Here is a 235,053-nt window from a genome sequence, read left to right as displayed (position 1 = left end):
TCCTAACCTTATGTCAGTTATATGCCATCTGCCCGTCATATGCAGCTTATAAAAAAAAATATCAGCGAACATATCAGCATTGTAGAAGCAATGCGCATTGAGCATTTATGACTCCTTAGTCATCATGTCGCTCTCTGGGCACTGTCAGCCAAGACGCTACGCACAACTCCGCCGGCTTTCGGCACCGCTCGACCGTCGCCCGTCCCCGCTCCCCGCCACAGCGAGAGTGACCGCGCGCCGGCCCGAAACCGCCGCAGGCCAAGACCACAGAGGCGGGGCTTAGCTGTGACGTCATAACGTATCACAGACTGACTGGTGATAGCCTCTAGACACCGGATGAAAATCTTGCTCGAAATTTAACATTACGAGTCAATGACAAGTGCCTGAAATATTGAAATGGCGATAAAATATCTAAATTGTAAAAGTTTCGGCCTGTCTTGAAACGGCCATGTCCTGAGCTTGGTTGAAATTCCTTCACGCATTTAAAAGTAATCGCGAAAAATTAGGGTCTCAAGGGGTCTGGCGTTAACAGTAGGTACCCGAGCCGATGCGACACTGCGTCTCTAATGCAGATCTAGCGGCTCCATATCAAAGCATACAAAATCTTATCATACAATCATCAAAACATACAAAATCGTAACATACAACACGCAAAACCTACAAAACAGGCCGGGTAGGGGACAGTCAAAACATACAAAAGCGCAGCATACAAAATCGTGTCATACAAAATCGCAAGGTACAAAATCGTTTCACACAAAAAGGCAGTGGAAATTAATGGCATTAATCAAAGTACGCATCATACAAAACCATTTCATATAAATTTACATCATTTCGTCGTCCTTGAGATGTCAATTTTCAGTTGGATCAAAACCTACAATCTCAACTGCGCTTCAAGCGACATCTTTGTTAGAAGCTTGCGTAGTTACGAAATATTCCGCTAGATGCCTCCTCTGTCAAAGCACAGCCAAGCTTTGCACGGCCAGCGTTTTTTGCTTGTTTATACAGTGAGCGCCGGTCTCGGAGCGACGGGGCGTCCCGGCGGCGCCGTCGTCCCCCTCCCTCAGACTGGGCAAGGTCTCCCCTCCCTCGGCAGACGGCGCGGCCCCAGAGGAAACGGCCAAGGCCGTGCCTGACTTACATCCCCGCTCTCTGCGGGCCGGAGAACGAAGTGGCGCTTGGTACATTGAGCAGCATTCTGCTCATTTCGACCATAGCTGCCGGAACATTATTCGTAAATTAAATTGAAAACTGCAAAAGAAATTTAACTGACTTAACCCTCGCCCGTATAGGGGGGGAAGGATCAAACGAACCGCCACCCCCATGGTTTTTCGCGAATAACTCGCGTAAAAAGCGGTTGATCGCGATGAAACTTTCAGTACTGTCGAGTCAATCAATTGTACACCTACCCTCAAAATTTCATGACCCTGTCCCAAATGAACCTTGACCTGTGGCCTATTTTTCGAGACCATATTTGGCCGGAATCGCGATTCGGCGTATGTCGGCTCGTATTAGCCGCGCGTTTGCAGTATTTTTGCGGTTTCAAACGTTCAAACATGTGATATGATGTTGGTCCTATGCATTATGGTGGGTGTCAAGGTCACCTGAAGGTCAGGTCAGATCATTGACCTTTGATGACCTAGGTTCACTTCTTCGAGTTTTACATGTTTCTAGGCTACTTTTTGGAGCTGATTTCGAATTAAAGGGACTATCCCACCTTTAACATGGGGTTTGAGTTGAGATAGCCAAGTTTGCGGCGAGGTTCAGAAACCACTATCTATCTAGGTTGCAACCCCCGCGGCCTCTTGGTGTTGAAGAAATTCGTTCCCTTCATTTGAAAATGGGCCTTGTACAAGGCCCTATCTTCAACATGGAGCGACCGTTAGTGTGACGTCACCTCGTTTAGTCATTCTGATTTAAATGGGTTTGTTCGTTGAAAAATCGCTTAAAACTTGGCCTGAACTTTGTTGTGGTGCCTACAGAGTAAAAAGAATCAGCTTTATGACAGTAATGTGGCCTGGGGAAGGAGGTAATTTTGGGCTGTGACGTCACATATTTGAAAGTTTGTGTTTGGAATATGGGAAGCCTAAGATGTTAAATGAAAAATAAATGCCAAAACCGTGTTCCTGGTCATCCAATCTATAAAGTCGGGCACAATTTAACTGGTTTTAACAATATTTTAGAAGGTGGGATAGTCCCTTTAAGCAACCATTTGAACATTTACGAAGTTGTTTTGGTGTCTTCGTAACATGTTACGAAGCTGTCAGCCTGTCAGTAACGGCTGACACGTACTGTGAATACCTGGCAGGACGTCTACTGATTGGCCTGATCTGACCTGACCTGGCCTAAATGCATTAACCCGCGCCCTGCTGGGGGTCCTGGATTTCCACGCCCTGCTGGGGGGGGTGTTTGAACACCCCCTCTTGTAACTCGGCTCCTGGGCCACGTAGCGATACGCGGAAGGCGGCGTTCGAAAGAGCGTAAAAAATAATGACGAAATCACTTCGGTCAATTTTTGGTCAGGTCAAAGGTCAGGTCACCAGAGGTCATTAAAGGCAAAATTTCGCCGATTTCCAGGTCGAATGTCGAAAATTTCCCAGAAGCCAACGCATAACTCGGGAACCAATAGAGCTACAGCGCCGCGGAAAAGCGCATTCGATAGCCCTATTAACGCCCTTTCTGAGTAATTCTCTCAGATTTGACCTAACGTCAACGGTTTTGCCTGCAGGGGGCAAAAACTGCAAAAATAGCCGATTTTTTTGAAAACAGTTTTTCTGCAATAACTTTTGACCCAAGCCTTGTACGAGCTTACTTTTACCGGCATCGTGTTCCTCTCGTCAAGACGCATCGAATGAACTATAACTTGACCTTGAAAGGTCAACTTGAAAATTTGACCTCAGGTCAAGGTCATGACCTGACCGGAAAGGGTCATGTTGCATATCAGTCGATCCGTATCGTCGAGCTGAACACATCTAAGGCGTTTTCATTGCTCTAGCATGCCTCTATCAAAAGTTATTTGCGAAAAACTGTTAGATACCATTCGTGACCTAAGATGACCTCAGGGCATAAACAAGGGTCACGGACACCATTTTTAAGTTCAGTGTGTCTAAAAAACTTGTAATTCGGTGTTTGGGAGTGTTTATAATGTCTTTTATCCAAAAGAGGCGCGTTTCAATTTTCTCCCATTGACTTATAATGGGGAGGTCGCAAAATTGACCTGACCTTAGGTCATCGATATCAAAATTCTGAGATATACATTTTGTACATGCTATTGCTCTTAGCAATCGCTGAAAGTTTCAAAGCGATCGGTCACTCGGTGTAGCTATGACAGACATTGAAAGTTTTTATGAGGTGAGGTCACTTCAAGTGACCTGGTGACCTGACCTTGAATGACCTTGGTCTGAAATTTTCACAACATGTGTAGAATTGATGTATGATAAGGTGTACCAAAAACAGCGGCGCTCCGCGCCGCCGTTTTTGAGATATTCGCGAAAAACCACAAGGGGGGTGTTCAAACACCCCCCCCCCCCCCAGCAGGGCGCGGGTTAACCCGCGCACCGACGGGGGGGGGCGGATATCCGCCCCCCCCTGAGGTTTTTCGCGAATAGCGGGAAAACCGCGGCGCGTAGCGCCGCGAAATTTGGTATGACTATACCTCATCAATTTTACACATGGTGTGCAAGTTTGAACCTCCTACCTTTTAAGGTCAGGTCACCAGGTCACTTTGAATGACCCAACCTCAAGTCACTTTTTTGCAACTTTGTCACCGTGCCAGAGCTACAGTAGATGTCGGAGGCCTTTGAAAGTCGCAGGATATTATTAGGTCATTAGTAGCTACAATTTGTATATCTCGGAATTTTGATATCGGTGACCTAAGGTCAGGTCAATTTCGCGACCTCCCCATTATAAGTCAATGGGGGAAAAATCAACTCCCTGTTTTTACCACTAAAACGGGTCGGAATGGCCCCATATACCATACATGACTTCATATACGATCAACCTTCACTACCTTGAGGTCTGTTTTGCTGTTGGGCAGCTGTGAGGTCATGTGACGTCATCAAAGGTCACCAAAGGTTTTTGGCCAATAACTCCGTACAGGAACAAGATACAGACGCGTGGATGGTCTCATTGTGTTCAGCTCGTCAAGACGCATCGAATGATATACATGATGACCTCGAGGTCACGTGACCTGAGGTCAACCTTTGACCTTGACCTTTCGAGGTCAACATATATATCATTCGATGCGGATTGACGAGAGGATCACGATGATGCCCTTAGTTTGTTCCTATCTTGACTAATTCGAAAGTTATTCGAGAAAAACTCTCTCCATATCTAGCGCCGCCATTTTGACTTTTTCGACCCCTGTGACGTCATCTTTGACCTGACCTGAAAATGACCTTAGTAAAAATTGTAGATCTTGGCCGTGCGTATCCGATGCCGTTTACCGCTTGTCGCTATCTTGCTTCGTTCTCGAGATCTCAGGGGGGGGGCGGTCATCCGCCCCCCCCCCGTCGGTGCGAAGTTGGCGCAGACCCCCGTCGGTGCGCGGGTTAAGACATCATCTATGATCAAAACTGACACGATATTCGTGGTCAGCACCCCGAAAAATCCCTCATCAACCTCACTTTACGATGTTCTAACAGGTCCCGATTTTCCAGACTTATGGGTCATTGACCTGACCTGGAAAGTCAACCAATGACCTAGGACCTTAAAATTGGGTATCACCCCGGTCCCCGGCTTCCTCTCGTCACGAGCAGCACGTTTGTTTTTTTTTTTCTCGAAGCTCTAGCTCGATCAGCGGCCCAAACGGCAAGGGGGGGGGGGCGGGGGCGGTCCAACGAACCCGCCCCCCCCCCCCCTATACGTTCGAGGCTGGCAAAACACCAATACGGGCGAAGGTTAACCCGCGCCCTGCTGGGGGGGTGTTTGAACACCCCCCTTGTGGTTTTTTCGCGAATATCTAAAAAACGGCGGCGCGGAGCGCCGCTGTTTTTGGTACACCTTATCATACACCTGACCAAAAAATTGACCGAAGTGATTTCGTCATTATTTTGACGCTCTTTCGAACGCCGCCTTCCGCGTATCGCTACGTGGCCCAGGAGCCGAGTTACAAGGGGGGGGGTGTTCAAACACCCCCCCCCCCAGCAGGGCGTGGAAATGCAGGACCCCCAGCCGCGCGCGGGTTAACGCCCTTTCTGAATAATTCTCTCAGATTTGACCTAGAGCCAACGGTTTTGCCTGCAGGGGGCAAGAACTGCCAAAATAAAACAATTTTTTGGAAAGTTTTTCTGCAATAACTTTTGACTCAAGCCTTGCACGAGCTTACTTTTACCAACATGACCTGACCGGAAAGGGTCATGTTGCATATCAGTCGATCCGTATCGTCGAGCTGAGCATATCCAAGGCGTTTTCATCGCTCTAGCATGCCTCTATCAAAAGGTATTCGCGAAAAACTGTTAGATACTATTCGTGACCTGAGATGACCTCAGGGGCATAAACAGGGGTCCCGGATACTAATTTCATGTTCAATGTGTCTTAATTTCTTGTATTTCATTGTTTGGGAGTGTTTATAATGGCTTTGGTCCAAAAGAGGCGTTTCAATTTTCTCCCATTGACTTATAATGGGGGGGGGGGTCGCAAAATTTACCTGACCTTCGGTCATCGATGTCAAAACTCTGAGATATGCAGAGTTTATCTTAGTATAGTTTACAGCGCGGAGCGCCGCCGTTTTTGGCAGATGGCACACCTTATAATACATCAATTCTCTACACATGTTTTAAAAATTTAAGACCAAGGTCATTTAAGGTCAGGTCACCAGATAACTTGAAGTGACCTCACCTCATAAAAAGCTTCAATGTCCGCCATAGCTACACCAAGTGACCGATCGCTTCGAAAGTTTCAACGATTGCTAAGAGCAATAGTATGTACAAAATGTATTATAAGGTGTGCCAAAAACGGCGGCGCTCCGCGCTGCCGTTTTTAGATATTCGTGAAAAAACACAGGGGGGGTGTTCAAACATCCCCCCCCCCCCCAGCAGGGCGCGGGTTAAACACCGATGATGTACCGTTATGTTAAACGCCATGCGATTGACTAACCGGCGCCGGGCCGGTGCTCGGCGCCACCTGCACTGGGGGGGGGGGGGGGTGTTTGAACACTCCCCTTCTCACTCGGCTCCTGGGCCACGTAGCGACACGCCGTAGGCGGCGTTCGAAAGAGCGGCAGAAGTAATGAAGAAATTATATCGGCCACTTTTTAGGTCAGCTCAAAGGTCAGGTCAACAGAGGTCACCAAAGGTAAAATTTAGCCACTTTCCAGGTCAAACTTCGATAATTTCGAAAAACCGGCGCATAGCTTAGGAACGGTTTAGCCTGCAGGGGCCAAATGAACTGCCAGAATAGGTAGATGGTTTTTGCGGGAACTGTTTTTTCTGCAATACCTTTTGACTCAAAACATGCACGAGCTTATTTTCAGCAGCATCGTGTTCCTCTCGTCAAGGCGACGCATCGAAAGAACTATAAGTTGACCTCAAAAGTTCAACTTGAAAAATTTACTTTAGGTCAAGGTCATGACCTCAGGACAAGGTCATGACCTCAGGTCAATGTCATGACATGACCAGAAAAGGTCATGCTGCATCAGTCGATCTGTATCGTCGAGCCAAACACATACGTATAAGGTTTTTTCATCGCTCTAGCATGTCTCTGTCAAAAGTTATTTGCGAACAACTGTAGGATACCATTCGTGACCTGAGATGACCTCAGGGACATTAACCCTCGCCGGACCTATTGGTTTTCTACATACGCCCCGGCCGAGGGGGGGGGGCGGGTACGACCCCCCCCCCCCTCGCCGTTTCGCCCCTGGTGGAGCTAGCGCGTCGCGGAAAAAACGAGCGTGTGCGCCGTTACGAGACGCAGAGATTGGTACCCGATTTTAAGGTCCTAGGTCAACCGGTGACCTCTGAGGTCAGGTCAAGTGCCCAAAGGTACGGTTCAGTTTTTGGTGAATAACTTCGCGGAAAATGGCCGCAGAGCCGCGATTTTGGCAGCATCGTGTTTGCCTCGCTCAGGCGCGTCGAATGATATACTTTTTGTTCGGGTCAGGTCAACTTGGGGTGTTGACCTCAGGTCAAGGTCAGGTCAGCACCCTAAGGTCACGGAGTTGGTCGAAAGGGGTCACGTCGCATATCATTCGATTCGGCAGGTCTTCCTGAGTCCATTGGTGGCTTTCCCGGCTCGCTAGCTCAATTTGATCAAGAGTTATTGACGAAAAACTAATATGACCTTGATGACGTCATAGATGACGTCACGAAAGGTCAACATTGCAAAAGTGACGCATCTAACCTTGCAAGGAGTGCGTCAAATCACGATTCTGTGTGCTTGAGATAGTTGGAGATCGTTCCCGGCGCCAGAATAGCAGTTTGGATTTTTCCCCATTGACTTATAATGGTGAGGTCACGAAAATGACCTGACCTCATATGACCTTTAGGAAAAATCCGCGATATACAAGTTGTGAGACTCATAATGGATACTAGATCCTGCAAGTTTCATTTCCCTGTGACATCTCCTCTGGCAGTGAGGGCGTTGCGAAGTTGCGACATCTGAAGACCGTGCAGAGGTTCACTTATGACGTCATAGGTCAGTGACCTGACCTGACCCAAAAATGCGGTTGGTGTCGAAAGATGCGGCTTGGATCAAAGGTCAGGTATGCCAAGTTTCAGCTCTCTACCGCCGGCGTGTTCGGAGCTATCGCGAAAAAACCCTATGGGGGGGCGGCACCCGCCCCCCCCCCTCGGCCGGCGAGGGTTAAGAGGGGTCACAGGAACCATTTTCCGGTTCAGTTTGTCATGTCTACTTGTAATTCGATGTTTGAGAGTGGTTAGAATGACGTTCGGCCAAAAGAGGCGCCTTTCAATTTTCTCCCATTGACTCATAATGGAGAGGTCGCAAAATTGACCTGACCTTAGGTCACCGATATCGAAGTTCCGAGAGATACATTTTGTGTATCATTATTATTATTATTGTATACATTATGTGTATTGCGTATACTGTTGTTTTATCAATTACTCAAAGTTTCAAGGTGATCAGTCACTCGGTGTAGCTGTGACAGGCATTGAAACTTTTTCATGTAGTAAGGTCACTTGACGTGATATGGTGACCTGACCTTGGATGACTTTGGTCTGAAGTTTTCACAGAAGGCGTAGAAAAGATTATGATAAGGTGTGCAAAACACGGCGGCACTCTGAGCCGCCGTTTTTTAGATATTCGCGATAAACCGGAGGGGTTGTTCAAACAGCCCCCACGCAGTGCGTGGGTAGGGGTGTGTGATCAAGGATGAGGGTGTTACATACCTAACCTATGTACGTTTGCCTCATTTACCTACATAAGCACACCCGCCAATATAATAGATTTCTCACGGTCTTGATGCCCGCTTCTCCTCGTCGCCTGCTCGGCACCGGTCCCCGCGGCACCCGCAGCGTCGATAGTCGGCCGGTGCAGCGTTCAGAGGTATCGTGCTCCCGCCAGCTCGGAACCATTCCCCTCGGCACCCTCCGACCGCCCGCAGCGTCGATAGCCAGCCGGTGCAGCGTCCAGAGGTATCGTGTTTCTAAGGGACTTAGTGGCATTCCACTCTTTTTCCTGGTGGCTTCCAAAAACCACTGCCACAGCACCATTACCCCATCTGGTGGCTGACTTGTTAAATATCAATTCACCCGGCGTTAACCAGAGGCATTTTGTACCTTCCGATTTTAGACGATGTGATTTTGTATGATACGATCATCTCGTTTTGTAGGTTGCAATTTTGTATGATACGCGTTTGTTTGATCTGCCATTGTACGTTCCAATTTTGTACGTTCTGATCATTGGTTGATTTGCCATTGTACGCTTTACCCATTGGACGGTAAACTTTTGTACGTTGGGATTTTGTACGCTGCGCTTTTGTACGTTTGGTCTGTCCCCTACCTGGCCTGTTTTGTAGGTTTTGCGCGTTGTATGTTACGATTTTGTATGTTTTGAGGATTGTACGCTGCGCTTTTGTATGCTTTGATAGCCACCCGATCTAGCGCTCGTTGTTTTTCTTTTTCCGTGAAGCCGCTCATGGGGGCAGTGGCGGCGGAAGGTATTCTAGGATAGGGGTGCAAACGATATTGAAGCGCCCCTTCCCGCTTGGCGCCCCTTACCATTGCCGGGCGCCCCAGGAGAATGAATGTTACACATCAACACCAATATGCCTCCCAGTGAAATGAATTATGAATGTCGCCTTTCGACGCCGGTAGGCGCCCCAGACACCAGTGGATTTACTGCCGCCTTAAAACACCGATAGGCACCTCAGTGAAGCGAATGCCGGCCTATACCACCGATAAGCGCCCCGGATGAATAAATACCACCCGTCAACGCCGATAGGCGCCTCAGTGAAATTAATGCCGCCCCAATCTCCGATAGGCGCCCCAGGTGATACATGTCGCCCATCAACACCAACGGGCGCCCCATTGAAATGAATACCGCCCTTCAACACTGGCAGACGCCCCAGTGGAATGAATGCCGCCCCACAATGCCGATGGCCGTCCCTGCACTGGAAAATCAGTTTCGCCCCTATACCTACAGGCGCCCATAGAAGTTTGCAGAGTGCTATTCCTGGTCATAATCATCTCCCCAGTAAAAAAAAAACGCAAAATACGCCCTAGCACTAGGGGTGTAACCGCCCATACGGACAGTGCAATTTTACAGGCCCCAATCTCGGACCTCCCTTAACATTCATATGTTGTAAACGGCAAACCGCCCCCAATAAATGTTACACAAACTAATTTCCTCTCGCATATCGGCCATCAGGCGCCCCTTTTTGTCGCATGGAGCCTGCAACGCTATAAGCTCTCATATGTTCGTGTTGGCGTTCGGAGGCTTCGCCTTCAAAGACGTCTCCATAAATGTTTCTTTTTCGTCCCACACACAGGCGCCCCTCTTTCGCATGCAGGCGCCCCTCTTCCGCATGGCGTGCTTCTCGAGTGGCTGCGCCCTCCTAGCCTTAATCGCCTGGCAAGATTATATTCGACAGGGTCGGCAGCATCTGCCTTTGTTTCAGATAAGGATGCCCTCCACTCTTCAGCATATCAAAAGATACTTTTCCCACGTCATTGCCACCCTCTTCGTGTCACAAGTGCCTTTATCAGTTGCGGTGTCGCACTGCTCAGCTTTATGGCTGCCGCACCTCTTAACTTCCTGCCTCCTCTACAGATTTTCGAGGCGCCCCTTTCCATAGCTTTAGGGTGCAGCTGCCCCCCTTGCCCCCCTGCTTCCGCCGCCACTGCATGGGGGGAGGACGGGGAGGAGCAGAGGCGAGGGGGGTCGTAAATGTCATTCCCTCCCGTCGCCCCGTCATTCAGTTCTCGGCTCGGTCGCGGGCCAGCGCCGCGCACGTAGAAACCCGATGGGACCAGCCAGGGTACAGCACTGGGGTAGGTACGCCGTACATCAAGGTCAACAACTCAAGCTCTGAAACAATTGGCTAGGAAGCTAGCCACTCACTAGAGGGAGGGAGAGGCAAAGGATGCTCAGAAACGAGCAATGCTGCCCAGCTACATACCTTGAGTTGCTTTCCGATGACTTCAGTCAGCTGCGCTCGCCGCTCGCAGTTATTTTGCCGCCTGCCGCTCGCCATAACCTATCTCCCAAACTTGAAGTTCAACGTTTCCAGAGAGGTTACCCACTACCAGCCAAATACCACTATATGTACTACCACTACTTTGCTTGAAAGCCTAGCTTTGGCCTTTGGGGCTCCGGCGGCGGCACTTGCAACACCGGCCGCCAACCGTCGAATTCCGTCTTCGGCCGCCGACGGAATCCAACAACGAAACGCGACACTGACGCCTGACAGCCTTGTCCCGCTGTGGTCCACGGTCCACATAAACACCGCCACTCATTGCACCAGCCACAAATCACGCCAGGATTCATGAAAATGCACCCACGCACCACGCATTCGCCGATTTTTCACCCAGCACAACTTCCCACATGCGGGTTACCAGTCGATCAGCTGATGGGCGGCCGGCGGGGAGGAGTAACTACTGCGCACGAGCGGAAATGACGTCACAGTTATTCTCCCGGCGCGGCGACTTTCGGGGTGGAAAACGAAAAGTGCGTGTGCGAGGCGCGACGAGCAGTGGCGGCGGAACACCTCCAATTCAAGGGGGGGGGGCTCTGCCGACTTTTGGTCCCATTCTTTCCATGCAACGCCCATAGGGCTAAGGTTAAAATGCCAAAATCAAAGGGGGGCACGGTGCCCCGGACCCCGGTACCCTCCCCGTTCCGCCGCCTATGGCGACGAGGCCCGTGAGCCGTGAGGGCTGCGAATAAGATAACTTTCGGTGACTCCGTCTCAGACTCCGGTTTCCAAAATCGCCTCCGACTCAGAGACTCCGGTCAGAACTGACTCAGGTTCTCAGACTCACGACTCCGCAGCCCTGACGCGTGTCGCAAAAAAAGAAGTGGACAACCGCGACCCGTCTATCAATTTCAGCGGTCCCCCCGCCCTCCCGTCTTCTTCCACAAGGGGGTCACCACCGATCACATAGGTGTAGCAACGTATCTCTTTGGTGAAGGATACCTTTCACCAAAGTTTTAGATTCGTGAAGGATCCTTCACCAATCTTGAGCAATGCAGGTGAGGGTCTTCACCAATGCTAGAACGACTGAGTTCGACGGTCGATCTAATGTTAAAAAAAGAAAAGCAATGCCGAATGGGATGAACAAAAAGGCTATTGCTAAAACGGCAACAGGTACCCAATTACCCCATCCTTTCAGTTATGAAGTGTTATGCCCACCTTCTTCACAATTCACGCCATTTAACCCGCGAGTTGCTGGGGGGTGGGGGGCGTTAAACGCCCCCACTTTTTTCGCCGGGCCATAGCATTAAAACGGCGCGCCGCAGGCGCGCCAAATTTTGGGTACCTGTAGGGATTTAATTGAAGTTTATTGTGACAAAGTTTCAAAAAATCGTTCAGAAAATTTTTGAGATATCGAGGTTTTAGTGACGTCATGATTTCTGAGTTTTCGACCAAAAACGGCATATGTTCAAAAAATCATATAAAATCACAGAATAGACATACAGACATGCCGTAAACGCCATTGAACTGCCAATACCATGACCAATCAAATGGCTATCTTCGATTATTGATTATCGTTCCGCATTTTCCAAAATCTTGAACTAAATCTTTGCAATTTCTCGCGACTACTTCATAGAGATTGCAATCCCGGGATCGGGAACCCGGGATCCCGGCGGGATTTTAATCCCGATCCTGATCCCGAAATTCCGCCAATCCCGGGATCCCGAAAAAAAATCAGTTTTTCACCATAAAAAGAATGTAGCCGCTGCACGAGCCTTGTTTACACTGTTCATGGTGCTGCGTGACATAAAGCAGAGAAACAATTTAGCTGGCACCCCGTATCGGCAGTCCACAATTGACAGTGTTGGTAGCTCCCGGGTATCACCGACAGCGGTTAAGCCGCTCAAATGTGTACGAAAAAGGGTCCCGAACGCCAGCAAAAAAAAATTGCAGCATCGTGCTGCAACATCTTTGTCAAGATCACGGATCGTTCAGCGATTCTGACTTGTCCGCGCGTGGCCGGAACAAAAGAGGTCATCAAGACAGTCTTTGAGCTCGTGTCGCAGAAAAATGTCACAGATGTCACGCAAGTGACGGCAGAGCTCACTGATTTAAACGTTGAAGACGGTAGAGTGGAGCTCTCCCAGTCAGTGACTCTGCCCAAAGCGACTTTGGAGCAAAGTCTGAGAGACATTAGTGATGAAAGTAGAACCGGAAGGAGGTGAAGTGACCAAGCGACGTCTTGAAAACATTGTGAAATAGGGAGCTGCCAACTTTGGCGTACACTGGTCGCGAGTTTTAAAATAGACAGACCTACCAGCAACGGCTTAAAACTGTCGCGCTAAATACGAGTAGCGTAGACGAAGAGTGAGTGAGGCGTAGATGTGCTGGAACGGCAGTCTTAACCCGCGCCCCACTGGGGTCTGCGTATAACACGCCCTACTGGGGGGGGGGGGCTATTCATAGCCCCCCCCCTCCTAACTCCGAAACTACTGGGCCGATCGTCAAAATTCAAACGGCGTCTGATAGCCCCGGAAAAACTGTCGAGCGAAACCTAATTTCATTGACCTCGAGGTCACCGATGACGTCACAGGTCAGGTCAAAGTAAAAAATATTAGCATTTTGGTTTGTTCACGTTTTGGGCTCTGGCCGCCGTCCTACAAGTCAGATCAGGCTCATTTTTGGTTCACACACTGGTGAACAGATGCTCTAGATACCCTGAGGGTACCAAACTTGTACTTTGATTTTCAGGTCAAGGTCAGGTCACCACAGGTCACGAAAATATTATATCATGCGTCGGTCACGTGACACATGTTTTATGGTCCATTCAGGCCAAAGATTTTGAATTTGATGTCATCTGTGTCATTCGAGGTCATTTTGAGTCAAATTTAGCTTAGGTCAGGTCACTTTCAGGTCAAAAAAGGTCAAATTTTGAAGTTATAATTTTTCAACAGAAAAGGTGTCTATTGAATGCAGTTTGAGCTCAGGAACACGATGGTGCTATTTATATTGGCGTACGATGTCAAATACGTGGTGAAAAATTGATTTGAAAAATTGATAATTGTGAATTTTTTTGCAATAATGCGTATAACTTGGCCATTTTTGAAGATATTTAGCTGAAACTTGCTAGAGTTAGTGATAATAACGCGTTCTATCATATATATTCCGTTTTTTTTTTCGAAAAGTCAAAAACTATTTGGAAAAAATGTAAAATGTAAATTTTGAAATTTATTATATAAAATTTTCGAAATTTTCAGAATTTCGAAAATCCGAGATAGCAGTTTGATAGCGCAGTCAATTCTGAGTCCTCTCATGCAAAGAAATTGGATCTAGCTTAAAAACTGAGCCCTTGGGAGCGATTGCCGTGGTTCGATGTTTTGCGTCGAAATCGGCCGAACATGACGTCACTCTGACGTCATTTCCGGCCGACCTATGGTAGCTACGAAGTTTAAATTTTGACACAAGGTGTCAAATTGATGCAGCCGAAGGTACTGAAAGTTTGGCGTCGATACGTCAAGCGGTTTGGAAGTTATTGCAGAAAAACGGGAGGGGGGGCTATAAATAGCCCCCCCCCCCCCCAGTGGGGCGCGAGTTAATGACGAGATGAGGAAGTAATCGCACTGGTCGACGCACAGTTTTATAAAGACCAATTGGGAATAATAATCAAATCGAAACGTTTCCTTCGCAAATTCAATCGTTTTTAATGCAAATGACATGGTCTAAGGATGGCTTTTGGTTGCCTCTTTGCTTGTGGTAAGCTAAAAGACGCAAAATATGTCAGTAGGAAATTATTCTTGCGACCTTTAGTGACTAGACCGGGATCCCGGGATCCCGAAATAAAAATTTCGGGATCCCGGGATTGGCAAAACGATCCGGGATTGCAATCTCTACTACTTCACGACCATGATACATGCATTTCTTAAATTGAACTTTTTTAGCCAAACACGTACACATATGATAAAATGAATGTCACCATCGTGTTCTACGCCCCAAAGTACCCATAACACATGTGTCACAGACTGCGAATATCAGTTTTGATTTTCGGGGATATGTGCCTGGCCAGTTGACCTGACCTTGACCCTGACCTATGCTTGGCTGACCCCTACATGGAGCTGACACTCTTGTAGGCCTTATATGATGGATTGTGCACCGTTTTGACAGAGTTTATGACGAGAGGCGCCCATTGCGAAGTCCTGAAGTTCATGCTACTGAAAGTCCGATTTCAGGTGTTTGACCTGACCTTGACCCGACCTGTGACCTCAAAATTCAACTTAAAAGTACTCATCTGAAGCGTCTCGTCGCGTTATTTCGTTTGCCGCCTCGTGCGTTTCGCTGCGCCTATTGGTTCTCGAGTTATCGGCTGGGGGCGTTTAACGCCCCCCCCCCCCCCAGCAAACGGTGGGTGGCGAAATACCCCAGCAACCGCCGGGTTAATAAACCAGTATACCGCCTTTTGAGGCGACTAACGGAGCGAGCGAGAGGGTGAGCTTTGCACGTGCGAAATTTCGACGGGGTACCTCCAGCTGACTTGTGCACGGCACCCTACTAACCGGTCCCTAACTGTTTGCCAAATTTGAGCGCCATCGGTTCAGCCATTGTCGAGATCTAGAATCGACCCCTGCACGTGCGCACGTGCAGCAGCACCCCAACTCTGGCACATGGATATGCATTGCCTAGTGGGTGCCTACCTACATGCCAACTTTCAGCGCAATCGGCCAAGTACGTACCTAGTTACCGAGATATTGCAACAATTACAAAAGTGACACCTCTTCGTTTTGCACGTGGCACGTGCATAAGGGGTCACCCACATGCATCGGGAATAGTCCAATACTTGGTAGAAGGAATGAAGCTACCGTACAAAAATTACCGCGTGTAAATCGGTCAAGTGGTTGCTGAGATATAAGCGTCGCAGAACCGTGACCGCGGCCGGTCGGCCGGCCGCTCATACCCAGAAATTTCCGTTAATCTCAGTAAATGCCGTGAATATCAAAATATATTGGCTTGTTTTTACTCGTGGGAAAGTTGTAAAACTTTGGTCACGAAAAAAGAGCAGTGGAGCATACCTTTAGGTTCCAAAGGTATGCTTGGATAGTGGATACCTTTGGTAGGTATCCAAAGCGAGAAAAAAAAAACAGGAGGAGTTGACGAAATTCCCCCCCCCCCCCTCCACTGCGGTAAGGTCCTGCACCTTCTCCGGAGGTTCAGATGACTTCTCCGAGGGTTCAGGTGACATCCTTCACCAATATTTTTGGCGCTCCTACACCCATGACCGATCAGCATCAGCTGAGGGAATCAGCCCGCCGGGTCATCGTTCATCCCAGTGCTACGTTGAGAAGCTTTTTTTTTTAATAAGCCGGCATCGATGCATTTGCATAAAAATGGCAGCGATTGAAAACCTGAAGACCTCCTCCACCCATTTCAGCATATCAAACAGGTCATTGAATTCCATAAATCGTCATAGGACGCTGACCCACAGGCCACAACAGTGGCGCAGCCAGGGGGGGTCAGAGGGTCAGCTGACCCCCCCGAAATTTCTGTCAGGGGCCCGCTCGAGAGAGAGAGAGAGAGAGAGAGAGAGAGAGAGAGAGAGAGAGAGAGAGAGAGAGAGAGAGAGAGAGAGAGAGAGAGAGAGAGAGAGAGAGGGGGGGGAGGGAGGGAGGAGAGAGGTCCTAATCTAACCGGACGAGAAAACTGGCCCGGGCCCCCTGAGTGGATGGGGCCCGGGCCCCCCGTGGATGGGTCCGGGCCCCCGGGAGAACGGGCCCCGGGCCTCGGGTGGACGGGGTCCGGACTCCCGGTTGGATGGCGCCCGGGCCCCCGGGAGAACTGGCTCGGGCCCCTGGCAGAACGGGCCCGGACCCCCTGGGTGGATGGGGCCCGGGCCCCCGGGCGAACGGGCCCCGGGCCCCGGGTGGACGGGGCCCGGACCCCGGTTGGATGGGGCCCCGGCCCCCGGGAGAACGGGCCCGGGCCTCCCGGAGAACGGGCCCGGGCCCCCGGGAGAACTGGCCCGGGCCCCTGGGAGAACGGGCCCGGGCCCCTGTGTGGATGGGGCCCGGGCCCCCCGTGGATGGGTCCGGAACCCCGGGAGAACGGGCCCCGGATGGACGAGGCCCGGACCCCCCGTTGGATGGGGCCCGGGCCCCCGGGAGAACTGGCTCGGGACCCTGGGAGAACGGGCCCGGACCCCCTGGGTGGATGGGGCCCGGGCTCCGTGGATGGGCCCGGGCCCCTGGAGAACGGACCCCGGACCCCGGGTGGACGGGGCCCGGATCCCCGGTTGGATGGGGCCCCGGCCCCCGGGAGAACGGGCCCGGGCCCCCGGGAGAACTGGCCCGGGCCCCTGGGAGAACGGGGCCGGGCCCCCCTTTGTAGATAGGGCCCGGGCTTCCCGTGGATGGGTCCGGGGCCCCGGGAGAACTGGGCCGCTTGGGCGATTGTTTCGTTGTAATTTTTGTAGGGTAGCTGCATCCCTTCTACCAAAGGTCGGGTACTGTTGATCTATGTGAGTGACCCCACTGCACGTGCAAAATACAAAAAGAAGAGGTGCCAAATTTGTTCCCATTTCAATAACTCGGTAATTACTGGGGCGATTTCGCTGAAACTTGGCATACAGGTAGGCACCCAACAGGCAATGCGATCCCATGTGTTGCGGTTAGGGTGCTACTGCACGTGCGCACGTGCAGCGGGGTGCTTCCAGATCTCGAGAACGGCTGGGCCGATTGCGCTCAAATTTGGTACACGGTTGGGGACCGGTTAGTAGTGTGCCGTGCAAAAGTCAGTTTGGACCCCGTTCGCACGTGCGCACGTGCAGAATGCCGCTTCCTGATCTCAGGAACGGCTGGGCCGATCGCGTTCAAATTTGGTGCACCGCTAGCGACCGGTTAGAAGGGTGCTTTGCAAATGCACAAGCCTGTTGGAAGTACCCTCTCGCCCTTCCGCACGTGCAGGGCTCGCTATCTCGCTCGCTCGTTCTTCGCCCAAAAGGCGTTTTACTGGTAGTAACATATTTCTGTCGATACAATCTACTACAGCAGCCAATAGATGACTTAGGACAGGCACATGGGACTACTTAAATATTGTCCGATAGAAGCAGGCAACAGCTCTGTTAGCGTATATGCTATGCATATTGCGGAAGGGGCACATTTCGGCCTCGAAAGATACGAATTCGTACCTCATGGTAACATATTTCTGTCATGGTCAATTCGCGTAGAAATTGAACACCGGTCGGGTGATTACCGAGCTATTGCTCTATCAAAATTTTCCGATTCAAACTCGCTTAGGGTTATCGTGTAGGTAAAGGGGGCCCGCTCAGCAGAATGCGTATGAAATATGGAAAAATTCTGAAAAATGGGTGGGGCCCGCACACTAGGGGGCCCGCTTTGGAGGCGATGACCCCCCCGAAACCAAATCCTGGCTGCGCCACTGGGCCACAACTCACAAGGCATGACGGCCGAACAATAGCTTCTGGGAATGCCGGTGTCACATTCTACGCTCTTTGAAGTCGGGACTTGCAAGTCAGTGGAACGGTGTAACTCTGAGCTCTACCGTCCACGCATACCAATCCGTCCTATATAAGTAAATGAAACGCTGAATATTCCAAACTATAGGCAGTACAGTAGTCCGCTGTCCGCTCAGTCGTCAGTCGTCCCCAGTCGGCTCAAAGTCCGCCGAGAGCTGAATATTTAGTAGCGTAAGCCATGGACTTCAATATAAATGAATCATCGATTTGCATAAATATAGTACGTACTACGTATCGATGGGGCCAATACCCCCAGGCCTCACTTCCCTGCGGGACCAGGGTGAGCACAGGACATGTGCCTGTGCTCACCAAAGTGGTCAAGGCCCTCCTAAACGATCTACCGAGTGCACATCCAATGAACCACGTCAATGGGCAGCTGGCATCACTTGATCGAGAGGTGTAGGTCATATTGCATCCGAAATCGTAGGATTCACTAAAAACGAATGTTTACGCTTGCTCAGCGTGAACTTTCAGGAATCGGCTATTCAACGTCAGGCCATAACAAACGAGCGGAGCGATGTTTCATCCCATCGGCTTTCCCTCCTGTTAACCCGCGCCCGGCTGGGGGTCCTGGATTTCCACGCCCTGCTGGGGGGGGTGTTTGAACACCCCCCCTTCTAACTCGGCTCCTGGGCCACGTAGCGATACGCGGAAGGCGGCGTTCGAAAGAGCGTCAAAAATAATGAGGAAATCACTTCGGTCAATTTTTTGCTCCGGGTCAAAGGTCAGGTCACCAGAGGTCATTGAAGGCAAAATTTCGCTGATTTCCAGGTCGAATGTCGACAATTTCCAAGAAGCCAACGCATAACTCCGGAACCAATAGAGCTACAGCGCCGCGGAAAAGCGCATTCGATAGCCCTATTAACGCCCTTTCTGAGTAATTCTCTCAGATTTGACCTAACGTCAACGGTTTTGCCTGCAGGGGGCAAAAACTGCAAAAATAGCCGATTTTTTCGGAAACAGTTTTTCTGCAATAACTTTTGACCCAAGCCTTGTACGAGCTTACTTTTACCGGCATCGTGTTCCTCTCGTCAAGACGCATCGAATGAACTATAACTTGACCTTGAAAGGTCAACTTGAAAATTTGACCTTAGGTCAAGGTCATGACCTGACCGGAAAAGGTCATGTTGCCTATCAGTCGATCCGTATCGTCCAGCTGAACACATCTAAGGCGTTTTCATCGCTCTAGCATGCCTCTATCAAAAGTTATTTGCGAAAAACTGTTAGATACCATTCGTGACCTAAGATGACCTCAGGGCATAAACAGGGGTCACGGACACTATTTTCATGTTTAGTGTGTCTAAACCTTTTGTAATTCAGTGTTTGGGAGTGTTTATAATGTCTTTCGTCCAAAAGAGGCGCATTTGAATTTTCTCCCATTGACTTATAATGGGGAGGTCGCAAAATTGACCTGACCTTAGGTCATCGATATCAAAATTCTGAGATATACATTTTGTACATGCTGTTGCTCTTAGCAATCGCTGAAAGTTTCAAAGCGATCGGTCACTCGGTGTAGCTATGACAGACATTGAAACTTTTTATGAGGTGAGGTCACTTCAAGTGACCTGGTGACCTGACCTTGAATGACCTTGGTCTGAAATTTTCACAACATGTGTAGAATTGATGTGTGATAAGGTGTACCAAAAACGGCGGCGCTCCGCGCCGCCGTTTTTGAGATATTCGCGAAAAACCACAAGGGGGGGTGTTCAAACACCCCCCCCAGCAGGGCGCGGGTTAATGAGGAATACGACAAATATAATGATCCGGGAAGTATATTTGGCCAAATAAAACGGCGAGTTCACATATCGCAACATCATAGACATAAATTCATCTAAAGATATCGCGAATGTAGAACACAGTACCTGATAAGAAGGAATAAACATCCTATGTCAACCATATAAAAGAAATAAATAGCTAAAACGCATAAGGCACATCAGTCACATTTTGATCGTCAGTTGAAATGTTTAAGAGGCAGCAAGGTACAGGGGAGACAGCCGCAGACACTAGCAAAGTATACGGGAAGTTGTACTTACAGGGCGAAAGATTGGTTGGTAGACAATGAGATGTTGAGATATAAACTGGCGCAAGATAATGAAAATAATATACTCCAATCGTTATGATCCCCAGCATTTTGATCTAAGTGGTTTACTTCATTAAGTCTTAGAGAAAAACGATTTATCAAACATGAGAAATGTATACAAATGAGAGCATATGTTCCAAATCTTGATGATAAGTAGTAACTACCATTGAATGCGACGAACGCAAAATATTTACAAATAAAACGTTAAAATAGCGGTAGGAATAAAGGTAAATACATTTCAGGTCATTATTGGCACACACCGGAGTCAGCAAGATAGTTATAAAAACGGCTTACTCCACATGTCAAGGTAAGTACAAATAGTCATACTGGGTGGAAATCTCAATTCTCATTAAACATTCCGTCAAAGCGCTAGGGTGAGAGACGGCGTTGGTCACTGTCGATCCCAGAGCAGAAGCCTCTCCCCGCCGCTAGGTGGCAGTGTCGTCCACTCGCTAGATGGCGTTGACGTGCCGGGAGTCTTCACCCTGCATCAGGCGGAAGTCGGCCAGCAGTCGCGACAGCTTATCGTGCGGCCCCAGTCCGTGCATCTGGGAACTCTCGCACGCCTTCTGGTAAAAGTACAGCGCCGGCGCCGGGCACGAGCGCTCAAAGTAGTAGAGGCGGAAGCTGGGGTCGACCGCGCGGTGCACGTGCAGCCCGGAGAACTTGACGAAGGCGCCGTATAGATCGTACGGGAGGCGACTGGAGCTGTCTCCGACCCGCGGAACTCCCATCGGTACAGAATCCAGCGTCTGCTCACGGACTGCAGGGACAGAGTAAGAAGGGGGTCAGCGGTGTATCAATACAGGAGGGTCAGACGGAGCCGCTAAAAACAATTATACAGGTCGACTCCCGACAAATCACATCAGCACATTAATTTAGTCCGGCACATGACAGACCTGCCGTGCAAAAGCAAAAAACTACTATGTGAGGTCAGAGACTCTGATCTCCATAATAGTTTTTGGCGCTGTCTGAATGGCGCTGTCTGACAGCGCCATTCTCAGCTATCGTACTTACCGATCTTGTAGTCATCCATATAGAACGACATGATGGCATAGTGTTCGCCGTCGAAGTGGCCGTAGTCCTTCCGCAGTTCGAGTTTGTCGGGCCTCAGGTTGGTGGTTCCATAGTAGCCCACAGCCGGGTAGTATTCCACCCACGGGATGGGGCAGAACACCTCCCAGCCGCGGATCGTCTGCATACGAGCCTGTAGGGATAACGGGGGTGATGTCAGAGATGCTGAACTATGGGGTACGGACTCGTTACACACAAGAACATTTTGATCGTATGCTGACAAAGAGCTCCCAATACGGTAAGGAATATGCAGTAATATGGGCCTGTGTTGGATCCAGTGAGAAAACTAGGACTGCAGCACAGGGTGGACATCGATTGGCCACCCTTCAAAGTACCGTATGAAGTTGGGAACGAGATGTACGTGGGAACGAGAACGTATGAACGAGATGGGAAGGTCACTTAGTCAAAATTGCAATATGACCACGCTGTGAAAACGTATCTAAAAGTTCCAAGCTCATCAAAGCCAACGTCAAAAACCACGTAATATTGTGAGTCATCGAGATATCATAGCCACAACCAACCGTTCCCAACCCGTCCCTCCAGCTGCTCCAGCACTCACCCTGTTCAGCAGCTCCGAGTTGAACTCGACGGGCTCGCTCAGCAGCAGCACCAGCGCCTGCTGCCACCGGCCGCGCGTCTGTTCCCCCACCGTATCCACCATATCGAACTGGGACGGCGGCTCGCGGTGGGGCCACACCACCGCCTCGAACCTGTGCGCCGCCGCCGAGCGCCGCTCATTGGCCTGCTTCACCAGTCTCCTGAGTGGCTCGAACAGAGACGTGTCGGCGTCTCCGGGGACGAGGAACAACATCAGCGCCACGTTCTCGTTCTTGTTGATGAGCTCCTGGACGAAGGTGTGGGCGCGGTCCACGTGGTGGGGCTGGACGGAGAGCAGGATGGACACGGTGGGTTTCTCGGTGACGAACGGAATCGGCACCAGCTCGGCCTTCAGGATAGGACGGTGCACCTCGACACGACGCGTCTGGGTAGCCCCGCCCGAGTCGGGCTGCACCTCCAGGTCGAGGATGTAGTCCATGCCGCGGGTGCCGTCGAAGCGTCGGTAGCCGGCCCGGAGTTTTACCAGCTGTACAGGGGCTGTCTTGCGCAGCTCGGCCATGCCCAGCTCCATCACGTCCTGGGGAGATCAGGCGAGAGGGTATGTAGATGTTACACATTGAATTGACGACGTAGTCGCAGCTGATGACATGGATCGTGAATCTACAACTGTATAACTTCAGTACCAGCCGGAGGGATAGAGGCAGGCATGAATGTGGTCAGTACGAGACACTGACCGCATAAAGAAAAAAAATGGCAATGAAACGAGATGGCCATATCCTTGCACCATTACCCAAACTAATTATGCATTAATTGCAAATGGCAAAGGTCGATTTTTCACCATTTCCATTACAACATCCCACAACTCCATTTCGTTTTTCATCATCCAATCATTTATCCAATTTTCCTCACTCATCACAACACCCCCACAATATCGCCTCTGTGCATTATCTTCCCACACTCTCAATCCTACGTCGCCTCTCCGCCCCCATCCCACACTCACCTGAATATCCAGTCTGTCCACCTCGGTGTGCGGGTCGACCACCTGCTGCTCCGATCGGAGGAACATCTCAGTCTCGGAGAAGCGCTCCCACATGTTAATGTGGTGCCGGCTGGCCGTGCGGACCGGCGCCGGCGAGCCCGTGGGCCACGGCAGCGGCTCCGGCTCGCCGGACTCCTCCTTGGAGTCGTCGCCTGAGGGGAAGAGGGGAGGTCAGAGTCTGGGGAGAGGCCAGAGGGCAGGGTTTGGTTGATATAACTATTACATTGGAGTATGATTGAGGTAATATGAGGTCTTGAGGTCCACTAATGAAGCAAGTTCGAATATGGTTAAAAGGACGTAAAAAAAAAACAACCAATAACGCTAAGAAAACGTTCCAAGGTTGCAGACAAAAAAAAAAACTCCTAACTGAAACATTACGCAAATGTCTCAGTTTGCCACCACGTCAGCAACACTGAGCGAGCATTTCTAGTTTCCACCGTCCAATGTAGCCTAAATAGAGAGACGAGTCAGTACCCAGTTTCCTCCCGTCGCGGTTCTCACCAGCCTTAGCCCTGCTGAGCACGTGCAGGTTCCTCTGGTTATCCTCCAGTGCACGGCGCAGCTGACCGATGCGTTCGTCAATCTCAGCGATCTCCAGCCGTGAGAAGGCGGCATGCAGCCGGTTGTGGTCAGCGGCAGAGTGAACCGCCTGGATGGAGACTAGGCCCGGTAGGTCGCCCTCGGCAGACGGGTCGTACAGGTGCGCCTCCTGAGAGACGAACCATTTACCCTGTGGACGGAGAGAGGGGTGGGGTGAGAGACGAACCACCTACTCTGTGGGAAGAGGGGTAAGGGATGAGCCACGAGCCCTATCAAGGCGAGTGGGGCATAGAATCACGGGGTTTAATGGCGGTCAGAGCTGAACTTTACTAAACTAAACTCGGCTGGAAACAGTATAATGAGCCGTGAGGTGAAAACGGGGGTCGGGTGTTACCACAAGAGAATTTGGGGAAGGATGGTGTGGAAATATACAGATAACAGGAAGATAATGACAGTTTGTTTTTAGACAGAGAGGCGACACCGAGTGAGATAACGTGCTTTGAGAGAATAGTCCTTAAAAAACGTAGGTAGTTATATTCATAATCCGCCTGATAGCTAAACTTAATGCATTCTAAAAAAGTGCGCTCTGAGAAATGTCATGACCTCCCTTTTGGATGATGCCAACTGCAGTAGTAAAAACTGAACGAGCAAGCCTCCGTGCCCAGTCACTCAACACCGTGCCCAGTAGCTCACGCACAGCTCAAGGCCGTGAAGGCGGCGGAAGTCAAGCCAAGCGGTCATCTAATGACTGCTGACGACCGCTAACGACGCCCAGCCGACCTTGTCTGTGCGCGGCCGAGGGAACGGGCTCACTGGCCTGTGACTGGACGGTAGAGAACTAGAGAGGAGTGACGCGCGGGAACTGACTCACAGTGCCCCAACAGGTAGTGGATTTAGCATAAAGCATCAGTGTTCTAAAATTGGATTTTGGTTGGGTGTGACGATGATGACCAAAAAATCTAGGATGAGAAAAAAACACAAGTGAAAACCTATATCACTTTCGCAATAAAGGCGTAACGCTACGCTGGCTGATAATAAAAGAACATACCATTCCTGACCACCAAAACTAACCGAAAAAGACGATGCAAATAGGTAAGGATGATCTACGGCAGAATTATAACTTTAGCATCTGATCGCCAAGTGTTTCTAAATCCGTCCCATTTTATCCCAACCTTTGTGTTTGATTGAGACTAATGAAGTTAAGAATCACCCTTGTCTCTTATACAGCTAAGAATGAATACCTACTTCAACCAGTGAGATTTCATTTTCCTCACGTCAAAATGCATTGTCACAATTGAATGACTGTCCAGTGGCCATCCTTCTCCTAGCCTTAAATCAATGCCTTCCTTTCCGTTTCAGATGCAGACAGCAGATATTACCGTCAGCATCTGCTAAGTTCCTACTCATGCTTACTGGCACGGATCCAGGACGGTCCTTCTGCCTGTATATTTCTCCTAAAGAAGATCATCCGCGGACCTCCATCCTCGCGACGCCAGTCGCCATCATGCGAGCGAACTAGGTCTTTAAGAAGCAGAAGATGCAATGATTCTGTTGAAATCTGTTGTCATATCTTAAGGAGGGTGGGGGAGTGGCGGATGAGGGAGCTCTCCCTATATGCAGGCTTTGGTACTACTGCCATGTGGAGAAGTTTTCTTTCTTATTTAAGCAAAGGAAGTGGGAAGGAACCTGTCGTTGCCGTTGCAAAGGGCAATTCTGTCGTCCTGTATTATTGATTTAGTGCAGTTGACTCAGACTGTGTAATGCGTGAGGCGTGGTCATCACTGTGACACTGTCAGACATAAAATCTTAGGTAATCATGATACCCTGATGGGCAGTTTGTTGACGTAACTGATCGCTATGAAACCAGAAACCGTATAACTCATTTGTTCTGGCCTCTGGGACGTTTTGCGCCTACATATGGCAGCACCGCTTCCAAGATTACTGTATATTTGAGATAATATGCGGCAATATAAGTATGTAGTTTTCGTTCGCATCTGATCTGGTAATATTCATACAGTGTACACAGTATAGCTTTGAGCTTTCCAATTTCCATCTTCAACAGATATGACAATGGCCGGATGATACTGGAAATGGTGCCTTTGTTCTGAGCACACGGAACGGGACGCAGTATTGAGTATGCAATTGCAGTCGCACTATGCAGCATGACATACGCCGGAAATCTCCCGGCCCGAACGCCGGAACGGCCAGCGATAGTCGGTACTCATTACGCATAGTGAAAATGGAAACGGTGTCAGCGCAACTCTTCGAAAGGAACGGTGCACTACATGAGACTAGACAAAGGGTCACTGATTAGGGCACCCCAAACGGAACGATGTGCAGTGTGCACTGCGCAGCATAACACGCAACATCGCAATAAAAAGCGTGCAACTAACCACTAACCAGGGCATTCGTATCGGAACGGAACGGGATGCAAAAAAAAATGATAAAAGGATGCCACCGACCTCATGGCCGGCCACCGAAACGGAGCGATAGCTTCGTATCATGTCACGTGATAAGTGCTGAGTGAGAGCGTCAATGATCAGTGATCAGTGATCAGAGCACCCGCAACAGAACGGAGGGCATCAGTGATCACTGATCAGAGCAACTGCAACGGAACGGAGGGCATCGCTGATCAGGACACCCCAAGCGGAAGGGAAAGCGAGAGCACAACTGACCAGAACACCCGAAACGGAACGGGAGTGAACGGAACGGAACGCATTAGCGGCTCGCCGAATCGCGATTCCGGCCAAACATGGCCTCAAGAAATATGTCACAGGTCAAAGGTCATTTGGGTCAGGAATATGAGATTTTCAGAGTAGGTGTCAAATTAATTGACTCGAGGGTCCTGAAAGTTTCGTCGCGATCGGCCGCTTTTTACGCGAGTTATTCTCGAAAAAAACGAGGGGGTGGTTCGTTCGACCCCCCCCCCCTATACGGGCGAGGGATAATTTATTAAAAAGCTAGGGCCTTCTTAATCCCATCCACCAGCTTCAGAACATGTATTGGGCAGATCTGGGAATACCGTATCTTAAATTTATCCCTAGAAGTAGAGGTGTGCCAATGTATCCTTTCATTCATCTTGGCTTTCCCTCGGCGGAACGCTTCGTGTTTAAAAAACCTTTAGAAACTAATTGAAATGAATAATTGGCGGTAAGATTATTGCAAAGGCATGAGAAATTAACGTAAAATACATCATTACCGGTCTTATAACTTCATTTCGCGTATGAAACCTGCCAGAGTCCACAGAGTTTCATATTCATCCCTAGGGTGTGCCAGGGTGGCGTGTCAGTCATCTTGAACCCCTGCCCGACCCGACGCCTCGAGTTTTAAAGACATCTAAAAACTAATAACGTAAATAATTTGTGGTGAAATTGATATAATATGATCAGAAAAGAACGCAGAATAAATTAGTATCGGTCTCAAAACATTATTTTGCCTATGAAACCAGCCAGAGCCCGCGGAGTTTTAAATTCATCCCTAGGGTGTGCCCAGGGTGGCTTTTCTCATCTTGGACCTCTACCAGGCGCGACGCCTCGAGCTTTAAAGTCCCCTAGAAGCCATTGACGGACATAATTTGTGGCGAAATTAATGCAATAGGATCAGAAATAAACGCAGAATAAATTGGCATCGGTCTCAAAACATTATTTTACCTATGAAACCAGCCAGAGCCCGCGGAGTTTTAAATTCATCCCTAGGGTGTACGCAGGGTGGCTTTTCTCATCTTGGACCTCTGCCAGGCCCGACGCATCGAGCTTTTAAGTCCTCTAGAAGCCATTGACGGACATAATTTGTGGTGAAATTGATACAACAGGATCAGAAATGAATGTAGAATAAGTTGGTATCTGTCTCATACCCCTCTTTTGTAAATGAAAAAAGTTAGAGCCCACCAAGTTTTAAATTCATCCCTAGGGTGTGCACAGGGTGTGCCCAGCTGACTGCGGGTCCAAAGATGAAAATTTTGTAGGCGTATCCTGCGTAACTTAGTCAAAAGCGAATTGCAGAGGTAGTGTTTAATTTGCGCAAGCAGCGGCTCATCCGTTTTGCGTTGGCAGCAAACCACTAATCATAGTTGTTATGAATATCCAAAAGCATTTATTCAGAACACAATCCTGGTTTTTACAAACAGTTGAGGTGATCAAGGTCATTCAACGCATATTTGTTATTAACAGCTGGAAGTGTGCAAGGTTATTTTCTTTCGTTGTCAGTCAGGGTGAGTTGTTGGCTTTGTGCCTTGATTTAGCATCTTTTTTTTCATGGAAATTATGTATTAATGTAGCAAACCTGTAAGTTCTAACTGTCTATATGGCGCTGCTAGGTATATCTGGTAATCTGGCTGTTAATTGTTGAGCATGAGTTGAGCATTTTTCAAAGATGAAAGAATTCCAATTTACCTGGTTTTGGGGATGAAAATATTTTGCCCATTAGGTGTGATTTTCCACCCAAAATTCCCAAAAATGGAACACTGTAAAGCATTTATATCACAGATGATCAAGATGTGATTATGGAATCACCTTAGTTCTATACGTAAGAGCAGCACACGAGTAAAACGACACTGGATCGTTATTTTTGCGATCATCGGATCGTATCTGAGAGTGAGACATCAACTAGTATTTATCTCGTCGGCGATGCATTCCGTAGATCGGTATTATCTGTTCAATGAAGCACCAACCGATACTTAATTCCAGGAAAGACACATCTTCTGCTCTCATGTCTTTACCTCTATCCACTGGCACTGTCGAGTGCCGATTCCTCCACTCTCTATATTTCGTATTCAACGTCCACCCAGCATTCCTCCTCTCTTCTCCCCCGCTATCCCTTCCTCTCACTCCCACTCCGTTCCGCCCCTCTCTCCTCTCCAGCCTCGGGCCAGGCTCGGCGCCGGACCGCCGCCGCTGTACCCTCTGTCAAGGTCACTGCACCGCCGCCTCCACCGCACCGCCGCCGCCGCCGCCCGGCCCCGACCGGTGTTTGCGACATCGCCCACGCGTTGAGCCCACGGCGGCGGCGGCAGCCGAGGCGATGACGGCACGGGGTCGGTAGCGTTCACAGGTACGGGGTCCAGATAAGGTGAGGGGTCTCATTTGACAGGAAGGTCGTCAAGGACAGCACACGACAATGGTGGATGATGTTACGAGCTAACAACATCGAGCATTCGTAGTGCCGGCTCTTTGATTAAATAAAATGTTTTCTTTTCTTACGCAGTGGCAAGCGTCAGGCTAAACGGTATGAAACAAGATGAACGGTATACAGCAACAGCAAGGTAGAAATATAACCATGCTTTTATCTCAGCGCATACTTATTAGAATGCATGGCGATGAATCCGAGGAATCTGGAATTTCCCAATATCCATTCCAACCTAAATATTTCAGTTCACCTTCAAAGAACGAGTATAGAGTTCGACATGACCTAATTTAGCGTCCAGTCCACCTGAACTTAAATCATCAAACCGGTTTGTGACCACCGTCTCCGCCCCATGTAATCCAGATCAGACACCAACTCTGAACTCTAAACGTCCATGCAGACGCTTCAGTCATCATACTGACCAAATCTGAACCCTAAACCGCTCTGAGGACGCTATAGTCATCATGTCTGAACAGTACCTTTAAACGCCTACTTGTCCCCAATAGCCCTAAACACCTTGATAGCATCAAGTTCCATTTACATCCGATCCTCTGCCCCTACATCCCTTCCCCTAACCCTGCTGACCTCAGTGAACTAGATACCACATGACCCCTGATGACCCCCGAATGACCTCTGTGACCTACCTGGGCGCGGTCGGTGCAGCGGATACCGCCCAGCAGCTCCAGACACGAGATGAGCGCCTGATCACCAGTCAGAGCAGAGGTTTGCAGGCGGGCCTCACACTCGGCCTTTCGTTCGGTGTTCACCAGGAGCTGCCGGGAGAGCAGCAGGCCGCCGTCTAGAGAAAGAGAGAGAGGGGAGGGGTCAGGTAAAAATAGAGGCTAAGCCTCGATCTTGAGATATGAAGAAATAAAAGCCAGGGGACCCAGGACCCAGTGTGAGACGATTACAGGTCGGAGAGCCCGTACCTACATCGGCTGCAATCATATCATGACGTCTCTTCACCGAACTAGCATAACGACCATCATTTTGCTGGATATGTGACATCAGTAAATGACATCAGCAGCCGATGGCATGCAGCAATCACGGTGATACACTGTGAGAACTCGAAACTCCGTATAAACGATGGTGACGTCGGGGTCTGAGCACTGAACCACTCATACAAACTCGGAACTCCTCGTTTATGCCGTCACGTAGATCACCTTTCTCCATCCCACAGCGTCGAGAGCAAATGAAAGACAGGTGGCCAAGAGTAATATTTCCCAGATGACGCCCACGTTAACTACATTTCTCTTCGCCGGCACCATGATTTAGTGCCAACACATGTCCGTGTGCCAACTCCCGCAAACGTGAGAGAAAGTACTAATAGGTATACGGAAAACTTTTGTCGAGATTCGAATGCAAACACAATATGTGAATCCATAAGGAAGGCGCCCAGCATGTGATAGAAGCGCTAAACATCCCGTAAAGTTCCGTAAAAAAGAGAAACCATTGATTTCAAAACAGGACGTAGCCGTCCAAAACCAGCCGTATCTCAACTACAGCAGCTCAGCGGTCACTCAGTCTTGAGACATCTGTGTTACGAGACGGCCATAGCTCGACGGATTATCCGGGCAGGATCTAGTCACCGTTACACGGAGCGAGGCCAGACTTAAGTCCCATCCACTCCGATCAAAGCAAACCGGCGACCGGCCGAATCAACAGACAAACAGAGTCAGAGTCCAGCGGACTCTATACCCATCCCTCCCCTTCGCTTCAAACAACCAGGAACCCTGGACATATCTCCTGCTCACAGACATACCGACTATCACATCCAGTCACAGTAGGGACCGGTGTCTCGTCCCCTAGTGGGGGAAGGGACACCCACAGGACATACCCAGCGGTTCTGTTCGCTTCAGTGGCGTGTCGACCCCGTACGACACCTAACCTGATGACTCGGTCCACCGCACACGCCGATTTGGCAACCGTTGTCAGATCTGGTCAGGCAGGGACACCGCCCGACGCCTTGACCCCATTGCAGGAGTCGCGAAGAATGAGATTATGCGACAGGGCGCTGCTTACCGCTCGGCTAAGCGCGACGGGTCGTGATCAATACGCTAGGGTTACAATCTATAGTCGACTTATATATCGACAGGCTTGGATTTTCGTGTCCTGTATCATCGTCGTATTTCTTTTTTTTTCAATTTGGCGTTAAAACAACGAATGCAGCCCATATTGTTAATTCCAATAGTGTGACAGATTTGAAGCTATGCAAAACCAAACGTGCGCAATGCGTCGGCCTATCATCAATCATCGGCAAAATTTATCATATTTCATTTCTGGTCAAGAATATCATTCATGAGCCACTGACAAAGCTGTCAGTACTTCATCCACCGCCCTACCGGCACCTTTCATACCCAGCCCCAGCGGACCGTGGGCACCCGCGGCCGACGACCCGGCCCGCCTCCATTATGGCTCCTGAGTCCCGACCGTCCCAACAGCGGCTCCACAACCCATCCAGCGGCTCCTCACCGCCCGACCGCACGGCGACGGGCTCCCGGCCGCTCCCGGTCGCTCCCGATCGGCACGACGGCCCACCAGCTCAGCGGTCGACCGCGGGCCGGCGCCGGCACCGGCCGGCCGGCAGGGTCACTGGCCTTCACCGCGGCCGCTCCCAGCACTGCGGCTGTTCCGCCGCCGCGACCCGAAAACGAGGAGCAGCACCGCACAAACAAGGGACGGGTATCGCGGAGCGGTCCCGCGCTCTGGGTCTGGTCGGTTCAGCCCGAATGGTAGTCGAGGAGAGTGTAACAACCATGAAATACGCTTATATCTGGATAAAAATAGCCGGGATCCGCACCCTCTGGATTAGCTAAATACGTACGCCTGCAACCTACAGGTTTCATCATTTGAGGTAGCGCATGCTTTGCACTTCCAACTAAAACCGGAAAGTTGATCAACTAGCAAAGAAAAAGTAACACCGTCAATACCTGCCAACCATTTTTCCGCACAAATATCCAAACACAATAGAAAACACTACAGTCCATACAAACACCACCAACTCCTCCGTCGGAAATCGATCCCACGCTGCCGTCACACGGTACTCACCGAGCCTGCACGAGTCCTGTTGGCGCGCGCCGAGGAGCACATCCGTGCTGACGCTGAGGTCCTCGGCCAACTCCTTCAGCCGATAGCCGCGCACGTACGTGTTGTCGCGCACGATGAAGAAGAAGTCGTACATGTTGCCGAAGTGGCTGGCCACGTACTCGGCCGTCCGCATCGGAAGGTTGTCCGTGCCGTCCTGAGGGAAAGGGAAGAGGAAGCGTTAATAGAAGGGTTTTACGGTGGGGTCAAGGCGGGAGTTATGTTGAGGGGATGACAGGTGGGGTTAGATGCAGCAGGAGCGAATTGGATAAATAAGACCGACGGCTGAATACTTAAGCCATTCAACTGCATAGAAAGGTGAAGTGAAACCCTCACAAAGCATCAATCATAGCATCCCGATGGCAGTACCGCTAAGCACAAACTCTGCTCTAAAATATAGCATCGTCACAGCATTGCCAGCCGTGCCCCAGCGCTCCACAGCCCCCGATATGCACAATACGCGCCGACTATAGCTGCCGTGAAAGCGGGCCACGGCCACTGTCGGTCACTGTGTCGGACAAAACAGGCGGCGTCGGCCGTCGTTTCAAAGGAACTCGACATTGGTGACGCTCCGGCAAATCGTGCGAGGGATGGTCCGTCAATGCACGCTTTCAGTGACTTACTATAAGAGACGTTCCTGCACTTGTGCATCATCAGTGGAGAGCTCAGTTATAGCATGCCATCAGTGATATACCATCAGAACCACCATGTATTACCATAACGTCAGTGCTACCACCACATGCGACGTCAGTGACGTTTCTATGTGGCACGCCATTAATGACGCATCATCAATAAATTACCATCAGTGGCATACCATCAGCACTCAGCAGTGCTATCGATATCTATCACCTCCCACGCACGGCGCTGCTCCCATGTCAAACCTAGCCGGTCCTGTCGACCAGGCGACAGCTATCACACAGTTATATAAATCACCCCCAATCAGAAAACAGAATACCATCGACGCCGCCATCTTTGTGCCGATGACGTACAGTGGAGGATCGTGGAATCTTTATGGCAGGTATATAGGCACCGATTATCAGTTCTCAACGGTCGTGGTGACGCTGATGACCTCAACGCTGACGTCAAGCTAGGGGATGAATTGAAGGACGAAGTCCAGGAGAATTCGTGGGGTGGCTGACGGAATTTCATATCGAAGGTTGGCCGTCTCGGCTCGGAATTTGTGGCCGGGTTGAGGTGGAGTGATGGGGGTGCGGGGGAGGCTCCTAATTCCTGCGGGGGAGGGTCCTAATCCCAGACGGAATTAACATTAGTCGTCTGAAGTGAGGCTACCTTGCAGAAGAGAAAAATGTGAGGGCTAGTAACGGTACTGTAGTCCAACGGGACATGTCTTATTTTCATTCCAGATGACACCGTTTATCTAAAGTCACGGATTGGCAGCAAGGTATCAAGGACTGCGTGGAAAAATTCGCGTATTTATGCTCAAATAATGAACCTTATGGTGATCCGTTAGGAAAGCATCGATGAATCCGTTATACAGACTGAGAGGAAAACTTAGATACGGCGTTTCAGTAAACAATACCTAAACGGTGCCAGGTTCGTAGCGTTATGCTGAGCTGATGACCAGCGACAAACCAAATGAGAAACCATATATTCGGCGTCTTTGAGCAGAATTTACTGACTCTGATTACTAAGGAAATTCATTTTTACACAACTGAGCCTTCTTCAGAAGACAGTCGCTCGCAATACAGACAGACACGATGACAAGAAATAGTCCGGACTGTTGTAATGGCCCTGCCATTTAGTGTGCTAGTCAAGATAGTGTTTAGTGTGAGGATACAGCACAAAGACCACTTCAATGTAACACTCATCCTCCCAAAGCCCCTAGCCTCTCCAGGGGGCATCCGAAGAACGGGGACGATAAAGCAACAAAACTCACGGATCCGTGTTATTTGGTCTACTGAGAACACGCGTATGCATTATGGATTGAGCTTACTCCAGAAAAGAGCATTGCTGCTGGCAAATAATAAGTAGCAGGGAATCCATATTAGTGCGAAGTGAACATGCATTGAATCGATTCTTCTCCAAACATTGCCAACAAATCGAATCGGAAGTCGAGCAAAGTCCCATTTAAAATCTCGATTCTCGAGACAATTCGCATACGTTAGATAAAAGTTTTTTTTTTTTTTTTGCAGGTCACGACGAGTGTCTCAGTAAGTATCCTGTTCAGTGTTCATTACACACTCCTAATTCCACGCCCCGCCAACCTACCTCCTGCGGGAAGATGACGACATTGTGCAGGTTCTTGGGCAGCTCCGTGTCGGGATCACCGATCATGTAGAACCCGATGGAGGACGTGATGTGCGCCAGCGTGTGGTTGATGTAGGTGGCCTCCCGCTGCACGGTCTCTGGAGAGGTCAGTACCGCCACGTACAGCTTCTGGTGCGTGCCCAGCTCCTGAGAGTAGAACCGCGGCCGCGGGATCTTCCCCTCTGTAGAGAGAGGAGAGGGAAAGCTGGATGATGGGAAGCTACATCTGAACGAGTTATATGGTTGACAGATTTGTCACAAAGCTTGACACTTGACATTGCTGACTGTTCATATGTATTGTCAAAACCAGTATAGCGCCTTTTGGGGCGACTAACGGAGCGAGCGAGGGGGTGAGTCTTGCACGTGCGAAATTTCGAGGGGTACCTCCAACTGACTTGTGCACGGCACCCTACTGACCGGTCTCTAGCGATGTGCCAAATTTGAGCACAATCGGCCCAGCCGTTCTCGAGATCTGGAAGCGGCACCCTGCACGTGCGCACGTGCAAAATGGGTCCCAACTGACTTGTGCACGGCACCCTACTAACTGGTCCCTAACCGTGTACCAAATTTGAGCGGCATCGGTCCAGCCGTTCTCGAGATCTGGAAACGACCCCTGCACGTGCGCACGTGCAGCAGCACCCCAACTCTGGCACATTGATATGCAGTGCCTAGTAGGTGCCTACCTACATGCCAACTTTCAGCGCAATCGGCCAAGTAGTTACCGAGATATTGCAACAATTACTAAACTGGCACCTCTTCGTTTTGCACGTGGCACGTGCATAAGGGGTCACCCACATGCATCGAGGATAGTCTAATACTTGGGAGAAGGAATGAAGCTACCCTACAAAAATTACCGCATGTAAATCGGTCAAGTGGTTGCTGAGATATAAGCCTCGCAAAAGCGTCCGCACGGCCGGCCGGCCGGCCGGCCGCTCATACTCAGAAATCGGATATATTATACCAGTATAGCGCCTTTTGGGGCGACTAACGGAGCGAGCGAGAGGGTGAGCCTTGCACGTGCGAAATTTCGAGGGGGTACCTCCAACTGACTTGTGCACGGCACCCTACTGACCGGTTTCTAGCGATGTGCCAAATTTGAGCACAATCGGCCCAGCCGTTCTCGAGATCTGGGAGCGGCACCCTGCACGTGCGCACGTGCAAAATGGGTCCCGACTGGCTTTTGCACGGCACCCTACTAACCGGTCCCTAACTGTGTACCAAATTTGAGCGCAATCGGTCCAGCCGTTCTCGAGATCTGGAAACGACCTCTGCACGTGCGCACGTGCAGCGGCACCCCAACTCTGGCACATGGATATGCAGTGCCTAGTGGGTGCCTACCTACATGCCAACTTTCAGCGCAATCGGCCAAGTAGTTACCGAAATATTGCAACAATTGCAAAACTGACACCTCTTCGTTTTGCACGTGGCACGTGCATAAGGGGTCACCCACATGCATCGGGAATAGTCCAATACTTGGTAGAAGGAATGAAGCTACCCTATAAAAATTACCGCGTGTAAATCGGTCAAGTGGTTGCTGAGATATAAGCCTCGCAAAAGCGTCCGCACGGCCGGCCGGCCGGCCGGCCGCTCATACTCAGAAATTTCCGTTATTCTACGTAAGACTCCGCTCGCTTCGCTCGCTCCGTAAAAAGAGAAGTTGTCGGTCTGTCTGTAACAACCAAAAAGCGTCATCCACATCTGGGTGTCTTGCGCCGGAACGGCGCCATGTAGGAGCGTGCAATTTGGCAGGCACCAAGCGTGGTCAAATCGAACAATCGTATTAAAATCTGGGTGCGATCCGACCAGGGGTGCGTCTCTGGCAGGGTCGCGAGCACGAGGCACGCTCGCCATTGGTTTAACACGGGGCGCGAAAAATGGCGATATTGGCCGAAATCGGTGCGACGCCTGCTCCTTTCCGGGCTTATATCTTGACGACCGGTGGTCACAGCGACACGCGGTTGCCACCGATCGATAGAGGAGAGCTAAAGCTAGCGTATTGTTATGATTTTATAACGTTGGTCGCGTCACGTGCAAATCAGGAACCATTGTTGTGAAAAAAATGACCGATTTCGTGCCTCGTGGAGGAAAAATCGGTGCCGTTTGAAAACGGTTTGACCGAATGAAATCGGTGTGGTACCATTTTTTAGGTAATTACACGTGTGATACAATGAATGAAAAGAAAAAGTGATTGTTGCTACCACTTCCTTAATAATGAGAAATTTATTTGAAAATTTGATGCGCGGAGAGTGCGCTGTCCTTTACAACACGATAACGTATTGAAAACGTTGAAAATTGACCATGAAACACACATATTCGGATAGCGCATTCTTTTCTGATCAATATCCACCCAAAATATTATCAAAAAGTCAATAAACTTCCGTAAAAATGACTCAGGCATACCACCGTGTTTTGTTAACGTTAGACATATTTTCCGATGAAATCCGATCGATGGCTTATAGCCGGCATGTCATTAAACTTTTGCCAATCAGTCAGCACGGCATAGGCTACAAGGCACCGCTGGCTTAAGGATATCGCCAAACCCTTGAAAATTGTACTTGCATATAACTCAGTCGTTTCTGGGCCGATTGCGCTGAAACTTGGACTTTCGGCAGGCAGGGCACTCACCAAGCGATGTAGGGTCATGTGTCACAGGTGGGGTGGACTCATGCATGTGCGCACGTGAGGGGGTCTGCTTCTACATCTGATGAGCCCCTGGGTCTATTTCAATCAAATTTTGTACACTGTTAGGGACAATTTAGACAGGTGGCTCACATAAGTGATCTGGAGTTTATTAAGCGCGTGCGCACGTGCAGGGCCCATTTATACATATCTCAAGAACAGGTAGGACGATAGCATTCAAATTTGGTAAACCTCCTCGGTCAAGTATGAGTGGGGCATGAGTATGCCGGCTATAGGTAGGATACGATTTGGGAAGGGTAGGGTATTGGTAGGGTAGGGTAGGGTAGGGTAGGGTAGGGTAGGGTAGGGTATTGTATGGGCAGGGTATTGTATAGGATAGAGGTAGTTTTGGGTATGGGTAGGATAGGGTAGAGGTAGGTTTGCCGTTTGGGTAGGGTAGGGTAAAGTTGGGTATGATAGGGTAAAGTTCGGTATGGTAGGGTATAAGGTAATCGTAGGGTAGGGTATGGATAGGGTATGGGTAGGACTAGGGTATGGGTAGGGTATGTATATTGGTAGGGTAGGGTAGGGCCTTTTGCGGCTTTTCCGATTGGCGGCGGTTAGGCGTGCGATGTGGGCGGTTTCCTTTGTTGCGGCGTTTGCGGCGTTTTGCGGTTGGTGGCGGGCAGGCGTGCGATGCGGGCGGTTTTTTGCGGCGGTGTTTGCGTTTTTGCGGTGTTTGAGTTTATCGGCACGCGTTCGTTTTTTGCGGCGTTTTGCGGTTGGCGGCGGGCAGACGTGCGATGCGGGTGTTTTTTTGCGGCGGTGTTTGTGTTTGGTGGCGGTTTTGAAAATTTGAAAATTATCGCAAAAAAGTGGGGTCTCAAGGGGTTTGACGTCCATAGTAGTCGGATATATTATAAAAGAGAAGTTGTCGGTCTGTACGTCTGTGTGTCACAAAAGAAAAGTGTCATCCACATCTGGGTGTCTTGCGCCGGAACGGCGCCATGTAGGAGCGTGAAATTTGGCAGTCGACATGCGCGGTCAAATCGAACGATCGTATCAAAATTTGGGCGCAATCCGACCAGGGGTGCGTCTCTGGCAGGGTCGCGAGCACGAGCCACGCTCGCCATTGGTTTAGCACGGGGCGCGAAAAACGGCGACATCGGCCGAAATCGGTCCGACGCGTGCTCCTTTCCGGGCTTATATCTTGACGACCAGTTGTCACAGCGACACGCGGTTGCCACCGATCGATAGAGGAGAGATGAAGCTAGCGTATTGATATGGTTTTATAACGTTGGGCGCAGCACGTGCACATCAGGACCAATTGTTGTGAAAAAATGACCGATTTCGTGCATCGTGGAAGAAAAATCGGTGCCGTTTGAAAACGGTTTGGCCGAATGAAATCGGTGTGGTACCATTTTTTAGGTAAATATATGAGAAAATGGATGATGGTAAACAAAAAGTGATTATGTCTACCATTTCTTCAATAATGTAAAATTCATTTGAAAGTTTGATGCGCGCCGAGTGCGCTGTCCTTTACAACACGATATCGTATTGAAAACGTTGAAAATTGACCATGAAACACACATATTCGGATAGCGCATTCTTTTCTGATCAATATCCACCCAAAATATTATCAAAAAGTCAATAAACTTCCGTGAAAATGACTCAGGCATGCCACCGTGTTTTGTTAACGTTAGACATATTTTCCGATGAAATCCGATCGATGGCTTATAGCCGGCATGTCTTTAAACATTTGACCATCAGTCAGCACGGCATAGGCTGCAAGGCACCGCCCGCTTAGGGATATCGCCAAACCCTTGAAAATTGTACTTGCATATAACTCAGCCGTTTCTGGGCCGATTGCGCTGAAACTTGGACTGTCGACAGGCAGGGCACTCACCAAGCGATGTAGGGTCATGTGTCACAGGTGGGGTGGACTCATGCACGTGCGCACGTGTGGGGGTCTGCTTCTACATCTGATGAATCCCTGGGTCGATTTCAATCAAATTTTTGTACACTGTTAGGGACAATTTAGACAGATGGCTAACATAAGTCATCTGGAGTGTCAGTAAGCGCATGCGCACGTGCAGGGGTCCATTTATATATCTCAAGAACAGGTAGGACAATAGCACTCAAATTTGGTAAATCTCCTCAGTCAAGTATGAGTAGGTACATATGCCGGGTATAGGTAGGGTACGGTATGGGAAGGGTAGGGTTTGGGTAGGAATAGGGTATGGGTAGGGTATGTATATTGGTAGGGTAGGGTAGGGCCTTTTGCGGCTTTTTCGATTGGCGGCGGTTGGGCGTGCGATGCGGGCGGTTTCCTTTATTGCGGCGTTTGCGGCGTTTTGCGGTTGGCGGCGGGCAGGCGTGCGATGCGGGCGGTTTTTTGCGGCGGTGTTTGCGTTTTTGCGGTGATTGCGATTGTCGGCGGGCGGCCGTTTTTTTGCGGAGTTTTGCGGTTGGCGGCGGGCAGGCGTGCGATGCGGGCGGTTTTTTGCGGCGGTGTTTGCGTTTTTTGGTGTTTGAGTTTGTCGGCGGGCGGCCGCTTTTTTGGCGGCGTTTTGCGATTGGCGGCGGGCAGGCGTGCGATGCGGGCGGTTTTTTGCGGCGGTGTTTGAGTTTGGCGGCGGGCGGGCGGGCGATGCGGGCGGTTTTGATTTGTTTGCGGCATTTTTGCGTTATTTGCGGTTTGCGGCGGGCGGGCGATTTTTTATTTGTTTTAATTTATTGCGACGTTTGCGTTGGCGTTTCGGGCGTGCGTTTTGCGCGTTTTGCGTTTTGGGGCGGGCGGGCGCTTTTTTGTTTCCTTTTTACGGTGTTTGCGTTTGGAGCGAGCGGGCGCTTTTTGCGGTGTTTGTGTTTGGTGGCGGGCGGGCGATTTTTAGGCGTTTTCGGTTGGCGGTTAGCGTGCGTGCGATGCGGACGGTTTTTAGGCGTTTTTGCGTCGGCATTTCGGGCGTGCCTTTGGCGCATTTTGCGGTTTTAGCGTTTGGCGGCGAGCGGCCGTTTTTTCGAGGATTTTGCGGTTGGCGGCGGGCGGGCGTGCGATGCGGGCGGTTTTCATTTTTGCAGCGTTTGCGGTTGGCGGCGGGCGGGCGCGCGATGCCAGCGGTTTTTTATTTTTTTGCGCCGTTTGCGGTGTTGTTTGCGGTTGGAGGCGGTCGTTTTCATTTTTGCGGCGTTTGCGGTTGGCGGCGGGCGGGCGTGTTTTTTTTTTAAATAATTCAATGTCCAAACTTTTACATCCGTAGTGCTCCTCGAAGAGCCATACCTACCTACTATACAATTAAATAAAGTTAACCATCAAACCCAACCCTACTTATATAAACATACAAACCAAACTAATGGCCCCATCAACAGTATCTATCCAAACGTACAGTTATCGCGTAAACCTGTTTTCTAGTCTATATTATGAATTATAAGTCGTCCGTCCAATCTCCATCCGTGTGTCATGACTTATGTGTCTTATTGCGCCTGAAAGGCGCCGCGTATCGACGTGAAATTTGGCATGCCGAATCTGTGGGCGTGGGCGGCCTTTGTATTAAAATTTGGACGCGATCGGGCCAGGGGTGCGCCGTCAGCACGTGCAAAAGGGCGCTCTCATAGGGATAGCATGGTGTCGGCGAGAGCGGCGGTCGGCCGAAAATCGGGCCGACACGGCTCACTTTCCGGCTTGATATCTCGGCAACGGGTGATTGCAGCGAGAAGCGGTTGCCACCAATGGATAGAGGAGAGATGGGCCTAGCGTATTGATATGGTTTCATAGTATAGCACGCGTCACGTGCAAGGCAGCACCCCCAGTTGTGAAAACATGACCGATTTCGTGCATTGTGACGGGAAAATCGATGCCGCTGGAAAACGGCTTGACGGAATGGAATCGGTGTGGTGCCATTTTCCAGGCAAATGTACGTGTCATCAGAGGATAGCAGATAAAAAGTGATGATCCGTACCATTTCTTTAATAATGAAAAATTGATTTGAAAATTTGATTCGCGCGGAGCGCGGTGTTCTTTACAACATCAAAACGTATTTAAAACGCTAATCAATGGCTATGAAACCTACATATTCGGAAAGAGCATTCTTTTCTGACCAATATCCATCCAAAATATTATCGAAAAGTCAATAAACTTTCGTGAAAATGACTCAAACATACGGCCGTGTTTTGTTAACGTTACAGGTATTTTTCGACAAAATCCGATCGATGGCTTATGGCCGGCAGGTCATACAACTTTTGACAATAGCTATCAAAGCATGGGCTGCAATGCACCGCCCGCCCAGCGGAATCCCAAATACTTGAAATAAGTGCTAACCAGTAAACAGTACATTTGTGTACTAGGAATAACTCAGCAGCTACTGGGCCGATTGGACTGAAACTTGGACTGTGGGTGGAGGGGGCTATAACCTGGCGATGCATGGTCATTTGTGACAGGTAGGGTGGATCGATTGCACGTGCGCACGTGAGGGGTCCATTTATACATCTCAAGAACGGCTGGGCCGATTTCGCTCAAATTTTGTACACTGATAGCGACAATTTAGAAAGGTGGCTGGCACAAGTCATCTGGAGTCTCAGTTTGCGCGTGCGCACGTGCGGTGGGCCAGTTTTATATCTCAAGAACTGCTGGGCCGATTGCGCTCAAATTTGGTACGTAACTTTAATCGAGGATGAGAAGGGTAACTATATGTGTTATCAGTAAGGTAGGGTATGGGTAGGTTAGGGTAGGGTAGGGTGGGTTTGAGTTCAATAAAGGCAAACCATGAGAAAGGCTCTAACAACCCGCAACCAGCACCAGCATAACATGCCGTTCAAACAAATATCCAACTCCGACAAAATAAGACAAAAAAATATCATAAGTTCCCACACCCAAACTCAAAACGCACAGTTATAGCGCAAAACATGCCATCTAGTCGGATATATTATAAAAGAGAAGTTGTCGGTCTGTACGTCTGTACGTAACAATCGCAAAGTGTCATCCACTTCTGGGTGTCTTGCGCCGGAACGGCGCCATGTAGGAGCGTAAAATTTGGCAGGCACCGAGCGTGGTCAAATCGAACGATCGTATCAAAATCTGGGCGCAATCCGACCAGGGGTGCGTCTCTGACAGGGTCGCGAGCACGAGGCACGCTCGCCATTGGTTTAGCACGGGGCGCGAAAAATGGCGATATTGGCCGAAATCGGTGCGACGCGTGCTCCTTCCCTGGCTTATATCTTGACGACCGGTGGTCACAGCGACACGCGGTTGCCACCGATCGATAGAGGAGAGATAAAGCTAGCGTATTGATAAGGTTTTATAACGTTGGTCGCGTCACGTGCACATCAGGACCAATTGTTGTGAAAAAATGGCCGATTTCGTGCCTCGTGGAGGAAAAATCGGTGCCGTTTGAAAACGGTTTGACCGAATGAAATCGGTGTGGTACCATTTTTTAGGTAATTATATGAGAAAATGGATGATGGTAAACAAAAAGTGATTATGTCTACCATTTCCTTAATAATGTAAAATTCATTTGAAAGGTTGATGCGCGCCGGGTGCGCTGTCCTTAACAACATCATAACGTATCGAAAACGTTGAAAATTGACCATAAAACACACATATTCGGATAGCGCATTCTTTTGTGATCAATATCCACCCAAAATATTATCAAAAAGTCAATAAATTTCCGTGAAAATGACCCAGGCATACCACCGTGTTTCGTTAACGTTAGACATATTTTCCGATGAAATCCGATCGATGGCTTATAGCCGGCATGTCATTAAACATTTGACCATCAGTCAGCACGGCATAGGCTGCAAGGCACCGCCCGCTTAGGGATATCGCCAAACCCTTGAAAATTGTACTTGCATATAACTCAGCCGTTTCTGGGCCAATTGCACTGAAACTTGGACTGTCGGCAGGCAGGGCACTCACCAAGCGATGTAAGGTCATGTGTCACAGGTGGGGTGGACTCATGCACGTGCGCACGTGAGGGGGTCTGCTTCTACATCTGATGAATCCCTGGGTCGATTTCACTCAAATTTTGTACACTTTTGGGGACAACTTAGATAGGTGGCTCACATAAGTCATCTGGAGTCTCAGTAAGCGCGTGCGCACGTGCAGGGGTCCATTTATATACAAGACAAGACAATACAAGACAATACAAGACAATACAAGACCAGGTTAGACGATAGCACTCAAATTCGGTAAAACTCCTCGGTCAAGTATGAGTAGGGCATGAGTATGCCGGGTATAGGTAGGGTACGGTATGGGAAGGGTAGGGTAGGCTTTGGGTAGGGTAGGGTAGGGTAGGGTAGGGTAGGGTAGGTAGGATAGGGTACGTATGGGTAGGGTAGGGTAGGTTATTGTATGGGTAGTGTATAGGATAGATGTAGTTTTGGGTATGGGTAGGGTTAAGTATAGGTATGGTAAGGTATAGGGTAGAGGTGGGTTCGCCGTTTGGGTAGGGAAGGGTAAAGTTGGATATGCTAGGTTAAAGTTGGGTATGGTAGGGTATAAGGTAAACGTAGGGTAGGGTATGGGTAGGGTATGGGTAGGTTTAGGGTATGGGTAGGGTATGTATATTGGTAGGGTAGGGTAGGGCCTTTTGCGGCTTTTTCGGTTGGCGGCGGTTATACGTGCGATGCGGGCGGTTTCCTTTGTTGCGGCGTTTGCGGCGTTTTGCGGTTGGCGGCGGGCAGGCGTGCGATGCGGGCGGTTTTTTTGCGGCGGTGTTTGCGTTTTTGCGGTGTTTGCGTTTGTCGGCGGGCGGCCGTTTTTTTTGCGGCGTTTTGCGGTTGGCGGCGGGCAGGCGTGCGATGCGGGCGGTTTTTTTGCGGCGGTGTTTGTGTTTGGCGGCGGGCAGGCGGGCGATGCGGGCGGCTTTGATTTGTTTGCGGGGTTTTTGCGTTTTTTTGCGGTTTGCGACGGGGCGGCGATTTTTTATTTGTTTTAATTTATTGCGACGTTTCGGTTTGCGACGGGGCGGCGATTTTTTATTTGTTTTAATTTATTGCGACGTTTGCGTTGGCGTTTCGGGCGTGCGTTTTGCGCGTTTTGCATTTTGGCGGGCGGGCGATTTTTAGGCGTTTTCGGTTGGCGGTTAGCGTGCGTGCGATGCGGACGGTTTTTTAGGCGTTTTAAGTATTTTTTTTTGCGTTGGGCGGGCGATTGTTTATTTTTGCGACGCTTGCGTCGGCATTTCGGGCGTGCCTTTGGCGCATTTTGCGGTTTTAGCGTTTGGCGGCGAGCGGCCGTTTTTTTCGAGGCGTTTGCGGTTGGCGGCGGGCGGGCGTGCGATGCGGGCGGTTTTCATTTTTGCGGCGTTTGCGGTTAGCGGCGGGCGGGCACGCGATGCGGGCGGTTTTTATTTTTTGCGGCGTTTGCGGCGTTGTTTGCGGTTAGAGGCGGTCGTTTTTTATTTTTGCGGCGTTTGCGTTTGGCGGCGGGCGGGCGTGTTTTTTTTTAAGAATTCAAAGTCCAAACTTTGGGATCCGTAGTGCTCCTCGAAAAGCCATGCCTACCTACTATATGTACATTTAAATAAAGTAACTTTCAAACTCATCCCTACTTATATAAACATAGGTACATACCAAACAAATGGTCCCATCAACAATATCTATCCAAACGTACAGTTATCGCGTAAACCTGTATTCTAGTCGGATATATTATAAAAGAGAAGTTGTCGGTCTGTACGTCTGTGTGTCACAAAAGAAAAGTGTCATCCACATCTGGGTGTCTTGCGCCGGAACGGCGCCATCCAGGAGCGTGAAATTTGGCAGGCACCAAGCGTGGTCAAATCGAACGATGGTATTAAAATTTGGGCGCAATCCGACCAGGGGTGCGTCTCTGACAGGGTCGCGAGCACGAGGCACGCTCGCCATTGGTTTAACACGGGGCGCGAAAAATGGCGATATTGGCCGAAATCGGTCCGACGCGTGCTCCTTTCCGGGCTTATATCTTGACGACCGGTTGTCACAGCGACACGCGGTTGCCACCGATCGATAGAGGAGAGATAAAGCTAGCGTATTGATGTGGTTTTATAACGTTGGTCGCGTCACGTGCACATCAGGACCAATTGTTGTGAAAAAATGACCGATTTCGTGCCTCGTGGAGGAAAAATCGGTGCCGTTTGAAAACGGTTTGACCGAATGAATCGGTGTGGTACCATTTTTTAGGTAAATATATGAGAAAATGGATGATGGTAAACAAAAAGTGATTATGTCTACCATTTCCTTAAAAATGTAAAATTTATTTGAAAGGTTGATGCGCGCCGAGTGCGCTGTCGTTTACAACACGATAACGTATCGAAAACGTTGAAAATTGACCATGAAACACACATATTCGGATAGCGCATTCTTTTCTAATCAATATCCACCCAAAATATTATCAAAAAGTCAATAAACTTCCGTGAAAATGACTCAGGCATACCACCGTGTTTTGTTAACGTTAGACATATTTTCCGATGAAATCCGATCGATGGCTTATAGCCGGCATGTCATTAAACATTTGACCATCAGTCAGCACGGCATATAGGCTGCAAGGCACCGCCCGCTTAGGGATATTGCAAACCCTTGAAAATTGTGCTGGCATATAACTCAGCCGTTTCTGGGCCGATTGCGCTGAAACTTGGACTGTCGGCAGGCAGGGCACTCACCAAGCGATATAGGTCCATGTGTCACAGGTGGGGTGGACTCATGCACGTGAGCACGTGAGGGGGTCCGCTTCCACATCTGATGAAACCCTGGGTCGATTTCTATCAAATTGTGTACACTGTTAGGGACAATTTAGACAGGTGGCTCACATAAGTCATCTGGAGCCTCAGTAAGCGCGTGCGCACGTGCATTGGCCCATTTATATATCTCAAGAACAGGTAGGACGATAGCGTTCAGATTTGGTAAAACTCCTCTGTCAAGTATGAGCAGGTACATATGCCGGGTATAGGCAGGGTACGGTATGGGAAGGGTAGGGTATGGGTAGGGTAGGCTTTGGGTAGGGTAGGGTAGGGTAGGGTAGGGTAGGGTAGGGTAGGGTACGTATTGGTAGGGTAGAGTAGGGTACTAAAGGGCGGCGGATGGGCGTGCGATGCGGGCGGTTTCCTTTGTTGCGGCGTTTGCGGCCTTTTGCGGTTGGCGGCGGGCAGGCGTGCGATGCGGGCGGTTATTTGCGGCGGTGTTTTCGTTTTTGCGGTGTTTGCGTTTGTCGGCGGGCGGCCGTTTTTTGCGGCGTTTTGCGTTTGTCGGCGGGCAGGCGTGCGATGCGGGCGGTTTTCTGCGGCGGTGTTTGTGTTTGGCGGCGGGCGGGCGGGCGATGCGAGCGGTTTTGATTTGTTTGCGGTGTTTTTTGCGTTTTTTTTGCGGTTTGCGGCGGGCGGGCGATTTTTTGTTTCCTTTTTACGGTGTTTGCGTTTGGGGCGAGCAGGCGCTTTTTTACAGTGTTTGCGTTTGGTGGCGGGCGGGCGATTTTTTGGCGTTTTCGGTTGGCGGTTAGCGTGCGTGCAATGCGGACGTTTTTTAGGCGTTTTTGCGTTTTTTTTTTGCGTTGGGCGGGCGATTGTTTATTTTTGCGACGTTTGCGTTCGGGCGTGCCTTTGGCGCATTTTGTGGTTTTAGCGTTTGGCGGCGAGCGGCCGTTTTTTTCGAGGCGTTTGCGGTTGGCGGCGGGCGAGCGTGCGATGCGGTTGGTTTTCATTTTTGCGGCGTTTGCGGTTGGCGGCGGGCGGGCGCGCGATGCGGGCGGTTTTATTTTTTGCGGCGTTTGCGGTGTTTTTTTGCGGTTGGAGGCGGTCGTTTTTTATTTTTGCGGCGTTTGCGGTTGGCGGCGGGCGGCCGTGTTTTTTTTTTAATTCAATGTCCAAACTTTTGGATCCGTAGTGCTCCTCGAAAAGCCACACCCACCTATTACACAATTGAATAAAGTAACTATCAAACTCAACCCTACTTATATAAACATAAAAGTTTTGACAACCAAACTAATGGCCCCATCAACAATATATATCCAAACGTACAGTTATCGCGTAAACCTGTATTCTAGTCGGATATATTATAAAAGAGAAGTTGTCGGTCTGTACGTCTGTGTGTCACAAAAGAAAAGTGTCATCCACATCTGGGTGTCTTGCGCCGGAACGGCGCCATCCAGGAGCGTGAAATTTGGCAGGCACCAAGCGTGGTCAAATCGAACGATGGTATTAAAATTTGGGCGCAATCCGACCAGGGGTGCGTCTCTGACAGGGTCGCGAGCACGAGGCACGCTCGCCATTGGTTTAACACGGGGCGCGAAAAATGGCGATATTGGCCGAAATCGGTCCGACGCGTGCTCCTTTCCGGGCTTATATCTTGACGACCGGTTGTCACAGCGACACGCGGTTGCCACCGATCGATAGAGGAGAGATAAAGCTAGCGTATTGATGTGGTTTTATAACGTTGGTCGCGTCACGTGCACATCAGGACCAATTGTTGTGAAAAAATGACCGATTTCGTGCCTCGTGGAGGAAAAATCGGTGCCGTTTGAAAACGGTTTGACCGAATGAAATCGGTGTGGTACCATTTTTAGGTAAATATATGAGAAAATGGATGATGGTAAACAAAAAGTGATTATGTCTACCATTTCCTTAAAAATGTAAAATTTATTTGAAAGGTTGATGCGCGCCGAGTGCGCTGTCGTTTACAACACGATAACGTATCGAAAACGTTGAAAATTGACCATGAAACACACATATTCGGATAGCGCATTCTTTTCTAATCAATATCCACCCAAAATATTATCAAAAAGTCAATAAACTTCCGTGAAAATGACTCAGGCATACCACCGTGTTTTGTTAACGTTAGACATATTTTCCGATGAAATCCGATCGATGGCTTATAGCCGGCATGTCATTAAACATTTGACCATCAGTCAGCACGGCATATAGGCTGCAAGGCACCGCCCGCTTAGGGATATTGCAAACCCTTGAAAATTGTGCTGGCATATAACTCAGCCGTTTCTGGGCCGATTGCGCTGAAACTTGGACTGTCGGCAGGCAGGGCACTCACCAAGCGATATAGGTCCATGTGTCACAGGTGGGGTGGACTCATGCACGTGAGCACGTGAGGGGGTCCGCTTCCACATCTGATGAAACCCTGGGTCGATTTCTATCAAATTGTGTACACTGTTAGGGACAATTTAGACAGGTGGCTCACATAAGTCATCTGGAGCCTCAGTAAGCGCGTGCGCACGTGCATTGGCCCATTTATATATCTCAAGAACAGGTAGGACGATAGCGTTCAGATTTGGTAAAACTCCTCTGTCAAGTATGAGCAGGTACATATGCCGGGTATAGGCAGGGTACGGTATGGGAAGGGTAGGGTATGGGTAGGGTAGGCTTTGGGTAGGGTAGGGTAGGGTAGGGTAGGGTAGGGTAGGGTAGGGTACGTATTGGTAGGGTAGAGTAGGGTACTAAAGGGCGGCGGATGGGCGTGCGATGCGGGCGGTTTCCTTTGTTGCGGCGTTTGCGGCCTTTTGCGGTTGGCGGCGGGCAGGCGTGCGATGCGGGCGGTTATTTGCGGCGGTGTTTTCGTTTTTGCGGTGTTTGCGTTTGTCGGCGGGCGGCCGTTTTTGCGGCGTTTTGCGTTTGTCGGCGGGCAGGCGTGCGATGCGGGCGGTTTTCTGCGGCGGTGTTTGTGTTTGGCGGCGGGCGGGCGGGCGATGCGAGCGGTTTTGATTTGTTTGCGGTGTTTTTTGCGTTTTTTTGCGGTTTGCGGCGGGCGGGCGATTTTTTGTTTCCTTTTTACGGTGTTTGCGTTTGGGGCGAGCAGGCGCTTTTTTACAGTGTTTGCGTTTGGTGGCGGGCGGGCGATTTTTTGGCGTTTTCGGTTGGCGGTTAGCGTGCGTGCAATGCGGACGTTTTTTAGGCGTTTTTGCGTTTTTTTTTTGCGTTGGGCGGGCGATTGTTTATTTTTTGCGACGTTTGCGTTCGGGCGTGCCTTTGGCGCATTTTGTGGTTTTAGCGTTTGGCGGCGAGCGGCCGTTTTTTCGAGGCGTTTGCGGTTGGCGGCGGGCGAGCGTGCGATGCGGTTGGTTTTCATTTTTGCGGCGTTTGCGGTTGGCGGCGGGCGGGCGCGCGATGCGGGCGGTTTTTATTTTTTGCGGCGTTTGCGGTGTTTTTTTGCGGTTGGAGGCGGTCGTTTTTTATTTTTGCGGCGTTTGCGGTTGGCGGCGGGCGGCCGTGTTTTTTTTTTTAATTCAATGTCCAAACTTTTGGATCCGTAGTGCTCCTCGAAAAGCCACACCCACCTATTACACAATTGAATAAAGTAACTATCAAACTCAACCCTACTTATATAAACATAAAAGTTTTGACAACCAAACTAATGGCCCCATCAACAATATATATCCAAACGTACAGTTATCGCGTAAACCTGTATTCTAGTCGGATATATTATAAAAGAGAAGTTGTCGGTCTGTACGTCTGTGTGTCACAAACGAAAAGTGTCATCCACATCTGGGTGTCTTGCGCCGGAACGGCGCCATGTAGGGGAGTGAAATTTGGCAGGCACCAAGCGTGGTCAAATCGAACGATCGTATTAAAATTTGGGGGCAATCCGACCAGGGGTGCGTCTCTGACAGGGTCGCGAGCACGAGGCACGTTCGCCATTGGTTTAGCACGGGGCGCGAAAAATGGCGATATTGGCCGAAATCGGTGCGACGCGTGCTCCTTCCCTGGCTTATATCTTGACGACCGGTGGTCGCAGCGACACGCGGTTGCCACCGATCGATAGAGGAGAGATAAGCTAGCGTATTGATATGGTTTTATAACGTTGGTCGCGTCACGTGCACATCAGGACCAATTGTTGTGAAAAAATGGCCGATTTCGTGCCTCGTGGAGGAAAAATCGGTGCCGTTTGAAAACGGTTTGACCGAATGAAATCGGTGTGGTACCATTTTTTAGGTAATTGCACGTGTGATGCAATGAATGAAAAGAAAAAGTAATTGTTGCTACCATTTCCTTAATAATGTAAAATTCATTTGAAAGTTTGACGCGCGCGGAATGCGCTGTCCTTTACAACACGATAACGTATTGAAAACGTTGAAAATTGACCATGAAACACACATATTCGGATAGGGCATTCTTTTCTCATCAATATCCACCCAAAATATTATCAAAAAGTCAATAAACTTCCGTGAAAATGACTCAGGCATACCACCGTGTTTTTGTTAACGTTAGACATATTTTCCGATGAAATCCGATCGATGGCTTATAGCCGGCATGTCATTAAAGATTTGACTGTGTCAGCACGGCATAGGCTACAAGGCACCGCCCGCTTAGGGATATCGCCAAACCCTTGAAAATTGTACTTGCATATAACTCAGGCCGTTTCTGGGCCGATTGCGCTGAAACTTGGACTGTCGGCAGGCAGGGCACTCAGCAAGCGAGGTCGGGTCATGTGTCACAGGTGGAGTGGACTCATGCACGTGCGCACGTGAGGGGGTCTGCTTCTACATCTGATGAATCCCTGGGTCGATTTCACTCAAATTTTGTGCACTTTTAGGGACAATTTAGACAGGTGGGCATGCGATGCGGGCGGTTTTTTGCGGCGGTGTTTGCGTTTTTGCGGTGTTTGCGTTTGTCGGCACGGGCGTTTTGCGGTTGGCAGCGGGCAGGCGTGCGATGCGGGCGGTTTTTTTTTGCGGCGGTGTTTGCGTTTTTTGCGGTTGTGTTTGGCGGCGGGTGGGCGGGCGATGCGGGCGGTTTTGATTTTTTTGCGGCGTTTTTTGCGTTTTTTTTTGCGGTTTGCGGCGGGCGGGCGACTTTTTATTTGTTTTAATTTATTGCGACGTTTGTGTTGGCGTATCGGGCGTGCGTTTTGCGCGTTTTGCGCTTGGGGCGGGCGGGCGCTTTTTTGTTTCCTTTTGCGGTGTTTGCGTTTGGGGCGAGCGGGCGTTTTTTTTGCGGTGTTTGCGTTTAGTGGCGGGCGGGCGACTTTTAGGCGTTTTCGGTTGGCGGTTAGCGTGCGTGCGATGCGGACGGTTTAATTTTTTCGGCGTTTTTTGCGTTTTTTTTTTGCGTTGGGCGGGCGATTGTTTATTTTTTTTCGCCGCTTGCGTCGGCATTTCGGGCGTGCGTTTGACGCATTTTGCGGTTTTAGCGTTTGGCGGCGGGCGGCCGTTTTTCTAGGCGTTTGCGGTTGGCGGCGGGCGGCCGTGCGATGCGGGCGCTTTTCATTTTTTGCGGCGTTTGCGTTTGGCGGCGGGCGGGCGCGCGATGCGGGCGGTTTTTATTTTTTGCGACGTTTGCGGTGTTGTTTGCGGTTGGAGGCGATCGTTTTTTATTTTTGCGGCATTTGCGGTTGGCGGCGGGCGGGCGTGTTTTTTTTCAATAATTCAAAGTCCATTTTTTTTGGATCCGTAGTGCTCCTCGAAAAGCCATGCCTACCTACTATACATTTAAATAAAGTAACTATCAAACTCAACCCTACTTATATAAACATACAAACCAAACTAATGGCCCCATCAACAATATCTATCCAAACGTACAGTTATCGCGTAACCTGTATTCTCATATATTAAATATATGAGAAAATGGATGATGGTAAACAAGAAGTGATTATGTCTACCATTTCCTTAATAATGTAAAATTCATTTGAAAGGTTGATGCGCGCCGAGTGCGCTGTCGTTTACAACACGATAACGTATTGAAAACGTTGAAAATTGGCCATGAAACACACATATTCGGATAGCGCATTCTTTTCTCATCAATATCCACCCAAAATATTATCAAAAAGTCAATAAACTTCCGTGAAAATGACTCAGGCATGCCACCGTGTTTGTTAACGTTAGACATATTTTCCGATGAAATCCGATCGATGGCATAGCCGGCATGTCATTAAACTTTTGCCAATCAGTCAGCACGGCATAGGCTACAAGGCACCGCCGGCTTAAGGATATCGCCAAACCCTTGAAAATTGTACTTGCATATAACTCAGTCGTTTCTGGGCCGATTGCGCTGAAACTTGGACTGTCGGCAGGCAGGGCACTCACCAAGCGATGTAGGGCCATGTGTCACAGGTGGGGTGGACTCATGCACGTGCGCACGTGAGGGGGTCCGTTTCTACATCTGATGAATCCCTAGGGTCGATTTCACTCAAATTTTGTACACTTTTGGGGACAATTTAGACAGGTGGCTGACATAAGTCATCTGGAGTTTATTAAGCGCGTGCGCACGTGCAGGAGCCCATTTATATATCTCAAGAACAGGTAGGACGATAGCACTCAAATTTGGTAAAACTCCTCGGCCAAGGATGAGTAGGGCATGAGTATGCCGGGTATAGGTAGGGTACGGTATGGGAAGGGTAGGGTATGGGTAAAGTAGGCTTTGGGTAGGGTAGGGTAGGGTAGGGTAGGATAGGGTACGTATGGGTAGGGTAGGGTAGGTTATTGTATGGGTAGTGTATAGGATACATGTATGGGTAGGGTTAAGTATGGGTATGGTAAGGTATAGGGTAGAGGTAGGTTTGCCGTTTGGGTAGGGAAGGGTAAAGTTGGGTATGCTAGGTTAAAGTTGGGTATGGTAGGGTATAAGGTAAACGTAGGGTAGGGTATGGGTAGGGTATGGGTAGGACTAGGGTATGGGTAGGGTATGTATATTGGTAGGGTAGGGTAGGGCCTTTTCCGGCTTTTACGATTGGCGGCGGTTAGGCTGCGATGCGGGTGGTTTCCTTTGTTGCGGCGTTTGCGGCGTTTTGCGGTTGGCTGCGGGCAGGCGTGCGATGCGAGCGTTTTTTGCGGCGGTGTTTGCGTTTTTGCGGTGTTTGCGTTTGTCGGCAGGCGGCCGTTTTTTTGCGGCGTTTTGCGGTTGGCGGCGGGCAGGCGTGCGATGCGGGCGTTTTTTTGCGGCGGTGTTTGTGTTTGGCGGCGGGCGGGGGGCGATGCGGGCGGTTTTGATTTGTTTGCGGCGTTTTTGCGTTGTTTGCGGTTTGCGACGGGGGAGCGATTTTTTGTTTGTTTTAACTTATTGCGACGTTTGCGTTGGCGTTTCGCGCGTGCCTTTTGCGCGTTTTGCGTTTTGGGTCGGGCGGGCGCTTTTTTGTTTCTGGCGTATTTTGCGGTTTTAGCGTTTGGCTGCGGGCGGCCGTTTTTTTCGAGGCGTTTGCGGTTGGCGGCGGGCGGGCGGTGCGATGCGGGCGGTTTTCATTTTTGCGCCGTTTGCGGTTGGCGGCGGGCGGGCGCGCGATGCGGGCGGTTTTTATTTTTGCGGCGTTTGTGGTGTTGTTTGTGGTTGGAGGCGGGCGATTTTCATTTTTGTGGCGTTTGCGGTTGGCGGCGGGCGGGCGGGCGCACGATGCGGGCGGTTTTCATTTTTCGAGGCGTTTGCGGTTGGCGGCGGTCGGGCGGGCGATGCGGGCGGTTTCATTTTTTTGCGGCGTTTGTGGTTGGTGGCGGGCGGGCGCGCGATTCGGGCGGTTTTCATTTTTTCGGGGCGTTTGCGGTTGGCGGCGGTCGGGGGTGCGATGCGGGCGGTTTTCATTTTTGCGCCGTTTGCGGTGTTGTTTGCGATTGGAGGCGGTCGTATTTTTCATTTTTGCTGCGTTTGCGGTTGGCGGCGGGCGGGCGTGTCGCTTTTCTAATAGTTCAATGTCCAAACTTTTGGATCCGTAGTGCTCCTCGAAAAGACATACCTACCTACTATACAATTAAATAAAGCAACTATCAAACACAACCCTACTGATATAAACATTCAAGTTTTGACAACCAAACTAATGGCCCCATCAACAAAATCTATCCAAACGTACAGTTATCGCGTAAACCTGTATTCTAGTCGGATATATTATAAAAGAGAAGTTGTCGGTCTGTACGTCTGTGTGTCACAAAAGAAAAGTGTCATCCACATCTGGGTGTCTTGCGCCGGAACGGCGCCATCCAGGAGCGTGAAATTTGGCAGGCACCAAGCGTGGTCAAATCGAACGATGGTATTAAAATTTGGGCGCAATCCGACCAGGGGTGCGTCTCTGACAGGGTCGCGAGCACGAGGCACGCTCGCCATTGGTTTAACACGGGGCGCGAAAAATGGCGATATTGGCCGAAATCGGTCCGACGCGTGCTCCTTTCCGGGCTTATATCTTGACGACCGGTTGTCACAGCGACACGCGGTTGCCACCGATCGATAGAGGAGAGATAAAGCTAGCGTATTGATGTGGTTTTACAACGTTGGGCGCGTCACGTGCACATCAGGACCAATTGTTGTGAAAAAATGGCCGATTTCGTGCCTCGTGGAAGAAAAATCGGTGCCGTTTGAAAACGGTTTGACCGAATGAAATCGGTGTGGTACCATTTTTTAGGGAAAAATACGAGAAAATGGTTGATGGAAAACAAAAAGTGATTATGTCTACCATTTCCTTAATAATGTAAAATTCATTTGAAAATTTGATGCGCGCGGAATGCGCTGTCCTTTACAACACGATAACGTATTGAAAACGTTGAAAATTGGCCATGAAACACACATATTCGGATAGCGCATTCTTTTCTCATCAATATCCACCCAAAATATTATCAAAAAGTCAATAAACTTCCGTGAAAATGACTCAGGCATGCCACCGTGTTTTGTTAACGTTAGACATATTTTCCGATGAAATCCGATCGATGGCTTATAGCCGGCATGTCATTAAACTTTTGCCAATCAGTCAGCACGGCATAGGCTACAAGGCACCGCCGGCTTAAGGATATCGCCAAACCCTTGAAAATTGTACTTGCATATAACTCAGTCGTTTCTGGGCCGATTACGCTGAAACTTGGACTATCGGCAGGCAGGGCACTCACCAAGCGATGTAGGGCCATGTGTCACAGGTGGGGTGGACTCATGCACGTGCGCACGTGAGGGGGTCCGTTTCTACATCTGATGAATCCCTAGGTCGATTTCACTCAAATTTTGTACACTTTGGGGACAATTTAGACAGGTGGCTGACATAAGTCATCTGGAGTTTATTAAGCGCGTGCGCACGTGCAGGAGCCCATTTATATATCTCAAGAACAGGTAGGACGATAGCACTCAAATTTGGTAAAACTCCTCGGCCAAGGATGAGTAGGGCATGAGTATGCCGGGTATAGGTAGGGTACGGTATGGGAAGGGTAGGGTATGGGGAGGGTATGGATAGGGTAGGCTTTGGATAGGGTAGGCTTTGGATAGGGTAGGCTTTGGATAGGGTAGGGTAGGGTAGGGTAGGGTAGGGTACGTATGGGTAGGGTAGGGTAGGTTATTTTATGGGTAGGGTAGTGTATAGGATGGAGGTAGTGTTGGGTATGGGTAGGGTAGGGAAAAGTATAGGTATGGTAAGGTATAGGGTAGAGGTAGGTTTGCCGTTTGGGTAGGGTAGGGTAGTTGGGTATGGTAAAGTAAAGTTGGGTATGGTATGGTATAAGGTAAACGTATGGTAGGGTATGGGTAGGGTATGGTTAGGACTAGGGTATGGGTTGGGTATGTATATTGGTAGGTACGGTAGGGCCTCTTACGTCTTTTCCGATTGGCGGCGGATGGGCGTGCGATGCGGGCGGTTTCCTTTGTTGCAGCGTTTGCGGCGTTTTGCGGTTGGCGGCGGGCAGGCGTTCGATGCGGGCGGTTTTGCGGCGGTGTTTGCGTTTTTGCGGTGTTTGCGTTTATCGGCGGGCGGCCGTTTTTTTTGCGGCGTTTTGTGGTTGGGGGCGGGCAGGCGTGCGATGCGGGCGCTTTTTTTGCGGCGTTTGCGTTTTTGCGGTGTTTGTTTTAGGCGGCGGGCGGGCGGGTGATGCGGGCGGTTTTGATTTTTTTGTGGCGTTTTTGCGCTTTTTTTGCGGTTTGCAGCGGGCGGGCGATTTTTTTATTTGTTTTAATTTATTGCGACGTTTGCGTTGGCGTTTCGGGCGTGCGTTTTGCGCGTTTTGCGTTTGGGGGCGGGCGGGCGCTTTTTTGTTTCCTTTTTACGGTGTTTGCGTCTGAGGCGAGCGGACGCTTTTTTGCGGTGTTTGCGTTTGGTGGCGGGCGGGCGATTTTTAGGCGTTTTCGGTTGGCGGTTAGCGTGCGTGCGATGCGAACGGTTTTATTTTAGCGGCGTTTTTGCGTTTTTTTTTGCGTCGGGGGGCGATTCTTTATTTTTTGCGACGTTTCCGTCGGCAGTTCGGGCGTGCCTTTGGCGCATTTTGCGGTGTTTGCGTTTTGCGGCGGGCGGGCGGCGTTTCACAATTCAAAGTCCCAACATTCGGATCTCCATTGCTCCTCCAAAAGCCATACACATTACACACCTACTATACAGTTTAATGAAGAAACTACCAAACTCTACTTATTAACCCTAGAAGTTTTGACAAACAAACTGATAATCCCCTTAATATATCTCGAACCTATACAGTTATCGCGTAAACCTGTATTCTAGTCGGATATATATAAAAGAGAAGTTGTCGGTCTGTCTGTAACAACCAAAAAGTGTCATCCACATCTGGGTGTCTTGCGCCGGAACGGCGCCATGTAGGAGCGTGAAATTTGGCAGGCACCAAGCGTGGTCAAATCGAACGATCGTATTAAAATTTGGGGGCAATCCGACCAGGGGTGCGTCTCTGGCAGGGTCGCGAGCACGAGGCACGTTCGCCATTGGTTTAGCACGGGGCGCGAAAAATGGCGATATCGGCCGAAATCGGTCCGACGCGTGCTCCTTTCCGGGCTTATATCTTGACGACCGGTTGTCACAGCGACACGCGGTTGCCACCGATCGATAGAGGAGAGATAAAGCTAGCGTATTGATGTGGTTTTATAACGTTGGTCGCGTCACGTGCACATCAGGACCAATTGTTGTGAAAAAATTACCGTTTTCGTGCCTCGTGGAGGAAAAATCGGTGCCGTTTGAAAACGGTTGGCCGAATGAAATCGGTGTGGTACCATTTTTTAGGTAAATATATGAGAAAATGGATGATGGTAAACAAAAAGTGATTATGTCTACCATTTCCTTAATAATGTAAAATTCATTTGAATGGTTGATGCGCGCCGAGTGCGCTGTCGTTTACAACACGATAACGTATTGAAAACGTTGAAAATTGACCATGAAACACACATATTCGGATAGCACATTCTTTTCTGATCAATATCCACCCAAAATATTATCAAAAAGTCAATAAACATGCGTGAAAATGACTCAGGCATACCACCGTGTTTTGTTAACGTTAGACATATTTTCCGATGAAATCCGATCGATGGCTTATAGCCGCATATCATTGCACTTTTGCCAATCAGTCAGCACGGCATAGGCTGGAAGGCACCACCCGCTTAGGGATATCGCCAAACCCTTGAAAATTGTACTTGCATATAACTCAGCCGTTTCTGGGCCGATTGCGCTGAAACTTGGACTGTCGGCAGGCAGGGCACTCACCAAGCGATGTAGGGTCATGTGTCACAAGTGGGATGGACTCATGCACGTGCGCACGTGAGGGGGTCCGCTTCTACTTCTCAAGAACGGCTGGGCCGATTTCACTCAAATTTTGTACACTGTTAGGGACAATCTAGACAGGTGGCTTACATAAGTCATCTGGAGTCTCAGTAAGCGCGTGCGCACGTGCAGGGTCCCATTTATATATCTCAAGAACAGGTAGGACGATGGCTCTCAAATCTGGTAAAACTCCTCGGTCAAGTATGAGTAGGGCATGAGTATGCCGGGTAAAGGTAGGGTACGGTATGGGAAGGGTAGGGTTTGGGTAGGAATAGGGTATGGGTAGGGTATGTATATTGGTAGGGTAGGGTAGGACCTTTTGCGGTTTTTCCGATTGGCGGCGGATGGGCGTGCGATGCGGGCGGTTTCCTTTGTTGCGGCGTTTTGCGGTTGGCGGCGGGAAGGCGTGCGATGCGGGCGGTTTTTTGCGGCGGCGTTTGCGTTTTTGCGGTGTTTGCGTTTGTCAGCGGGCGGCCGTTTTTTGCAGCGTTTTGCGGTTGGCAGCGGGCAGGCGTGCGATGCGGGCGGTTTTTTGCGGGGCGGTGTTTGTGTTTGGCGGCGGGCGGGCGGGCGATGCGGGCGGTTTTGATTTGTTTGCGGCGTTTTTGCGTTTTTTTGCGGTTTGCGGCGGGCGGGCGATTTTTTATTTGTTTTAATTTCATTGCGACCCTTGCGTTGGCGTTTCGGGCGTGCGTTTTGCGCGTTTTGCGTTTTGGGGCGGGCGGGCGCTTTTTGTTTCTGGCGTATTTGCGGTTTTAGCGTTTGGCTGCGGGCGGCCGTTTTTTTCGAGGCGTTTGCGGTTGGCGGCGGGCGGGCGTGCGATGCGGGCGGTTTTCATTTTTGCGCCGTTTGCGGTTGGCGGCGGGCGGGCGCGCGATGCGGGCGGTTTTTATTTTTGCGGCGTTTGTGGTGTTGTTTGTGGTTGGAGGCGGGCGATTTTCATTTTTGTGGCGTTTGCGGTTGGCGGCGGGCGGGCGGGCGCACGATGCGGGCGGTTTTTATTTTCGAGGCGTTTGCGGTTGGCGGCGGTCGGGCGGGCGATGCGGGCGGTTTTCATTTTTTGCGGCGTTTGTGGTTGAAGGCGGGCGGGCGCGCGATGCGGGCGGTTTTCATTTTTCGGGGCGTTTGCGGTTGGCGGCGGTCGGGCGGGCGATGCGGGCGGTTTTCATTTTTTGCGGCGTTTTCGGTTTTAGCGTTTGGCGGCGAGCGGCCGTTTTTTCGAGGGTTTGCGGTTGGCGGCGGGCGGGCGTGCGATGCGGGCGGGTTTCATTTTTGCGCCGTTTGCGGTTGGCGGCGGGCGGGCGCGCGATGCTGGCGGTTTTATTTTTTGCGGCGTTTGCGGTGTTGTTTGCGATTGGAGGCGGTCGTTTTTTCATTTTTGCGGCGTTTGCGGTTGGCGGCGGGCGGGCGTGTCGCTTTTCTAATAGTTCAATGTCCAAACTTTTGGATCCGTAGTGCTCCTCGAAAAGACATACCTACCTATTATACAATTAATAAAGCAACTATCAAACACAACCCTACTGATATAAACATTCAAGTTTTGACAACCAAACTAATGGCCCCATCAACGAAATCTATCCAAGCGTACAGTTATCGCGTAAACCTGTATTCTAGTCGGATATATTATAAAAGAGAAGTTGTCGGTCTGTACGTCTGTGTGTCACAAAAGAAAAGTGTCATCCACATCTGGGTGTCTTGCGCCGGAACGGCGCCATGTAGGAGCGTGAAATTTGGCAGTCGACATGCGCGGTCAAATCGAACGATCGTATCAAAATTTGGGCGCAATCCGACCAGGGGTGCGTCTCTGGCAGGGTCGCGAGCACGAGCCACGCTCGCCATTGGTTTAGCACGGGGCGCGAAAAACGGCGACATCGGCCGAAATCGGTCCGACGCGTGCTCCTTTCCGGGCTTATATCTTGACGACCAGTTGTCACAGCGACACGCGGTTGCCACCGATCGATAGAGGAGAGATGAAGCTAGCGTATTGATATGGTTTTATAACGTTGGGCGCAGCACGTGCACATCAGGACCAATTGTTGTGAAAAAATGACCGATTTCGTGCATCGTGGAAGAAAAATCGGTGCCGTTTGAAAACGGTTTGGCCGAATGAAATCGGTGTGGTACCATTTTTTAGGTAAATATATGAGAAAATGGATGATGGTAAACAAAAAGTGATTATGTCTACCATTTCTTCAATAATGTAAAATTCATTTGAAAGTTTGATGCGCGCCGAGTGCGCTGTCCTTTACAACACGATATCGTATTGAAAACGTTGAAAATTGACCATGAAACACACATATTCGGATAGCGCATTCTTTTCTGATCAATATCCACCCAAAATATTATCAAAAAGTCAATAAACTTCCGTGAAAATGACTCAGGCATGCCACCGTGTTTTGTTAACGTTAGACATATTTTCCGATGAAATCCGATCGATGGCTTATAGCCGGCATGTCTTTAAACATTTGACCATCAGTCAGCACGGCATAGGCTGCAAGGCACCGCCCGCTTAGGGATATCGCCAAACCCTTGAAAATTGTACTTGCATATAACTCAGCCGTTTCTGGGCCGATTGCGCTGAAACTTGGACTGTCGACAGGCAGGGCACTCACCAAGCGATGTAGGGTCATGTGTCACAGGTGGGGTGGACTCATGCACGTGCGCACGTGTGGGGGTCTGCTTCTACATCTGATGAATCCCTGGGTCGATTTCAATCAAATTTTTGTACACTGTTAGGGACAATTTAGACAGATGGCTAACATAAGTCATCTGGAGTGTCAGTAAGCGCATGCGCACGTGCAGGGGTCCATTTATATATCTCAAGAACAGGTAGGACAATAGCACTCAAATTTGGTAAATCTCCTCAGTCAAGTATGAGTAGGTACATATGCCGGGTATAGGTAGGGTACGGTATGGGAAGGGTAGGGTTTGGGTAGGAATAGGGTATGGGTAGGGTATGTATATTGGTAGGGTAGGGTAGGGCCTTTTGCGGCTTTTTCGATTGGCGGCGGTTGGGCGTGCGATGCGGGCGGTTTCCTTTATTGCGGCGTTTGCGGCGTTTTGCGGTTGGCGGCGGGCAGGCGTGCGATGCGGGCGGTTTTTTGCGGCGGTGTTTGCGTTTTTGCGGTGATTGCGATTGTCGGCGGGCGGCCGTTTTTTTGCGGAGTTTTGCGGTTGGCGGCGGGCAGGCGTGCGATGCGGGCGGTTTTTTGCGGCGGTGTTTGCGTTTTTTGGTGTTTGAGTTTGTCGGCGGGCGGCCGCTTTTTTGGCGGCGTTTTGCGATTGGCGGCGGGCAGGCGTGCGATGCGGGCGGTTTTTTGGCGGCGGTGTTTGAGTTTGGCGGCGGGCGGGCGGGCGATGCGGGCGGTTTTGATTTGTTTGCGGCATTTTTGCGTTATTTGCGGTTTGCGGCGGGCGGGCGATTTTTATTTGTTTTAATTTATTGCGACGTTTGCGTTGGCGTTTCGGGCGTGCGTTTTGCGCGTTTTGCGTTTTGGGGCGGGCGGGCGCTTTTTTGTTTCCTTTTTACGGTGTTTGCGTTTGGAGCGAGCGGGCGCTTTTTGCGGTGTTTGTGTTTGGTGGCGGGCGGGCGATTTTTAGGCGTTTTCGGTTGGCGGTTAGCGTGCGTGCGATGCGGACGGTTTTAGGCGTTTTTGCGTCGGCATTTCGGGCGTGCCTTTGGCGCATTTTTGCGGTTTTAGCGTTTGGCGGCGAGCGGCCGTTTTTTTCGAGGCGTTTGCGGTTGGCGGCGGGGCGGGCGTGCGATGCGGGCGGGTTTCATTTTTGCGCCGTTTGCGGTTGGCGGCGGGCGGGCGCGCGATGCTGGCGGTTTTATTTTTTGCGGCGTTTGCGGTGTTGTTTGCGATTGGAGGCGGTCGTTTTTTCATTTTTGCGGCGTTTGCGGTTGGCGGCGGGCGGGGCGTGTCGCTTTTCTAATAGTTCAATGTCCAAACTTTTGGATCCGTAGTGCTCCTCGAAAAGACATACCTACCTATTATACAATTAAATAAAGCAACTATCAAACACAACCCTACTGATATAAACATTCAAGTTTTGACAACCAAACTAATGGCCCCATCAACGAAATCTATCCAAGCGTACAGTTATCGCGGTAAACCTGTATTCTAGTCGGATATATTATAAAAGAGAAGTTGTCGGTCTGTACGTCTGTGTGTCACAAAAGAAAAGTGTCATCCACATCTGGGTGTCTTGCGCCGGAACGGCGCCATGTAGGAGCGTGCAATTTGGCAGGCACCAAGCGTGGTCAAATCGAACGATCGTATTAAAATTTGGGGGCAATCCGACCAGGGGTGCGTCTCTGGCAGGGTCGCGAGCACGAGGCACGCTCGCCATTGGTTTAGCACGGGGCGCGAAAAAATGGCGATATCGGCCGAAATCGGTGCGACGCCTGCTCCTTTCCGGGCTTATATCTTGACGACCGGTTGTCACAGCGACACGCGGTTGCCACCGATCGATAGAGGAGAGATAAAGCTAGCGTATTGATGTGGTTTTATAACGTTGGGCGCGTCACGTGCACATCAGGACCAATTGTTGTGAAAAAAGACCGATTTCGTGCCTCGTGGAGGAAAAATCGGTGCCGTTTGAAAACGGCTTGGCCGAATGAAATCGGTGTGGCACCATTTTTTAGGTAATTGCACGTGTGATGCAATGAATGAAAAGAAAAAGTGATTGTTACTACCACTTCATTAATAACGAAAGATTTATTTGAAAGTTTGATGCGCGCCGAGTGCGCTGTCCTTTATAACATCATAACGTATCGAAAACGTTGAAAATTGACCATGAAACACACATATTCGGATAGCGCATTCTTTTCTGATCAATATCCACCCAAAACATTATCAAAAAGTCAATAAACTTCCGTGAAAATGACTCAGGCATACCACCGTGTTTCGTTAACGTTAGACATATTTTCCGATGAAATCCGATCGATGGCTTATAGCCGGTATGTCATTAAACATTTGACTATAAGTCAGCACGGCATAGGCTACAAGGCACCGCCCGCTTAGGGATATCGCCAAATCCTTGAAAATTGTACTTGCATATAACTCAGCCGTTTCTGGGCCGATTGCGCTGAAACTTGGACTGTCGGCAGGCAGGGCACTCAGCAAGCGAGGTAGGGTCATGTGTCACAGGTGGAGTGGACTCATGCACGTGCGCACGTGAGGGGGTCTGCTTCTACATCTGATGAATCCCTGGGTCGATTTCACTCAAATTTTGTGCACTTTTAGGGACAATTTAGACAGGTGGAGCACATAACTCATCTGGAGTCTCAGTAAGCGCGTGCGCACGTTCAGGGGTCCATTTATATATCTCAAGAACGGGTAGGACGATAGCAATCAAATTTGGTACAACTCCTCGGTCAAGTATGAGTAGGGCATGAGTATGCCGGGTATAGGTAGGGTACGGTATGGGAAGGGTAGGGTAGGGGTAAGGTAGACTTTGGGTATGGTAGGGTAGGGTAGGGTAGGGTAGGATAGGGTACGTATGGGTAGGGTAGGTTATTGTATGGGTAGTGTATAGGATAGATGTAGTTTTGGGTATGGGTATGGTTAAGTATGGGTATGATAAGGTATAGGGTAGAGGTAGGTTCGCCGTTTGGGTAGGGAAGGGTAAAGTTGGGTATGGTAGGGTATAAGGTAAACGTAGGGTAGGGTATGGGTAGGGTATGGGTAGGACTAGGGTATGGATAGGACTAGGGTATGGATAGGGTATGTATATTAGTAGGGTAGGGTAGGGCCTTTTGCGGCTTTTCGATTGGCGGCGGTTAGGCGTGCGATGCGGGCGGTTTTCTTTGTTGCGGCGTTTTTGCGGTTGGCGGCGGGCAGGCGTGCGATGCGGGCGGTTTTTTTGCGGCGGTGATTGCGTTTTGCGGTGTTTGCGTTTGTCGGCGGGCGGCCGTTTTTTTTGCGGCGTTTTGCGGTTGGCGGCGGGCAGGCGTGCGATGCGAGCGTTTTTTTTGCGGCGGTGTTTGTGTTTTGCGGCGGGCGATGCGGACGGTTTTGATTTTTTGGCGGCGTTTTTGCGTTTTTTTGCGGTTTGCGGCGGGCGGGCGATTTTTTTATTTGTTTTAATTTATTGCGACGTTTGCGTTGGCGTTTCAGGCGTAAGGTTTTGCGCGTTTTGCGTTTGGGGGCGGGCGGGCGCTTTTTTGTTTCCTTTTTACGGTGTTTGCGTTTGGTGGCGGGCGGGCGATTTTTAGGCGTCTTCGGTTGGCGGTTAGCGTGCGTGCGATGCGGTGGTTTTTTAGGCGTTTTTGCGTTTTTTTTTTGCGTTGGGCGGGCGATTGTTTATTTTTTGCGACGTTTGCGTCGGCATTTCGGGCGTGCCTTTGGCGCATTTTGCGGTTTTAGTGTTTTGCGGCGAGCGGCCGTTTTTTTCGAGGCGTTTGCGGTTGGTGGCGGGCGGGCGTGCGATGCGGGCGGTTTTTCATTTTTTCCGCCGTTTGCGGTTGGCGGCGGGCGGCGCGCGATGCGGTCGTTTTTTATTTTTTGGGCGTTTGCGGTTGGAGGCGGTCGTTTTTTATTTTTGCGAACTTTGCGGTTGGCGGCGGGCGGGCGTGTTTATTTTTATAATTCAAAGTCAAAACTTTGGGATCCGTCATGCTCCTCGAAAAGCCATGCCTACCTACTATACATTTAAATAAAGTAACTATCAAACTCAACCCTACTTATATAAACATACAAACCAAACTAATGGCCCCATCAACAATATCTATCCAAACGTTTAGTTATCGCGTAAACCTGTATTCTAGTCGGATATATTATAAAAGAGAAGTTGTCGGTCCGTGTGTCACAAACGAAAAGTGTCATCCACATCTGGGTGTCTTGCGCCGGAACGGCGCCATGTAGGGGCGTGAAATTTGGCAGGCACCAAGCGTGGTCAAATCGAACGATCGTATCAAAATTTAGGCGCAATTCGACCAGGGGTGCGTCTCTGGCGGCGTCGCGAGCACGAGGCACGCTCGCCATTGGTTTAACACGCGGCGCGAAAAATGGCGATATCGGCCGAAATCAGTGCGACGCGTGCTCCTTTCCGGGCTTATATCTTGACGACCGGTTGTCACAGCGACACGCGGTTGCCACCGATCGATAGAGGAGAGATAAAGCTAGCGTATTGATGTGGTTTTATAACGTTGGGCGCGTCACGTGCACATCAGGACCAATTGTTGTGAAAAAATGACCGATTTCGTGCCTCGTGGAGGAAAAATCGGTGCCGTTTGAAAACGGTTTGACCGAATGAAATCGGTGTGGTACCATTTTTTAGGTAATTGCACGTGTGATACAATGAATGAAAAGAAAAAGTGATTGTTGCTACCACTTCCTTAATAATGAAAAATTTATTTGAAAGTTTGATGCGCGCCGAGTGCGCTGTCCTTTACAACATCATAACGTATCGAAAACGTTGAAAATTGACCATGAAACACACGTATTCGGATAGCGCATTCTTTTCTGATCAATATCCACCCAAAACATTATCAAAAAGTCAATAAACTTCCGTAAAAATGACTCAGGCATACCACCGTGTTTTGTTAACGTTAGACATATTTTCCGATGAAATCCGATCGATGGCTTATAGCCGGCATGTCATTGCACTTTTGCCAATCAGTCAGCACGGCATAGGCTGCAAGGCACCGCCCGCTTAGGGATATCGCCAAACCCTTGAAAATTGTACTTGCATATAACTCGGCCGTTTCTGGGCCGATTGCGCTGAAACTTGGACTGTCGGCAGGCAGGGCACTCACCAAGCGATGTAGGGTCATGTGTCACAGGTGGGGTAGACTCGTGCACGTGCGCACGTGTGGGGTCCCTTTCTACATCTCAAGAACGGCTGGGCCGATTTCACTCACATTTTGTACACTGTTAGGGACAATTTAGACAGGTGGCTTACATAAGTCATCTGGAGTCTCAGTAAGCGCGTGCGCACGTGCAGGGGCCCATTTATATATCTCAAGAACAGGTAGGACGATAGCACTCAAATTTGGTAAAACTCCTCTGTCAAGTATGAGTAGGGCGTAAGCATGCCGGGTATAGGTAGGGCACGGTATAGGAAGGGTAGGCTATGGGTAGGGTAGGCTATGGGTAGGGTAGGGTAGGGTAGGGTACGTATGGGTAGGTTAGAGTAGGGTATTGTATGGGTAGGGTAGTGTAAAGTATAGAGGTAGGTTTGGGTATGGGTAGGGTAGGGTTAAGTATGGGATTGGTAAGGTATAGGGTAGAGGTAGGTTTGCCGTTCGGGTAGGGTAGGGTAAAGTTGGGTATGGTAGAGTATAAGGTAAACGTAGGGTAGGGTATGGGTAGGACTAGGGTATGTGTAGGTTATGTATATTAGTAGGGTAGGGTTGGGCCTTTCGCGGCTTTTCCGATTGGCGGCGGTTGAGCGTGCGATGCGCGCGGTTTCCTTTGTTGCGGCGTTTGCGGCGTTTTGCGGTTGGCGGCGGGCAAGCGTGCGATGCGGGTGTTTTTTTTTTGCGGCGGTGTTTGCGTTTTTGCGGTGTTTGCGTTTGTCGGCGGGCGGCTGTTTTTTGCGGCGTTTTGCGGTTGGCGGCGGGCAGGCGTGCGATGCGGGCGGTTTTTTTGCGTCGGTGTTTGTGTTTGCCGGCGGGCGGGAGGGCGATGCGGGCGGTTTTTTAGACGTTTTTGCGTTTTTGCCACTCAAATCATGCCACTCAAATCAATGTATTGAGTGGCATGTTATAAAACATGTTTGATATGCTCTGATGATATATTTGATATTTGATGATATATTTTGATGTTTGAGAGCACATCTAACAATGGGCGTTTGCCCCCAGCTATACAATCGGCTGCGAGTAGCACACACCGAGTACTTCTCGGGGGGCCTTATTGCCGCTGCCCACGGCCGCCGTGTCTTCCCTCACCAGAGGTGTGCGCTCTGCACCCGGTGAGGGGTCTCGGGCGTTAAATAGAGACGCAACCCGATGTGGCAGCCTCCACGCGGCGGGTTGCGGGGTAAAAGCTAATAGCCACACAGAGCGACACGTAAGTATTTCACTGTTGTATTCACTAGATTTTATTACGTTGCATAAACCTGTCAAGTACTGTCACCTGCACACTGCAGCTGCTTCCACTTCTTATCACGACATGACTTAGTGTCAGCCCCGCTGAAGACAAAAGGACGCACAAGCGCTGCGCTGGATTCTCCGACAGCATCTTCTCAGTCGTAGTGGTGACTGATGCAACCAGCGTCTTACGGGTGAGGCAAGAAATAAAGTATGGTTTGGTATGTGTTGAGTAGAGCTTCTGGGTAGGGTAGGGTAGTGTAGCGTATGGTAAGGTTGAGTGCATAAGCGGCCAGCATGCGAAAGACTCAAACAACCCGTAATCAGCACCAGCATACCATACACTTTAAAGTATCAAATTTCACCTAACTCATACAAATGAAAATATAAACTCATACATCAAACTAATGGCCCCATGAACAATGACCATCGAAACATACAGTTATCGCGTGTGTCCATCCATCAATCCTGGGTAGGGTAGGGTATTGTAGTGTATGGGTTTGAGTGCATAAGGGCCCAACATCCGAAAGACTCAAACAACCCGGTAATCAGCACCAGCATACCATACAGTTCAATTAAAACCAAATGTCAAACTTCACCTAGCTCATACAAATAAAAATATAACCGCATACACCCAAACTAATGCCCCCTCAAACGTATCTATCCAAACGTACAGTTATCGCGCAAACATGGCCATCTAGTCTATATTATGATTTATAAGTTGTCTGTACGATCTCCATCCATCCGTGTGTCATGTCTTATGTGTCTTATTGCGCCTGAAAGGCGCCGCGTATCGACGTGAAATTTGGCATGCTGAATCTCTGGGCGTGGGCGGCCTTTGTATATATTAATACATACTTTACGGTGCGTTCACTGGGGATTAACCGTGCGTTAATTCGAAGGTAGCCGTGCACCAATTTAAATTGGTGCACGCGCGTGCAGTGATGACTTTCTCGACTGAAGTTTTTCGGAAGGGTCATTGACTTTATTCTAAGAATTCCATAAAAGGCCCTTTTAGTGTCATGGATTAAGTTTAATTTTAATTCAAATTCGCACCGTTAAGCATGTATTAATTAGTTTAACCCGCGCCCTGCTGGGGGGGGTGTTTGAACACCCCCCCTTGTGGTTTTTCGCGAATATCTCAAAAACGGCGGCGCGGAGCGCCGCCGTTTTTGGCACACCTTATCATACATCAATTCTACACATGTTGTGAAAATTTCAGACCAAGGTCATTCAAGGTCAGGTCACCAGGTCACTTGAAGTGACCTCACCTCATAAAAAGTTTCAATGTCTGTCATAGCTACACCGAGTGACCGATCGCTTTGAAACTTTCAGCGATTGCTAAGAGCAATAGCATGTACAAAATGTATATCTCAGAATTTTGATATCGATGACCTAAGGTCAGGTCAATTTTGCGACCTCCCCATTATAAGTCAATGGGAGAAAATTGAAATGCGCCTCTTTTGGACGAAAGACATTATAAACACTCCCAAACACTGAATTACAAGTGGTTTAGACACACTGAACATGAAAATTATGTCCGTGACCCCTGTTTATGCCCTGAGGTCATCTTAGGTCACGAATGGTATCTAACAGTTTTTCGCAAATAACTTTTGATAGAGGCATGCTAGAGCGATGAAAACACCTTAGATGTGTTCAGCTCGACGATACGGATCGACTGATATGCAACATGACCCTTTCCGGTCAGGTCATGACCTTGACCTGAGGTCAAATTTTCAAGTTGACCTTTCAAGGTCAAGTTATAGTTCATTCGATGCGTCTTGACGAGAGGAACACGATGCCGGTAAAAGTAAGCTCGTACAAGGCTTGGGTCAAAAGTTATTGCAGAAAAACTGTTTCCGAAAAAATCGGCTATTTTTGCAGTTTTTGCCCCCTGCAGGCAAAACCGTTGACGGTAGGTCAAATCTGATAGAATTACTCAGAAAGGGCGTTAATAGGGCTATCGAATGCGCTTTTCCGCGGCGCTGTAGCTCTATTGGTTCCCGAGTTATGCGTTGGCTTCTTGGAAATTTTCGACATTCGACCTGGAAATCGGCGAAATTTTGCCTTCAACGACCTCTGGTGACCTGACCTTTGGCCTGACCAAAAAATTGACCGAAGTGATTTCCTCATTATTTTTGACGCTCTTTCGAACGCCGCCTTCCGCGTATCGCTACGTGGCCCAGGAGCCGAGTTAGAAGGGGGGGTGTTCAAACACCCCCCCCCCCCAGCAGGGCGTGGAAATCCAGGACCCCCAGCAGGGCGCGGGTTAACACATGGTTTCCGTGCATAAATGGTTTTAACGCACTCGTGGATGGAATGGAGCACTTGTGCGTTAATGCACTCGTTTCACTCGTGCATTAACACACTCGTGCTCCAACCCATCCACGTCGTGCGTTAAAACCATTTACACACGGGAAACCATGTGTTAATATATATTAACACATGGTTTCCCGTGTGTAAATGGTTTTAACGCACGACGTGGATGGATTGGAGCACGAGTGTGTTAATGCACGAGTGAAACGAGTGCATTAAGGCACGAGTGCTCCGTTCCATCCACGAGTGCGTTAAAACCATTTATGCACGGAAACCATGTGTTAAACTAATTAATACATGCTTAACGGTGCGAATTTAAATTAAAATGAAACCTAATCCATGCCACTAAAAAGGGCCCTTTATGGAAAATCTTAGAATAAAGTCAATGACCCTTCCGAAAAACTTCAGTCGAGAAAGTCATCACTGCACGCGCGTGCACCAATTTAAATTGGTGCACGGCTACCTTCGAATTAACGCACGGTTAATCTCCAGTGAACGCACCGTAAAGTATGTATTAATTTCCGTTATTCTACGTAAGACTCCGCTCGCTTCGCTCGCTCCGTAACAATAAGTTCATTGTCTTCTTTAATCGCACGTTTTACAACGGATTCGCCTAACGACACTGAGGAAAAAACGGAAGTTAACACGGACCAAAGATGTCACGTCAAACTTTGGGATCCTCCGTTTTCTACTCTCTTTCAAGATCGATGAAAAGTTCAAAACCTCATTTATATAACTCGCATTCATCAGCTGTTTATCAGTTATGTGTTAACGACAAGGTCGATTGACGTTTGGATCAAAACTATCGGCGTAGACAAGGCCGCTGATACCATAAACTGGTTTTATTTCCTAACAGCCACACGCTCGGACATCCGGCAAACTCGCTAGTACAAAAGCGTTGGGCTTTAGGTTCACGGCGCTTATCAGTGACGCAAGTTTAAAACCAAGGGTTAAGCGCTGGGGCGTCTAATCGTGCGCGGTCTGGCGTTTCGTGAGTATGAGCTCAGACAAAGCAAGCTCATCCCGGGCTCGGACAAGGACAGTCACGCAAGGACGGGTAGCTTCTCAACTCGAGCTCGCTGAATCTAGTAGTGTGTTTAAATAAACTTTTTTAATCCACAGCTATTGAGAGTGGCATATAATTATTCCTGTCATAATAATGAGCAACATCAGCTCGCTTGGCTCGTACAGCTAAAGGCCGCCCCACACTGGAACTCGCATGCGGGTTGCGGGTTTGCGGGTTTTGAGTTTGCGGGCATAATACTAATTCATAGAGTGATTGGACCGTTCCCTTATGGTAACGTCATGAATGCAGTGAAGCCGGTACACCTTCAGAAAATTACATTTTGCCGCAATACCAGCACAACGAACCAAAATTAGACTCCAACGAAAAACCCGCAAACCTCGCAGAACTCGCAGACCTCGCAGCGAGGAAAATCGAAAGTTGACTCAAAATCAACTTTTGGAATGCAATGCAAGGTCGCTCGCAAGCTAAAAACATGCAGACTCGCTTGTTAGATGGTAGTGTGGGTCACTCAGCCTAGATTGTATTATTTGATTTTGAAGAAACCCGAAAATACAAAAACTCGCAACCCGCATGCGAGTTCCAGTGTGGGGCGGCCTTAAAGGGTTCCGCAGCTTTGAACTCCGAGTCATTACCCGCCCGTCTTTTCCTCGTTTCACTGTCCGACAAACGCCGAACCCGGCATACAAATTCCTCACAAAACCAGCGTCTCCGGCTACCGGCGTGTCATCCCATCCCTTCCCCGTCCCCACCCCCCGCAGCGACCGGCGCACAAAGGCCGAGCCAGGCGCGGTAAACGGCCAAGGTCGGCCCGCGGCCGCCGCGGCCGTGTCTCCTGTGCCCGGCCGGCCGGCGCACCCGCCTCAGGGCGATGACGTATGCAGGTGCCTCGGGAAACAGGGATGAGCGAGGGTGGTTCGCGGAGGTAGCGTCCGGTTAGGGCCGGTGTGATTCAGCCCGATGTGGGGCTGCATGGTACGGGAATGTGGTGCCCGGCTGGATAGAAAGAATAGGCGGGCGGCTGCTTACACGAGACTGGGACCGGACCAGAAATCAGACGGGATGCTGTTTCTCAATTCATTTCAAGTATTCACAGCGCAAAAATACTTTCCATGGACGCTAGATGACTTCATTTTAGCGCCCCGTTTTGACCAATTATTTTATTGGGACTGAGTGAAAGCACATCCGATATCAGAGAAGGATACCGAGTGACCACTGCTTTTCACCTCGACTCGTCTAAGCAAGGGGTACGGAGACCCGCGGTTGCTACTGTACAGCGACCCTGAGTAAATTGTCCCAGCACCCTCACAGGGAACAACGATAAGCTGTCAGAGGGCACTCACAGAAAACTTCAGCTGCTCTTGTACAGGGACTGGCAGTCGATATCAATGTTATCGGTTGTTACTGGGCAGGACAGGCGGCTAGAGTTGGGGTTCGTGTGTACATACAGTAGCAACTGCGGGTCCCCGTACACGTTAAGTTATTGGTAGGGCTTTAATAGTTCATTTTAGGATACAAAAGCCATTTTTACCATGCAGCGCTAGAGTTCTGTAAAAAAAAAAAAAAAAAATATGAAATTATGGGTAGGGCGCTGGCTGGCCTGTATAAAACGACACGCACACATCTAAGCCTTACAGAAAAGCAAACAAACACAACAGACCCTAACTTATTCATATGGGATACAGCAGAACTGCCGTCCCTAGCCTGGGAAACCAGCGGCTGACCAGTCAGTGACCGCCAATCGACCACCACTGTCCGGTAACTACCGGTCCCACTTCCCGGAAACGGCCGACAGCCGACCCGCACTTCCGGCGAACCTCGAGTGACAGGGGCCTTGGTTCGGTACGAACTGGATACCACCCGGCAAAGGAAGGAAGAACTCTGGTAACAACTGGTTCGACGCATCGTGTGTCTTGGTCTGCGATATAATTGGTCGTGAGAATGGTGGTGCAAAAGCCGGGGACTGCCAAACGTGATTCGCCGGTAAAAACTGAATGTGGTGTGGTGTCTACGAGTACGCAATACGCATTATAGCCCGTTCGGTGACCGGTAAGGCATGGCAGTGCACTGCCTTCACGAATACGGCCGCACAGCAGCCGGTGCAGATATGGCCGTACGGATTATAGAGATGCCCTTTTTGAACCCGCAAACCCGCTTTCTGCGGGTTTTCAAAACCCGCAGGGTTTTTGGCGGGTTCGAGAAGCAAAACTTGTCGTGTGGCGGGTATTTGGCGGTCAGACTTAGAACCTATCAATTTTTAATTTTTTTTTAGATGCAAAACACAATGCCAAGTGCATTTGCTCAGGTTAACAATACAATATTCATCAAAACAACTTTTAAAACTTTCCATGGACAGTGGCCACTACACAGTACACAGCCTTCTGCCGCGCACCCAATACGGACAGATGGCACAAGTACGACGACCATCAGGTGCACGAACTGAGCGGGGGGAGCGTGCAAAGCTCGGCCGGATACTTGCTGTTTTACTCGGCCATCGACCAGCGGCTGTAGGCTCTGCCACTTCCGCCCGTAGCCGAGCGAACGTTCAGTTCGTCCTCCATTCTTGAGGACACTGTGAGTTTGTAACGTGACTGCAATGATTGTGTTATGAAAATATATGCGGGTACTTTTAAAACAGAACCAAATATAAAAATATATCAAGGAAGCACATTTCAAATGCAAAACTGAAAACAACCAGCAATAGCATCCACAGTCTAGCAATGACCAAACCAGGGTACAAACAACAAACTACAAAGCATAAATAAATGCTGATGAAAGCATTCCATAAAACATACCTTTCAGGTAAAAGAACCTGAAAGCAAACTTATAGGAAGCTGAACTGAAGTCTATGTGCAGTGTGCACTAGATATACATTATGGAAGAACCCATACTAAAATGAGATGTTATTGTTGATGTTGAAAATCAGAGCAAATGCCACATGTTACTTTATTTGCGTCTGGTCGGCATAAAAAAGAGCTAAACAAAATGTGATGCAAATTCGTTGATTACCTATCCTACTCTATGTTCTGTCCCACCCTATATTACGAAAATGACACACCAATTACCTGCAATTACCCTTACAAAAAATCAAAATATTGACTGACATGCGGCCCAAACATAACGCAATACAATACTGGCGCACTTTCGACATTCTGACAAGGATTGGCATTTGACTGCGTCCATTTTGGTCTCTGAGGCGAAGGAAAGCTGTCATCGATGACGCAATAATAATTTTACAATCAATTTTTCTGTCTTGGTTTTTGAATACCTCAAAATAGCAGTTATACATGTTACAAAACCACGTAGCTGGTCGCATTTATTTCTTTTGTCTTTTTACGTCCTTATCATTTGTATGCCGATTGCCGAGAGAGGATCAGCCGGAGAGCATTACCAAGACCAACTATAAAATTATTACATTTTATTTAGTATTTACTGTCTCTTTATTTCCTAACCGGTGATTAACCTCTGAATTGTAAAACTTAAGCTGTTGTGTAAAATAATATCAGAATGGCACATTAATATGCATTATACAACGGTGTTTTCGCAACAACTTCGCACTAACTACGGCTGCAATAATTTAGTCGCTGTAACATTCCTTGCAATCAGCTGTTGGTGACGCTTCTGACGCATGTTTCCAAAAATGCGTGGTTCTTCATTGGTTAGTTGGTTTTTGCTGGGCTTTTGCATGATTTGTTTTATGTGTAGATCGACTGGATACGCATTATTCACCGTGTCACTATTTATTTTTAACTGGAAATCGCATATCTTTTTATATCAACATTCATTTTGATAACAGTATCATTCCAGAAGCCTAACATTGAGAGGAATCAGAGTGAAATTTTGATCCTCAGCCAATGCTGAAGGGTAAGGTGAGAGAAAGATTTTACTGAATTCTTTTCAGAAAGGAATTTCAAATGTATTGATGCATTATTCGTTTAGTTTTCCATTATCCAGTGTGCACTTCCTGATAGAGATGCCCTTTTTGAACCCGCAAACCCGCTTTCTGCGGGTTTTCAAAACCCGCAGGGTTTTTGGCGGGTTCGAGAAGCAAAACTTGTCGTGTGGCGGGTATTTGGCGGTCAGACTTAGAACCTATCAATTTTTAATTTTTTTTTTTAGATGCAAAACACAATGCCAAGTGCATTTGCTCAGGTTAACAATACAATATTCATCAAAACAACTTTTAAAACTTTCCATGGACAGTGGCCACTACACAGCCTTCTGCCGCGCACCCAATACGGACAGATGGCACAAGTACGACGACCATCAGGTGCACGAACTGAGCGGGGGGAGCGTGCAAAGCTCGGCCGGATACTTGCTGTTTTACTCGGCCATCGACCAGCGGCTGTAGGCTCTGCCACTTCCGCCCGTAGCCGAGCGAACGTTCAGTTCGTCCTCCATTCTTGAGGACACTGTGAGTTTGTAACGTGACTGCAATGATTGTGTTATGAAAATATATGCGGGTACTTTTAAAACAGAACCAAATATAAAAATATATCAAGGAAGCACATTTCAAATGCAAAACTGAAAACAACCAGCAATAGCATCCACAGTCTAGCAATGACCAAACCAGGGTACAAACAACAAACTACAAAGCATAAATAAATGCTGATGAAAGCATTCCATAAAACATACCTTTCAGGTAAAAGAACCTGAAAGCAAACTTATAGGAAGCTGAACTGAAGTCTATGTGCAGTGTGCACTAGATATACATTATGGAAGAACCCATACTAAAATGAGATGTTATTGTTGATGTTGAAAATCAGAGCAAATGCCACATGTTACTTTATTTGCGTCTGGTCGGCATAAAAAAGAGCTAAACAAAATGTGATGCAAATTCGTTGATTACCTATCCTACTCTATGTTCTGTCCCACCCTATATTACGAAAATGACACACCAATTACCTGCAATTACCCTTACAAAAAATCAAAATATTGACTGACATGCGGCCCAAACATAACGCAATACAATACTGGCGCACTTTCGACATTCTGACAAGGATTGGCATTTGACTGCGTCCATTTTGGTCTCTGAGGCGAAGGAAAGCTGTCATCGATGACGCAATAATAATTTTACAATCAATTTTTCTGTCTTGGTTTTTGAATACCTCAAAATAGCAGTTATACATGTTACAAAACCACGTAGCTGGTCGCATTTATTTCTTTTGTCTTTTTACGTCCTTATCATTTGTATGCCGATTGCCGAGAGAGGATCAGCCGGAGAGCATTACCAAGACCAACTATAAAATTATTACATTTTATTTAGCATTTACTGTCTCTTTATTTCCTAACCGGTGATTAACCTCTGAATTGTAAAACTTAAGCTGTTGTGTAAAATAATATCAGAATGGCACATTAATATGCATTATACAACGGTGTTTTCGCAACAACTTCGCACTAACTACGGCTGGCGTATTTACAAATTGCAACCGAGCTCCGCCGTAGGGTATTTTATTTCCACCGTAGTGTATTTCACTTGGGGGATTCTCTACCATACATCTGCCTGAGCTTAGGGTAATTACAATTTGTCGGCGACGTTAAAAAATGATGCACCTTTTTTCGCAGTATAGGATATCGCATGTGCATATTTCTGCCTTTTTGGGTGCGCTTTATCGGTTTTTCGTGAGTAACTCGCGTAAAAACCGTCCGATCGCGACGAAACTTTCAATGCCCCCGATTTTATCAATTTTACACCTACCCTAAAAATTTTATGACCCTGACCCAAATGACCTTTGACCTGTGACCTATTTCTCGAGACCATGTTTGGCCCGAATCGCGATTCGGCGTATGTCGGCTCGCATTAGCCGCGCGGTTGCAGTTCTCACGTGGTTTCAAGCGTTGAAACATGTGATATGATGCTGGTCCCATGCATTAGGGTGGGTGTCAAGGTCACCTGAAGGTCAGGTCAGCTCAATGACCTTTGATGACCTCGGTTCCTTTTTCGAGTTTTACATGTTTCTAGGCTAGTTTTTGGAGCTGATTTCGAATTTAGCAACCATTTGAACATTACAGGGGGTGTACCGAAATTATCCGGACACCTTTCTTCCCGCTGTAATTAAAAAGCAAAACAATCTGGTACTTTTTCTTTTAACTGAGCTTGTAGCCACCTTTCATAAAAACACAGTGATGAATGTTCTGGAGCATTTCAGCCAATGGATTCTCTAGCACACTGACTTTGATACGGACCAACGCCGTCTAAACCTGTGCCTGCGGTTGAGCAGAGCAGTGCTTATGGCGGGTGGCTCTTAATACACCGAACAAGAGCCCACAGGTTTTCGATTGAATTGGGATCGCGACTTTTTCCAAGTCATAAGCGTTAGCCCAGAATGGTTGAAGGTTCTATCGGCATCACTCCCGTTCTTTTAGGGACTTTTAAGTAGCGCGCCGCCCCGCATGAAGACAGCGTGGCTTGAATCAGGCATCAGTGCGCGTTCAGAAACCGTGCCCTCCCATGCCGTCTGGTTGAGCGCCTCCAATCATGCTCCACCACCTTCCCTGGAAAAGCTCCACCCTTGCCTATGGGGCAAAATATAAGGGAGAAAAACACAAAACAAGACAGATAAAAACAAAACAAAATTAACTCAGTACCTAATGAAATTCAGGCTTGAGCAAAAACATAGGTAAGGTATCTATGTCAAATTAGAATGAAAGATTAAAATCAACCTGACCAGGCCTTACGGTCTGACCTGGTCCTAACCAGTAACCACCTTACTTCGCCTAACTTAACCCAATTCAACCTAGCCTACCACAACACCTGCAGAGGTAGGTACCTTCCTGGAAAAATGACGCCCAGGGAGGTGACTGTCCAACCTATTGGAATACTACCATGATTGTTTGTCAAAATGTGTGTCATCATGCTCTTGTTTGACAAGTGATGTATAATAAATGTGATATTCAATAATTATCTCCTGACTGCTGACTGTTGACTGATCAAAATATTCAAATAATCAGGGTACAATGCTGTGCATAGTGCACACTAATCATGTTGTTTTTGTGTAGGCCCTCTGCACATTGTTGTGTGCACTGCAGTGCTATGTGCACCTTAAGTAAAAAAGTGACTGGTGGTACATGACAAAAGGTTGTGCAACTGACGTGAAGTTCATGCCCTTGGTCAAGCTGGTGCCAAATGCCTATAGCTATAGCAGGATCAGTGAGGGTTGTAGACATGCTACATACATTGTGCATTGAAGATATTGGCACAAAGTTCATCCGTAATTACTATGCTTAACACCTAATGTAAGAAGCGACATAAATGCCTAGATGATAAAACTCTCTGGTCAACATCACACAAATTTATTGACATACTTTGCAGGTACATATTTACATTCATGGCAAAATATACTTTCAATTTGATTCAGAAACTAGTTGCTAGTAAGCTTGCATTTTTGTAGGTACAACAACGACCATACATTGAATCATAAAAAACCTTCTCATGGCATTCATCACATACCTTTTTACCGAACAAGTACCTAGCTTAGCTACCATGCAATGATTCTAAAATTTTCCGCAATCCATCTATAATTCAACTGACACAATGAATTTGAAATACCCTAACAAAACCTATAACTGTACATAAAAAGAATGCAATACTACAAGAACTATGAATTTCTGAAGTTATTCTCACATGCTGGAACATTGAAACTCTACTTTTGTCGTCCATTTCCACGTTTGATTGAGCCATCATATCAAACTGCTTTCATTCTTCAGTCACAAGCTTTCGCACAAATCTTGAATTTTTACACATCATCTTGAACCATGCTCCAGTCTTTCCAACAAGGTACTATGTAACATCAAAACAATTTTGATTTGTTACAACAGCTTCAGATCATGATAGGCTTGAGGATTCAGATTGTTACACCATTTGCCAGACAAATCTCTACAAAATGTGTATCAATTCCCAAACTAAGTAATTACTAATTGATCATATCAGTATTTGCAGTTTCCACACAATGTTTCATAATACTATTCTATGTTTATATAAAGAAACTCAAATAATCCGCAAATTGTTATTGAAACACTCCCGCTTCAAGAATTCACAGCAATAACAGTACAAGTTCAGAAGCAAACAAACATTGCGCCAGATTTCGTATGAAACGCGCCATCGTCCTGAAGTTTCTACCACAGACGGTAGTTCAACCGCAGCCGTAGTGCGAAAACCCCTGCCCACCTTACCCCACGGCGGAGCTCGGTTGCAATTTGTAAATACGCCTACGGCTGCAATAATTTAGTCGCTGTAACATTCCTTGCAATCAGCTGTTGGTGACGCTTCTGACGCATGTTTCCAAAAATGCGTGGTTCTTCATTGGTTAGTTGGTTTTTGCTGGGCTTTTGCATGATTTGTTTTATGTGTAGATCGACTGGATACGCATTATTCACCGTGTCACTATTTATTTTTAACTGGAAATCGCATATCTTTTTATATCAACATTCATTTTGATAACAGTATCATTCCAGAAGCCTAACATTGAGAGGAATCAGAGTGAAATTTTGATCCTCAGCCAATGCTGAAGGGTAAGGTGAGAGAAAGATTTTACTGAATTCTTTTCAGAAAGGAATTTCAAATGTATTGATGCATTATTCGTTTAGTTTTCCATTATCCAGTGTGCACTTCCTGAGGACTTAGCATAGCAATTTCAAGTCCTTACTATTTGTTTGGCTGTCTTTTTCTGCACAACAATGAAGCAAGTAAGGTTTATATAGCTCTAGCATTGACCCAGCTGTATTTTTTCCTTGCAAAGGCAGGTTTTTAAAATTGCGGGTTTTTTGCGGGTTCGGCTCAGCCAAAATCAGCTTGCGGGTAGTTGTGGTTGGGCAAGGGGTAGCTGCGGGGCGGGGCGGGTAATGAAATTGCAAATTTGGTGCATCTCTACTTCCTGAGGACTTAGCATAGCAATTTCAAGTCCTTACTATTTGTTTGGCTGTCTTTTTCTGCACAACAATGAAGCAAGTAAGGTTTATATAGCTCTAGCATTGACCCAGCTGTATTTTTTCCTTGCAAAGGCAGGTTTTTAAAATTGCGGGTTTTTTGCGGGTTCGGCTCAGCCAAAATCAGCTTGCGGGTAGTTGTGGTTGGGCAAGGGGTAGCTGCAGGGCGGGGCGGGTAATGAAATTGCAAATTTGGTGCATCTCTAGTACGGAAGCACAACAACTGGATCATAAGCATTAACTTCGTCTTCATTCGCCGACTTCATTGACCTAATATGAAAAGCGTTCAAAAGCTTCATTGACTTAGGATGAAAAGCGTTCAGCATATGAGCAATGAGCATGACAAAGGAATTCGTTAAAAGTTTATAAATCGTGATTTTAATGTACCTACATAATTGTTATGACAATTGACAAGTTCTTAATCCTCGCCCGTAAACGGTGTTTTGCCACCTTCGCCCATGCAGGGGGGGGGGGTTGGTGCGACCCCCCCCCCCCCACTGGCGTTTGAAAACGGAGCGTCGTAGAGCTTAACGGAAAAGACCAACGGATTGCTCTCGACGAGATCTCGCGGTTGGTGGTATATTTTTTGGTCCTAGGTCAACATCTGACCTACTTATGACCGGTCAAAGGTCAAATTTTCTGAAAAATCTAACTTTTTCAGATTTCCGCGCCGATTGCGGCAAAACGGTAAGAGATATCGACTTCAAACCTTCACTATCGTGATCCTTGATCAATTCTCTATCGTTTGGTGTGTGTTTCGATGTCATAACTCTAAAAATGATGCGTTGGGAGCATCGGAAGTCTGCAAGGTCATTTGTGCATTGGGCCACGTCAGGCGTGTGACGTCACTGACCTGACCCTGACCCAAAATGAACTACAAGAAACAACTGACGATGCCTGGAATGGATAGCAAATTCGAATTCAGGGCATCAAAATACCCCGAAAAGGCATACAAGTGCAAGAAGTCATTACAGGTCAACCGAGGTCACTGACCTTACCTTGACCTTTAGTAACCTTCAAAAGGTCAACGGACATTGTGCCAATGTCAAATCAGCCAGTTGTGATTCTAAAACAGTCCATCAGTGTGTCAGGTCAGTCGGCATTTATACCAATGTGAAGCAATCTTCAATTTAGCGTAAATCTGGCCGGAGGTTGTTCCCTTTATGACGTCATAACTCAGTGACCTGACATGACCTTGACAAAAAAAAATACCAAAAGTTGCGCAAAGGATGCCCTAAAGGGTACTGAAAATTTGAGCACGCTATCTGAAACGGTTCGGCGTGTAGCTAAGAAAAACCTCAGGGGGGGGGGGGTTGCACCAACCCCCCCCCCCCCCCAACATGGGCGAGGGTTAAATCGACTTAGTTTTCTACCAATCAAGAAGGTCGACGGAGGACTAAGGAAAAACAGAGACCCGTCCCCTGTCTCCGTCTTCATTAGGTTTCTGGTCCAGCCCGCCCCACGGCACTCCCACCTTCCCAGATAACTCCGAAGTCCGGTAACGCCGGCAGCGACTCACCTGGCAGCGATTTGACGTTGGTGAGGGGCGCACGGATCACCGGCTCGAAGGTCTCCAGCTCATCACGAGTAGCAGGACGCGGCAGTGGCGCCGAGGGCGCGCTCAGGCTGCCCCGGTCGCCCTCCTCGCCTCCCGTGCCGCCGCTGGCTACTCCTCCTGTTCCTCCGCTCGCCACTCCACCCGTTCCGTCAAAGGCCGCTCCACCAGAGGCCCGTGCCGAGCCGAACTCCACGTCTTCCCTCGGGAGAGCCATCGGCAGCGGCGGCGACTGCGAGCTCATCATCATGCCGGCCATGAGGAAGCCGCCGAACACGCCGCACAGAAAGAGCATGGCGCAGCTGCTCAGGCCGAGCCGGCGCGCGATCATGCAGCCCATGATGCTGCGCCACCTGAGCGGAATAAATGGGTTAAAGTTAGACTCAGACAGAAGATGGTGCTTGAGCAGAGGAAGGGTTTGAGACTTGGAAGACAGTGCCTGAGCAGAAAATGGGTTAGAAGAAGCTGGGAATCAAATGCACAAATGCAAAAGTGAAACGTTTTTCATGTGAACTGCACTAAAGGCTTTCATAGACCAATAGTAACTAGCATTAATGTAGCGTTGAACCTTAAATAGGGACAGGTATTAGGTAAAGCTTAAGTTTGTTTATGTGGCCCATGAAAATCAACAAATATAAGTAATGGAGACTGTAACTGACAGAGACTGATAAATATGTAGATGAGTGATGACCAAAGGAAAATATTAGGCAAAAAGAGGAATAATGATCTGATGATTCTACCTACTTGATCAGTCAAAGAAGAAAAAAAAGAATATAATAGCCTACAGAAAGCTGTGACAAAAAAAGAGTGGAGTAAGTTAGGACCTGTTCCAGCGACTCCAGAAAGCTCCAGAATTCTCCAGAGAGCATTCCAGCACCCCCAGAAAGCTCCAGAAAGCCCTCACCAAAGCTCCAGAAACCTCCAGTAGCCTCCAGAGTTGGGAGGTCCACATTTCTCTGGAGGCTCTGGTTTACAATTATGGCACACATGTTACAATCACGAATATAAACAAAAGGACTTTTGACTGCTTATTCTACAACTTGAATGTATAGAAAATTACATTCTATAATTTTGTTAATCTTTCTTACTAAAATTGAAAACAAATTTGGTGTTTCAAGAGAGAACAGTCATTCTTTTGGTATCTGTGACACCAATCTCCAGAAATCTCCAGATTACATTCCAGTGAAACCTCTGGTAGAGCCTCTAGTTAAGAATTTTGGTAAATATTTACTTTAGGACCGGCACACTTTACGAAGGTAAATTTCAGGCATTATTCCATTATTTGACATACTAAATCAAGATATGATACTTACATGTCACCAAAACTACAGAAAGTCACACAATAACTTGAATCACAGAAGTTGCAACTGGTCTATACCAGTGGGGGAAACTGTGGTCAAATCTTCTATTTTTGGAAGCCTTCCATTTTTGGAAGGACCTTCCATAAATGGGTATGCATTTTCCAAAAATGGAAGGCTTCCAAAATTGGAAGGTCTAATCTCAGTGTTCCCAACTGTGATTCACATTCTTTGATTTAAGTTACGGCCTTTTTAAATGTGTAACATTAATAGTTGATTTTGCCATTTATGATCATTGATATAAGGAGAAGCAGCAGTGCTAGTGTTGGTAATACAGGCATGCTATGTCAATGTACAGTCTGTCTTAAAAGTACCGCGCAAAGTGACGGTGGATCCATCGAGCCTGACTGAGCAAGGGCCTGCTAAATTTGGTCACTGAAGCAACTGACATCCTTATCCATTCCCTAGGTCAATTGGTCGGTGACTTTTAAATTAAAACAGGCCCTTTCTCGGTCAGGCTTGATGGATCCACCACCACTTTGCGCGGTACTTTTAAGACAGACTGTACATAGTGATATAATAGCATGGTGTCCTGGCGCACTGCTCTCTTTTTCTACTTCTAGAGGACACATAGAAATTCAGAAGAGAAAACAGCTGGTCAATAACCAACCAGGAGGAACACAGCTATAGCCCTGACAAAAAATGGTTTAAATTAAACTTACTATTCCTCATATAAATTGAAGATTCATGCTCCTTCGATAGAAAGTAACACGAAAAACGGCGCAGCAACGCCTATTTAATTCGTCCCATATTCCGGAAAAAAAAAACATTGAAAAATGACGAGACCTCCACCCAAATGTTTGGCAAAAGCCTTAAAAAATTGAAATCAACCACACAATATGCTAATAAATGCAGAAAACGGCAACAAATACAAGTTTTACTCGCCACTACACTCCCGAAACCGCCGCACTCTGTCCAGACAATTCCGCACTGTAAATAAAGTCGGCGGTATCGAACAAGCATGGCCCATCACTTAAGTACTTTTAAGGATATTTACTTTTCGTTTTTGATGCTTTTTGCTTACAAAATGTTTGATAAAGTCTTATAAAACCATCGTTTGTCGGTAAATTTTTGTCAATTTTCCACGACTCATTACTTTGAAAAATTACCTAAAATACATCCACGCTAGGATTTAGGCATCCACGCTAGATTATGGACACTTCACTATGGCGAATAGAAAGCGACCAGGGGCGATAGTCGCATTTGCCTCATGTTCGGCGGAAATCGGTAAGTTCCAACATATGCGCAACATTTTCTATATTTGGGTACGATGACGTCGTCAGCGTACCCATTTTTGGAAGGTGCGTACCCATATATAGAAAATCCTTCCAAAAATGGAAGGCTTTCTAAAAATGGAAGATTTGACCACAGTTTCCCCGACTGATACCTACCTACCCTATTACGAACCTGCCCCTATAGATAAAACTGCATAATAAAATCAATTATATGAATAGATATATGAAACATTACATTAATAATATGAATGAGTTATATGAATAATTGAAATTTCAAAAGTACAAATAAAAGCACTGTTCTACATTCACTGCCGGTCTGGCTAGTCTGCCCCCTAATCCATCAAGAGTCAAAGCTAAGATTTTCACATCCCCAAAGTGATCAAGGGTTGGTTGATAGTGGTAAGCTTCAGCTTGACAAATAAAAGGCATTATCATCCCAGCATTATGCAACGACACACCAATGACAATCTTACATTGCCCTATAATAATGATAAAGTTCTGTAATCCGTAAGTAACATTGGCGAAGAAAATTGGCTTGATTTTTGGTTAACCATGAAGGAATGTTTTTAATTGAAAAACAGGCAATTTCTCAGTAAAAAAAAAACAACAAAGATACAGGAACACGGTGATAACAGCCAATTTGAATGACAGTCCAAGTCATGAGTCAATCAAACATTCGTGAGAACTCACTGCTCAGCAAAGCTAGGTACCAATCAATGCCTCCATACCATCGATGTTCCATAAAATAAAATCGCAGAAAAGCACTGACCTGCAAGTAACCGCTTTAAAACAATTCGTCGTCAAAATATTAGAAAAATTTCAATTTCAGAGTTCCTAACACACGCCCTCACCGCGCCGAAATCGGAAACGAACTGATTCAAGATCTTTCGAAACACGAATCGTCAACTCTTATCACGTGAATGCATGGGCCTATGACGTCATAAGTATTCACCAATGAAAACCCTCCTTTTAGAGTAGAGTTGCATAATTTATTCGAATAAAAAATGATGGTGATGATGAATGTGCGACTATGATAATAAACGTTTTTTTGGCGATTCGACCATAAGTTGTTTGTAAAGATATTTAATTACCAAAAATCGCCGTTTTGGAGGTATTGGATTGCAGGATTTGGAGATTTTGTTGAAGTTGTGAAGGTATGCTTCTCAGTAATGCTTGGAAGCACATTCAATTGTCTTCCGAATAATAATAAGTAGGTCTCTAGCTCCTGTTTTAGCCGTCTTCAATGCATGATCCTTGGTCTCATCTCACAATGACATAGAAAGAAGATGACAGAATAGCATTTATACCCACCTACCTACAAATATATAGATCACAAAATGCAGATAGTCACAAGTCACAAGCTAGGTATAGATCATGACCAAGATCATATTCATGACTGAGTCGAAATGCACAGAACCTCGAAAATGAGGTACTATCATCACTAGTAAGCGGGCGGGCTCTGACAGGCAGTAGTCACTCATAACAGTGGACATATGTGTACAGTAACATAAACTGTAAAAGTACTCATGTGTTCCCGGTGGACCGGGTCCAGGGCTTTGTCATATTACCTACCTTTACACATCAAATTGCAAACACTAACTATTTTTTTGTCAAATGGCGGCAGCTGCGGCAGCCCAGCATCAATCACCAAAAACATTCAGAAGAGTGATATTCAAGTTTTTCATTTGCCTCAGAGGCTCTACGAGTCCCAACTGAGGATCGCTGACGTTAGCCGGGGCCACAAGATGGCCACCGGCCAGGATCCCGGCCATGAAGCCGAACGGACCGGCGGTCATCACCGTGTGTCGACAGGCGGTCAGCAGCGCCAGGTCAGCCATGGCGCCGTCCGGACCGCCACCGCCCGTGACCACCACGTCTGGAGCCCTTAGATGTTCGGAGCACCACTCCGGCTCGTCACACACCGCCACGAAGAGGCAGTCACCGAGGATGCGCCGGTAGTGCGCCATCGCCCTCCGGATGTAGCCGGCAGCGACGGCACTGTTGTCACTGTCGTCGTCTCCCTGCACCAGCCACGGGTCCAGGACAGCGCTGCTCACGTGCACTCCCACCGGTGTAACGCTGTCTCTGCCGCAGCGGCGCAACAACCGGCTGAGACGGAGCTGCGCGGCCCGGCGCGGCGGCTCAAACAGCTCCAGCTCGCGGCGCAGCTCCAGTCTAAAAGCGTCCAGCAGAGACGCGTCCCGCGACTCCGGATCGATCCAGATGTTGCGGTTGCGCTTGTCGCGCATTCGCCGACAGTTATCTGCGACCATTGTGCACCGCTGGAAGCGCGGCTCGCAGTGCGGTGGCAGCGTCGGCAGGCTGACGCTGCCGAAGTGGGCAGCCAATCGATCTCCAGCGGTCGGCAACAGCCAGCCGCGCAGACCGAACTGGCGGGAGAACGACCATAGGGTGGCGTAGTCAAACAGAGCGTCTCCGAGCGAGCGCGTGCCCCAGTCGGTGCCGATAGTGACCAGCGCTGCGCCCGGACAGCCGTATTCGTCTGTGGTGGAGGTGAAGGAGGCGATTTCTGCTAGCGCGCGCTCATAAGCGGCTTCTTGTGCGGGCGTGCCGGTCGGTGCTGGCGGCAGTGTGTTTGTTTCTGGTTGACTGTTCTTCTGACCGCCCACCAGCATCCAGAACAGACCGTACATACTCAGGACTGCCAGCAGCGCCTGGCGAGGGTCGGGCTGCAAACATAGACGGCTGTGTAAGAGGCAATGCATTGTTACCGGTACTCGGTAGATTATGATAGGTACTTACCTGTGATCTTTTTCATATTGTGCGGGCTTCGCAATAGCACGTTTATCGATAATCGGTATGATGCTGAGACTAGACGGTCTTCTTCGTTTTCAGAAGTCCCGTCTGTGCACACCAATAGCTTATATGTATACGGTAGCTATGATATGGTGATGATCCCTTGGCAGTTGCCATGTCTGGTTATGAGTGCCTTCATTATGAACCTGCTTTAGGCTCTAGCCAAGTAAACTGATAATACATGCTGGTGCACGGAAATAACTGTGCCTACACCACAACTGGCCATCTTACCATTTTGAGAATCCGCACCTATTGATGGCCTCCACTGCAAGTAGGTGTTGCTGCTTAGTGCTCACTGCCCAGTGCCCACCGATCATCCAGCCACTCAGACACTCGCTCGCACACTGCGTGTCATGTAGTTCTGCGTGAGAAACGGAAGGAACAATCGATGTCTAACACCTACACGCGCGGAAGAACGCCTGTGGCATTTATAAATAATGCATGATCAATGGAGGTGCGCGACGGTCGATGGCTCATGCCTCATGCCCGATGGTAATTGTCGCAAATGCAATTAGCAGAGGCCCAGGGCTGCGGAGTCGGAGTCGGGGTCGGAGTTGGAGTCGGTCGGAGCCGACAATTCTGCCCGGAGTCGGAGTCGGAGTCGCCGAACTCCTACCAACTCCGACTCCAGTGTCGGAGTTAACGCTGCATGGCTCAATGTCATGCACTGTACCTGTTTGATTGACGATACTGCGCTCGAAATTAGATTGTGTCAAAAAGACTACTTTGCTGTTTTAGCCAAATATTTTCAGCGAAAGAAGCAGGACGGCGAATTCCCCAGAACCTGCTTTTTAATTCTGCATGTTATTTTTGATGCATAGGTACTTGCAACGCAAAGACCTGGAACGCACAAATAATCGTTTCAGGCTAGATAAAAACATCTCCATTATGAACTTCAATATCACGATGTTTTTTTAGAACCGTCCGGAGTCGGAGTCGGAGCTCTGGAGCCCGGAGTCGGAGTCGATTCTTGTAGCCGGAGTCGGGGTCGGAGTTGGAGTCACCCTAAAATCCATCGACCCCGCAGCCCTGAGCAGAGCAATGGCAATTTGGTACTGGGCACTGGGCAGACTCAGACTGACCAAGGGATACACTTTTGCCTAAGAGTGTCTGAGTGAGCACTGAGCAGGTATGCATTATACGTACGGTATCGAATCGACTATCCGTCGAGTGCAATGCACATTGATAACTCTGCATTTTCCTTCTCGTAACATATCATACGCTTGATTATTAAACATTATCGAGAAACGTTCTCGTCGTCTTTGACCTTGTGGGAACCAAGCATGCGATCACAATTCTCCATTACACATAGGTATTGAACTCATCTGTCAAATACAAAAGTGGCCACTCTAGAATGCTTCACCAGCTCTACATATTTTGATCAAATATCAAGAGTTAAGGGACACATAATATATATTTCAATGTTAAATTATAATAAATAAAAACCATCACAATTTTTTCAAAAACATGTACAAAAATACTTTCAATATTACACAGCGCACTATGTAAAAGCGTCCTGTGCTCTTCCGGTCCAGTATTTGGCCGGCATCATAAATGACGTATGTTATTAAATTGTAGTATTTTTATGAAGTTTTAAATGATTTTAGCACATATTTTTCTAAAAATATATTCAGTAGGAATTTTCAGTGAGAAAAAATAATGAAAGATACGATAAACGAAAAAATAAACAATATTTTCTTCCCATACGTCATCAAATCATTCTACCTTTCTCAACCGACAAAATATCAACAAATGTCCTTTTCCGCTTGCGACGCCTCATGTCGTTATAGCCCGAGTAGTCGCGCTTATTGAAGGCGATTTTCTGCAGAGCGTGCTCAGTAACGGTCCATTAGGCTGAAAAGATGGTAAGTCCACACCATTTTCAGACAAAAACATAAGTTTTGCCCAAGAGGGGTGCGGCTTTTCGGGGATCAATTGTGTGCGGCGTTTTTGGCGCAGCTTGATATTTCATGTTTGTGATTTGAATGCCAGCATTTTGAATATATATAGATTTTCATAATTTTGTGGGATGTACTTCAGAGGAGTTTATTGGGTTGTTGATTCTATTTATTGAATGATGTGAAGTTTGCAATTGTGCCCATGTTTTGAAGGTACAGGTCTGTATCTCACTTCTGTATATGGGTCGTTGATTGTGTGAAGCGCCTCATGTGTGATATTTTTGATTGTGTTGCTGAACCTTCATAATGTAAAATTAGTGTGCCTAATAGGTAGTTTATTTTTCCAACATGACATGGAAGCAAGTCACTGATTGGTGTTTCTGATTTCAGTCTTACGTTAAAGAGATGGGGAAGTATGAGCAGGATGCTCAGGCTCCTGTTCACAAGATCCGGATCACCCTCAGCTCACTGAATGTGCCATCTCTTGAGAAGGGTAAGAAAACAATCCCAGTTATGAGTGTTTGATCAATTAATAAAAACCCTCTCAAATCTGGCTGAGTGTGGATTGGGAATGAACCAGGGCCCAAAATCCTATTGTGTATTTTGTTTTAAACAATTGTACTTTAAGCCATCACATTTATTGTTTGGTTGTTTGGTAAAATACAAAAAGTTTGCCATTTAAATTACAGTGACATGATGCAACATCAACATTTAATGCCTTTATTACCTACATTTGTCATTCAAAGCCAATTATAGCTAACTGTTTCAATCAACTTCCTGTCAATTTTTACAGAGTATTTTCTTCCTTGTCCAAAGTAGTTTGATTTTAACCAGCTGTTTTCACTCGCTTGTTTTTGGTGATACCTATGTAGGTAGTAGGTACTAAATTTGAGCTCATTGTAGTTCACCCTGGTACAGTGTGGCCTTCCTGTCAGACCAGCAGCCAGCTGTGTTTTAGTTAAGAACAGTGAATTTGCCATTTTAAATTAGCTCCAACTGGGCTTTCAATAGCTGGCATCCAAAGCTAGAAGAAATCTTCACTTTCTGATCTCACCCTGCCTGGTCCCTGTGCGTAAATTTCCTGTTCGCAAATTTGTAAAAGTGGATTTGCTGAAAAATTAGGTAACATAATTTTTGGCCCTGTTTCTTGCCAATTCAGTAGGCGGAACTATGGTCAAGCGTACCCATTTTCGGGAACGCATTTTCGTTCCCATGTTTGGGAACGATAAACCCAAATATGGGAACGCCATGTAGGCATTATTTAAAACAAGAAAAAGAACCGTTAAATGACGTCCAAAAAATATAAAACGATCGTGAACCGCCTGATAGTTGTCTCAATATTGTTGGGAAAGAGTTTGATATTGTAAGGCCCATCGTAGTTTCAAATCGTTCCCCTATTTCTAAAGCAGTCCATCACCCGGGCCGCGAGCCCAAATTTGGGAACGCTCTCGTATACTGGCGCTGCAAGCGTTCCTTATTATGGGAACGGCGTACCCAAAATTGGGAACGATTTCACCGACGCCTTTCAGGGGCTCTTTTCATTAACAAGCATCACGTCCAACGCCGCAAATTATTGTTAATGCAACAATCATCAGATGACCTTTCCGGCAAGACCGTTGCATGTTTCGCCCGGTCTTCTGCGCTTTTATTCCCGTCGATCTCGCAGCGGGCACGCCCCCCTCTGCAGGATTACGTAATCCACAACGCTCAGCGATGTTCAACAAGGTCTTCCATACCTATATCCACCGTCCGCGCCGAGGGTGGAGACATGTCAAGCACCTGTCTGCTAATCACCGAGAGTTGACGAGCACAAGAAGTATCCAAAAATGGGAACGCTGAATATGTTACACCCTCAAAACACCTAGTCCCAATGAAAATCTAGTTTTTTCCTTTCTTAATGAGTGTAGTGGCAAAAGGCCTGGTAGGATGGGCACGAGGAACGATCGAAATCAGCATAAAAATTATAAATAAGCCACACAGAGCGACCTATATCAGAGAAATTCCCTCCAAACGATCATGCTTAGAAACGCCGAAGACAAAAACCACGCTCATGACGCTGCTTATAAAACAACGCCAAACAGCTAGCATCCAAATAAAATATGTCTTTCAGGGCTGATAAAATACAGCTGAATGATTTTAAACCACTGAAACTGAGTTTACAACAGTAGTTCGGTAAAATCACTGACGTTCCACGCGGTCGATCGCCCCGACACCAAAAGTCAACAATATTACCTCGGGACTGTCCGCGTGTTCGCTTGCATATGTCAGCATCTGGTGTCGCTAGAATGAAACTTCATAACCAGGCGAAAATTATTATACTTGACCTCAAAATGTAAAAAATGCTTCATTTTCCTTAAAATTGCATGTTAAATGTCGTATAACCCATATTTCCACCATTCTGTCATTTTTAAAAAATCATTAAAAATATCATTCCACGGTCAATTTCCTTGTTCCACGGTCAGATTAAAGATAACTTTATGGAGATTTAGTAGATACTTAAATCAGCGTGCACTTTTTTGAGACGTGATGCACTTTTGAGTTTTAGTGGGCGAACGGCCGAAAAATTGCCTTCCGTTCTCATAAATGGGAACGCCCGTTCCCATATTTGGGAACTCCGTTCCCAAAAATGGGAACGTTCCTATATTTGGGTACTCATGACCATAGTTCCGCCTACTGAATTAGTGCTCAGGGTATGCTCCAGTGGCTCCTCTAATCTAACATCCTCTTATTTCAGAATATTGCTTGTGTCCCTCATTTGAAGCTACTCTAGGCTCATCCCAATTTCACATATCACCACCACTATTTGCCTCCTCCCTCATCCCAAACAAAGTTGTTTTTACGAGACTTCGCGTAAATATATATTGGTTCATGGGATACAAATGTGAAATGTTAAAAGTGGAAATTTAATGGCAAGGAAGCGATTGTGGGGATTGAGGATCATATTTTTAAATAGTAATCTCCACCATTTATCTACGTCTGTTTAGTTGAAAGCAATATTTCTCTCAGTCATAATGCTTGCGCGCCTTAAATCGCCAACCGATAAAGCCCGCAAACAGCTGATTTCCTCGCAGAAATGTTCCCGTGGCTGCTCTGAAACGGTTCCCCTTGAAGTTCGTCCAACTCGAAATATTTTTTTTTTTAGATTTACCACTGGAGCATACCCATATACTGGTTACAATCTTTATATTCATCAGTGCTAAAGTAAACGAATTTTATTGAATTGCTCCTGATATCCACGTTTTGTTGTTTACATTTTCTATCAGTATCTAAATTCCTTGCACAATGCGCAAAGAATGTAAATGCACAATGCGCATTACATATTTAATGTTTTGCTCACCATATCGCTCTGTTTGCAGTGTGCGCCGAGCTGATCGACAAGGCCAAGGGCAAGGACCTGCGCGTGCGCGGCCCGATCCGCATGCCGACCAAGACGCTGCGCATCACCACCAGGAAGACCCCCTGCGGAGAGGGCTCCAAGACCTGGGACAGGTGAGAAAACTGATGGCGCTGACGGGGTGGGAGAACGGACCGTGTCTGCCGGCCGTCCCAAGTCTGTCCCGGCGCTAATTGTTCATCGTATGGTGGTGTTATTTGTTACTTTGGCACACACCTCAGCGATTTTGCTGTCGTGGATTTAGCTGTGGAGGCACATGATTAATTGATGTCCTAGCTGTAGTATCACTTCTCACATTTGTTTTTTCTGATTTCTGCAGATGAATATTTTGAATAGTGTGTTATGTGATAAAAATGAGCATCCATTCCATTCTGCTAAAATATTCAACGTCGCTAACTTATTTCATTTTATTACCAGATCAAATTACGCTCCCTCGCATATACTTAGTCGCTCAGCGCTAGTGATAACCAATCACCAAACCCACCCAATAAGCCTTCTAACTACCCTTCCCTCGGCCACGTTTTCAGGTTCCAGATGCGCATCCACAAGCGTCTGATCGACCTGCACAGCAGTCAGGATACCGTGAAACAGATCACCTCCATCAACATCGAGCCGGACGTGGACGTCGAGGTGACCATGTCCGACTCGTAGACCGTTCAATACATGATGCGACCGTGACACGTCTTTTGGGACTATTCATTGAACGGTGAGCGGGGCAGGATTGGGATGGGGAGACCGTGATACTTTCGGGATACGGGAGTCATTTGCGACAAATCGACAGCAGGGTTTTGGAGAAAGATGATCGTGACACTTATGCAGTGTCCCAATTTTGTTGATTTGGGTGGGAAATGACACCCGAATGCAATCATTTTGCTTTCTCAACTCCAATTTTTAAGGGCAATTTTCCACTCCCAACATTTGAGAAAAAGCATGTGCGTGAATGATGGTTTTACATACGACATTTTATCACAGTTGTATATAAATTAATGCTGTTGGTCTTTGTTCAGTGTTCACTCTTTTTGGGCCTTGGCTGAAAGGCAATTTTCCACTCTCATGCCCCTTTTTGGAAGGAAATTTTCCCTTTGACACCCAAGCCAAAATAAGATTTTGGGACACTGCACTTCTGCGTTTGGGATGAATTAAATAGACGATCGATAGGGAACTGGGGTGAGACACTGACACTTGGATATATATTTGGGTTCATGAGTTGGAGGGAGGGGAGAAAGACGGGCCCGAGAGGTGGCCGAGACTAGTGGATGCTCTTGGGATGGACTGACAGCCCCGGGGTAGCGTTGGGAGGGGGGTTGGGTACAGCGGTGATGAGACTGGATGTGGTGCCGCGGTCCAGAGTTACGTCAATAGCTTTTGGGCTCTGAAACCTATTCCCGTGCCAACTGGTGTTGTTCAGAACAGTGCCATCGATTTGCAGCGGACCTAGGACGCCGACTATACCTATTAGCGATTGTCGTGGGAAGCGCGTTTGGCAATGTGATGACTGGTTACATGTGCGACTGTGTACTTTTTCAGCTTTGCCAACAAATCTCAAAACGTACGCGCATCGCGCACTCCTGCCGCCTGTGAGAATCGAACTCACGACCCCTTGTTTACGAGACAAGTGCTCTGCCCCTGAGCTAAGGCGGCTGCGCGGATCTTGCTCTCAGTCATCATTCGGCTCCTGCGCAGCCGTGGTGGCTCATCACTTTCTCTGAAAGGCTCATCTTCGACCAACTTCAGCGCTTCTCCTCCGTGCGCTATGCCAGTTGGCTGGGTTTGGTCACTGTGGTCGTTCTCCGGTGATCTGACTAGCCGGTTCAAAAGTCAACTTCAGCAGGCGAATTCACGCAGCCGCAGTCATTTGAAGATTTCAGTTGAAGCTGAAGTGCTTCAAAATCCCTGCAAAACATGAATAATTGGGTAAAAGTTGTGCATTTGCCACAGTTACAGTCTAGTCAATGAACTATCAAAAACAGCACAGCGTGGAACATGCGCTTACCCCAGGTGGAAACAAGGATGGTCAAAACCACTAGGAAGACCACAGCGCAGATCAGTAGGCCGTTTCTCTGGCGCGCCAGGCTGCGGATCATCTCCACATTACTCTCCACGTGGTGGTGGGAGTCCTTCCTGAAGGGATACGAATTCGTCAGGTCGGTAGGTGGCATAAGGGTCCAGTTTAGTTGGGATCTTCTTTAGTAGACAATTCGGGGGCTCATGATTGCGAGCGTCGCGGAGGGTGCCAATACGGCGCAACTAGGGGAAACTTCACAAGCATTTAAACATGAGCAGAACATTTACACCCGTGATCCCATTGCCTAATGACCAGTGGCGGCGGAATAGGGGGTGCAGGGGGTGCAGCTGCACCCCCATCGAAAAACATGGGGGTGCAAACATATCTTTTTGCACCCCCAAAATTCGTACAAGGGGCCCGTCGCACCATCAAATACATTTTCTCTTTAAAACCAGTGATCGGGAAACGAACACTGATGTGGAATCATCCGGGATGTCCAATTATGGTCAGGAGCGCCCCTGCATGCTAGTCTTTGGGGCCCCACACCGGCTAGAAATGTTCCTAGCCGCGTTTGGTGCTCCACGTGGCATCTGAGGGCCCCCACAACGGCCTCAGAGGGCCCTTTTATGACGATCTCTGAGGGCTCCCACCTGAGGGCTTTGCCCCCTGGGGCCCTACAACGGCCACTAAGGGCCCTCATGACGACCGCTGAAGGTACCACAGAGACTCCAGGGGCCCAAGGAGACTCCAGGGGCCACGCTGGCCTCTGATGGCCCCTATGACGGCCTCTGAGGGCCCTTACGATGATCTCTGAGGGCTCTCACGACGAACTCTGTCCCCTGAGGCCCTATAACGACCAGTAAGGGCCCTCATGACGACCGCTGAGGGTCCCACAGGACTCCAGGGGCCCTACTGGCCTCTGAGGGCCTCTACGACGGTCTCTGAGGGCCCTCGTGACGGCCCTAGACCCAACTCAAGTCTGAGGGCCCATTTGGCTTCAGACGGCCCAGCGACGGCCTCTGAGGGCCCCAACACAACCAGGTTGCAGGGGCTATGCTGGCATCTGAGGGCTCTGCAACGGTCTATTGAGGGCCCTAACAACGATGGCCTCTAGCGGTCTTACCAAGGCCTATGAGAGCCCTGCAAAGGTATCTGAGGGCCCATGAAGACCCTCAATATGGCCAAGGACCCTCATGACGACCTCTGATGATCCTCTCGAAGGCTTCTAAAGGGCCCTCCCTCACAACAACTTCTGAGGACCCCACCCCAGGACTGTCCCTGAGGGGCTGAGGGCCCTGACGACGACCTCTCTGGGCCCTCAAGATGGTCTCTAAGACCCAGCGCAAGCTCCAAAGGCCCACACTGGCGTCTGAGGGCCCCACGACGGCCTCTGAGAGCCTCGACGCAGGCAGGCTCCAGGGGCCATGCTGACCTCTGAGGGCCCTCTTGACGGCTTCTAGGACCTAACGAAGGCTTCAAGGGGCCAACGCTGGCCTCTGAAGAACCCTACGACGGCCTCGGAGGGTCTCAACTCAACGCAGGCAGGTGTCAGGAGACATGCTGGCCTCTGAGGGCCCCGCAGAGTTGAGATTCAGAGGATCCAACGACCTTTGTGGACCTTACGAAATACGAAGGTCTCCGAGAGCTCACGCAGGCTCCTGGAATTCCACACGGATTCTCAGGCCCCATGTCGGCTTGTTGACGCACTTTATCTGCTCTTGATGCCCCGTCGCCGGCCTCTGAGAGTCTCAATGTCGGAACTTATGGGGCCATGGGCCCTACACCGGCTTTTATGGCCCCTACATAGACTCTTGGGACTCATGACCCATGAAATGTGTATCTAAGCGGCTTCTAAGAATCCCCATGCTGGTTCGAGTAGCCGCCAGCCGAATATTAGGGCTCACACTTGAGCTCCTGGGACCCCGTGCATACCCCAGGGGTCTACCTGCCTCTAAGACCCCACACATACTTTTGGGGCTCAAACGCTTGCCCCTGAAGGCCCCACTGAGACCCCTTTCCTACATTCAGTCCTCCACACCGGCTCTTTAGGCTAAACATCGGCTCCTGTGGCATCTATCCCGGCTTTGGAGGGCCTCCATACAGGCTTTTTTGGGGGGTCCGATGCCGGTTTCTGAGAGCCCTCAAAAGACTTATGAGCCTATACTGCCTTCTGAAACCTTTCAGCGACTTTCAAGGGACCGACCATGATCAGAGAGCTCATTCAGTCTGGGGAGTCATGTAGGTCTCTGGAGGAGTCTCTATGTGGTCGGTTTCCAAGGGGCTTCTAAACACGGTCTTCTTGGAACGGTCTTGTAGGGCCCTCAATGGTCCACTGTGGATCCAGAAAAGTGGTTTGAGACGCTGCGGGTGGTGGCTAGACTAAAAACTAGCTGCATTTGCTTCTTTATGCTTTCATTATTTGAGATAAGTTGGTACACTGCAATTTCAAACATTTTACAGAACTTGTGTGTATGGGGATAGTTTTCCAAAATCTTCGTTTTTGATAAATCAATAATAATCACCCAAAAAAACTGAAGGGGGCCCAAAACTTTCAGAGGGGCCCCTTGAGAAAACTTTGCACCCCCATCCAAAATTACCTTCCGCCGCCACTGCTAATGACTTATTATCCCAATTTTCAACACAGCAACACCGTAAGTTACCATCAGACAGTCAGATGGTTCGTCACAGTGAACTTCTGCCAGCTCTGGTCCCACCAGCCCCGTTTCACCATTCCCAGCTCCTCAGTCTCGCTCTCACCTCACCATGAGGACGCCGGAGCTGACGCGGAAACGGTCCTCCGTCGTCTTTGGAGGCGTGTCTCCGACCCCTGGGGGACAGTCGGATCCCTCTGCTCTCCGGTAGTACACCGGCTTCAACCGAACGCTGGCTGCCGGCGACGGTGGCGCCACCACAGCAGGCGATAGTGGCGCCATCGCGGCGGGCGGGAGTGGCGTAATCACGGGCGGTGGCGGCAGGGGAGTCATGGTCTTGCTGGTGACGGCGACTGCAGACATTAGGAACTCCGAGGGGTGCAGAAGACGTAGGAAGAGGTCTAGTAAAGCAGCTTGGAGCTGCCTGACGCTCTCAGTTTAGGCTGACGAAACAATAAAGCGTGAGTCTGAAAAAAATTTACACGTAAGACAGAAATAAACGCATTTACTAGTTTATCCCGGCGAGATGCTGCGTGCTAGGCAGCGGTGCTCTTGCATATTTCAATCGGATTCAAGAGTATCGACATACGAGCAACTCTTGGGATCGGCTCACCTTCAAGCAGCATTCCTGGACACAGTTCTTGTCGAAAAAGCCTTGAATGGGTATATCTTCCTTGCGTCTTACATTGTCGCAAATTGTCTGATCCAAAGACCTCTCAGACCCTCAGATTAATGCCCTCAGATTAAAACGGTTGGAGTTGAACAATAAAATATAGGGGATAAATCCTAATTCAATACACCCTAAGATAAACTGCAAGGAGCGCAAAGAGACAGGTCTTGATGGGCCTTGATGAAGCTGAACACAAGGCCATAGAAACGAATTAGGATAGAAACTACGCTGAACAAAAGGGACCGTTTGATAAAAAGCTTGGATTGGGAATTCTCACGTGATTTTACACATGAGGCGATCCTGCACGTTTTGCATAGCACCGTGTTTACAGTCGGTAACAAAATGTCAGTCACAAGCTCCACCATTCCTTTCTACTTGGTGCCTCGGCGATTATGGCCGACCGCAAAAGGAGCGCCATGCTACGAGTCCGTATGCCGATTGCCGTGGTCAGCTAGTCCGCTAAAAGCCAAAAATTGCTGTTCTGCTAGATCCCTTGGCTAGTGAAATGGCGTATCTAGCGTGCGATTTCTCGGAAGAATGTGGGCTCTGGACACCTGCTTACGGCAGAGTCTCCATTTCTGGCAACGGCCATACCATGCTGAAAAATACCAGTTCCCGTCCATTCGAAACACTATTACACTAAGTCCACAACGTGCTCACAAAACACTGTGCTTTATGGGGATGTATCATATATCAGTTCATCCTTTCGAAGCCCTTGGGAGGTCACTGTCCGTGCCTTGGGACCCCCAAGATTCTTTCATGCTGTATCGGACAAGGTACTAATGTTGACCAACGTTAAAAAATCATCCCAGCTTGGGAATCATTCTCTTTCATGCGTCATTTCCTAGAATGAAGTCGTTAAATGACATTTTATATTATCGATATGGATCAAGATTTCGCATTTTTTATGTCCAAGATGAGACTAGATTACCTATTTGAAAACGTATGTCCACATGAATCTATTTCTCTCGTTTTCTCTACACCCCACACTGTCGGGATGATCCCGTCAGTATGGCCAACTGAACTGCTCGCCTGACAAGTATGTTCCATCAGCCTGTGTCACGACCGTAGTCTTCCACTAAAATCCCTCCCCTATCACCGGGCGGAGTTGCGCGGTGTGTCGGTCCTGGTGCCCTCAGCGCGTGCCATCACCGGGTGACACGGGGGACACGGCGGTCACCGCCGGTCACCGGGCAGTCACCGAGCGGCGGTGACCCAGTTCCGGGCGCGCTGAGGGCACCGCTCGGCGGTCCGCTCAGCGCTACCGCCGGCTGCCGAGCCGCCTCAGACCGTCTCCAGCCTCCGCGATGGCCGCCGGACGCCTCTGCTTGCTGCTACTGCTGGTGGCTCTGGCCGCGGCGCGAGCTGCAGCCGAGCCGATGGGTGTCGGCGTCCGAGTGTCTCCTCCCAGACCTCGGGAACGAGATCTGGTGATCGAGGAGGGCAGCGGTGACGGAGACGAGGTGGAAGAAGATGGTGAAGCGGATGTCACCGTCCTGAAGCCGGCGACGAAGAAGCAGACGAAGCAGAGCCTGACCGGCAGCAAGATACTGGACGGAGTAGGTGAGTGACAAATGTGGGAGGGCGGGCTTCAGGGGTTTCCGGGAGAAGTAAAGTATTCTTGGTTTCCGGGAACAATCATTGTGAATGGGACGGCTGATTTGCGTCCTCATCAGAACGCAAGACCTGTAAGCGAATAAGGCTTGTCAATCAATGTAAAGGATTGGGGCCAATTGGTGTATGTGACCTCAGGTCAGGTCAAATGAGAGAATACCATTTCATTGTGACGTGCGATTATCTTTAATTGGGTTCATTTACGCATACCAATTTGCCATTTGTGTATCATTCTGTGCGTTCGTGATCGGGTTAGCTGGGTTTGCTATGCCTGCTACCCTATCTTCTATGCCTACCTTCTAACCACAGTCGTTTAAAAAGACCTGTTTCGTCTTTGGTTGGATATGCATGGTTTCATTATCTCTTTCTCCCCATTAGCCTCGTCATAGCCCTGCTGAGCCTCGTCTCATGTTTGACCTGACTCAGAGTAACAATCGCAGTGAAATGGGAGGGTGTTACCATGGTGTTACATTACGAGTAGACACATGAACCATACCCTACCCCAGGCATTGATTCATATTTTCTGTCAAAATAGTTCGGAGATTTCGACGTTTGATGTTCATGCTTCAAATCGTCCACATTGAATAAAAACATAGGTAGAAAGCCATAAATATATCCTTCAAACCTTGGAGAAAAAAGTCTAGCGTGGCCGGTAACCGAAAGCCTTTCTTCAAGCAAACAACTGCTGGCATCCAGAGCGTTCCATTTGATCGCCACTGCATGTCCTTCGTTCGTTTGCGTTCCGACAACCCATAGGATTCAAATAGGACCTTCACTAGGGTGACCCGCGTGCTCCGCAACGCGAAAAGGGATATTTTCGATCGGTGGGTGTTCGGTTGTTCTTGTGTCGGTTGGGTTATCTATCCATTTCGGTCGATTGCTTTTTGACGGCTAAACGTTTTGGTTTGTGGAAAAAATATCCACCGCATCGAGGTGCCCGTGTCTGATAAGCATGCTTTCCACTTCAGAATCTGTCAAATGTGCTTTATAATTGAGGTGCGTAGTTTTAAGACAAATGAAAGGCGTAGATAATTTTCGCTAAAATCGTTTTGCAGAGGTTTAAAACATTTATATTTTTAAGAATACTGTTGCTTGTCATGCAAACGTGATGATTGGATCTTGGAGAGAATTGAATGCTCTTTCTAATGATAGCTTTTTCAATTGTCAAGCGTATCAGGTTAAGCAGCAAATCCCGTGTATCTTTTTAGTGGCACATTATGGACAAATACCATTTTAATTCAGCGATTTTTTCCACATTGTTTTTGATCAATTAGCTGTCCACAATTTTCCATGAGAGGCGGTACATTTCTCTAGGCAATTGACGTTGTTTCAACTCTCTCAGTCTGATGGTCACGGGAAAATAAAATAAAATCCAAAATGCGTTTAAAATGGCACTTTTTTAAATGAAATTGCCCTCACACTTGCACGTGGCGGCCACCCCTGCACCGCACACTATTCGATTGCCCGTTCGATTCTCTACACGATGCTGTTTTCCCCGTGCCGATCGGGCGCACGGTTACCGAGATATTGCACGGGGAACGGACCCGTGTCGGGCAAATTTAGCCATTTTCGCCCGTTTTTGCCAGCCGATTTATACATGTAAAGTCTATGACGCGAATTTGCACTTTTTGGGCACGCGCCACGCGCTCGCTATCGATCCGATCGAGCCGAGACCGCTCAAAGGCACGTTGTCCATCCTTGTTCTATAACTTGCGCAAATTTCAGCGCGGTAGGTGCAACGGTGTGATCTGTAACCCGCGCTACGTAGCACCATGTCGCGACCTTCGTAATAGACAGAAACTACGCCCTCCTCAAATAGTAATATAGATTTGACCAGCAGTGAGGAAATACTACTGGCAGCTCATGCACTACATATTGCACTGCCGTGGCCGCTATGACTGAAGACCGAGTACATTATTGTCCCTGTCGCGTACCGGTGACTGTCGTTCTCCCCGGTCATGGTTCGTCGGTGACCAACAGTCGGATGAATGACCGATCCCGCTTTACCGGGACGACCGGTTCGATCCGAAGTGGTCCCACTTCAGAACCATTGTGTGGACATCTGTGGTACGTGTGATAAGAGACTCACTGGGACTGAATGAATGGGATTAGGACTCGGCTGGAAGAATGCGCATACCTGACGTTCAGCATGACAACGAGGAAATGTGAGTCATGGACCCGAAGGCCCACAAACAAAAACCGTTTGTAATTTGTATGGCGGAATATTTATAATTTAGGTGTTAGCTTTTGTACGCTAGCTTCACCAGTGAGCCGATTTGATATCATTCAGACTTCAAAGTTCCCCGTCACTGTCAAAAATAAACAGAACTCCTATTGAGCTAGAAATCAACGCCCAGTGCCATCCACAGCGTCCTCCCAGAAGCTCCGTCCTTTCGGGCGGCCATTCGTCCCATTTCCAGCGCGTCGGTCCCGGTTGTCGCCCCTACGTTAGCATACCTGTCAGATATGGGTCACTGATGGTCGCCGCATTCCGTAGCGGGTCGCCGTGTCGGGGCGTCCGTCGTTGAATTATTCCCCTCGCTCCGGTCGGTCGGTCCGACCTGGGCTCCGACGCCGGCCGGCGGACCAGGCGACAGGACATCTCACACCCTGCCGCTGGACCGCGCCGCGCGTGGAAGGGTGGTCGAGGACGGCACCCGACGACGGGAGGGCGCGGGTTACACCGGTTCATTGGCCCCTGTCGCCACTGACCGACTGCCCTGTGCGGGGCACCGGACGCCATCAAACCGGTTCTCTATGCAGCAGCGGCGTTAATGAGCGCGCTGCGCCTACACACACGGCGGGGTTTGGTGGTGTGGTATGCCGTCGGGGGTATGATAAGCCATTGTGGGCGCTTCTGGGTCCGGGAGGTGCCTAGAGGGCCGCATGCATATTGAAATGTAAACAAAATAGGACTATGATAATTGGCGTCATACGTCCAATATGCTCTTTTTTTTTTGCATCTACGTGGACGACAAGTGTTAACTGTTTTCATCATGAAAGGGTTGCCAGAAGACAGTTTTAGTGAAAACCTTGTGGAACAGGATATGATTTCCTGCCCACTAAAATGCACAGCATCAATCAATTCCTCCGTTTACGTGTACGCCCGTTCCTCTATTTTCCGAAACAATTGCCAAGACTGACACCTCTTTACTTGCCTTACAGTGCCGAGCACGGCGCAGTCTTTCTTCAACTACGGCATGGGCTTCGCGCTGCTAACCTACATCACCATGGGGATCAGCTACTTCTACGGACCGTACTCGGCCAGCGCCTTCCTGGCCAACAAGCGCGCCAACCAGCGCATGAAGTACCTCGAACATCAGATGAAGGACGAAGAAGAGGAGAGCGAGTACGACTATGGAAACTACGCCCAGGAGGAAGTGAACAGTATCCTGGAGCACGGCGGCTACTACGGCGGGTACGACCAGCACGGAGGAGGGTTCGGTCAGGACTCGTATGTGTCGTACGAGGGTCAGGTCAGCCACCCGGGCCGCGTGGCGCGGAGGAGAGGTGTAGCGGCCCGGTCAGGTTCGTACCGCCAGCAGCAGAGACGGGTGAAGTATGATGACCCTGCGGAGCGACCCCAGCGGCGGAGACAGCAGCCGTGGCGCCGACAGGCACCGGCCCAGCGGCAGGAGACTGCGGCAGGCGGCGGAGGGGTCTTCAGGGTGGCTCCGCGCCGCCCGGCAGGGTACCCGGCTCAGCGTCCGGCTCCCACCCGTACCGTCCTCCCGGCCGGTCAGCAGCAGCAGCGGCGCCGTCAGACAGTGGGACAGGGAGGAGCGAGACCCGCCCCCAGGCCGAGTCAGCAGCAGGTGCGTCCCAGCCGGCCAGTGCTGACCCACCAGCAGCGACAGAGACAGCCCGGCTACCGACCAGCTCCCGTTCAGGCGCAGAGGACTGCTACCTCCAACGCACAGCGCACGCCAACCTCCGGTCTCCAGGTTATCCCAGGACCGGCACAGACTGGCACGCCGCGTCAGCCCCAGCCCCAGTCTCGGCCTCAGCCACAGCCGCAGCCTCAGCCTCAATTCCGGCCGCAGCCACAGCCGTCGACCTCAGCATCACAGGAGGCCAGGCCGTCCGTCCAGTCAGCAGGCTCGCAGTCGGCGGAGGAGAACAAAGCCGCTGCTACGAGCCAGGCCCAGGAGCGCCACCCGGTCAGCAGTGGGAAGGACGGTGAAAGGTGAGTGCCGGGAGGATATTGCAGGATATCTGGATATGGTGTAATAGATAGCTGCAATCCGATTGTAATAGATTCAACCAGAATATAGCTGTGAGCAGATGATAGAATTTTGATGGTATGTGTTTGCTGTCAGAAATGAAACTGAAACGCATGTTCATTTTTCACCCTCACCATATTGTCCATATTTTTTTCGAACGCTCTACGATTGAAAAATTCGGTCCGGTTATCCGAAGTAATTACGATTTGAATATGTTTCGCTACACCACTTAGCCTGATGCTCGACCACTTAGCCTGATTAAGGGGCATTGTGTGGTGCTGAATGCCAATAATAAATGCCACTTTCCGTGACATATCAGCTTCACAATTCACACCCATTCTGTCCATCCATCGCTAACCCACCCCCCTGTTTCCACAGCTCTGTGGACATGGTGGAGCTGATTGCCGGTGTGGACACTTCCCACCCCGACTGCCGCGCGTGGATCCGCTGCCTGCAGAACGCCCGTCACCCGGACATCCCACTCGGGTAAGCAACACTGCAACACTGCAGAGTCACCGGACGTCACGGGGCCACGCGCGGCTGTGTATGCAGGCGAGCCGTGCCCCTGGGGCGGGTAGCGGCCGGACAGCCGCCTGCACAGCGCAATGTATGTAGATTGTAGAGTGGGCAGGAATTGCAGATGAGACGGGTTACTGACCCAGTGAGCTGCAGGCAAGGAACTACGAGTTTACTGTGTAAACGATATACAGCAGGCACCTGATCTATTTGGGGAATAAATATCGAGTGCGTCGCTCTCTTAATTGATACTGCTACGTTTTACGCAACATAACACCGTGCAGGTTTGTAAATCACAATGTTCTTGTATGGTTCAATCAACGTTGAAAGACTTACATCAACTTATAACTATAATGGAATATATCGTAAACCATCTACAATCAATGATCAGCCTGAGTGTTTGTTTGTTTGTTTTGTTGGGTTAGGCACTTAAACTTTCGGTCCAATAAGACCATTTCAGAGCCGGGAAGATGATAGGATAATAGGGGGAGACATTGGTCTGGGCAGGCACCCTAGTGAGTCGCCGGGGCTGAGCCCGTCCAGAGGACAGGCCACTCAGCCCCAAGGTACTCACTGCACCCGGCTACGGGGTGCGCTCCCTCGGGAGCAGCGGTGCCGCTCCTAGGGAGCAGCCCGCATGAGATAAAGTTGCCTGTCCAGCCCGGAATGGAGGTTGCGGCGTGGAGAAGGATTTCAGTATCCTGAGGATAAATACGACGGAACGGTGATGGCCTGAGTGCTGACAGCAAAGCAAACGTAACGGTGACACAAGATGACATTGTCCATCCGTCATCTAATAACGCCCCTTTGTTGCCGTCTTTACATGACCCTTCCCTGGTTTATTTCCCAGGGTGCGGCGCGGTCGCGTGGACGTGGACAACTCGGACTGCCGCCAGTTCGCCGCCTCGTGTCCGTCCAAGAAGCCCTGATCGGTCTTCAAGCCAGCACACCTGAACAGGCGCGACATCTATGTACTGTATGAACAGTCTCCAAGGCGATCCACCAGCGCCGTTCGCCGCGGCAGGCGATGGACAATTGAGTGTATCAGCTCACGTCCAACTGCTCAGCCTGCCATCCGTCCCAGAGCCATCGCTAGCAGTCACCGAATCACCTGCCCGGCCTAACGGCTGAGATTGGGGCCGCTAGACGGTGAATTTATGACGTCAGTGGTGGAATGATGTAATTGGATTGGCTCCGTAATCGGCTAGAAAATGTCCTTTGGCTCGGTTATAGAGCAATCTTGCCAGTGTTATTGTGAGCTTATGTGCTTCGTCGCGATGTGTGTTCTAAAACGGATGTTGGCGTGTTGTTGGCCGGCTGACTTTGGATAGGTTTTATACCTTGGGCATGCATTGTACGAGTAGTTATTTATTGTATGTAGTGGGGTCACCCCAGGCGATTATCTAATGGCATTATGCTGAGTTAAGGTGTGTAAAATTAGTAGCAGCTCACATGAAGATAAGGTGTGGTGGCGATGTGAGAAGCGACGTTGTTCGTATTAGTCGTTGTAAAATAAACGTATCTACGTGCTCGAGTGACAAAGAAGCCTGCTGTTAGATCAACGTAATGCAACTTGCCGCGCTGAACGAGAACCAGAGGGACTCATTCCTATCAACTGTTTGGTTCATATAGAGCTGGGTGTTCATATAGAGCTAAATGCATTATGCATGGGCATGAGCCAATTCACATTCCAATGTAAAAGTTATTTCGTAAATGATACGACAAATGATTGTCCAAAACGCCAGTCTGCCGCCTGTGAGGATTGAACTCACGACCCCTGGTTTACAAGACCAGTGCTCTGCCACTGAGCTAAGGCGGCTGGGGCCCGCTTCACGACCATATGGAAAATTGAAACATGACGAGCGGTCGGATGTGTCGCACTACACTGCGATATAAAGCTTCAACCTGCAACCCAGATGACACTTGTTAAAGCTTACTATCACCCAAAGCGTAAATACGAAATTTAGACTGCGGCAGAGTGTTTGCCGTACGGAGATGCCATCACAAGGGGACGACCAACACGACGGCTCCGGGCCCCGGCCATGAACATTTATGAAACAAAACGGATGCGACTTGGACCCTTGGGTTTGATATTCAGGGGGTTTGGCTCGAAGCTTTTAATTGACTTACCACTCATTATATCAATAACTTCTTACAAGTTTCTATGATTCGAAATCATTGCAACGTTGATTGCTTGACTGACGCTCGGTTTACAATTGCATCAATTCAGGCTGTGAGCATCAGACTTGGCGGCTTGTTCAAGAACATTGCTAAAAGAACGTTGCAAAACATTCCCGCGCATCTCACACACATGTGCCGCCTGTGAGAATCGAACTCACGACCCCTTGTTTACGAGACAAGTGCTCTGCCCCTGAGCTAAGGCGGCGGGAATACCACCGATTTATCCGTAAAAAGTCCAGATCCAATGAGATCACTTCGGAATTCGGCCGATATGAAAGGACGAACCAAAGGTCAACGACACATGAAACAACTACACAAAGAACGGATGTGAGAGCCCCACACGTCACTAAATCCCAACAAAACAGCACACAAAACATTAACTCCTACCTCCCAGTGAGGCACACAGGAAACCTCCCCTCACTTTCACAAATCACAACTATCCACAAGACCCACCAAAGTCCCATCAGACGGGTCTCCTCGCCGCCGGCCTGATCAGCTGAGGTACCGCCAGGGGCGGCGGGGCGCTCACCGTCTCCTCAGCTACCGGTTCACCGCCGCTCGCGTCGCCCCATCCGCCGTGCGACCCTGGCCCGTCGCCGCTGTGTTCCGCCGCCTGTCCGTCCCGGTGGATCAGCTCGTCGAGCAGATTCGGGTGTGGAGATGACGATTGAGGAGCCTCAGAGGAAGGAACGGGAACACTGTGGGAATAGTGGTGGGGAGAAGGTTGGTTAGGAACGGAGCTGGAGAGTACCGGTAGTAGGATGGAGCTTTGTGAACACAAACTGGACATTGAGTGAATTTGGATATGGTCGTCAAACACTGCTAAAGCTCACCTGCACGCAACATGTCAACAAAAACTCGACTTTTGGTGACCTTGGAATCTGGATTACAACCTACCCAAAGCACAACTTCCCGCCGACAAAATATGCGATGGTCACGGAGCGTAAGTGACTTTAACCCAGTCACGTCAGACTCGTTGTCTGCACTCTGCAGTCTGCACCGCCGCACTGACCTGTCCGCTGGGTGTGGGTCCTCGGCCTCCATCCCTGACTGAGGCGGCGGGGGAGGAGTGTCTCCGTCCCCATCTCTGCCCGCCGCCAGCAGGGTCCTCAGCTGCTCCAGCTCAGGACACTGGAAATAATCAGAGTGAAGCGGTGAGTGTGACAAAGGTGTCATAAAGCACAGGGCGGGACATGAAGAAGGAACTATCAACTGAGCCCAGCACTGTATCGGCAAATTACAAGGCCCATCACCGAACATTTTATGAGGTAAATACAATGGTCAACAATTTAATCTATTGACACATATGCGTGCATAAATTACGTAAGAATGCTAATTGAGCTGGAAAATAACTTAGGCAAAACATGAACAACACGTTGAGGGCAGCTAAAAAAAACAAAAAAAAAACGAATAATTGTGTATTCAAGTGATTACAGCACCATGACTGTTAAAATACCTTCCGAAACGAGACCTTTCTGTAAAGAAGGCTCAAAGATAGAGAAGGTAGCGAACTGCCTGCAACGTCCAAACCCTTGTTCGCGTCGTCACAATCTCCCGTACCGTGGCTGTCAGTGTGGCGGCAGCTGCAGCGGCCGCTGGCGCCAGCTGCTGCAGCTGCAGACTCTGATGCTGCAGGAGCAGCTGCAGCCGGCGGTTCAGCTCAGCTGCCGAGCGGGACTCGGACTCCAGACGCTTCAGCCAGTCGGTGAGACCGGAAACCTCCCTGGAAGAGAGGGGATGAGAAAAAGAGGTTATTCAAAATTCAGCCATTTGGTATGACTTAGCCCCTAGGCAAGGGGGAGGGGGAGGCAGGCAGACAGGAGGTTAGCGAGGCAGAGTTGTGACTTGCGCGGTGCATAGTAGGGCAAAACATGACAGGGCAGAACAGCACGAGCCTGTGCAGGAAAGAACTCAGGACAGGGTAGGGAAAGGACCACACTGGGCAGCTGGACATGGCATGCCGTGAAAAGTTAGGAAAAGACGTGAATAAGACGGAAACAAGCATGATAGCGCTCCGGCCTGACTTATTCCATCGGCCCGGCACTAACCGGCCACCTCTCGAGCGGGTAGTCAGCTCAGGTGACGACCAATCGGCAGTCAGCAGCTATCCAGTGATACCAGCCTGTTTATAACTCAGGTCACGCTAAACTGGTTCAGCGTCGAGAGCTACGTTTCGATGACATTTCGATTTGAGGCCCGGAAATTAACCCATCAAAGTAATGTTTCAACGGCCGAGCGAAGTTGCACGCAAGGGCCACTCACTTATTGAGCTTGTTCTTGGCCTGGTTGTAGCGCACCATCTGATCGGAGGCGTTCTGGTGGAGGCGACACCTGGCCTTGACCTCCGTCTCCAGGTCACGGACCTGACGCGCCAGGCTGACCTTTTCCATCTGCCGGCAGAAAATATCAGCAACACTCAATGTCAAATGGGACGCTGGACACAGTGAGCTTACTGGAGAGTCGACAGGGTTTGTGGCCGACTGGGTAAAACCGCAAATATGTGACCACGGGTCACACTGCCAACTGCCGCCTGTGAGAATCGAACTCACGACCCCTTGTTTACGAGACAAGTGCTCTGCCCCTGAGCTAAGGCGGCTTGCGTGGAAGACAAAGAACGAAAAAATCGCGAGAAACGGTACTGAATCTAATGCTGCACCCACCGGTACAAAAAATATCAGGATACTTCATAAAAGCTTGTCATACAGCTCAGACAGATGCACATTGCACCTACCACCTGTGCCCCCCCCCCCCTCCCCTCGCCAGTCCCACTCCACTCACACACACCCTCCCCTCCCCACCGCCCCACGCAGGTTCATGGCCGTCCCCCCCCCCCCCCTGTCGTTAGTGACGACCCGTGTTTGTGACCGTCGCTAACGCACAGCCGGGTCGTTGAGCCAATCAATGGTGACCCCAGTGAGTGTCTCATTAACCGGCGTGTGCGTGGAGGGCCGGCCCAGTGCTTACAGTCCTGAGACCCGACTGGACTGAGGGGTGCAAGGCGAAAAAGAAGTTCGCTCTACGCTAAACGTAGACCACTGGGATTACCATGGGTGCTTTGAACTTTGAAGCGTAATCAAAATACGATTATGGAAACAGGAAACACCACCACGGATTGCCATGGATAAGCAGATCACTCATCTTTCCACTCACACGGCCCAGCGAGAATTTGAATCGGCGAAGGTTTGGATTTCTGTCAATTTGGCATCGAATCCTCTGAGTCCCATAAGGGACAGGAAACCTTTGCCTGTTAGGTATTACATTCATTCTAGATGCTTGCGATTGTACTAGATTTCTTGCAGACGATGAGGAACGCGATTAGAATACAACCCGTGACATGGCCGACATTCAACATACTTCATTGCATCCCCGACGAAGGCGAGCAATAGTGAAGCCGAGATGTGAAACTATTTTAATTTGCTGTGGCACGCTAATTAGCTAAACCAACCAGGATAGAGCATCCTTATCAACTGCTTTGGCTGAGCCAACTTGAAATGAGGGGAGGCATGCTGTAAGGGTTGAGCTGGGAGGAAGAACGAATACAGTGTAAAACAACAGACGGTGAGAAAGGAAGCGTGAACGGCCAAACGGCTCTCTGTCACAATATGATTGAATGCATGTTTGTAGTAAGGGTTCCAAACTGAAATAACGACAAGCTACCTACATGCAAACACTGTCACAGCTTTGCAAAGGTCAAAGGTCAACCGACACGAGTCATAAAGAAAGACCGAATGACCCAATTACACCTTATGGCGCATTAAAAATGGAGGAAGACGGTAGTGTCACAAATTGAATATCAAACCGTGACGGGACCTACCGTTGTCCGTTGCCAATAATCAATGCTGAATAGCATTAAATAAAAAGTTGTGGTAGCAATCAATCCTTTTCCTTTTAGGCTGTAGTTATGGATGCATGACCGTATGTAAAACACACGTACAATTGTACATCAATCTATACGTTCGTGTATAACTCGCCTCACGAACATTCCGCCTTGGCGTGGCCTCGAGTTGAATATATGTAGGACACGTGTACTCGATTCGTGAAGGCTGATCGGTAGGGAGTGTGGCGCACTGTCAGCCAAGTTACTATGTGTTCTGATCCCAGGAAAGGGCCGCTCGACATGCCTCGAAGACGACAGAATCGGACGCTCAAGAATGGCTACCATCAGATTAGGTCCCGCTTCCCTACCACCGAGACCGACGCTCCAAAGCTCACACCACTTTAAATGAGAAGTCGGATAACGACTGGGAATTGGGATGGTGTTATATGCGATAACGACGAGGACGATCCGACTCAAATTTAGTATTTACACTAAGACGATTTATAGAATAGCAGCATCCTGACATGCCACCCCATTCACTATTATTTGATAAATCCTACCCACAATGTACAAACACCCACATAATCAACATCATAACTACCCTCGCCCGGCATGCAGCCCGCCCTGACTGGCCGTTTGACCTACGACTAAGTAAGACCTCGTAAACCGTCCCAACCAGCCCCGAGGCTTCTCGTCCTGACCTGGAGCGTCTTCAGCTGTGCGCGCAGCGCGGTCAGCTCCTCGGTGGCCAGCTGAAGGTCCATGTGTCCCCGCTGGTGCTGCTGCCGGGCCGTGCAGAGCGCCGTCTCGTAGCGGCGCCTTTCGGCCAGCGCGGCCTCCTCCAGTCGGGAGATGGCCGCGCGGTGCTCCGCCTGACCGACGGGAGGGATGACAGGCGTGAGATGGAGGGACTAGTGATGTCAATTACGGAAAATCTGAATACCGATACCAAACCAAATACCAACCAAAACCACGGGAAAATACCGAAACCAAATTAACTTGGGAAAATGAGGGAAATACCAACTTTTTACCGATATCTTAGCCTGTTATACATTAGTGAGGATTTATGATACCAACAAAATACCAAACACATTACGATTGAAATACCAAATACCAAGTTGGTATCGGTTTGGTATCGGTATACCAAAAAGTTGGTATCCAATTGACATCGCTAGGAGAAACACTGGTGATAGGGATAAGAGTGGTAATGGAAACGGTACTGGATGCTGATGTTGGTTGCTGGATTCCTCAGAGTCTCCGATCCGCACCCTAGCTGAGCTCGAGCCGGACTGCATTCAGAATCCGCACACCGTGGCGTCACACATACCACCCCGGGCGTGGTGAGGGTCAAGTTCAGGTCATGTGGGCCCCAATAACGGAACGCAGCTTTCGAGCGGTTACACTTAGAAACACTACAGCTTATATGAGAGACGGGTCTGCTCAAAGCCCAGTCCGCTATTTCACTATTCAGTCCAACCGAAATGAAGGGGCTATAATCCGGAAAGCCAGTCACTTGTTCAACTTTCGCCGAATAATGTAGTAAAGAAAAATGAATGTCATCGATCATGGTATTCTCCGGATTCCTACATCAGAATATGCTGATAATAAATGCAGCAAGGGGTCCGTAGTTTTACTGGAAGCTGGTGATAAATTTATGACATCAAAAATTAAAATTAATTGAACAGACCGAAGCAGTTAATTATCCAACGTTGATGGAAGGGTAGTGGGACGTCCTTGGGACGTTTGACGTACTATTATGAGACATTTATCGAGCCGACCCCACACTAGAACACCTGCCAAGTACTGATGACGTCGACAGCACGTATCAAATCACACACACACACTGCTATGGCAACAAATGACGTCACGAGTGGATCAAAACACCTGCAAGGCGCCCACAAGTTTCGCGTTAGCTGGGTTAGCGTGATAAACAAGAGGTTTATGACTTAATCAGCAGGCTAAGGTATCATAAATTTATTATTTAGTTTCTTTGTAGTGTTTGCAAAAATAAATAAGAAGAGAGCATACCATGTTGCCGTATAGCGTATACAGAATGCATCACGAAATTGCAACGCAGGGCCTCGGCTAACATGTTAACTACTGGGGCAAATGCCCCAGTAGAGTCGAGGAATGCCCCAGTAGTGGTCAGGCTTTGCCCAGCCTCCACAAAATGAGAATATATCAATATTAACGTACATTCTTTCATTCGGGAGCGGTTGAAGACGTTTGTGGCAAGAAATCAGGGGCGGCGGAAAAGGCGTGCACGTGTGTGCAGCTGCACCCTCAATTTCCATCCAAAAACATAGGCGTGCATTGGCAAACATATCTTTTTGCACCCTATAATCCATCTTCATTCAAAACTCGAAAGAGCGTCAAAAATAATGACGAAATTACTTCAGCCACTTTTTTGGTCAGGTCAAAGTGAAGGTGAAGGTGATGGTGAAGGCCAAATTTCGCCGATTTTCAGGTCGAATATCGACAGTTTACAAGATGCCGACGAATAACTCGGGAACCAATTAGAGCTACAGCACCGCGGAAAACGCATTTGATAGCCATATTAGCATGCTTTCTGGTTATTTCTCTTAGATTTGACCTATCGTCAACGGTTTTGCCTGCAAGGGGCAAAAACTACCAAATTAGACGATTTTTTTCGTGAACAGTTTTTCTGCAATAACTTCTGAATCATGCCTTGCACGAGCTTTCTTTTACCGACATCGTGTTCCTCTCGTCAAGACGCATCAAATTAACTACAATCTGACTTTGAAGGTCACCTTGAAAATTCGACCTCAGGACAAGGTCATGATCTGACCGGAAATTGTCATGTTGCATGTCAGTCGATCTGCATCGTCGAGCCAAACACAACTAAGGCATTTTCATCGCTCTAGCATGCCTCTTTCAAAAGTTATTCGCGAAAAACTGTTAGATGCCATTCGTGAACTGAGATGACCTCAGGGGCATAAACAAGGGTCACTGTTGCTATTTTCATTTTTAGTGTGTCAAAGTCACGTACAGTGTTTTATAGTGTTTAGAATAACTTTTGTCCAAAAGAGGTGGTTTTGAATTTTCTCCCATTGACTTATAATAGAGGTCGCAAAATTGAGCTGACCTTAGGTCACCGATATGAAAATTCCGAGATATAAATTTTGTACATGCTGTTGCCCTTATCAATCGCTGAAAGTTTCAAAGCGATCGGTCACTCGGTGTAGCTACGGCATACATTGAAACATTTTATGAGGTGAAGTCACTTGAAGTTGAAGTGACCTGGTGACCTGATCTTGAATGACTTTGGTCTGAACTTTTTACAACACGTGTAGAATTGATGGATGATGGAGCGCCGCCGTTTTTGAGATATCCGCGAAAAACCGCAGGAAAAACCGCATGGGTGTTCAAACCCCCCCCCCCCCCAGCAGGGCGCCAACACACTTTGACGATTTGCCCCAGTAGTCGAAATTCCTTAGCCGAGGCCCTGTTGCAACGTACCGCAGATGACACATGCATTGAAATCTACTACCTGTCGTTATGTCGTGGTTGTCACGGGCAACACAGCGTTCACCGAAAAGATGCTTCCTTAGCCGCACGCAAGAACCGTATAAACTTGCTAAAAGTGACAAATGTTTAGAGCAGTGGATGCAGTGGCGATCGAGGAAATAAGTAGTGTGTTTTTGATTGATAGGCCTTAGTAATCCAACTTTAGCTCCTTCATTTTCAAAAACATGAAAATAACGAAACGTTCCATGCAGAGTTGTAGGTGTAGGTTCAAATTGACCCATTGACAGTCAAAACAAAACCATAAACGCGCGGCACTTGACCATCAATCCACGACACGATTATATGCTACGCACTTCACTCGCGCTGTGCCGTTTTATTCGGCGATCAATGTGTAGCGCTCGTCCGACAGGTGGTGTGTTGGCGTGGTGTGTTCGCTCTGTCTCTGTGGGCGGGGACTGCGATCCGCCCCGCCGGCGACCGGTCGTGTCGTCGTCAGCGGCTCAAATCGACTCCGACGACCGACTTTGGACAGGTGTTCGGCCTGAGCGGGGGAGGGGCACGGGAGGGGGACAGGTTAGGTCTGAGGGAGGTCGGGAGGGCTAAGGACGCTTATGTAAAGCTGGTGTGTCATAAACGAAGCTATAAATACGGACGAACGTGGTGGTGGTGGTGTGTCATAAACGAAGCTATAAATACGGACGAACGGTGTGTGACTGCGACCGTGTGTGCCGGCCCAGATGACCGCTAAACAAACTTACTACGGAATGGCACGGATACAGACCCAAGTTTGTACGCACCTTCAGGGCCTCCTTTTCCTCGTTTGCCGCCAGGATTTGTTCGGTCAGGAAAGTAATGCGTTTTTCCAGTTCAGCATTCTGCCCCTGCCAAAACAGACACAATGTGTTACGATGAGTTTGGGTGATGTTGACTTAGGCAGATTATCTTACAAACAAGTGACATACGTACCTATGTATGTCACTTGTTTAACCTATGCTTATAGGTTATTTACATATATCCACATTCGGTTACAAAGCGCAACTACACTGTGATGATTTCTGAATTCTGAATATTGCAAAAGCATAAAAATCAACAACCAAACATATCGTTGACATATAAGGTAACTTCGACAGCCCCAGTCGTTCAGAGCATGGCCATCTGACCATCTGACCTTGGTCATTAGGAGGTCCTCAGTGAACTGCTGGAACCGAGTCTGCACTCGGGTGAGGACGGAGCCTGGGGAGCCCGCAGGTCCTCCCGAGGACGCAGGACCCTCCTCCCCGTCCTCCGGCTCCTCGTGGTGGTGGTGCCCCTGGTGCTGGTGCTGCCGCTCCTGGTGCTTGTCAGACGGTTCATACAGGACATCCTGCTGTCCCGGCTCAGTTTCACAGTCCATTACTGGACGGTGGTATTGAAGGGACGCCGCAGAACTGGCTGAAGGAAGAGGAACACTGCTTAGCTGAGCTGACGGAACAGACAGAGCACACAGTGATAGGAATGTCGGGGAAATTATATATTACCGGACATACTACACTCTACAGAGCAGGGGTGGCAGGGGAGGGGTGGCTGAACGGATAGGCGTCCTTTACTGAATCAAGAGAGCTTTACCCGACCCAGCCCAACTCTACTACTGATCATTTGTACATAGCAAATAATGCGCTGTGCAGTGTGCAATGTGCATGTCTGCCTGACGACAGCGATAGCAGCGATGGCAATCAATCAGCTGCACGTGGCATGCGGAAACCAAGTCCACTGTGCCGTTCTGCAATAAGAAAAAAAAAACATTTGCTGTGCACCTGCAGATCTATTGTCCGGATCTACCATCAGCATATATTCACATCGTAGATGGCTAAACAACATACGAAAGGAAGAGGCCAGAAAGTAATGTCATTTTCCCAGAAAGCGATTTGCATGACTAGAGCAAGACACAGAAATTAACAGGAATAGTTAGGTTTGCAAGTGATTTACTTCCGGTAGATAACGCCCAGTTTCAAAGCCAGGGACTGGGGTCGCCGTCGTCAGATCCAAAGCAGACTAACCAGTGTTTTATGAGGGTTGCATCGCCGCAAATACAGTGTGGATTGTGGAGCAGGGAGCGGGGGGGGGGATCTGAAATTAAATGTAATTATTTGCAAGTATGTTTTAGTGTGGCTGTACCCTACAACCTGCGCTTACACAACCTTCAGGCGCTTGCTCAACTATCGCGCTTTCGCAGCGCTGCCAATGTCATACCCTGCTCCACGTTCTATGATTAAGTATGAATGTTTGAGAAATAATTACGACGGGTCTTCCGGAAGATCGCAAGTGCAATTGGCGCAACTTAAGATCGCCAAATTACCCTTCGCAGCTGTGAGCATAGGTAAATTTAATGTAACTCATGAACACTGAAGAGCTAACTCTATACAAACCCTGGTTATTTCTAAAATAATGCTAAATCGTATGCTATGCTCTATATGCATACTCAGCGCAATCCAAATGCTTCAACTAATTTCCCAACTCCCTTGATTTGAAAGGCCTTGCCAGCGCCAAGAGCTGATTCCGACAGGGACGTTCTCTCCCTCATCAGCTCATTACGGCCCTGACCGTCTGCCAGGGGCAGGGCGACGGTCAATATTTCAGGGTCGCCGGCCGGTGTCGCAGCGCCGTGGGGCGGCCATCGAACCGTTTCTGTTGACCGGTCACCATGGCGGCACGGGGCGGCCGGCTGCTGCGCGGTGGTCCGGCCCGGAACCACGCGCTGGGCCGCCGCAGCCGGCCGCCAGCCGCCGCGCCGAGACCGCGCCGCCCCGCACCGCCAGCATGTGAGTACCGTAGTGAGCTCGCACATGCGACAGCCGCTGTCGCATGTCGGCAGCCGTTGTTGTACATACTCGCTGTCGGACAGCGGGTATCACAGCGCGCCAGTGAAAGCATGTGAGTAACAGCGACAACATGTGAGCATTACGATGGGCCACGGTGGCAGCCAAGCACCGCACCAGGCCAAACTGACATCATACTATATTGCGAGTAGGAGTACATACATATACTGTGCATGGCTAGACTGGAGGTGTGTGACGCTACCCGTGGCTAACATCATGCGAGTGTCCCGCCGGGCCAGACAAACAGCATCAGGAAGAAAATCGCTGGCGCGGAAGGATGGATTTGTACCGAGAAGGGCAGGACAGATTAACTTAGGCGAGCCGGCAAACGGAGATTCTGTTCTCGGCTGGTGTCAAGTTTAGATAAAGGATATATTCATGGTTGTTATGGAGAACTATGATACAATCTATGGATATTGGGAAACTTGTGCCTCAGCATAACGAAAAAAAAGTGAAGCAAGGCAAGTTATGGAGCTGTATTGCCGAGTTTTGCATTCTATACTCGTGAGCATTAATCAAAAGATTTACTTCTCAAATAAATAAAATTATGCAGGAAGTGTACAGCAATGAGCAACTGTGGAGATTGAGTTAGAATAGCAGGACATTCGAGTATGCAGACGGCCAGTGTTTCACAACAGGTCAACGGCTACACGTCACATGGCGTGTGCTTGCGAATTCCCACTAGCCTGTTCTACTACTACAACATAAATCACGGTTCAACAGCTGCGCCTGAGGCGAGGCGGCAACGTACGACCCACGTCGGCTCATAGACACAGCCTAGGGCGATTCGATCCCTACGACTCGGAGTGGCCCAGTCACAACGGCTGGGAACGGTGGGCCTTGGGTGTAAAGGATGGAAAAAGACGAGCTCATGAGATGCAATTGAATTTAATTGATTGGAATTGTCGAAACAAAGCCCAGTGGAATACAAATGACAGCAAGCACGCCACACGGAGCTGTGTTGTACCAAGATACCTATAAGAAACATTTAAGTGTCATACTACCACACAGATCTGAGGCGTGCAACCCGTAAGAGCGCTGAATAGTGAATATGTATCGTGTAGTGTAATAATGCCTATAAGCAGGGGCGTCGCCACGGATTTTTGACTGGGGGGGACGGATTGGCTGACTAAAAACCCAAAAGTTAGTTAGTTTACCGTACAATTTCGGGCCTATGCACTACTTGTAACGCATACACAATACACATGTTCTCATGTTCTCGCGTGGAGGCGTTATTAGTCACACTCTTTTCTACCTGTGCATGAATTGGCGGCGCGAAGCGCCGCGAAATTTGGCAAAAACTCTTGGCATAACACTCCCAAAACGTATAAATTTTGCATCCCGCGTAATAAGTTTGATACCAGGACAGTTAGGGTCTGGTCACCAAGTCCAGCAGCCCTGCCTCTAAAAAATCGTGTGGTCCTCTGTAAACCGCTGTTAACCATAGGTACAGCTTTTTTCCAACTTCTGTGCAGTGGAGCTGCAGGACTGCGGTGTCGGAGTCGACTTCGGTCGTAGTCGACGGTTTTGGTCGGATACGGAGTTGGAGTCACCAAAATCGTATAACAGACCTCAACTCTGAAGTCAGAGTCAACGTCATCCCCGAGGATGGGTCGAATAAGAGCTGGAGATTCTGTTGGCTGTGGTGATTGTAGGGGTCATGGTAAGACCAATGTAGGGGCATACTGAGCATTACGTCCTCCTGGGCTCTCTCAGACCAGGACGAGGTCCTCTCACCCTCAAGCATCAAACGTTCAAAGGCCATGGTGAGACCTTCTGCTGTCGGATGGCCTCGAACGGGAAGAGGGCCGTTTGAGAGTGAGCTGAAGGTCTTGACTATTACGAATATCCTATGTAAAATGTGTGGTCTCTGCAAGCTGTTGTCCTACTGCACTCTGAGACTTTGGGACTGATCTTCAGCCCTTGTTGGATATGGTCGCCCCTACAACTGGAGCTTTGGCTCCCTATCGAGGACCTGGGAAGTGGGACGGACAGTCCAGAGCTGCACCTCGTAGGCAATGTTATCTTTTAACGTGCCAAGAAACGTTCAAAGAGACAAAAGCATCACATCACATGTTTTTTTCACTCCGATGCGGGCCGAAGGATGCCGTGGTCGGAGATGGAGTGGGGACTCCGAGCGTTTTTTTTTTTTTAAGCCGGAGTCGGAGTTACCAAAATCATCTACTCCGCAGCCCTGTAAGCAAGGGTACAGTGTCAGCAATTCGCAGATTCAATTTGTTTACGAGTAGGTATCCGCAATTTCATCCCAAAACGACAATACACCAATGTCGTAGGTCACTTTTTAAATCATTCATGGGGATATTTTTGCGGGGGACGTCCCCCCCGGATTCCTCGACTGGGGGGGACGCGTCCCCCCCGTCCCCCCCGGTTTCGACGCCCATGCCTATAAGTTATCTGTTGATCTCGAGAGAGGTGATATCAATCACCTCAAACGATACGGGAAAGGGGCATCTCAAGATCGATTGCAAAAAAAAAACTTACGAACCGGATTTCGCTTCCTGTCCTAATGTATGCAATGCCTTGTAATTCAAGGCAAACTTTTCCCCATGAAAGTTGTTTTGGTTTTTCTTCTATTGGATGATCTGATCTCAGCATGATCTGTGCGTAGATCTCACTGCATGCGAACGCCTTGATGCGAACTGCACTGCACAGGTGACCACTGATCCAGATGATTCACTTATTAGGTATTTAGGCATAAGTAACACACTATTAACCCGCTCCGGGCGGGGGGGGGGGGTGTTTGTACACCACCCCTGCGGTTTTTCGCAGATCCGCTTTTGGCACACCTGTTCGCGCATGTTTTCCGCACATGTTGGGAAAATTCCAGACCCAAGTCGCCTTAGGTCAGGTCACCAGGTCACGCCAAGTGACCTCACCTCAGAAAAAAATAAGAATGCTCGTCATAGCTACACTGACTGATCGATTGCCTTACAACTTTCAGCGATTGGTAAGAGCAACATTATCTATAAAATGTATATCTCGGAATTTTTATATCGGTGACCTAAGGTCAGGTCAATTTTGCGGCCTCTCCATTATAAATCAATCGGAGAAAATTGAAAAGTCTGTTTTGCACGAACGCTATTCTAGACACTCTCAAACATCAAGATGTGGGTAAAATTGACACACTGAGCCGGAAAATGGCAACTGTGACCCCTCGTTATGTCCCCGGGGTCATCTCAGGTCACGAACAGAACCTAATAGTTTTTCGCTAATAACTTCTGATAGAGGCGTGCTAGAGCACTGAAAACGCCTTAGATGTGTTCGGCTCGACGTGGCGGATCGACTGATATGCAACATGACCTTTTCCGGTCAGGTCATGACCTTGACCTGAGGTCAAATTTTCAAGTTGACCTTTCAAGATCAAATTATAGTTCATTCGACGTGTCTCGACGAGAGGAAAACGATGCTGGCAAAAGTAATGCCATGGCTCTTTTGAGTCAAAAGTTATTGCCGAAAAAAACGTTTTTCGTAAAAACGGCTATTTTTGGAGTTTTGCACTCTGGAGGCTAAACCGTTGACCTGAGGTCAAATCTGAGATCAATACTCAGAAATGTCTGTAAAAGAAAGGGCTATCGAATGCGCTTTTCCGCGGCGCTGTAGCTGACCGAAGTGTTTTCGACCTTATTTTGGACGTTCTTTCGATTGCCGCTTACCGCGTGTCGCTACGTGGCCCAGGAGCCGAGTTAGAAGGGAGGGTGTTCAGACACACACCCCCGGTCCGACGCGGAATCTCGGAGCACCCGCCCGGCGCGAGTTAAAATTTTGACCTGCCACTTCATTGGATACATGAAAACACATCATTTTAATATCTAAAAATGAAATTTGGATTTGGACCAGAACATGTAAATAACTACGATCCCGGCGACCACGATCTCCCGGATCAATATTAATGGAATTAGGTATACGACTCATTAGATGGGCCATTTGATCAGATACATGCAAAATGCACACCTATGTTTAATGTTAATGATGTCGGCAACTACTTGGAGAATTATCTCGATTATCTCACCGTACAAAACGTAGAATTGGGATGAATTTGCAACCGCCTAAGCCTTGATAGGTAGGTACTGACACAGGAGGGTATAGGCTTCAGCGGTCAGGAAAACAGCCCGCATACACAAATTCAGGCAGTACCACTAAGCATTTGATGTCTTCTACCCACGAAGATGCCTTCTAATAATTCAAATTCCAGTCAGAATCAATCAATTATCAATATCACAATGCGAGCCACCAAATCGAAGAATCAAAAGCCCAAAGGCCAAAGCCTCCAAATTCAAGGACATGTGGTGAAAGCATGAAAGTAGGGAGTCCGATAAACAAAGTTTCTGTTTCAGACAAGTTTATCAAGAAGTTTAAAATATTACTCTTTCCTAGTTAGCAGTTCATATCGCACACACTAGATGGCACTTCAATGTTTTACCTTTCTGTTCATAGATGGCAATAGTAGTAAGCGCCTGAAACATATACTGCACCGCAGGGCTTCAAAGCTTGCGGTGCAGTATTTATCCATCGTTTATGCTTCAAACTGGCTTTGCTTCAATTTTGTCTTGTCACAAATGTGTACCGATGTTGACAGTTGAATCATAGATCATGGATCAGTGAAACATGGATGGAGACTGAACGATCCGAGGAACTTTAAAACCGGGCTATATTTCGGATTTATGTCTCCCCAGCAGCATCCATTACCATTTTACTGGATGCGGTAATTCTTGATAAATCCATAATTGCGCAGGAAAGGCATTTAATAGTAAAACTGCCGTAAATGTACACATATGTCGCAGAGCACCACAGGCTTGGCATCAAAGCTTTGCTGCTGCATAGAGGACAAGTTATGAACAGACTTAGGAAATAAGTCAACTTTATGGAAAATAACGTGCCAGTGTGTCAGTTCCAATGCAAACAGTAATATGATGCATTGTGTAACGCATTAAGGTGAAGGAAGCGCAATAAATTTCGTGATTGCACTTTATCTATTAAAAATAGCATTATCCATGGTATAGGTGGAAGTGTAAGTGAATCGATGACAAAATGTTTCCCTTACAACGATCTCCATCTCATTTCAGGCTTCCATGACGTTTCCTAACACATGAGAATGGGATGTAGACAGTCGAAAGATGGCAAGAGCATCTATGAAAAGGAGTCCTTAGGTAAGCATTTTGATGTGAGCTACCTATGTTAATTGTGTGTTAAGGTTTTACGCTCAAAAGCACATAACCATGTTATGCTCATTGGAAAGTATTTTTTGACTCTCGATAGTTACTATCGAATGATCTAATGAGATGTTATGTACGTAGTACCATGATGGATTCCTACACTTCATATCGATACGCTGTTAATAATTAACCCGCGCCGTGCTGGGGGGGGCGTTTTTACGCCCCCCCCTCAGGTTTTTCGCGAATATCTCAAAAACGGCGGCGCGCAGCGCCGCCGTTTTTGGTACACGTGTTCCTACATCATTTCCGCACATGTTGTGAAAATTTCAGACCTAGGCCGTTCAAGGTCAGGTCACCAGGTCACGTCAAGTGACCTTACCTCAGAAAAAGTTCAAAGGCTCGCTATAGCTACACCGACTGAACGATCACTTTGAAACTTTCAGCGATTGATATGAGTAACAGTATGTATAAAATGTATATCTCGGATTTTTGATATCTGTGACCTAAGGTCAGGTCAATTTTGCGACCTCTCCATTATAAGTCAATGGGAGAAAATTGAAATGCGCCTCTTTTGGACGAATATCGTTCAAAACGCTCTCAAACATCGGTTCATAGGTAAACATGACACACTGAATAGGAAAAATGCACCTGTGACCCCTATGTGTGCCCCTGAGGTCATCTCAGGTCATGAACGGTCGCCAGCAGTTTTTTGGCTATAACTTTTGATAGAGACGTGCTAGAGCGGTGAAAACACGTCAGATGTGTTCAGCTCGACGATACGGATCGACTGATATGCAACATGACCCTTTTCGGTCAGGTCATGACCTTGACCTGAGGTCAAATTTTCAAAATGACCTTTCAAGGTCAACAAATAGTTCATTCGACGCGTCTCGACGAGAGGAACACGATGCTGGCAAAAGTAATGTCATGGCGCTTATGAGTCAAAAGTTATTGACGAAAAAACGTTTTTCGTAAAAACGGCTATTTTTGGAGTTTTTGCCCTCTGGAGGCTAAACCGTTGACCTGAGGTCAAATCTGAGAACATTACTCAGAAAGGTCTGTAAAAGGGCTATCGAATGCGCTTTTCCGCGGCGCTGTAGCTCTATCGGTTCCCGAGATAGCCGTTGGCAGTTTCCAAAATGTTGAAATAGTCAACATTTTACCTTTGGTGACCTCTGGTGACCTGACCTTTGACCTGACCCAAAAAATGACCGAAGTGTTTTCGTCCTTTTTTTGACGCTCTTTCGATTGCCGCTTACCGCGTGTCGCTACGTGGCCCAGGAGCCGAGTTAGACGGGGGGGCGTGAAAACGCCCCCCCCCCCAGCACTCGGCGGAAAGTTCAGGCCACCAGCACGGCGCGGGTTAATATTTTCGGGCCTATTTAAGGACTCGTTATCTGACGCGCTGTGTTAAATTCTAAGTTGATGGCATTTTGCGGCTCACTGCCTTCTTCATATATCAATGTTGAACTCGGCATTAACTAAGATAACCACTCAAATAAAACTAAAACATTTGCAATGCTTGATAATGCTTCAGTTAGTTTCGCTTTGCATCTCCAGTTATTGATGCTTTGCATCACCTGACACACGCTTTATTTCATATGTGCCAACCAGAGGCAGGTAAGATGTGCTTTTCCGCTGTGCTATAGAGCGTTGTGCCTCGCGAATTTTCCAGTAGGCATCGTGTGTACATATTGTGAAAGCACCGATTTTAGCATGTTTGTGTGACTCACTCGTTGGTGAGTTACGCTTTTGATAACCGGCTTTGAATTTGTGCGGCCTCTGAAGAAGGTGAGTAGAATATCCCAGCAAAGTTTGATTTTTTTTCATTGAGATAACGTTTAACTTTGCTTTGTACCTATTCTGCTGGTGAAACTATTAAAGCTTAGGCATATAGGAAAATGAAACATTTAGCAGGATTACAATCAAAATATTTATCAATTGCATGCATGTATCATATAATGCATTGCACTGTGAAGTTATGCATTTTATGCAGCGATTTTCCCAAAAACCGTTTTGTGACATAATTTCTTCTTGTGTGTGAGAATATTGGCTATGTTGCAATACTCTAACAGGCTTACAAAAGTAGATGTTTACTTTATATCTGAGCTGTTTTGGGTATTTACGAGAGATTTGTGAACTTTGTATTGTCTCAGCGTCAAATACTGTCGTCAATTGGCTGTCAATTGTCCGTCTAATGTCTCTTTCAACTGTTGCTATCGACCCGGTCTACTGCGTTACGGAGGTATTATAGTCAATCTGTCAGCCCGCCAATCCCTTCGCGGCAAACCAATCCTAGGTCAATCTGAACTGAGCCAACAATACCCGGTTTGTGCAAACTAACGTGTTCTTTCTGACATGCCGCCAATCAATACGAGTATATCCTTCGCTTTCATTTACTGGCAATGCACATGAGCACATACTCTACAAGAACGAACAATGCTCCCATTCTGAACGAATAATTACTTAAGTTGTCCAGTCCCAACAATCTAACCAAATATATTACATAACTAATCTTGCGTGGCTAATCCTGTAAACAGCACACAATAAGCACAGCTATCCCCACCCTACCGTAACCATCGTACCCGGTCCAAACTAACGCCTTCTATCTGCCGCGATTCGTTCCTGTGTCTGGCCTCAGCCGAACATGAGGGAGCCATCAATTGCATGGGCCTGTCGGAGGATGGCTCCCTGCTGGTCACCGGCTCCGACGACTGGACAGCCCGCATGTGGAGCACCCAGACCGACGACACAGAGTGTCTCGGAGTGCTCGAGTGAGTGCCCGGCGGTGGGGCTGGGGGTTGGGGGGGGGGGGTATTTCGGCGTGCGCGGAGGAATGAGAGTCTGGTGGAGAGGGTAGTATCTCGGCATGACTGAGTGTCTGGTTATGGGGAGAGAGTGTGGTGGGCGGCGGCTTTGGTGTGCCTGACTAGTGACTAGGAAGAAAGTGTTCGGTGTGAGTGTGCTGGGGATGGAGTGTGTGCTTTACAAGGAGGAGTGGGCAGTGAAATAAGACTTCCAGTAGGGGTTACAAGCGGGCAAGTGAGTAATAAGCTGCATGTGTTTGACGACGATATAGTGAAATAATTGGATGGCGGAGTAATGAAAGGATTAGCTGCAGAAAATAATGCCAGATATACTACAAAAGGTGGCACGATGCTTTCAGCGATAACATACTATTTCCTAAGACAAATTATGTGTAAAGCTTCATGCTGCGCAGTACGCGGGCTTTACCTTTCGGCTTCAATAGCCAATAGCCGATTCAATAGCCAGACACTAGACAGTGGTGATACAACTAACAAAAATCACCGCGAGCAGCCAGCTTTCCATTCACTCTATTCGTCGGCGCAATCACGGTACCCGATATGCTTTCGTTCCGAGAAATATATACGCAAAAGCTGTGAGTAGCTCTTTCAAAGGACTATTGAGCCTCCATGTGTGGTGATTTTGTTTGTTTTGTTTGTTTTGTTGGGTTAGGCCCTTTCGGTCGACAAGACCATTGCAGAGCCGGAAGGATGATAGGAATTAGGGGGAGACATTGGTCTGGGCAGGCACCCTAGAGAGTCGCCGGGGCTGAGCCCGTCCATAGGACAAGCCGACCAGCCCCCCAAGCACTCTCTGCACCCGGCTACGGGGTACAGCTCCCTCGGGAGCAGCGGTGCCGCTCCAAGGGAGCAGCCCGCATGAGATAAAGTTGCCTGTCCAGCCCGGAAGGGGGTTGTGGCGTGGAGGAGAAGGATTTCAGTATCCTGAGGATAGAAGCACGGATAGGTGTGATGTGTGGTGAATCAGCCAATGGCTGTCAGACCACAGCAATAGGTGTTTGTGGCTTCAATGGGAACGTCTCCATATGAACCACATCGACCTTGCCCGCCACCGCGGCAGCCGAGTCCCGTGTTTTTACTACTGACTAGCCAATAGACATTGGGGTGCGCCACCGATCACGAGCGTGCATGACTGCCTGTCATAATGTTCACAACGACAAGCATTGTAAAAGCGATAAATGCAATCATATCGCAATGCAAACTGCAATAACGGGTTCCTGACTACACCTAGTTATTGTGCAGCGTCATATTCAGCATGCATTAGTTACAGACATGCATAAATGAAACATAAATAACCCGGCCGGGCCCGGGGGGTAATTCCAACCACCGCAGCCCGGGGGGGGGGCGTTTTTCGCCCCCCCCCTGTCTAACTCCGTAAATAAGGGAGCTACGGAAACAAAAGCGATACCAAACGAAAGGTCCTTACGAGACGATTCTAAAGCACCTAAATTTTTTGACCTCAGGTCAATCTTCAAGGTCAGAGGTCAAGGTCAAAGACAAAAACCAACACATGTGTAGTGATCTCAATGTAAGCGCTCTAGAGGACGACAGGATGCATAAAACCGGCAAAATTGGGTGTCAAAAGAAAGAAGAGAATCTGAGGATTCCAAAAATGTGCTCAAAATCAAAGGTCAAGGTCAAGATCATGCTCAAAATTGACCTCAAACTTTGCACTTTTTCGTACATCTTACGTGCTAACTTCCAAGATGTTTTGAAATGTTTTGAGGCTTATCAGGACCCTATTTGTTGTTCATCTTACGATACAAGGCTGCTCAAAGGTCAAGGTCACAGAAGAGTATCCTTACTAGAGGCTATTTCACTGATTCAAATTAGTAGTAATAAATAAGACAATTTGGCCGTCCGGAGGCTCTAAATGAAGGCTTAGAGGAATATAGATGCCAGATTCGTGATCAGCGGGTATGAATCCATCATAAGCGACCTTTCATGTGTCAAGGTCAACCAAAGGTCATTCGAGGTCACATATAAGGTCAACATAAAATTTGACCTTTTCCAAATAAAATATATATATTTCGACGCGGCTTGACAAGGCGAATGCGATGGTACCACTGCCGTAGCTCTAGGACCATTTTTGTCGAAGTTATTTGCGAAAAACTAAAACCACATTTCGGGGTCGTTGACCTGACCTCTGACCTCAGGTCACCAAAACTATTTTTATATTTTTCTCTAGGTCAAACGCTACACAACCGTGCTCGTAATTTGTCTTTATCTCTAAAACTCTATTTTTAGCAGCTATTTGAAGTTCGCGTCCGTGACGCCGAAGTTTGCCGTGCAGGGGTCTAGAAAAATCGACCCTGTGACGTCATCAAGAGGGTTAGGTCCAAATTTTTTACTTCAGAAGATGTCAAATTGATGGGAGAAAAGGTACTGAAAGTGTCGCCTTCCTATCCCTGAGCGTTCAGGAGCTATCGCAAATATTCGCCAGGGGGGGGGGGGCGAAAAACGCCCCCCCCCCGGGCCCGCGAGGGATAATGTTTGATGTGCAAGTGCGTTGAAAGAATTAACGTTTTTAGGTCAAGTTGTTTGAACAGCAAATTATCAACCAAAGTAAAAGAAAAGCACAGCACAATGTTTTACATTTTCTCCGTTTTGCCTTAACCCGCGCCCTGCTGGGGGGGGGTGTTTGAACACCCCCCCTTGTGGTTTTTCGCGAATATCTCAAAAACGGCGGCGCGGAGCGCCGCCGTTTTTGGTACACCTTATCGTACATCAATTCTACACATGTTGTGAAAATTTCAGACCAAGGTCATTCAAGGTCAGGTCACCAGGTCACTTGAAGTGACCTCACCTCATAAAAAGTTTCAATGTCTGTCATAGCTACACCGAGTGACCGATCGCTTTGAAACTTTCAGCGATTGCTAAGAGCAATAGCATGTACAAAATGTATATCTCAGAATTTTGATATCGATGACCTAAGGTCAGGTCAATTTTGCGACCTCCCCATTATAAGTCAATGGGAGAAAATTGAAATGCGCCTCTTTTGGACAAAAGACATTATAAACACTCCCAAACACCGAATTACAAGTGCTTTAGACACACTGAACATGAAAATGTTGTCCGTGACCCTTGTTTATGCCCTGAGGTCATCTTAGGTCACGAATGGCATCTAACAGTTTTTTGCAAATAACTTTTGATAGAGGCATGCTAGAGCGATGAAAACGCCTTAGATGTGTTCAGCTCGACGATACGGATCGACTGATATGCAACATGACCCTTTCCGGTCAGGTCATGACCTTGACCTGAGGTCAAATTTTCAAGTTGACCTTTCAAGGTCAACTTATAGTTCATTCGATGCGTCTTGACGAGAGGAACACAATGCCGGTAAAGGTAAGCTCGTACAAGGCTTGGGTCAAAAGTTATTGCAGAAAAACTGTTTCCGAAAAAATCGGCTATTTTTGCAATTTTTGCCCCCTGCAGGCAAAACCGTTGACGTTAGGTCAAATCTGAGAGAATTACTCAGAAAGGGCTTTAATAGGGCTATCGAATGCGCTTTTCCGCGGCGCTGTAGCTCTATTGGTTCTCGAGTTATGCGTTGGCTTCTTGGAAATTTTCGACATTCGACCTGGAAATCGGCGAAATTTTGCCTTCAATGACCTCTGGTGACCTGACCTTTGACCTGACCAAAAAATTGACCGAAGTGATTTCGTCATTATTTTTTACGCTCTTTCGAACGCCGCCTTCCGCGTATCGCTACGTGGCCCAGGAGCCGAGTTACAAGGGGGGGTGTTCAAACACCCCCCCCCCCCCCAGCAGGGCGTGGAAATCCAGGACCCCCAGCCGGGCGCGGGTTAAAAGAATCACTGAATCTAAGCAGCGTTTCTCTCCCTCACTCCCACCCTCTCTCTCTCTCTCTCTCTCTCTCTCTCTTTCTCTCTCTCTCTCTCTCTCTCTCTCTCTCTCTCTCTCTCTCTCTCTCTCTCTCTCTCTCTGTCCCTCTCTCTCTCTCTCCGCAGAGGTCACGAGAACTCGGTGACCTGTGTCGCGCTGTCCGATACGTTCGTCATCACAGGCTCGTCAGACACCACCATCCGAAAATGGGACATGACCAGATGCGAGTGCATCTTCATCTACGAAGGCAAGTGTGTTACCTAAGAGAAGGAAGCACATATGCTACAAATAGACAGCAGTCACTCGGTACCCTTGGCTGAGCAGTGAGCTTATCCGAGTGCGTTACCTTTAGTGTGGCTTTGTCACTGTCACCACAGCGGCCAGTGCTGCCTATCGCAGGCTCCTATGATTATTTCGATTTCTATCGCTGTCTGACCAGTGACCTTTGACCCACACAGGTCACACCGCGCGCATCAACCGACTGATCTGCACCGGGGAGTTCATCTTCTCCGCCTCCAGCGACAGAACATCGCGGGCCTGGATCTACGACACTGACGCCCTGAGTCAAATTAACGACGCCAAAGCTTGCATCAAGACGTTTAAGGTATGCACGTTAGCTCATAGTGCTGCTTCGGTGGAATAAGGAATAGTTAAGACGTTGAAAAAAATAGATTTTCTTCGCCTGGGACATCTTCAAATATAAATAAATGGTGTGGATATTATTGTCAAAAACAGAAACATCAATCGCGAAGCAAACTTTGGCCTACTTTAACCTTATATATCACCACCGACCGCGTTTCAGGGTCATCGGCACGGGATTCACGCGCTCATCTTCCTCTCTGGAGACGCGCACGGCAGCAGTGACACGGATGACGAGAGGGACGAGGAACTGGTGGCTGACGACACCGTCACCATTCATCCTGGCGACCGGCTCATCACAGGCTCCATGGATACCACAGCCAAATCGTGGAACGTCGACACCGGGCAACTGATCCACGTACGGGTAGCACAGAGCGCTGGGATATTGACAGAGCGACCTAGCGGGAAGCCATTCATTGTGTTCAATAGCACTGTAACTTGTACGAGTAACCACTGTACCTAATAGGGTTTGTTAAACGTTGTTAAACCCCACGCGCCCGTCTTTATGCAATTCGCAGACATTCAGAGGTCACAAGGGACCTATCGTCTGCATGACGACTGATGAAGATGCAGAGACCCTCTTTACGGCCGGCGAGGACCACGCTATCAAAATCTGGGATATCTCCAATGGGATGCTGATCCGGGTAAGAAAATAATGCGCCAGCCACTTGTGTAAGACTTGTATCGGGCATATCTTAGAGGCTATTCATCTGTGAGGTAGAAAGATATCTAGAATTGAAGAGGAAACGAAGCCTCAATTATGCCACTTGATATCGATTCGCGCAAAGCCGATCCAAAGAGTTAGAGAGTATGATATAAAAGCTGAATCGAACCATTCGCTTAACTTTCACATCCTATCTTACGCTGGATTCGTTGCAAGCTATGGAAACACAAGACAGCTATTTGATCCGTTTATAGGCAACACAAGAGTGCTAAGTCGTTGAACGATGCATTTACATTCGTTTGCTTGGGCCAGCCCTTGGCCATAACGGCTGTAGTAACGTTTAACTTACACGATTTTGCCCTGAATCCCGAACCACATAAATGAAAGTTTACATCATTATCGGCTTTTCAGACTATGGACGGTCACGCGGATGCCATCCTCTGCATGCAAGTGGTGAAGAAGCTGCTGTACACGGGCTCCAAGGACAAGACGGCGCGCTGCTGGGTGACCGCCTTCGGCGAGAACACGCGCACCTATCAGAAGAGTCAGCACTCGGTCAGCTGCCTCAAGGTCGCCAACGGCGTCGGTAAGATATAACCGTGCAGGCCAACGCGGCTGAGCTGAGCTTGTCAAAGCTGAGTTCTAAAACAGTAGCAGTCCGAATAAAAATGATCATTTTATCAAAATAATCCGGCAGCTTAGGTTGTTCCCGAGGCGTTCTTATGACACTTGGCATAGATAACATGAACTTATGACATATATTTGTGTTATCTATGCATTTGATAATTGTTTGTATTATATGTATGGTCTTTGGCAGTACTTTTTGGACCCCTAAAAGATCAAGATTTATGACGAAAGCGTTTATTAAATTAATTCCCTGTTAATTGAACCTCGTGCGGAAAAAGATCATGATTGTATTTTGTAAATTTCCGATGCACATTTTGCACTGTACGCATGGCAATGTGAAATTAAAACACCGTTTTGTCCACAGTGTTCACCGGCAGCGGCGACACGCACGCGCGGGCGTACGACGCCAAGTCGGGTGCCCTGAAGCGCACCTACACCGGCCATGGCTCGGCAATCAGCTGTCTGCAGTGGATCAACCACAAACTGTACACCGGCTCCAACGACGGTGTGCTCAAAGTCTGGGACGCCAGAGATATCGCGTGAGTGGGGCCACCGATATGTAGATGAAGGATGGGCGCCAGGCGAGTAGAAATATGGCCACCCAAACTTCATTGCTTCTTCTTCTTTGGCTGTTTTTTTTTTCGCCAAATGGTGACTGAAATGTGCATGGTCAATTAAAGCATTTAGTATAGTATGGGTGTTTAATCCTCATTCTAAAAACACTCCTCAAATTGAATTGCAAAAATTGTCTCATCTTAGGTCAAACTATATTAACTACTCATTTGTACAGACCTTAGAACGACCTTCCCCGTCCTCAGCGATAACCTTGCTCCCGTCCACATCGACGACTCTTCCCGTCCTACATAGCGACCTTTCTCTCAGCCTCTCATCCTCGTGATTTACTTTGCAATCGATCACGATGGCCTTCCTCTCCTTCCCAGCGATGATTTTACCCCATCTTTGTGGTAGTTCTCCCCCGTCCTCACGAGTCACGAATGACCTTTTTCTCATCCCATTAGCTTGTCCGTCCTCACTAATGACCATCATCTCGTTCCCAGCGATGACCCAGTGGTGAACGAGTCAGACTCCGACTCTGAAGAAGACGAGGACATGAAGGAGCTCAACAAGGAGAACAAAGTGCGGCTCCGCGAGCTGGAGCGACGGCTGGAGAACGTCGGCACCACAGACGACGAGATCAAGCAGATGGAGGACACCATGGCCGGCATACAGGACTACGATTAAACCAAGAGGTCGACTGGCCGAAATACAATAGAAGCCGCCGGTTATTCTGGCTTGATGTTGTGGAAAACAATTCTGGAAAAATCGAGAGCTCCTGAAAGCGCTGGCGCAAGGAGTTGCGATAGCTTATTGAATTCAGAATGTTGTTTTTCGCAAAACGAGCTCGGTTGTTACGATAGGTGCAGCAGAGTTGGTTATTTTTTACCCCAAATGTGAGACGCTTCCGTCTAGGGGTCGGCGCCGCGGGCGGGGTTGGCCCTTCTCGGTCGTGGGGGTCCACCTGAGACGTCCAGCACGACCGAGAGGCGACGGCGGCCGGTGGGCGGAGACGCTCGTGGGCAGGCGCGCCGCCGGCCGCCCCCGCCCCCGCCCAGAGTCTCCATAGGACAGAGCCGCGCCGACATGCTGCCGGCAGCGACGCGGGCCGCGACGGCCGGCGCCGCCCGCGACTCTGAGCTGAGCACCCGACACCAACCGAGACGGCCCGCCGCCGGCCGCCGCGCCCGCCCGCTGCCCATCGACGCTAATACATGTGTGCTGGATGTCGTACTCGAGCGTTTTCTTTTTCACTCGGAAGTCAGAGAGAAGCGATGGAAGAAGCAGTGGTTGTGGAGCAGTGAGAGCAACCGTTGAACGACCGGGATCGTATGACACACCCTCGTTAGACATGAGACGGCCCATAAATCGGAGTGTCGAATAGACGTAGCATCGGGTGTCCAGCGGGCAGGGCATCACGCGATGCACATGCTCGTACGGTACAGGAACATATTACTGGCTAATGTCAACATACCTACAGTAGTGACTAGTTTAATAGCCACAAAACACAATCGAGTTTCATCCACATCTGATGAAACGTGTGTCGTTCGATATGCGAATCTACCTTATGACCCTCGCCAGGCGAGGGCCTTACGGACGGCGAGGGGTTGGTTGTTTGGTACGACCCCCTCGCGATTGGCTCCTATGGCACTGAGGAAAGCCAAATTTAGAGGGTAGGTGGGTCCATAGGAGATCTCGCCCCTGTGAAAGTTTGGTGACTATAAGCAATATTTAGGGCTTTATTTTGGGGTTATGAGTGCAAAAATTTTGCTAAAACATGTCAAACGTTTTTCGCTTATAACTTTTTTACCTAGTAAAGATAGAGCAAAAATAAAAGCACCAGTGAACTCAGGACGTCCGTGTGCATCGAATGATATACTTTGTTACCAATTTAAGTGAATTCTGGAATTCAGTTGCCGCTAAGCTAGTCCAATTTTCCCCTGACCTTGTAACGGTTTTTGTGACCTGGTGACCTGACCTGAAAAGACTGGGACTTCACATTTTCAGGAAAGGTGCGAAAAGGTTGCCCCAGAGGATATGCAAATTTGGCGGCGCTACGCGCCGCCGTTTTACATTATTTGCGAAAAACCTTAGAGGGGGGGGGGGTGCATCAACCCCCCTCGCCGGGCGAGGGATGAATATCTTATCCTTCACGTACACCATTTAAAACAAGTTCAAAATAATGGGTAGGTCCTAGTATGAGTAGGTACTCGTTGATGAGACAGCTCGACAATGCGTTAAGCTCATTCCAAATACAACGGCATACCGACATTGAGCGAAGACACGATACTACGGATTTTCTCCGTGAACTGAGACATTGGCCGGCCGAGCTAGAAGTCGTGAGCTGGCTCAAACTGCTCCCAAATATATCAGGGCGTGCATAACTTCTCATCGGCCTGGTTAGCATCGATTTGCACCGCTGCGTACCTATTAGCCGTTTTCAAGACGGGCTATCCGGCGAATGCACCTGATTTTACCAAATCTGCACCTAATTTCTTTTACAGCAACTATCTTCATTTTATGAAATTATTTCAGTGTTTTTATCGATGATGCTCTCTGATAATATGGCAAAGCAGGTATATAAGCAATTAGTGCAACCCTAGCTGATAGCTGCTAAGAGACACACTGAACCCATGATTTGACCAAATCTGCACCTAATCTGTACCAGATGTGCACCAAATGTGTACCAGATGGCCGTCGTGAAAACGGCTATTATCGATATGGACCACATCCTGAACACACCACATTTTTGAGCCCGCAAACAGGCTCAGAAGCCTGTTGGAGGATCAGGAGCTCCCAACAGGCTCAGAAGGTCATCTATGGCAGACTGTAGTATCCACTGCTTGGACCACTGAGACGGGTGAAGACTGAAGGTCCTGATGTTAACCCGGCAGGCGGTGGGCCTACCAGCCACCTTCCGCGCGGTGGGGGGGGGGGGGCACTTTTTTGCCCCCCCCCGTATCTCCGAAACTACTGGACGGATCCGGAAAATTCAAACGGCGTTCGATAGCCCTGTCAAATTTGTCGACGGAAACCAAATTTCATTGACCTCGGGGTCACGATGACGTCACAGGTCAGGTCAAAGATAAAATGTTTCACCGTTCACGGGGCTTCTAGGGAAAGCGCTATAACACCGAGTAAAACGCATTTTGTCGAAAATCAGCGATAAGGCGTCAGTTGTCTAGTACATATGTTGCTATTAGAGGTCACTGGTCATACCAGGTCAGGTCACAGGTCAGGTCACCAAAGGTCACCAAGGGTCACCACATGAGCCCAACTTTACTAAGGTTATGCGATGCATGTTTTATGGCCAGTTTTTCATTTCCAACTCAATGGTGTTGGTTATAAGACCATCAGGTACGGTTTAGGTCACTTTCTGGTGGAGGTCAGGTCAAGGTCAGGTCAAAAAAGGTCAAATTTCAAAGTTGATATTTTTGCATAAAATGGGTATCGATTCGATGCAGCTCGTCACGGGGAGTCTAATGGTGGTCTTTGTTTTGCGCTACGAGGTCTAAACTTGCTAAAAATTGAGTTTGAAAATTTGACGTCATCAATTTTGAACAGTTTTTTCGCTATAACTTGGCCAAAAAAAGAGGTATCGATCTCAAATTTGGTATGTAGATAGAAGGCGGTAGGGGCTATCACACATATTCCGGTTTTTTCGAAATTCAAAAAACTTTTTGGATTTTTTGCCTATTATATTCAAAAAATCTATTGTTTGATTTTTTGGGTCAAAATCCAAAAAATTCGAAAAACCGAAACAGCAGTTTTGTAGCCCTTTTAATTCCACACCTTTTATGTCTGAAACATTTTTCTGTATCTCTAAAGCTGTAGGCCTGACAGCTCTTCCAGCGAAACCTTTTTTTGGGTCGAAAATGGCAAAAATGACGTCACTCTGACGTCATTAGCGGCCAACCTATCATAGCCTTTGGAAAAATTTTTGGTCACCACGTGCGCTAGCTGCTCCCGGGAGGGTACTGAAAGTTTGGTGACGATCGGCGCAGCGGTTCTCGAGATATATCGAAAAAACTAAAGGGGGGGGGCAAAAAAATGCCCCCCCCCCCACCGCCTGGAAGGTTAAATTCGGATAAGCATCCCGTCATTTGGACAGAACGATACATTTATTGCATGCAATTACCATATAAACTATGGAAAGGTCATCGCTTGATAAAGCAGGTGCCATGTATTATCACCTCGATTCTCTTGAATTATTGGACTTCAGAACCGTTTTCATTTATGAAGGTCAGCATTAAACTTACAGGGTGCGCAAAAAGTTCTGGCCCTCACAGTAAGCGCTCCTACGCGTGCTGCGGTTGCTTTTCGGGAAGCCAATAGCCGCACGCAATATCTTCAATGATCCTGCTACACAGCTAGATGTCGAACAAAGCAGACCATTAACGGCGAGTCATGGAGGCAGGCTAAACGTCACAGTGTCGTTGGATACCTGCGCGCGGCGGCCGAATCGGGCATGACTGCTGAACAGGTTGCAATGAAATTTTGAGCCCCCTGCGAACAATTACGCGTATCAAAGCCAAATACGAATAGGGGAGGTCCTGGAGGATGCCCCCAGGTCAGGCCGGTCACGTCCAGTCAAAACTCTGAGAATGTGACTGCCGTGTCTTACTTAGGCCATCCAGGACAGTCCACGGTCGGGCGGCAAAAAGCGTCCAATCGTCTTCATTAACGCCAATAAGAAGGTGAACGGGACGATGTATGAGCGTCTGCTTGACAGTGACGTCATCCCATGGAGCCTGAAGACGTATCCGAAAGTCGATTTCGTTTTCCAGCAGGACAGAACACCCGCAAACAACGCAAGTTCCATCCAGCACAAGCAAACGGAGGAGCTCGGGGGAGAGGCCAATTGCTGGCTTAATGAGATATTGCCCACTCAGTCACCCGACCTTGACTAAAGCTTCTAGAGCATTTTACAGGATGAGGCACAGGGAGTAGCCCATTCCAATTTGGAGGCCCTGAAGGCACACATCGTGAAGATGTGAAAGACGAAGGACCCCACCTACGTCATCAAAACATGCAAATCTTTCCGCCTCCGTGTGGAGGTCATTGCCGATAAGGGGGTTATATCGCGCATGAGGCGAGTGAAGGTATCTGGTTTGATAATGCAAACCAGTATTTGGTGTTAGCATTGATAATATTCACTCCGATTGCCTTCGTTTATCGAAGTACAGATAACAGAAATAGGCCAGAACTTTTTGCGCACCCTGTATGTGGCAGCGCCACTAGCGGCCAGTCAGCGAAGTGCAGTTGCAGAGCTGGCGGCCAGAGGTCGTAAAATGGTATGCACCGTATTTACAGTCCACCGTCTACCTTGCGCGCGCTTTTTTGCTCGTGTCAATGAACTTGGTCTTTCCCTTACACAAATCATTCAATACAAAGTTTGAAGACCCTAAGAAATAACCTGGTAAGCCTTCTCATCGAGCAAACACAATTACCTAGGCATCTACGATATCCTACAACCGTAACGATACCTAAGTAAGAGCCTGGAAATAACTAACGTTCAAAATAACTGTTGATTGTGATGGATGACACCATATCTGTAAAAATAGCAAAACAAACAAGGTTTTCCACACAAAATACATCTAGGGTGAAGTCGTATAAGAGTACGCACTTAGTGGATTTCTTGCTCTCATTTGTTTAATATTTGAAGGAAAGAAATCGCAAATAGGGAATATTAAAGTTCATTGAATTAGCCATCAACCCATGGGGCAACGATCCTTCAGCGTAAATGGAAGTGGTCTAAAACTGACATTTTCTGAACCGTTGCACTTGCGTACTCTTACCATATGGGGTGTGTAAGAGTACGCACGCCAGGCGGGTGGAGTACGCAAGCATATGAACACACACCTACCTATGCAGCTTGCACTGTCCAAATGCTTAACTTCAAACTCAGAAGGCATTTAAGTTAATTCTAGTATCCAAAAAGAAAAACATAAAATAAATCTTTCAAGTCTATAAATCAGGAAATAATCATGTCGTGTGTTTCTTTAAAAAAATGCACAATCAAAAAGGAGAATAACTCGTATTTGGAAGAATTTCGGGTACGCATTTGCATCACAGTGCTCCATTGATGATATACCTACAAAACAATCGTCATTGAGCGATAGATTAATAATTCTATATTTCTGTATATTCGATTTAATGTATAATTCTGCGTACTCTTACCCTCCTGAACAGTGCGTCCTCTTACCGTACATGCAATTCGCGCACAAAACAACCCCGAAACGTTGTGCAAAGCTTCGCAAACAGAATATTGCACTGTACAGTATTTCCCCAGATAACCTCACAAGTTTCCCACAACAATCACGGAAATGTACCTTGTCTCAACTGCCAAGTATCAAAATTATTGTACCATATCATAATAATATCATAACGCTCGAAAATAATATTCATCGCCTTAAACTCAACAGCGTCGCCGCTCAACGCCCACGTTCCGTTGGTGCCATGCACGCACTGGCGGCTTCATGTCACTTCATGAACTCGACAAACCCGCGTTGCTAAGCAACCGAAACAGCTGATGCGTACTCTTATCGCCCGCGTACTCTTACCCGCCCTTACCCTATATTGTGCTAAGCTAGTGCATATTACACAAGGTGAGACAGTCAATCCAATTATACACATTGGCTCATTGCACAGTGCACACCAAATAACACGCGCCCAATATCAGATGTTCGATATCCATGCATGATATTTGAACGCTCCCAGCAAGGTCGCTAGCTACGACAGTTACCCAACTTGGGGGGCCCACCAAAGCGCCCGATCGGGGGACGGTCGAGGCGACCCTCGTCAGGCGGTGCGAGTCGATGGACGTTCGACGGTGCCAGGTAACAGGGGCACAACACAGGTGCCGGGGCAGCGACACCAACACAGCCGACCCACGGACCGTCACGGAGCTGCGCGGTGTGACGGTGCGGCCGAAACTGCAGAGCTGCAGAGAGACAAGGGATATCGAGAAAGTTCGGAGACAGGAAATAAGGTAAGAAGACGACACCACGTCCCGGTCCGTCACAGAAGCAGACGACAGTTGATACACCTACGTCTGACATCACCGTCTTCAAGTCAGGTCAGTGTCAGGGGGTTGTGTCACTGATTAACCGCTGGAGCTCATCTATTGTGCATGACTGGCTGATGGTCAGAAAGGTGTGGGCGGCGGCAGCTGGTCACTTGAGGTCGCTGATGACTTCCAGTGATCGTCTTCAGACCACAGGTGGTTTGGAAACTGATTGGCCGCATAATGTCAACAGGGCTGGAATTGCTAATGAGGAGGGCGCCTTATTGGCCAGAAACAGGTGCAAGAGACGGTGAAATAGATAAGAATCGATCCTTGAGGTGCAATTTCAGCTCGCAATAGTTCGGTGTAAATTTGACAGAGGCCTCACTAACCTAAATGCATCGTTCTTGCTATCTCGCTAATAAAAACGGAAAAAGGATCTGTATGTCCTACAGAAGGCAAAAATGGTTCCGATCCCATTTCTCCCATCGAGACCTAATGACTAAACTAAAGAAAAGAGGCGTTACAAATTACAATAGCCCTTCTTGTTTTTTCTTCTTCTTAAACATTTGTTCACAGTTCACTTCACACTATCACAAAACAGAGGAATTTTTATCGATAATTAGCCTATGAGCTCAGACGTTCATGGTTCTTAGGCTCTTGGGAAATTATCTGATAACGCGGACGTAGCGTCGGAGCAAATGTGAAACGGTATCAGACTGGAAGGCACGACACATACCAATTCACACAGTCATAGGCGGCATTATCACAGTGCCGCAGCCGGTGGATCAGAATCGGACTATGCTAGGTGCGGGTATTCAGATGGCGCGCACGAACAGGAAGGTCGAGACTCGAGATGTTGATCGAGTGAACCTCGCAGAAATCGGCCGGAAGTCCCGACAGCTTTCGAATAAAGAATTGCTCTTGGTAGACGAGGCGAGCAAAACTAAGCCTTTTCTAAGCATTTCTTCGAGAAGGACCGCTTTAGGAGCACTCATGTCTCATTATTTAAACAGTCCAGGGCTAGTCCTTATATGAAGTATTCAATTAGTTAGACTTGACAAAATGACGCAATAATAATTAGCTAACGGGACTATAACAACCAAAAACAAACATGAGCTGGTATGGCCGGCCCCCGTGGCCGTTTTCTACCCGATGACGTCCGAGGTCCATTGGGCAAGCATTAAGCAATCACAGACGCCGGCGGCGATACCCGTGACCTCTCACATCGATTGAACGTCGGGTCATGGTTACCGAGGGCCGCCGGCAACACAGCGGGCCGGTCTCCAAACCGGGTCCGAGCGCAACTGCGCAAAATGCACAACGCAGCTCTTGTTTCAAGGACAATGGACATAATCATTTCACGTAAATAGCCACTAAATACAAACGAGCTAAATCAAACATATACAAAACTAAGATTAAATAATTAACTAAATGGTTTATAAGGCAACCAAAAAATTGTAGGCTGACAGCATAAGCAACATTTCAACTGTATTTATTCATGCTTTCAGGCCGTCTGGAGCAGACCCCCCAACCAGAAACATCCCCAGGTGCCACCCCGACTCGCCAGGATGGGTCAGGGCGCCAGCCGGGACCGTAACCAGACATGGGAGGTGGACGCCATTTCTGACCACCAGCCAAAGGTCGGGCAGCACTGCAGCATCAATGTGATGCAGCTCAGCGGAGACGCCTCCATGCTCTTCACCGGAGGGGAGGATAAGGTCGTCAGGATCTGGGACATCGTCAAAGAGGAGCCCAAGTGCCTCGGCAGGCTCAAGTAAGATAGAGCGAGTGGCGGCAGAGGGCTGGGCAGATTCATGTCCGGGTTGTAACTATGTTGTCAGTTTGGATTGAATTGATATTAGTTGAATTATCAGACTTGAGACTTCCCTGAACATTTTCTCAAATCACGACTTTTTAATAGTCTGGCTCATATAATCCGATCGGAACATGCTACGACAAATTTTGATGAAGATGAACAATATTCAACCGTAAGAAAGCGATTCGACTACGCACAGCATCGGCACGATCAGCTTGAGCAGACAACTTCGAAAGCATGCCGTGCGCTAATTTACACCACCACTAGCAAGCACATGTCCTCTGAGTGTCCATCCCCCCCCCCACTTGCCCGCCCTCCGTCCTCTTCAAAAACATGTCATTAAAACCGTCTCGTCTGGCCGTCTGCAGGGGCCACACGGACTACATCACGCAGCTGGCGGTGGTCGGCACCCACGTCATCACCGGCAGTGCCGACAAGACCATCCGCAAGTGGTCCATGGTGGACGTCAGCTGCGAGTACGTCTACGAAGGTCGGTGACAGGGAGACGGGATTAGATAGAGCCAGAGGCCTCTTGCACCAAAATCCTCTTGCACCAATGCTTGGATTATTTTGCATCATATACCCAATCCAAGACTCAAATGTGACAATTTGCGTGTAAAATTTACCAAGTACCTGTAGGATTATGTATTGGGCTATTAGGACCTCGGGCTTTGTTGAATTTTCCGCCCTCGACCTTCGGTCTCGTGCGGAAAACTCAACAAATCCCTCGGTCCTGAAGAAAGCATTTGGGGCATTCCACGTCAAATCAAACACCGAAATCCGTCATCCCCTTCGATTTTTCTGAAAATTTGTAGGCAGACTGGGCATGGTTCAAAACTGAGTTACGTATAATATTTTCGGAAGTTGATAACGTATCGCCGAGATATAGGTCATCGAATATAGCCAAAAATGCCACACATTATTTTTTTAAATGCTTATAACTCTGGTTCCTTTTCTGGTATCAAAATGATATTAACAGGGTCTTGTAGGCAATTGATAAGGCTTTGATTTTTAATTATAAAATTAAATTGAAGTGACCTTGAAATGCATTTGACCTTGAATTAAAACAGAAAAATTTAAATAGGAAAAAACACGCCACCTTCGATTTGAGTAATTTTTACATATTATGTCCGTCACAATGTTCCTAACCATCTGTGAAAAAATTGGAGTGGGCCATTCATAACTTTCGCGGCAAACGCCGTTTTCATGCATCAACATCACGCAACCGCGCGTGACCTTGAAAGACAGAGTCAAGACATGCTTGCTTGTGTACACTTTCTGAAATGAATGATTGCTGATTAGTGATATCCCAAACTCTGCGAGAATGGAAATGCATAGTCATCGTAGTCAAGCATTCACGTTCCATTGTAAAAGTGTCTCAGGCAAACGGTATTTTGCGGTGAATTTTGAGCCGTGTGGAAATGCATCATGAAATAAATTCAACGAAAACATTATCACGCAACGATATCTTCACGTCTTTTGATCTTCACTTTACGAAAGAACATACATTTTTGAGTATGTATAGGGAATTTCTAGTTAATCCGATAACAAATATGGCAGTTAGAGTCCTGCTAAGAGTAACATGTCGCCGGCTGAGGCGGGATCGGCCGACGCGGGAAACGCAGCAGTCACAATTTTGTGTTTACACGTTCATATTTCAATTGTTTACCAAGATATTTTCAGAATTCTTTCACCATAAGATTGCCTGTACATTTCTTAGTCTTCTCACAAAATTTGACGCGAATCGAACGTAATCAGCGGTAAGGAGCGCGATGTAAAGACGGAACCGTTCCGTTCCGTCCCGGCACAGTCTACAATTCAGGCGGCGCGTAGCGGTCGGCGCAGGCTGCCGAGTCGCCGCGTCGCCGCGGCGACAGGATGTTCACTTTACACCGCTATTACTAGAACAGTTGTGAATCGATTTTCTTATTGCTTGCACGATGAGATGTGCAATTCAATTCTGGACAGGTAGCCATAAGTAATTTCGCATCAATATTATGAGATATTGGCGAAAAACAGGAGGGGTGGGGCGAAATTCACTCTTCCCCCTCCACTGAGCGTGCTAACATACGTTTGCATATGTGCCATTTTCTTCAAAACTTATGAATGGCCCACTCTAATTTTTTCACAGGTTGTTAAGAATATGGTAGGCAATAAAATATATGAAAATGAGCCAAATCGAAGGTGGCGTGTTTTTTGCTATTTCAATTTTTGTGCTTAAGAACAGAGTTAAGCAAATTTCAAAGTCATATATTTAAGTCGATGCAATTCTAAACAAATGCTTAAGAAATTACCTAAACAGTAAGGTTTATTTCATTCAAATCAAACAAGTACAACCAAAGTTATGGTCGTTCAAAAATATAAAGATGCAACATTTTGTAAAAATTTGATGCCCTATATTTAGAAGACCTGTGGTCAGAATGTGCAAAAAACATCAATGTAATGTCCGGGGAGACACAGGAACTCGCTCACAAATTTATAATGAAATCGCTGATGGTAAGGTGCAAAACAGCCGATTTTTGTTCGATTTGACGTGGAATGCCCCATTTGGCACAAAAAAGACGTCTTGTAGTGCCGCATACCCTACAGTGCACACAAATACCCAACAATACCTAACCTCTGCGCCGTACCAACCAGTATTACCAGCCCGAAAGTATCAGTATATTCAGCATTACCAGCATGTACGTACAACCAACGACACATAAAAATGACGTCCTGCAGTCACAAATCATCCAGCACACACAAACATACAGCCCGCCTGTGATATATTGTCAGCGATATAGGTCAATAACGGCGTACCCTGCTGCCACAACTAAACGACAATCACTCGCCTTTGACGCATGTAGTTAGTTAGCATCAGTAACACAGGGAAATATCAGTCTGATGTTACGAATAAGCGGTCGTTCGGGAAATGTCAGTCTGGTGTCACGAATAAACAGTCGTTCGTCAATCGGCTGCGAACATTATTACAAATAGAAAATAGGTCACGTCATCACAAAAACAGCAACAAACCACTTACCCCAGGCTCACAAGTCACACTTGTCAGGGCAGGAGCCAAAGAACTCACACATCCCGTGCCCCCACCCTTCGCCAGGTCACTCGCAGCGGATCCAGCGGCTGATCTGCACCCCCGAGTTCATCCTCTCGTCGTCCACCGACAAGACGTGTATGCTGTGGCGCATGCACCTCCCCGAGGCCGGCAAGGAGCCCCGGGAGCGAGACAGGACCGACGACGACCCCCGGGACGATATGTGGATCCGAACATTCAGGGTGAGGAACGTGCGACCGTTCGCAGGGCGTGAAGATTACATAGGTACCGCTTTATCTCGCTAACGTTAAAAAAGAGTATTTGACTTTCAGAAGGCTAGAATTCGTTAAAACGTTTCAAAATATTCGAGGTAAACGTCAGCCATCATACATATTCTAGCATGTCTTTCAAGAACTCTCGCGATCAAATTGGAATAATATATAAGCAAAGTTATAAAAGCATCTCCGTAATTAAAAACAGGGACACACCCTAAATGACCTTAAAACTTGACCTCATCCTCTCACGGACACTCTGCGACCCTCACTATGACCTTGACCTCAGGGTCACACGGGTACCGTGTACGCCCTCTGCTTCGTGCCGGGAGACGTTGACGAGGAGCCCTCCCAGCCCAACGGCCACGCCAAGGAGAACGGACACGGCGAGGGAGAGAAAGACGACGAAGAGGGCGAACAGAAGGTCGTTGAGGAAGAGGATGAGGACGGTGTCCACCCGAGGGACATCCTCATCACGGGCTCGGCCGACGGCACCGCTCGCTCCTGGGCACTGGCTACTGGACAGCAGCTCAAGGTAAGACTAAGAGGGGAGTCACAGGTCATCGAATAGCAGCGGATAAGAGCAGAGTAGGAGGGGCGTACTGTTTACCGGTCGGCGGCTCAAGGTACGAGGGGACGTAAGGTGCGGGGCGCGGCAGCTAAGGCAGTAAGGAGAAGACACACAGATGGTCATTGTTAGAGTCGGGTTTCCTGATGCTCCTATTCGCTCAGCTTTGCTCTTCGGCCCACGATCAGCCAGAGTTTACAGCTGTATTTCTTGGAAGACGGCTATCCGACCAGCAACACTTTTGGACTGATGACGTGTTTGAGCAAAAAGCGCACTCACTGCGTTAGCACTCCCTGCGTTACACGCAGCATGGAGATGCCCCGAATCGGTCAGTCAGTTCACAACCGTATCAGTTTGATAGTACAGCCAGTAGAACAATAACAATGTGCTCGTTTCCCGTCGGACAGGTGTTCAAGGGTCACCGCGGAGCTGTGATGCTGATGGCGATCGACAGCACGGGGAAGCTGCTCTACACCGCCGGAGACGACACCACAGTGCGCCGCTGGGACATCCACAAGGGCGTCTGCACACTGGTGAGTGGGCACGGTAGAGTGCTGTGTAGTGGGTTCGGTAGAACGCCACTAAAGCTGAAGCAACTGTGCGCCGGTGGGAGATCCACAAGGGCGTCTGCACACTGGTGGGTTTATTGGGCACGGTAGAGTGGTGTACAATATAGGTTCGATGCTGTAGCTGACACACCTGTGTGATTTATGGGTATACCGAGGAACGTAGAGGGGGTACTTTATACATAGTTCGGCGCTTTTATAGCCGCACACGTTCACTGGAAGACAATGCCCAGTAAAACGTGTATACCGTCTTGGAACACCAACACACTGCACACAGCAAATTGCAGTAGCACAGGAGGTGAATATTCATGCACAACTGCATAACTGCATACATAAGCACAAGACAGCATAACACCAAAACACATCCGCTGATTTCCAATGCAAACAGGTACCGATTGCCTTCCATCCCTCTCATACCCCTCCCGTTCACAGGTGATCTCCGGTCACGGTGAATCGGTCTCGGCCATGTTGCTGGTGAACCAGATGCTGTACACCGGCTCTGCAGACACCAAGGCGCGTCGCTTCGTCACAGAGTTCGGCGACCTGACCAGAACCTACGGCTCCCACAGGGACACCGTCAACACGCTACGCTTCAGCGAGGGAATCCGTAAGTAACACACGGCGTACAGACCGGCTATTGTATGTAGCACATCCCTGATCTCGCATCAGTGTGGCTAAGTATTGGATTACCATCCTACTAACTAGAGAGCGAGAGAGAGCGTGAGTAGTAAGCGGGAAAATATTGCAGTCCAGCCCGCTCCCGTTACACTTTTGATGACTAAGGAATTAAGCAGTCACCTATCACAAAGCCGATGAGCTAGCAGTCCTCAGCACCTGGCAGCCCCTGTTAGGAAGCTCTAAAAACGCAAACCGCCGTTGGAAAGAACAACGTCTACTACCGGCAATCACCGTAGCAGCAATGCTAGCTTAGCTGCCTTCCATTCTCCCTCTGACTCTTCCCTCCCTCCCGCCATTCTAACGCAGTGTTCACCGGCTGCACGGACTCGGTGGCACGCGCGTTTGACGCCAACACCGGTCGCCTGCTGCGCTGCTACTCGGGTCACGAGGCGGCCATCACGTGTATGCAGGTGGCCAGGAAGCGACTCTACACCGGCAGCGACGACGGCATCCTTCGCGTCTGGGACGCCGACGTGGCGTTAGTGATGGGGAAGGAGTGGGAAGGGATGGGACATAACGGGAAAGGATTGGGAGTTGGGATGGGAGGGGAGTGAGAAAAAGGAAAACGACGGAAATACGGAACAGCAGAGGGTGGGCATACATATGCAGAGCGTGCAGCGCAGAATGTTTGACAAGAGCTGAGGGAAAGGTGATGACGAAAGGATGTGGTGGTCACCACAACGGCATCAGTAATTTCATGCAGCATAAGACGAGAAATAATGCCTAAGGGATATGAACCTGAGAGAATATCCCGATTCTCACAAAGGGGATTGCGGAAACGGATAATTCAACAAGCTTACAACAGGGAAAATGTCCGGCGACGATTTTTCGATGACTTGCAGTATTCGCTTGTTCACATGTTTCCCCTTTCCCACAGACCGGAGGACAGGAGCCAGATCGAGGCCGAGACAATGGGAGACACGGCCAAAACGGTGGACGACTCCGGTGCCGGCGCCCCTGCCGAAGGCCAGGACGAAAAGAAAGCTGCCGACGCTGCTGCCGAATAGGCGCTGTAGTCATCGCCTTCCCGGGATGGAACGTCCTGAGCTCCATCAACAAGTACAGCCGAGGAAGAAACTGAACAGAGGAAGTTGTATGATATCTGACTGAACAGAGGAGTCAAACTTAGTCAGAGGAAAATCTATCAAGTATCATATTCATATGTAACAGAGGAGCAGGATAAGACTGTTATATCAATGGACCGGACGTCGACTAAAGTAAAGTTGGAAATTTTCCGCTAAACATAGGAAGTCCGGGGAAAGGATGCAAAATATTTGCAACAAAAATAAATAGACTGACAGTCTTCATCCGGAAAACACGAAGCTGCATGCATTCACTTTGGCATCAAGTCAACAAGCTTTTAGCCCCGAGGCCCAATTCTGCGTTTTATCATCAGACATATGGGCCTTTGAAGAAGAAACGGTTTTTGTCGTACGAGTGGCGGTGATATCCTGCCAATACGGTAGACATGTTGACGTGTTGAGGTGGTCGTGTCATCACTTGAAAGCTAGTCGCACCGCCCCAAACAGAGCTTTGCACAGCACATGACGACCCGTACAACAAGTTACGCAGCTCTGGGAATGCTTCATCCGCTAAGCACTTCTGTCTGACAGCCTCAGAAGTCATCGCTGCTGACTTAAGTTACATGGAAATTCAGTTGCAGCAGTTATAACATGCATTTGCCGGGTTAATAAAAGATCAATTGGCTATTGGTGTATGTCCGGTATCTATATTCCTGTTTTCTGTTTGCTGCACCTTTGTTCTAAGGACACATTTGAAGGTGATATAGACGAGCTATGTACTGTGCTAATCGGTACCCAATTAGTTACAAACACGATGGTGTTGCAAAATATATTTTCTAAGCACAACCAATCAAGCCTGTTACCAGTGAACTATATATAGTATTTAAGCACAGCGAGCTTTCCTGTCACATGTGCCCGGCCAGGCACAGCTCAGCCCTGAAGAGTCACGCCCTGCCCTGCCCTCCCGCCCACCGGAGAGTCACAGTGAGTCGCGGCGCACAGAGTAGAGCCATCGACTCATGAGTCGCGACCATACAGAGTCTCGCCGCACGCACAACCTTCTGACATAAGAACGAGTTCTCCGCAGCTGAACCGCCCCGACCCAGCCAGATAAACATCTATAGTTTCCGCTAGTTATTCGATCCCCCTCCCAGCACTGCACCAGTTCCAAACGACCGTCCGCACAGCCAACCACCTCGGCAACCTTTCCCATCCCTCTCCCCTTTCTTGACTGATCAGTTCTCACTCAATGTAGGTCACACAGCCGCTACTAGCTCCCGAAACATTCTCTCTCAGTAACCACAGCAGGCGATCTTACAGTTTTTAATATGTCTTATCGAATAGACATACTCCGATCCGTCTTCCCACCCAGAGAAATAACCAAGGATATTAACACAGACTCAAACGTAATAAATTTTCATAAGTGTGCTCCCACTTGCACTCAGTAAACGCAAACAAATCACACGGCTGTTGGATCGGTTAAATAAACGTTACTATAATCAATCAGCACCAAATCAATCACACTTCAGTCGGCGAGCCGCCTCAGGGAAACAGCCGTGCCAATCGTTAGAAGAATACCACACAGGACACCTGCTACCGTGCTCTCGCGCTCATCAAGAGACCACAACTCGTTCAGAACCACCGCGCCGCGCCGACACATACGAAAACACGCAGTAATGGGACCAACCAGGACAGAGCCGTGTAGGAGGAACCGACAGATCCCCCGAGAGATGGCTGGGACACCCGACCGAGCCGCCAGCGCCACGCAGCCGCTCGCCTGTGGACGGGGAGGGACAGGCGCCGCGTCGGTCGACGGAAACATTAGGATCGCGGGTTAGTGGATCCGGGAGAAGAGGCCGGTCCTCTCACTACACCACAGCACGCCGGTCAGGCCACACTGCGCCGTAACTATCCGACCACGCAAAACACGCCAGCGAGCACACTTGCATCAGGACGCAGCCCGCCGCCCAACAACTCCGCCGAGTGACACTCCTACACTCACACCGTCCAGACAAGAACGACGGACTGACAGGTTTACGGAGCGAACGTCCATTTTCCGTATACGCGAGACAGCAGCAGTCACTACGGAGGCCGCACGATGAATACTCGCACGCACTTGTTTGCCTACACGCCAGGAGAGAAACCAACGTACGCTCAACCCATCAGCTAGAATCTGCCCGCAGCAGGTCTAACATTGGCGGTCTTAGAGCACGTGAACGGTAGCCGACCGGCAGGTAGACGGTAGGCAGGCCAGCCGCGCGAGGCATCCTTTGCCAAACGCCAGACGACGCAAAGTCTGGGAGACGGCAAGACAGGAACACGACGAGCCGGGGAGATAGTGTCGGGGTGTGACGGTTATCAATCTTGGCCATTAAGACAAACCCAAGCCACGAGTCGAGGATAGACAGAGGTTGGGAACCGAATGATCCTCGCCCAAACCCTCAAAGCAGCAATGGGTCAAGTGTAATCTCCAAACCCACTACTGGCTGTCTTCTTTGTACCCTAATCGATGTTAGCCAAGATATATCTACAAAACAGGAAACCAGAACCTGCGCGAACTACACAGATTTTCACCAGATGAGCGTCTTCTGGGCTCGATAAGGATCAACTCGGCCACCAAACCCCTTCGCTGTCAGGTGTTCATCAGTCATCAACTAATCCCCGCCAGTGTCCGTCCTCCCCCGCCTTTCACCCCGACCACACCGCTGGGCGTCAGCGCGACTGCCCTGCGCGGCTGACCTGAGGCGTTCTCCGTGTCGTTAGATGGTGAGGGCTGCCAGGTGGCCGACGGCGGCCGGCGGAGAGGAACCCAGCTCACCCGACTCGGCGCTGGCTTTCCGCCGTCGGCGACGGTCTCGCTCCTCCGACCGCCGCTGTCGGCGATCCAGACGACCCGCCACCTGGTGGTAGGAGGGTTGAACTCAGTGGAAGCCAGGGGCCAGCGCCACCTCATGCCGTAGGGAGACCGAATGCCGGTGGGGAACAATGAACATGGTACTGGGGTTCATAGGAAGCAGAAAATGATAGCAAAACAGTAATTGCAGGAAACGCAATGGGGCAGAGATGTTGTCAATGTAATTCTTGATTTTCTGAAGCTTCCATTTCTAAGCCAACCAAGTTTCAGCGCAGCGGGTCCATTAGTTTTTCCCACGCATTCGCACATTCGCTCGCATTGTAATTGAGAGCTAGAAACATTGGTACTACACGTCCCGTTCCCTTCATACCTGTCCGGCGTTTTTGTCGTTGCGCAGTTTGGCGGCGGTGGCGACGGCAGCCGCCTTGGTCAGCTGATGCGGCGAGGACGGCGCCGCCGGGGCGTCTGTGGCGCAGAGGAGGGAGACTGTGTTAGCACGATGGTGGGATGAAGTCAGGAGTCAATTTACCAAGATACATCATTCACAGCCTTAACTGATTGATACTGGAGCTAGTTAGAGTAAGCGATAAAAAAAAAAACAGGAAAGTAGACTTACGACACACAGCAAAAGCACAACGGAAAACAGATCGGCTCAAATTTGTCATCGGTGATCTGAAGACGTAGTCCACGAATCTGTTACATTGACATAACCAACGCAGCCCAATTCAAGTACGACTGGCCACCAATCCCTACAAACACGTACCCTCGCCTGTCCCTAAAACCCTTTCCTTCCCCGTCCTCACCATCGACCTCCTGTCCCCAGTTGAGCGCGCGCAGGAACTCGGCGGCGGCATCCACGTCTCCGGCGCAGTCGTTGAGCGCGCGGCGCACCTCGGCCAGATCAGCACACCGGGAGCGGGCCATCACCTCTCGCTCCTCGGCAGAGGTGGTCGGCGGCTTGGTGGGCGCCTCCAGCTGTACAGAAACGGGCAGGGAATACGGGGTTCAGATATAGACCAAGCTGGTCGAAGAAAGTGGCTATACTTAGCTACTCGAATATATACCAGTTACGTATACTGGGGAAGACAGCTAAATGAGATGTCATTCAAGGGTATTCCCCTAAAATGCCAACTGTCAAGGTAAAATCGTCAAACACCTTCCTGATAATAACACTACAAAAGCATTGAACTCAATAACTCTTAGAACAAAAAAATGGGCAAACGTTAATTGTGACTTAAGTCCATCCCTTCCTTTGCATCCACTCCATACACCTCTCCCCAGCCCCATGTTTCCTCACGTTGATGTAGACGTTGGCCGGTCCCTGTCCGAGGTCCCCCATGCGCCGCACGCTGTTGTAGTGCTCTCCGTCGTGGTAGGCAATGTGCAGCTGGGGCGCCTCGGCCAGGTTGTCCGGGTCGCCAGGGATCTGCCAGAGTGGGGCCTCCAGCTGCCGGGGAGGGGGGAAAGGGTCAGCGGACGGCGTCAAAGCCCAGAGGTCAAGCACATATCAGCGAAGTTTGACCGGAGGAACATATATGATGACCATCACAGGGCCACAGACTAAAGAAGGGCGAAACTTGTAAAGTGGGCAAAATCACGATTCTATTTTCATCTTATTTTCGTAATTCTTTGTGGCTTTTTGTTTTTAGCTTCTTTGTGGCTTAACTTTTGTGACTAGAGACGTATTGACACCCAAGACCCAACTGAGCCACTCAGTCAGAATCATGTCAAAGATTGATGCATCCAACTGGAATCAGCTGGTAATGGCACGCTTTAGTAAAAACCCGATCGATAACCATGAATCTCGCCTCATCTCCACACTAAAGATCGTCACATGACCATAGTGTAATAAATAACTATGACTTATTTATTACACTATGACATGACCTAGACTATTAACTGTCCTTCTGACAGTCAATACTCACCTGGTGTATAACAATGGTCACGCCGTGGTTCCTAGCGAAGGCCACGATGCTGTCGTTTCCTGCGTACGTTCCCTCGTCCACCAGACACGCCACTGGAAAGACGACGTGAAATATGAGGGACAATGATGGAGTAGCCTGACCCCCTAATTGGTCTGCTTGAATAAAATTAGGTGCGTTTTACAAAAAGAAAATAGCACAGATGATGCCTAATAGTTAATACCACAATACCGAGGAAAATGTGCAATGTAACTATTATCCCAGTTCCCACATAAAAAGTTTTATACCATGTCGGTCGAAGGGCACGTCGTCTTCGACGAAGGGCTCGAACTCGTCACGGTGCTGCACGATGAAGTCGACCGTCTCGCGGCGGTGTATCTTGTGGTCGCCGGCGCAGCCAGTCAGCTGATCGGCCAGAGCGCGGAACAGGCAGTTCCTGCAGACATTATACGATGGTGAGTGAGACAGATATTTCTTAGGGCAGTCATTTGATCATGCATTGTGGGAGTTAATACTGAATGCATCAGTCATCTCAGTAACACCCTAGCCTGACTATATGCAAGGTTCTATGTCATGTACTAATCCTAAACTTGTTACAGATAGACAAACGAAGGTTAAGGCCTCAGGGCTAAGAAAATTGTTTTGCTGTAACTGTTTAAAGCGCAAAACAATTGTTGAGACTATTTTCTAGTTCAGGTGAGCAAAGATTCATCCACCCAAATCATGGCATCCTTCCAGCTACTGATCACACCCATCCCATCGCTACCCCAGACTTCCTTTCTGCTCAAATGTCCCGCTGCCCACCAGCCATTATCCGTCCGCTCCTCACCCGTCGCCCGGTATCTCCCGCAGCTGAAGGCCCAGCTGGACGAGCTGCGCGCGCATCTTCACATAGCCGTGGTCCTGCTCGGCACTGGGACCGCTGGCCGACGGCGTCTTCTTCTGACGGGGAGACCGCGGCGGCTCACGCTTGCGTGCCATCTGTGAAAAAAATTTGTGTTTCACACATGTAGCGTAAATTCAGATAGCTGAATATTACAGTGAAAACATTAATGGAAAAAAGGAACTGTGAATACAGCAAAACCACATGACAAAAACATGTTAAGTATTTTGTAAGGATCAAAAAGGTTGAAAAATGACAAACCTAAAATTAGCTTCTGGGTACTTGAAGCAATAATAATATTGCCTGCGCAGCAGAGGTAACTGTTACTTATCTATACTCACAATGGAAACTGCTGAAGGTACTGGGAGATATACAAAAATAGAGACTCAGAACTTCTTAGGACCTTCCTTTCAATTCAGACAAATGGTGCAGACTTTGAGTTGTAGTTCTAGATTAGTTCACACAAGCAGCTACAATTTCCAGGTTTGTTGCTGAATGGGAATGCCACTGGAACTTCAATCAGGTGGTGGTTATCCAGAGAGCTGGCTAGTCTTGATCACAAAAACTTGTTACCTTGCACTCTGCAACAATAAAAAATGTCAGTTTTCTAATGGCATTTACATTCCTAGCTTTAATAACAAAGTCTAAAAAATATAGCTTTATTTCCAATTTCATTAGCAGATATTTGTCAGCATGCAACATATACAACTGCTAAGCAATCAATGAGTTCATATGGCCAACATTGACTCTTCGGTGATCATAACATAACTGAGGCCGCACTACAAAAAACTTTAAAAATGGTAAAAAGGGACCAAGAATAGGAGCTACAAATGTGATGGGATGGCCATTGAAAGCTGGAAATATAGGTAACAAATGATCAGGTGTTGTCCATAGTTAACCAGGATTTTAGTTGGTTAACTACAATGTGATATTGATATGTAACCTGTTGTTACGACTCTGGTCTCTGACTATTCAATCAAATATCATTTTTGTATTGTTGAAAACTTTTCACCACTTTAACTTGAGAACTGTTTTACCAGGCAGTGGTCAGATCATAAGATATTCAGAATGGATTATGGAATATGCAAAATGATAATCAAAATTTTCTGGACAAATGCCAAAAGATCCTGGGGAAAAGTTGTCTTACATGAAATCAAAGTTAGCTCAGCCACTATTCAACAGATCATCGGTTGGTTTTGCTTATTTGGTGTCCTTGCATTGACCATTATAGACTGCAAACACACATCATGGTGGTCCATTGTGAGATATGCCATACATGGTAATGAGTGGCAGTGGTACAAACTACAACGGTGGCCGGTGGGGGTATCAGCATACAATTGCAAAGCATCATATCACAACTGCTGGCTGATCATAATCTTGGAATTATAATTATTTGAAAGTGCCTCAACTTGCATTGCAATCTCCAAATATGCACCCTTAGACCACCTCTTGGTAATTGCAATGGCCACCCGGAGATGGAAAGAATTGAAATACGAGCAAATCACTAGAAACTTTCACCAAATTGCTTGCATCACAATGCAAACACTGCAGGCAACAAAACCAAGCATTAAACTTGGTATATGTCAAGTTTAGGTCCTAACTACAATTGTGGCGCTGTTGATACGAATATGAAACAGCAAAAATTTTAGGTTTTAGGTCAGTAGGCGGAACTATGGTCATGAGTACCCAAATATAGGAACGTTCCCATTTTTGGGAACGGAGTTCCCAAATATGGGAACGGGCGTTCCCATTTATGGGAACGGAAGGTAATTTTTCGTCCGTTCGCCCACTAAAACTCATTAGTGCATCACGTCTCAAAAAAGTGCACGCTAATTTAAGTATCTACTAAGTCTCTATAAAATTATCTTTAATCTGACCGTTGCACAAGGAAATTGACCGTCGAATGATATTTTTAATGATTTTTTGAAATGACGGAATGGTGAAAACATGGGTTATACTACATTTAACTTGCAATTTTAAGGAAAATGAAGCGTTTTTTACATTTTGAGGTCAAGTATAAAAATTTTCGCCTGGTTATGAAGTTTCATACTGGCGACACCAGATGCTGACATATGCAAGCGAACACGCGGACAGTCCGGGGGTAATATTGGTGACATTTGGTGTCGGGGCGCACGACCGCATGGAACGTCAGTGATTTTACCGAACTACTGTTGTAAACTCAGTTTCAGTGGTTTAAAATTATTCAGCTGTATTATATCATGCCAGATAGACATATTTTATTTGGATGCTAGCTGTTTAGAGTTGTTTTATAAGGAGCGTCATGAGCGTGGTTTTTGTCTTCCGTGTTTCTAAGCGTGATCGTTTTGGGGGAATTTCTCTTATATAGGTCGCTCTGTGTGGCTTATTTATAATTTTTATGCTGATTTCGATCATTCCTCGTGCCCATCCTACCAGGCCTTTTGCCACTTACACTCATTAAGAAAGGAAAAAACTAGATTGTCATTGGGACTAGGTGTTTTGAGGGTGTAACATATTCAGCGTTCCCATTTTTGGATACTTCCTTGTGCTCGTCAACTATCGGTGATAAACAGACAGGTGCTTGACATGTCTCCACCCTCGGCGCGGACGGTGGATATAGGTATGGAAGACCTTGTTGAACATCGCTGAGCGTTGTGAATTGCATAATCCTGCAGAGGGGGGCGTGCCCGCTGCGAGATCGACGGGAATAAAAGCGCAGAAGACCGGGCGAAACATGCAACGGTCTTGCCGGAAAGGTCATCTGATGATTGTTGCGTTTACAATAATTTGCGGCGTTGGACGTGATGCTTGTTAATGAAAAGAGCCCCTGAAAGGCGTCGGTGAAATCGTTCCCAATTTTGGGTACGCCGTTCCCATAATAAGGAACGCTTGCAGCGCCAGTGTACGAGAGCGTTCCCAAATTTGGGCTCGCGGCCCGGATGATGGACTGCTTTAGAAATAGGGGAACGATTTGAAACTACGATGGGCCTTACAATATCAAACTCTTTCCCAACAATATTGAGACAAATATCAGGCGGTTCACGATCGTTTTATATTTTTTGGACGTCATTTAACGGTTCTTTTTCTTGTTTTAAATAATGCCTACATGGCGTTCCCATATTTGGGTTTATCGTTCCCAAACATGGGAACGAAAATGCGTTCCCGAAAATGGGTACGCTTGACCATAGTTTCGCCTACTGAGGTTAGGTTAGGTTGTAGGTTTGTAGGTTTTAGGTTGTAGGTAGGTAGGTTTGTAGGTTAGGTTAGGTTAGGTTAGGTTTGTAGGTTGTAGGTTGGTAGGTTATAGGTATGTAGGTAAGGTTAGGTCAGGTTTGATTATGTTTTTTTCTTTTATTTGCGAGACATATGAGTATCATTTTTGGATTCAGGATGTCAAATAATGTAAAAATATGAAAAATTTATCAATGAAATCTTCTTAGGACTTAAACTTGACATTTACCCTAAACTTTAAACAACTTTACAGTTAAGGCAATTTTAAGCGATTTCTGAGGCTATAAAAGCAAAAGAACGTAAATTAGCAACAATGGAAGTGGCGCACCTGCGACAATGGCGCACCATGAAAAACGGCGAATTTCTTCACTCACATTGATTTAACACCCTAATCGACTGGACAAAACAATAAACAAAATACTCACCTTTTTGTTTCAATGATGAAAGTCGATGTGAAGCAAAAATTGAAGACAACCGCCCGATTTTTCCAGCGAAATCCCGCCAGCATATAGTAAACAGAGGCCGATAGAGTCCAAGGTCGAATCAAGGAACGATTTTGCCAGCCCTGAATGTAGGTCACATGCCCGAAATATTTTTAATGACGTCACAAAAATCTATTTTCAGATGGACCCCACCGCAATGCCCCCACCGAACAGTTGAAAAATCGCAAAATCGCGATCGTAAGTAATCGTACGCGGTGCCTGGCTCCTTTTGAGGGAATGGCAGTTCGGAATATGGATCTTCGAGCCTACGTTAGAAGAAAAGTGAAAACCCTTCGGCAAAATTCTAGCTCGAATGGAACGGTATCAGTAGGTATAAGATCGTCTGCGGAAAAACGGTGGTGTAGGTAGGTATAGCTACGATATTTGTTATATTAGGTAGGTACTTATTATATTTAACAGCCATCAGGTAATGACACAAATAACCGACAGGCGGGCTTGTCAAGAAAAACGATGGCACATGAGAAACTCGCTTGCTCGCAGTCGCATCGAACATGAAGAAGTCGCACTCACAGCAGGTAGCCACGGTCGCCGGTCGGGGCGGTAGGTATCCTTCACCAATCCCAGCCCAGTCTCATGCAAAGTGCAAACGGATGCCTTGGCTGACCCAAGATTCTTACAGCTGACCCACGGGCCCTACGAGCCTAACAATAACATATACTAGTACTAACATATCGCCGCAGAACAGTCACTTATCATCCCCTATCCATCACTTATCAGTTATGCGGGTATTGGAACGGCAGTAGTGCTGCGATACGCATACAGATAGGTGAGTCTTTCATATAGCAGTTCACAAAGTTGCAATATCATCAGACTCAACACAAACTCGCCTCGAAAAACAACACAAATCGGATAAAACTGCACTTCAGATCCCCAGAACAGTATGAATTACGATTACTCAAATGGTCGCCTCCTACCTACCGTGCTATCTAGCTGAACAGTCAGTCCCTTTTACTACTTCCCAGCCGAGTGCGACTCTCGCCACAGCAGGCGACCGTCCTGGCCTCTGGTGACCGCGCCCGTCGCCACCAGATGCAGAGCCTCGGGGTAGGCCACATGTTCGGCCGTCTTGATACGTTCTTCCAGCTGCTGTTCGGTGTCTCCGGCCAGTACAGGCACCGTGCGCTGCACGAGGATGGCGCCCGCATCCACCTCCTCCTCGATAAAGTGCACCGAGCAGCCCGACACACGCACCCCGGCCTGCAGAGCCTGACGGTGCACGTGCAGACCGGGGAACAGCGGCAGCAGAGACGGGTGGATGTTGAGCAGTCGTCCGCGCCACAGCTGCACGAAGCGAGGTGAGAGGATCCTCATGAAGCCGGCGCAGCAGACCAGCTGTACTCCGGCCGACTCCAGAGCGGAGTGCATGGCGAGATCAAACTCCTCCCGCGAGCCATACTCAGTGTGTCGGATGACGCGCGTCGGCACACCGGCAGCCTCGGCTCGTGTCAGGCCACCTACTCCGGGTTTGTTGGAGATCACCAGGACGACCTTTGCGGCGGCGCCGGGTTTGCTGCAGTAGTCTAGAAGTGCCTGGAGGTTGGTACCTGACCCAGAGATGAGGACTCCAACTGGCATCAGCGGCCGTGCAGAGGGAGGCGGAGGGACCGGCCGTGCCCCGGCCGCTGTCAGCTGAGCCATCACCGCGCTCAGCTGACTCTCCAGGCCGTCCAGTACCACTTGAGATCCTCTGACGTCATATCCTTCCCCATCCACTCCGCCACGCGCCTCCAGCTTCCCCACCTCCAGCAGCTGATGGCCATGAGCTGCCGCCAGCTCCAGCGCCTCCTGACGTCGACCAGCCGGCACCACCACCACCATGCCCAAGCCAAGGTTGAAGGTACGCGCCAGCTCCTCGGCACTAACCCCACCGACTAGAGCGACCCAGGCGGCGGCAGCGGCAGCGGGCTGGGTGATGTTCAACCAGGAGCGCATGTCGAGCCGGGCCACCAGCCCGTCAGGAAGACAGCGAGGTATGTTTCCAGGCAGGCCCCCACCGGTGATGTGGGCGGCACCGGTGATTAGACCGGGTGCGGAGAGCAGGACACGCATCGGGGCCGCGTAGATACGGGTCGGAGTCAGCAGCGCCGCACCTGCGGGAGACGGAAGAGGGGAAGGATTACAGGACTGGCTTCATCAGTTTCACACGTCCTGCCATGGCACACACATTGTCGAGCTGTAGCATACGTGCTTCCCTCAAATATATCCGGAATCCCGCTCTTTTATACAATCGAATATCACACAAAGACCATTGCCACCCACTTACCCAGACTCTCGGCCTCAGGCTGGAAGGGCGCCTTGTCTTTCAGATAGTCCAATCCCGCCGCTTCCACTGCCCTCCGCACCAGACTGAACCCATTGCTGTGTAGACCGGCGGCAGGCAGGGCCAGCAGGGCGTCCCCGGGAGCCATGAGATCTGTCCTGGGCAGGAGGGCCGTCCTCTCCACGGCCCCCACCGCGAACCCAGCCAAGTCGTACCCGGAGTCCGAGTAGACACCCGGCATCTCGGCAGTCTCGCCGCCTGGGAGGAGGGAGGGGGAGGGGATAGGTCATTAGCGGGCCGAATCGTAAGAAGGTGAGCGTGAGGGGGATCAGGGAAGGCGAAATCGTACACGAAGGTGCAATGTTCGACACGGCTTTGACGACTTTTGAACAGTGGTTTAATTATTTTAACTGTCTGAATTGCATTTACTGAGGCATTGATTACGATGGCGATGGCATAAGAAAATTGAGCCTTATTTTCATAAGTTTTTTGGCTCACGAAAAAGGCCCTTAACTACGGATATAAAAAGCGCAGCACATTAGGACCTACATCTCATTTTCCCCGACCTCCGCCCAGAAACTTCGCCCCTGACCGTGCAGGTCACAGCCGGCCAGCTGACAGTCATCCAACACCCAGTCTAACCTCCCCCAGCCTCTCACCGAGCAGGTCACAGCCAGCCTGTTGACATCCCTCCACTCCCCTGTTTGACCCTCCCTCAGTCCCTCACCAAGCAGGTCACATCCAGCCTGCTGGCATCCTTCCACCACCCCCGCCACCAGCCGGTCGATGGGAGCCGCAGACAGCCTGCCCGCCGCCAGGTAGTCCAGGAAGAGCAGCGGCCGGGCACCCTGGCACAGCACGTCGTTTACGCACATGGCCACCAGGTCCACCCCGAGACCCTCCGGCCGACCGCACGCCTGCGCCACCTGTCGGGACAGGGAGGTATGAGGGATGTGACGAAGGCACAGTTGGTAAGTTGGGTTCAGAAAGCACGTCTTCCCTGTTTTGATTCATTTTCCAATCATTGACGCTACACCTTCAGAATAAAGGTTCGATATCAGCCCATTCTTACGTCTTTCCCTGTCAAAGGCTACTCAACCTGTAGGTTAGCGAACCATTTCTTCGGACATCTTTTTCTGACTGCCGTGCCGCAGACGATACCGTTCTTCGCCCCGTTTCGTTCGTTCTCGCTCATAAGTCTCGACCTACAGAATTCAGACGCCCGTTCTAATTTCCTTCCTTATCCTCTTCTCTTTCCGTCTCCTTCTCTACATCCTTCTCTACCTCTCTCCTTCACTCCATCCCTTTCCTCTCACCTTCAGTTTAGTTCCGACTCCATCAGTGCCGACCACCAGCAGCGGGTCAGTCAGAGGCGGAGTCACTGCCGACAGGTCAAACAGACCGCCAAATCCGCCCAGACCGCCCAGCACCGCGCTGCTGACGGGCCTCTGACGCAGGAGAGCGGCGATCCGCCCCACGAACGCGTCACCCGCGCCGATATCCACGCCGGCAGACTTGTAGGTGAGCGAGCCGCCCGAGAGGATCTCACTGCGAGAGAGGGTGAGATCAAGGGAGTTTTATGACAGTAGTGATAGTTAGCTTGACTGCAAGCTTGAACATTTATCAAAGACGACTTATATGACTGATCTTCTACCTGTAAACCATTAACTAGAAGAAACCCAACAAACGTAAACGTAAACGTACGCAGTAGCGGCGGAACACCTTCAATTAAGGGGGGGGGGGGCACTGCCGACTTTTGGTCCTATTCTTTCCATGCAACGCCCATAGGGCTAATGTTAAAATGCCAAAATCAAAGGGGGGCACGGTGCCCCGGTGCCCTCCCCGTTCCGCCGCCTATGAACGTACGGGCCATCCGCTATGAGCAATTGGCATCATCAATGCGAGGGAGCGGCTTGATCCGAGCTTTGATCCAGCATCTTCCAATCGGCATAATTCAACAACTGCACCCAAGCTCGCTCATACTGTTCTTACCGAGCCAGAGCCCGAGCTGCAATGTCCTCTCGGTACTGTTTTCCGTCGAACTGGACGAGCTGCGCCGCCTGCAGAGCCATCTGACGGGCGGCGGCCACACTATCAGCCACTGCCACCAGGTTCAGTACTCGGCCGCCAGATGTCAGGAGCGAGCCGGCCGGCTCTGAGCGGCGGGTGCCGGCATGGAACAGCTGACACCCGGCGGCTGCTGCCGCGTCCAGGCCTGGCAGAGGTCAGAGCAAGGTCAGGGACCACGGAGAGGGATTGTGCATGTCTAGAGGAATAGGGTAGAGAACGCAGTAGCCGAAAAGGGACTCCATAGAATGCAAGAACACCGGTAAACATATCGCAACATGCAACATGCAAGACCCCACCAACAAGATATCGGAATCAATTTTCAACATCAACGACATTAACCAAAGTTGATGACCGATCACGAATCATACCACCATTTTATGACCTGAAATTCACGTGTAACCCGGAAACTTGGGGCGAAACGTAGCCCCAAATACAAGGCTGTCAGGTCAGGGTCGGTCGGTACTAACCTGTGATTTCGAGGTTTTTCGGGTACGAGCCCGGGTACCCCGCCGATACGAGCACAACATCCACTGCAGCGGCATCGGTCCGCCAGCTGACATTGGTCGGACACAGTCGATCTTCCACACACGCCTGAAGGAACACCGGCCGTTATAGGTTATAGACAGTGAACATAGTGAGTTGACGACATTCAATTTTCAAAAGGATAAAACCGTAAATGTATGATCATAGTGACGAAAGAGCAGCTTCTGTCATTAATGCCCAGGGAAATGATGCAACTCACACATGATACAACACGCAGTTGTAGCATATTTGAGCCCAAAATGCACAAACATACGCTTCTACCAGCACTGTGCTGTGTATGTATGTACACACCACCTCGAGACACCGGACCCCTCACCAGTCAGTCACATAAACCAAGCGGAAGAGCGTGCTAAAATTTAATGATAACACTACCCCTGTGGCGGTATAGAACCTACAGTCTGTTTTCGTTGGTGAACAGGCAAGGGGCTGTCTCCATTTGATGCGTAACATATCTACGCACACTGTGTGCGTTCGCGTGCACAATAGTCATGTGTGCGCGTGCATGCACAGTATTTTAAGACGTTAGCATCCCTGACAGAAATGCTTTCCTCTCATGGAAATGTATGAAGTTCATTCACGTGGTTTGCGACCGTGGCCGGCCACCATCTATTTATGGGGCTATATAAGAGTCAAGAGTGTCTGGCCTCAGAAGTGCCTGACAACACCAGGCCCTGGTCAAATATAAACATACCCCACTGGAGCGGGGAATACGGTGTATACCGTGACGGAGGAGTGGTGAGACAGATGGAGGGAGGCGGCGGAAGGGAAGAGGCGTGGAGAGTGCGGTATGCCAAGCACAGATAGGGGGCGTTTCAAAGAGTGATAGTCGGTCATTGCAACGTGGAGGCAAGTAAGAGGAGGCAATGAGAACGTCATATGTTACACTTATTGACAGGATTTCGGACGAAAAGCACTCCGTGCAGCTTTTATTCGACTCACGCCACTTACGCACTTGAGTTGGTGCGTATCACGATGGACCTAAACGAACCTACCTACCATTTATCTCGTTTTATGTGTAACTGTATAATACCGTACGGCCTGCTGCATCCATCCCACATTCGACAAGCTACCGTATCTAACCCCAAGCATCAACCCTAACCGTTACGTGCCTCCATTCTCGACCTCCGTTCGTACCGTGACGATGTCGAAGAGATCGCTCTGCAGCAGCGGCAGCAGCACCTCGGTCTCCGGATCACCGAAGCGACAGTTGTACTCGAGGACGTACGGACCGGTAGCGGTGACCATAAGACCGGCGTATAGTACGCCTGGTGTCGTACAAACAGGGGTTGACGGTTAGAGGGCATTGCACGGGATAGATGTGACGGGGCCGGGTGCGGAAAGATGTGCTGCATTACGCACAATAAAGCTAAGCAAGAAACGTTTACGGAAAACAGCAATAACTAACAGAAGGACGTAAAATGAGATAAAAAAGGACAGTAAAAATAAAGAGATAATTGAGTGCATGCAATACGCATACAAAAACACACACAAACGGCAGAAAAGCTAGAGATATGTGATGCCACAATATATATCAAACGAACATCGAAATAGCAAAGTCTCATCCGAGATGCAATAGAAATTGTAACAAACAAAAAGGTAAAAACAGACAAGTCGCGTTCGAAAATCCACAACCACCAAAGCAAGCCGCCATGCCACCGATCCGGTCTTACCGCAATATGAAATCCCTTCCGTGACCCAGTGGTCCACCAGTCTCTGAAAGACGAGCTGCTCCAGCTCGCTCAGCTGCTGGGTAGTGAGAGGCCCGGGAGCCGGCGCCACAGCACCCATACCACCCGTGTTGGGGCCCCGGTCACCCGATAGGAGCCGTTTGTGGTCCTGAGCGGGCGGCATCACAGCCACATGGCGACCGTCTGTGAACGCCATCACCTGGGAGGGGGGAAGGGGGGTGTTAGAGGACAGAGGGGACAGCGGGTATAACACGTAACTAAATATGTCCGTATTGGAGGTCGGCACAAGCACGCTGCGTGTTGGTAGACCGGTAAATAAAGCGTAGAATCAATCGTGACTTGTCAAAGTCAGATAACGAATCAATATTGGAAACGCTTCCAGCCAACTAATCTGTGTGGTAAGCCAGGTTTCCCGATACTCCCGACTAAATCTGTTGGCCATTGAAGGGCAAGCTCCCACACGCTCACACGTGAACACACCCACGCAACGCCGTTTCAAGGCCATCAACCCACTCACAATACATACAGCCCGCTCGTATCACTCGAACTCACCGACACCTCCTCTCCCTGTAGCTTCTCCTCCACCACCACCTTGGCTCCGGCCTCCCCGAACCGACCACCCAGCAGCGCGTCCTCGACGGCCTGACAGGCCTCCTCCGCGTCCGCGGCTACCACCACTCCCTTACCAGCCGCCAGGCCGGACGCCTTGACGACGAGACGGTTAGGTCCGCTGCAGAGAGGAAGGACGGGGGTAGAGCAGAGTTGGTGTCAGTGCGTGTTGGTCGCGGATACATTGCTGTCAATGTTATCGTTATCATCATCCTCGCTATAGTTTTTTACCTTACGATTAAATTCACTGCTAGCTTTGCCACGCATTATTAGCAAAGGCTGCAGACAAGCAAAGCCTTGTCACGGATAATTTTGGGCCACATACACAAAAATACGACACAAACCGACTCCATCATCGCCCTAGTCACCACCAGTTCGCTCACCTCCTGATGTACTCCTTAGCACTATCAGCGTCCGTGAAGACACTAAACGGCGCCGTCGGAATACGGAGCTCCTCCATCAGTCTCTTTGCGTACGCCTTGTCTGCCTCGATACGGGCGCCGGCCGCCGACGGACCGAAGCAGGGGACGCCGGCGCGTCGGAGCGAGTCGGCCAAACCGTCGGCCAGGGGGTCCTCCGGTCCGACGATCACCAGGTCGACGGAGCGAACTCGGTCCCGACAGAGTGAAACTACCGCCTGCGGCAGCGACAGGTCGGCGACGGCGAGGTCACTGGTCAGGTCATGTAAATCGTGAATACGGAGACGGAAGCATGGAATGACAGTATAGGTAACAACAATAAAGGTCTGACGAAGTAATTTTTAAGAATGAGCCTTTTGATGAATGAGAAGGGATCTTTTGAATTTAGTGACCGCTGCGGGAATCCGGATGATGTAAGGTTGTTGGCAGAGCTCGTATTTGACATTTTTACGAAAACAATATTATTCGTCAGGTAATCGCCTAATCGCATCATTGGGAAACAATTTCGCCTTGCTGTAGGTACTCCTATGCTACTTTGCTGACGACTAGGCATGCATTGACAAAGAGGGTTACGCGTTGCCACCTACCTCGTGCTCCTTGACGTTCACCGCGACACACTCCATTTTATCATCAGCCGTTCCTCCATTGCCAGGCGCCAGAAGGATCCGTTCCACTTTGGGCGACTGAGCCAGCTTCCAGGCTATGGCGTGCTCGCGTCCCCCACTACCGATCAGCAGTACAGTCGCCATTGTTCACAGTACACACTGAAACACAGCAAGATCGCCGCAGTGCAATATCTGGCAAAGCTCTTCGAGTCTATGATCCATCATATGTCTACGATCCAATAATTCGCGCTAGGGTGGTGATCTGATCGTTACACATCAAGGTACAGGGCCGGAGGACGTTTTAACGTTCCCGTCCAACTCAGGGCTCTGCTCCTGATATTTCTGGGCCACGCAGCGACACGGGATGTCTTTAAAAAGAACGTAAAAATTGTGACTTCCCTTTGTTAATTTTCAGGTTAGGTGGAAGGTGAGGCCAGCAGAATCCAAAGGGCTTAACCCTATTCCGGGCGGGGGGGGGGCCTTCAAGGCCCCCCTTCAGGTTTTTCTTGTGCCATTGCCAAACGCCGCAAGACTGAAAGCTCATACTCGGTGACTTTTTCTTAACATTCATTGCGCACATTTTGACAAAAAAAAAATTGCCGGGTCAGGTCAGTTCAGGTCACCAGAGGCGGTTTGTTGACCCCAACTCAGGAAGGTTTGCAATCACGCCAGAGCTAGAGTTTTTGATTTGTCAATTTCTTCCCTTCAGGTTTTAGTTAGAGTACCAGTACGTGCAATTTGTATGTCTCAGAATTTTTATATCTGTGACCTGAGGTCAGGCCAGACTCGTGACCTTTACATTGCAAGCCTATGGGAAAATATTGAAACGCCTCCTGCTTCGTGTAAACGAGTCAGAACCAACCAATTCTTTGAGTATTATGGAAGATTATCTCATCGGTGATGATCCCGATGCCGCTTATTGACAGGGGCACCGGGAAAGGTCATCTGAGGTCATGTGACGTCATAAATCGTTTTCTGTCAATAAATCACGACATGATGGTGCTAAAGAATTATTTGTAAGTGGTACCAAACTGCTTGCCTGGTCAGGGCGCGTCGTTTGGTATGCAGCATGACCATACCCCACAACCTCATTGGTGAATGACCTGACCTTGACCTCAGGTCAAATTTCAAATTGACCTGTGAAGGTAACCGCATACTTATTTCGCATCGCCTCGACGTGAGCAACAAAAAATGCATTAACCTTCCAGGCGGTGGGGGGGGGGGGCATTTTTTTGCCCCCCCCCTTAGTTTTTTCGATATATCTCGAGAACCACTGCGCCGATTGTCACCAAACTTTCAGTACCCTCCCGGGAGCAGCTAGCGCACATGGCGACCAAAATTTTTTCCAAAGGCTATGATAGGTTGGCCGCTAATGACGTCAGAGTGACGTCATTTTTGCCATTTTCGACCCAAAAAAAGGTTTCGCGGGAAGAGCTGTCAGGCCTACAGCTTTAGAGATACAGAAAAATGTTTCAGACACAAAAGGTGTTGAATTAAAAGGGCTACAAAACTGTAATTTCGGTTTTTCGAATTTTTTGGATTTTGACCCCCAAAAATAAAAAATAGACTTTTTGAATATAATAGCCAAAAAATCCAAAACGTTTTTTGAATTTCGAAAAAACCGGAATATATGTGATAGCCCCTACCGCCTTCTATCTACATACCAAATTTGAGATCGATACCTCTTTTTTTGGCCAAGTTATAGCGAAAAAAACTGTTCAAAATTGATGACGTCAAATTTTCAAGCTCAATTTTTAGCAATTCTAGACCTCGACGCGCAAAACAAAGACCCCCATTAGACTCCCCGTGGCGAGCTGCATCGAATCGATACCCATTTTATGCAAAAATATCAATTTTGAAATTTGACTTTTTTTTACCTGACCTTGACCTGACCTCCACCAGAAAGTGACCTAAACCGTACCTGATGGTCTTATAACCAACACCATTGAGTTGGAAATGAAAAATTGGCCATAAAACATGCATCGCATGACCTTAGTAAAGTTGGGCTCATGTGGTGACCCTTGGTGACCTTTGGTGACCTGACCTGTGACCTGACCTGGTATGACCAGTGACCTCTAATAGAAACATATGTACTAGATAACTGACGCCTTATCGCTGATTTTCGACAAAATGCGTTTTACTCGGTGTTATAGCGCTTTCCCTAGAAGCCCCGTGAACGGTGAAACATTTTATCTTTGACCTGACCTGTGACGTCATTGGTGACCCCGAGGTCAATGAAATTTGGTTTCCTTCGACAAATTTGACAGGGCTATCGAACGCCGTTTGAATTTTCCGGATCCGTCGAGTAGTTTCGGACAGACATGTGCGTGGATCCGAGAAAATGGATCTGGGATCTGATCCCACGGATCCTGATCTCGGATCCGTTGGGATCATAGATCCAGCTCTGTAATTTATCGAGAGATTCGTAGGGATCATAGATCCAAGTCTAGTATTTTTACTTGAGATCCAGTGGGATCATAGATCCTCATTTATTTTTGGTCAACACAGAAATACCAAAAGATCACTCGTTGCAACTCACAAACGCTCTCGTTTAGTGATTTTATGTGATAACACGTCATAATCCACAGTTTTATGGCACTTATTGCCATATAACACCTGGCTTCAAATGTTGTGCATGGTGGGATCCACTCAGATCATAGATCCATGTTCTTGGTTTATCGTCAGATCCTGTGAGATCATAGATCCAGGATAGATTTTTCACGCCGGATTCGATGGGATCATAGATCCGAACCTGCAATTTGCCTCGAGATTCACTGAGATCATAGATCCATCACTCGGATCCATGCACATGTCTGGTTTCGGAGATACGGGGGGGGGGGGCAAAAAAGTGTCCCCCCCCCCCCACCGCGCGGAAGGTGGCTGGTAGGCCCACCGCCTGCCGGGCTAAATTTATGTCTCTATGTTTCTTAGTTTAAAAGTTATATTGTAACTAATTCCAAAACATTTTATCGTTGATGACCTCTGGACGGTGACCTCAATATTGACTTGACCCGAAAATGTTTTATGTAAAAGCTGTAGATCTTTAAACGACCTATCAAACGCCGTTTGCCGTTTGTCGCTCCGATGTGTAGTTTTTGAGATCTGAAGGGGGGGGGGGCGAAAAGGCCCCCGCCCAGAATTGAACCTTTCAGAGCCCGCCCGGAATAGGGTTAAGGGTTAAGTCTAAACGGTCAAAGTTTCAAAATTCTTGAACAATCGGATTATAGCTATTGAACTAATACCTACAGCCATTATGAACCATCGTGAGGAAACTTTCAACGGCTCTTAACCCGCGCCCTGCTGGGGGTCCTGGATTTCCACGCCCTGCTGGGGGGGGGGGGTGTTTGAACACCCCCCCCCTTCTAACTCGGCTCCTGGGCCACGTAGCGATACGCGGAAGGCGGCGTTCGAAAGAGCGTCAAAAATAATGAGGAAATCACTTCGGTCAATTTTTTGGTCAGGTCAAAGGTCAGGTCACCAGAGGTCATTGAAGGCAAATTTTCGCCGATTTCCAGGTCGAATGTCGAAAATTTCCAAGAAGCCAACGCATAACTCGGGAACCAATAGAGCTACAGCGCCGCGGAAAAGCGCATTCGATAGCCCTATTAACGCCCTTTCTGAATAATTTTCTCAGATTTGACCTAACGTCAACGGTTTTGCCTGCAGGGGGCAAAAACTGCAAAAATAGCCGATTTTTTCGGAAACAGTTTTTCTGCAATAACTTTTGACCCAAGCATTGTACGAGCTTACTTTTACCGGCATCGTGTTCCTCTCGTCAAGACGCATCGAACGAACTATAATTTGACCTTGAAAGGTCAACTTGAAAATTTGACCTCAGGTCAAGGTCATGACCTGACCGGAAAGGGTCATGTTGCATATCAGTCGATCCGTATCGTCGAGCTGAACACATCTAAGGCGTTTTCATCGCTCTAGCATGCCTCTATCAAAAGTTATTTGCGAAAAACTGTTAGATACCATTCGTGACCTAAGATGACCTCAGGGCATAAACAGGGGTCACAGACACCATTTTCATGTTCATTGTGTCTAAACCACTTGTAATTCAGTGTTTGGGAGTGTTTATAATGTCTTTCGTCCAAAACAGGCGCATTTCAATTTTCTCCCATTGACTTATAATGGTGAGGTTGCAAAATTGACCTGACCTTAGGTCATCGATATCAAAATTCTGAGATATACATTTTGTACATGCTAATGCTCTTAGCAATCGCTGAAAGTTTCAAAGCGATCGGTCACTCGGTGTAGCTATGACAGACATTGAAACTTTTTATGAGGTGAGGTCACTTCGAGTGACCTGGTGACCTGACCTTGAATGACCTTGGTCTGAAATTTTCACAACATGTGTAGAATTGATGTATGATAAGGTGTACCAAAAACGGCGGCGCTCCGCGCCGCCGTTTTTGAGATATTCGCGAAAAACCACAGGGGGGGGTGTTCAAACACCCCCCCCCCCCAGCAGGGCGCGGGTTAAAGCTCTTTTGCTAGTGTGCCCTCAAATTTCACCAAAGGTCGACGATTGAATTCAGCATCACTAGAAGATAAGACCCGTCAAAATGGACGACTTAGCTGATTTTTTCTCAATTTCTTTGAAAACGAGCTTGTGCGACATTAATATTACTGGCATCGTAATTCTCTAGTCAAGCCGCAACGAATTAATTATAATTTGGCCTAGGTCAACTTAAAACTTTGACCTATGACCTGACCGGAAAAAAGTCATGCTGCATATCAGACGATCCGCATCGTTAAGGCTGATCAGGATCTGGAACACCTCCAAGGACAGGAAGTGTTAAAAGTGTTTTCTCTTAAAAAAATAATAAAACCATCTTTCAGGGCTTTTGTCCTCCAAATGCATTCTCATCGACCTTAGGTAGATTAAATCAAAAGATTGCGACTGAGATACCGAATCTTTTTCCCGCTCCCGGGATATTCTGGCTCTGTTATAAGTTCTCTGCGGAGTCTATGCATCTTTGGGTGACTCCGACTCCGACTTAAAAAAATAGACTCCAACTCTGACTCAGACTCCAGCTCAGACTCCGGACGCTTCCTTTAAAGTCCATAGTCCAAGTCCATGATAGTAAAGCAAATGGTGGCCAGATGTGTATGTGACCGAAAGCTTTGTGCATTTAAAAGTAATTCAAAAATAAATATCGTTTGAAGGTAATCTTGAGTTTCTTGAGTTGTCGCTATCCAACTGTCATGGACACTTTACAGTGGCCAGATGTTTTATTATGTCTGAAACGATCCTTTGCCCGTTCAATGGCTTTGAAATTGCAAATACCTATGCTTCATAGATGGCATGCACAATAAAAAGCAGGTTTCGGCGAATCCCCGGTCTTTTGCCTTTTTTTCGCTGAAAACGCTCGTCCAAAACAGGAATATGACCTATTTCGACAAAATTTGATTTTTAAAGGTCAACGAGGCGAGCGTTTAGTATCGTGTATCGTCAAATATCGTGAAGCAAACATGTGCAGGGCATGACATTGAGCCATGCAGTGTTAACTCCGACTCCGGAGTCGGGAGCCAGTTAGTAAGATTTTGGCGACTCTAGCTCCGACTCCGACTCCTGGCAGAATTGTCGAACCCGACCGACTCCGACTGCAACTCCGCAGCCTGGTTATTATGACGTTATCTGCCATAAATACATAAAAAAATGACGTAGGACGACCTCCGGACTCCGATGACCTCACCTTTGAACTGAACTAAGTAACTATTGACTGAAATTAATAATGGTATTTACCAGGGTTGCGGAGTCGATGGATTTTCGGCGACTCCTACTCCGACTCCAACTCCGGCCTTCAAAAACCAACTCCGACTCCGACTCCAACTCCCGGCAGAACTGTCGACTCTGACCGACTCCAACTCCGGACTCCGACTCCGCAGACCTGGCAGGGCTGCGGAGTCGACCGGTTTTCGCTGACTCCGATCCGACTCCGGCTCGGGATTCTAAAATCGACTCCACTCCGACTCCGACTTCGGTCATAACTGTCGACTCCGACCGACACCGACTCCGACTCCGACTCCGCAGCGCTGGTTACACCAGGGCTGCGGAGTGCGGAGTCGAATAATTTTCAGTGTCTCCGACTCCGGCTTCCAGCAATCGACTCCGACTCAAACTCAGACTCCGGGCAGAACTGTCGACTCCGACCGACTCTAACAACGACTCCGCAGCCTCGCCATATACCTACTTTCATCCCGACGACTGAGATCGATTACCGCGGTAATCGCGATGTCCGCCTTCACCTACCCAGTACACAGCAGCCGAGTTTCAAAACGTTCCATCCCCTTACTCGAATACATGCGTAACACGACGTCACTAAGGTCATCTGAGGTCATCGGAGTAGGTACCTATTTCGTCAATAACTCAAACTTGCGAAGGATGAGAGATAATCTAATATTTATATCTAAGACTCACCTTTATCGTATCCACGTCCCAGGCAATCTCCACCGGCACGCACCCCGACCCAACAGAACCCCGTCTCCGTCTGATTCAGAGCAGCAGGGGCACTTCCACGCGCTGTCCACGTGCCAACCGTCTCCGCACCCGGTCGACGTTCAGACGACACCCCCACGCTCGCCCGACACCAAACTGGTCGTTTTAAAACAAAACAATCCACGGATGTTCCCGGTTTATCAAATACATATTGTCAGAGTTATTGTAGACGTCATAAATTTACACCAATATGGAGAGGAGGAACGCTGGTAAATATGCGTGCTTTTCCGTCTAGATAATTCGAAGTGTATTGATACAAGCTACAAGTAAGCTTTTTAGCAGCATTTTAATGAACAAAATATTCAGCGTGTTAGCTTCGAACTGTAAAGCTTCTGAACCGAAGCTTTTTCCTGAGACTAGTGACGCAATTATTACGCAAAGCTCTCAGTTTTCATCGTAAGTGCTCAGAGTCCTCTAGCCTGTTTGGGGTATTACTGCTTACGTACTTATGCGATAGGTGTCGCGACGGACTCCAATGTCCCCACGCAGAGGCCAGAGCGGGCATGTGTGCCCAGGCCAGTGCTGATCATTACGAACCGTCCCAGTCAAGGCCGACGTATGTACGGTAACGGCTTAGGGGAGGGAAGAGCGAGCTCACCGTTCCATGCTTCTATCCTCAGGATACTGAAATCCTTCTCCTCCACGCCGCAACCCCCTCCGGACTGGACAGGCAACTTTATCTCATGCGGGCTCCCTTGGAGCAGCACCGCTGCTCCCGAGGGAGCGCACCCCGTAGCCGGGTGCAGTGAGTGCCTTGGGGCTGGGTGGCCTGTCCTCTGGACGGGCTCAGCCCCGGTGACTCACTAGGATGCCTGCCCAGACCAATGTCTCCCCCTAATTCCTATCATCCTTCAGGCCCTGAAATGGTCTCGTCAGACCGAAAGGGCCTAACCTAACAAAACAAACAAAAACAAAAGAGCGAGCTAAGAGTGGATGAGGGCTGCGGTAAAAAAGGGGAGCACCCGACACAACGACAGGTCCGGCCGTGCGTTTCTGAGAGTGCAGCTCGTGACCGATTATTGGGGCTGAAAGAAGTATGTACGGTCCAGGGCTGGTAAGGTGTTATGTCCTATTGACGTCGTCGGGGACACAGTACCTACCAGTAAAAGTTCAAGTACATGGGGTCAAAATTACCACATTTAATAAACTTTTACAGTAATAAATAACTTTCAAATAAAGCAGAAACTAAACGCAAGTAAAAAATATCATTGAATCCACAACGTATATCCCCTTTAACAAGGACATAAAAAGCCCCTATACCTAATACATACCTACAACATGGTTATGAACAATTAGTAGCCACAACTCACTTCCGTTAACAGCAAAACTACCGTCGACAGTTGCTAACGAAAACTAGATCAAACTAGATGATCAAACACATACTAACAGACGCTTAGACACCGACCCCGCTGTCGGCTGTGCTATTTCAAGCGGGGTTGATTGACGACCAGTTGTAGCCAGCTATACGACTAGACAAACGACTAGATTCGGAACCGGGGTCAGACCGGTTGGACATGGTAAATTCATGCGGGGTCGATAGTTTCTAGCCGTCGTCGTTGTGAGCTACCGATACAATAGCGACACCTATTGCATCTGTTCAACGATCGTAGCGCCCCCTACCCTTTCCGGGTTCTTCGTCTGGATTACGTGACAAAAGATCGTACGAAAATGATCGTAAGATAAAGATCGTATGTTGTAAAAGATCGTACGGTAAAAAGATCGTAAGCAAAAGATCGTAAAGCAATTGATCGTATGCAAAAGATCGTACGAAAATGATCGTAAGATAAAGATCGTATGTTGTAAAAGATCGTACGACAAAAAGATCGTAAGCAAAAGATCGTAAAGCAATTGATCGTATGAAAAAGATCGTAGGAAAATGATCGTAAGATAAATATCGTATGCCGCAAAAGATCGTACGACCAAGGATCGTAAGCAAAAGATCGTAAAGCAATGGATCGTGCAAAAAAAGATCGAAGGAAAATGATCGTAAGATAAAGATCGTATGATGTAAAAGATCGTTCGACAAAAGATCGCAACGTTACGTTCGTAAAGTAAATAATCGTATAGGTACATAGAATAGTGTTGTTACGAGCGAGCGAGCGCAGCGAGCGAAGCGAAGTCTTTTGAATATCAGGCAGCTTTTGCCAAATTGTCAGGGAACTCAGATTTGTTTTTCAATAGAAAAACACAATTCTAAAGAATAGTGTTTTAACTATTGACAACAAACGTTCGGTTATAACGGGAAAATCTCAGTATGAGCGGCCCGGCCTGTAACGCTTTTGAGATGCTTATATCTCAGCAACCGCTGAACCGATTGGCCTGCGGTCTTTTTTGCTGGGTAGTCCCATCCCTTCTTCCCCGTAATTGACTACTTTTGATACATCTCAGTGGCCGTCGTGGCACGTGCCACCAAGGGCGGATCCAGGAAAACTCCAAGGGGAGGGTCATGAATCGAAGTGGTGCCCCTACCTATACCCAAAATTAAAAACTCAACGGATTTCGTCCACTTCATTTTGGTGGTGCCCCCATTTTCAGTTTTTTATTTTTATTTTTTATTTTTAGCCAGTATCTTACCTCTTAGCCACAACCACATTTACCAATTGTAAGCAAGTATATATGAATGTGCTATGTGTATATATGTTGTGGACGCTGAGTAATGAGTACTTACCAGGAACGTTATCAGGTAAGCAAATCGTTGTCAGTCCGACGAACTTGACCCTGGCGTCTAAAGGGTCTGTCCTTGACACTTCAGGCTTGTCAGGGGCACCAAAGTCCTTCCAGGGACACCACAAACCTGTCAGGGGCACCTACGGCCTTGTAGGGGCGCCACAGGCCCGCCAGGGGCACCACAGGCCTGCCAGGAAGCACGGGCACCACAGGTCTAGCAAGTATACACGACAGGCCTGTCAGGGGCACAACGGGCCTGTTGGGCCCATGAGCACCCCTAGGGGCAGGGGCACCACAGTCCTTCCAGGGGCACCGCAGGCCTGTGAGGGGCACCAGCGGCCTAGCAGGGGCACCAGTCAACACAGGCCTGCCAGGGGCACCACAGACCTGCCAGGGGCACCAGAGGCCTGCCAGGAGCACCACCGACCTCGCAGGGGTAACTTGGGCCTGTCAGGGCCCAGGGGCACCACGGGCCTGTCGAGAGGCACTTCAGGCTTTTCAGGGGCACCATAGTCCTCTCAGGGCGCAGGGGTAGCAGGGGCACCAGAGGCCTGCCAGGGGCACTACAGGCCTAGCAAGGGCACCACTGGTCTATCAGGGGCACCACGAGCCTGTCATAGCCAGGCATCTCAGGCTTGTCAAGGCCCAGGGGCACCACAGGTCTGTGAGGGGCACCAGCGACCTAGCAGGGGCACCAGTCAACACAGGTCTGCCAGGGGCGCCACAGACCTGCCAGGGGCACCACAGACCTGCCAGGGGCACCACCGGCCTCGCAGGGGCACCTTGGGCCTGTCAGGGGCACGACGGGCCTGCCGAGGGGCACTTCAGACTTTTCAGGGGCACCAGTCCTCTCCGGGCGCAGGGGCACCAGAGGCCTGCCAGGGGCACCAGCGGCCTAGCAAGGGCACCAGAGGCCTGCCAGGGGCACCAGCGGCCTAGCAAGGGCACCAGAGGCCTGCCAGGGGCACCACAGGCCTAACAAGGGCACCACGGGCCTGTCAGGGGCACCTCAGGCTTGTCAGGGCCCAGGGACACCACAGTCCTTCCAAGGGCACCGCAAGCCTGTCAGGGGCACCAGAGGCCTGCCAGGGGCACCACAGGCCTAGCAAGGGCACCTCTGGCCTGTCAGGGGCACCTCAGGCTTGTCAGGGCCCAGGGGCACCACAGTCCTTCCAGGGGCATTACAAGCCTGTCAGGGGCACCAGAGGCCTAGCAAGGGCACCATAGGCCTGCCATGGACACCACAGGCCTGCCAGGGGCACCACCGGCCCTGCAGGGGCGCCTCAGGCCTGTCAGGGGCACCACGTGCCTGCCGGGGACACTTCAGGCTTGTCAGGGGCGTTACAGTCCTGTTAGGGCCCAGGGGCACCAGGCCCGTGGTGTCCCTGCTAGGCCTGTGGTGCCCCTGGCGGTCCTGTGGTGCCCCTGTCAGGACTGTGATACCCCTGATAGGCCGGTGGTGCCCCTGGAAGGTCTTTGGGCCCCCGGGCCTCAAGGGGGGGGCCATGACCCATGTGACCCCCCCCCCCTTGGATCCGCCCCTGCGTGCCACGTGTGAAGTCAAGGGTGTTCAAGCAGTTTTGCAAAAGTAATGATTTTGAGAGGCCCATATCTCAGCAGCGGCTTGAGCGATTGTCTTGCGGTAATTTTTATAGGGTAGCTGCATCCCTTCTACCAAAGGTCGGATACCCTTGATCTATGTGAGTGACCCCCAATGCACGTGCAAAATACAAAAAGAAGAGGTGCCAAATTCGTTCCCATTTCAGTAACTCGGTAATTACTGGGGCGATTTCGAACCAATGATGGACAATTGACATCTTTAACCGGCCTTCGATAACAATGACTCCTATAACTAGGATTGGATTGAAACTAGGATCCTATAACTAGGAGAATTGCGACTTCGATAGTGATAACGCGATAAACATCTGTTGATGACTCGTAAAGCGATGACGATTCAATATGAAAATGTAACAGTGCGAAGGAAAAAGTATTTTTAACGCCGTTTACTTCAGCCGCTTAAGCAACATTTTAACCTTCCAGGCGGTGGGGGGGGGGGGGGTGTGGGGGGGGGGAACATGGGTTTAGTTGTATTCACTTCAAATAGGTACATGAAAACGGCAGCACATACATTCATTTATTCGGCACATATACAACGCGTTGCTTTTAGGTGTCATTGAGCCATCTAAGCTCTGAAATAACATCAATGTATGGTCGAGCTTACGACGGCCACTTACTACGCGAACACAGAAATTGATAAGCTTTGTAAGCGCTGGAGTTGGGCTGCACCATGTGAATACCATATTTTGACTGTACGATCTTTATCTCATACGATCATTTGGCGTACGATCATTTTCCTTGACGATCTTTAGCGAATACGATCTTTTGTCCATACGATCATTATGTCGTACGATCTTTATCCATTACGACTTTTTGGCATACGATCATTTTCCTTGACGATCTTTAGCGAATACGATCTTTTGTCCATACGATCATTATGTCGTACGATCTTTATCCATTACGACTTTTTGGCATACGATCATTTTCCTTGACGATCTTTAGCGAATACGATCTTTTGTCCATACGAGCATTATGTCGTACGATCTTTATCCATTACGATATTTTGCATATGATCAACTGCCTACGATCTTCTGCCATACGATCTTCTGCTTTACGATCTTTTGTCCGGTTACCCTTCGTCTGTTACGCTACCCGCTGACCGAGTGATGCCGTGACATTTAATTAACAAACTGGAAATTTCGAAGCGCGAGTCTGATAAGCAATTTAGTACATATGACTGCTCGTAAAAAATAATATAGAAATGAAACCTAAGGAAACGCGCATCGTAGTTGCATGCAGCCTGCATACATGAATCGTAAAAAGGTCGGGGTCATTTTTCGCTCTCATTTTTTGGTCGGGGACGCAATTTGCTTTTTTACCAGCCCTGCATGTACCTATATTCTTCGGAGGGCTAGGGGAGGTCGGACGCAATCGGTAGGCTTACGTTTGTACTTTCATTTCTTCATGGATAATTTTGAAATTTAGTGTACATCGTACTTAGCAAAACATAAAATATATATCACAGATAGCTATTTATTTCATTCAGTGTTAGGTATTCACAACCGAAAACATTCCACAAAATCAGATGCATGTAAAAAAGAAAACGTCACCTTATTAACGATTGTTACTGATCATATATGCTAATTGATAATTGTACCGTGCGCAAGGCGGCAAGACGTGTAATTGAATGTTCCCGTTGTTCAGCATCTGCAACTACCTACACAGTACACAGACTTAAAATGCAAATAATGCACCTTGTGGAATCACCAAGCCAAATTGCCTAATACAAGTCATAAGCACTCTTTAACGTTGTGGCTTTCCTATAATCTAAGTGAAAAGTTTAGCATTGCTTCACCCTTGAAGCAGCGCTATCACCCACAGAAAATATACTACCACAGCCCGTAGTAGGGTGAATAGGTCAAAAACGCCCCCATTAAGCGCGAAACCTTCTGACACTCAACCCAACCCAGATTACTCAAACCTTTGGGCACCATCATGTAGCTCATTCTTTTTACTACGCTTTGAGACCAAGAAAAGACACTTGCGTCTGGTATTTAACCCCCCAAAAAGGTTTCCGCATACCCTTACAAAAGGGCGTTTTGCCCCACACCCTGGGTAATACGCCCACACCCATGTGCAAAGCGCCCCCACCCCATCCATCAACAGAAAATGATGAACGTGGCAGAACTTGACGTCATTCTGACGTCATTTGTGGTCAACCTATCATAGCCTTTGGAATAAAATGTTGTTACAATGTGTAAAATGGATGCCCGGAGGAGTCCTGAAAGTTTGGTGACGATATCTGCAGTCGTTTAGGATATATCAGCAAAAAAGGACAGGGAGAGGCCTTTTCTGCCCCGACCTACACGGCGCTACCCTGCACTCTCACCACCGTGCAAAACGCCCCCCTTTCAGAAAACTGGGGGCGTCTTGCCCCATGCATCGAGTAGGCGTCTTTCCCCATCCACTCCGTTTCTGGTCAACAAAATATTGACAAAAAACGCGCCACTATCGCCGCAGCATAATAAATTCAAAAGAATGACAATAAAACGCAGTTTTGAGTGATGTGCACAATAGCAAGTTTTGTGATATAAAGAGGGCATCAAAAGCTTAGGAATCTTCTGTAAAAACAACAAAAACAGCACCCAAAACCAACATCAGCACCTACCCACGCTGCTCCTCAAGACGCAGAACCGGAAATAGAGAACTACGTAAACAAGCAGCTGACTGTTCTGAAAGGCAGGATAAAACACCTATCCGTCGATAAGATCTACGATTTTTTTAGGGGAGGCGTTTAACCCAGGGGTGCGTTTTCCCCACAGTTACCCTACACAACTTACCTACATCTCTGACTAACGTGTGGGTATAGGTGCAGTTGACTAATGATGATCCACTCCTCAGAATCTAGCAGTTGACTGGAACGCAAAGATGCGACGTTTATCACGCAATAACCCGCGACCGCCTGGGGGGGGGGGGGGGGTCGGATCCGACCTCCGTTTTTCTTAAATAACTCATGAACCGCTTACGCTATCAACTTGAAACTTGGCATACCTTCTCCCCCACCAATTTGACGTCTCCTGTGTGATTTTAAAGATTTTTCTTTCCAATTTTTTTTTAGATATACCTATCGATTTTAGTGATGTGTAACTACATGACGTTTTCAGTCAAAAAGTGGTAAATGTTTTAAAAATCGCCAAAAATCATGGTTTGAAGCAAATTGCAAAAAGGACATAAATAGACGCAGCTCAACGAGTTCTTCAAAATGGCTATCGATTTTCCATAAAATGCGTTTTTCATCCCTAGAAATTCAAAAAACTATATTTTTGGAAAACAGCTAATAAAATCCAAAATTTTGAGAATTTCCAAAAACTGGAATATATGTTATAGAACTTTATCAGAACATTAGATGCCCCAAATTTCAACTTTCTATCTTGATTTTTGACCCCCAAATTGTAAAAAATAGCTCCAACATGCATAGGGCATGGTGACGTCATAAGCATTTTCGTGAATAAGAGGCACTTCTGAACATCGCATGTGAAAACAAATGGCACCACTAGATTTCTGGGACAAAGCGCGTCTAGAAAAATGCATTTTTATGTCAAAAATAAAAAGTTGAAAAATTGACTTTTTCTTAGCCCTCGTTTAGTTATGTATGATATAAACGTTTTTTTATGCTTTCAATGCACACTTATCACCAGCACAGTGACTTAGGGTCACATATAACCATTACCATCGGATTCGGCGTGAAAAATAAGCCATAAAACATGTGTCGCACGCCCATGCAGCAGAAAGTGAAAACCGTGACCTTTCGTGACCTGACCTGACCTTGACCCGTACTTAGTATGACCCCTATATGCACATGGTACCTTCACTAGGTCTTTGAGGTCATGTTTGGTGAGTTTCGAGCAGCAGCTATCGATTCCGCTGTCCGTAAGCCTAATCATGCAAAACCCCAGAATTTGACCTTTTACCTGATCTTGACCCGAAAGTTGACCTCATCTTAAAATCTTAAGAGTGCTTTGGGAAGGTCTCGTAGAGACCTTTCGAACGCCGCCTTGCGGGGCTCGATGCGACCATTGGTTCTCGAGATAACAGGGGGAGTCGGATCCGACCCCCCCCCCCCCCCCCCAGGCTGTCGTGGGTACGGAAATAGCCCAGGCGGTACCGGGATAAAGCGTGTCGGTGTCTAGCTATGGTGAGCTTTGGGTCACAGCATTTAACCTGTGAACTCAGCCCGTGTGATGCGGTACAGCCTACCACTCCAGGCAACTCATTGCCTGTGAAAAGTGCAACATCAGTCCGTAGTCAACAGTACAAAAGAGACAGAAGGACGATCGAGCCATTTTTTTCATCACGCTGACATCTCAGATATCTGTTTCGCTGGTGGGCGGGCCCTCTGACCCGTGACCTGCACCGGTGCCGGCCTCTCCGCCGCCGGCCACTGCGGACCACGGGGCCTGACGGGGCAGACGGCGCCGGCGGAGAGCGCTGCTCCGCGCTGCCTTCACCGTGAACGAGCCGAAGATGAACACGCCCTGCAGCGTGTTGAGGACGATAAAGATGTGCCACAGCAGCGGAAAGTCGGCCCAGCCGGCCAGCAGGCCAACCAGCCACGAAAGGCCGGAGATCACGGCTAGACGGCCACACAGCCTCAGGTTCGTCTGCGGACAAATGGATCCAGTAGACGTTTTATCTAGGAGCATGGTGAGGGCGCATACACGTATGTTAAAGCATAAGACCGTATTTAAATTTCAATGTAGGCACACAAAAAGAAAAGTAGGTAGTTGGAAGGTAATGGTATGATACCTTAGAATCTCGATAACGATCGGATTGTGCTAATCCGTTTATAGGTGAGCATGCAGGTGTGGATGTATCGCCAAGCCATTTGCAAACGGCCCTGATTTCCCAACGGCCTGCAGCTTATAAATGTTAACCACACAGCCGATTAACTCGTAAACATTCGCTGTACCTTTGACGGTGAGCAGGTGACTCTGGCCGTTGACTGTTCCGCCCTGCGGACGATCAGCGTGCTGCCGACGAACAGCGCCATGTTGGCCACCATGATAACCAGCAGCGGCACGGCGAAAAACACCAGCAGGGCGCGCCGCCGGCTGAACCAGCACACCCGCTCGCCGAAGCCGGGGCGGTAGGCGGGCGCGGCGCGTGGAGACGAGTCGGTGATGACGGCGGAGGTGACGAGAGTGGCCGTGGCGGTGACGGTGTACAGGGTGTAGCGCAGGAACGGTCTCAGACGAGCGCCGGTGGTGACACGGAGCTCGGTCACAGCTCGCCTGAGGGTGGGGAGAGAATGATTGTGTCGAACCGTAAAAATCGCTTTGCAGGTTTCCAGAAATCCCGGAACTTTTATGTTCGTTCTATCAGGCCAGCATCTTCCTATCCAGCTGGGAAGGGTGAATAATGAGTAATGAGGAAGTTTTAATTTTGGGCAGTGAATTATGTAAGACTGGATGCTTAGCTTCCTGGGATAGTAAGCGCAGTTTGTCTTTTTCTCACTTATATTCACTTTTAGGCAAAGCTAATTGATAAGGCCTATACAAAAACCCACCGGAGAGACATGAAGACATCGAAGGCCATGACGTTCATCCAGAAGAACGAAGCCATGAAGGCGGCGTACATGACGACGCCGAGCACTCGGCAGCCCTCGGAGGCCGGCTCCTGGAACGGCGCCGCCACGAAGCAGATGTAGCCGACCAGCAGACAGGCGCAGAGCGCCGCCAGGTTCTTCCCGGGCAGGTTGCGCTGCTCGGGCACCAGACAGAACAGCGCCAGGTGGCAGCAGAGGCAGACGATGGACACGACGACGAACACCAGCGACAGGGTGCCCAGCGCGGCGTCAAACTTGCTGAAGTCGCCCGACTTGGAACACACCACCAGCTCGCCGTCTCTGAGCTGGAACTCGCCCTCGGCGTACCGCTGGTCGTACAGCTGGACGTAGACGCTGCCATCAGACCGGTTCTCAAATTCATTGGGAGATAGATAGAACTTTGGGCAGTACTGAAAAGGAGTGAAGTCCGTACTGCTTGTGGCTGGTTTGTTTTTCGGCGCGCAAGTGTCACCGTCTAGCAGCTGTCCATTATCGCAGAATACTTCACGACACTTTTGGAAGAACGGATCCCAGACACTGGTGCCCTTGCATACATCCACAGCTCCCACGTCATCACTCCCAGAGCGATCGCTGAAGTCAAAGAGGACCGAGAAGGACATTCCCTCGCCGCCCAGCATGGGAATATCAAGGAGCCGACCACATTGGAGCTTGTCCGGTGGAATGCCGTTGCAGAGCGCGCAGTGCCGGTTACGGTAGACGTGGCGGTACTCGCCGGCGCGCGGGTTAGTCCTGCCCATGTCTCGGACCCTGGCGGTGTAGGCGGCACACTCTGCCGCCGTCTCTTGATCCGCCCAGTCCGGCGCGCAGTCGGATACCGCCGGCACGCAACCGCGCACGAGGCTCGTCAGCTCTGAAGGTACTACTATTTTGGTGTCACAATCATTGAACGCCAGCGAGCCATCTTTCGTGGTCAAGCTCCACTTACCGCCTTTGTTTCGCCGAAGCCACACACTTGATGAGTTCTGTTTGCGGGCCTCATCAGGAATGTCCCACGTCATCATTGGGCAGTGAACAGCCACGCTCCAAAACACGGCTTCTTTCGTGTCTTCGTGACATCGGGCACACGCCGCGTTTAGATACGTTCGTCCAGACTGGGGGCTCGTTACAGGGAGGGCGATCAGGGGGTCATCGGATAGCGAAATGTCCTCTGACTCGCAAGCCCGCCTCGTGGCGTCGCTGGGCCATGATGTTGGACATTGAGACACCGTATAAATATAAATGTAAGGCGAAGTAAAACTCATATAGTCGCCCCAGTATGCACACGCAATCCCTTCAGGTCCGGGAGTATACCAGGGTACGTCACGACAACAGTCTCCGAACGTTGAACAGGTCCTGTCGCATGAACACCCATATCTCCTTAACACGTCTATATCACCGATGGTATAAGGCTGCCATTTGGATCTGTTTCTAGCGGCGCATTGGTTTTCCACGCACTCGGTGACTCTCGATGATGATGACGTCGTGTTTGAAGGAGACACAAGCGCTGAGATGTCTGGAGTCCTTCCGATGGTGCCAACAGGACTGACTAACACAACGACTCCCACCAGAAGTGGCAATACGAGTCTTCGTAACTTGAGAGACATCATACTCTGGCGGTTGGCGCTCATTCGTAAATAATATGGGCTGTCTTGATGGACATGTGTGGCGATGCTATAGAAAATGTTTCGCATCTATCAACCACTCCAGAAGATAGCACTGTTCCACCCCAGGTTATTCTGCTAGTCTGAGCCCATAAGGCAACGCGCAATGGTTTAAATTATCCGCTGTTGCACAATTGCAGTTTTACCTCATTCACTTATCCCGTTGTTAGGGCTCCTTCACAATGCTTGCGGGCAAATGGAACACTGCAGCACCATCGCGCCGAACTTAACACTTTTCTCCAGACTGTCTTGGACACCACACTTTCCTTCGGACTGCGTTGGAAGCCACACTTTCCTTCAGACTGTCTTGGACGCCACACCTTTCTCTAGCCCGTGCACGCCACCTGCCCCGTCTCCCCGTGGCCACCCACTGAATTGCCCCCGGGCCCGGTGGGATCACAACAGTGCCAGGGGCGCACCCAGGAGCCCACCATGGAAGGTCTGCCCTTCTCAAGGTCATCATAAGACCATCGTCTTTCGTCTGTGTATTTACAAATCTGACCGTTCGAAGTTCAGCACATGTGTTTGTGATTCATCTCAAAGCGATGATACATCTTAGAGCGTCACAGATTATGTACCTTGTGTAACTAATGAGCAATTTCATGGCAAGAGAAGACCCCGACGGGACTGCCACCCGTGCGACCAAATATTATCCTGCCGTCTGCCGTCCCGTTCTGTTGCTCTGATCAGGCCTGTGTATAGATCACATCCTGGCCATTGATAAACATTTAGTGCTCATTGTGAAAAAGTGGACCGGGATATTGACCTCCGTACCTCCCGCGACGGTTTGGTGAGAGAACGAAATCAGGACATGTTAAACAAATATCCATACCTATTACCTTAATGATTGTAAAATATCATACGAATGTAGATCAGTCAAATGTGCATCGACTTGCTTCCAAATCCTAATCATCATTGGTTTTCTTTGCTTCTTCTGTATTCAGAAATACCTGAGTAAAAATTTTGCAGTACCATACATTCCACCTTCGGTGTCCTACAAGGTTCACTCATTGTGTGCATTTAGTGCTCGAAATACACCAGATACAAGTCTGCCCGCAGACTATTTGCATTGCATGCACGACGATAAAATAGTGCATTTGACAACGAAGCGATTAGCGATTTCGAGAAAACCGTTTCAATCATAGATTCGATCAAAGACGGAATTTGGTTGTCTCGCAATTATGTAGTTTGTATAGGAAGGCGAGAGGGGGGAGGCGTTTCATAAATACGTAGCGTAGGTAGTCTTGTAGGGCTATTGCCGGACCCGGCTGGCTGTATAAGGGAGGGGTCATAGTGGCCTGCTGCTATTTAGGAAACTACTGGGTCGGTTTTCACATCATAGTAGGTAGTCTTTTATAGGCAAGGTTATAGGTATGTTGTAGTAATCTTGGGTAAGTCTAAGATCTACCAGGTGACCCAGTTATTTTTACTAAAGTACTGTCGTTAATGTCACAGACATGTTTATTCTCATTTACCCTCGCATGTGTGCGGCGTTTGCCAGCTTCTAATGTGTAGGGGGGGGGGGGGGTCGGTTGGACCCCCCCTTGCCGTTTGGCCCCTGATCGAGCTAGAGCTTCGCGGAAAAAACGAGCGTGTTGCCCGTGACGAGAGGAAGCCGATGATACCCCATTTTAAGGTCCTAGGTCATTGGTTGACCTTCCAGGTCAGGTCAATGACCCAAAGTCGGGAAAATCGGGACCGATTAGAAAGTCGTAAAGTGTGGCTGCTAAGGGATTTTTGGGGGTGCTGATTACGAATATCGTGTTAGTTTTGATCACATATGATGTCTTTAAGCATTTAGACCAGGTCGGGTCAGGTCAGGTCAGGTCAACCAGTAGGGGTTGTGACGGGTATTCGTAGTACGTGTCATCCGCCTCTGACAGCTTCGTAACATGTTACGAAGGCACCAAAACTACTTCGTAAATGTTCAAATGGTTACTAAATTCGAATTCAGCTCCAAAAACTAGCCTAGAAACATGTAAAACACGAAAAAGTGAACCGAGGTCACCCGAGGTCACCAAAGGTCAATGACCTGACCTGACCTTCAGGTGACCTTGACACCCACCCTAATGCATGGGAGCAACATCAAATCACATGTTTGAACGTTTGAAACCACGAAAAGCTTGCAAACGCGCGGCTAATGCGAGCCGACATACGCGAAATCGCGATTCCGGCCAAACATGGTCTCGGAAAAGAGGTCACAGGTCAAAAGTCATTTGGGTCAGGGTCATGAAATTTTCAGGGTAGGTGTAAAATTGATCAATGCGAGGGTACTGAAAGTTTCGTCGTGATCTGCCGCTTTTTACGCGAGTTATTTGCGAAAAACCATGGGGGGGTCCATCCGACCCCCCCCTACACATGCGAGGGTTAACCCTCGTCGGCACAAGGGGGGGGGGCTGATGCAACCCCCCTAAGGTTCTTCGCAAATAACTCGCGTAAAAAGCGGCCGATCGCGCGACGAAACTTTCAGAACCCTCGCATTGATCAATTTTACTCCAAACTCTCTGAAAAGTTCATGACCCTGACCCAAATGACCTTTGACCTGTTACCTATTTTCCGAGACCATGTTTGGCCGGAATCGCGATTCGGCGAACGTCGGCTCGCATTAGCAGCGCGTTTGCAGTCTTTTCGTGGTTTCAAGCGTTCAAACATGTGATATTATGCTGGTCCCATGCAATAGGGTGGGTGTCAACTTGTCAAGGTCACCTGAGGGTCAGGTCAGGTCAGGTCATTGATCTTTGATGGCCTCGGTTCACTGTTTCGAGTTTTACATGTTCCTAGGGTAGTTTTTGGAGCTGAATTCGAATTAAGCAACCATTTGAACATTTACGAAGTAGTTTTGGTGCATTCGTAACATGTTACGAAGGTGTCAGAGGCGGTTAACACCCTCTACGAATACCCAGCAGGACCCCTACTGGTTGACCTGACCAGTGGCGTATCCAGGATCTTGAAAAGGGGGAGGCCAAACTTGCTCAAGGGGCCCCACCCTTACCTTAGGGGCCCCAGTAGTGGCGTACTTATGCCACGCCCAGGTGCGGTTCTTTGCCACTTTCATCATGTGAGGAAGTCTTTTTAGGCACACTCGACAATATAAAAAAGAAAAGAAAAACGTGAAAAAGCCATCGACATCGATAGCTCTGTATGTAGTGTACAATCTATTTCAGCAGTAGGCATACAGTTTTTTTTTTTTTTTTTGCTTTGGTAGTCGCCGGGGCCACTAAAGATTATCAAAAGCAAAATGTTTTGTCAATTTTTTACGGTTGTAACATTTTTCAAGGGGCAGATGTCAATCTCTTATCTTAGTGTCTTGCGCTGGTTGAGGGTTGCGCTGATACCCTGAACTTTAGAAGGGCCCGACTCAGTCGGGTTGAGCTCTGGTCTAGACTCTGATGGCTCTATGTCGCCCACATTGGCCTCACTCCGACCTCTGAAGGCTCATTCTGGCCTCTGAAGGTCCCACACCGGCAACAGAGTGAACCACGCTGGCCTCCGGGCCCCATAATGGCCTTAGGAGGAGACCCATGCTATGGCTGACCTCATAGCCCCCCCCCCCCGCTGGCTCTGGGAAGTCTTTGAGTCAGTCTGACGACCCTATGCCGCTCTCAGGGGCGTAACCAGGAAAACTCCAAGGGGAGGGTCATGAATCGAAGTGGTGCCCCTACCTATACCCAAAATTAAAAACTCAACGGATTTCGTCCACTTAATTTTGGTGGTGCCCCCATTTTCAGTTTTTTATTCTTTTTATTTTTAGTCAGTATCTTAACTCTTACCCACAACCACATTTACCAATTGTAAGCAAGTATATATGAATGTGTTATGTGTATATATGTTGTGGACGCTGAGTAGTGAGTACTTACCAGGAACGTTATCAGGTAAGCGAATCGTTGTCAGTCCGACGAACTTGACCCTGGCGTCTAAAGGGTCTGTCCTTGACACTTCAGGCTTGTCAGGGGCACCAAAGTCCTTCCAGGGACACCACAAACCTGTCAGGGGCACCTACGGCCTTGTAGGGGCGCCACAGGCCCGCCAGGAAGCAGGGGCACCACAGGCCTGCCAGGAAGCAGGGGCACCACAGGTCTAGCAAGTATACACGACAGGCCTGTCAGGGGCACAACGGGCCTGTTGGGCCCATGAGCACCCCTAGGGGCAGGGGCACCACAGTCCTTCCAGGGGCACCGCAGGCCTGTGAGGGGCACCAGCGGCCTAGCAGGGGCACCAGTCAACACAGGCCTGCCAGGGGGCACCACAGACCTGCCAGGGGCACCAGAGGCCTGTCAGGAGCACCACCGACCTCGCAGGGGTAACTTGGGCCTGTCAGGGGCACCACGGGCCTGTCGAGAGGCACTTCAGGCTTTTCAGGGGCACCATAGTCCTCTCCGGGCGCAGGGGTAGCAGGGGCGCCACAGACCTGCCAGGGGCACCACAGACCTGCCATGGGCACCAGAGGCCTGCCAGGGGCACCACAGGCCTAACAAGGGCACCACGGGCCTGTCAGGGGCACCTCAGGCTTGTCAGGGCCCAGGGACACCACAGTCCTTCCAAGGGCACCGCAAGCCTGTCAGGGGCACCAGAGGTCTGCCAGGGGCACCACAGTCCTTCCAGGGGCATTACAAGCCTGTCAGGGGCACCAGAGGCCTAGCAAGGGCACCACAGGCCTGCCATGGACACCACAGGCCTGCCAGAGGCACCACCGGCCTTGCAGGGGCGCCTCAGGCCTGTCAGGGGCACCACGTGCCTGCCGGGGACACTTCAGGCTTGTCAGGGGCGTTACAGTCCTGTCAGGGCCCAGGGGCACCAGGCCCGTGGTGTCCCTGCTAGGCCTGTGGTGCCCCTGGCGGTCCTGTGGTGCCCCTGTCAGGACTGTGATACCCCTGATAGGCCGGTGGTGCCCCTGATAGGCCGGTGGTGCCCCTGGCAGGTCTTTGGGCCCCTGGGCCTCAAGGGGGGGGGCCATGACCCATGTGACCCCCCCTTGGATCCGCCCCTGGCCGCTCTCGAACCCACGCCGGTCTCTAGAAGCCCATGATGCCCCCTGAGTGCCCCACACTGGCCTAAAAGGGCTCTACATTATCTTTGGAGGGCCCCAAGCTAGTTTCGGTGGCCATTGGGCCTCAATCTGACCTAAGAAGGCCCCATGTCGCTGGGCTTAAAAGATCCCACGCTGGACATAAACGGCCCCATGCTGAACATAGAGGGTCCCACACTGGCCTTACAAGGCCCCACACTGGCCTTACAAGGCCCCACACTGGCCTTAGAAGACCCCAAAATGGCCTTAGAGGGCCCCACGCTGGCCTTAGAGGGCTTAGCGCTGGCTCCTTAGGGCTCTACACCAGCGTCAAAGGATCCCACGCTCGAGTCTAAGCTTCTTTATGGCCGCCAAAGCGACCTCTAAGGGCCCACGCTAGCCTCTGGCTGGGGGCTCAGCCTTGGCCTCTGAGGGCCTATGAGGGCCATCAAATGGCATTTTAAGATAGTTTGACGCAGTTTGACTTTATTTATGCTTGGGCCAGTACTTTGGATGAGGCCCTGAAGGTCGTTTCTCTTGGGACACTCAAGCAGGCACGTCGCGTAGTGACACGTACCCAGGATTTCGCCCAGGAGGGAGCCGCCTGCTCTCAAAGGGGCCCACGGGTCACCCGGATGCCGCTGTCAACCCAGGCAGGGGCGTATCCAGAACCCTTCGATGAGGGGATTGGGCACATGGTGGGTCCGGTTCCCCCTTGCAGACGGGCCCCTCTGTCTGTCTGTCTGTCTGTCTGTCTGTCTGTCTGTCTGTCTAAGCCCCGAGAAAATGTCCAAAATTGGCAGGTACAAAGATCTTTTTTTTTTGCTTGAGAAGTGTGCATAAAATGCACGGTATTTTATGAGGAAGTGAAGCGAGCGAGCGCCTCAGAGTCACCTGTAGTCTGAGTCACCCTCAGAGGTGTCGGTGAAAGGCCGTCGGATGCGCTGGTGTGGGGTCCTCACAGGCGCCGTTGTGAGGGCCTTATGGGCTTAGAGACACTGATGGGGGCCATCACTTAGGCGTGTGTGGGGCCCTGAAAGTTACTGGTGTTCCTTCATAGGCCGGCAAGGGACCCTCAGAGGTCGGTAAGAGGCCCCCAGAATCGCTGGTAAGTGACCGTCAGATGCATAGGGCGCTGCATAGGGCCCTCAGAGGTGCCGGTGTGGGGCTCTTAGAGCCGCCGAAGTAGGCACTGGTGCTAAGAGGCACTGGTGTGGGGCCCTTAGAGGTGGCAGTGGAGGCCCTCGCAGGCGCCGTTGTGAGGGCCCTCAGAAACACCGGTGTGGGCCGTGGGGCCATAGCATTTAGCAAACGGGTATGGGGCCCTTACAGCTGATCCCTTATTGGCCGGCAAGAGCCCTCAGGGCCGGCAAGGTCCCTCAGAACCTGGCGTGAGGCCCTTCTGGAGATACATAAGTGTGGCTACACAAGAGCCCATGGGGTGTTCTCACAAGCCCTGTGGTCTCCTTTCCAGTTGAAGCGTTGCCAGCGTGGGCCCTCTGCCGCCAATTGGCACCGCAGGGCCTTTTCGGGCCCGAGGGGACCCTGAACCCTATAACGGAGACGTGCCCCCTCGCCCCTGGCCATACTATGAATCCGAGTGATCACGGACCGTTCAGGTAATCAGGGGCCTCTCAGGTGACCAGGGGCCTTACAATTGACCAGGGCCTTTCAATTGACCAGGGGTCTTTCAATTGACCAGGGCCTTCCAGGTGACCAGGGGACCCTCTGATAACCAGGGGACGGTTATACCAGGGGCTCCACGGGTAACTAAGGGCCTTTATGTGACTGCATGGGCCCTTCATATAACCAGGTACCTACTCCCGGGTAAACATGGGCACTTCAGGTGACCAGGGTTGCTTCAGATCACTGGCCAGGGGATCAGGGGCCCTTCAGGTGCCTAGGGGCCCCTTAGATCTAGGGGCCCCCTAGCCTGCGCTCCACGCGCCGGCTGAGTGTCGATGCGCTGTGCTACGACCTGCTGGTGGCCGACTGGAGCTCGGTGTACGACTCGGCCGACGTCTGTGACAAGTGGTCAGCGTGGCTGTCGGTGTGGTCTCCCTGCATCGATCGTCACATGCCGCTGGTGAAAATCAAGACGCGACACCGGCCCTGTCCGTGGCTTGACGATGAGCAGGTCCGAAATGCGATGCGTGAGCGGGACGAGGCGCGTGCTGAGTGTGACCGAGCTGCTGACACTGACACACGTGACAGATACCGTGCGTGTCGCAATGCAGCAAAAAGTGCTCAGTACAGAGCCCGTGCGACCTTCTTCGAGACCTCTTACCGTCATTCCAGGAAAACAACATGGAGGGACATTCGACGCTTCATGATATCTTCCAACAAGACGAGACCGGCTCCTCTTCCTACTGAACATGTGGCAGCGCTGGCGGACCGTCTGAACGCACACTTCGCCACCGTAGGTCAGAGCGTTGCAGCCGCTGCTACTGCGAGGCGGGCGGGCGCGCGGCCGCTCGGCCCTCGCCCGCCGCGGGTGTGCAGCGCCACCTACCGAGTGAAGCCGGCAACTCTACCCGAGCTCAGCCGGGCGCTGAGTGGCATGAGCGCTTCCAAGGCCTGTGGTGAGGACGGCATCACCGTCTCTATGCTGCGCAACACTTTCTCGGTTGTCGGGCCCCACTTGCTGCATGTGATCAACGCCTCCATTGTGTCTGGTATCGTACCGCCTGACTGGAAATTAGCTACTGTCTTACCGCTTCATAAGTCCGGTAGTAAAACTGATCCAAACAATTACAGACCTATTTCTATCTTGCCGACTGTCGCAAAATTAGCTGAACGTGTTGTGTGTGACCAGCTAATGGAGTACCTGTCTGTGAACTCTGTGCTGTGTGAGCAGCAGCACGGATTTAGACCCGGCCACTCCACGGAGACGGCCATGCTCGATGCTGTGATGTATCTGACTGAGTCTTTGGACAAAGGGCAAATTGCATCTCTTTCGGCGATTGACACCTCTAAAGCCTTTGACAGCGTCGAGCATGACCGGCTCCTGGAAAAACTCGCGTGGTATGGTGTTGAGCAGCACTGGTTCTGTGACTGGCTGAGTGGCCGCAGACAGCGTGTGCGGGATGGTCATGATGTTTTGCCGCTGAGTCATGGTGTGATCCAGGGATCAATTTTAGGACCAATTTTATTTTTATTATTTACAAACGACCTTTCATCTCACATCACTGGTTGTAGGCTCATAATGTACGCGGACGATGTGCAGTTCATCCACACATGTCACCCAAAAGATTTTACTAAGTTGAAAGAGCGCATTGAGGAAAGTTTAAGGATAGCTGACGCCTGGTTCTCGCAGAACAGTTTAAAAATCAATCCCACCAAAACAGATTTCATGCTGGTGCATGCCCACCAGCGGCGCTCGGTAGGCACGTTTTCCATCGACTTTGACTCATCCACTATTCACCCCTCCCAGTCTATCAAAACATTAGGCGTCGTTGTCGACAAAAACTTGACCTGGGAGGCACACGTGTCAGCTGTAATCAAGCGCTGTTATGCATGCATCTGTGGTCTATCAAAATTTTCGCAAAGACTGACCGAGCCTGTGAAAAAGAGACTTCTTGAAGCACTTGTGTTTCCTCATTTGATGTACTGTTTGACTGTGTGGGGGAGCTGCAGCAGGGCCCAGCGGTACCGTATCCAGAAGGTAATAAACCATTGTGTTCGTATTGTGAAGGGTGCTCGCCGGTATGATCACGTGACCCCCCTCCTGACGGAGCTGGGCTGGCAGCGATTTGACGATCTGTTAAATCAGCGTGATTCATAGGCGCGGGAGCCGGGGGGGCAGTGGGGGCAGCTTGCCCCCCCAACTCTAGGGCCGTGGGGGCGGTGCCCCCACAACTTTGAGACGAAATACTGCACTTTTTTTGCAAATGTTTTTCTTTTTTGTTGAAAAAGCCGAGGGATGAAAAATAAGTGGCCTAAAACCGGTGAGAAAACTAGATTTGGGGGTACCCTAGGTTCATCTCCATTATGGTGTGCCCCCCCAGTCTGAAAGTAGTTCCCGCGCCTATGGCGTGATTTGGCGGCGATGCACATGATTCTGCACTCGCCTCGTTCGCCTGTGTGCCTGAGAGAGCGTGTGACTTACCGTGAGACCGTGTCAAGCCGTGTCACTCGAGGCACAGCCGACAGACTCTTGGAGCTGCCCAGGGTCCGTACAGAGATTGCTCGTCGCTGCTTTGCATTCCGTGCTGTTTCCGCATGGAACAGCAGCAAGTCGGTATCGCGCGACTCGGCGAGCTCGCGGACTTGTACTCGGCGGGCGCAATGATCGCACCACCAGCCAGCCGATATCTGATGTCTCTCATTTTATTTGTACCTATTTCTACTTTTTATTTTTATACCTACCTTTTATTATGAATGTGAATGTGCATGAATGTGAGTACCATTGTAAAATGTGAAGCGTAACCGGAAGAGCCACCACGTGGAGTGTTATAAGAATACATGATTGATTGATTGATAGATAACTAGGGCCCCTCAGGTAACCAGGGGCCCTCATATACCAAGAGGCCCCACTGGTAACCAGGGGCCTCTCAGATAATCAGGGGCTCTCAGGCAATCACGGGCCCCTTAGGTAAGCAGGGGCCCCTCAGGTAAGCAGGGCCCTCAGGAAACCAGGGGCCCCTCAGGTAACCATGGCCCCTCAGATAACCAGGGCCCCCGTAGCCAGGGGCCCCTCAGGAAAGTAGGAGTCCTTCAGATAACCAGGGACCAATCAGGTAACCAGGCCCCCTCAGATAACCAGGGGCCCCTCAGATAACCAGGGGCCACTCAGGTAACCAGGGCCCCTCAGATAACCAGGGGCCCCTCAGATAACCAGGGACCCTTAGACGACCAGGGGGACCCTCAGGTAAGCAGGGCGCCCCTCAGGGCCCCCATTGCCCCCCTTGGGTACGTCACTGCACTCAAGTAACCCAAAGGGCCCACTTGCATGTTCATTGCCAAAGTGGGAGGCCATGGCCTCTTGGCCTCCCCCCTGGATACGCCACTGGACCTGACCCGACCTGGCCTAGATGCATTGCATGAAGACATCATCTGTGATTACAACTAACATGATATTCGTGATCAACACCCCGAAAACCCCATAACAGCCACACTTTACGACGTTCTAACAGATCCCCGATTTTCCCCACCTTTGGGTCATTGACCTGACCTGGAAGATCAACCGATGACATAGAACCTTAAAATTGGGTATCATCGGCTTCCTCTTGTCACGGGCAACACGCTCGTTTTTTCGCGAAGCTCTAGCTCGATCAGTGGCCAAACGCCAGGGTGGGGGGTCGTACCCCCCCCCCCCCTGTGCCGTCCAAGGTCGCAAAATGGCCTGTGCCGGTGAGGGTTAACATTAGGTTTTGTACCAAGAAATTATAAAGGCATTCAGCTGATACTTCGTTCGCATTTATGATTTTCGTCAACAGCTAATGCACAATTCGGTAGAGATGGAGTCCAATAAGTTTTTTTACGCGCGCAGATAATCACAATCATCTCACACGACCATATAGTTTTTTCACACGACCATATAGTACCTACAGGACAGCATGAGAACCATTAAAATTCAAAAGAGAAAAACATAAGTCTCCTATCTAGCATGAAATGAAGTGAACAAAAAAGAGTGAAAGCCCTTTAGTAGCAAAGAAGTTCAGATTTTACCCTTTTAGACATTTCGACCGTTTCCAGATCCCGCCACGGCCAGTGGTTGTCCATCCGGCTGGCATCCAAACTACAGCCTCTACTTCCTTCCGAGAGATGTCGCTAGGCTCGCGTCGGTGCCGACGCCGTGTGTCTGATCCACGGCGCGACAGACGGCGGCTCTATTTCGGGTGCGGCACACATGCCAAGGCGGGCCGGCCGCGCCGCCGCCGACGGCCCGTCGCGAGTGAAACGGAGAGGGAGCGAGAGAAGGCCAGTCACGCCGGCACCGGCCGCGTCGAACCGACGCCCCAGGACGGCGCTGAGGCTGCGTGACCCAGCTGTGACCTAGCCGTGACCTGGCCGTGACCTGGCCGTGACCTAGCCGTGACCTGGCCGTGACCTAGCCGTGACCTGGCCGTGACCTGGCTGTCATCCAGTCGTGATCTAGCCGTGATTTAGCTGCAACCCAGCCGTGACCAGGCTATGGCCAGTGCCTGAACGAGATGAAGTAACTGCTCCACGACCAGCAACATCTGACTGCGGCGGTATCACTGTCTGCTATCGGATCCAGCCTCCTAGCCAATCTTCGCTTCAATCTCCGTCAACTTCGGACCAGCCCAGCATCTGACGCAGCAGTCGCTGCAGCTCGATTGGCCCCCTTCTTCAGAGCTCCTGACATCCCGAGTCTTTGCTGCACAAAGTCTCTCGCCCTCTATCACGGATGTGGCAGGGACGAGGAGCCCACGTCATTCCTTCAGGCCGCAGTGCCTCCTTCCAGTGAGGCAATGTGCCGACCACGAGGGCGACCGGGTGCGGCTCCGGTCAGCCTAGCCACCGCTGGATCCTCGCCAGGTAAGACACCTGTGGATTAACTGATCGAGATCGGCAGTCCGTGTACTGAATGGGTTCAGGTTAATGGAGTTGGATGGGGTTGAGCAATTGCTGGCGCTGTGACGTCTTTGTTGGTGCTGTCTGGATTTAACATGGACTCTACAGATACGGATGTTTTCTTTTTGTATATTGTCCAAAATAAAAAACGTAGTTGGACAGCGTTAGACACGTACGTACATAGATGAGACTGCTGGATTTTCCGTCAAATGTAAAGTCACTCTGATCAAATATTTACAAGAAATCACGCCAAAATAGTCTAGTCGATTTTTCTCAAATTTATGAGGACCTCCACCGTCTACGAGAGGTTAGAAAATATATTTTACGAGAGACCATTGAGAGAATGCAACTGCAGTGGTGCATAGGTCAGTTTGACTATTTGAACTTATAGTTATTTTAGTATCCCTATCGCGCACTGTCATCGTTGTAAAATTTGTAAAGTAACCAGTTGGTGGTATCTGGAAACCTTGCAGTTGATGGCAACAAATTATTTTCTTTATATACCGTACGATCGAAATTAGCCCAGCTATGACATGAACGTTGAACTTGTATGCACTCTGCATTGCTTGCAATTACCTCCGACCCTGGGCAATATTGCAATTATAATTGTATAGGCATGTTTCAAGATCCCGATGGCCGGAATCTGAATTTCCTCTGCTAGCTTGAAAAGTTGTCGTATTTGTTGTCTCGTATTTTCAGTGTACTCAATCCATGAGCTCCAACTATCGATAACATTTTCGACAGGTCTCGCAACCTGCACTTCGCATAGAATTTCCATAAAACAATAAGGTTGCAATTAAAATACGTATAGGTTATTTTTATTAAAGTTAATGCGTCATAAGATAAGACCGAGGGTTCTGGATGATCTTATTCTTCGGTTTATTTTTTCTTCTTTTAACTGACAAGCGACTACCTCGAAGCAGTAAGAAAAGAAACTAGTTCATGACCTTAAAAAATCACTTAGGTATCTGTATTTTGAGTTGCAGCATCTTGTATGTTTACTACGTGATACGGTCATTTATCCGGTCTATTATTAAATTATTTAGTGATTAGGTCATTATTTATCATCCTTCATTGATCTGGACCAGCAGTCACATGGAAATGACACCTATGTAAACAATGTTACTCTAGATTCGCATCAATAGAAACTATAGTTTCCATTGATGCGAATCTAGAGTAACATTGTTTACATCATTGTTTACATACATACATACATCATGACTTTCATCAGATAGTTTACTCGTAAATATAACTTACTAAAATGAGTCAATATTTATGTTTACATGGTGATTTGAGGACATAATATCAGTGTGACCTTACTCAATAGAACAATGCCGTCTTGCTTGTAACGCTGCCCAAATTAATAATTATGTTCAACATGAATTAAAGGCAACTGTTCAAATAACTTTTAACCACTTCCCCGTGATCATATATTTCTACAAATATTCAGACCCAGCTTATCCTGCACGATCGGACCGGTCAATATTCAAATATGCTCGTTGCACCGGCACGGGCAACGCCGTTTATCACGCGGTGGTTTTCACTGGCGCTCGAGATCATGTTCGGAAATCCCCATGTCATCTGAAGGTTTTCCGACCAAGACGAACGGCCTGGCAGCGTCTCTTGGCTCGGCACGACGCCGCCCAGTTTCCCAAACGATCTAAAGACACTGAGACAAACGACTCGCAGATATTCAGGGCGCGTGCGAACGAGTCGGAGGCCGCTAGGACGGCCGGTGGGCCCGCTAGACGGGTCCGCTGATGGCAGGGCCACGAGGAATGTCACACGTGCGGCGGTGAACGGGGTAGGGCCCGCAATTAATTTGTTATCTGAAGTCGTGGTGGGTAGAAGTGGAGATTACGTCAGCATGACACGTGTCGTGCTGATTGAGTGAATCAGTTTCGATTAGTTCAAAACGTATGCCGTCTGACATATGCTATATACCAAGATAAGAAACTATGCAGAACAGGAAGTTGATCGGTGATGCAAGGAAGATGCAAACAGGAAGTGACTATTTGCATGCAGAAGGGCGAAATTTTTTCTTAATTTTTAGAAAATCGGGCCTTTAGCTCCGCTGCCAAATGGATCCCATTATTTGCTTAGGCAACCGTTTGGCGTCGGCCCCTATGTTTTTATTGAAACGGGTAGAGACACACACATTTCTTTATGTAATTCAGATAAGCGGAGTAGCGCCCACAAGGGCAGGCTGTTCTAGAAAATTAAGTTTGAAATTGTGGCAACGTTTTTTTTCACAGTTTTAGGGCCTTACTTTGCGACATTTTTCGCTAAAAGTTGTATTGCTGCTGTTTCCTAGTTGACAATATCTTTAGAATACGGAAGGACGCAACCACTACTTTTCCTTTTTTATTGTATTCAAGGCTTTTAACTAGCAAAATCGCAAATTCGCCAGCTAGTTATCACACCGTTGGCTGCCACCTGTTGCTGTCATTGTCACCTAAATTTACCTGGCGCTGAATCACGCGTGATGCGTTTCTCGCGCGAAATGCCAACTTTTTGCTGCCTTTCCGGCGGCGTGACACAGACGCGGGTGTGTCCGTGTCACATCAGCTCCTGGCAGTGTCAGTATCCTCGAGCGCGAGTTCCTGCGCCGTGTCAGCCTCCACCCAATTCCACCTCGGTGACACACCGGGCCAGGCCAGGCCTCAGCCGGAGGAATCACGCACTGTCTGCACAGCTCGTATGCCATTTATTTCGACCCGGCCTGGGCGGTTCAGTGCGCGACGTGGCACAGCTCTGGTTGGCACCGGCGCCCGCAGAGCAGACGCTCGGCCCCGACACCAATTGGCTCGTTGTGGTGTCACCATGACGAGCTCTCGGGTTCATCAACGCCAGGTGTGAGTGGACTGATTCAGGGGCTGACAGAGCCAGAGCTATGGCACCCGCAGCCCGAGCTCTGAACGTCAGATTAGCCTGTCCGCCGGAGACTGAGTCATTCGTGCAGGGAGGGGAGGGGGAGGGGAAGAGGGAGGGGACCCGTTTCCGCCGGCTGGGTGGTCTTCTTGGAAACCTGTTGCAGCTTCTTCAGAAGCTGACGCTCAGAAATATTTTTGACAATTAGTTCATAAGTGCACATCCCATTTAAACTGTCAGCATGCTGACGTGGATACATTTTTTGGTTGAAATATGGTAATTGTAATTGATTGGTTTTACTTCATGGACACCAAGACAATTGACTTAATCGGCTTCGGGCATTACCTCATAATCGCACTTGCGTAGATTAGCTGCTCGATTACCTATCTTTATCACAATCAACTGGCCTCTATATTTCTAACACAAAGTTCTAACCACTTATCGATTGGTCCTCTCGAGCACAGCTGTTTTCTGTCTGCATTTCCCGCTCTGAATGCAGCGGCCGCACCTGACACTGGGCTGAGTGGTAACGGTAACGAGGCGGGGTCGGCTGCAGCTGCCTGCTACGTGTGGACTCCGAGGGGTGGTAGACAACGGAGCAGCGCCATGACATATGGCCCGGCCGTCCCAGCTGAGTCGCCACCTGCCTGCAGCAACAGCAGCGGTCTATGAGAGGCACGGGGCGGGGCTGGTGAGGCACCTGCCTCAGAGGGCTGCCTGCAGCAGCAGCAGTGGTCATATGAGAGGCATGGGGTGGGGCTGGTGAGTGGGGGGAGGAACACCAGAGGCGTTGGGGGGTAACACCTGTCGACACTCCGTCTTGGTGCAGCCGACAGAGGAACAGTTATTTTCGCAGCGGGAGGCCTCAAACAATACTGTCGAGTGTCGATCCACAAGCAAACTCTTTCACTTAACACAATTCTTTATGCGTGTTCATCCTCTCTAAAAATCACTTCCCTTAGGGACCTAATGCCTATTTTCCACATTGGATGATGAAGCATTACATATATTGAAAAAAGCAAAATAAAACGGGAAAATCAGATATTTTTTTAATCCCACATCACTGCAAGGGATTCCAAATATGTACGCAGTAATAGCTCTGTGGCGTGGCGCTCCATAGAATTAACTCTCGCAATTCGCAAGTCAATGCAACCCATGAGTCTCACGATAAAGTGGGCCGCAGGCAAGACACAGGCAAAGTGGTGGTGCATTACGAACGGTAATGTGTATTTGCTCGCTATTGTCCCTATCTGGGATACAAACTGCATGCACGGAAAAGCTAAAGCTAAACAATGCATTGGCGATTCGAGGCATGAGCCGAACACAAATTGCAATAAACTCGTGTGACTGCGAAGTGCTGTGTGGCGGGAGCAAAGGCTTTATCTGTATCTGCATAGGCCTTTGTTTTAGCCTGACTTACGGAACTGCTTGAGATTTGACCGTGCATCTGCACACCATCGCACAAGTGAAATACATCACATCGTCATCGATTATCATACGTTTTCGAAATTACACAATGTTCCTTTCTTTTCAGGAAATCTGCTGGCATTTTTCTGCATCGCGTCACTTGCATCCACAGTTTGTCGTAAGTACCACTATCTACATGCCCCGTCAAAGAAAAAGTGTGCTGAAAACGCATGCCAATTTTGTCATAAATCTGACTGAATGCATGACATAACCCAATCACTGCTCGAACTATACATTTTGCACCCGTTGTTTTATCTTTATTTTCATTATTTCTTTGATCATCATATTATGTGATATGTCTGTACTCTAATTTATAGATGAATGACAATTATTATCTGTAGTTAACACATTCCCATTGTTAAATCCCATAGTATGCAAGTGAACGAATTTGCACCCTTGTTTGTAACTTTGTTTGCGTGTAACCAGCTAGCTAAGGAGCTCTTTGAGCTTATTGCTGATTAGCAACTTAATTTAGCGCTTTTTGTGACGAATATTCTCTTCTCGGACCAGAAAATATAGCTAAATCCCCGAACGCATACCTAACACTTGAGATTATCGTCAGTATCGTTATGGTCACTTGTCATCTTTCCAGCATTGGCTGAAAGTAATGCGCCAAATTTTTATGACCGTTAGCCGCTTCTCACCACGTAGCTCAGCATCCAAGCCCAGCGATGTCTCTCACTGCTATAAAAATGTCTCTCCAGTATTTTGGAGTCTGACGTTTAGCACCGGTCCGGCAGCCCATCCTCCACACCCGCCCGTCGTAAACTCCAAGGATGGAGAGGCTCCAACACTTCTTTAGTCACTGGAAGTGGACAACAGGAGCTTACCATAATGTGATAGCATTTGGCACACAACAGTGAAGGAGTCACTTCGAGTGCCCCCCCCCCCTCCCCCGCCTTGGTGAGAGTGAGCTGCTACTACATATGTATAGAGTGCACCCGCACCTTAGCGAAATTGGTCTACATATTCCGGAAACTGCGTTTCCTGAAACATTTGTGTGCCGCGACGGGTGTCTTCCAATGTCTGCTCGTAGCTTAGCGGTCACAGGCATAAATGGTAGGTCGCAGCCGCTACTGAAGCGGCCCCATATGTCCTTCGATGTTTGATATGGATGTTTTACCCGTTTGCCTGTTTGTGGCGCAGAAACAACAAGCAAAACGTTGTTCACTGTCAACAATACCCAGGGATGTTTTGAATCTTAGGTTGAGTTGCATTTAAGTTATTTCACTCGGATAGCGAAACTTATAACACGAAAACCAGTCACCGTGTAATGACTATAGCATGCCCGACTGGCATTATCTCTGGCATTAAGAAGTAGCTGGCCATAATCAACAGTTTCGCCATATTACGGTGGAACCACCTCACCACACCGTTGCGGTCATCATGCGGCTCTGAGAGGCCTCCCACCACGCGGCACGCGTCGAGGAGAGGCCGTGACGACCGCGTGGCACGTGGCGTGGAATGTGTCTGTGTGCGCCGGCGCCGGGCGCGAGAGTCTGGGGCGTGGCCACCCTGCCAGACGGCCGGCTGTCAGCCACCGGCAGAATTACGCCCGCTCCGCGCCGCCACGGTCGGCCGGCCTTCGAGAACGGCCGCGCCGCCGACGACGGCGACGGAACGACGGTCACGACGGCGACGGAACGACGGCCGCGACGGCGACGATGGTGGCCAGCTGATGGGCCCACCGGCGGCGGCGACGTGCCAGCCGCCACCGAGCGACGGGAATTCGGAAGGGCCGTTATCGATGAGCCGAGCCTATTCAGGTCGAGGACGAGGAATGAAGATCGCGCCGCTGTTATGTCCTGTGAATGAGTTACTGGAGGGCGTGAAATTTCGCAGGGGGAAGTCGGCATGCGAATGTTGACGTGGCGTCTGGCGAGGAACTTGTATGGCAACAGATCTGGCCAATGAAGTATAATGGCGTTAGCAATGGCTTACGCGAGGTAGACTGCACCGCAAGACAAGGGTGTAATGCGGAACAGCATCCCCCAACACATTCGGCGATGACGCAGGACCAGGGGTATAAAGCCGAAGAGTGAAGCAGTTTGCGTTTGCTGGTCGTTCTCTGCAGGACGATACATATTGCATAATTGTGAAATATTGTGTTATTTTCCCTTCGTTACTTCACGTGACTTACAAAGAACAGCTGAATCAAAAGCGCCATTCTGTAGCGCGAAAAAGCGGCCCGATGAAGTTCAGCTAGAAACCACTGTTTGTTCGGAGCTTTTATGGACGCACAGGAGCATCACGAAAAGCATGTGTGAAAGCCTAGGGCAAGGAAACTGTGACGTCAATGTTTGTTAGAAGTAGACCAAACACCCTAATGGATAAACAGCCTATTCTTAGCTCTGTGCTCTTCTTACCATTATGGATGGTGGCTGTTTGTGTTTATGCATTTAAAAAAACTGTTAGTTAACATTAATCTAAAAAATTGACGGTTATCCTAATATCCCCAGTTCCGCTATTTCTACGTCAATTCTTATCACGCATTATTATCAGTGGTTAGCGCGTATTGTTCAGCTCGGCTCGGCCTATATCGTGCATTTTACATAAATATTAACGGTGTCCGACTTGCCAAGAAGTGACGGAAGTCCTTAAGTATTGCTGATATATTGGCATGAACGAAGACCGATGATAACTCTAAAGTGATTCTGAAGGATACTCCAGATCGATCTAGTTATGTCCACTATATCGACTTACGCCAGAACATTAGTCAGTCTATAGTTTGTCATATTGGTTTTTATAACGCCGTTATAATGACACTGTTGAACAGTACCTAGGCTCCCCATCAAAGCATCAATTGGCAAATGAAGCTCTAAGTCAATATTTACCTACACTGCACGTTTTGTTTTTGTTTCAGCCGCGGGCCGGTTGTCAGAGCGCCAGGCGAACCAGAGATTCTCGGATTGCTTCAACTTCTCGCGAGGAAATGAGTTCCTGAGGGAGTTCTATTCGCCGGGGTGGCCGGCCATGTACCCCAAAGGTGTTACCTGTGAACGCACCATCTCGGGTGAGTGAGGAGCGGTTTGCATTTCTTTGGGAAATCGTGGTCAACTCCTTCGTGTGGTGCTCGTCGAACCACCTACCTTTTAATGTCGGTGTCATAAATAAATTGAATCTATAGATTCTTGATTTATAGATTCATGTTATATATGTCGGTGTTAAAGTAAAAAGAAATGACGGAAGTGATTCAACACATCAATTAACTTGTTGAATAAATATTGATGTCTAAAATTTATTTCGATATTTTTTAGATCCTTGAAGTCGCATCTAGAGGTTTATTTATTTGTTTATTTATCTATTTCTTGACAGCCTTATGCCAGATAAAATGCAGTTTCTTGCGGGTCATACAAGTCATTCTGTTTTTATGCGGTTATGCAGAGGACGCTATTGATGGGCGCCACGCTCATGATTCTACCAGATCAGAGCTCTGATTCAGTGACGAATGCCTCTGGCGAGTGAAGGTGTTGTGTATTTATAACCACAAAAGGTCGCAAAACATCAGACACTACCTGTGTTACGCTCGGTCGCTTTGCCGTCTCGGTTTGCGCTTGTAAGGTCAGGCTGATACAGCACAAGCGACAAAACTACGTTAAAAGTTATAACTTTGAAATAAGCTTTGCATATGCCATGTCTAAAGCCAATTAACCTTAAATCAAAATACCACATCAACACATGGCCAACATCCGTTGCACCCATTCACCTGTAATCCACTGAGCTGTGTAGAATTATTAGTTAGGTTTTGTGACAGCGGCCCTGCTGGTAGCGGACTGTGACGGACGGTGACGAGAGAGACAGACGATGGAACAACAAACAAAAAACGACCGCCGCCGCCGCCGGCTAGACGGTGCCGGCGGCGAGACAGCCAGTTGGCCGACAGTGACTGACGCCCCCCTGTTCCAGCGCCGGAGGGCTATCACATAGAGATCGACTTCCGAGGCACATTTGACGTGGAGGAGAGCCCGCACTGCGAAAACGACTATCTACTGGTGAGAGATGGTGCTGGAAATCTGGAAATGACCCGCTGGTTAGGAGGCTGACTCCAGCTGTGAGGAGTCGTTGGAACGAGCAGCTGATGTGTGCAGTAATAACAGGTTTAGCCTTCGAACAATTGCATTTTAGTTGTAACTAACAGTTTTATACGATACAGTTGTGCGTAGTAGAGTTCGTTGTTTAGGTGAAAGATTAATGGAAATTGAAAGTAAGTGATATCATCCATTTTTCTTGTTTCATAAATCATAAAACATTAAAACAAATGTTTGCCGTGTGAATGCATAGACCCATCACAATCTAACAGCCCACATAGCCGTAGCACAAAAACTTATCTTACCATGACATACAAACCTATTCTCCCCATGTGTTTCAGATTCGAGATGGCAAGGAGTCCTACAGTCACGTGCTCGCGCGGCTGTGTGGTCATCACTTTCCAGACACAATCCGTTCTACCCGCAACCACCTCTGGCTTCAGTTCAAGTCGGACGCCACCATAGAATACAAGGGATTCCACGCGGTCTACACATTCCATGAGGATGAATGTGAGAATGCACTGTTGCTGTCTCTGTTGAAGATCAAAACTTCAACGTAACTTTTAGCTCCACGTGAAAGATGGAAGGATAAAATTGGAAGACACTAGCATGTGTCTTAAAAAGCTAAAACATTAAATGTTAATCTCTTGACATTCTGCAATGAGCGTGTGGGCAAGAACTGCGCCCTGTAGGACGGTGTATAATGTGTATCTATACCATGAGATAGCCCCAATTTGGCAATTTGCAGCCCCAATTCGATGGCAAGCTTTGTCTTTGTGATTGAAAGTTTACTGACTGTACTTTGCTTGATAGCGTATATCAAAGCCCCTGAGTGCAAGTTCGAAGTGTCTGGTCCTGAGGTGATTATATCGACGGGGAACATCACAGAACAGTACCGCGACTTCATCGATCAGGCTATCGACAAGGGCATGTCACTGGACTGCTCGTGGCGGGTCATCGTTCCGAACGATAAAGAGGTCAGTGCGAACCCACTGTATGTCTAGAAATCGCGTATCCTCCAGTATTGTTGCTTTTGTCATGGTCTTGCTTCATATGTCGACAATAGCCAATGTTTTATCTAAACCTGTCTTAGGAGCGAATATATTCTATGCTGAGACTAAGGTCAGCTGTAACAGGGGCGGATCCAGGAATTTTCGGGAGGGGGGGGCGGCAAGTCGAAATGGGGGCGACCTGGCGATCTGGGGGCGCTCCATACAAAGTGGGCGCCAAACCGTCAAAATCGGGAGCTAAAAGCCCGCGCCGTGCTAGGGGGCGTTATTGCGCTCCCCCTCAGGTTTTTCGCAAATATCTGAAAAACGGCTGCGCGCAGCGCCGCCATTTTCAGCATACCTTATCATGCATCTTTTTTGCACATGTTGTAAAAATGTGTGACGCGGGTGATGGAAGGTCAGGTCACCAGGTTATGCCAAGTGACCTAGCCTAAGAAAAAGTTCAAATGCTTACCATTGCTATACCGACTGAACGATTGCTTTGAACCTTTCAGCGATTGATGAAAGCAACACTATTCATGAAATGTATATCTCGGAATTTCGATATCTGTGACCTAAGGTCAGGTCAGTTGTGCGACGTCTCCATTAGGTAGGTAGGTATAATTAAGTCTTTGGGAGAAAACTGAAAGGCATCTCTTTTGGACGAGCGCCATTCTAGACAATATCAAGCATTGGGATACATATAAAATTAACACACTGAATAAGAACATTGCACCTAGTGTGGCCACTCATTATGTCCCAGAGGTCATCCCATGTCATGAAAGGTCCGCAGCAGTTTTTTTTTTAAAATAACTTTTGATAGATTCAAGCTAGAGCGATAAAAACACCTCAGCTGTGTTCAGCTCGACGATACGCATCGACTGCTATGCATCATGACCTTTCCCGGTCAGGTCATGACCTTGACCTGAGGTCAAATTCTCAAAATTACCCTTCATAAGGTCAACCTTTAGTTTGTTCGACGTGTCTCGACGACAGAAACGCAATGCTGGCAAACGTAATGTCGAGACTCTCTTGAGTCAAAAGTTATTGCAGGAAAACATTGTTCGTAAAAAGGCTATTTTTAGTCTTTTGCCCTCTGAAGGCTAAACCGTTGACCTGAGGTCAAATCTGAGCGCAGCTTGCAGAAACACCTTTAAAAGGGCTATCGAATGCGCTTTTCTGCGGCGCTATAGCTCTATTGGTTTCCGAGTTATGTGCCGCTGCTTCGAAAACGGAAAAATGTTGAAACAGGCAACATTTTACCTTTGATGACCTCTGGTGACCTGACATTCGACCTGACCTAAAAAATGACCGTTTTGTTTTCGTCCTGTTTTTTGACGATCTTTCGAATGCCGCTTATCGCGTGTCACTACGCGGCCCAGGAGCCGAATTAGACGAGGGAGTGTGCCCCCCCCCCCCTCCCCAGCAGGACACGGAAAACTCAGACCACCAGCACGGCACGGGTTAAAAGTCGTAGATGGGCACCGCTACCCTAGCAAAAGATATTAGCAAAAAGGTGACCTCCATTTACTGGTGCAGTCCTCCTCCTCCCGGTCCTTTTTCTGGAAGCGTCTCACTTATGCTGGTATGCCTCACTTCCCGGGGGCGCCCAACCTCTGCTTGGATCGCCTAATCCATTATGGAGAGACCCACTTTGCTTAAGTCGCCTCATTTCTTCCTTCTAAGAACGACCAATTTGCTGTAGGCGGCCCACTTATCTGGGACGCCCATCTTTTGCTAGAAGTGCCCCTCTTCTTCCTGATGCGTCCCACTTCTACTACGAGTGCACCTTTTCTGTTAGGGCGCCCCTTTGCTACTGAGGAGTCTTTTCTACTGTGAATAGGGCGACCCTCTCCTGTTTGGCGACCCCAAATTCTGCTGGAGGCGCCCCACTTCTGCCCAACTCTTGGTGGGGTGCCCCTCTCTTGCAGGGGGCACTTCTCTTTTGCTGGAGACGCCACTCTTGTGGGGGCGCCCTTCCACTGCGGGGAACGTCTCTCTTCTGCCAGAGGCACCCCTTTTCTTCTTATGGGGCTCCTGTTTTTTTTTTCTGGGGCGAGGCGACCCTCTGCTGCTCGGAACGGGGCACACCTCTCCTTTTACTGGGGCACCGCCCCTCTGCTGGGGTTGCCCTTCCGCTGTCGTCAGGGGCGCCCCTCTTGGTAGAATATACTCCTTTTCTTTTTGTAATGGGGCGCCCCTCTTCTACCGGGGGCGCCCATCTGCTGCTGGGGCGTCTGTCTTCTGCCGGATATTGTCAATGGGGCGCCCATATCCTGTTTGGCGGGCCCAACCTCTGCTGGAGGCTGCCTATTTCTGATTAACTTTTGCTGTGGCGCCTCTCTTCTGCTGGGGCGCCCCTCTTCTGCTTGGGGCGCCCGTCTCCTACTGGAGACCCCTCTCTTCTGCTGGGGCGCCCCTCTTCTGCCAGTGGCACCCATTTTCTTACTATGGGGCTCCTTTTTTGCTGGGGCGCCCAGCTGCTGTCAGGGCGCCCCTCTTCTCGGAATGGGGGCGCCTCTCTCCTTTTGCTGGGGCGTCGCTCCTCTTCAGGGGGACACGTCTCCTGCTAAGGGTGCCCTTCCGCTGCCAGGGGCGCCCCTCTTGAACAGAACGTATTTTATATTCTTGTAACGAGACGCCCTCTTCTGCTGGGGGCGCCCATCTGCTGCTGGGGCGACTCTCATCTGCTGGGAATAGGCAATTGGGCGTCACTCTCCTGCTTGGTGAGCCCAACTTCTGCTGGAGGCGCCCTATTTCTGCTGAACCTTTGCTGTGTCGCCGCTCTTCTGCTCGGGGCGCCCTCTCTGCCGCGGGATATGGGCGCCTTTTTCGGATGGCGGGGGGGGGGGGGGGGCGGCCGCCCCCGTCGCCCCCCCCTGGATCCGCGCCTGAGCTGTAAACGATTCCTCTATCGTAAGTAAAAACGTTTTTTTTTGCGACTGGGAGAGTACTTGGAATTTAATTATTAATAAATACGATCTGTCATCCCGCTTACGCAATGTCACATACTTCTCTTCGGCCATACAAATTACATTGATTCTTTCGGCTGAAATCGCCGCCCACACACCATTTGCATTGTATTTACTTAGTAAATATAATCGCCATACTTACCGCATATTCTTCTACTTACCTTATTACGAGCCTTTATTTTTCCAGATTCAAATATCTTTCAAGACATTCAGACTGAACAAGCCAAATGAATGCGAGCAGAACTTCGTACAGATTCTGTACGGCTCCGAGCTGTACCTGAACAGTACGAAGCGGTTCTGCAGCAGTAAGGCTGACTCGGTGAAGCTACCAAAGGGTCAGGACGTGACTTTCCGATACTTCGCGACGCCTCCGACGCTGCCCGGGCTGCTGGACGAGGATGACCCGACCACCGTGGTGGCTGTGGCCACAGAGCTGCGAGAGAGGAAAGGTGAGCGCTCGCGATCCTGGTGGAGGAGAGACAAGATGGGACTGATGATAAGGTGGTAATGGTTGGAAGTTGTGGCTTCGTCTTTTATGATTGTGCATGCCCTTCTCGGGACTGGTGGTTTCTCCAAGCCAATCCTTCACAATGCCACTTGACGCAAATAAGAGGATAAATATTGCTTATGTTGCCGATAGTCGCTTTGTCAGTGACTTTCCCACAATTCAAGGTGGATCATAGTGACCCCTTGCTGTCCATCTGCCTGGCAAAGTGGCTCCTTTACCGTCTTATTAAAATCATCCCTGTTCTGTTCCAGAGGACTGTCGAGAGGACGAGTTCGACTGCGACGACCTCTACTGCATCAGCGCCAAGCTAGTCTGCAACGGTAACTTCAACTGCGACAAACAGCTGGACGAGAAGAACTGCGACCTGGGCAAAGACAGCGACGCGCCGGAGCTGCTGACCAGCGCCAACGTCACCATCATGGTGATCGGTGCGGCGCTGCTGTTCGGCCTCTGCTTCAGCGTCTGCTGGAACTGCGTCAGGAAGCTGAGGGAGGACCTCAGGGAGAAGGAGGCAAGTACAAATAGGCATTGTAGCTGGAATAAGACCTTTGTTTTCATCGTAACACAAACACGAGTGCTACTCTAATCTCATTACTATTGTGCGTTTTTCTGTCACCGACTCTTCATTCCAGTGGCGGATCCAGGGGGTGGGGCAAAATGGGCATTTGCCCCTCCCAAACGGCATAATTTTAACATTACGTCTATGGATGAGGCATGGAAAGAATCGATAAATTGTTATGGTTTGCCCCCCAAAAACTCTGAGCTGGATCCGCCTCTGCTTCATTCGGTGGCGCCGTCTTCATTTGGTGACTTCAAAATCCCCAGTATTTTCACTTTCCCTCTTTCTGTACGAACGGCGCCCAGCTTATTCATGATGCAATCATTTCTCCATTCTCCGCAGGAGATCGTGCGTCAGTCCCGAGAGGCCGACCTGGACACCCTGCCGGAGACCATGCCACGGGTCCGCTCTCGTGTCACCCTGGACGACGGCGGGTGCTACGTGCCCGGCGTCGAGCTCAAGCTGCTTCCAGAGCGTCGCAACGGCAGCACGCGACTCGTGCGCGAAGACCTCATCGACCTAGACGTCGACACGACCGACTGTGGGTGTCAGACAGCGGCGGCGTCGCGGCGGCGAGACTCGCGCGACAGCTGCGCCAGCGGCTCGTCCACCCCTCCTCCTCCCCCGCCGCCCTGTCGGCCTCCGTCCTCTGTCTACCGGGGCCGACATCACGAGCCGCACATGGGCTACGACACGGCGCCGCGGCCGCGGCCCAGGGTAAGGCCCAGAGATGATGAGGAGGACGAGGACGAGGACAGGTCCGGGATGGCCACGCCGCGCAGCTATCGCTCGGAGGCGGTGATCGAGATGGTGCCCCGGCCCGCCAGTCGCCACTCGGCACGATCGGCGCCAGATGTCGTGGTCAAGCTGTGACGTGGCTGGTGGCACCGCTCTGGCAGACTGGAGGCCGCCGGACTGCGCTTAGTCCCGCCGGGGACACACACATTGCTCAGTTTGGTGTTCGTGCTGCGAACTCTGGTCCAAAATGGGCCGTCGATGCCGCTAGCGACACCTGTAAGATAGAACTCGACGTGGTTTGTGACTTGGCCGCCTGCCGCCTGGTGCTTCCTTGGACGAGACATTTCGATCCCGTTGGAGGGAGCCGGATGTTTCGTAGACTTCTGAGTGGGTTATGTGCTCATCTTGCGACTTGCCGGTGATGCAAGCCGTACCGTTCGCCGAGACGAGACTTTCAGATAATGTGATGGCACGTGGCGTTCGTGCCGGTGTGTTTTGCTCACAGCGTCGGAGTGAAGAGAAGCTGAATGTGTTTGTTTGAAACGCGTCACACAAATACACGGCCGCTGCGCTCCACAAATCTGTAGACAGGCGTAGGACAGGCAGACTGTTGAGGCATGCATTGTGCTCTCTTTTACATTCACATAGCACAATAATACATAATTCAGCTCAGCGGAAAATACAACTTAACCCTATTAGTGGCAGGGGGGGGGGGGTTGTTTTTATCCACCCCTCAGGTTTTTCGGGAATATCTCCGAAACCGCTGGAGCTACGATGCTGACATTTTCTGACTTTTCCTAAAACTAAATTGGGCACATTCCTTGAAAATTTCAAGTTCATAACTTTACCAGGGGCGGCTCCAGAGCACTGGGAATTGGGGGGTCCTATTCGCGAAGCGAGTCATTTGGGCGAAGATCACGATGCTGCACCAGTTTTACGAACAGTGAATGAAAGGTATCATGTGATAACATATACAGTTATTGTGCATCCTCTTTTGACACGTTTTTGCTATAATAGGCGGATCCAGGCGTCCAAAAAGGGGGGTTATGTTTTACCTCCCAACATAGGTGCCCTGACACCGCCTATGCATGACCAATACAATTGTAGTCGTTCTCTCATAAGAAAATTGTAACATAACAAGACCATTACCACCCTTTTTAGAAACAGTACCAACAAAAACCTTATTTACTATACTTTTTGTGTACCCCCAATCTCAACGATCTGTATCCGCCTATGATTTTTGAAAATGCATATTTTTGGAATCCATGTAAATTCCTGGTTCATTCTCTATCGATCGGCAAAAGTTGCGTTAAGATTGGTTCAGAAACCTGGCCGTGATAAACAGTCTAAAATGTATCTTCAATTTGCCCGTTTTTACCCCCCTCTACCCCCCCCCCCCCTATTGACATTTTTAATTTTTATTTTTTTTGAAATGTAGATCTCGTTGAGCGAAATCGAATGCCGTTTGAAATTTTGAAAATCGGCCCGTTAGATCTCGAGATATCAAGGGGGGGTCGTAAACAGCCCCCCCCCCCTGCCACTAATAGGGGTAGCCAGGAGCCTGCCACTAATAGGGTTAAACTGCTCGAATCATCACTGACGGAATCCCAATTCCCACGACACATGCGATATACTGACCAGAGAAAGGCTAGTTTTCGTTTTTGCAACAGACATTTTTCCTGTAGCATGTTCTTCGATTCATACTTCACGTCCAATGTGACAACCGCTGTAATGACCCTGTCAGCACCAACCTAAGATTTATTTTTATGAAGAAATTGTCGCTGGAGCAACGTTATAGCCTCTTCCCTTATAAGTTATACAGAGTGCGGGGCTAAGAGTTTCACTGGAAAGCGGCTTTCGCTTAGGACGTCATCCCTAAATGGTAATAATTAAAAAAATAAACATCTGAAATATTATATTTTTACACTGCATCAAACGTTTTTGATTATTATAAACAAAAAAGCAATACTGTTTTAATTCAACATTTCAATAGCTTGTCCTCAATCGCTAGCAGGAAAGCATGAATGATAGCGCTGCGTGATGGCATTATTCGAATACAATTTCATAGAACAGGCCCAGCAATCATCTAAATGAAACCCTTTGTGGAATAGCCTTGGCAAACTGCCTCCGTCAAACTCGCTGTAGGCTGTTGTGCAGCACCAATCAGCTCACAAGCGAGGAGGGCATACATTGTTTTGCGATGGTTCATAAGCACAGCAATTATTTCTGCGCTTTTTTATGCAGATTAACGATTATTTTGTTATTTTATTTTGACTTCCTGGACCTGGTCGGCTCTTCATTGCCGACGTGGCCGTGGGACACTTGAAGGGGGATCGTAGACGATTGGTTCACATGTTTTATTTTTGTTCCAGAGTGGTGCCTCGAGTTAAGCGATTGCGCTTTTGCACCACTCTGCTATCACTTCTATGTTGCTACATTGTGCCATATGTTTCATTGATCATGCTTTATTTCTCGTGTATCTTTTGTTCCTTAATAAACGTTTTGTGTGTGTGTGTGTGTGATTGAGACTGCTCAACCGAAAGTGGTTTTAGGGGATTTTAACCGAGCCGGAGTTGCGTAGACAACTGGAACGGCTGCCCAGTGCTTTGTTGGGATATTGTATAGCTCATCTACGGACCGAAAGCACACTCCAACTTAACCCTATTCCTGGCGGGCTCCGCCGGGACAAGAAACTGGCGGGGGGGCCGATTCGGCCCCCCCCTTCAGATCTCAAAAACTACACATTGCAGCGACAAACGGTAAACGGCATCGGATACGCACTGTCAAGATCTACAATTTTTACTAAGGTCATTTTCAGGTCAGGTCAAAGATGACGTCACAGGGGTCGAAAAAGTCAAAAGGGCGGCGCTAGATATGGAAAAAGTTTTTCTCGAATAACTTTCGAATTAGTCAAGATAGGAACAAACTAAGAGCATCATCGTGATCCTCTCGTCAATCCGCATCGAATGATATATATGCAGGGTGTCCCATAAGTTCGTTCTCACATTATATTTGCATGTGAAACAGAGTACATTGCGTTTTGATATATTTATGTCCCCTCATTGTGCTCCCCAGTTAATAGGCAAACACATGAATACATGCTGCGGCATGCCAACTGGCAGGTTTGGCTGCTTAGCAGGCTTGAAGTTAGCCCAGACTGAATTGACGTGCGCCGTGAGCTCCTCGAGGCTGGAACAGCACTTCGCTTCGACGAGCCTCAAGTTCAGTATAACCAACGAATTTTTATGAAATTTTGATCCGATGAGTTGCCTGGCATGTGATCTTGCCACAAACGCCTGTCACAGTCACCTTGCACTGCTTTTAAGCTTTGCTTGACCTGTGCACTGATGCACTGTCTTGCCTGAAGCTGGGCCTACGACCTTCCGGATGCCATTTTCTTCTCTATAAATGTGTTCATACTCGCGGTTCGAGCTCAGCTTGAAGGCTGAAACTCCTCCTAGATGTTCTTGGGAAAGCATTCTGCTTCCCAAAACTGTTTCTGGAGTACCAATCGGAACCTGGTCAGCGTCTGGACGCCTATAACCTCACAATACCGTGACCCTGGCCTTTTGCATATGAACATAACGGGACGGAACGGAGGCCTCCTCCTTCGCCCTTATGGGGTTGTTTTCGGGTTTGGACGGGTGTTTCATCTCGAACGTGGACTAGTTAGTCCAGATGACCTGGTTGATGTCCTCAGCCCTCTAGTTTTTTAGCCTCAGGCATAACGAAACTCATGTTTGGCCATTTTAAGACGTTTTTGACTGTTTTGAGCCCTCCGGTAAGCAAAGCTTAAGTACCGTTGAGTTATGTACCCCGAAAGAATACTCTTAGACAGCTGGTAATCCATCCTGAAAAGTCTGCTTACCAACTTTCTAGCCCTTTGACCTTTTTGATGGCCACTTTGGCGCCACACAGTTTTGGCCACATGGCTCACTCCTGAGGGCTGACTGGAAAGAGAATAAACTTGCAGTGATTGACTCCCGATAAATCATCGGCGTCACTTGCTAACTGTGCGTCCAGTTAGCGATGGACATTGGCTACAGACTGGTAGGCCTCATTCACCCTCAATCGTCGAGAATGGGACCGTATTAGAGCCGGCGATAATCACGGAACATTAGTGTCGGGGCAGACTGCGGCGGGGCAGACTGCGGCGACCCCATAGGAAGAACAACTAGGGAGAACAACATTCGACAGATGGCAGCACTAGACGAGATAATCAGGCAATACTTTAATATTAATGGGAAAGAAATCATGCCAATGTTTGCCCTCACCAAGCATGTTACCACGACAATGGAAGAATGTAGTGTAGTACCCCTCCCCGGGCCCGCCGCGGGCTGACAGCGGCGGCCGGAGCCGGTCCGACCTTTGGCCGGCCGGGTCAGGTAACCGGGACGGCCGCGCCGCGGCGCCGCGCCCGGGCCGGCCGGGAGACGGAGTCGGGTGCCCGCCGGCGAGCCGTCGGCAAGGGCGCGGGGCACATTAGTCGAGTTGAATGTTCACTGTTCAGTCTTGAGTGCGAGTGATGTATGTGTGAATCGATATGTGAGCAGCAAAATCCAACAAGAAAACAAATCCGTGAAAGAAAGGCAAAGGCAACGCTGGCAAACATCACCACCATAGTCTTCCTACGCCGAACGAGTTCCACACCAACGTGCATCAGCGAGAGTAAAACTAGGATCCTACTGTGGTCGCGATGGCCCCTCGCCAGCAAAAACTGCAGGTATGTTACTGGACATTCCCTGCTACCTAACTAGGTCTGTCGACGGCTTTCACCGCATGCATGGGGAGATTACCCCCCCCCCCCCCGGCGCCGGGCGCCATTTTGTCTCGCCCATTCCTCGCCGCGTCCCATAACACGCCGGTGGTGATTGCCACTTGCACCTTACTCACTCACGTGATCGCTAACGGCGATTCAATATAGCATACATGATAAGAGTTTGCCCCCATCGCGCCCCCCCCCCCCCCTAGCCGAGGCCGTGCGCCGTGCGCCACATTACTGACCATAACGAGCCCCACACTGACTGCAATCAGGTGTCTCACCACCTGCAATGTGCCTGGGGAGCAGCTCACCCCGGTGTGATTTGCTCAGTGTATGAACCTGTGACTTTCTGTACATTTATCTTGTGCCCGGCCAACCAGGATGACCTCCTCTTCCGTACCTACAATGGTTCTTTCCACCAATGTCATTGCTTGCCTGGCCCCAGTCATTGACGTTTCTTAGCCTGCCATGCATTTTTAGCCCTATATACTCTTTGCTTGCCTGGCATCAGTATTGATGTCCATGGCCTCCGCCCAATGCCCTGTCGCCCTGACGCCATCTTGGCGGGTCCGACCAGCCATAGCGTGATCGTGACGTCAGCTCTACGTGGCACTTCCAACGCTGGTAGCGCCGCGGGCGGCGGCAGCAACAATAGCTACTGATGGTCACGTGGTTGCCAGCGGCGCAGGCGCGGGCGTGTGACACTTGACCGTCCTCCGCACCGGGGGCGGCCGGGTGACTCATCCGGCGTGACGTCAGCTGCCCTTGAAAAGGCCATGACGGGCCTGTGGCCGGCGGTCGGACTGCCGTTGATCGGGGGTGTTGCCTTTCACCGGTCTGCAGCGGACCGACTGGGGGTCAGGTCACTGCTGGCAATGTGCCACACTGTGGATGCACGTATGCCTGCTGCTATGCTGCATTGCCGCCATGAGCCTGTCCACCGACCGTATACCTACACGGAACGCGCACCTACCTGACACCAGTTGGCAGCGCCAGACTGTGACGCAAAGATGCATTTCCGACCCGGCGCCAAGGCTGAGAAATAATAAGGGGTCGGCAGACACCCCCTCCGGTGGCGCCTGTTTGCAGTAGTGGCCCTGTCCCATCCCCTCACTTGTCCACTTAGACTCCCCTACAGACATCAACGGCTGTTTGTGATAGCTGCATCTACACACATGCACGGCTGTCCGCGATAGCCCCACCTACAAACAGGCACGGCTGTCCGCGATAGCCTCACCTACAAAAAGGCACGGCTGTCCGCGATAGCCTCACATGCCGACATGACATGCACGGCTGTCCGCGATAGTCTCACCTGCAGACGTGCGTGGCTGTCCGCGATAGCCTCACCTGCAGACATGGACGGCTGTCCGCGATGGCCCCACATTGTCACACGTCAGGCTGTCCGCGATAGCCTCACCCACAAAAAGGCACGGCTGTCCGCGATAGCCTCACCTGCAGACATGCACGGCTGTCCGCGATAGCCTCACATACCGACATGCACGGCTGTCCGCGATAGTCTCACCTGCAGACGTGCACGGCTGTCCGCGATAGCCTCACCTGCAGACATGCACGGCTGTCCGCGATAGCCTCACATACCGACGATAGTCTCACCTGCAGACGTGCGCGGCTGTCCGCGATAGCCTCACCTGCAGACATGGACGGCTGTCCACAATAGCCTCACATGCCGACATACACAGCTGTCCGCGATAGTCTCACCTACAGATGTGCGTGGCTGTCCGCGATAGCCTCACCTGCAGACATGGACGGTTGTCCGCGACGGCCCCACATTGTCACACGTTAGGCTGTCCGCGATAGCCTCGCCTACAAAAAGGCACGGCTGTCCGCGATGGCCCCACATTGTAACGTCAGGCTGTCCGCGATAGCCTCACCTACAAGAAGGCGCGGCTGTCCGCGATAGCCTCACCTGCAGGCATGCACGGCTGTCCGCGATGGCCTCACCTGAAGACATGGACGGCTGTCCGCGATGGCCCCACATTGTAACCCGTCAGGCTGCCCGCGATAGCCTCACCTACAAAAAGGCACGGCTGTCCGCGATAGCCTCACCTGCAGACATGCACGGCTGTCCGCGATAGCCTCACCTGCAGACATGGACGGCTGTCCGCGTTGGCCCCACATTGTGACACGTCAGGCTGTCGGCGATAGCCTCACCTAAAAAAGGCACGGTTGTCCGCGATAGCCTCACCTGCAGACATGGCCGGCTGTCCGCGATGGCCGCACATTGTAACACGTCAGGCTGTCCGCGATAGCCCTACCTACATACATGCAAGGCTGTCCGAGACCTCACCTCCAGACATGCACGGCTGTCCGCGTTAGCGAGGATAAGAAAGGCACGGCTGTCCGCGATAGCCTCACCTGCACACATGCACAGCTATCCGCGATAGTCTCACCTGCAGACGTGCACGGCTGTCCGCGATAGCCTCACCTACAAAAGGCAAGGCTGTCCGCGATAGCCTCACATGCCGACATGCACGGCTGTCCGCAATAGTCTCACCTGCAGACGTGCTCGGCTGTCCTCGATAGCCTCACCTGCAGACATGGACGGCTGTCCGCGATAACCCCACATTGTAACACGTCAGGCTGTCCGCGATAGCCTCACATGCCGACATGCACGGCTGTCCGCGATAGTCTCACCTGCAGACGTGCGTGGCTGTCCGCGATAGCCTCACCTGCAGACATGGACGGCTGTCCACGATGGCCCCACACTGTAACACGTCGGGCTGTCCGCGATAGCCTCACCTACAAAAAGGCACAGCTGTCCGCGATAGCCTCGCCTACAAAAAGGCACGGCTGTCCGCGATAGCCTCACCTGCAGACATGCACGGCTGTCCGCGATAGCCTCACCTGCAGACATGGACGGCTGTCCTCGATGGCCCCACATTGTAACACGTCAGGCTGTCCGCAATAGCCTCACCTACAAAAAGGCACGGTTGTCCGCGATAGCCTCACCTGCAGACATGGCCGGCTGTCCGCGATGGCCCCACATTGTGACACGTCAGGCTGTCCGCGATAGCCCCACCTACATACATGCAAGTCTGTCCGAGATAGCCCCACCTATAGACATGCCCGGCTGTCCGCGATAGCCTCACCTCCAGACATGCACGGCTGTCCGCGATAGCGAGGCTACAAAAAGGCACGGCTGTCCGCGATAGCCTCACCTGCAGACATGCACGGCTGTCCGCGAGTCTCACCTGCAGACGTGCACGGCTGCCCGCGATAGCAACACATGTAGACATGGACGGCTGTCCGCGATGGCCCCACATTATGACATGTCAGGCTGTCCGCGATAGCCCTACCTACATACATGCAGGGCTGTCCGAGATAGCCCCACCTATAGACATGCCCGACTGTCCGCGATAGTCTCTGTAGCACGCTACATCTTGAACATTTAACGTAGTATCTTTTCGGCACGGCTCGGTCCGGCAGTCCCTCTCCCTCGCAGTCCGGCCACACGCCTAGCTCGCTTTCCCACACCCAATTCCCCCCCCCCCCCAGTTCCCCTAATCTATCACTGTCCGCACAGAATGGGCAGCCGTTAAACTCCCATTAAGACGCGCGCTTTTGGAGACAGCTACCGCAGGATGAACGATTCGAACCCCAACAAGTAACAGCTGGATCAGTAACATTGTCAACAGCTCATGGACCCACGCCGAGGACAGATAACGGCTGGGAGCGCTGGATCAGTAAGATATGTCAACAGATCATGGAGCAGTGTCAAGGATGGATGCCGGCTGGAGCACACAGCCTCCTTTGTCGGGTACATCAGCCCAGGGTGAGTGACCCTGGCAAAACAACCGGGTGACCGACCTCACAATGGCCTCATGAGGTAGTTCCAGAGATCTCCGCAGAGGAAGAAGGCGCTGACTTACGGCCACACCCGGGCCAGTGGGCGGAGCAAGAGTGACGTCACAAGGGGCGTTGCCGGCAGACGAAACGGAAGGAAACAAAAGTTTGAATAAAATGAAATTGAAGAATCAAAATTAAAACTCGAAAATCACAAACCTTTCGGGGATTGTTTTATGCCAGCGATTACTAAAATGATAAAGCACTCAACACGAAGACGATTCGACGGCCAAAAATTGCAGGCACAGAGGAGCAAGGTGACTAAACAGGACAGAGGGCGCCATCTTACGGCCCCACCCACCAGAAGAAGGCAGAGGAAGATGACGTCGCAAGGGCGTGGCAGTCACCCCTCCCCCCCCAACTATAAAAGGGTGCGCCACCCAACCAGAGGCAGAATCACAGTCGAGCAGCCGAGAGTCACAGTCCACAGCTGGAGCCGGAGACGCCATCTGGGAGCCGCCGTCAGTCCGGGTCACCCGCGAGAAGCCTCTTCAGTTCGAGTGACCAGAGCCGGAGGACAACCGCCGACGCTTGAGACCACACTGAGAAGCGGAAGCGCAGAGAACTCCAGAATGTGAGTGTTGTTGAAAAGTCTGCTCAATCCCAATCCTTGCCCCCCCCCCCTCTGCCCAGCGTGCCGTGCCCGTGACGACTGCCAAACATTTTCGGTTACCATAAAATGCACTCTCAATTGGAATTGGAAAACTTAAATTACTTTGAACTTATTGGTCCAGACACCCTAGTAGCATGTTAGGATCTGAATTTCGAGGTCATGTCAGAGTCGCCAGCAAACCGTTATTGTCAGTGGGAGTTCACGATTAGGCCAAGAGCGAGATCCGAAAATTTACATAAGTAGCTCAGTGTCACGAACGCTGAAATTGATGACAGGATGCGTGACAACGTTGAAATGTCTTTGTCTTCGGTCAAGATGGTTCGTTCGATTTATTATGGGCGATGGCCAGGTGCGTTTTGAGGTTGGAACGTTTGTGAAATAAAGGGTTTAGATTCGTGCTGTACTCACTAAAAGTTGCATTGCGAAATCATTGGTAATATTGCTGTAATCTAAAATGGAAGCTAAAATGGAAGTCGAAATCAATTATAGAACAGGTAAATACGTTTGAAAGGAATGTAATGTTTTAAGGTGGCGACTGATTCATGCGATCGATCTATGAATATGGCTATGAATTATGATTTGCGACAGATACGAATGCTTGAGCGTACGGCGGAATTTTTCCTGTTACTTAGGTGCATAGTTGCGAGCAGTGGTTTGAGGTTGACGGTTTGACACTTTGCGACTTTAGATGGTCACTTTGCGTCATTGAAATTGCGAAATGTCGAGTAACAGGTAGATGTAGAAATGTTTGTGGTTAGAACTAATATGCGACTAATATAGGTACCGATCGTTGTGCTTTGTAGAATAAATACTAGAAAGGACCAGCTTTGTTGGGAAACGATCAAATGGGACAGGAGTAAAAAAAAAAAAAACTTACGTGGAATGGAGCTGATGAGATGTCGAACAGGGAGATATCGAAGCGATATTTTACCAGATTCACACTCACTGACACAGCCGTTGAATCTCCCGGCCCGAAGAGACCGCACACACCAGTACTGCACCGCGAGTGATGACGCGCCCATCGCGGCGCGGCCTTGACAACTGTCGACTGTCGACGCGGCGCCGGCCGGCGGCCGTCGTAATCGTCGTTCCCGACACGGGCGTTGAGCCGCCAGAGGGCGCGAGAAGCAGCCACAACAGGGGCAGTGGGTTAGCCGTAATTGGGGCGCGTGCGGTAGATGAAGGTCACGTATGGGAGCATGGTTAGTTGTGGAAAGTTGCAACGGGATAAGAACGTAAACAGTTAATGCATAATTTTAAATATGACATGCTATTTGATATTTAGGACTGCACTTCGTTCGATGTGCATTGTTTACTGCTAATAGGATGAGTTAAATTATATTTTCTATGAAAGGCTAGGGACCCCTATGACGATATTCTGGCACTCTATAAAGATAATTTGTATAGGTAACTAGTAGCCCATCAGAAGCTATCGAACGAGTTTCAAGGAGCCATTTCCGTTGAGCATTCAGTAATTCACTATGATACGGTGGATCACAACTGCAGACGACAGATCGGTGCGTACTAATTGGTTCTAGATCATCTGATTAAATCAAGAGCGGTTCAAGGTCTGCTAGGAGTGTATACGAGAACTAGTGATTAGGTTCATGCGTGCAGCAGCAATTAGGACTTGAGATTACGATTAGGTTGGATCAATAATGCGTTTCTGTTATTCGCGTTCTTACGAGTTAGCGCCAATAATTACTCCACCAATATTGGCACAGGGCATTGTGAGGCGCAGACGGCTTGTTTGCCCGTCTCCTATGGCGTAATGTTTACCAGCATGACTGTATGAGACACAGATGCACTTCTCTAAACCCACGTCCAGACCGGAATAATAAGAGGGACACACCGTCACGTACGCAGGGCATATGCACGTTTTCCGCCAGTGGTACCGGCCACTGTTAATTTTCCCGCTTAGGTAACACTGGGTGAGAAGGCAGTGAGAGGTTTCTACGGCAGGGGGAAGGGGAAGATTGGCACAGTGTGCAGTGGAGAGTAAGTCACGCCAAAGGCAAGAAGCCGAGGGTCAGGGGTGAATCACCCAACAGTGCGGATAAGGCGAGCCGTAGTGTCCCGGATAAGTCCTCATACTTATTTCGTAAAGGTACTCTAATCGGTACTGGACAGCCTCAGGGGAGGGAAGAATGTACTCCAGGACACGTAAGGCCTTGAATAGTAAATCCCATGGTTAAGGATAGTTCCAGGATATGAACTAGGGTCCCTGGGTCGTGAACGGGAATGTTACACGCGGACCGGAAGAGGGCATAGGTAATCTCTCCCGGTAGAGAGATAAGTCGGATATAAATCGTGTATGTGTGTACCATAAGTCTATCGGTCGTGTAGTGAATCCCATAAATTAGTAGGGTGGATATTTATGCAATTATTCTGGACGGCCCTGCGGTAAGTATCTTTGTCGCCGGTTAGCGGAGCATGCATATGGATTTCGGAAAGAGACATTTATCTCGCCGGGGAGATCGCTATTAGTCAGGCACCTAACGCCATCGGAGGGAATTCGAGGGGCGCTAAATAAATTTGGGGTGAATATATGACGAACGAACGTAGAGAGAGGATGAGAGTGAGAATGGTAAAGGATGAATCTTAGGATAAGGCCGATGGGAGTTTAGCGAAGCTCAGTTAGGACAGTCAAACTAATTAATCTCGAGGGCAACTTAAAACTAGCAACGCTAATACGAATTAAGTGGGCAATTTTCTTAATGGGAAGGCCAGTGATATAGGAATGGGTGACTGGACGAATGATCACATTCAATTTATCAATGTAATTACCACCCATATGTTTGGCAGTGGTCATCGGGACTTCGAATGCCCTGTCCTTCACCTGCCCAACTGTGCCGCAAACCCAGCTGATCGGATACCTCTATCCCTAATCCGAGCAGTGAAGAAGCATCTCGGGCATCATGGTCTATACAATGAACAGAATCATCAAGCCTCTAAATTAAAAAGCATCTTCCATCAGATGTATTTGTATGCAAGGTGGATCTCTAGACATCTCCCTCAGGTGGATCTCAACACCATCTCAAGATCTCTATCAGGTGGATCTATATCTACATCTATCTCAGGATCTCATCACTATCTGGATCTCTCTCTAGATCTATCTCGGGATCTTTTCCAAGACTCTCAAGCTCCCCTGTTCTACCAGTTCAACTAGCGAGTTCATTCCAGCAGCAAATAGCTCTGTTCCTCTACAACCAGCTGAACGACAGTGGACCGCGGTGCTGGATCAACCGCAAAGAAGGCGTTTGATTACCCGCAAGGAAGCAGTTATTATCCTCTCTTTCTTCTTCTTTTCTAAATCCCCTCGCTACAAATGGCGCCCAAAACGTGGGGATTTGATAATTCTCAAATTGTGAAGCTGGTAGACTGGCACAAGCCGCCGAACCCGAAGTTGATGAATTGAAAGTCAACCGTATGGAGAAGAGGAAGAAGTTGAAGAATAGAGCAGGTGTTCGAAATACCGGCAGCAGTGGAAATGAGCGTGCTGCAGGGGTCGATATGAAGAAAGAGGATGAGCTAAAGAAAGCTGTGTGAAGATGATGAAGCTTATGATGGTGGCTGATGACAGGGAAGTTGAAGAATTGAGCAGGTGTTCGAAATACTGACAGCAGTGGAAATAAACGTGCTGCAGGGGTCGACGTGAAGGAAGAGGATGAGCTAAAGAAAGATGTGTGAAGATGATGAAGCTTATGATGGTGGCTGATGAGAGGAAGCGGTCTTACGAATACTGAAAAGGACATAGAAGAAGTTGTTGAAGATAAGATAAGGAAATGAAGCTGTCTCATGAACAAAGGATCAGACTAATACAGAAGACAGGCCGAAAATGAAACTTGACAATTGTTTGCATCAGCATATCAATTCTTCTACGTTCTGCTGTACAACAAGTCCAAGTCTCGGTCAGCTGCTGTATTGCAAAGGAGAGCTCGAACTTTCTAGAGTATTGAGGATAAAAGGACAGCAATATCAAAAGCAGAAGAGGAAGAAGAACAGGCGAAATCCTCGTGTTGTACTGAATCAAAATCAAACACGGTCGTCTTCACAACACAGCCAAGGCGATTATCATGTTGGTGAACGAGGAGAGGGTGCCAGGATGCTGCAAGACCAACTGCCAAACGATCCATTCAGATGGGCTGCTGCAGAGATCACCCACCTGGGCTGCTGCGACGGCGGTCACCTGGTCCGCCGAAAGGTCGCTACCTGAGCTGCCACGGAGGTCACCAGTGCTGCCACGGGGATGCATTGCCCTCGCGTGCTGCCTCGGAGGTCACTCACCTGAGCGGCCGCGGAAGTCGCCTACCTGAGCTGCCACGGAGGTTGTCACCGGGTCTGCCACGAAGGTCACCTACCCGGGCTGCCATGGAGGTCACCCACTTGAGCTGCCGCGGAAGTCGCATACCTGAGCTGCCACGGATGTCATCTGTGCTGCCACGGAGGATGCATTGCCCTCGCGTGCTGCCCCGGGGGTCACTCAACTGAGCTGCCGCGGAAGTCGCCTACCTGAGCTGCCACGGGGGATGCATTGCCATCGCGTGCTGCCTCGGGGGTCACTCACATGAGCTGCCGCGGAAGTCGCCTACCTGAGCTACCACGGAGGCTGTCACCGGGTCTGCCACGAGGGTCACCTACCTGGGCTGCCACGGAAGTCGCCTACCTGAGCTACAACGGAGGCTGTCACGGGTCTCCCACGATGGTCACCCAACCGGGCTGCCACGGGGATGCGTTGCCCTCGCGTGCTGCCTCGGGGGTCACCCACCTGAGCTGCCATGGAGGTCGCTCACCTGAGCTGCCACGGAGCCTGCCACCCGGGCGGCCACAGAGGTCGCGGCAGGGCCGGCCATGGAGGTCGCCTACCCGGACTGCCACAGAGGTGTCATCCACCTGGGCTGCCACGTAGGCTGCCCACACGGGCCGCCGTGCAAGCTGCCCACCCGGGCTGCCACGGAACCCGCCGTCCGGGCTGCTGTGGAATCTTCCCACCCTGGCTGCCGTGGAGGCCGCCCCACCCAGGCTGCCACCCGGGCTGCCGTGAAGGCTGCCCACCCGGGCTGCCATGGAGGCCGCCACCCGAACTGCTGTTGAGGCCGCCCACCTGGGCTGCCATGGCAGCCTTCACCCTCCTGAGAAGCCACTTACCGAACGGCCACCGACGACATCGGGCTAACCAAAGTGGTTGGTGCCCGTGACCCGGATCTGGTGAACGACAAACTGAGGTGGGGACGAGGAACAACAGGTGCGTGTGTGTACTGTACTAGGTATACGATGTCATGTTGTAGGCGTTGCTGAAGATCAGATGATTGTGTAGATTTAGATGAGTAAGGGGTATGACTTTTCTTCGTATGAGTTGCGAGGACGCAACTAGGGTTGTTTGGACTGAAGATGTAGCACGCTACATCTTGAACATTTAACGTAGTATCTTTTCGGCACGGCTCGGTCCGGCAGTCCCTCTCCCTCGCAGTCCGGCCACACGCCTAGCTCGCTTTCCCACACCCAATTCCCCCCCCCCCCCAGTTCCCCTAATCTATCACTGTCCGCACAGAATGGGCAGCCGTTAAACTCCCATTAAGACGCGCGCTTTTGGAGACAGCTACCGCAGGATGAACGATTCGAACCCCAACAAGTAACAGCTGGATCAGTAACATTGTCAACAGCTCATGGACCCACGCCGAGGACAGATAACGGCTGGGAGCGCTGGATCAGTAAGATATGTCAACAGATCATGGAGCAGTGTCAAGGATGGATGCCGGCTGGAGCACACAGCCTCCTTTGTCGGGTACATCAGCCCAGGGTGAGTGACCCTGGCAAAACAACCGGGTGACCGACCTCACAATGGCCTCATGAGGTAGTTCCAGAGATCTCCGCAGAGGAAGAAGGCGCTGACTTACGGCCACACCCGGGCCAGTGGGCGGAGCAAGAGTGACGTCACAAGGGGCGTTGCCGGCAGACGAAACGGAAGGAAACAAAAGTTTGAATAAAATGAAATTGAAGAATCAAAATTAAAACTCGAAAATCACAAACCTTTCGGGGATTGTTTTATGCCAGCGATTACTAAAATGATAAAGCACTCAACACGAAGACGATTCGACGGCCAAAAATTGCAGGCACAGAGGAGCAAGGTGACTAAACAGGACAGAGGGCGCCATCTTACGGCCCCACCCACCAGAAGAAGGCAGAGGAAGATGACGTCGCAAGGGCGTGGCAGTCACCCCTCCCCCCCCAACTATAAAAGGGTGCGCCACCCAACCAGAGGCAGAATCACAGTCGAGCAGCCGAGAGTCACAGTCCACAGCTGGAGCCGGAGACGCCATCTGGGAGCCGCCGTCAGTCCGGGTCACCCGCGAGAAGCCTCTTCAGTTCGAGTGACCAGAGCCGGAGGACAACCGCCGACGCTTGAGACCACACTGAGAAGCGGAAGCGCAGAGAACTCCAGAATGTGAGTGTTGTTGAAAAGTCTGCTCAATCCCAATCCTTGCCCCCCCCCCTCTGCCCAGCGTGCCGTGCCCGTGACGACTGCCAAACATTTTCGGTTACCATAAAATGCACTCTCAATTGGAATTGGAAAACTTAAATTACTTTGAACTTATTGGTCCAGACACCCTAGTAGCATGTTAGGATCTGAATTTCGAGGTCATGTCAGAGTCGCCAGCAAACCGTTATTGTCAGTGGGAGTTCACGATTAGGCCAAGAGCGAGATCCGAAAATTTACATAAGTAGCTCAGTGTCACGAACGCTGAAATTGATGACAGGATGCGTGACAACGTTGAAATGTCTTTGTCTTCGGTCAAGATGGTTCGTTCGATTTATTATGGGCGATGGCCAGGTGCGTTTTGAGGTTGGAACGTTTGTGAAATAAAGGGTTTAGATTCGTGCTGTACTCACTAAAAGTTGCATTGCGAAATCATTGGTAATATTGCTGTAATCTAAAATGGAAGCTAAAATGGAAGTCGAAATCAATTATAGAACAGGTAAATACGTTTGAAAGGAATGTAATGTTTTAAGGTGGCGACTGATTCATGCGATCGATCTATGAATATGGCTATGAATTATGATTTGCGACAGATACGAATGCTTGAGCGTACGGCGGAATTTTTCCTGTTACTTAGGTGCATAGTTGCGAGCAGTGGTTTGAGGTTGACGGTTTGACACTTTGCGACTTTAGATGGTCACTTTGCGTCATTGAAATTGCGAAATGTCGAGTAACAGGTAGATGTAGAAATGTTTGTGGTTAGAACTAATATGCGACTAATATAGGTACCGATCGTTGTGCTTTGTAGAATAAATACTAGAAAGGACCAGCTTTGTTGGGAAACGATCAAATGGGACAGGAGTAAAAAAAAAAAAAACTTACGTGGAATGGAGCTGATGAGATGTCGAACAGGGAGATATCGAAGCGATATTTTACCAGATTCACACTCACTGACACAGCCGTTGAATCTCCCGGCCCGAAGAGACCGCACACACCAGTACTGCACCGCGAGTGATGACGCGCCCATCGCGGCGCGGCCTTGACAACTGTCGACTGTCGACGCGGCGCCGGCCGGCGGCCGTCGTAATCGTCGTTCCCGACACGGGCGTTGAGCCGCCAGAGGGCGCGAGAAGCAGCCACAACAGGGGCAGTGGGTTAGCCGTAATTGGGGCGCGTGCGGTAGATGAAGGTCACGTATGGGAGCATGGTTAGTTGTGGAAAGTTGCAACGGGATAAGAACGTAAACAGTTAATGCATAATTTTAAATATGACATGCTATTTGATATTTAGGACTGCACTTCGTTCGATGTGCATTGTTTACTGCTAATAGGATGAGTTAAATTATATTTTCTATGAAAGGCTAGGGACCCCTATGACGATATTCTGGCACTCTATAAAGATAATTTGTATAGGTAACTAGTAGCCCATCAGAAGCTATCGAACGAGTTTCAAGGAGCCATTTCCGTTGAGCATTCAGTAATTCACTATGATACGGTGGATCACAACTGCAGACGACAGATCGGTGCGTACTAATTGGTTCTAGATCATCTGATTAAATCAAGAGCGGTTCAAGGTCTGCTAGGAGTGTATACGAGAACTAGTGATTAGGTTCATGCGTGCAGCAGCAATTAGGACTTGAGATTACGATTAGGTTGGATCAATAATGCGTTTCTGTTATTCGCGTTCTTACGAGTTAGCGCCAATAATTACTCCACCAATATTGGCACAGGGCATTGTGAGGCGCAGACGGCTTGTTTGCCCGTCTCCTATGGCGTAATGTTTACCAGCATGACTGTATGAGACACAGATGCACTTCTCTAAACCCACGTCCAGACCGGAATAATAAGAGGGACACACCGTCACGTACGCAGGGCATATGCACGTTTTCCGCCAGTGGTACCGGCCACTGTTAATTTTCCCGCTTAGGTAACACTGGGTGAGAAGGCAGTGAGAGGTTTCTACGGCAGGGGGAAGGGGAAGATTGGCACAGTGTGCAGTGGAGAGTAAGTCACGCCAAAGGCAAGAAGCCGAGGGTCAGGGGTGAATCACCCAACAGTGCGGATAAGGCGAGCCGTAGTGTCCCGGATAAGTCCTCATACTTATTTCGTAAAGGTACTCTAATCGGTACTGGACAGCCTCAGGGGAGGGAAGAATGTACTCCAGGACACGTAAGGCCTTGAATAGTAAATCCCATGGTTAAGGATAGTTCCAGGATATGAACTAGGGTCCCTGGGTCGTGAACGGGAATGTTACACGCGGACCGGAAGAGGGCATAGGTAATCTCTCCCGGTAGAGAGATAAGTCGGATATAAATCGTGTATGTGTGTACCATAAGTCTATCGGTCGTGTAGTGAATCCCATAAATTAGTAGGGTGGATATTTATGCAATTATTCTGGACGGCCCTGCGGTAAGTATCTTTGTCGCCGGTTAGCGGAGCATGCATATGGATTTCGGAAAGAGACATTTATCTCGCCGGGGAGATCGCTATTAGTCAGGCACCTAACGCCATCGGAGGGAATTCGAGGGGCGCTAAATAAATTTGGGGTGAATATATGACGAACGAACGTAGAGAGAGGATGAGAGTGAGAATGGTAAAGGATGAATCTTAGGATAAGGCCGATGGGAGTTTAGCGAAGCTCAGTTAGGACAGTCAAACTAATTAATCTCGAGGGCAACTTAAAACTAGCAACGCTAATACGAATTAAGTGGGCAATTTTCTTAATGGGAAGGCCAGTGATATAGGAATGGGTGACTGGACGAATGATCACATTCAATTTATCAATGTAATTACCACCCATATGTTTGGCAGTGGTCATCGGGACTTCGAATGCCCTGTCCTTCACCTGCCCAACTGTGCCGCAAACCCAGCTGATCGGATACCTCTATCCCTAATCCGAGCAGTGAAGAAGCATCTCGGGCATCATGGTCTATACAATGAACAGAATCATCAAGCCTCTAAATTAAAAAGCATCTTCCATCAGATGTATTTGTATGCAAGGTGGATCTCTAGACATCTCCCTCAGGTGGATCTCAACACCATCTCAAGATCTCTATCAGGTGGATCTATATCTACATCTATCTCAGGATCTCATCACTATCTGGATCTCTCTCTAGATCTATCTCGGGATCTTTTCCAAGACTCTCAAGCTCCCCTGTTCTACCAGTTCAACTAGCGAGTTCATTCCAGCAGCAAATAGCTCTGTTCCTCTACAACCAGCTGAACGACAGTGGACCGCGGTGCTGGATCAACCGCAAAGAAGGCGTTTGATTACCCGCAAGGAAGCAGTTATTATCCTCTCTTTCTTCTTCTTTTCTAAATCCCCTCGCTACAAATGGCGCCCAAAACGTGGGGATTTGATAATTCTCAAATTGTGAAGCTGGTAGACTGGCACAAGCCGCCGAACCCGAAGTTGATGAATTGAAAGTCAACCGTATGGAGAAGAGGAAGAAGTTGAAGAATAGAGCAGGTGTTCGAAATACCGGCAGCAGTGGAAATGAGCGTGCTGCAGGGGTCGATATGAAGAAAGAGGATGAGCTAAAGAAAGCTGTGTGAAGATGATGAAGCTTATGATGGTGGCTGATGACAGGGAAGTTGAAGAATTGAGCAGGTGTTCGAAATACTGACAGCAGTGGAAATAAACGTGCTGCAGGGGTCGACGTGAAGGAAGAGGATGAGCTAAAGAAAGATGTGTGAAGATGATGAAGCTTATGATGGTGGCTGATGAGAGGAAGCGGTCTTACGAATACTGAAAAGGACATAGAAGAAGTTGTTGAAGATAAGATAAGGAAATGAAGCTGTCTCATGAACAAAGGATCAGACTAATACAGAAGACAGGCCGAAAATGAAACTTGACAATTGTTTGCATCAGCATATCAATTCTTCTACGTTCTGCTGTACAACAAGTCCAAGTCTCGGTCAGCTGCTGTATTGCAAAGGAGAGCTCGAACTTTCTAGAGTATTGAGGATAAAAGGACAGCAATATCAAAAGCAGAAGAGGAAGAAGAACAGGCGAAATCCTCGTGTTGTACTGAATCAAAATCAAACACGGTCGTCTTCACAACACAGCCAAGGCGATTATCATGTTGGTGAACGAGGAGAGGGTGCCAGGATGCTGCAAGACCAACTGCCAAACGATCCATTCAGATGGGCTGCTGCAGAGATCACCCACCTGGGCTGCTGCGACGGCGGTCACCTGGTCCGCCGAAAGGTCGCTACCTGAGCTGCCACGGAGGTCACCAGTGCTGCCACGGGGATGCATTGCCCTCGCGTGCTGCCTCGGAGGTCACTCACCTGAGCGGCCGCGGAAGTCGCCTACCTGAGCTGCCACGGAGGTTGTCACCGGGTCTGCCACGAAGGTCACCTACCCGGGCTGCCATGGAGGTCACCCACTTGAGCTGCCGCGGAAGTCGCATACCTGAGCTGCCACGGATGTCATCTGTGCTGCCACGGAGGATGCATTGCCCTCGCGTGCTGCCCCGGGGGTCACTCAACTGAGCTGCCGCGGAAGTCGCCTACCTGAGCTGCCACGGGGGATGCATTGCCATCGCGTGCTGCCTCGGGGGTCACTCACATGAGCTGCCGCGGAAGTCGCCTACCTGAGCTACCACGGAGGCTGTCACCGGGTCTGCCACGAGGGTCACCTACCTGGGCTGCCACGGAAGTCGCCTACCTGAGCTACAACGGAGGCTGTCACGGGTCTCCCACGATGGTCACCCAACCGGGCTGCCACGGGGATGCGTTGCCCTCGCGTGCTGCCTCGGGGGTCACCCACCTGAGCTGCCATGGAGGTCGCTCACCTGAGCTGCCACGGAGCCTGCCACCCGGGCGGCCACAGAGGTCGCGGCAGGGCCGGCCATGGAGGTCGCCTACCCGGACTGCCACAGAGGTGTCATCCACCTGGGCTGCCACGTAGGCTGCCCACACGGGCCGCCGTGCAAGCTGCCCACCCGGGCTGCCACGGAACCCGCCGTCCGGGCTGCTGTGGAATCTTCCCACCCTGGCTGCCGTGGAGGCCGCCCCACCCAGGCTGCCACCCGGGCTGCCGTGAAGGCTGCCCACCCGGGCTGCCATGGAGGCCGCCACCCGAACTGCTGTTGAGGCCGCCCACCTGGGCTGCCATGGCAGCCTTCACCCTCCTGAGAAGCCACTTACCGAACGGCCACCGACGACATCGGGCTAACCAAAGTGGTTGGTGCCCGTGACCCGGATCTGGTGAACGACAAACTGAGGTGGGGACGAGGAACAACAGGTGCGTGTGTGTACTGTACTAGGTATACGATGTCATGTTGTAGGCGTTGCTGAAGATCAGATGATTGTGTAGATTTAGATGAGTAAGGGGTATGACTTTTCTTCGTATGAGTTGCGAGGACGCAACTAGGGTTGTTTGGACTGAAGATGTAGCACGCTACATCTTGAACATTTAACGTAGTATCTTTTCGGCACGGCTCGGTCCGGCAGTCCCTCTCCCTCGCAGTCCGGCCACACGCCTAGCTCGCTTTCCCACACCCAATTCCCCCCCCCCCAGTTCCCCTAATCTATCACTGTCCGCACAGAATGGGCAGCCGTTAAACTCCCATTAAGACGCGCGCTTTTGGAGACAGCTACCGCAGGATGAACGATTCGAACCCCAACAAGTAACAGCTGGATCAGTAACATTGTCAACAGCTCATGGACCCACGCCGAGGACAGATAACGGCTGGGAGCGCTGGATCAGTAAGATATGTCAACAGATCATGGAGCAGTGTCAAGGATGGATGCCGGCTGGAGCACACAGCCTCCTTTGTCGGGTACATCAGCCCAGGGTGAGTGACCCTGGCAAAACAACCGGGTGACCGACCTCACAATGGCCTCATGAGGTAGTTCCAGAGATCTCCGCAGAGGAAGAAGGCGCTGACTTACGGCCACACCCGGGCCAGTGGGCGGAGCAAGAGTGACGTCACAAGGGGCGTTGCCGGCAGACGAAACGGAAGGAAACAAAAGTTTGAATAAAATGAAATTGAAGAATCAAAATTAAAACTCGAAAATCACAAACCTTTCGGGGATTGTTTTATGCCAGCGATTACTAAAATGATAAAGCACTCAACACGAAGACGATTCGACGGCCAAAAATTGCAGGCACAGAGGAGCAAGGTGACTAAACAGGACAGAGGGCGCCATCTTACGGCCCCACCCACCAGAAGAAGGCAGAGGAAGATGACGTCGCAAGGGCGTGGCAGTCACCCCTCCCCCCCCAACTATAAAAGGGTGCGCCACCCAACCAGAGGCAGAATCACAGTCGAGCAGCCGAGAGTCACAGTCCACAGCTGGAGCCGGAGACGCCATCTGGGAGCCGCCGTCAGTCCGGGTCACCCGCGAGAAGCCTCTTCAGTTCGAGTGACCAGAGCCGGAGGACAACCGCCGACGCTTGAGACCACACTGAGAAGCGGAAGCGCAGAGAACTCCAGAATGTGAGTGTTGTTGAAAAGTCTGCTCAATCCCAATCCTTGCCCCCCCCCTCTGCCCAGCGTGCCGTGCCCGTGACGACTGCCAAACATTTTCGGTTACCATAAAATGCACTCTCAATTGGAATTGGAAAACTTAAATTACTTTGAACTTATTGGTCCAGACACCCTAGTAGCATGTTAGGATCTGAATTTCGAGGTCATGTCAGAGTCGCCAGCAAACCGTTATTGTCAGTGGGAGTTCACGATTAGGCCAAGAGCGAGATCCGAAAATTTACATAAGTAGCTCAGTGTCACGAACGCTGAAATTGATGACAGGATGCGTGACAACGTTGAAATGTCTTTGTCTTCGGTCAAGATGGTTCGTTCGATTTATTATGGGCGATGGCCAGGTGCGTTTTGAGGTTGGAACGTTTGTGAAATAAAGGGTTTAGATTCGTGCTGTACTCACTAAAAGTTGCATTGCGAAATCATTGGTAATATTGCTGTAATCTAAAATGGAAGCTAAAATGGAAGTCGAAATCAATTATAGAACAGGTAAATACGTTTGAAAGGAATGTAATGTTTTAAGGTGGCGACTGATTCATGCGATCGATCTATGAATATGGCTATGAATTATGATTTGCGACAGATACGAATGCTTGAGCGTACGGCGGAATTTTTCCTGTTACTTAGGTGCATAGTTGCGAGCAGTGGTTTGAGGTTGACGGTTTGACACTTTGCGACTTTAGATGGTCACTTTGCGTCATTGAAATTGCGAAATGTCGAGTAACAGGTAGATGTAGAAATGTTTGTGGTTAGAACTAATATGCGACTAATATAGGTACCGATCGTTGTGCTTTGTAGAATAAATACTAGAAAGGACCAGCTTTGTTGGGAAACGATCAAATGGGACAGGAGTAAAAAAAAAAAAAAACTTACGTGGAATGGAGCTGATGAGATGTCGAACAGGGAGATATCGAAGCGATATTTTACCAGATTCACACTCACTGACACAGCCGTTGAATCTCCCGGCCCGAAGAGACCGCACACACCAGTACTGCACCGCGAGTGATGACGCGCCCATCGCGGCGCGGCCTTGACAACTGTCGACTGTCGACGCGGCGCCGGCCGGCGGCCGTCGTAATCGTCGTTCCCGACACGGGCGTTGAGCCGCCAGAGGGCGCGAGAAGCAGCCACAACAGGGGCAGTGGGTTAGCCGTAATTGGGGCGCGTGCGGTAGATGAAGGTCACGTATGGGAGCATGGTTAGTTGTGGAAAGTTGCAACGGGATAAGAACGTAAACAGTTAATGCATAATTTTAAATATGACATGCTATTTGATATTTAGGACTGCACTTCGTTCGATGTGCATTGTTTACTGCTAATAGGATGAGTTAAATTATATTTTCTATGAAAGGCTAGGGACCCCTATGACGATATTCTGGCACTCTATAAAGATAATTTGTATAGGTAACTAGTAGCCCATCAGAAGCTATCGAACGAGTTTCAAGGAGCCATTTCCGTTGAGCATTCAGTAATTCACTATGATACGGTGGATCACAACTGCAGACGACAGATCGGTGCGTACTAATTGGTTCTAGATCATCTGATTAAATCAAGAGCGGTTCAAGGTCTGCTAGGAGTGTATACGAGAACTAGTGATTAGGTTCATGCGTGCAGCAGCAATTAGGACTTGAGATTACGATTAGGTTGGATCAATAATGCGTTTCTGTTATTCGCGTTCTTACGAGTTAGCGCCAATAATTACTCCACCAATATTGGCACAGGGCATTGTGAGGCGCAGACGGCTTGTTTGCCCGTCTCCTATGGCGTAATGTTTACCAGCATGACTGTATGAGACACAGATGCACTTCTCTAAACCCACGTCCAGACCGGAATAATAAGAGGGACACACCGTCACGTACGCAGGGCATATGCACGTTTTCCGCCAGTGGTACCGGCCACTGTTAATTTTCCCGCTTAGGTAACACTGGGTGAGAAGGCAGTGAGAGGTTTCTACGGCAGGGGGAAGGGGAAGATTGGCACAGTGTGCAGTGGAGAGTAAGTCACGCCAAAGGCAAGAAGCCGAGGGTCAGGGGTGAATCACCCAACAGTGCGGATAAGGCGAGCCGTAGTGTCCCGGATAAGTCCTCATACTTATTTCGTAAAGGTACTCTAATCGGTACTGGACAGCCTCAGGGGAGGGAAGAATGTACTCCAGGACACGTAAGGCCTTGAATAGTAAATCCCATGGTTAAGGATAGTTCCAGGATATGAACTAGGGTCCCTGGGTCGTGAACGGGAATGTTACACGCGGACCGGAAGAGGGCATAGGTAATCTCTCCCGGTAGAGAGATAAGTCGGATATAAATCGTGTATGTGTGTACCATAAGTCTATCGGTCGTGTAGTGAATCCCATAAATTAGTAGGGTGGATATTTATGCAATTATTCTGGACGGCCCTGCGGTAAGTATCTTTGTCGCCGGTTAGCGGAGCATGCATATGGATTTCGGAAAGAGACATTTATCTCGCCGGGGAGATCGCTATTAGTCAGGCACCTAACGCCATCGGAGGGAATTCGAGGGGCGCTAAATAAATTTGGGGTGAATATATGACGAACGAACGTAGAGAGAGGATGAGAGTGAGAATGGTAAAGGATGAATCTTAGGATAAGGCCGATGGGAGTTTAGCGAAGCTCAGTTAGGACAGTCAAACTAATTAATCTCGAGGGCAACTTAAAACTAGCAACGCTAATACGAATTAAGTGGGCAATTTTCTTAATGGGAAGGCCAGTGATATAGGAATGGGTGACTGGACGAATGATCACATTCAATTTATCAATGTAATTACCACCCATATGTTTGGCAGTGGTCATCGGGACTTCGAATGCCCTGTCCTTCACCTGCCCAACTGTGCCGCAAACCCAGCTGATCGGATACCTCTATCCCTAATCCGAGCAGTGAAGAAGCATCTCGGGCATCATGGTCTATACAATGAACAGAATCATCAAGCCTCTAAATTAAAAAGCATCTTCCATCAGATGTATTTGTATGCAAGGTGGATCTCTAGACATCTCCCTCAGGTGGATCTCAACACCATCTCAAGATCTCTATCAGGTGGATCTATATCTACATCTATCTCAGGATCTCATCACTATCTGGATCTCTCTCTAGATCTATCTCGGGATCTTTTCCAAGACTCTCAAGCTCCCCTGTTCTACCAGTTCAACTAGCGAGTTCATTCCAGCAGCAAATAGCTCTGTTCCTCTACAACCAGCTGAACGACAGTGGACCGCGGTGCTGGATCAACCGCAAAGAAGGCGTTTGATTACCCGCAAGGAAGCAGTTATTATCCTCTCTTTCTTCTTCTTTTCTAAATCCCCTCGCTACAAATAGGGTTGTTTGGACTGAAGATGTAGCACGCTACATCTTGAACATTTAACGTAGTATCTTTTCGGCACGGCTCGGTCCGGCAGTCCCTCTCCCTCGCAGTCCGGCCACACGCCTAGCTCGCTTTCCCACACCTAATTCCCCCCCCCCCCCCCAGTTCCCCTAATCTATCACTGTCCGCACAGAATGGGCAGCCGTTAAACTCCCATTAAGACGCGCGCTTTTGGAGACAGCTACCGCAGGATGAACGATTCGAACCCCAACAAGTAACAGCTGGATCAGTAACATTGTCAACAGCTCATGGACCCACGCCGAGGACAGATAACGGCTGGGAGCGCTGGATCAGTAAGATATGTCAACAGATCATGGAGCAGTGTCAAGGATGGATGCCGGCTGGAGCACACAGCCTCCTTTGTCGGGTACATCAGCCCAGGGTGAGTGACCCTGGCAAAACAACCGGGTGACCGACCTCACAATGGCCTCATGAGGTAGTTCCAGAGATCTCCGCAGAGGAAGAAGGCGCTGACTTACGGCCACACCCGGGCCAGTGGGCGGAGCAAGAGTGACGTCACAAGGGGCGTTGCCGGCAGACGAAACGGAAGGAAACAAAAGTTTGAATAAAATGAAATTGAAGAATCAAAATTAAAACTCGAAAATCACAAACCTTTCGGGGATTGTTTTATGCCAGCGATTACTAAAATGATAAAGCACTCAACACGAAGACGATTCGACGGCCAAAAATTGCAGGCACAGAGGAGCAAGGTGACTAAACAGGACAGAGGGCGCCATCTTACGGCCCCACCCACCAGAAGAAGGCAGAGGAAGATGACGTCGCAAGGGCGTGGCAGTCACCCCTCCCCCCCCCAACTATAAAAGGGTGCGCCACCCAACCAGAGGCAGAATCACAGTCGAGCAGCCGAGAGTCACAGTCCACAGCTGGAGCCGGAGACGCCATCTGGGAGCCGCCGTCAGTCCGGGTCACCCGCGAGAAGCCTCTTCAGTTCGAGTGACCAGAGCCGGAGGACAACCGCCGACGCTTGAGACCACACTGAGAAGCGGAAGCGCAGAGAACTCCAGAATGTGAGTGTTGTTGAAAAGTCTGCTCAATCCCAATCCTTGCCCCCCCCCCCCTCTGCCCAGCGTGCCGTGCCCGTGACGACTGCCAAACATTTTCGGTTACCATAAAATGCACTCTCAATTGGAATTGGAAAACTTAAATTACTTTGAACTTATTGGTCCAGACACCCTAGTAGCATGTTAGGATCTGAATTTCGAGGTCATGTCAGAGTCGCCAGCAAACCGTTATTGTCAGTGGGAGTTCACGATTAGGCCAAGAGCGAGATCCGAAAATTTACATAAGTAGCTCAGTGTCACGAACGCTGAAATTGATGACAGGATGCGTGACAACGTTGAAATGTCTTTGTCTTCGGTCAAGATGGTTCGTTCGATTTATTATGGGCGATGGCCAGGTGCGTTTTGAGGTTGGAACGTTTGTGAAATAAAGGGTTTAGATTCGTGCTGTACTCACTAAAAGTTGCATTGCGAAATCATTGGTAATATTGCTGTAATCTAAAATGGAAGCTAAAATGGAAGTCGAAATCAATTATAGAACAGGTAAATACGTTTGAAAGGAATGTAATGTTTTAAGGTGGCGACTGATTCATGCGATCGATCTATGAATATGGCTATGAATTATGATTTGCGACAGATACGAATGCTTGAGCGTACGGCGGAATTTTTCCTGTTACTTAGGTGCATAGTTGCGAGCAGTGGTTTGAGGTTGACGGTTTGACACTTTGCGACTTTAGATGGTCACTTTGCGTCATTGAAATTGCGAAATGTCGAGTAACAGGTAGATGTAGAAATGTTTGTGGTTAGAACTAATATGCGACTAATATAGGTACCGATCGTTGTGCTTTGTAGAATAAATACTAGAAAGGACCAGCTTTGTTGGGAAACGATCAAATGGGACAGGAGTAAAAAAAAAAAAAAAACTTACGTGGAATGGAGCTGATGAGATGTCGAACAGGGAGATATCGAAGCGATATTTTACCAGATTCACACTCACTGACACAGCCGTTGAATCTCCCGGCCCGAAGAGACCGCACACACCAGTACTGCACCGCGAGTGATGACGCGCCCATCGCGGCGCGGCCTTGACAACTGTCGACTGTCGACGCGGCGCCGGCCGGCGGCCGTCGTAATCGTCGTTCCCGACACGGGCGTTGAGCCGCCAGAGGGCGCGAGAAGCAGCCACAACAGGGGCAGTGGGTTAGCCGTAATTGGGGCGCGTGCGGTAGATGAAGGTCACGTATGGGAGCATGGTTAGTTGTGGAAAGTTGCAACGGGATAAGAACGTAAACAGTTAATGCATAATTTTAAATATGACATGCTATTTGATATTTAGGACTGCACTTCGTTCGATGTGCATTGTTTACTGCTAATAGGATGAGTTAAATTATATTTTCTATGAAAGGCTAGGGACCCCTATGACGATATTCTGGCACTCTATAAAGATAATTTGTATAGGTAACTAGTAGCCCATCAGAAGCTATCGAACGAGTTTCAAGGAGCCATTTCCGTTGAGCATTCAGTAATTCACTATGATACGGTGGATCACAACTGCAGACGACAGATCGGTGCGTACTAATTGGTTCTAGATCATCTGATTAAATCAAGAGCGGTTCAAGGTCTGCTAGGAGTGTATACGAGAACTAGTGATTAGGTTCATGCGTGCAGCAGCAATTAGGACTTGAGATTACGATTAGGTTGGATCAATAATGCGTTTCTGTTATTCGCGTTCTTACGAGTTAGCGCCAATAATTACTCCACCAATATTGGCACAGGGCATTGTGAGGCGCAGACGGCTTGTTTGCCCGTCTCCTATGGCGTAATGTTTACCAGCATGACTGTATGAGACACAGATGCACTTCTCTAAACCCACGTCCAGACCGGAATAATAAGAGGGACACACCGTCACGTACGCAGGGCATATGCACGTTTTCCGCCAGTGGTACCGGCCACTGTTAATTTTCCCGCTTAGGTAACACTGGGTGAGAAGGCAGTGAGAGGTTTCTACGGCAGGGGGAAGGGGAAGATTGGCACAGTGTGCAGTGGAGAGTAAGTCACGCCAAAGGCAAGAAGCCGAGGGTCAGGGGTGAATCACCCAACAGTGCGGATAAGGCGAGCCGTAGTGTCCCGGATAAGTCCTCATACTTATTTCGTAAAGGTACTCTAATCGGTACTGGACAGCCTCAGGGGAGGGAAGAATGTACTCCAGGACACGTAAGGCCTTGAATAGTAAATCCCATGGTTAAGGATAGTTCCAGGATATGAACTAGGGTCCCTGGGTCGTGAACGGGAATGTTACACGCGGACCGGAAGAGGGCATAGGTAATCTCTCCCGGTAGAGAGATAAGTCGGATATAAATCGTGTATGTGTGTACCATAAGTCTATCGGTCGTGTAGTGAATCCCATAAATTAGTAGGGTGGATATTTATGCAATTATTCTGGACGGCCCTGCGGTAAGTATCTTTGTCGCCGGTTAGCGGAGCATGCATATGGATTTCGGAAAGAGACATTTATCTCGCCGGGGAGATCGCTATTAGTCAGGCACCTAACGCCATCGGAGGGAATTCGAGGGGCGCTAAATAAATTTGGGGTGAATATATGACGAACGAACGTAGAGAGAGGATGAGAGTGAGAATGGTAAAGGATGAATCTTAGGATAAGGCCGATGGGAGTTTAGCGAAGCTCAGTTAGGACAGTCAAACTAATTAATCTCGAGGGCAACTTAAAACTAGCAACGCTAATACGAATTAAGTGGGCAATTTTCTTAATGGGAAGGCCAGTGATATAGGAATGGGTGACTGGACGAATGATCACATTCAATTTATCAATGTAATTACCACCCATATGTTTGGCAGTGGTCATCGGGACTTCGAATGCCCTGTCCTTCACCTGCCCAACTGTGCCGCAAACCCAGCTGATCGGATACCTCTATCCCTAATCCGGGCAGTGAAGAAGCATCTCGTGCATCATGGTCTATACAATGAACAGAATCATCAAGCCTCTAAATTAAAAAGCATCTTCCATCAGATGTATTTGTATGCAAGGTGGATCTCTAGACATCTCCCTCAGGTGGATCTCAACACCATCTCAAGATCTCTATCAGGTGGATCTATATCTACATCTATCTCAGGATCTCATCACTATCTGGATCTCTCTCTAGATCTATCTCGGGATCTTTTCCAAGACTCTCAAGCTCCCCTGTTCTACCAGTTCAACTAGCGAGTTCATTCCAGCAGCAAATAGCTCTGTTCCTCTACAACCAGCTGAACGACAGTGGACCGCGGTGCTGGATCAACCGCAAAGAAGGCGTTTGATTACCCGCAAGGAAGCAGTTATTATCCTCTCTTTCTTCTTCTTTTCTAAATCCCCTCGCTACATCTCACCTCCAGACATGCCCGGCGTTCCGCGATAGCGAGGCTACAAAGGGCACGACTGTCCGCGGTAGCCTCACCTGCAGACAT

At 49.2% G+C, this 235,053-nt stretch overlaps 12 protein-coding genes and 4 non-coding genes across 27 annotated transcripts; 5 read left to right on the top strand and 11 right to left on the bottom strand.

Annotated features, from left to right (window-relative positions):
* Positions 1 to 19,866: 19,866 nt before the first annotated feature.
* LOC122377814 (chondroitin sulfate synthase 2-like) lies at positions 19,867 to 83,236 on the bottom strand. The gene is made up of 10 exons (XM_043358259.1): positions 83,107 to 83,236; positions 79,709 to 80,097; positions 33,836 to 34,056; positions 31,571 to 31,763; positions 29,167 to 29,321; positions 23,363 to 23,591; positions 22,823 to 23,013; positions 21,824 to 22,399; positions 21,208 to 21,397; positions 19,867 to 20,953 (listed from the first exon to the last, which is right to left on the bottom strand). The coding sequence occupies exons 2-10, from the start codon at positions 80,082 to 80,084 to the stop codon at positions 20,643 to 20,645; spliced, it is 2,442 nt and encodes an 813-aa protein (XP_043214194.1). The 5' UTR covers positions 80,085 to 80,097; positions 83,107 to 83,236; the 3' UTR covers positions 19,867 to 20,642.
* A 455-nt stretch (positions 83,237 to 83,691) lies between these two features.
* Positions 83,692 to 84,991, bottom strand: LOC122377803 (galactoside alpha-(1,2)-fucosyltransferase 1-like). The gene has a single exon (XM_043358232.1). The coding sequence runs from the start codon at positions 84,989 to 84,991 to the stop codon at positions 83,978 to 83,980; it is 1,014 nt and encodes a 337-aa protein (XP_043214167.1). The 3' UTR covers positions 83,692 to 83,977.
* A 1,868-nt stretch (positions 84,992 to 86,859) lies between these two features.
* On the top strand, positions 86,860 to 91,124 carry LOC122377812 (40S ribosomal protein S20-like). The gene is made up of 4 exons (XM_043358255.1): positions 86,860 to 87,019; positions 87,443 to 87,545; positions 90,409 to 90,541; positions 90,974 to 91,124. Exons 1-4 carry the CDS (start codon positions 87,017 to 87,019, stop codon positions 91,095 to 91,097), a joined length of 363 nt encoding a protein of 120 aa, XP_043214190.1. The 5' UTR covers positions 86,860 to 87,016; the 3' UTR covers positions 91,098 to 91,124.
* Positions 90,836 to 96,005, bottom strand: LOC122377813. Of its 2 annotated transcripts, none has more exons than XM_043358257.1 (4): positions 95,716 to 96,005; positions 95,209 to 95,569; positions 92,440 to 92,567; positions 90,836 to 92,339 (listed from the first exon to the last, which is right to left on the bottom strand). In XM_043358257.1, the coding sequence occupies exons 2-4, from the start codon at positions 95,463 to 95,465 to the stop codon at positions 92,311 to 92,313; spliced, it is 414 nt and encodes a 137-aa protein (XP_043214192.1). In that variant the 5' UTR covers positions 95,466 to 95,569; positions 95,716 to 96,005; the 3' UTR covers positions 90,836 to 92,310. The 2 variants fall into 2 exon arrangements, with proteins under 2 accessions (XP_043214192.1, XP_043214191.1); XM_043358256.1 differs by having other exon boundaries at positions 95,209 to 95,545; positions 95,716 to 95,990.
* Trnat-cgu lies at positions 92,016 to 92,087 on the bottom strand. The gene has a single exon. It is a non-coding gene; the product is annotated as a tRNA-Thr (tRNA).
* A 966-nt stretch (positions 96,006 to 96,971) lies between the features above and the next one.
* Positions 96,972 to 103,659, top strand: LOC122377808 (chromatin modification-related protein eaf-1-like). Its single transcript, XM_043358243.1, has 4 exons — positions 96,972 to 97,335; positions 100,552 to 101,572; positions 101,988 to 102,095; positions 102,976 to 103,659. The coding sequence occupies exons 1-4, from the start codon at positions 97,080 to 97,082 to the stop codon at positions 103,052 to 103,054; spliced, it is 1,464 nt and encodes a 487-aa protein (XP_043214178.1). The 5' UTR covers positions 96,972 to 97,079; the 3' UTR covers positions 103,055 to 103,659.
* A 213-nt stretch (positions 103,660 to 103,872) lies between these two features.
* Positions 103,873 to 103,944, bottom strand: Trnat-ugu. The gene has a single exon. It is a non-coding gene; the product is annotated as a tRNA-Thr (tRNA).
* A 495-nt stretch (positions 103,945 to 104,439) lies between these two features.
* Trnat-cgu lies at positions 104,440 to 104,511 on the bottom strand. The gene has a single exon. It is a non-coding gene; the product is annotated as a tRNA-Thr (tRNA).
* LOC122377811 (angiomotin-like) lies at positions 104,503 to 119,007 on the bottom strand. 7 transcript variants are annotated; one of them, XM_043358254.1, is made up of 9 exons: positions 118,720 to 118,752; positions 116,640 to 116,661; positions 112,781 to 113,043; positions 112,410 to 112,493; positions 108,825 to 108,995; positions 106,569 to 106,696; positions 105,867 to 106,029; positions 105,319 to 105,437; positions 104,503 to 105,004 (listed from the first exon to the last, which is right to left on the bottom strand). In XM_043358254.1, the coding sequence occupies exons 3-9, from the start codon at positions 113,003 to 113,005 to the stop codon at positions 104,770 to 104,772; spliced, it is 1,125 nt and encodes a 374-aa protein (XP_043214189.1). In that variant the 5' UTR covers positions 113,006 to 113,043; positions 116,640 to 116,661; positions 118,720 to 118,752; the 3' UTR covers positions 104,503 to 104,769. The 7 variants fall into 7 exon arrangements, with proteins under 7 accessions (XP_043214189.1, XP_043214184.1, XP_043214185.1 ...); XM_043358249.1 differs by lacking the exons at positions 116,640 to 116,661; positions 118,720 to 118,752 and adding an exon at positions 118,909 to 119,007; XM_043358250.1 differs by lacking the exon at positions 116,640 to 116,661 and having other exon boundaries at positions 118,498 to 118,795.
* On the bottom strand, positions 106,831 to 106,902 carry Trnat-cgu. Its single transcript has one exon. It is a non-coding gene; the product is annotated as a tRNA-Thr (tRNA).
* On the top strand, positions 114,366 to 130,030 carry LOC122377810 (WD repeat-containing protein 86-like). 3 transcript variants are annotated; one of them, XM_043358245.1, is made up of 11 exons: positions 114,366 to 114,410; positions 119,552 to 119,635; positions 121,430 to 121,432; positions 122,283 to 122,415; positions 126,438 to 126,559; positions 126,771 to 126,916; positions 127,115 to 127,309; positions 127,470 to 127,595; positions 128,027 to 128,201; positions 128,607 to 128,781; positions 129,301 to 130,012. In XM_043358245.1, exons 2-11 carry the CDS (start codon positions 119,575 to 119,577, stop codon positions 129,482 to 129,484), a joined length of 1,320 nt encoding a protein of 439 aa, XP_043214180.1. In that variant the 5' UTR covers positions 114,366 to 114,410; positions 119,552 to 119,574; the 3' UTR covers positions 129,485 to 130,012. The 3 variants fall into 3 exon arrangements, with proteins under 3 accessions (XP_043214180.1, XP_043214179.1, XP_043214181.1); XM_043358244.1 differs by lacking the exon at positions 121,430 to 121,432 and adding an exon at positions 121,256 to 121,261 and having other exon boundaries at positions 114,371 to 114,410; positions 129,301 to 130,030; XM_043358246.1 differs by lacking the exon at positions 121,430 to 121,432 and having other exon boundaries at positions 114,371 to 114,410.
* Positions 130,031 to 135,684: 5,654 nt separating this feature from the next.
* On the top strand, positions 135,685 to 144,441 carry LOC122377845 (WD repeat-containing protein 86-like). Its single transcript, XM_043358337.1, has 9 exons — positions 135,685 to 135,788; positions 137,315 to 137,580; positions 137,991 to 138,112; positions 140,717 to 140,892; positions 141,212 to 141,457; positions 141,898 to 142,023; positions 142,489 to 142,663; positions 143,041 to 143,212; positions 143,612 to 144,441. Exons 2-9 carry the CDS (start codon positions 137,375 to 137,377, stop codon positions 143,739 to 143,741), a joined length of 1,353 nt encoding a protein of 450 aa, XP_043214272.1. The 5' UTR covers positions 135,685 to 135,788; positions 137,315 to 137,374; the 3' UTR covers positions 143,742 to 144,441.
* A 130-nt stretch (positions 144,442 to 144,571) lies between these two features.
* Positions 144,572 to 153,205, bottom strand: LOC122377846 (OTU domain-containing protein 3-like). Of its 2 annotated transcripts, XM_043358339.1 has the most exons (10): positions 153,051 to 153,204; positions 149,882 to 149,996; positions 149,757 to 149,808; positions 149,362 to 149,513; positions 148,820 to 148,968; positions 148,536 to 148,627; positions 147,908 to 148,057; positions 147,414 to 147,585; positions 146,981 to 147,075; positions 144,572 to 146,656 (listed from the first exon to the last, which is right to left on the bottom strand). In XM_043358339.1, exons 4-10 carry the CDS (start codon positions 149,511 to 149,513, stop codon positions 146,516 to 146,518), a joined length of 951 nt encoding a protein of 316 aa, XP_043214274.1. In that variant the 5' UTR covers positions 149,757 to 149,808; positions 149,882 to 149,996; positions 153,051 to 153,204; the 3' UTR covers positions 144,572 to 146,515. The 2 variants fall into 2 exon arrangements, with proteins under 2 accessions (XP_043214274.1, XP_043214273.1); XM_043358338.1 differs by lacking the exons at positions 149,757 to 149,808; positions 149,882 to 149,996 and having other exon boundaries at positions 153,051 to 153,205.
* A 285-nt stretch (positions 153,206 to 153,490) lies between these two features.
* On the bottom strand, positions 153,491 to 167,929 carry LOC122377851 (trifunctional purine biosynthetic protein adenosine-3-like). Of its 2 annotated transcripts, none has more exons than XM_043358353.1 (12): positions 167,750 to 167,929; positions 161,305 to 161,481; positions 160,682 to 160,935; positions 160,242 to 160,419; positions 159,672 to 159,888; positions 159,136 to 159,266; positions 157,926 to 158,049; positions 157,381 to 157,603; positions 156,705 to 156,936; positions 156,116 to 156,314; positions 155,392 to 155,646; positions 153,491 to 155,218 (listed from the first exon to the last, which is right to left on the bottom strand). In XM_043358353.1, the coding sequence occupies exons 2-12, from the start codon at positions 161,464 to 161,466 to the stop codon at positions 154,080 to 154,082; spliced, it is 3,114 nt and encodes a 1,037-aa protein (XP_043214288.1). In that variant the 5' UTR covers positions 161,467 to 161,481; positions 167,750 to 167,929; the 3' UTR covers positions 153,491 to 154,079. The 2 variants fall into 2 exon arrangements, with proteins under 2 accessions (XP_043214288.1, XP_043214289.1); XM_043358354.1 differs by having other exon boundaries at positions 161,305 to 161,440.
* Positions 167,930 to 176,380: 8,451 nt separating this feature from the next.
* On the bottom strand, positions 176,381 to 180,104 carry LOC122377850. Its single transcript, XM_043358352.1, has 3 exons — positions 177,618 to 180,104; positions 177,021 to 177,342; positions 176,381 to 176,712 (listed from the first exon to the last, which is right to left on the bottom strand). Exons 1-3 carry the CDS (start codon positions 179,345 to 179,347, stop codon positions 176,416 to 176,418), a joined length of 2,349 nt encoding a protein of 782 aa, XP_043214287.1. The 5' UTR covers positions 179,348 to 180,104; the 3' UTR covers positions 176,381 to 176,415.
* A 9,939-nt stretch (positions 180,105 to 190,043) lies between these two features.
* On the top strand, positions 190,044 to 205,574 carry LOC122377854 (neuropilin and tolloid-like protein 2). Its single transcript, XM_043358363.1, has 9 exons — positions 190,044 to 190,826; positions 195,268 to 195,318; positions 198,064 to 198,213; positions 199,107 to 199,192; positions 199,570 to 199,738; positions 200,042 to 200,205; positions 203,377 to 203,638; positions 203,949 to 204,208; positions 204,599 to 205,574. Exons 1-9 carry the CDS (start codon positions 190,760 to 190,762, stop codon positions 205,127 to 205,129), a joined length of 1,740 nt encoding a protein of 579 aa, XP_043214298.1. The 5' UTR covers positions 190,044 to 190,759; the 3' UTR covers positions 205,130 to 205,574.
* The last annotated feature ends 29,479 nt before the right edge of the window (positions 205,575 to 235,053 follow it).

Source organism: Amphibalanus amphitrite, unplaced genomic scaffold (genome assembly GCF_019059575.1).
Source record: "Amphibalanus amphitrite isolate SeventyFive unplaced genomic scaffold, NRLGWU_Aamphi_draft 000051F_arrow, whole genome shotgun sequence".
In the NCBI taxonomy this organism is placed as follows: domain Eukaryota; kingdom Metazoa; phylum Arthropoda; class Thecostraca; order Balanomorpha; family Balanidae; genus Amphibalanus; species Amphibalanus amphitrite.
Note: the sequence above shows the minus strand (reverse complement) of the source record. Positions and strands in the feature narration are given on the sequence as shown.

Excerpts from the sequence above, each read along its gene's own strand:
- LOC122377808 (XM_043358243.1), top strand. The coding sequence starts at position 97,080 with ATGGCCGCCGGACGCCTCTGCTTGCTGCTACTGCTGGTGGCTCTGGCC. Across the intron at positions 97,336-100,551 it reads CAAGATACTGGACGGAGTAG|TGCCGAGCACGGCGCAGTCT; the intron begins GTGAGTGACAAA and ends CTTGCCTTACAG. Across the intron at positions 101,573-101,987 it reads AGTGGGAAGGACGGTGAAAG|CTCTGTGGACATGGTGGAGC; the intron begins GTGAGTGCCGGG and ends CTGTTTCCACAG.
- LOC122377845 (XM_043358337.1), top strand. The coding sequence starts at position 137,375 with ATGGGTCAGGGCGCCAGCCGGGACCGTAACCAGACATGGGAGGTGGAC. Across the intron at positions 138,113-140,716 it reads CTGCGAGTACGTCTACGAAG|GTCACTCGCAGCGGATCCAG; the intron begins GTCGGTGACAGG and ends ACCCTTCGCCAG. Across the intron at positions 140,893-141,211 it reads TGTGGATCCGAACATTCAGG|GGTCACACGGGTACCGTGTA; the intron begins GTGAGGAACGTG and ends CCTTGACCTCAG.
- LOC122377854 (XM_043358363.1), top strand. The coding sequence starts at position 190,760 with ATGTGCCGACCACGAGGGCGACCGGGTGCGGCTCCGGTCAGCCTAGCC. Across the intron at positions 195,319-198,063 it reads ACTTGCATCCACAGTTTGTC|CCGCGGGCCGGTTGTCAGAG; the intron begins GTAAGTACCACT and ends TTTTTGTTTCAG. Across the intron at positions 198,214-199,106 it reads CTGTGAACGCACCATCTCGG|CGCCGGAGGGCTATCACATA; the intron begins GTGAGTGAGGAG and ends CCCCTGTTCCAG.
- LOC122377811 (XM_043358247.1), bottom strand. The coding sequence starts at position 118,771 with ATGTCCTTGAATTTGGAGGCTTTGGCCTTTGGGCTTTTGATTCTTCGA. Across the intron at positions 112,494-112,780 it reads AGGACCTCCTAATGACCAAG|GGGCAGAATGCTGAACTGGA; the intron begins GTCAGATGGTCA and ends CTGTTTTGGCAG. Across the intron at positions 106,697-108,824 it reads CACAGCTGAAGACGCTCCAG|ATGGAAAAGGTCAGCCTGGC; the intron begins GTCAGGACGAGA and ends TTCTGCCGGCAG.
- LOC122377813 (XM_043358257.1), bottom strand. The coding sequence starts at position 95,465 with ATGTCTGCAGTCGCCGTCACCAGCAAGACCATGACTCCCCTGCCGCCA. Across the intron at positions 92,568-95,208 it reads TCCGGCGTCCTCATGGTGAG|GAAGGACTCCCACCACCACG; the intron begins GTGAGAGCGAGA and ends GTATCCCTTCAG. Across the intron at positions 92,340-92,439 it reads CATCCTTGTTTCCACCTGGG|GGATTTTGAAGCACTTCAGC; the intron begins GTAAGCGCATGT and ends CATGTTTTGCAG.
- LOC122377803 (XM_043358232.1), bottom strand. The coding sequence starts at position 84,991 with ATGTACGGTCTGTTCTGGATGCTGGTGGGCGGTCAGAAGAACAGTCAA.
- LOC122377846 (XM_043358338.1), bottom strand. The coding sequence starts at position 149,513 with ATGGCACGCAAGCGTGAGCCGCCGCGGTCTCCCCGTCAGAAGAAGACG. Across the intron at positions 148,058-148,535 it reads TGACCATTGTTATACACCAG|CTGGAGGCCCCACTCTGGCA; the intron begins GTGAGTATTGAC and ends CCTCCCCGGCAG. Across the intron at positions 146,657-146,980 it reads ACGACAAAAACGCCGGACAG|GTGGCGGGTCGTCTGGATCG; the intron begins GTATGAAGGGAA and ends TCCTACCACCAG.
- LOC122377850 (XM_043358352.1), bottom strand. The coding sequence starts at position 179,347 with ATGCGAAACATTTTCTATAGCATCGCCACACATGTCCATCAAGACAGC. Across the intron at positions 177,343-177,617 it reads GATGTCTTCATGTCTCTCCG|GCGAGCTGTGACCGAGCTCC; the intron begins GTGGGTTTTTGT and ends CCCCACCCTCAG. Across the intron at positions 176,713-177,020 it reads TCACCTGCTCACCGTCAAAG|ACGAACCTGAGGCTGTGTGG; the intron begins GTACAGCGAATG and ends ATTTGTCCGCAG.
- LOC122377851 (XM_043358353.1), bottom strand. The coding sequence starts at position 161,466 with ATGGCGACTGTACTGCTGATCGGTAGTGGGGGACGCGAGCACGCCATA. Across the intron at positions 160,420-160,681 it reads GCTAAGGAGTACATCAGGAG|CGGACCTAACCGTCTCGTCG; the intron begins GTGAGCGAACTG and ends TCCTCTCTGCAG. Across the intron at positions 155,647-156,115 it reads GGCTGGATGTGACCTGCTTG|GCGGCGAGACTGCCGAGATG; the intron begins GTGAGGGACTGA and ends CCCTCCTCCCAG.
- LOC122377812 (XM_043358255.1), top strand. Across the intron at positions 87,546-90,408 it reads TGTGCCATCTCTTGAGAAGG|TGTGCGCCGAGCTGATCGAC; the intron begins GTAAGAAAACAA and ends CTCTGTTTGCAG. Across the intron at positions 90,542-90,973 it reads GGCTCCAAGACCTGGGACAG|GTTCCAGATGCGCATCCACA; the intron begins GTGAGAAAACTG and ends CCACGTTTTCAG.
- LOC122377814 (XM_043358259.1), bottom strand. The coding sequence starts at position 80,084 with ATGGGCTGCATGATCGCGCGCCGGCTCGGCCTGAGCAGCTGCGCCATG. Across the intron at positions 22,400-22,822 it reads TGGACAGACTGGATATTCAG|GACGTGATGGAGCTGGGCAT; the intron begins GTGAGTGTGGGA and ends TGATCTCCCCAG. Across the intron at positions 20,954-21,207 it reads TATGGATGACTACAAGATCG|TCCGTGAGCAGACGCTGGAT; the intron begins GTAAGTACGATA and ends CTGTCCCTGCAG.
- LOC122377810 (XM_043358244.1), top strand. The coding sequence starts at position 119,575 with ATGAGAATGGGATGTAGACAGTCGAAAGATGGCAAGAGCATCTATGAA. Across the intron at positions 127,596-128,026 it reads CCAATGGGATGCTGATCCGG|ACTATGGACGGTCACGCGGA; the intron begins GTAAGAAAATAA and ends TCGGCTTTTCAG. Across the intron at positions 128,782-129,300 it reads TGGGACGCCAGAGATATCGC|CGATGACCCAGTGGTGAACG; the intron begins GTGAGTGGGGCC and ends TCTCGTTCCCAG.